Source organism: Melopsittacus undulatus, chromosome 5, assembly GCF_012275295.1.
Source record: "Melopsittacus undulatus isolate bMelUnd1 chromosome 5, bMelUnd1.mat.Z, whole genome shotgun sequence".
NCBI classification, from domain to species: domain Eukaryota; kingdom Metazoa; phylum Chordata; class Aves; order Psittaciformes; family Psittaculidae; genus Melopsittacus; species Melopsittacus undulatus.
Window position 1 is genome coordinate 43153109 of NC_047531.1, and position 288358 is coordinate 43441466.

Genomic DNA, 288358 nt, shown 5'->3' on the forward strand with positions numbered 1-288358 from the left:
TTTATTACCTTCACTTTGGTCTCAAGTATCTCTAGTCTTTCCATGTATCAAATCCTTGCTCATCCCCTGAAAGCTCCCCCACCCCTCTTGCTTTGGATCATTTGAATTGCCCTTCACTGGACTTCTCTGATTTCTGCACTCCTTATTAATTACACCATTCCTTTTTTCCTTCCTCATGTTTATCCTTCTGTTTGTACTGGCACACCTCTGCTTGTTTTACAACCACCTAGCAACACATGATGACAGGGTGCTGAAACAGCTTAGCTAGTCAGGCCTGGATAGCTGTCAAAATGCCTTGTTAGTTATACAGGTGCTGCTGACTGAGGAATTGGCTCAGACATCCAGTCACCTACAACAGCACACATTCAGATTGCCATATTACTGAGCTGAGGGAACGGGGAGACCCATCTGGCCACAGGCATCACTACCTCCCATCTGCGTAGGTGTGAGCAAAGCAGCAGAAACACTGGGAGGTGAAGAGAAAAGCTACAGCCGTCTTCCGTGTCTGATGCACACAGAGGAGACAGGGCTTGGAAGAAGTGCTTAAAGCTATTTGATCCCAGCATTAGCAATGACATCACCATGAGGCTGTGATCTCAATGCCATCCACATTCTAAGGAAGCTAGGCATGGAGGCTATTTCTGCACTCTACAGCTATTACTGCACTCACACCAAACAACCTCCCATCTGCAGCTGTCTGGTGGCAGGAGCTGCTGTGCCATTGGAAATACCCTGTGTCAGCTTAACAGCTAGCCTAAGCACCTACTGTGCTTGCAAAAGGGTTGCCAGAAATGCTGCCAGCTCAAACTCAAATCCTATGGGACAGGACATACACTCAGAGACCCCTTCACTCACTACTAAAATGCACTAACTTCCCACAGTCAGTGGTACCCAGGTACTCAGGTTATCACAACTTGGTATCAGTGGTGGGAAAAAGATATATAGAAGAACACGTCTGATTGCACTGGGAGAATAGCCTCACAGCTCAAGCAAACACAGTTTTCTGAGCATGTGTCATCTTGCAGTCAAACAAGGCTTCCTTTCACTAGAAAATGTTTAACATTATCTCTCACAAAGCAAACATGCTAATGTAAACACTTCCAGTGTTGGCTAGATTAACTACACAGCACATAAAGCACTGAGCTGGGCAGAGCACCTTTGTCTTGTCTGGTTGTTAGTTCACCCATGCTTATTGAATGGGCTAGAGCAGACAGTTAGCATGGGCAGGGTTAAAATAAGAAAATCTGCAGAGCAGCTTTTCAGTCAGGAAATGAAGGGCTGTGCAGTAACTTTTTGGTAATTTGGGGACAGACGTTTTCCTCCACATTATTAATTAGAGAATATATCTGCAAAGAATAGGTATTGTCTAAGAAAATCATATTTTGCTGACTGCATCTCCTGAGCTCAGACACATCCAAATGCGTATGAAGTGCTGAGTGTGTGGCATTCAGATAGCTGATGCAAGAAACACTATGCAGTAATAAGCAGTCAGACCTTTGGAGGTTTGGATAGTTCAGAGTGTTTTCAATACGTGGCTGTGCAATCTTTCTTTCACATTTTCTTAGCTGGACATTACTGCATACGGCCCTGTAGACTGCATCATACAATCACACAAAAATTTAAGCAAAGTGAATTAAAGCTTTTGTTGCTAGAACAATGCAGAAGATAAAAAGAAGAGTATAAATATGCATGCATACACGTATATAAAAGAGCCACAAGATATTAAATAAGTCACAGGAGAAAAATAAATTTGGTGGTCTGAAGCCATAGTTGGAAAAAGATTAAAAAATCCAGACATATTCATTCAAAATTACAGGTAGAAGTTTTAGATAAGGAGAAATTAATTATACAAGCTGGAAACAGGCCAGGACACTTTACTTCTCTATACCACACAACATTATCCTGTTTGAACATGCTTGTAGCTAATTGAGTCAGAGGACACAATGCTGAGCATAACTCTCCTCTGAGAGCAGGAGGAAGCCAACACAGCCCCCTCGAGGTTGCTATGGTCCTATTATCATGGGACATCATGCTTTTGAAAACAATTTTTCCAGGGCCCCAGTGACTCCTATATCACTCAAGATCCAGTCTCTGACTGAACACAGCTGTATTCAAGCATGACGTGCCACTACCCTTCATGCTCTTACAGACATTTATGCTGATGTTACAGCAGCTGAGAAGATGGCTCACCAGGATCTAAATATGGAAAACGCCTCTGGCAGCTGACACTGTTGAGTAATGCATGGGGACCTGTAGGCCCTCCACTTGTAGTGTTTTATTTACATCTTATGTGTCAAAAAATGGGGGAAAGGAAGGGGAAACACAATGCTGCAGCTGTCTGCCAAGCTTCATTCAGCTTTTTCAATCCTATCTCAGAGAAGAGTGTACTGCTTACACCAACTGGTCTTCCTGAAGAATCCTAGTTTCCATCTCTCATTAAAGCTTTTTCCTATGCCAACCACCACAGTGATGGCTTTTGCTTCAGAGTCCTGTAATAAGCTGTCCTAATATGAGAATAATGAATATTAAAGGGCTCACATCCCACAGGCCACTCAAGGAAGGGGGCAGCCCAGTATAGAGGAGGTTGGGGAAAACACTAATATGTTTTAATTGCTTGCCAAACTTTTACTTGTCTTTCTGGGACAGAAAAGGGCCCTCTTGGTCTATGAACATCATTGACAGCATGTGATGGGTTGATTTCATTCCCATCACCCCTCACAGGAGAACACAGCATCTGGCACAGGACCTTTACTGAAGCAACTGGATTTCTACACATCTTTGGATTAATGTTGAAAAGATCTGAGTTGATAGCACTTATGGAGATGGAAAGCAGTGCACTCAGTTGCACTGAGAGAAGGAAACCTGCCCACTCCTGGTGGGTTGAGTCCATTTGCCAGCATTTTTGGAGGGACACCCCGAAGACATGATGAACGCAGCAGAGAAGAGCTGGTGCCTGAGACAGGCACAGGAGCAAAGTTACTTCTCAACTGTAGCTGCACTGACAGTGCTGCAGGGAGCATCAGGAATTAGGTCCTGAATAATGGCAGAGTGGTCCATGTATTGGGACAGGTGTGCAGAGATCTCCTTGCTGTACTGAAGGCAATGTCAACAACTGCACTTGTAAGTACTTTTGATTCCAGCTACATATTCCCCCCTAAGCACACACATTATTTTCTGACTCCTTTTGCTGCTTATTGATCTGCCAGTGAGTACAGGCTGCCAAGAGGTGCCTTAGACAATAGAGTTAATTACACTTCATTCTGCTCCCATTTTACATCACTCAGCCCTCCCCTCCTCTGTGCCTGGCATTTTGGGCTACCCTATAGCAGAGAACCTGTCCCAGAAGGGAATCCAAATTCAACCTCTCTCCCCAGGACCTGTCATGCAGTGCAGCTGAGTCACCCCCCCATCTTAGCTGAAACACAAGCAGCGGGGTTTGGCTGACCTACCCTTAGCTGTTTTCCAGTGAAGATGTCTATGGGTCCATAGTCCCAGCAGAGACCTGCCCAGGCAACAAGTTTGATTTGTCTGAGCCCAAAGGGGTATCTATGTGGAAATGATGAAAATCTTTCTCTATAGTGTATTGACTAGACTGTCTAGATGCCAGTGAAAACCTAAGCGTATATCTGAGATTTCAACCCCTAAAGCTTAGGTGAAGCCCTATGCACACACACACACACACACATACACATAGTTGCAATCACCTGAGCAATTATAAAGAGAAATGCTCATTGAAGGGCAGTTGTGCCCCAGACACTGGTTTTAGGCCAGCATAGCTTATCTTTGAGAAATGCCTCCCACTGCACCATGACCAAGGAAAGAGGCTTGGAGATGCTGCTTATTAGACACCCAATCTTAGGGAGATGTGTCTCCACCTACATGGCCAGGGTGGAAGACCCTGGGTGGTGCAGTGAATACCTCTTTTTATCATTGTGTTCCCATGCTCTGTTTAAAAACTCATAACAGCTGACAGAAATTAAACATTATTAGTAAGTGCAGATAATTGATAAGGGAAGCAAAATTATGAGCCAGGGAAAGAAAATCATTGACTGGTAGATGTAAAGAGGATTATGTATACAGAAACACATAAATATGTGCTTACTGAGAATCCTAAAAATAGATGTTAAGTGTTAACTGTGAAAGGTAAGTCAATAATAGTACAGGAAAGACTGAAACGCTACTATTCAGGTTTGATATGAAGCTGGAGAGACAGTGGGTTATGTCAGCACTGCTGTTTATCACTAAAGGAAGTGGGATGTTAATCTAAGGTGTTTAAAGGTGTTAAAAACCCTGGCTCTTCAAAGAACCAAAGGGTTCAGTGAGTGCTGACAACATCAGAATAAACCTACACTTGTCAAACTTGAGTGTCATACAGCTAGTGATGCTGTGATAATTCCTTCCCCTCCCTCCCCATATTTTTTACACATTTTTTTGTAGCTAGTCCTGGGTCACCAGATTCTGGCTGAGGTGAAAGTAAAAAAAAAAAACAAATGTATATACATATATATGTACATAAACTCAAACATATATTAGAGGAAAATTAATCAATCTCTTTCAGCTTCCAGGCTGTTGTTGAGTATCTGGGTGATTCAGAGACAGAACCTGATTTTTTGTTTGCTATCTCATTCACTGATAGCTACAAATGGTACTGAAGATGTAGAGAATCTTCCTGTTTTAAAAAGGTAAAAGTGTGAAAATGCTCAAAATGCTCCTCAAATCCCTCACATTTCCTCTGCACCTCCAGCCAAGACTTAGTTTGGGCTAGCAAGTGAAATCCCCCCCTTCCTCTGGCAAATGAAGCTGGAGCAAGAGGTAAAGTTTGAATAACCTATGCAATATTTCAGCTACATGTTAGAAGTTAGCCAGTTTTGATGACAATGTCCTGCATTTGAGTCAGAAATACTGCAACTCTTTCCCAGACCTGGAAAACTTATTTTTTGTTTTCTTAATGATATCAGGTGCTGTCAGAATTGGCGCGAAACAGTCACATTTCATTTTTGCACTAAGCCACTGCCAAACAAAATCCCCCCCCAAAAAAAAACCATACAAAAAAACCCACAACAACAAAACACCACTGCCAAAAAAAAAAAAAAACAAACAAAAAAACAATCAAAATGATGCTATTTTGAACTCAGAAATACACAGTGAGCACCTCTGCCTCAGCAACTAAAGTACATGGGATGAGATTGAGACTGATACAAAACCCTGATACTGACTTTAGGGGAGTTTTTTGCCATCTGGTACCACTAAGGCCACTATTGCACCAGTAGATTTTCAGGTTTCTGAGAACCACTGTCACAAGACCATCCACAGGAGCAGCTGAGACATTTCCCTGCAGCAAGCCCAGTGACTTACAGCTGATAAGAGAATGGGGCAGGTACTGCCAGGGAAGAAGAGCTGTGAAAGTGGAGGCTGGAACTGAGCCCCCCGCAGCTGCACCCCTCTGAAAGGCTCTCAGTTGGGTCTTAGATAACATCCCACTTCCTTTAGTGAACAGCGGTGCTGACATAACCCACTGTCTCTCCAGCTTCATATCAAACCTGAATATTGAACATTTCAGTCTTTCCTGTGCTATTATTGACTTACTTTTCACAGTTAACACTTAACACCTATTTTTAGGATTCTCAATAAGCACATATTTATGTGTTTCTGTATACATAATCCTCTCTACCTTTACATCTACCAGTCAATGATTTTCTTTCCCTGGCTCATAATTTTGCTTCCCTTATCAATTATCTGCACTTACTAATAACATTTAATTTCTGTCAGCTGTTATGAGCTTCCTTAGCTGAACACTGCTTTTCCTGTTCTGAATTTGGTTTGCTGCATCTGAGTGTTTCTGCTGTGTTCCACCCTTTTAATTGCACCCCACAGGTAGTCTAGCATTCTCTGACTAGCTCAGCTAAGTCCATTTTCATTATTTTTAGCTCCCCTAAAAATAGCTGTCCACCATTAAAGGTGACACACTGCTCCATGTTTCCAAAACCTGTCACTTCTTAGCACTTCTTTATAAATAACCTCTTTGATCTCCTCTGCTGGTTGGACAGGGGTAACCTCTGCAAAGATCAGCCTCTTCCTTCAACTTCCCTGTAGTCTTGGCAGTCATGGTTGGTGCCAAGATGAACTGACATCATTGAACACTTCCCTGTCATGTTTGCCACCCTGTTCTCCTCTATAGCCCCAACCTGGGCTTTGTTTTGTGAAGATGAAGTGCCAATGCCTTGTCACTTGCTGGTCTGATAGAAGAGGTTCAAGACAGCTCCAAAACCCCACAGGTTGTTTAGCAGTTTTATCAGCAACTTCATGGTAACCTTCAGCATGCAACCTCTAGCCAGTTTCCTCAACCCACAGGTACTAGTGAACACGAGGACAAGAGCCCTTTCAAGTGACATTGTATTCCTAATTTCATGTCATCCTCTTTTCAGGCTTTTTAAACATTACACATGCAGCAGAATTCCCAGGCATTCTCAACGTTTAGATCAAAATGAACGAAGACAACCAAGAAAATGTTCTGACTATGGGTTCTGTTTTTTTTTAACCCTGATATTCTGTGGTTTCTTTATTTTTGAATATAAAGTGACAGAAATAATTTGTTGTTAGAAAAGAGAAAGTATCTTTGACTATTTACAGGTTTTGTACATCACAAAGGTTTTCATGGTTTCGTGATTTTTTTTTCTTTTTTTTTTTTTCTCCACATCCTTTAAACAGTGCTGAACTGGAAATCTCAACAGTTCACAAAAAGATCGTCCCCAAAAAACAAACCCCAGTGAGAAACAAGAGAAATCAAAGGAGAAAATATCCACTCCTTTCATAGTTCTCCAGGAAATCCATTTGCTTACATATATATATTTATATATTTATATATACTATTTTTCAAGTTCAAACACCAAAATTCAAGAAAGAAAAGAAAAAAACAAAACGAAACAGGTGTTTTCCCCACCCCCCTCCAGAATCTGTTCATCCCTGCTTGTCCGAAATCAGAAAGAGTTATTTACAGAAAGAAGAACCAGAGGGGGGTGAGGTTGTAGGGAAGAGGAGGATGAGGTCATGACTGGTGGTGGAAAGATAATAGAATTAGGGCCTCAGAGAGATGAGGCAAGCCTGAGTTTGACCACACTTTCCCTTAGGAAGATGCTACACTGGGGAAGTGTCCACATTGTCCCCTTGCCTTAGTGTTCAGTGCAAGGATGCTGCATTTCTGGGTCCTGTCTCAGCCCCATGCGAGTCACTCGATGTTCATTGCTGCCCTTCTGCACCCTCCACTGGTCCTCCCCATGCCAATCAGTCAGCCCTGAACATCCCCAGCCAAAGGCACTACAAGGAGCAGAGCAGAGTGCCTTGAGGGTCTCTGCTGCACCCAGCTGAGCCTCTTTCTGAGGAACATAACCAGGCCATGATTGGCAGCAGTGGTTGCTGGCCCTTTCCACTGGCTCCTTTTGCTGCTCACCCACTGCACTCCAAGCATAAAGCCACTGAGCATGCAACCAAATTGCAGGGTTCACAGAACCCTGAACCTGGGGCCACAGAATGACATGAAACTTGTTGCCAGCTCTCCTAGGCATCCTCTTCTTCTGTTCCATGACTGCAGGGTATTAGCAGATAATATGTGATAAGGAAAAACTTCACAGAAAATCAACCTCTAATCCCTGTTCCTCCTTCCCTCCCTGGCATATCCCAACTGCAAGTGCAACCTGCTGTAAAAGTTCTGCCAAACAGGCCAGCTATTACACTGCACAAAATGAAGTTTCTGTTGCAGATGTGAGCCTGCAATTTACACATGATTTGTGTATTATAATGTATTAATCAGGAAATACTATGTAAATGTGTGTAAATGCAGACCATGATCTTAAATCAGTTTTGCATAACTCAAGTAAACAAATTAATCTCCCAATGCACTTGTAAATGTTAATAAAAACTTGACATCAACCATTAAGTTTAGATAATGTTACTGGATGAGAAGGCAATGGTGTATGTCATGTCACATGTGCCCTTGAAATGCAAATAAGTAAAACTTGTATGTCCAAGACATGCATGTTCTTGCGAACTCAAATTACTGTTTGCTGCAAGTCATGTAAGCTCTACTTCTTTCATCAGCAATTTCTTTTTAAAACATTGCCTCCTCCCTGGAGAGAATAAACCATCCAAAATTAAATGTAAGGAACCATTAACTATTTGAAGAGTGGCAGTGACTTTGTAAGTAGGAGTCTGCATAATTTAAAGGGGTACTGGCAAGACAGAGCTAACATTTTGGAGTAATTATGAGGCTGGAACTTGAACTAAGCAGAACTGTAACCCCAGGAAAACTGGTTTTGTCATGCTAGCCTTTTGAAAACAAAAGGAATCTAGGTTAGCTTCTGTCCAGCTGAATGTTTGTTTGCACTTCAAAGCATCCTGCAAGATTTGGAAGCAAAGCCGTAGAAGAAGTTGGCCAGGAAGTTCAGTCATTGTTCCAATAGAGAGAGATGTCTTGGATGAGTTTCATCAAGAGTTGCCAAGTTGGTTGAACACTGCACGGTACAAAGGCGTTCTTGATGAAGCCTCTCTGACGTTACAGCTTGAGGTGTTAGTGCACACCAGTGGAACTGAAGAAGGATATTATTTTCTATACAATGTTTTGACAGCCTTCCTGTAAAAGCTGAAAGTTTGTAGCAGTCTGACAAAAGCAGCAAAGGGATGCTCAAGACTACTTGTGAGGCGTACACCAAGACCTTGATGGGCAAGTTTCCAAGGAAGAGAAGGAGTTGTATTTTGAATGCTAGTAGAGCCTCAAAGAAGTTAGGTCAGAGTGGCAGCAGATGCTGAGCCCCATGAATTGCATGCATCCTGAGACAGCCTATACAGACTAACACCTCACTAGATCAGGCCCACAAATACACTTCCTCATGTTACCTGTAAAAGTAGATCTAATTAAAGATGTACATAAAAAACTACCACAATTTGTGGTTCAGGTTCTCTTTATCCAAGGCTGGGATGATGTACAGCATCCTCAAGGCTCTGCCCAGTGGAATAATAGAAACGAAGCTAGAAAACCAAAGCATTGTCAGAATAGCAAGACTTCTCACCAAACTCACCTGAAACAGAAGCTATTTGCCCTGGGCACAGCTTTGGAAATACCTATCATCCAGAGGGGTAAGAATAAGAGGACATCTTGCCAGGTAGTGAAGTGGTGACAAGCAAGGCTGGGGTTTGGTGGCCTGCTCCTATATGGATCACAGACTTGCCTCCTCACTCTTTCCCTGCCTGCACAGGAAATCATCCTCCCTTACTGTGTGGGAGAAGCTCAGCTGGGGGATATTTGTACAGTGCTGCAAAGAGGGGAGCATTTCTTTCGCAAATCTCAGAAATACCCCCAACAGGCTGAGACCATGACTGGCCTTTGTTGCAACATGAGGTTACAACACGCCAAATCATGTCTCCCAGCACAAGCTTCCTGCACTACTTCTGACTATGTCTCAGTTAGATTTCTGCTCTGCTTTCCCTATAAAGCAGCCATGATCACAATATTTTCACATATGAAAATGCCAGGTGTCCTTTACTCTTTGGCTCTGCCACAGTTCATGCCACAAGTCACATCAAGTCACCTAGCTTATCATGTCTTGATGACTCAGTTATTTCTCTTATAATGTGTACGTCTCATTTAATCTGAAGAAATGTGGATGCAAATGCATGCAAGATCTATGCATGCAAGATCTCAGGATATTTGCATCATATACATAAACTAAGGCATCTGTCAATCTACTTGTTAATGTAAATGCTAATATTAACATATTTCAGTCTAGCATTATAATTGCAAACTCTTTGAAGTAAGAACCACAGCAGTGTGAAACAAATCTATTTTGAAAACAGGACCTGAATGTTTTTGATCAATTTTAAGTCAAGGTTTCATCCTGCTCACAAAGCATTTAACTTTGCTGACTGCTTCCCAGACTAATAACTGATACTGACACTGTCCAACTCCACCACAATATTGTTGTTAGGAGAAACAGAGGCATTTTGATCAACACAAAATTAACCCTGAAGCCAGCAGCAACTGCTTGAGTTCAATGTTCATCTCCAAACATACCTTTCTGACAAAATCCTGCCCAGTGTGTTATCTACTTCCCCCTCTGTGGCAGGTGCTATAATGGAGGCAGTTCCTGCATCCTCTGAAGATAGCTTCATATCCTCAGGTCAACCCAAGGCATCCTTCAGGAGTAGCTGCTAGTTGAGTTTGCCATTGTAACAGTTTAGGCTTAGGAGAGATTATCTATTAAATACACCAGCCCCTTCATGAAGAGATTTTTTAAAAGCATAAATATTCTAAGCTTTTTTAGTGGAAATTTCTAAAAGTACCTGAGCAGCTAAGCACTATTAGCTTTCAAAGAGATTGAGTTTGTTTTAATAAATCTCTCAGGTCCTTCTAAAAGGCTTTCCCTACTTGGTACAAATATGACATGAGCATTACCTAGTTATTTCTTCCCAACATCAGTGCTGCTGGCACTAAGGCACCCCCCACTATCCAGGCTGTGCAGGTGTTGGGGGTCGAGCATGGGCGCTTTAACAGGCTTGCAGCAAGCTGTGAGAAAGTGAACCTCTGACCCCAGGCTGGAAGAGGAAGCGTCAAGGTCAGCAAAACAGGAGCGCAATAACAAGATGCCAGAAGCATGATGTAACGCTAAGCTGAAGCGAAGGTGTGAAACCAATCAGGAGAGGCAAAGTGGAGCGTGTACCTCTCGCAGGCAAAGTGAAGCAGCCAATCAAGTAATGCGTGATCGCGTGTAAGACAGTATATTAAGAGCAGCCTTGTAATCAATAAACGGAGCATTTTGTGAACCTACATCGTATCGGTGTTTTCTCCCCTCCACCTGGCCGTGGCAGTCCAGGTGTAGTAGCGTGACTTGAATAGAGCCATGCAAGCAACAAATGCCTGAGACTCTGGTCTCATGTCCCATCCAAGGACCCATGTCCCTCTTCCAAGATGGCAGAGAAAGTGGCCCTGCCCCATGTAGGGGAAACTGTGGTATTGTCTCAGAAACAGATCCAGTGCCTGTGTCTGGGCATCAGCCAAAGATCTGCCTTATTCTACCACTGTAAAACAATACTGTACACAGAGGCAATAGTCTGAGTTTTAAGTGAAGGAAGGACCCTCCCTTTCTCCTTTTTTAGGATATTTTCCCTTGGGAGCACGGGAAATATACAAGGAGAAAACCAATCCCTTCTTTTCTGCTTACATGTGAAAGAGCAGCAAGTGTGTGGTTTAAGTCACTTAGCATTCCAGTGCACGTCCCCCCTGCTAACACCGCAGCAGCAACCTGCAGCTGAAGGGCGATCACTTACCCAAAGCTTAACCTTGTGGCTGACAGGCCTCGGTCTCTTGCCTCTCAGCAAGGATAACTAATCAGAGAGCCACAGAGATAGGTCCAAAAAGTCATGCTTCTCCAATTTTAATCTAACGCCTCAGATAAGAAAGCGGCCATGAAGCCTTTACTCGCATATAGAGAAGGGGAAAGTCAGCAGAGACAGCAAACTGGGCTGCTACTGCAGCACAGAGAGAGCTTGGAGTGGAAGTCTGAATGGTTACTCATAAACAATATGAAGATGCAAAGCTAGGAGAAGTGGCTTTCTTTACAACTCTTTGGCCCCAAATAGGATGCTTTCACCTGTGTCTTAGCACAACAAGGTTCAGCTCCCAAAGCTGAAAACTAAAATCTGTGTGAAGAAAAAGGTCACCAGAACCAGTGGAAGTTTATTTATCACTTGGAAAAGTCCCTACATGTAGGAGACCAAAGAGAAGCCTTGAAATTGTTTGCCCAAAGAAGTGAAGAACATCTGCTATGAGTTTTGCATCTTTGCAGATGCCTTTTCTGTAACTACAATCCTATTTTCTTGTTCAAATGTTGAAAAGCCACAATGACAAGTTTTTCTTCACTGACAGAGTATTGACTTCCTGATGGACCATGCAAATCATCTGTGAGGGGAAACAGGATGAGAAGCACACACATTAACAAAGACTCAGAGGTGTTTCAAGGGGATCATCTGGGGATTGTGTGCTCAAAACCTCCGGGCTACTGCCCTTGCTGTATATCTGTACTGGAAGAACTTTTGCCCTCCCTCTGGTCTGGTTGAATGTCTCCTTTGAAAGACCTGAGATCTGAGCAGTGAGGTGCAGAGACAAGGTGGGCAAAATGCAAGCTGTTCTACTTTACCATTAAGCACTTTGGCTCTAAGGGAAGAGAGCCTCACTCCAGGGAAGGGAATGGAAGCATGGAGGTTGGAGTAGAAGAATGGCACCTGACTGAACTTCCAGCTAGCATAACACATGACCAAAACCCCAGTTCAAGTGAGACATTATACTTGGAAATCTAAATTTTCAGAGAATTTGCCAAGTTTCTGTTTTAGCTGTATCCCTCCACTTCCAGAGAGTTGCTTTCAAAATGCATTCCACCCAGATCCATATTTCCAGTCCATGTTTTAATTCATCCTAACACTGTGTGGCTAAGTTATCTGTTCTTCTCCACTACACTCATTCCTCTCAGACATTTCCTGAAGAAAGGCAAAGCCCCTGGAGCCAAGGTTTTCGTTGTGACTTCTTGTATCACTTTGAGCACTAACACTGCAACTGCAGGTGCTCAGATCCTTGCCCTGTCCCTTGCCCCACATCCTCCATGGGGCGTCCTGCTGCTCAGGGAAGAAAAAAGAAAGACTACATCTCAGATGGGGGGAGCAAGACCTGGAGTCATAAAGTTACAGTGAGGCTCTCACTGCATGCCACATTCTCAAGCTGATGAGCACACACCACACATGATATTACATGGTCACCCACACATCAGCCTCTCCCTGATACCACTTTTCCTACCCTTTCCTGTTGTTACTGCCTTGATCCCTCACTCTGCTAAGGGGATACATATAAATAGGAGTCTGCTGGTAGAGCACCAGTCACAGGGTGTTTATCCAGGCTAAAAATACAAGATTCCTTGTGATTCTCCTTCTTGCCTTCAAGGGATCAAATGTTAGATCCCTGAAATGCAGAGCTAGTCCACAGTGGTCACAGATGCAACACACTATGTTCTTTCTATGGAAGGCAACTGGAATATCCAAATCACTGGACAAAAACAAATTAAGGAATAACCATAAGCTGTGTGTAATGACTTCTCAGCCCTCATGGTTCATTGAAGGATATAGAACAGTGTCTGCTTCTTTCCCTAAGGGAACAAGGGCCCTTTTTCTTAACATGCAAGGACAGGAGCCCACAGAGGCATACTGTTCCTTGCAGTAAGACAATTTTCCTGGCAAGATTTGACGATGAGAAAATGGGACTAGCAAAGAGAACAAGTAGGAAAAAGGCTAAATAGCAGACCCTCACTGGAGGGAAACCCTAGATCTATAACTAATGACAAAAGCTTCACAAAGCAGAGGAAAGTCACTCTCTTCTTTCTTTTTATTTTGTAGGAATCAAAAAGCAAAACCATATACTGCACGGAGTAGGGATTGGTAATGGGCAGGCACAGGATAACTCAGACCTAAATAAGCCAAAAAGTTACTTCAGCATTTGGTTTCTTTTATGTTAAAAGGACTGTCCCTCTCTTTCCTCCACCAAGAGGTAATATTCCCATGGATCATTTTTCACACCTGTGTCTGGTGCTCAGAATTCAAGAACCCACCAGTCAAGTTGGCTTACACCACTGCTGCCTCCAGGTTCTCCTTGTCCACTCCACCCAAGTCTGTCTTGACATGAGCAGAAGACAAGACTGTGACTCAGGATTCTTTTTCTGCACACTGCCAGAGAAGTAGTCGAGGCTGATATTGAGTCTTTACTGATTTCCTTTCTTTTAGGCCAGGGCTGAACCCATACTTTAAGCTACATGGTGTGCTTCCCCACTTTCAGGCTACAATGTAGAAGACACTTAAGACAACAAGGACAGGAGCATCAGAGAAGGTTCCCTGCTGGCTGATGGGGCAGTGTTTTAATGATTCCATGGAAGATGAGAGCATGAGGAAGGGAAGATGAAATACATATGCAGGAGGTCTGATTCATTAAGACACAGTTTGTATTTTCAAAACAGAACAGACAGAGCCACCTACCAGCTGACAGTCCGGAAACCAGTATCTCCCATTCTCTGACAATTCAAAGGTGAACACCTTGATCCACAGCAAGATGAGATAGGTATAACCACCGCCTCAAAGATGATTTAATTCTCCAGCATCAGAGTCCCCAAAGGAGACAAAGAGCACTGATACCCCGCTTCTGTCAGGGGAGACAAGAATCACCAATGTAATTTCTAAGAGGACTGGAGTGTTGAGATGACAAACTGCTTTGTCTGGAATTGGAACTTCCTTTAAGAAACCTGTAATTTTTTAAGGGTTTGGGATTTTTTCAAGGATTGAAGATTGGCCATATATCAAGTAAAAGGACACTACGTTTTTCCCTTACTCAGGAGTAAATGTGAAGAGACCTGTGATTTAACTCCCATGCCTCACATAACAAAGTCCAGAACTTTGTTAGCCCTTAGGAAAGGGCTAACATAAAGAAATGCTTTGCTTCTTTCAAACCTGCCTCCCCAGTACCTCAAGTTCAACCTCAACTACCCCAAAATCATAAATAATTATAATTGCTGTTAACACTCAAAAGCTGTTCATGGTCATTTCCAATTTGCCTTTTGTTTTTGAATCTTTTGGATTTATTCAGTTCTTAACGTCAAGGTTTTCTCCGCAGCAATCAGAGATAAAAAATATCTTTTCATATAAAATGAGTTGGGTTTTTCTTTTTTTTTACATAATCACAAGACTCCAGTTACCAAGATTGAAGAAAAAACATCACGTATTGTGTGCCTCACAGTAAAAGCTATGGCAGTACCATCCTTCTCTCGTAATTCACTGTTTCTCTCTTCCTTCTTTTCCCTCTAAAACTAAACAAAAACACCCTCTGCACGAAATTTATTCTTGATCATTTTATTTTGGTGGTTTTCATGCTACATAAAAATTATTTTTTATATCAAAAAATTATTCACAATATTTCCAAAATAGTTCAAGTTTTTTTTCTTTTTGTGTTTTTTGAATATTTTTATGTATTTTTATTTCTTTTTCTTTCTTTTTTTTTTGTACTGCAGCTAGGGTTACAAAACATCCCATTTCCTCTTGCCACCACCAATTCGCTGTCAGTTCCCTTTTACATTTGCATATGTAAAAAAAAAAGGAAAAAGAAAAAGAACAAAAGATTTTTATCACTTACTTGAGAAATAAAAAGTCATTTGGCACTCATGTCCTCATGTTTCTGTGGCTCTGATTTTCACCAGTGGAGTGGCTGGAGGTGGGCACGTGTGTGTGTGTGGGGGTGGGCATGTGCATGTGCACATGTACGTGCATACATAAAGGGGATGAGGAGGAGGCGAAATTTAGGCAAAGATGGTCTCAGAAGCAAACTGGATATATCTGCTATGTGCAATAGCCTGCTGGGTGGCCAGGTTACCATAAGATACCAACAGCTCAAGAGAAGAGGAGGTAGCAGTGTTGGGCAGTAAAAGACTTACACTAGAGGTGAATATTGAGTCTTCTTTTGGTTGGTAGACTGCGATCATCAAATGTGCTCTCCAAAGTAAATGTACATTAGTTAGAAAGCAAATACAGCTGAAGCTGACCTGTGTCAGCTCTAGAGAAGTTACCTGCTCCAACCCTATTAGACATGACAGTCCTCCACTACTGCTCTCAGCCACTTTCAAGTGCCAAAGAATGAAGGTGCCAAAGGTGCTATGCTTTCCCTTAAGTGTCATGACATCAAAAGCTGGCCAGATACCCATGTACTATCTTTAACCCACTACTTCACGGTCTGTGAGACTGGCTCAGCCTTGAATGATGCTCCCAAGCCAAGGGTCGGCCCTACCCACTTGAAAATAGCTCAAGACAGGCAAAACTGAAACCTACTGGCCTGTTTAGGGTCATTTGTTTGTCCTTTTTGCAGACCTTCACGCCCCACCATGAGAAGGGCTGTGCAGGGGAGAGCGAGCCATCTTCCTCTCCCTAACTTCCAGACTGACCCACGGCTCATACAAGCCAGAGGGTGATCTCCTGTGGATGCTTGTTCCCTTTGGGTCAAGCCCCTCAGCAGCCACAGGGATAAGCAGCCTTATCCCAGGCTGGGAAACTGCCAAAAATGGCCTTTCTCCCTCCTCATCCGGGCAATCCTGCATGGCTTTAAGAAGGCAGGACCTGGGGGTCAGACACCCTCCTTGCCTGCTACGCGCCTCACAGTAGCCTTTGGGGCAATGGCCAAAGCTTGCTGGAGAAACATTATTTTTTTTAAGGGAAAAAACAAGATTTTTTTTTTAAAGGAAGGAGAAGACAGGGAGTACCAACAAAAAAAAACCAAACCAACAAACCCCCAGACCCACCTGGTTAAATAGTTTGCCTTCTGTGACTCCACAGGGAAGTCAGTGAAAAGCTACTTCCCAAAAGGCTGCTGTCTCCTCTATATACTAGCCCTCACCACCAATTACAGATGGTACTTTGGTCGCTGGCAAGTACATTTCAAGGTAGCCCTGCCATTCAAGAGAAACACACACAAAGGAAAGACTCCAAACACAGCTGAACCACACAAACAATAACTGCACAGAACTGAGGTCTTGGAAAGTTGTATTGCTGAAAACACCTCCCTGCTCCCACTAAAAGGATTGTGTGAACAAACAAACAAACGTACAAAAATTAACAGCTGATCAACAAACTTTCCCCCCCCAATGTTAGAAATTTTGAAAATGCAAAGCTAAAAATAGCAGTTTGCTGAATTTGTGACTACATGTGAGAGAGAGCCTGCTCCAAAGATAAGAAAAGCAACCACACAGGCAAAGAGGCCTCAAAAGCTAGCAGCTTTCTCTGCTAACCTCCACACTAACAACTTTCTAGTGGAAGGTCATTTCCTACAGCACCTCTTGAAGGCTCCAGCTTGCTAGGAGCTTTTAGGTGTAAAGCATGTCGATAATAGTAATAATATTTAAAATACACACACATATGTGTACACACACTCATACACATTCATCTTCTTTTCTGTAAAAGACAAGCCTGGCAGAGCACAGGGTATAATTTGGTGGAAAGAGCAGCTGAGCATGGAAGAAAGCAGAGAAGGTGGATGGATGTGATCTGATAGAAGGAGTCACTGGAGGCCACAGATTATTCTGTTACTATATATATATATAAATAAAGAGAAAGTATCAAAAGGGCCCAGTGACGCCAGTGCTGAAAGGCTGGTTAAGCAGACTTAAGATAATATAGAAAATGAGGGCCCTAAGCCCCCAAGTGTTGCTCCTTCCTCAGCTGACTTGTCATGGCATCTCTTAATCAGGTCCTGATTGTCTTTTCTGGCTGCTGACAGAGAACATCAGTTTCTTGTTCAGCAGTTTGGCCAGTTAAGTGCTGTGCTGATTGGCACTGCTCGGCCCTCCCAGCAGGTCATAGCAAAGGAGCCTCTTGTTTCAGTCACAGGACAGGCTGACCAGGTCTTTCTCAACAAACCTTACCAGTCATGACTTTACCGGTCATTGCATGATTGTCTTCCTGCTCTACCTACCAGTTAAGGCCGAAATAGGCAATGACCATGGCACAACAGTTTGAGAATGTGGCACAGCAGATTCAGCACAGAAGTGAACAAATGCATGAAATGGGTTTCTGGTGCTGTATTCAAGCCATCTCCAGGAGGACACTGTGTCCCAGCCTTGCCACTGTTTCAGAGCTGGGCCTCCAGAATCCAAACAAAGCAGCCATGCCAGGGCCAACCAGGTAAACATGAACAACAAGAGGGTTGCCAAAGTACCTATGGGTACTCATCACCTGGCTTTAGCAGCATACGGCTTCCAACACTTTTCTCTCAGCTCCAACACATGCGTACAAACACCTAAGCACACATACAGACTGTGGCACCATACACAAATGTGTGCAGGCTGCATAAATACACATACCAATATGAACCCACCCCTGCCTCACAAGTAGACACGTGCAAGAAATACAGAGAAGTAGCAACAGGCATGCAACATACACATGGTGATCCCAAGCAGAGGAAACCCCTCTAAGCTATGTTCCAAGCATGGTGAGTTCCTGGGAGATGAATCTTGGAAAAATGCATTGCAGGAAGAGGCCCACACAAGCAAGAGAATCCACAAAAGGCATGCTAGGCATCTAAACCCCTAACTAGCTTCTCCAAAATCTCCTTGAATTTCACAGGAGTTTAGCTGACTGTGTCAATGGATTTGATTCCAAAGCCTGGAAGAAAAGCAGAGGGAGAAACACAAAACTTATCCCTTTGTCTGATTTTTGTCTGTTCAAGGTCAGGTGTAATCCTTCTCCAGATGACATGGGACTTAGCAGCCAATGCCCATAGGCCTAGATAGAAGTCTCATGTGATAGATGCATTCTCTCTGGATGCCCTGCAGATGTTGTTAGAATGTCATGCTTCTGGCACATTGAGCAATCAAAGGAAACATGGCAAGGAGCCTGGTGATGCTTAGAAAGGTAACTCACTATTTTGTCTAAAATCTAATCTATGGGATGTACTCCCAAGGGGATGCCTGCCCATATCCCTTTGGGTAGCACCAAATGGACCAGCACTTTCCAACTTCACTTATGTATAGAATTCTGCCAGGAGTCTCTCAAATGCACAAGCATACACTTCCTCCCAGACTGGTAGGTATTTGCAGCCATGTATTCAGAAGTTCACAAGCCACTGTGGACCATGTTGGGACAGTCATACCAAGGTCACAGCAAGGGTACATGAAAAGGGTGTCTACCCTGCTTGCAACACCTTTCAGCATAGCTCCATTCCCATGTGGCTGTAGTGGTTTCTCCCACCCAGAAATCAGGGATGCAATGGCAGGTTGAGTGAAAGATAGCTGCAGTTGGGAGAAGACTGCTGCTCTGGTCATGCTGACCCCTTCCATTGCTCCCTGTGTTGCCCACATGCTTTCATATAGTACCACTCAAACCCTGAGAGAGACTGTGGCACATGGCAACACACACATTGAGAGGCCGACTGGCTTTCCTCAGACTGTGACCAGCAGACTCAGGTGTCTTCAGGGATGAGCAGCCAGGGCCATGGCTGTGGATTACGGTGGGTTGATGCACGTTCATTAAAGAAAATGGAAGCTGTCACAAAGGGAAGGACAGAGGTGTCTTGGCATCTGCCTAGAGACTCTACCAGTTTTACAGTGGCTCTGACTGCTTATTCACCATGTCACACCCTGTCACTCTCCTTCCTTACTGATATGACACTAGACCACAAACCCTAAGCAGTTAGTGCCAAGCACCAGCTTATACTGATTTGTCAGGCAGAAAGGGACCAAATACTAAAAGACATCCATTCCCAGGTCTGCAACAGCAGAACATCCCTTAGATGTTTAGAAGCTAATGACTCCTGGCAATAAGGGGAGATAGCCCTGTGCTTTTAACAGACAGCATACTTCCCACCAGCAGCCTTGCTTTTTCCACATAGAGAAAAAGCAAACAGACTCTACTGACCCTGATGGGGGCCAACATGAAGCAGGTAAAAAACTGTATTTGCCCTTGCTCTAAATTCACCAGTCAGCCCTCAAGGATAGAAACTATGTCATTTGTCTTGCCTTTCTCAGAAAAAAAGCAATCCTGCTGCTACCTTGCACTGGCTAATTCACCAGACTGATCAATTCTTATTTCTTGAGTGGGCACGAGCAGAATACCACCTCAGTGAGAGGGACAGAGAAGTCAAAAATAGTTACCAAATATCTTCTAAAACATTTGGTGAGGGCTAGAATTTGCTGGAGAGAAGGAGAGGCCTGCCCTTCACTCATCTTTTGCACAGCATTGCACAGTCTAATGAAGACAACAGAGCAACAAGACAGTAATAAGAAGAGCAGAGTGAGCAAACAGCCAGCATAATCTGTTTTGAGGGAAGAGGCATAGAAACAAAATTGAAGAATCAGTGTAAGATGGCAAGTAAGTAGATAAGAGGCCAAGGAGATGAGGCAGTAAACTGCTGGAGAGATCAAAACGCCTGCAAATGACATTCTACTTAGAGGAACATACAGGGTCTAAAGGAGAAGAAGCAAAGTGGGTATGAATGGCACAATGGGTCTGAGACCACACTGCTTCCCCTCTCACTGGTAGTGGGAAGGCCTCAAAAAGAGAGAGATGGCAGAACTGGTCAGAAGATGAAGGTCCACAGAGAGATCCCTGTAATGCACAATAACAAATGTACTCTGTTGATGTCCCAGGGAGAAGACAGTGGAGACCAGGAAAGAGAAAGTAATCGAAGAGCAAACCACACAGAGAAGGAAACAGCCCTGTGCCTCACACAAACAGTCCCTAGCAATCAACACGGCTTTTATTACAGGAAATTATTAACACCCTCTGCTACCCACCACCCATCACCAATCCCTTACCTCCCCTGTCTGGGGACCCTTTCTTGGCACACACAAATAACATCCAGATAAACTTTCCAAACCAGCAAAAGCAACCACTGAAACAACTTCAAACACCACAGACCAATAAAACCACAATTTAGAAGTTAACTTTCCCAACCCACCCCCATGCCATTATTTAATAAGGAAATACTGTACAGATATAAAACCCACCCCTTTCCCAACCTGAATATAGTTGCTTGAGTTAGTTTCTGTACATATATACACACCTTTTTACACAGTAATGCTGCAATCAAGAAAGCAGATGATGTAAAAGTCACAAAGTGAGTACATGAATCAAGTAACTACCAGCAGAACATTAGGAAAGCTCATGTTGTTCCTACTTTGCAAAAATGTATTGTGAGACAGTCATTAAGCGTACTGCAATGTACCGTGTGTGTGTGTGTGCGCGCTCATAGAGACACGCAAGCCTCACAGCTTCCTGCTGTGTGAAGTTTGTCCATGTATGTTTGACTTCCCCTGTATGTCTTGTATGTGTGCGTGTGCCCAGAGGAACCTTTGTCCACAGCTGGAATTTTTTTCTGACCTGTTGAAGTGTGTACCGGTGCTTGCTGTGAACCCTTAGCGGCAGAAGGCCAGCAGGTTAAGAGATCTGTAACTACTAACACATCACAGAGATCTTCTTTTACCTCAGCACCCAGGGAACTGTACCCTGGCATTGGCAGACATGAGTTCTGCTCTCTGCGGTGAGGTTTCACTGCCTTTTTCTATACACTAGCAGATTCATGTTGTGTCAGTTTTGTTGTCAGCAATGACAGAAGGGTGCCAGAATTCACTCAAATGGCATGGCTAGGAGAGGAATATGGGAATACTCAAGAGATGAAGGAAGAACTCAAAGCCAATTTCAAAATGGTTTTTGTTGTTGCCATTGTTGCCGTTCTAATGGCAAACACCCAAGTCTGTCTGCAGTCAGCCCCAGGGAGGTCCAGAGAGCCTGTGATGAAGATGAAACAATATTATTCCTATTGCCAGTGAGACAGTCAGCGCCCCAATTTGCCTTGGAGGGAGGAAAGAGGAAGGGAACTCACAGGTGGGTGAGTGCAGCGAGGGTCTATGGCTTGGAAATCTATTTGGCTGCAAATTGAAAATAAGCCCTTGTGGGGACAACAATTGGGTCCCACTAGTTACTATCTCAATGTGCCCTGCAGCATCCAGCAGCACGGTAGGTGTGTTCCAGGTGGACACGCCAGGGGTGTTCAGCAGCAGGGAAGCACTTATGGGGAAGAGTGGGTGCAGATGGGGATCGTGGCTTGGTGTCTGTCCCCATTTGTTGCCATCAACCCAGTTTCTTTGTTGCACACAGCTCCGAGGGGCTCCTGTGGTGAGCCAAGCATATGCCATGGAGAGGCAGCGTAATTGGACCCTACCCTTTGCCAGCCTGGATTGAACAAGAAGGGTGAAGTGCAATTCCTTAAAGCGATGGTGCAGAGAGTCAACACAAAGTCCTTTCATCAACACACCTCATTTTTATCCCCTCTTCTTTTTCTTTTGTTTTTGGCAAACATAAATATGTGGGGAAGTGCAACCTCCCACCCTTCTCCATGGGAAGGGCTCATCAAAGGTTGCTTGACTGAAGTGGAGGATGTGCGAAAGGCCTAAGTCTGATCGTTAGCTGTGTTCCCAGTCTTGCTTCCATCTGTTGATAAGCAATGGAGGTGGGAGGATATGCCACATTTGATAGAAAGCTCTAAAGCAAAGACTTGCCTATAAAGATCCCTGAGGTATCTCTGATCACGCTAACCTGTCACCACCATCACATTCATTCTGTCTCCCCCTCTCTCTTTTGCTGGCAATGTTGCTGTGAGAAACAACCCTGATTTGAAACTACAAAAGGGCTTTATTCAAGGTGGATGATAGTGTCTTCTTGGAGTGAGGAGCTCAAAGTCAGCATGCATTGCTGAAGAAGCCAGAAGCAAAGAGGCCCATCCTGACAACTCTTAACTCCTTCACCAGATCCTTTAGGACTTTACAAAGGAAACTTCTTCCCCCCCATGCACTGCAAATTGAAATATCAGTATGGGAAAAATTCAAACTTACATATTGCTGAGCATTTTGAACCAATTGGGGTTCTTGCCTGGAGATTTCTGATGACACATGCTGGGATTTCAGAGAGAATGGAATGGGGTTTGGCTGAGGAGTTGGGGCTGATGTGCTTCATTGTCTCAACTGACAACAAGTCCTGACTGCAGCTTTTTGTCCCTACTTGTGATATAACACGGCTAGTTCTGGAATTGTTCTCACTGGAGGGTGATGGGAGACAGAGAACTACTACACCAGCCTGTGTTGTGTTGCTCTGCTGTAAAAAGCTGGTGTGACTACCCCAAGAAAGTTTATGATGTGAAGATCCACGACTGCAAGTTCTACCTCCCAGTTGCCTTTCGCTGTGAATGGCATATTTCTGGTATTTTTTGAATATTTCCTCCATCTCCTTCACACACATCCTCCTGGTTTAGTGTGAGGTGTCCCTGCCCATGGCAGAGGGGTTGGAACTAGATGATCTTGAGGTCCTTTCCAATCCTAACTATTCTATGATTCTATGATTCCTTAAGGTGAGTACGAACACTACAGCATTACTTCAGAAGAACATGGCTCATGAAAATAGCTCTCAGAGAGCCATACCTGGGGCTAGAGTGAGGAGGTAAATGTCAGAAACATTGCCAAAGTTGCCTAATCTTTCCCAGGAGGCTGGCTGCAAATATATGGTAGAGGTCACCAAACTGTAGAGGACACAATGGGGTTTTTTTTCAGTATTCTTGTATGCAGAAACTTTCAGAGAGTTCCTAGACACTGCCCCAGAAAATACTGGTGTTTCTGCATGAGAGAGAGAGAGAAATGGTAAGGTAGGGGATGTGGAGTTTTTTCAGGCTCTGGTATGAAATCCCAGGTAGTTCTAGACAGGTAATAAACAGCACATGGGTGGTTTTCTAGTATGGACAACACCTGCTGCTAATATTACCTGATTGATTCACTTGAATACTTAGAATGAAAATACACCAAATCTAAAATTCTAAATATATAATCAGAGTTTAATAACATCATCCATTTATTTTCTGGATTATGAATTACACCCTCCCCCCTCCCACCCCTTTCCCTTCATCTCTGCCCCAAAACTTGTTGACCTGTCAGAACTAAAATAAACAAAGCAACCAGAAAAGATCGCTTGTAGGAGAAAGGATTAACCTGATGGACACGTGGCCTAATCTATTATGGGAGAAGGCAAATTACCAGGCTCCTGTTGTTAGACCAGTGGTTCAGTCCAGAATTTCCAGTTCTTCTTTTCTGGTTGCCCTAGAGCATTCGAGTGGTTTGTGGCACAGTTAATATTTGCAGAGCACTCGGAGTGTTAACAGTGCTACAACGGTATCAACACTAGATAATGATTTTGGCAAACTATCATTTGCCAATCAGTGGAACAAGGGACAGACCAGTTCGGAGAAAATACGAACCAACTTTCACCCCAGAACACAAAAATCAGAACCTTTAAGAAGAGATTTGAAAAAAGTTCCATTAACTTCTTTTTGGTTTGTTTTCGGCTTAATTTCCCTGCAGAGCCACCCTCCAGGTTTCCTCGTTCCAGGTGGGGAGGGACGGAAAAGTACCAAGATAACCGCCAAAGAGATTAGCTGCCCTTGCCAGCTGTCAAGCTCCCCCCCAAGCCCTTAGGAAATACCAGAAATTATCACAAGCTTTCCCAGGTCCAAGATTTCTAAACTGAAGTAGCATCGGAGAAGTCTCTTAATGTCAAAGTGATGGTCCAACCTGAGCGGCCAGCTTGATGGTTCACCCCACCACTATCAAGACAGCGTAGTGTCTTGAGGCCCAGACTCCACAGAGAGATGCTGGTACAGAGAGTTTATATGCAAAAAGGAATTGGGGTGTTCCCATCAAAACATGAAACCCTGCTGGCAAGGCTTGAAGTGACGTTCCGGCGTCTTCCATTCATGAAGATAAAGGTGACAGAGCAATACATGGGCCTCAGGGGAACACAACACACATGGGTTTCTCTCTCTCTCTCTTTTTCCTCATTCATACGGCCTCGACCCGCGTAAACCGCTTCCAAAAACGCAGCCTGAAAAGTCGTAGAAAACAAACAGAACGGAAACAAACTTCCCCTCCCTCCCACCCCACGACCTGAATATTCACGAGAAGAGAAACACCAATTTATACAAAAATGCAATAAAAAAGAAATATTTACAAATGAAAGGAACGCCTTCTTGGTGGCTGCTGTCAGAGGGCTCTGACAAGCTGCCATGTGTTCTGGATTGCAGATCGCTCTGTTAATTTGTTTAGTTTCTTTTTTTTTCCGTTTGTTTGTTTCTTTATTTTTTTTCATTTTTCTTTTCCTTTTTGTCCTTGTAATGAGAGAAGAGGGAAAGAGTAAGAAGTTCCCTTACCCTGAAGACTAAGGGGTGGCATTACAAAGACTCTCTCCCTCTTCCCTCCTTAATTTCCTCAGTGAAATATAAGAAAATATTCCCCGCACCAACTCTACCCAGCTGTCCTCACACTCTTTGACTTTACAGGCAAGTCCCACCCTCCCCCCCCAGCTCTAAAAATTAAGTAAAATAAATAGGTAAAGAAATAAAAGGCCTTTTGTTGGCTTAAAAAGAGAAAGATAAGATAAAATCAACAAGGGTGCTGTGAGGAAAGTGAGAGAGGTGGCTTTCAGCTCCAAGAAATGTGGCTCATAAAGACAGGGCTACCATCTCCTTTCAGAGTCAGTCACAGCAGTGTCCCCATGCCCTTAGCACAGGGTTCTCTCAACACTTCACCTGGCAAGCCACGGTCATCAAAACACTGGGACAGATCCAGAATAAGCAGGAGAGATTTAGCCAATATCTCTCAGGACAGGAGAGGTCGGTCCATACCCCCACCTCAGGAAAAAGAAGACATATGAAAGGGGAGTTCACCTTCTCACTCCTACCACTGCTCCCTTTCCTTTAGTATAACTTGCATCTAAAATGATACAATGGAAAGAAAAAACTCTCTTACTGATACTAGGTGCACCAGGAAAGCTGTCACTACAACTGCAGGGATGGGAAACCCTAGGCTATTCCAGCTTTGCACCTGTGCTAGTATCTCTCTCGTTCACACAGAGGCACACGCACATGTACGTACACACGCATCTCAGCCTTGCACATCTTGTCTTCATCCCTCAGCACAAGTTTCTGTGCTCTCTGGCATTTATTCAAGCACACCCTTTCACAGGAAGACAAGCCGTGTACTTCCCCTGTACATTCAGTAGTAAATATACATATATATTTCCCATGGGTGCACACACCCTCCTCCCATTTCCACATGTGCAAGGAGGCATTGAAACAGTCCATCAGCACCACCATCATCACACACACTGTTTCATGGCATTTTTCTTCCTCTCCAGCACCATGCCAGCATTGCAGAGGTCACCCTAGTCTTTTTGTTCAGACCTGCTGGCCAAAGGTAGGGAGGGCAGAAGAATGAAAACCCTTTTTCCCTGCCCTACTTGCTGAAAGGACATGCCAAAACAAGCTTGGTGTCCCCTGAAGTGACAGTGACAAAACTCCCCAACTTTCCCTACTCTTAAGCTCTGTTCCACCGTGTTTGTTATCCAGACACCTTATACGATCGTGAATTTATTTTGCTTTCTCCACAAACATTTCAAGTATAAAGTTATCGTATATACTCACGTATAGGCTAACCCACACTATACACTGCTTCCACCCTTGAAGTACATCACAACTAGTGAGTAACTCACAGCTAATGAACCAACCCTGTGCCACTTTCCCCGAACTCCTCTCACCAGTGCAAACCAGCATCCTCTGTCAGAGATCCCAGCAGCCTCCCTCAGAGATCCCAGCAGTGTCCCTGACTCCAGGGTTACTTTCCCAAACTCAGACCCCATTTCCTTTCCATCTCTCTCACTGGTCTGCCAGAGATTCAATGGCTCAAATTGCCACAGTGAAACCACTAGCCAGACCTGCAGACCGGCCTTCTCTCCCTCCCCCCACACCCCTCAGCAGACAATTCAAATTTTTAGCATAAAATTTCTCAGCATATACGCAAATATATATATATATTTCAGCCCTAAACCCCCATAGTCTTCACAAAATAATGTAATGAGAACCTCAGTATAGCTAACATACAAGTGCATCATAAAGTTAGTCATGTTATTTTCCCTTCACTTTCTTCATGTCTTCAAACACTACTCTCTTCTAGGCAGTTTAAGGAAGAGTTGCCTGAGCAAGCATATTTTCCTGCATGTGCCATTACACTGCTTCTGCTGTCTCCTCCTGCCACACACACAGATGTGTATGTACATGCCTTTCTCTGGTGGGAGCCAAGCAAAACCGACACACTAGAGTCACTGATGCTCCACCTCAGCCCACCCCTTCCCTGCCTTTTTCTCCACTTCCTGAAATCATGAGCAAGGATATCCAACTCCAATGTCACTGTAAAGTGCAATGGCCAGGAATGGAGGAGAATGGGAGGAGCGAGAACATGGAAAAAGAGATAAAAGGGAAGGGGTGGGAAGGAGGAGGAGGAAGTGGGGAAACCAAAGAGGTGGCACTTGTCACCAGTGCTGCACTACTCAGAACTCCTGTATCCCACAAACTAAGAATGACCTAGAAGAGTAGCTGATGGGATTGATCCCACCCCACCCTCCCATGCTCCACATACACCCCCAGTCCCTCCCCGTGCTCTTCCCTCACTCAAACATCAGACTCAATACTGGAAAGTTTCTCATAAACATGCCCGTTGCTGGAGCCATTGAAAGCCCTGGGGTTTTTGTTGTTAGGCACACAGGGGTTGGACTGGTTCCCTATACAGATGTCCTTCTGGAAACGGGCTGGCACAGCCCCATGAAGGGCTGAGACCACCGGCTTGTTGGTGGTGACAATAGCTCGGAAGTCTGGCCTGGCTTTGGGCCCTCCTGCCACCACAGGCTGCCTGAAGAAATAAGATTTGCTGCCGTGGAGCAAGCATTGGTCATCCCCAAAAGTGGGGATGAAAGGGTTTTGGGTGACCCGGTCAGGGTAGAGCGACTTGCTAAGCATGTAGCCCCCACTGCTGCCGGGGTTGTTGTGGTGGTGGTAGCTGGTGGCGGGCACTGAGGACTTGTTGTTGGCAAAGGTGGTCTCACTGGCTGGCGTCTCAAACATGTGGGCGTAGGGGCTCCCCTCCAAAAAGCGGCCCTTGTCCTTGAGGCTGACGCTGCGGGGGGCCAGGGCTGAGTCATCCTTCTGCAGGTCCACAAAGGTGTCATAGGAGTGCTGCCGACGGAGCTTGTTACGGTTCTTCTTCTGCACCTTGGAGGCAGAATTGGAAGGGCTCTGAGGATATTTGGAGGAGGAGGTGGCACTGGTGGCCACGGGCACAGGGGCAGGTGGCTGGTCCAGCTCTTGGAGCGAGTTGTCCTCACTGATGTCGTACAGGTTGCCTGCTTTCTTGCAGGCCTCGCAGCGGATGCAAGCCTGGCGGGTGGAATTCTGCCCCACCACTGATGGCGTGTAGTTGTGCACCTTAGAAGGGCAACTGCGGCAGAAATTAGCCCCAGACCGATCCTCCCACTCTAGGTTGGTCAGATTCTTCTCCCATGGTGCTGGGACCCCACTCACAACTCCTCCATGTTTGTGCTCGTTGCTTCCTCCAAACTCGCCTGAGCCATGCTTGTGGTGGGCCCTGTTGGTGCAGGACCCACCCCCTCCTCCTCCTGTGTCACGCTTAAACTCATCTCCCCGCTCTTTGTAGATATCTGTTAGGTCCACGTGTTCCCAGTGTGGCGAGTTCTCTTTGGCTCGAAACTGGTCCAGGTAGAAGTCTCGTAGCCCTTCCTTGTCCCTGAAGTAGCGCTTGTGGTCGGGAGAGCGGGGTGGGCGCCGGCGGTAGGCCAGCTCTATCTCATCAAACTCCCGGCGGGACTTGGCAGAGGCTGGGCGCTTCTTCAGGCTGTCCTTGTACTGCTGCTTCCGCCGCTTGGCTGCGTTGCCCTCAATGTTGCCATAGGTGACCGTGTGAGTGGAAATGTCAGAGACATCAGAGCGGATCAAGTCATCATGGGCCCCGCTGCCCCCGTAGCGGTCACTCTTGAAGGAGAATTTGCCATAAAGGTCACCCAGCTGGCTGTGCTTGGCAGGGGGTAACCCCAGGTCCAAGGGCTTTTTCCCAATGGACCGTGACTGGGCATTGAAGGGGGGGTTGTCACAGTCATAAAGCCCGTCGATGGAGCTGGTGCTGCCAATGCTGTGGGGGCGGTGGTGGTGGTGGTAGTGGTCCTGATACACATTGCTGTCCTTCAGCTGGAGGTTCCCAAAGGTCCTTTCCACCTCACTAATATAGTCACTAAAAAGGTTCTCCTCACAGGGTGGGTTGTTGTAGGACTTGCAGTCCGAATGGGTGAAGCTGCGGCGGTGCTCAGAGATGTCATAGACCGATGACTCACGGCGGATAAAGTCCAGGGCACTCTGTGGTGAGCCATTGACCCCTGACAGGTTGGCCATGTTCTTGGCTGTCCGGAGCAGGCGGAGGATGTTGGAATGGGTGTTGTTCATAGTTGCTGTGGGGGAGTTCATTGCTGACTGGCGTTCCTCAATGGCCACGCCATGGATGCAGCTGTAAATACCCTGAAATGTGAGAAAGCAGAAAGATGAGTGGTCCTTCAAAAACTAAAAAAGGGAATTTGGACTGGGAAACACCCTGTGCAGCAATAGCATACTCCTGTAAGACAGCATGGCCTGTCAGCCTTCCATCTTGAAGCACAATCCAATCAAATTAAATAAGACCTGATCTATCAACTTTTGCTGTTCTGCCCCTTTCTTGCCCTTCACATTTTTCTTCCCCTCCATTCCTCTTTCTCTTCTTTGCTTCATGTCACATCTGTAGGATGCAGGAATACCTGCTTGCATCTGTAAGAGTTACTCAGATTCAGCAGGTGTAACATGGAATTGCAAATGGGGTCAATAATATTTTGGGAACACAGACATCAAGACAAATTATTTTGTGTGGATGAGAGAAAGAGTCTAGTTTGGCCCTTGAAATTCATCTGGACATCAGTGAATCAATGAGACTGAAGCTATGTTTAAAAAGGAACAGCTTCATTTGTCTTAAACTTAGCTACATTAATCACCAGAATAGATTAGCAAAGGAAACAGAGAAAGAGCAGTTCTGTCAAATAGGTATTTAGGTCTTTTGCATCTGGATGAGTGAGGTACAGTAGAATTTTTAATTGCATTCTGTTAAATTTAACACTGGTAACAGGCTCCAAATTGACATTGCTGAAAGCAAAAGTACTCTGTTCAACTTCAAATCAGTCAGCAGAAGTGCCTGAATCCTCCGCATTCACCACTACCTCATTTCATCCATGACACAGATGGTTTACAAGGGCTCTCCCTAGGAGCAGAAGGAAAGGGGCTCATTTATTCCCTGGTCTGCCAAATGGTGCCTTCTGATGAAAGTGAGTTGTGAAATGGACACCATCACATCATGTTACCATGGTTTCTGAGCAGCCAGCAAATGATTAACCCTTTCCAAGACTTTTCACCGACCTGGTCCGAGTCTAACTGATAACCCCAGAATGAAAGAATCTGTAGTTAGCTAAGGGTCACCAAATACAATTCCCATCTTATCTCCAGACTAAACCAGGCTAGAAACTAATACTACAGGAAGGATGCTGTGTCCCCTGCATCCAAAAGCTTTGCCATTTCTCCTCAACAATATGTTGTGTAGCAATTATATACTCCTTGCACAATCAAAGTTAATTCTGTTACACAGGTCGCTGAGGTCAAAAATGCTGAGATTTGACTTCATTTCAGAATGGATCAAGAGAAGGGACCAGTGGCTTGAAAGAAGAAAAAAAAAGCTCCAAATTACACTCTGCTAGCTATACTGATAGCAAAAAGATGACTCAGAAATTACTAGAACCTGCTTTAAATGCAAATATTACACCCTAAGGCTGATTTGCATAAAGTGATTGCTAAGTTTCTGTGGTCATCCTCTCCACATGGTTTAGGGTATGGCTTTTGGTTAGGGACTTCTGACTGTCAAAGGCAGCACACTTCTAGTTAACATAAGGTCAGCTGAAAAGCTGTAATATAGAGGACAATGAAAAACTCCTGAATTTCTAATCATATTATCCACAATTACTTACTTGCTGTTCAAATTTGTCCTCTCACAACTCACACTGGAGGATCAGACAGTTACAGTTAACTTCTCCTTATACTGCATTTTCATTTCCATGTGAAATTTCCATTTCCATGTGAAATTTCCATGACCATAATCCATCAGAGAGCAGAGTTATCACAGAAAAACATTAGATGCTTTTGCAACATTAAGGGTGAAAAAATTCCTTAACTTTAGCTAAGGATAGCCTTTATCCTGCAGACCACTACTCCATGCCACCTGTGTGTTAGACAGTCATGGTGGATTTCCCCACCTCCAGTACCTACGACTGCCTGAATAAAGCCTCTCTTCCTCCCCGCTAGCTAATGACACTCACTCTGCTGATGGAGAAGACCACACCGGGCTTGCCAGAGCAGACACCCATGAAGCAGTGGCGGAATTGCCAGTAGAAGAGATGTTCACAGATGAAGGTGATGAGACTAAGGGCCATGGCTGCTCCCAGCATGTAGAAGACACCTGCCATGTTATCTATATCCAGCTGGCTGCTCATAACCTCATTCTTCTCATTGTGACAAATTCCAGTGAGCCACAGTGCTTCCAGCTCCTCCATCTCCCCTAGAAAGACAAAGAGAAGGAAAGAAACATGTTAGATAGCCCTGCAATGGTTAAAGACCTCAAGCTGGAGAAGACTGAAAGCAAGAATCTGATATAAGTTCATTTCCAGTGGTCATGTTCTTTTGCCACACATATTGCATCCATGAAATATCCTGACTGCCTTTTTGTTACTTTCTGGGCAGGTGCAATTTGACACAGAGGGCAACAGCATTTTTTTCTACAGCCAGATATTAACCACTAAAAGCTGTATCACAGGACACAACTATCACACTTGTCAAATGTCTGCAGTAAGATCCTGAAAAAGTTGTCCACCAGATGACTGAAGAGATGGCCTAAAAAACTTCCACTTTCATGTTAGGTCAATGAGAGAAAAAATCTGTGACTGACACAAGTAGACAAAAATGAGTCACTTCTACAGGAAATCGCGCATTTTCAGCTCAAAATTGAAAATGTTCTTTTTTTTTTAATCAGAATGTCTGATTTCGAATGTTTCCATCATATCTGTAGCTCATTCAGACTAGGTACAATGTTCCCAAAATATTTGTGCATTTTTACCTGTTTTTCTTCCCTTCAATTTTGTTGAAATCCAACAATATCAGACTCTTTGACCAATCAAAAATATTACCAATTTGTATCAGCTAGGAACGAATGTTCTGTAGTCTAATTTCATACCCCACTTACTGCCATTATGGTATTTTCATGAGTGGAGAGAAAGAAAGATAAACTCTCACATACACACATATTGAGACATTCAGAAACAAACTAGTTTTGTAGGTTGGCAATTCCTTTCATGCTGTTGGGAAAGTTAGTTTTTTCTCATTTTTAACTTCTAGCCCAGTGACAGAGGGAAAAAGTATGTATATTTGTGCTGCCATAGCACAGGCTTTAAAGCTTTAAGGAGAACTTACATATCTTTCTGAAATAATACACATTAGGGTGTTTAAGAGACAGAACACGCTATCTGTCAGGTGGCAAATTTTCAGAGCTATGTTCTTTCTGTATTTGTCATACCATATGTTATTTTGAGATTTCAGGAAGAAAAAACAAAGACAAAAACAACTTATAAATAAAATAACCTGTGAAATTTGTTTATTAAAAAAGAGACACAATAAGTCTTAATACGTAATGGAAAGAGAAAGACAGGAAAATATTTTCTAAGAAGGAATTCCTTGTCCCACAGAACTATAATGTTCTGAGTAAAAAATCACTCCAAAATATGCTTCTGAGTCTCAAGTCCTCCCTTGTTTTTTTAGGTTTCAGAAAATCATAGAATCATAGAATGGTTAGGGTTGAAAAGGACCTTAAGATCATCCAGTTCCAACCCCCCTGCCATGGGCAGGGACAGGGACATCTCACACTAAACTATGTCACCCAAGTCTTTGTCCAACCTTGCCTTGAACACCATCAGAGATGGAGCACTCATATCTTCTCTGGGCAACCCATTCCAGTGCTTCACCACCCTTACAGTAAAGAACTTCCTCCTTATATCAAATCTAAACTTCCCCTGTTGAAGATTTAACGCATTACCCATTGTCCTCTCACTATAGTCCCTAACAAAGAGTTCATCCCCAGCATCCTTACAGGCCCCCTTCAGATACTGGAAGGCTGCTGTAAGGTCTCCACACAGCCTTCTCTTCGTCAGGCTGAACAGCCCCAACTTTCTCAGCCTGTCTTTATACAGGAGGTGCTCCAGCCCCCTGATCATCCTCGTGGCCCTCCTCTGGACTTGTTCCAACAATTCCATGTCCTTCTTACGCTGAGGAAACCAGAACTGTACACAGTATTCTGAATGAGGTCTCACAAGAGCAGAGTAGAGGGGCAGGATCACCTCCTTCGACCTGCTGGTCACGCTCCTTTTGATGCAGCCCAGGATATGGTTGGCTTTCTGAGAAGCAAGCACACACTCCAGCCGGCTCATGTTAAGTTTCTCATAGACCTACACCCCCAAGTCCTTCTCCACAGGGCTGTTCTGAATCTCTTCTCTGCCCAACCTGTAGCTGTGCCTGGTGTAGGACCTTGCATTTGTCATGGTTAAACTTCATAAGGTTGGCATCAGCCCACCTCACAAGTTTGTCAAGGTCCCTCTGGATGGCATTCCTTCTCTCCAGTGTATCAACTGAACCACACAGCTTGGTGTCATCGGCAAACTTGCTGAGGGCACACTCAATCCCACTGTCCATGTCACCGACAAAGATGTTAAATAGGATCGGTCCCAACACCAATCCCTGAGGGACACCACTTGTTACTGGTGTCCAGCTGGACATTGAGTCATTGACCACAACTCTTTGCATGCAGCCATCCAGCCAGTTCTTTGTCCACTGAGTGGTCCACCTATCAAATTGATGTCATGTGGGACAGTGTCGAACACTTTGCAGAAGTCCAGGTAGCTGAGATCAACTTCTCTACCCCTGTCCATCAATTCTGTAGCCCCATCATAGAAGGCCACCAAATTGGTCAGGATTTCCTCTTAATAAAGCCATGCTGGCTGTCACCAGTCACCTTGTTGTTTTTTATGTGCCTTAGCATGCCTTCCAGAAGAATCTGCTCCAAGATTTTGCCAGTTACAGAGAATGCCAGAGAAAATCTGAGTTAACTCTTTCATCCAGAAATATTCCTTTTAATTTTATAAGTGTATGTCTTAATCTTGTCTAGAACTATAAAGTGTGGGATAACCACAGAAAGTCCAGTATAATTAGTGGGTTTAGGCATGGCAAAACCTCAAAGCTAGTTAAAAGTTCACAAGAGGAATCTTGTTTTAACAAGATATTCTCCACACAAAATATTTTTCAAACACACATCTGAGCTGGTTCTGTGAAACCTTTAGTACTTTTGACATTGCTTTTGATGATACTGCCATCCTGCATCAACAACATAAAACAAGCGACATCTCACATTTTGGTGCAATGCCTCTTAACAAACCCTTGTTAGTAATTTCCTGTTCTCAACTTGAATCTGAAGCAACAGAGCTAGGAACATCTATTTCTTACATGCAAAACTAGGTATTTCTTAGGAAAACTAGAACTCCTGTCACTTACCGTCTCCAAAAAGCTGTAAAATGGCAAGATCAACCTGGCGCTTCCAGCCTGAGTCCTTTTGGATGGCAATGCCATAGCCAGTGGAGGCAAACACTTTCCCACTCCCAATCGTCACCAGCTTGCAGCCTTCATCTCTGCCAGCCATGTAGTTTAGCACTGCTGCATCATAAATGAAAGCATCCAACTTCCTGCACATGTGTAAGAAACAAGAGAGGTGTGGCACAAAACTGATAGAATCTGTGTGAGTTCAAAGGTGTTCTCAGGTAACTAAGGCAGACATTAACCTCTTTCAGATAGACTACAATAACTTGGATCTTTACCTTCCTCAGAGTTAACTAAAATCTGAGGCTAGAACCTGTGTACTAGAGGAAGCTAGGTTATAAATGAGGACTGTCTATTTCTTTCTGACTCATTGATAATCACCATTTTTGATTGGAAAGAAAACGTGGAATACAAACATACTGCATGATGAAGATCAACAAAGAGGAAGTCAAGGACATCTATAGTCCTAAGAATAGCTTATATTTCTGTGCTGTCTTTCATCTTAAGGGAACCTAAAATGTTTTAGAAGCTGTATCAATAACAGTGAAGTAGGGGGTGGAGTAAGGAAAAGATTATCTCAGATTCAGACTGCTGGCATGACTTAGCTGAGCAAAACGTATTTTTTTCAAATCAAATATAGTCATGATGTCACTCCTTGGTTACTGTGAAAAGCACTAATATATCTTTACCTATGTCAAGTGGCCACCATAGCAGCTTTATGATTTACCAGGCTAAGTACCTCTTCGGCAAAGAGTGCTTAGCTGAAAACCTAAAGAAAAATTCAGTTTCAAGACAGAGAAATGCCTATTATGGGCTGGGCTGGGTAGACAGCACAACAGACTGATGAGAGCCTTCCTCTCATTGCAATAAATTGATTAGGGTGTGGGAAGCGGTCTCAGGGGGGCTGCATATTCCACATAACTGAAGACAGGCGATGAGTAAATCCTCCCACTAGATCTGAAATGGAGCACTTTGCAATAGAAGACCAAAGATCTTCCACCTTGCACATTCTCACATCCATGCTATCTTTTCAATCCACCTCCTGCACATATATTTCCAGTATGGTGATTATCTCTGTGCATATCTGTGGGGAAGTCTGTCCAAGTGTGGATATGAAGCCAGGATGCCATCTATTGCAAGTGATAAGCTCTATTTCATCTATACATTTGCAGGACAGAGCATATTTATTTCCAGGATGATGACTTTCCTGGCAAATGTACCTTCCCAGGATGACATCCAACAATAGTACAATCATTTATAATGGGCTTCGAGCCTCTGAACCTGGCAAACAGGTTTAGGAATAGTCATTCAATCTTGTAATTAAATTGGCTGAACATCTTCATTTGTGCTTTGGAATTAGCTTTCTCATAAGAGTGCAACACAAATGTAAGCATAAACATTGGTGTTCTTTTTTTTCACTGCGGCTGGGCTCTGACAACCAAAATTGTCAGCTTGGGGAGGAGGTCTTTGATTATAAAGGACAAAGGCTTGCAAAATAGCATTTAAGTTAGCTCCCTCACAGATTCACTGTTATTAAAATAGGATGAGCTGTTCAAACATACTGTTTGCAAATTATTTTTCCCACATTTCCTAAATTACCCAAGGAAATACTCTCATTTTATATACTTCCTTGTTATTCAAACAACATTTTGTTCAGCCCTTGATGCTAAAAAATTCCAGTGAGAAGGGCTACTTCCAAACTACTTGCTTCAAGCACACCTTCTATTATACTGTATTAGCTAGAGATACACTGGGGTGGGATTAGTCTGTCAAGGATTGTTTCAATTTCCTAATTAACATAATATTTTATACACAGAAGGAGGGAAAACAACTGAATTTCCAGATGATGATATAAGTGCACTGAAAAAAACTCTGTCCACAGAGGTCTGTGAGCTTTTCCTGTGCACATGGAAGAACACATCAACATGAAACATCTTGATGAAGCAAAGTCTTTGGGACTAATATACACAAGACTAAAATGCACAAGGATACAGACGACTTTTTTTGGGTTTTGGTTTGTTGTTTTTTTTTTTTTTTAACTGTCTTATAAACACATTAGAGGCAGAAACTCTTGTTCAGATCTCAGTAGAAAAGCCTGGCTAAGAGAACCACAAAATTATTCTCCTGTGCTGTGTTTGGTCTTGTTATACTCTTAACCATAGAATCATAGAATAGTTAGGGTTGGAAAGGACCTTACAATCATCTAGTTCCAACGCCCCTGCCATGGATATGGATGTCTCATGCTAGTCCATGTCACCCAAGACTGTCCAACCTGGTCTTGAATATCACAATGGAATGATAATGGATGCTTATTTTCCAAATTCCACAAAAAAAAAAAAAATCCAGACAAGCATGCAAAGAACTAAGGTTTCTTTGGTGAGTAAGCATGGAAGAAGGAAGTCTCACCCAGTCTTCAGCGAGAACAGTGCATCATCCACCCCCCTCTGATTGAACTTCACCATGTAGCTGTGCATTTCAGGGTAGTTGTTGCGTATGTTCCTTTCTGTGCTGCCATTGGGAACTGTCCCGAAGCGGAAAGGGGGTGAGAAGTCGTTGGGTTTCTGGAACTGGAGAGACAGAAAAAGAACATTTCTCACAATCTTTCAGCAAAAAGCAGTCATCTGAATGGGAGAACACACTCTTCTCTTTATTTTACTGTTTTCAAACACAGACATCTCCTTTTAGTGTCTAAGAACCAAGAGGCGAATCTGAGCAACCCAGTATCTTTGTCCACTCTGGATTAAGTGCATAAAATAGCCAGTAATCAAAGATTAAAAGGTTAGATAAAAGGAAAAAGGAAAGGGGAAAGATAACAGTGGCTTTGGAACACGATCAAGGAGAGATTTTAGAAAAAATCTGTGTATTTTATCCAGTGTCATTTAGTTTCTAAAAAGTATATTTTTCAGCTCTGTGGATGCTTTTGCACTTCTTGATTCTGACTGAAGTAGAAAAGCAATTAATGAGGAGAAATGCCTCCCAAAACACCTCACACCCACTTCACCAAATGAATGATCAGCTTTCAAACTTTTGGGCAAATGTTCCAAATGAAATGCTATTAGTGGCTGCAAGTCACTAGTAACATTCAGCGCTAAGAACTGGCTGGCAAAATACTCCAAACCTTTAGCTGCTCCTAAGAAATACATCCATCATAACATTCCCTTACGTCTGCAAGGCTGTGAGGTTTTATATGCCACTTGTTTAACTCAAGTCATAATCAATGCTCTCTGGGATTTTATGAGCAGTAAAATTTAGACTGTCAATTATCAAAACTGCTTAAAACTCCTAGAACCAGCAGACAGGAAGGAGCACAGAACTGTAAGCTAGGAACTGAATAAGCAGTACAGATAAAATTGCAAAAGTAGGTTAGATGGAGGGAAGCTCCATGATACTTCAAGCAGTAGCTTGCTTGGTGCTAATTCTTGACTCTCAACTGTGACTGCATATTTGGATGATCTTGAGAAGCATGCTAAAAGCATACTGAAAATCAGACCATTTCTCACCAACAGTTCACCTGGTACATGAATATATGCAGTCACGAACTGCTACCTTCTACAGTGGAATTGTGGCTGCTGTCTACAACTGTAGCTTAAAAGAAACACATGCAGATGAGCCTTATTCTTGAGTTCTGCTCAAAGACAATTGTGAACCTAGTTGACTCAGCTGAGGAGGCCAAAGTTGCTAAAGCTCATTCGTAACGTCTCAACAATAACCTCAAACACAAGCTGTGTCAATGATGCAGAGGTGGTAGGTGAACATACCATTCACATCACTTTCTGTGTACCAGTCAACTCATCTGGTTGTGCAAAGAATCACTCTCCAGTTTGGACGGTGAGATGAGCTGGCTTGTGCATGCACACAGAAGTGTGTGAGAGAGAAGACATGTCCTATTTCTTTAAGCCAAAATTAAATATCAGGGAGGTTTTTGAAACACGGGTTGGCACCTCATCAGGAAAAAAAAAAAAAAAAAGAGGTTTCACATAGCACAAAACAGGCAGTAAGGTGGCTTTTAGAACCTTGTCACACCCACTAGGGATGAAAACAAATCCATAGCTACCAAAATCTGTAAAGAAAGTAAACTTTGATGGGAGAAAAATCACTGCAGCATGCTAAAACAGGTGTTTGCAAAGTGGGCAACTTGCTTTCCCAGGGCCTGCACCCCCCATCCCCAAAGAGCCCTCCAACAAAGTGAAGTCAGGCCCAACCAACATTGGTGTGATCTCAGCTTCAGCATGCCCTCTGGAGTGGCAGCAGATGTGAGAGCCTCTCTCTGGGACCAAACAGTGTTAAGAGAACAAAGAGCCCCCATCCAATGTCCATTCTATGTCTCCAGTCTCCATTCCCAGTGACAGGATCTCTAGTTTTGCCTGCTTCTATGACTATGTCTAAGAACTGGAGTAAGGATTATAGAGTCAGGCAGGGCTGTGATGAGGAAAATGATCCCACCTTTGAACTACCCTTTGTCCTCCCTGAGTTCAAGGGCCCAACTCAGTGGCCAGAGGTGAAAGGCTCCATGTTTAATATTTAACTTCCTGGGAAATCAATAAATTAATTAAAGCAGTTTTATTGAATGAAATGACTGTTTTCAGCAACTAGAAAAGCATGTTTGTAGAGAAGGAAGCCAGGCTGGTGGCTTCTACACATCGGAGAAGTAGCAGTGGTACATGCACGCAGCTTCCTGTCAGGTGATAGCAGATGAAAAATCCCTACATTTGTCTCTTGGAAGTAGGTGGGCACAGCTCAATCCAGGGATGAAGGGATCTTCAAAGATCTCTCCAGAGCCAAGAACTGCTGTGCTTTTCTGAGCTTGTTTCTTCCCCACACAACTTACTGAAGGAGGAAGAAGACACAAGCCTTCCCAGAAAATATATGGGGAGGAGCATGTCCTCTTCTGGCAGCATGGTGGAGGAACATGTGTGGAGGAACTGGAGAAGATCCATGAGGAAGAAAGTTAATTGACCGTGTTGTCAAAAAGTTCAGTAAAGAAAATCACTTGTTTGGCTCCTCCCTGGGGCTGGGAGAGTTGGCCTGGATCAGAAGTGTTAGCCCCCAGGAAGCAGGGTACTTTGGCGGGCTGGTCTAGAGAGAATCTGTGAGACAGGAGACAGGAGCAGAGGCATAATGCAGGGGTCATTACATGGAGGCAGCCTGTGCAGAGGTAATCTTGATGCTTTAGTAAATATTGACGAAGGAATTAACCATAGACATTGACATTAAAGGGTCAGAATTTAGATTAATGAGAGAACTGTCCCATCATTTCATATGCTTCTCCTGCCAGAGCCCTAAGTCACAACTGCTCTACCTCAGGCATTTCCAAAGAGGAGACTTGTGAAGCTCTAGGGAAAAAACTTTGCAATAACAGGGAAGGGGAAGATAAGCAACTGTACCAGTTGCTGAGCAAAACCAGCTGCAGAGAGTCGCAGGGAGCAGCAAACAATGCTGTACAGGTACCATACTTGTAGGAGCTGCCCATCACTCTTCCCACCAGCAGGAGCCTGGTCCTGCTGCCCAGCTCTACCTGCCTGGAGGGGTGAATTCCTGAGAGGGAATCTGCAGGGCTCAGCTGCAGCCCTGCAGCCAAAGACCCCTTGATGGGGGTGTACCTCACCTGCAGCCTGCAACTTGCTCACCATGGGGCATTGGTCATGAGATTATGCCTTTTAGCCAAGGTGATGTGACATGCTCTCACTCAAGAAAGAAATCCCTTAGATAGCTGACTTCACATCAGATGTGGGACAGAAGTTGGTGCTGGAAATCAGGGTGGGAAGCAGACACTAAATGTGCCTGAAGGGCTGGGATAGCTCTGGAATATAAGAGGCCTGTGTTCAGCAGCTGTCCACCTCTTCAACCCCTTACTTAACAAACTGAAATCAAGAAGCGTTAAATCCAAGTCAGAGCATGGCTTTGGAAAAAGTAACCTCTCAGAGTCAGAGAGCAGAAATCCTCCTGCTCTGAAGAGTGATAAACACACAGGCTGGGGGCTATTAGCACATTCAGAGTGGAGAGCCCCTTTCCTGCTCCCCCCAAAACTCACCATGAGAGCTGTTGACAGCAGCAGTAAGAGCGGGTTTAAGTGACTTGTCTGGCAGAGCTGTTTCATTAGCAATTTGGAGCCATGCCGAGCAGAAAGCAGCATTGTTCTCAGATGTTCGAATATCAATCTGCATAATGAAACAGGTGATAGGAGCGCTTCCCATTTAGGCAGCCATGATTGGAGGGGATTCAGGAATGAGAGGAAGGGGTTATGTCTAATTGGCCACAATTAATTTGATGAGAATTTTTTTTCAATATATTGTCTATCACCAAATGGTTCCTACAGAAAAGCGCATCTGCACTTATTTATCTGCCTCATGTAGGCCCTGTTTACGCTGTAGAGTATTTGCCAATAGCATTGAAATCAGTTTCCCAAACTCAGCAAGCTCTCACAACAAAAGGCTCTTTTTAATCAGCTGATCTACTTTTACATTGCTTAAAGAAAAAAGGAATAATCCCCTGCTGGATAACATAATGAGCTGGCAAAACTTGGTGTGAGTGTGTGTGTATGTGTGCAGTGCCTTACTGTTACATAGCTTCTCTGGGAGGGCTCCTTTCACTTTATAAGGCCCAGACCCTCAGTTTAAATTTTCTACCACAGGAAGCTCCACAGCTCTGACCCACCAAAATAAAGCCCACAGGTTCAGCTCCTCTGTTACCTGCAAGTCCAAAAGAGCTCGAGCCCATGCTAAATACTCGGGGTTCAGTTCATTTGCTCAAGTGTTAAATGCCAAGTTGAGATGCTAAGGGAATTTCACCCTGGGAGCAGGTCTTTCATAGCCCCTGCATCAGATTTTCCTATCATTGGAGGGTATTTTGAATACTCTGGTGCACCCAGATTGTCTCTAGACACCTACATTTGCACACAGGAATCCTACTACTGGACCATTTGCCCTCAGGACAACTTCTCCCACCGCAAGTACAGGGAGACAGTTGCTGGGGGCAGCAGACAGCTCAAAGTGCCCACACTCTCTTGAACTTGCCCATCAGGCATCAGTCACAACCTTTTCTGCAGACACCTATAAGTAGCACTCTGCTTGCCTTTTTGGCAGCTGTGCAACCTTTAGATATCTGTTGTGGCACAAGCCAAATATCTCTTAAAAAGATGGCATTTATTAGTGAGCCGCAACATAAGATTTAGTGGTATCAGGTTACAAAAGTCCATGCTTGAGTGAGTAATTTTAGCACAATGTCTCTGCATTGCCCAAACATCCTTGATTGGTTCCTCTTGCTCTGGTTCAGCTGCATGTCACTGCAGTCACTTAGCACCTTTCTTTGCTGCCTGAGAATGCTGCTTGCACAGGAGATTCACCCAGAACTTATTAAAAATTGAAGAGTGGGCCAGTGGTTTTCAGGTCTAATTCTGAGGTAGCTCTATGCTTACACTTTGGTCTTGATAAACCATGCATATCCACAGCAACATTTCTTGCCCAAGCCATCTTGTTTCTGTATTCTCTCTTTCAGCCAGGAAATAAACTTCTTCACAGCTAATGCATTAGTCTCAAAGACACGAGACTTGTCCTATTCATATCTGCAAAATACGCCATTTTTGTTCCTGAGCTGCACTATGAACAATGCCACAGAACCACAAACCTAGATCTGGCTCTGAGATGACTGCTCTGGTGGATCTCTCCTAGACATCATTGTTCCTGACAGCTCTAAATTCAACCTGCAGGGGATGATGGCTGGACCTGGAAACTCCCCTCTCTATTCCCTGTACTACCTAGACCAGGCTTTTATTATTGGAAAGTTCTTCCAAGTGTCTGAACTAAAATTTTCCTGCTGCAATCCAACTACAATATTTTCCATTATCTTCACCATTGATATGGAAATTAAAAGTGTCTTCTTCTCTAAAGGTGAAGGTGTCTTTTTCTTCTTCAGAAACATTTAATGTTTCTGAAGACCACCAAGCTGCTTCTTCTCCATGTTCTTGCACTGAAGCCAAAGTGACCCAATTTCGTCAGTCTTATTAGCTGTATTATCAGGAAATGCAACCATTCTTGCTGTATCCAGTACGTCTTACCTTGGCTTGACTTTGTTTGGACATGCTCTCCACCGTACTAAGAACATTCTGATTGGGACCCAAAGATACTGGGAGAATATTACACTAAAAAGGCTCACAGCAATACAATGGAAGTGTTACTAATAAGAGTCAATGATCATTATTATTCTCCTCAGTGACTCTCTTATATCAACTTTGACAAAACTGTGGCCCATCACCTGTCCTGGTAGAGGAAGTGCTCTACGGATTCCCAGAGTGAAATTTGCTCTATTGATATGTTACTGCAGGGCACTTTCACATTGCTACAATAGCATCCCAGCTAGGAGCATGCCAGCCCAACAGCATAGGTAGAAAGTCATAGCACTGGTACAATAATATGTGAAGAGATCAGACTAAAGAGAATGTGCTGCTCATTCTCCTATTACTCACTAATTTGTTGTACAGATACTTCTCAAGCTTCATTCCTAAAGCATCCCCCTCCCCTCTGCATTCACCTAGTTTTGGTATTGCAAACAGTTTTTTACTCCCAAGGAGGAACTCACAGCCATTTCTAAATAACTACAAGTTTTCAAATCCTCTTATTACCTGAGCTCCAACTTCCTCTATTCTTCATTCCCTCACAGTATCACCCTCTACCTTCTCAACAGCAGCTGGGACTCTTCTCAGCTCAGAATCTAGTCACCATATCAACTCTTCCTGATTGTTGGGACCAGTGGAAGAAATCAGCCTTAAGACTGCAGTGTCAAAACCCCGGTTTCTTGTCTTCACCAGTCAAACAATACATGACTCAACTTATAAACACAAAAAAGAGGAAAAAATAAAAAGGGGAATGAACAGCATCAAATCTAATCTAAGTCAGTTTTAGGAGAGCATAAAAATACCTTGTGCTCCCTCAGACTTTGACTTTGTGGTTTATCTTATTATTCAATACTTGGTGATCTTTCAGATTCTCTGGTCTCACTTTGCATAGTGCTTTCACCCATGAATTCCTCTAGATAAGTCTGAGAAAGGAGTTATCAGTTAGTGCAGCTGACTGCAGCAAAGTTGGCAAAGAATTAGATTAATTTTTAAAGGAAAATGTAGGATGGGTCAGACCCACGAACAAGAAATAAAATATCTTTGAATGTCTGGTGGTGAAATAGGGACACGTGTGGGTCAGGGAAGGGAACACAGCAACCTAGTGACAATGCAAAGGTGGAAGGGGGGGAGGTGAAAGCAAAAGAAAGGAGTTCAAATATAGCAACTTCAAAAATAGTTGCCCTTGCAAAATAACTGAGGTGAAAGCGCGATCCAATTGGTGGAAGAAGCCGCCATCACATGCAGTTATTGCCAGAGCAATGCACACAGTGGGACTGAGCAGCCTCTTCACAAGCTGGATTGCTATGTGCAGGCTTGTTCTGTGCTGCTTCTGCAGAGCTGAAGACTGAAAACCTTGGCAGCACAGCATCACCCAAAACAGATGGCATTTCAGGGGTCCCATGTCTTCCACAGCCAGGGTTACATACACATGCTGGGACCACACTGCCTTTCTGCTGATCCAGGCATTATGGCAACACCAAGCCTTTGGAGCCCCTCAGGGATCAGGCCATCACATGTGGATAGAGTCCACTCACCACCACTAAACCAGGTGTCTTCTGGGTGTTCCAAGTGTGTGAGCATTATGCAGCATATGTGCAGCTTCTCCACCCAAAAGGTAACATTAAGGCTTTAACATTTGCTCAGGACCCATTTGGCAGGCTAGAGGCTTCAAGTCAGTCACAGGGTTAGGAGTTCTTTAAGTTTGGCTAGAGAACATCATTTGTAGTGGGAACACTGAGCTTCACTAGTTGGGGACAAAAACTTCTTGCACAGCCCTAGTATTAGTAGGTGTGATAGTAGATGAGCAGAGTCCTATCTGTTGCCCTATGGATCTTATCTACAGTACACTTAACTTTTGCTCGCCTGCATGTAGAGAATGGAGATCACCTCTTTATCCCAGTATCAAATCATGCCATGTATTCCACCCTTGGAAGACAGCTTCCTTGGAAGCTAAACACAATGGGGCAAAAGGCACCTACTGAATAATTCCAGGCAAGCACAGAACAGAAATTAGTGAGGCAGAAAGATGCCAGCTAGTACATTTATGTTTATATCATTAGAAGTGTAGATGTTCATTCAGAGGGAGAAAATTAACTGATGAAAAAGACCTTGAGAGGAGAGGTGGCAGCTAAGTACAGAGGAGTTTGAAATCTGTTTTGTTTGCACATGAGACAGCTGGTTAACAAATTATGATATACACTGTGAAATTCAGAGGATGTACTTTGATGGGGGAGCAATTCCATTTTTCATTCATTTTCACTAAGAAAGGCAGGTCAGAGCCTTCCATGTTCCAAGCACTAATAGTAGCCAACCTGCTTCAGCACCTTGTATGCAGGTACCAATAATGGGGCAATAAGGTAAAACCCTGCACAAGTCCAGCAAACCTTCCAAAGACTTCAGGGGACAGCTTTTCATTCAAGTAATTAGAAAAGCCTAGTCATCATATCAGAGCAATTTCTTAAGCACTTCTGTAGTCATGGAGGCAAAGCAAAAAGAAGGGAACTCAATAAGACAGTATGTGGGGAATCTCAGCACCATCCCAGAGGTGGGAGATGACACCTTCCTTTAGCCTTCTGCAGAAAGCTGCCTCCCATCTGCAAATGGACTACAGCAGAGGAATGAAAGCTGTAGCAACCCCATGTGGGTCCCAGGGCACCAGAGCAGGTACACCTGAAGCAAGCAAGACTGCTGGGCTACTAGGACCCAGGGGAATTTTTACCTTGAAGAGCCAAAGGCCTGGGAGAAGGAGGGCTCCTGGAGTAAAAAAGCCTGGGAAGATACAACTATCAAGTATACATATGTACGCATAACTTCAAATGTCACGGTTGCTAGGCATAAGCAATGAAAGGGGGAGGAGGGCTACTGTATTTTCTTTTAATCCTGTAGATCTCATCTTTCCATCTCCTCCCCCCCAAAAGTTCAGCCCTGATCACTCATATGAGGGAGGCCAGCTCATCTCAGGCTGCCAAATCCTGGTGGCAGGGCCACTGTCTTTTATTTGACTGCAGAGTGCCAAGTACATTTATGGCACTGTATAAATAATAAACAAAAATATTCATCGCTTCACTCTCCGCTTACTTATACTGACGTGAGAAACAGGACAATCCTTTGCTCTCTCTGACTTCCTTCCCCCTTATGCAACTCTCCAAAGATGGCTTTTTCCAGACTGCTAAACAATTAGCACAGAAGCAACCAAATTTGTCCAGAGCCTCCAATGGGTTACCTCCAAGAGCCAGTTAAAAGGAAGATGAAAAGGAAAAGTCAGTGGTGGCCAAGGTCTGGGAAAGGCCAGGACCTTGTGGTGGGGAGAATGCAAGAGCTGCAAGCTAAGGACAGTGCCACGGTCCCTTTGCCAGCATCCCTCATCCAGTGACTCTCATCTGTGCCACCAGCAAAGCCCAAGGGGTTGAACTCTCCTTTTCCAACAGGATGAATTAAGCCTAAAGTCTGAGTTTCCCCTTCCCTTGTATCTTACCTGCTTAAGTTCTCAACTAAACTGCATTTTAACTAACACTAATCCTGAAGTGTTCCATTACAAGTTTTTACTGCCATTAAATGCCTCCAGATCAATGGAAGAGAATCCTGAGAGACTGAGTCAAGGCTAAATCATATCGTAGCCTACTCACTGCTCTGCACTACACAGCCCTGAGCTTAGAAAAAGAGGGGAAATGGCAAAAAAAGTAATACTGAAGTGGGGCAGGGGAGAAAAAGCATGCTTGAAAAAAACACTGACTTTAAACTTTTATAGCCTTAAAATTACAGAATCACTTTTTAGCTCACAGGCACAGTGATTTGTTCCAAGGATCTCAGAAAGCATAACATCATGCCAATCTAAAGAGTGCTGAATGACTAAATCTATAATAAATGTACCCATCTACAACTGTAAAAAGTTATCTAAGACCATACTTAAGTACACAATAAATTTAAGTCACCAGTTAGAAAGTTCTATTACTAATATAATGAGATTCTGCAGCTATTTCAATAGCTATTAATAGGAAGACTTTAGCATAATATGTAATTACACAAACATATTCTGCACTGTATAGTATTTGTAAATAGTTCATGATATAGTAACTGATGATTTACAAAGGGGTGCAGAGAAACCATCGGATTTTAAGACAAAATTTCAGACTATCAGAAAATATCAGACTTAGATTATTTGAATTTTCTGCCTTTCACTATGAACCAATATTTGTTATACTAAGCACTAACGTTATATATAAAGGTCATATTTAAGCAAAAGACTGCACGCAGTTCAACTTATTTACAGGAAGATGTATTCACAATGAAGCACTGCAGAAAGAAATTCAACTCTATCCCATGACATAAGGTTTTGAGACTTAATTACTTTTGACGGTTGTTGGTCAAGCAGTGTACATTGGACTCCATGCATTTTGAAAAAGGTTTGATCTGTCACTAGAGTATAGAGTTGAAATTGGCATAATCTTACTTCTGGACAGATAATTCATATCTTTACAAAGGTGTCCTCACAATAAAAGTCACACTGCTGTTGAAAGGACTTCTTATTTTCTGCTTTTGGATACCATCACGTAAAACTTCTTTTGCATTGTGCAGAAATGTGTGAAAGTACCAAAGATGTCTGTTGATAGCAAATGCACAATCCCATGAAAGATTTGTTCTGCCTTCAAGCCATCTGGTTAGACAACCTTCCTCTTACAGACCTCACAAGGTACAAGAGTAACCCTCACTTTTGGTCTCCTTAGAAAATTCCTAGCTGATAGATGTACCCTTTCTGCATTTTATCTAGAGTTCTCCAGAATAGGTATTTGTTGTACAAAAGCTGCAAGCTCAAAAAAGCATGTGCATAATAGCCCATTGACTTTCATGTCACCACTCATGAGCACAACGTTAAGCACATGCTTAAGTGTCCTGCATATCTGGGATTCTTGGATAATTTGGATTTAATGTGCCGCAGAGTACAATGTGGAAAACAATTCATTTTTCAGTTTCAATGACAAGCATCTATTACTGCAGATATAGAGCAGATTCTTTTTTGCAAGATTTTTGGTGTGACTCTTGCTTTGCATCAACTTTGTTTCATTCACCTCAGAATAATATGTTGGTTTGTCTTCCAGTTAGTTCCTTCTGTCCTTTCCCCTTGTAACAGAAAAAAAAATAATGTTTATTTCCCCTTTTTTTTTATTTTTTAAATGTAGGTCAATTTCATGAGTAGAGACTTCAAAAAATGACAGGTCAAAAATACATGACAGAAATATCAAAGTGTTTTGTTTCAAGTATACTAAAATGAGCTACTTTGACAAATATCGGGTTTTCCCACTGCCTTCTTACTCTATCCCCAGTCATGGTTTATCTGAAACTGAGACACCCCAGAATATTTTTCAATAAAAATATTGGCCAGTTTTAACTCTAAAACTGTTATTTTTTTTTTATAAAAGCATATTTATTGGAAAAAATAGCTAACCTGTGTTGCACAGAAACAGGCCTTTTGTCTCAACATTTCATTAACATCTTAAAAACTAAATAAGTTAAACATGTGAAATTTCAGCAATCTGTATTAATTTGCAAGCATGCAGAAATCCATTTCTCTCCTTTTTTATGTCAATTACGAAATTACCATTTTGCTTCTTTGGCATTTCCCACTAATTTATAGGCATGGATACTATTTTTTTATTATTATTAACCTACTGCATTCTAAACTATTTAAATGCCTTGTTGGCTGTCCACATTTGCTTTTATTCTATTACTACTGTATATGAATGGAAATTACATCTAGCTATTATATTATTCCACATATTAGTTCATTTTATATAATCTTTCCTATATTTATTGCCTTCATTAGACTGAAATACCACAGGCACTTGTTTCTCTAACGTGTCTGAAGCTCTCCCGTTAATGGAAATTGGGTTGTATCTCCTGATTACAGTCAGATGAAATCCAGACCCAGAAGCCGACTGAAGCATTCTGTGACAGGCCACCTTACCAGCAGGGCTTTCACAGAGGGTTGGGGTCATAGCAGCCCCCAGTGTGGACCCCAGATGGATACAGCTGAGGGCCACATGCAAAGATGCTCTGGCAGGGCTTGCTGGTGCTGGTGCTGCAGCCAAGGACAGAGCTCCAGCCAGGGAGCTGACCTGGCTAGCACAGTTCTGCCCCTGCCAAGACCACATCCAGCCACTTCCCTGTGCAAGACTGACCAGCAAAGGCGGCTGGTGGTGGTTTGGCACCCATGCAGAATGAGAACAGTTCAGCCAGTGCTGCTCTTGGAAAGGAGTGGGTTTCTCCTTCCTCAAACTGCCCACAGCTGCACCAGCATTAAGAGCCACAGCTTAATGATTTAGCATCTGCAAAGGTTAACATGGAGGAATTAAAGCCATCATGAGGTGGGTTCTGGGTCAGCTCTGGCATCAGTTTTGAGTCAGCTGAGCACTCAGCAGAGTGAGCATCACCTGGGCCAGAGAGAGTGGCAGAGGTCACTAAGCTCTGTACAGGGAGCTTCAAAACCACCCTCAATCCAGCCTATTACCCTAGCACAGAGGTATCCACTCTAGCCCAGCTCAGACAGACCTGCTCAGGCATCCACACAGCACAGCAGGGACATGACGCTAGTCATTGTCTTGCATGTCATTAAGAAGTAAATGCTGGGGCACAGCCAAGACATCATCCATAGTCCTTAGACAGTTGGAGTGTTTCAACCTGCTTTTCTGGGGAAGCAGCAGGTTGAGAGCAGTAGGCATCTCTCAGAACAGCTCTTTCCAGGCAAGGCCCAAGGATGAGGGTCTAAGGAGACCCTCAGGGTGGCTGTCGCAGGATGTAGCCAGCCTGACCTTGACAAACATTCCCCAGCCAGGCACAGTAATGGATTTTGCGAGTGCATCTGGCATTTTGGCTGCTGTACAGTGCCAGTGGGACACCTTCCCCAGGTACTGTCATGCTACAAAGACATTTGCAAGCAGATCTGGGTCTAGGCAGTAGAACAATATCCCTTAAAATAACTACCTCTTTGCCTATCAACTTGAATTACATCTTCTGCTGACTCCTTGTGTTGGACACAGTTGCCCTTGCCTGCTGATGTAGCAGGCTGGGAGGTTGATCTGCTTCACTTCTGCTGCAGAGACCAGATAATACATTGGAGTTTAAAAAGTTAGAAATATATAGTCTTTCCTCTTGGCCACTGGCATTGGCCAGTGGCTGGCTAATTTAAGCAAGCAGGAAAAGGTAGAAGGAGCACAGCACACCTCCATCTCTCCTGTATGTGCCTGCACCCTGGCCAAGCAGTACGTTGCCTGGGGGTGAGTGAGTTGTATTATGTGGGCTTTGGAAGAGGGAAAAAAGGAGATTCAGAAGAGTGAATTACTCCTAACAGCATCTTGAAGTGTTGCAACACATTCTGCAGGGCCCTCCACAAGTTCAGAGAGCAGAAACTCATGAGCTCTGTAGATCAAGCTCATTCATTCACATCTTTTGGATCAAGTTAGTCCCACTTGTATTTACTCTCCAGAACTAGCAATTGGCCTTCATTTTTACCAGCCAATTTTCATCTGATTCCAGATACTCTGATAGATTGTAATTTTACCCAAATGCTGTACTTGCACTAGCAGCTGTGTTTGAGGCATACTGCAACAACCTGAGTATATACTGTGACCTTTCACTTCCCCAAGAAAGAAAGCACATATACTTTAGGATACCAGAAGCAAGCACAAGAACTTTGGCAAAGCAGAATAAAATGACCTTGATCCAATACACACAGGTAGTCCTACAGTGAAATCAACTAAAATAGGCCCAGAAACTTGTATCCAAAGGCTTTGTGAAGCTCCAGGAGCTACTGCTTTCAATTGATATTTCATGCACATATCTCTGCAGGTATGAAGAATATCTTGAAAAACATGAGAATGAAAGCGTGATTCTCTCCATGAGCCTAGGCATAGCCTGAAACAATAGATCACAGGTATGAGCTATCCCGTTTAGCTCAGACAGCTGAAAATCTAATGATGACAAACTAATGTTAACTCTGATAAGGCTGACTGGTTTTGAACAGTGTCTTTCAGCCTGAGGGAGTCCACAGCTTCTAAGAAGTCTCAGCAACAACCTCTACCTGGCAGAAAAGCACCTTCCCCTCCACCTCCTCCTCAACACAGCACAGTGCAAATCTGGAGACAGTGTGAAACAAATTGAGGTTGAAATTAAAACATGCAACAGGAGAACCTGTGCGCGGGTTTTATTATTGTATGTATTTTATTGTATTGCATGGATTGTATTATTTCCTGTATCATATTTCATTCCAGGAAAAAACAACAAAAAGGGGGTTGGGGGGAACCTCTTAAAAATTAATCCACTACAGAATTTCCAGCCTGCTGCACAGGACACTGTATACACAGGGGGCCTGGCCACAGTTTATTTCTAGACTGTCATGGGGGACACATGAGACAGTAACTATAACCAGTCCAGCAGCAGCAAACTGACATTTGCAGTTCTCTTGCCACTATCCCTGACAGGAATGTGTGTGACCTATTGCTGTTCAGTTGCCCTACAATGGCATGACCTCTTAAGCAGTCTCAGTGTTTGAGTAACAAATTCAGCATGGGCAATCGAGCCTCACAATATTCAATTCCTTGCGAGTAACCTCACTACATAACAAAAACAAAGCAGTGCACAAAGCTTCAGACCCTCATGAACCAGCCAGTGCTATGCTGCATGCATGAGCAATCTTCAAAATCCCCAGTGTGCAAAGCCCAGGAAAAGCAAATGCTCTGCAAGGACAAAATGCCATGCATGTAAGCAAGGCAACGAAACACACTCTGAGGAGGAAATAATTTCTCGTGCTAAGCTTTCAAAGGCCTCAAAAAAAAAAATGACAGTATAACTTCAAATGCAAGTAATAGTAAATCATCAAAGCCATGCTGATTTACCCCTATGGGCAGAACTCGTCCCCAGAATAAACTAACAGATCATATTTGCTAGGCTAATGGCCAGTGTTCCTACAAAGACAAATTATTTCATCCAGAAAAAACAGGTTACCGCCTTTATACACATCATCTCCAAAGCTCCATTAATTAATTTCTTGCTGACGATCAAGGTGTTGTTTGGGATCATGCAAGTAAGCACAGTTCAGCTCTGCTTCTAATTCATTCCTGAAGTACTTAAAACATGACAAAATGCAACCGAATACCAACAAAGAGAGGTTGTTCTATTTAAACTAGGGACTAAGGCTATGATGTCACTGAAAAAACTAAACACTTTCCCAGTAAAAGCAAAGAGGAGAGGGGAGAGGTGTTATAAGAGAGCCTCTTCTGTGGAAAAAACTGCTTTGGGGATTTGGGTGGATCCATTACCTTTTTGTCGCTCAAGCCAGACACCTGGTCCACATATTCCTCTTGGATCATGAAGGCAGCCAGGTTGGCAGTGTAGCTGGCCAGAAAGATGACAGCGAAGAAGGCCCACACTGACACCATGATCTTGCTAGTGGTTCCCTTGGGATTCTGCACTGGCACGGAGTTGTTGAATACCAGCCCCCACAGCAGCCAGATAGCTTTGCCAATGGTGAAAGAGGGACCTCCTGGCTCTACAGTGATTGAGAAACATGAATCCCACAGTGAGCATCTCAAAGTCAGTGGTCTGCATTTCTATTCACATACACATCTTGACTTCAGAGTTAAGAGCAGTATCTATTCCCACATGGCAGATGAATGTCCGTGGCTGCATACCCCTATGTTCATGACAACATACTTCAGCAAAGTGTGACCCTGAAAAATGAATTTTTAAAAATGTCCTCAGATTTCCATAGTGCTTCTGTCTCAAATATTTCCTCTGAAATATTGTACAAGGGCTTTTTTTTGTATTCAATTGGAGTTTCTAAAAACCCAAACATTCCATTTCAGTTCAAGTGTTGTCACCAGAAATAGTTTTCTCAAAAAAAATCTATCGTTGTTTCTAGCTATTCAACAACAATTTTGTCCTTGAACTTCCAGCATACCCCTGTGCAAAACATGACCTTCACTGTATTTGTACAAGAGCAAGGCAGAGCACCATCTGAAATAATAGGGCTCCACAAATACCTCTGCAAGATGGTTTCATTACCCAGTCTGTTGAAGATACACAAGCCAGAGAAAAAGCACAGCTACCTCTCCACAGGTTGTGTGTCCAAGGTGTATAATTGTGACACAAACTCTGGTCTAAATCAGGAAAATCAGCAGTCCAGGAGCAGATCCAGTGTTTTAAAAGCTGCTATTTTCCCCTTATTCATTTTTCAGCATGGAAGCTCACTCATACCACAAAAGCCATGTGCTCAGGAAGCACTAGGTTTGAAAACAGGTGAAATCCTGCATGTTTCCCAGCAGTTTCATATCCCTAGAATATTCTGGTTCCACTAGTGGAAACCCAAACCAAAATTTGTTCAACTTGAGCACAAGAAGATCTCAGCAAGAATGTTGATGCAATCTCTCCAAGGTTTCTGCTTCAGACCCTGAGAAGACTCTCTTAGAACAAAAGCCATCTGGCACAGTTCTGTCACTTTTCTGATGATGCCAACCTGGCTCTGTAACCTTCTGAGTTAGCATCTCATGTTTTATGTCCTCTCTTGGGTAAGCTGAGTGGTGCTTAGTGCTGCTGCTGTGGTTAAGGTTGGCTCCAGTAAAGGAACAAAAGGGAAGAAAGTTTTGACATTCCTCCCCAAACCCTTGAGCAGCAAATAGCATAAATCACCTGAAAGCACTGTTTTACTCTAAATACAACTACAAGGTGCAAGGTGCTCATTTTTCACCCTGGGAACTGCACACCAAGTTCAAAACAGAATCATCACATGGCAAAGCTGGAATCTCTAAATGCCAAGGAGACAAAGTTGCTATAAGAAACGTGGCCTGGCAATCCTTGTCTTTTTACATGCTGGACGAGTAGCTTTAAAACCCTCTCTATCTAATGTGCCTTAATGCACACAGATGCAAGGCCTGCAGATCACTCATGGGAACTGTAAGTTGTAAGGAAATCTTGAGAAGTTCCCTCTTAAAGTCTTCCTCTCTCCACTCATTGTCCCATGCGCTTTTACAGTCACTTTGCTTTACCAAGACAGCAATGAGAGCCTCCGATCCAAACCAGGGACCTAGAATCCTTCTGACCTCTCCAACATTGAGCGCTCCAACAATAAACCAACACAACTTAGGGTCTAGATCAGGGTATGCCCTCCTGACCCTGGAGATAAGTGTCTGTAAAGAGAAAATAGAGGTATGGAAAGCAGGGGTATACTGTCATAGACATAGTTGCAGCCAAGGTAACATTACCCGGAGCATTCATTACCAAACAAACATTCCAGTGCGTGCAGCAGGTTTCTCCATCTTCACGTTATATCTGCCTGATTATGCAGTACTGTTCATAATTACTCAGAAATATTGATAATTGCAGCTGCAGTTCAGCTAACTTAGTAACTGCACAGCTGCACACCTGTACTAAGAACTGCTTCCAGTTCCACATCTGTATTAATATTTCCCAAGAGACTCACAGGTTTACACAGCATTTACTTGTGTCCACAGATCCATGTGGTTGCAATAAGTTGCCATAAAGGCCCTCCACAGCTCCATGTTAAGAGAGAAGTTTTCCACTTCCTCATATATGTGGTTCTGCCTGCATTCTCATTAACACTTTTTTTTTCCCCCATTCTCCTCTGATATAAAGGCACAAAATCACTCAAAGCACTAGACTCAGGAGCATTTTCTCGTAAAAGTCTCTCTCCCAGTCTTCTGAATGGACCAATAAGCCCTGAAAGGTTTGAAGGGCTGATTCATCAGGGGGTAAATATACAGAGATAACTGAAGGCTCAACTTTCTAATTGTCTTCATGCCAACAAGGCAAGAAAGGCTGTCTCTTTGTCTGTCTGTCCATCCTCATCAGGCTGTCTTCTAAAGTCCAGAACCACAGAGATGGGTCAGTCATTTCCATCTTTCCTGCTGCCCTTAGCAAAATAATACATTACCCACTCCCAAGAAAATGTTTTCCCACTTTTGCAGTTGGCCTTAGCAAGCCAGAGGGTGAAGTGGGGGAGGGAGAGACCCAGGTGACAGATATGGAATCTGAAGGACATAGCACTATGCACTGAAGGATAGGTTGACAGCACTGAGCCTTCTTATTGCCTTAGAAAGCACAGCACTGTAGCCATTGCCAGCACTGACTACCAGGACCCATTTTCCTTCAGCAAGAAACAAGCTGGAGCTGGTGTATGCTTTAGAGATAAAAAGCGACACAGCTCCATTTCCTGAGCCAAGCAAATTATCCATTATACGCATCTGCTAGCTTCAGAGCCTTTTTTCTGCCTCCATTCCTGCCCTCTTATAGTTTGAACACAGAGCTCAGAGTGGGCTAGATCTGTATCATGTTCAAGGCAAAAGAAACACCCCAACAAAGGAGCCAGGATTGCAAGCAAGAGAGGACCATGGCAAGGAAGGACTCCCCTTACCTCTGCCATCAGCAAGGCACCGATTATAGCCCACAGGGCTGAAGTACTCAAAGACGAAGACAGCCACCGCAGAGATGATAAGCAGCATAACAAACATCATCACCCATACGTCAGCACTGAAAGGCTCTGCAGAGGAAGAGAAAACCATAGTGAAAGACCCAATATGCCACCTCACCCATCCCTCACAACCTTTGCTCTCCAGAGCACCTCAGTGAGAGCGTGGGGCAAACTGGCTAGGGAAAAAACAAAAGTTAAAACAAAGACTCGACTCCAGTCTGAAAAACTACTTGAACTGGGAGAAGTGTAATTTCTGTCTCTGTAATGGCTGCATTTCTTCTTGCTGTTACATTTGTGACACATGGCTCCATCTGGAGCTACATGCAGCCATTGTGGCATGAATTGATAAAATAAAATGCATTGATAAAAGATTGTTCCCAGGAAGTCCTCCAGCACCATCTGGAGAGAGTGGGGAAAATCAAGCAGAACTGGCAGAGTTTCAGACAAGCATCCAACTTTCAAGATGTTATTGAGCCAAAGAGCATCTCCAAATTTCTGAAGTTCAGCCATAATGATAGTAGTTTTTTTCAGCGATTCCATTCCCTTAGCAATGGGAACACTGTCTTATTCCAGAAATGTTAGCATTGATCTCTGCCAGGTTTTCTCCTTCTCCAAGCCTGAGCACATAAAGATGGGACTGAACCAGATCAAAGAAACGTAGAACTCTGCTCCAGACTATAGCCGATATTTCAGCCTTAGTTAAATTTGCAGCTTAAAATATTGGAATTAACTTTACCATTGCTTTTACATCTCCCAGCAATATTGGTGGACCTGTGTAAAGGCAAAAAATTCCTGAAGAGTCAGTAGTCATGAAATTCCTATTAAAGAGGTTTAGAAAAAATTCTTTACCCATATAAAGTTGTTTCTGTTTGTCAATGTTCTCAGGATGCTGACAGAGCAGAAATTCATTATAGAAATCATACACTTGTGTTGGCTGCATCATAAAGCATTCTATAAAGCCAAATAATAGACAATAAGAAGACATTGCTGTATTGGGGAAATGCAGTGTAGTTTCTCCATTCTCTGATCACCTTCCACCACTGAATGACATTAGAAACCACTTTATTGGAAGACAGTGTCAGCACAGAACTGAAAGCTCAACTGTTCTTGAAAAGCTCTTAGATGTCTAATAGAGAGTCAAGTTGTTCTGTCAAGGAAGTCAAGTTAATAACTTTTTTATAAATAATGTCTCTCAAAGTGCAACAATTTATTGCTAATTGTTTTTACTAAGTACAATGGTATACCAGCTATAAGGTTTGAATCAATTTTCTTCTGCCTTACACTCCTTGGACATGCTATTAGTTGAGTCACTGGGAAACCACATGCTACAGAGTAAGTGACAACACTGAGTGAGCCCATTCTTTGCTGGGAATAGGCATACAATTGCTGAGAAATGCCTTGGAACTCCTAGGCAGTGCCTGTTTGCATTTGCCTGGATTTTGCTTGCTTGGGGTTTAGAACTAAAATGTCAGAGTTTATTTTTATACACCTGTCCCACAGATACTACCAAAAGAAACTTTCAGCCTAAGAATCACAAGCAACCTTCACCTAATTTTTGATGAACACTGGGTGAAGTTTTAATTTTAGATTAAAATGATACCTAAGAAGGCAGAAGGTGAGACAGTTCCATTGCTACGTGACACCATGACGCTGATTCCTGTCTCAATGAAGGGCACAGAGAAATCCACCACTTCTGAACGCTCCTCATTAATGGTGAGGGATCCCACAGCCATATAGGCCCGTTTGGTGACGACCTAGAGGAAGGAAAGGAAGAAATCACACATAGACCTGAGGCACCCTGCAAGTATCACAGCCAAGCCCCTACTCATGTTCCTGCCTTTCTACCCAGTCCTTTACTCCTTGTCCTGGGTTCAGCTGTAACAGTTATTTTTCTACTTCCTAGTAACTGGTGCAGAAAATATCTGCTACAGCTGGACCCAGGACACTCCATGTGATCCCATTCCCTATATTGTTTCTATCATCTCTTTCTTATCTTTTATCAGGACACCTTCTTCCTTCAGGAAATGTATAGACGTCGCTTTCCCTCTCAAAGCTGATATGTGTATAAAAAATAAATTCACAGAGGTCTTAAGATAAACACATCATCCACTGAGAAGACATCTCATCTCATTTTCTGTCCTTTCTTTCTCCTCCCTCTAACACTGCAAAGTATTATTTCACTCTTTATGCACTTTATATACGATCTAAGCATAATCTAGGTTGCTCTCTGATGCATGGATATTAAGCTCCTTCTTTGACTGTGAAGGCCAAATTTGTGATACCATAGAGAATAATAATTAATCATCAAACAGGAAAGGTAGTCAGAGCAGATTAATTTATCTGATGCCCAGAAAGAAACCAGGCCAATTATTTCTATAGAGTCACCTCTGTCCCTACTCAGAAAGGGACCCAGTAATGATGAGAGGCTAGACCTAACCCATGTCACCCAGCCCAGGAATGAAACCCATCATGCCCTCCTTTTGCTGCTGACCTCTCCAATCATTCCGTTCCATGTTCCATTGATCTTTTTCCCATGCTTGCCATTAGTCACCAAGTAGAGGTCATAGGTGAACTTGACAGACTTTGAGATTTTCTTGAGGATGTCAATGCAGAACCCCTTGCAACATTTCTTCATGTAATCTGGCTCCTCATCGGTTTTGTTCCTGAACCGTCACAACAAGAATGGGTTAAAGGACTGGGAAAACTCCCTTAATTCCCTTCTGTTGTCTTTATGCACTCCCCCTCCCACAGTACAATGTGTAGAATTTCATGTGTGCTATCTGTGCTGGAGGATGAAGGGACACACTATGATGCTTTGCCCAAAGGGGCCAGTCATGAACGGATACAGGCCAGGCCGGGCAAATGTTGGTGACTTTTCTAAAAAGGATTGTCAGGGTATGATGGTATTGGCCCAACAGACTCCCTACATTCTGCTGAGTTGGAAGAGCCCAGTAGGAGGAGAAAAACCCAGGGGTGCCTACTCAGTCACTATGCGTTTTTGGCAAGGGACCGTGTTCCTCATGCAGGTGCCACTTAGGGGGTCCACATTCTCCACAATGACAAACGGTGCCTCTTCCAAGGTCACAATACTCAGGTGATCGTCCTCACGTTCCTCAGAGTCAGGATACAGCTCAAAGCGGGGCCACACGTAATACTTCATCTGCAACTTTTTTTCCTTCCATTTTCCCACCTGTGGAGACACAAACCACAGATGATAGACTTCCAGCTGCCCTATCCCTCTGCATCTTCCACAGACCTGGGCAGGAGGACCACTCTGGAGTACTTAAGCTCATGGCTCATATAAGATGAGGACATTCCTGGGGAGGAGGCTCCGAGTAAGTGGGTTCAAGCAGGGTGAAGTGGAGAAAAAGAAAGGTGTCCGGGTTATCTCATCTCTGTGATGGTCTCCCTCTGGGACAGTGAGTGGATGACCAGGAAGATACCATCACAGGGGTCAAACAGATATGATGCCTTCCAACTTTCTCAGCCAAACAACAGGAACAGAGCTTATAGCCTCCTGAAATGACTTCAGCCTACTAGCCACAATAAAAATGGGCTTTTTTCCTGCTAAAAAAAGAGAAGAAATATATACAGATGCTGAAAAAAAATATAATGTTGAAACATAAAAATTGAAATATTTAACTCCAAATAGTCTAAAAGGAACTTGTTTATTTTTCAAAATTTTGTCTTCATTTATTTTCAGTGAAATTCATTAAACAGATTCATTTTAGTCAAACTTGATTTTGTCCAGAGATAATAATTTTGCCCATTCCTAGTCAGGACTGAGCTCTTCCAAGAGACAGGCAACAGAAGATGTTCTCCATTTGCAGAAGTGTCTTCACAGAAGAACATAGAGGTGCTTGCTAACAGTTTTTGCTATCTCCTGACAAGGCCTTGTTGAAATACCTGTTCTTGTCCTTTCACAATGACTTGGTTACATACCTATGCTGGAAACAACGAGTTGCTCTGTGTTTCTGACACATAAAAAAATAAAATCAAATAGTATTTGATTTTTTTAAATGTTGCTATTTTTCTATAAGAATATACTGCAACCTTAGATCCTTTCATGTTCCATTTCTTGCACAAACAGAAATCATACCTTCAGCAGTCAGGAAAGGGGGGTGGAACTCAGTTGCCCTATACTTATTGCCACAAATAAGAGTTTTTTGAAGCCACTCCAGTCCCTCAAGAGACGATATATGTAACACATTCACTGTACATGTTAGACCATTCCTTGCAAAAATTCCAGGAAAAAGACCCCAAACAAATCCTGGAACATCAACTAAGCTTTCAACTATCAAAGTCTTGCCTTCGTTCTGAATTCCCCCCATCACAGTTGACACTAATTATCACCATGGCTGGCAGCTGAAGCTGAGAGGGCAAGAAACTAACTGATCTTCAGAAGGAATTCTTCTCCATCCTCAAAGAAAGCCCTTTAGGCCAAGGCTGAGACATGTTGACTTGATGACAAAGGCAGTGTGGGTGTGCGGAAGGCTTGCACAACTGCCCTGAGAAGGGTACCTGCTTGGTGGGAAAACAGAAAATCTTAATTTCACTGCAATCCAACACCCCTCCCACCACCCCCAAATTTCAGTCATTTATTTATTTAAGTGACAGGATGGGAGGGGGAAGCATTTATTAGAGGCTCATTAGGTGTCAGCAGTTATTCTGTGAAACTCAAAGCCCAGCTGGGGTTTGGCATTTGAGAGCAGCTAGAATTCACATAAAACACTTGTCGCCTTCAAAACAAACAAACGCTTCATCTGGTCATGAAAGAAAAATCCACTCCAGGGGCTTGTGAAGGGAGAAGAATGCAGAAAACATCACCCAGAGACAGCAGCCTCCCCATCCACCCCTGCAGTGTGAACACAGCACCCCAGGGATAGCAAGGCAGTGGGTTTGGTAAGAACGGGGTGAGGTGGCTGAGCAGCTGGTCTTAGTTTCCCAAGATGACAAGCATGTCAAGGAGATCTTGCCCCTAATGTTCCTTCCACCCACAGAGTCATGCTTCGTGGACCGGAAAGCAGAGTGAACAGCTATCTTTTTCTTTCTTTCTTTCTGTTTTGTTTTGTCACTTGAGTGGGCAGGGAGGGGTGCTTTAATTTTTAGCTACATTTGGAGCAGCAGGTGAAAGGTGGACTTGGAAACCAGTGGCCCCGAAAAGTGTCCTCGAACAACAGATAGTGTTGTCCAGGACAGCAGATGGTCTGTACTCAAACTAATATCTAAACCCAGATGTGGAGAGTACATTCTGAGGGAATAAAGAGCTCCTTCAGGGTCTACTCAGACCTAGGCTTCTCACTTGTTGACCAAGCAGCTCAATTCATCATCATCTGAGCCAGAGGTTTCTGCAGTGCAATTTTAACCCTCAAATAAGAGACCTCAAATCTCCAAAACCAGTTTGGTGAAACCAACAGACAAGTAGAACAACTGCACAGACCGGGGCTCAGGGGGGACCAGTGATTAAGATGCTGCACAGAACAGCCCAGCTTAGTAACATCAACTTATCATAGAAATAAGTGGTTGATGAAAGAGACATCTTGCAGAATCTCAGCAGCACTTATATATCACAGTAATAGGCATGATATAAACCCCTAAGTGATAAATTAGATCAGATAGGCAAACCCAACGCATAATTACTGAGAAGTTCTCTGGGACAGAAAGGAAGTTCATAAGGCTGTGTGCCAGGCACGTTTCACATTGTTGTACTACATGGACAACATTATGAAATTAGGATAAGAATGACAGTCTTGCCACAGCCTCCAGCGTGCTTAAGCATCTAACCTGCAAATACAGTAGTACACATCCTTTCCTTATTATCCCAATAAAATCATTCTAAATTGTCCAAAGAGAAGGAAACAGAATGTAAGGGAATGTTCTAACCTAAATTTCAAATTAACTGTGGAGTGTCTCAAAAATACATGCAAATACTACATTTCATTGCTAACCTGAACAATCAGGTATGCCATATACCTGCAGACATGTACAGATACGTATAAGCAAAGTCAGAAAAGCTTTTTTAATTAAGACAGGGCAGACTTCTTTATATGATCATATGTGCAAGGGTGAAATGTGTATGTATGTAGTAAGAGGACCAGGCTTAAACATCATGTGGGAAAGGACAGTACAGATAGTAAAAAACACCACATGTGCAGATGATGGAGACAATGCAAGAGAAAGAATATACAAATGTGCATCATATGCTAGATAATCTGCCATCAGAGGGAAGGAGCAATTCATTGTGGGGACAGAGGTTAGCTGCAACAGAATTAGATGTCACAGACTTGTCCAGGTAATGATGCCTCCTCTGCTGTGCAGATCAGAGCAAAGCACTTCTGAAATCTCAGGGTGTTCGGTATTAACAGCTTGTGAACTGCTGTTACTAAGGTTTTGCTGAATGCTTGCCTCAGCAAAAAGTGGAAAAATAAACCAGCCCAGGCATCTTACATATTGGTCACCCTGCAGTTTCAAGACACACTGTGCGTTCTTCGATCAGAGTCTAGTCATTCAAACTCCCGCTAGGAGCCCTGGAGGGCTGCAGAATCAGCAGAAGTAAGGATACTAGGGATCTCTAAAGCCTCCTTTCTAATCATTCTCCAATCCATACGAATGTTACTATATGTCAGGGCAGGGCTTCTAAGAGCTAGAATTTCACCTTAACTTCCCCTTGTTCTGTATGTAACAGGTCTGATCTTATCAAGAAAGGTAAGTCACTTCCATTTGGGGATAAATTTGGAGGTGTCGAGGGAGAAGAGCAGCCAACTTTTACCTTAAATATGAGATCCTACTTTGGATAGGAAGCTATTGGAACCAGAAGTCCAATACATTTGCAAAGCACAAAATTGGGAGCTATTGTAATGCAAAAAGTCAATCATATATACATTTGGTTTGCCTAAGTATATAAGTTATACCATGCAGACAAAGGGCAAGATTGCCTATGCAAGGAGAAATGAAGTAAGAGCCTTCCAAAAGGCTTCCAGCAGCCTGGCAAAATGCCTTAACTAACCATGGTATAATGCAGCCAGAACAAAAGTGTTCTGCAGTATGTTAATGCGCATCTTTAATGAAAGGTGTATTGCATTAGTTCCCCAAAACTAATTCTTAACAGAAGCTTTTCTCCTCCCAAGGGAAGCTACGTTTTGTAACAGCCATTTGTGGCAGATGTTTGTCTAACCTGTCCTTATATTGATAGAGAGCCCACAGTCTCTGTGGGCAGTCTATTCCAGTACTTAACTATCCTTCCCACTAAAAAGTTGGGTTTTTTCCTGATGTATAACCTAAATCTCCTTGCTGCAATTTACACCAGGAGAGTATATTTCCTTATTCTTCTACATGTGCTCTTTTCAGTGTTATCAGGTCAGCAAGATATTTATAACACAGCAAAGTTGGTAGTCTCATTCAGTGGATAACTTGCACACTACACTGGGAAAAGCAACTGCCTGTTGAAATGTCCAGCACCAGTCTCACCATTTACAAAATGCTTATGCAGATGGGTAGTACAATCAAGCACAAGCTACTCGTGTGAACTTCCAAAATTGTTTGTTCCCACTAAAGACTGGCAAAAGTCAATCTCTGAACTTCTCTTAGTGTGCTAAGGCAGGACTTCAAAACATAACAGCACCTGGAAAAACCTCTAAATAATGTCAATATATGGAAAACCAACCCCTTCTAGAAATTTGACTTTCAAGGAGTAGGCAACAGAATACAATTCTGGATAAAACCAAAAATGTTCTGACACATTTCTTTGACAAGATGCTCAGAGGCAGTGCATTCATATTTAGGGTGAAGGTCCAGGGGAAAGCCTGAACCTTCAGATGCCTGTTTTTCAAGAGGCTGTAAGAGGAGTATATCTGGGCAAAGTCTTTTGACAGTTTTTATTTCATTCAGGCTCCCATTTGTACTGTGTCTTGCACCACTCTCTTTTCATTTAAAAACTTCTGTCAGTTCCTGCCACTCCTGGTATAGAAGAAATACAAAAGGAAGAAAGGGATTTGGTTTCATTTACAGATTAAAAGAAAGACCATCCCAAACTCACTCAGGACTTGATCTGCTTTCTTAATTTTCCCAGAAGGTTAATTTTTTTCTCCCTTATTACGTGTTTGGGTGGGGTTTTTTTCCCCAGAAGCTGAGGGTTTTTTTCATTTCAATGGGGAAGCACTAAGGCAATAACACAGGTGATGGATTAGAAAGCAGAAATTTCCTGTTCCACCAAGGACCAATGGAGTCTAATCTGCACCCTTATCCACTCCACACTGTATCAAATGGAGATAACACTATGTTTTCACCTCTGGGCTGCACTGAGTAGATAAACACAGAAAACACCTTGAGGTTCACAAATAGTATGGAAATAAAGAGACACATGTGTCTAGACCTAGGTGAGGAAACATACACAGCACGTATCTGTGAATGGTGTAAATGTAAAAATTTCCCCTCTTTTATCTTTGCTGTCAGATAGGTATCTGGAAAAAGCTTATGGAACTTTTGCACCTGATTTCAGTATCTGAAAAAGGGAAAATTGAATATAGAAAAGGTAAAAGTAGGATGTTGGGCAGTGGGCAGAAAATAGTGTTATGGGTAATACAGCTGATGGAAAAGCATACCTAACCCCTCTGAGAAGCAGGGAGAGCTCAGGGAGAAATAAGTCTTGTCAGTACGATTCATACAGATCCTGAATGAGGACATAGGAAAACCAGAACAGCTGGGCAGGACCTGAAAAGAGCTACTCTAGGAATAATAGAAACACTGTAGAAATAGTCATTATAACTGGGACACTGCCAATGGAAGTATGTACTGCTCAGGGTATATAAAAATAAAAGAAAACCTGGGGGATGCTGTTGTAACCTTAATGCTGCAGCAGATTGTGAAGAAATAAATAAAGTGAAATGATTTGGGACTGAGATAGTTTTTGGAAGGCTGGTGCAAGATATTTCACCAGGACCGAACCACAGAGATCTATTGTTTCTCCACAGGCTTGGCTTTCATTCCGGATAGAGATGTCATTACTGTTATTAAAGAGAAATTACATTAGGAAATAAGTAATTATGGGAGATTTTAGTTTTCTAGAGATAAGGTGGAGAACAAATTCAAATTTTAACATTAGCACCTTCATGTCTTTTTTTCTAGATCTGATAGCTGACACATTTCTTCACCCCAAAATTATTCAACAGGCAACAGGCCTTGCTATTTTATACCTGGTTTGGACAAAGCAGCTAGGAATCTTACAGAAAAGTTAGTTATCAGAAATAACCTTGGATCGAGTGATTAGGAGAACAGAAAACCTGCTTTAAAGGAGAAGATTAAAAAGCTTGTTTAACCTAGAAAAATGAAAGCCAAGAGGGAATATGATGGCTCTGTATAAATAAAGGGGGGACAGATACACAACAGAGGGAGAAAAGAGGGTTTAAAGCACAAAACCAATGTTGGTACAAGAGCAACAGGTTGTGAGGAAATTTGCCTTGAAAATAAAGTGGATTTTAAGGATCAGAGGAGGAAAGTTCTGGAAGAGCTGGCCAAAAGGAGCTGTGAAAACAGTTAAAATGAGGTTGAGAAGAAACATAACTGGTTCATATAGAGCTATATGATGTTGCTTCCTTGAGTAGTAGTGATGGGACCAAATGAGCCTTTCCAGTCCAGTGTCTTAAATAAGCAGAAGCAAGAGGAAGAATTCCTCTGTGGAAAACCTTTTCTCCCTGACTTTTCAGCCTGAAGATGTCAAAACTCATATATACCACTATATCTCTGTTCCCCAGCTAACCCACATGAACACATACACTCTTGCCATTGATACCTCCACCTCCTAGGCTCATAATTCCTTCATTCAGCAGCAAAATCTTCTCCAGTGCCTTGAGAATAAAACATTCCTCTTAGCCTTCACCCAAGCTGGTTAAGTCACAACTCTCACACTTAAGAGTGCTAACATCACAGCCATTACCAAATGTATCATTCCTGTGAAGTTACAGGTCTGTATCCTCACATAGGCTGGTCTACAACAGATGTAGAAGAGATGCCATAGAGAGCGAAAATCTCCCGTTTACAGACACTCAAGGTGATTAATTAGCCACATCAGCCAAAGCAGACAAGAAATGGTTGTGAATGCTCCACATGCAAAATTAATTAACAGAAACAACACTCCTTCCTGAACCTCAAGTTTACCCTCCATAACCACCTGGGGAAGGCTGCTTTCTTCACTGCACCTGCAGAAGCAGGAATTGCTTCTAACAGCCTTTCAATTAAACATGTAGGCTGCAGGAGATGGTGGAATTTTGTTCCCTGTATATTTATACAGCACCTAGCATATGCCAGAGAAAGGCTTGGCTTAGAATACAGACAGGGTGAAGTACTTGCTCTTGTTTACAACTCATTTTGGGAATAAAAGCTCTTTGCAGAAATACAGTCCCCAGCTCACTGAGGTCTGGCATTTACACAGCTCTTGCCAGTTTTGCTGAAACATTTCTTTCCTAGTGCATTTAAATGCTTTTTGCAGTTGTTGAGGTCCTGTCCCCTGCCATGATTAGCCTGAGAAGGTTAATGAGATATACTTTGAGTGCTTCTGACTTCTGCAAAGCCTATGGAGCTCCACTGGTGTCACAGAAAGGTCAGAGCTGTGAGAATGCCAAAGTGTTTGCCTTGGTAAATCATTTCTCCAAACCAGAAGGTACCAAGAGTTCACTACAGGCATAAAACCAGCTAGGATCACTTGATAGCTTCCTCTGGCAGATGGTGTTCTTGATAGTAGTGGTAACTTGGTAACTCAGGTTGTGATCTATCCAGACAAGGCTGGCTTATGCAGGAGCAGCATGGTTTCCCAGGGGAACATATTTGCTCAAGGTCCTCAATGATACCTGGTGTACACATAACCATGATTTATCAGCACAGGCATAATTAGGAGACATGAAGGGAGAGGTTAAAGGAAGCTTTTCATGGTAGTGTGGGCTGTGATTTGAGTAGTCTGGAGGATGTAATTCAGCAAAGCTATAGCTTCGAGGGGATGCAAATCAGGTGTTAGGATTTTGGAAGAATAAGAAAAAAAAATTGTATCTTAACAAACACTGCAGCCTGACTGTACCATCCAACACAAGCCACCTCCAGCTAACAGGCAGTGACAACACCTGACTCAGGCTCTTACTTCAGTAATTTTACATCCTTAGGGCCATTATGCCCTTCTGAAATGACTCTATGTGAAGAGAGGGGAGCTTAAGACAATGTCCCAAACTCTAACAACATTGGTCTAGTCTGATTCTGGTCTGGGAAATAAAACCTAAGCTAGGAAGCTTATACTGCCCCATCATTGCTCATCTAAGGTGAAAGAAGATTTCACCCTGAGCATCTTTACTGCTGTCCTCTGCAGAACTATGGGGAAGAGGAAAATGGGACAAGGATACTGGCAAGATTGCATGTTTTCTGTCACCAGGGGTTTGGGAGTCACAAAGGTTTAAAGAAAAACTTATTCTTATGTGCATAATAGGTATCTAAATGCTTTATGAAAGCATTTTGCAGTCTCTAGGAGTGCATCTGCATTGTGCAGGTGTGTGTCTGCATCTAGTACGTGTCCACGCATGTAATGCCCTATCTAATGATTTTTCTCTTTGGCTTCTGTTGAGCGCTGGGCTTTGGTTTGCATTTTGCTGAGCTTTCATTTCTTTCACTCAGACTTTTTTTCCCCTTAAAACATGATACACAGAGGGAGAGATGCGCTTTGACAAGTCACACTGCAGCTTGGGAGATGGTTTAGATCTTTACCTGATAAGTGGGTCCTGTGCAGCAGTGTACAAAACCTCTATGTGTGTTCCCCTGTGCAGTGACACCTACTCTTTACACAGAGCAAATACCTTTCCCAGCACCTCTTGGGACCTGAGACTGAAGGAATGTTTAAAAATGCACAGCCAGAGGAAGGCCAAAAATGTTTCCTTGCGCTGAGAAAAAACTAAATGTTGAAGCAGGTCCCAGCAGGGTTAGGAAAGGAGGCGACATGAAAAGAGTTTCTAAACCTTACTGATTTCTGAGCTGTGCAAGCAAGACCGAAGGTGCTGCATTGAAAAGCATCTCTGAGAATACCAGAGATCCTTTAACTTTCACTGGGAGGTGTCACAGTGAGTGAAATGCCTCCCCATCCTCAATACACCAGCCAGAGCTGCTGCCCTCTGCACAGCAGCCCCACATTGCCCCCATGCAGAGATGCACACCTGCCGAGAGAGGCACAGCCCCATGCATGCTCCTACTCAGAGAGACCCACGTGTTCAGCTCTTCTCTTGCTAGTGAAAATGGAAGAATGTGCCTTTGGAGGAGGAATTACTGCACATGTTGGGAGCAAGATTTCATGGAAGGCAGCTACAAGACTGCATGTTCCTCTCTCTTTTCTCTCCCACCACTAAGAGCAGGCAATTGCAAATGCTGTCCCCACTGGCCACACACCCTTTGTATTGATCCTAGCTCTGTTTTCACACTGGCATAGCCACAGGCAGCCCCACCAATTCTACACCTTCAGAGTGTATGTCTGCCTGCCCCCCCCAACCTCGCATATGTTGGGGGGCTGCATACACTGCACAGAACCTGTCCCAAGGAGCAGACAGCTGAGCCACTGCTCCATGTTGTCACTGGATTACCAAACCAGTAGAAACCCGAGCTCTGCTCTGCACCCTGGTTCTCTGCCAGATCTCTTCTCTAGCTTTGTAAAGGGGCCAGATGGGAAGCAAAGCTGTGGGATAGAGGCAACCGAGGACACCCTTACTGTTTTCCCTCCACCCCATGTGTTGTTAAGGGGGCTGCTTTCTAGCATCCTTGCACCTTTTTAAATCCAAAGACTTCTTTGCAGGTCTCTATGGAGAAGGCTTGGAGATAAATTCATACCCTGACTCAGTTTCTCCCTCCTTCCTTCTTTCTTTCATTCATTCAGATGTTCTCAACTAAACAGAGGGGATAAGAGATGGAGGGGAAGCAGAGGCAGTTCCCACCTTCCCTTTGTAAGCAGAAAGGGATAGAGGTCCCTCATGCCCCATGTCATCAGTACCCCAACTCCTGCCCACCTATGGTCCTCACCCCCATCACTGGTATGCAACCGTTGACACTTTTCCCACTGCACAGACCTATCCCCTCACCACTGCCTCCATTATATCTTCAACTTGTTGTTCTGCTGCCGCATGCCAGGACCAGCTGCAGGAATGAGACTGGCGCAAGCAATGGAGAAACCTGCAGGGATGGGGGAGTAATTCATGGTTTGATTTCCACCCCATCTCAGCTCCCACTGACTTAGAGCTGGGCTGGGTGCTTTGTCCTCATCCCAGAAGTGCCCAGATGATAACCTCACCTCTGTTCTGAAATGAAGTGCTGGTCCAAACCACAGTGATGTCAGTGTTGCGGCGCATCTCCGCCAGCAGTGAGCATTGCCGGGGTACTTCTGTTTGTGGTGCTGCAGACCAACCCCTCCTATGGGAAAGGCTGCCAGGTTGGCCCAGGGCTCCCAGCTGGTGTGGGCTATACTCCCCCACTGGAGACTTCTGCATTAAGAGCTCATGCATCACGTTCTCTGGTGGATGAGGGCTCCATAAAGAGAACCCACAAGCTTCAGGACCCCCACCTGACCCACTGCTACAGCTGAGTACTGGGTTTTGCTTGAGAACCATGGCACTCTGCTGTGTTTGGGCAGAGCATTCAATAGGACTTCCCAGGCCTACCCATAACCTACAGGGAAGACCTGACCCTTGGATGGAGCCCCCTGGCAGGACAGGTGGTTAACTGCACTCATGCCATGCTGGCTGGAGCCAGCGAGCACTCGATGAGCAGCAGGGAATGGCTCTGCCAAAGATTTTGCTCCTTTCCCATCCCATACACAGATGTAAACACACACTCAGAGGTACCCCAGCAGCAGTTACGGTAAGATGATTGGGCTTATAGTGCAGGTAGAACTGCCAAGGGCCCAGCTGAGGGCATCTGGGCTGCAAGTCATCCCTATGCAAAAGGAGTATAATCAGACCTGAGTCTGGATACAGAGAGAGGTAACCTTGAAATAAACAATTTGGGAAGGAGAAAGGAAGCTATTTATTTGCCAGCCCCAGCTGGCAAAGAAAGGTTAAGCCAAGCACTGCTTTCTAGGGAGCATTGCCTTAAGGATATAAAATCCTCCCCTTCTCTCAACCCAATGGACCTCAGGTACACCTATTTTTCATAGAATCATAAAATTACAGAATGGTTAGGGTTGGAAAGGACCTTAAGATCATCAAGTTCCAACCCCCCCTGCCATGGGCAGGGACACCTCACACTAAACCATGCCATCCAAGACTCCATTCAACCTGGCCTTGAACATGACAGAGATGGAGCATTCACAGCTTCCTTGGGCAACCCATTCCAGTGACTCACCACCCTCACAGTAAAGAGCTTGTTCTTTATATCCAATCTAAACTTTCCCTGTTTCAGTTTGAACCCGTTACCCCTTGTGCTACCACTACAGTCCCTGATGAAGAGATTTGTCTGTTATTTTGCTCCTAATCATGTCAACACAAAGCAGATCTTGTGCCATTCCCTTTCTTCAACCTGAAAGAATAGGCATGACAGACGCAGTCCTGGAGACATAAGATGAAGCAAAGGCTGAGCAGGTTGCAAAAGCGCTTTCATAACACATGTAAGTCCACACGTGGAATGACTTCTTGAAGTCTGGAATTAGCTGGATGACTTCATACACGTTATTTAAATGTGTGTGTACTGTGTAGTTACCTCTGTTATAAGGGGAGTAAGTAGTAAGACTAATTTAGTTCTCTGATGTTTTCCATTCCAGCAGTCTTCAGGCTGGTTCCTTGCTAAAAGCCAACATCTCCATGTCTTGCAACAGACATTTGAAAGTCAGCAGGATAAAAAACCTGAGGCTAAGGACATGATTTTTACTTTGGCCCATCAAATTTCATTCACTTTTAATTGCATTATAACCTGTTAAACAATTGTAATTTCTTTTCTGTCACTTTCTTGCAGAAATCATGGCAGAGAGCCCAAACAGCATCTGAGCTTAAATGTTTTAAGACCTAAACCCATCAACCCAGTAAATCAGTGGGGACATACCCACAGTCAGTACAAGGAACACGTCAGCTTTCGCAGAGCAAGGGAAAGCCAAAAGCCTGATCAGGCTGCCCACAAAAGTGGACAACCTGCCCAGGTTCTTCTCAGTCTTTTAAAACACACCCCACTGTAAAAAGGTCACTTGCACTCCACATGTGGGATGCAGAAGAAAGACAAACTAGTTTGATCTGTCATTACTGCCTGTGGAACAAGTACAGGTTAGTCACTGGGTTGAACAGTCAGACTCAGCACTGAAGGTTCAGCATGCATGAGAATGAACAGTATATTTCTGCAAAAAAGACCTTGCATTTTCCCCTTAAAAGTAAAATAAAACACACATAGACATGAAAAACACCATAAACCAAACTACACAAAAGGAACTTTATTTAGGTTGAAATATTAGGAAATGGCAGGTTTACTGTTTCCTTTTCAGCTTTTCTTCCATCCCACTTGTGTGTGGACAATGTGATTCAAGTTTTAATTAATGAGTACTTACAACTCTCTCCACACGTTCCCTGCCTCAATCCTGTACTGTAAAGAAACTTGAAGGAACAGTATTAAGGTGTCCTGGGAAACAAGACTGGCATTTCCTAGCTTGACTTCAGAAGCTAAAAATGAAATTACTGTTCTTTTTTTTCTGTTTGTAATTGCTTATACAATTGTGCACGAGTTATTACAAAACCAATAAATGGGCCAAGGAAGTATCAGTGATGATGGAGAAAGAGCTATCCATAAATCACCATGCACTGGCAGAGGACAGAGGAATAAAAAAAGGCAACGAACAGCAAACTAATCAACCAACATAGAGATTATGCAATCCTATTTTATGATGAAAGAGGCAGCACTGACCTTGCCAAGGGGTTGAACAAGGCAAAGAAAGCAGAAGCCAAATTGGAAGGGAGCATTGGAGAGAAGTGGAAGAGGGTGAAGCTGGCAGGTGCCTCATGGTCATGGTGCCCAGAAGGTGAGAGGAAAGGAAGGCACTAATCAGGAAGATTATGCTGCAGGCAGATTTCTCATGTTGCAGCAATTTGCTTATAAGAGGCTAAGAGAGAGGGATAGGTATGGACAGGACCATGCCTATTTAGTCTGTGTAACCTTAGAGTAGAAGCATGAGGGTGGGGGTAGATGACATGGGGACACCAAGCCAATTGCAGTCCAGATGTCATCTAGCCGTGTTAGCCCAGCAGGGCTGAGAGCCAAGGCAGCTTGCCAGGCTTTGCACCACACTGTCCTGCTGCATCCCTGTGGTGCTGCTCTGCATGGTGTGGATTTACCATTGCAAGCCTAACCCAGTACAGGCAATGTGTAACTGAGTTTCACAGAGCACACTTGCCCTAAGCAGCTGCAGCAGCTGTGCAGAGCACAGATGATGTCTCCCCATATGACCAGGAGTGAAGAGACACAAGTGCTGGCTGTAAATTTGTCCTGTGCTTACTCTGTGACCTCAAGCAAGCCACAGAAGCTTTCCAAAGCTCAGTTTTCCCTCTATAAAAGGCTCTTAATAATCCATTCCATGTTGCAAGAGGGATGAACAGGGACCTAACAGCCAGGAACAATGACAAAAGTATATTAAGGAGATGCCTGAGATCACCCATCCCAGAAGAAACTGCAGCTCAGGGCTGCACCTATGAAGGCTACACCTCATGCCCCACATCAGAGGAAGGATCTTTGATGTAGAAGGGTAATTGTTCCTGCAGAGCAGCCATGCGTGCCAGCAGTCAGCAATGGAAATCATGCTGATTAATGACAAAGAGGCGGTACAGCAGGTCAGGAATGTAGATCAACAGCTGTGAAAGGAACTGCGGGATTTTATATGGTACTCGCTAAGGACTAGTTTGGGATCAGGAGATTAACTAAAGCTTGAGAGCACATTTTTGAGTCCTCTCCAGCTGCTCTGGAAGCTGAAGTGGCACAAGTGACCAGGCAGCTGTCTTTCCTGGCTCTCTGAAGATACCTTCTCTGGAAGAGGGAGCAAAGTGATGCTTGAGCTGGGCACAGTGGCACTCAGCCCTGCCCCTTCCAGCCTCCAGGAAGCATTCCCATCTCATTTCCCATGGTTAACATAAAAGTCAGATGAGGTCCCAGGACTGAGCTCCTCCTCTTGGCTCTGAATCAGCCTTTCTGCCACCTCAGGACCCCATGCAGTAAGTCTCCACACACATAGGTCACATATGGATGGGAGGGAGTCTGCAGCCTCAGAGGGTAGGATGCCTCCAAAGATGCTATGCAGTTGCCATAGAGAGCTGTGGCTCAACAATGCAGTGCTGTCTTGCACAGAGAAATGGAGACAGCCTCTGAGACCTGGGCAGAAGAACCAGTCTTGGAGAAGGACTGGCTGATCAGCAGTCCTTAATGACAAACAGGCACTGTGGGGAGGTGGCCTGCCGTGTGTAAAGCAGCCCTACAAGCAGCCTAAGGCACATAAAAGTGCAAGTTTACCTCAGTGCCAACTTTAGCCCTGCCTGCCTTTCTGCTGTGCCAGGAATATCCAGTAAGCTAGACCTTACCCTTCTTGTGACAGAAATGATCATGCTTATGACTGAACATTTATCCCTTCCAGTCTACTGATTATTTCACCAGGGACCCTTAACATTCCATTAATATCAGTCTTTGTGGAGCTAAATATATACACTAAGCACATATACAAATACATATAAATATGTCTCTATCTAGCAGAGAATCCAATTAAGTGAATATGTTACACCTTAGCAATTAATGATTTCAACAAGCTGAGCTGCCTCTTGCATATGATTAAAGTTTAAGCAATATCAATCATAACAGCAAAAAGGTTCCAGATTTTCCTACATTCTATCTACAAGGAGATTCTTAACACTTGAATCAGTGGGCAAATTTAAGTGTGTTTGTAAACCTCAGGAAACTCATCTTCTCAATGACACACAGCCTGTCCTTCAACTCATGGTAGCCTGTTCTCATATGCAGCATCTCAGACCACTCCAGCATTCTTATTTATCTTTTTGCAGCATTTTCTGGATGGCAGGTCTGTAAAAACGCTGGTTTCTTATAGGTCAAAAGAAAGCAAATTCATTGATTGAATAGAGCTTGCTCTGTAATCATTTGGTTGGTGCAAATGCATTCTTTCTCTTTGTGTTCAGTCGCCAATTTTTTGTTTGTGTTTATGTGTGTGTGTGTTTGCGTGCACATGTGTGCATGTGTTCTTTTATACATTCATCTTTTTCCAAGACAAGGCTTTTTCCCGCAGTTTCTGCCTCTCAGCAATAGACAATACTGAGCCCTCTAGGGACTGCTTGGTAATCCTCTCACAGTATCCCTCCTTTGCATTCATTAGATATTCCCCAAGGGATAAGTTCTACATAAAATAATATTTAAAGCCACTAAAGCACAGAGATGCAGAAAAGCACACGAGGGACTTGGCTGCAGTACTCAGGGCACACAGGAGAAAGAACATAGGCATGGCTTGAAGGGTTGGAAGAAGACAAATGACCAGAGTTTGAACTGGAAACACAATCATGCCCCTCTCTTCCCTGATCCAGGCAGCACAGTAGGCTGGTTTTCACCCTGAGACCAGAGCTGATATAATACAGATTTGTGTTTGTACAGCTGCACAAACCCCAAAGCCAAGAATGTGCCTTGCTAGGAGGGTAGAGGAGGTAACCAGCCTTTGAAAGAGACACACCAAAGACACAGCTGAACAAATATACTTCTAATGCTGAGTCTTTTTCATTTTAGCTGCTCCACTGTTCTCCCAGTTTGTTGTCACACTCCAGAAAGAGGCCTAGAACACTTAGGTGCAGGTTGGAGGCTCCTTTCTGGGGACTGGTTGGATCTGTTGCAGATGGAGGTCAGGCCTCAGCTCTAGTCCTGGTTGCTCCTTTGCCCCCCAAGCCAAGTAGCAGGAGGGTCAGCTTATCACCCTCTGAAACCCTACAGCCACTCCTCTACCCTGATACCTGCTACATGGCTTGGAAGAGGCTGTTATCATACTGACAGCTCCTTTCAGGCTTAGCAGGTCGTCGATCCTGTACCCATGCAGAATTGTGTCTACATCCACAGAACTACGTATTTCTCAAGTCTGTATGAGATATCAAAGAATAAAGTTTGGATCTTTTCTAGACTACTTGAAAAACACTGGTTTGAACGTGGGTATTATAGGGAATACGGTATAAAATTGGCCACTTATGTCACCCATGTAAGATGGTAGTTTGAGGGGTAATAGCCATATAAAATATGTCATGCCCCAGGAAAACCACAGGCTATTTGTTTGTTTTCCAACATATCCAGAAAAGCTAAACAGCCCTCAGAAGATCTATTCAAGAGTCAGTTTCTTGCAGAGCTGTGGGAGCACACTCTGCCATACATACACAACCCATAGCAGGCATCGGCAGATTTGAAGAACCACTTCTATGGTCAGAGTAGGATATTTTTTGTGCACTGGCATGCAATGACACTTCACAAAGATTTGGAGATCTTTCTTTCAGAAGTATGTCCCAGATTTTTCACTTCCTCAGAAAGCTAAAAGGTCAAAGAAGTCCCCCCTTTCAGTTTCACTAGTTTTATTTTCTCCTCTATGTACAGAGATGCTGGCTGCTATTTGAGGTGTGTTAGGAAACAAGTCGTCAATGAGAATTTTCAGTTCAAAGTGAATGAAACCAGCCAAAGTCCTTTCTTCCCTTAATTTCAGCAATTTCTGCAGCTTTTTTTATGCCTCTGCAGAGTGTTTTTATCACCATTTTAACCTGCTCTACATCAGTGTCCTTTGGGGAAGAGAGAAACTTTGGGGAAAATGCTCCTTACTGATAGTGAGAAAATAGCATTTACATACAGACATCAAAAAAACCCAGCCTTTGCATATACACGAACAAGTGTGCTGAACAGGAATGAGAGAGGGGGTGGTTTCTTACCTGAACCCTGTGCAATAAGTGTAAAGAAATGCATTTCCTCCCTAGGCAGCTGTCGTGGTTTAAACCAAATCCGCACAGTTTGCCCACTCACTCCCCCCCTTGCTCCCCCAACTCCCAGAGAGTTAGGAAGGAGAATCCAAAGAATGTGGCCCCCACGGATTGAGATAAGAACGGTTTAATTGCTAAGGTATAACACAAATCACTCCTGCTACTACTACTACAAATAATAATGATAAAGCAAACAACAAGTGAAGAGAATACAACACCTCACCAGCCACCAACCCATAACTCACTCCACCCTGCCCGACCGAGCACCAACCAATACCTCCTCCATTCCCCCCCAGAGCTCCAGCCCTTCCGGGTTTCTCCCGGTTACATCCCGTGCATGACGTACTATGGTATGGAATACCTCTTTGGCTAGCCTGGGTCAGGTGTCCTGTCTCTCCTTCCTCCCGGCTTCCCCTCCTCCCTGGCAGAGCATGAGCTCAGAAAAGGCCTTGAACAAAAAACACCCGAGCAGTAACTCAAAACATGCTCGCTATCAAGCAACTGTTCCCAGCCCAGAAGTCAAAACACAGCACTGCACCAGCTACCAAGAAGGAGAAAAAATGACTGCTACGGCTCAAACCAGGACAGCAGCCTTCTTGCATTACAGGGAGAAGCACCCTGTCTCTGAGAAATCTGAAGAGCGAAAAGAGACAGCAGTATCCACTAGAGAAATAGATGGAGGTGCCCTGTCAACATGGTGTGTACCACTGAACACAAGAGACCAGCCCATTCCATCCATCCATCCATTCTCACTTCTTTCTAAGCAGAGTGGAAAATGAGAACACCCTTCTCACAAATAGTCACCCAGATATCAAAGCATAATAGCATTTGCGCAGCTGCGATCTCTTGGGATTTTTCACCCCACACAGCAGTCACAGCTGATGATTCCCCAAAGTGCCTGCTGTATTGTCAGGCTCCTTGCAATTTGCTTTCTCTGTGGCACCAAGCCCTTTGCACCCCACCCATCACCTTCTCCCTGTCTGTGATTACCACTGCTTGTCAGCACTGCGGTAAATATGTGTATATTTCCGGGTCTCTCACTTCTCACTTTACAGAACTCTCCTAAAAAATGCAGACTTTCCAACCAGAGCAGATACTAACATAGAGAACAAACAGGAATTTTTTGACAGGCTCCCCTGCTCAACTACACACAAAATTACCTGAATCTAAGAACAATTTTTCTGCTTCCTGCAGAACATTATTGCACTTCTGTAACTGTGATACTGTAAAGCTGTTGTCATAGGTGCCCATGATCTTACAGGTTAAGAAAAAGTCAGGTCTCATATGAGAGCTCCACAAAATATCTCCAAAAACCAGAAGTCTGATGACATACAGCAAGTGGTGCAGCAAGATGAGTGAAGGAGAGCTCTTTGCTCCAATTCCTTGGTGTAGGAAAGCAAACCCTGCTGCTGGACAGACTGACTTTTTATTAGGGCAACACAGCAAGATCTGAGATATGGGATTAGGACTGTTGACCCTCAAAGACTATCATGATATTGCTCTCTCCCTTACTCTATCATCTCTTCATTTTGGCTGTTACAAATGCCTCTCATCCACCCACTCTCTGCAGATCCATTCATAAGGCTGTTTCAGGGAACATTTGCCTGATTTGATTTTCTCCCCTTTCTTTTCAGTCTTCCTTTGCCTCCCTTTTCAGCTGCATCAAGTGCCTCTTTTCCAAGCCACTTGATGCCTTTATCCCTCAGTCAGTAGCAAGATATGAATGGGTGGTGACCTGCTCCACTTTCTTCAGCAGTTTTTTCAAGACCCAAGTAGCTTGCTTCAATTTTGGCTGCCTTCTTGAGGGAGGTTCAATGAATATCACTGAAGTTATGTTACTGCTTTTCTCTATACCTACCCTAAGTTTTTCTTTTGCCCAGATAGCTGAAGATAATTTGCAACAATCAGGCTGCTGTCATGTTTATAGTCCACAAAACCTACAAATGTTCACCCATTTCCCCCTTGTATTTCTCTAGCAGATCAATGCAAAAATGTTCACTGCTATCAGTGGGTAAAATATGCCACCTATTTACAGACTTTGCTAAAGTATGCACAGTAAGAAAATCCTGGATATTAACTACTGTTCTTAACTTGCCTTCATTGCCCGTGCATTGACTCTCTCATCTGATTATATGACCATTTTTCTCAGCTGATATTTACACAGTAAGTGTTTATTGGCTATGGCTATCATCTTGGTCTCTCTGTGCAGCTCCCAGCAAGAGAGGCAATGGTTAATGACAGGCCTTTTCAAAGACTACAGTAATACAAACAATCAAATAACCATAAGCTTGTTCTGCACAGTTCATGAATCAAACTAACCAGGACTGGGTTTTTTTTTTTTTTGCAAGACAGAGAATGATAGCTGTATTGCAACCGGAGTGCTATTCATTACAATCTTTGTCTCTCTAATTACTCCTCCATTTTCACCTATTCCCTAAACTGCCAGTTAGAATGGCTTTGCAGTGAGGAACATCTGCCACATCTCAACCCAAGGAGGTACGGCTGCATCTCTACACAGGGCAATGAGATCTCTCTGAACACAGCTCATTCACAGAGAGTTCAGGGACCCCCTAGGCTAAGGGAAAATAGGTCTTCAGTGTCACAGTTTTGCCTCCACAAGATCATAGAGACATCGGAAGTCTGTCTTGAATTTACAGAAGTAATTTATATATATTTAATCACAAATGAAAAAATGGCAGAAAGTCAAGGAATGTATTTCTATTTTCTTCCATTTGTACCTCAAAAGAGTCTCTCCCCATCACTTCTCCCCTCATCCCAGCACAAAACTCACCCTTTTAGACTCCAGTTGCTCACTTGACAGACTCAGATTAAACTCCCAGAATATAACCTTGTAAGGCAGAGCCAAACTTGCAGCAGTACAGGGTGTTCTCATCATTGGCTCCCAAAAATAGTTCCTTGCCAATAAGAGTCAATCAGTTCAGGCTTTGCCAACTTCTACTGTCCCCCACTATCCCAGGTGCTGCTGACACGACTGTCCCCTCCAGAAGGGTTGTGAGTCTCTAAATACAGACAGGAGTTGTGTATTAGTCGATCAAAATATCTCAGGTTTGTAATATTAATGTAAACCAGGCATCCATGAGTCATCCCTGTCTCTACTCCCTTGTATAAGGGAGATACAGTAGTCCTGGACTGCAATAGCTGTGAGAGAGGATTTGTGGACTTTAGTCTATGTCTTCCACAACTGCCCAAGACCTAGTGGCAATGATTAGCCTAGGATAGCTATTTTAGATTTGTCTCAACAACACCAGCTTCAGGGACTCCACACAACTGGCTGCAAAGTGGGAGCAGAGGGTGGGGAGCATGCAGCATATGGGAGTGTGCCATTGCAGACAAGCAGATCTGAAGGGATCTGGAAGGAAGATAACAGGGAGAAGAAAACAGGTCCCAGGACAGAAGCAAACAGAAAAGAGGGCTCTTAACATGCAAAGATGGAGCACAGCACTGTCAACAAACCAAACTAAGCCTAAGAGTGGGTCATTTTTTGGGACAGAAACCAATTCATTATACCTTCGTACTGTTCATTTTCATATCTACATTGCAAAAATTTACCCCTGATGTCAAGCAGTGATCCTACCCTGAAGTCAATGGAATTGCAGCCACTTACGCCAGAGGTGAATTTGGCTCCCAAAAGACTTTTCTATGCAATGACTTAGATAATGACCCTTCAAAGCTTACGTTGTAGCCATAGCATGAGAGAGGGAGAAAAAGGGCCAAAAAAGGCTGCAACAGAGTTGTCATCACTCCTACTCATGTCTAGAGCTCAACTAACCCAGGAAGGCATGAAATAAGGGAAAAAAACACTGGAAGTTAATGGTCCCCTGGAGCCCCTTCTAAAACTGCGAAACCATACAGATGTGTTAATACAGGCGCCTTCATGCAAACTGCATCCCAGAATATTTTGCAAAGTTAAATACAAGACAGCAAATGGCATACAGCATAAAGAATAGCTGGTGCACTGAGCAATCAAGAGGCAGTGCAAATGGCCATATAATTTTGCCTTTTAAAAGCAACTGCATAAAAGCTCAGTCATCCATAAAAATGCCATGTTTCTGTTTTCTGCCTTCCTAGGAGCTTTCTTGCCTGCCCCCTTTATCACTAGCTACAGACTTCAGATCTTCTCAAAAGAGTACGAACAAACCCCTGTCCTTCCATGCCCAAATACTGCCTCCACATTTCAAGGCTGTTTTATATGTCTCCTAAGTATTACCAGACGAGGCTAGTAAAAGACTTCACAGGGCCTCAGACCTATAGTGTATTTTTAAAGTACTGCATGTGACAGCAGCATATGTATACACACAAAAAAAACCACAAAAAACCCAAAAAGCCCAAAACCAAACAAAAAAAAATGTCAAGACAGCATGCACTAAATGCATTTGGAATTTGAAAATTAGGAATGAATGGGATACAGTTTGAGGTATGGAAGGATAAATTTGTTTCCCAGTTCTTTTGCAAAGCTAGAATCTGGCACTCTGGCATCCAATGAAATCTAGACATCATTTTGAGCACCATGAGTTTCAGCCTTCAAACTCTCTTTAGCCATAATGTCTGCAAGAATTACCAGCCCAGCTTACAACAAGAGAGTCAGACAGCAAGTTACAAGCATCATTCGTTATGCTGTAGTACAGGTATTTCACTTCCTTATTCCCCCTAAGGTCTCCCATTCTCTCTATATGCATGTTTAGTTTATCTTCATGTAGTGTGCAAGATCTCCTTTAAATACTATGAGAAACTGACATCTTGGAAAGTATTTTTGCAGTGCTAACACAAGACATCATAATACTAACATGAAACATGAGAGCTGAAATTTGGAAGTGCAGGGGAACTACAGTAGCCAGGATTGAAGAGCATAGAAGACATGTACAAGAAGTCCAAGAGACTGGAAATATCACAGCCAGACAAGCTAAATCACTGTGGATGCATACTGATGATAGATGGTAGATAGATAGATAGATAGAAAGACACATACATACATACAGAAGATGCAGATGAAAGAAAAAAGAGAAGGTCAATTATAAGGGCAAGTGAGTCAATAAAGGGAAAAGTCCAAAAGAAATAGGAAATTAACACGAAGCCTCTATCCCTCTCCCAGGGTTACAGGTGATATGCAGAAGATGATCTGCCAACCTTTCAAACTCACCTTAAAGACCTCAGCTGGCACACATCACACATTGTGAGTGGTTCTAACAACTCTTGAGCGCAAGTGTTCTCTTGGCCTAGAGGCACACACTTGTTTCAAGTGGGAGAGATTCCTCATGAGCCTTGCTCAATTGCCCCTTTCCCCATTCTTTCCTTTGACAGCCTCCAGTGCCACTGTGTTGACCATGGTACAAAGGAACTGTTCAAACAAAGAGGAACCACCTGAACTTCCAGCCATGCAAACCCCTTCATAGAAATGCTTCATCCATCAGAGACCAGGGAAGAGCACTGACACAGCCACTGCTGCTGTCACTTGGTGCTGTCAAAGGAATTCATGAAAATGGGGAAGCTCTGAGATTCAGAGTTCATTGCCTGTTGTCCAGTCTCTCCCCTTTTCTCCCCAGTCCTCTCAATTTACAACTAAACAATCCCAATTCATTATATCACTCCTTGTATGCCTTATTTTCTACACCCCTGGTTATTTTCATTTCTTCCCCTGGACTCGTTACAGTTTGTCCAGATACCCCTTGAAGAGCTATGCACAGAACTGCAGTTTTTCTCTCTTGCTGTCTCCCAGCAGAGCACAAAGATTACATCATATGCTTTGCAGGCTAAACTCCTATTTATACATCTAAGTATAGCATTTGCCTTTCTCAACAACACACAATCATGTTCAGCTTGTGATCCTCTTTTATTCTCTTCTCAATCCTCTTCTACAGAACTGTGATCTAGTTGATCTTTCTCTGCACTGTATTTATGTAGTCCATTATTCCTACCAAGGTGCAATAGTTTGCTCTTGTCTCTACTGAATTACATCTCACTTTTTCAGAGTTTATCTCCAATTTGCCAAGATCATTATGAATTCTAACCTTGTTCTCCAACAAATTCACAGTCGTCGCCCCCCGGCTTGCTGTCATCTTTAAATTTGATATGCAAATTCTACATCAATCACCAAAGCTGTTAAAGAAAACACTGAACTGAAGTGAGCACAGGACAGACCCTCACAGAACCCTAGTCCGCACTCCCTTCCATTTTGACATTCTTACTCATTTTGTATGCATTTGTTATAAGCTTACCTTGAGACCTGGTTCCTCCAGATTGCTAACAAAGCATGATGAGAGAGATGGTAAAAACCTTCCCGGAGTCAAAGCAGATGGCATCTTCAGTTTCACTTCTGTCCACAATTGCCTATTACCCTCCCACACAAAGGTATTATATTGGTCTGACATATCTTGTTCCCAACAGATCTTTGCGGACTTTCATATGTCTCCTTGTTATTGCTCAGGTGTTCACAAAGAGATTGGTTGGTAATACATTTAATATTTTTTTCTGAGAATCAGGGTTAAGCCACAGTGATTCCATAAATCTACAGTTCCCAAGCTCCTTTCCCCTCTGCCCCGATCCTGTCGTTTTTAAAGACAGGCATTCATGTTTCTCCAGTATCTGGTAGATACTACCTGGGTCAACTTTACTGCAGATTCAATGCAGTGCATTCACAGAACACCCTTTCTGTAAATTCCTTTTGGAAAAGGGGGAAGGTTGGATATGTAATGTGTTGCTGCAACAGGACAAAGGAGGTTGTTACCTTGTTTTGGGAAACAAGCACACCTGTCCTTATGCAAGTCTCACTTGTCACACTGACAGCAGCATATAGACTGGCATTAACATGAACCAGACCTCCTGTCTTACAGCCCCGGCCTTTGACACATCTTGACGTTACAGCCCTTGACAGTAGTAAGCAGTTCGGCCAGTGCACCTTAGACCCCATCTGTAGCACTTTATTTTAGCCCTTTCTTCCACTCCACACTTAGTTTTGTCCATATGTCTCTGTCCTGCTCAGCAGCATCCCCAGCTACTAAGTCATGTTTACCCTATCTCACCCATGTGCTCAGCAGGGACTGATAAACTGATAGCTTGCACCTTCCCTGGCATGACAATTCTCACCCAGTGTTTTGTTTTCTGCTGGGATAGAGTTATTTTTCTTCCTAGTAGCTGGTACAGTGCTGTGTTTTGGATTTAGCATGAGAATAATGTTGATAACATTGAGATTTTAGTTGTTGCTAAGTAGTGCTTACCCTAAAACAAGGACTCTTCACTTTCCCTTGCCCTGACAGTGAAGAGGGGCACAAGAAGCCAGGAGGAAGGAGAGCCAGGACAGCTGAAACAAACTAGCCAAAGGAGTATTCGATACCAGAGAATGTCATGCTCAGTACAGAAACTGAGGGGAATTAGCAGGAAGGGCTGATCGCTGCTAGTTGGGCATTTGTCAGCATGTGGTGAGCAGTTGCATTGTTTGTGTATTGCTTTTCTTGAATTTTATTTCTCTCTCTTTTTTTGTTATCTCCCTTTTCATCATTATTATTTATTTTATTTCAAATATTAAACTGTTTTTATCTCAACCCACAGGTATACTTTTTTCCGATTCTCTTCCTTATCCCACTGGAGTGTGGAAGGAGGGAGGGAGTGAGCAACTGGGCTGCATGGTGTTTAGTTGCTGGCTGGGGTTAAACCACACCACTTCCTTTTCCTCCTCCAGCTTCTCTGAGACATTTCAAACCTGACTTCCCACTCCCTCCTGCACCCATTCGTGTGTCAATGCATCTTCCACCTTGATAAGAGCAGTTAATCCCATCATGCAATGTTTAAGGATGACAATCCAGGCCACAGAAACTCAGGAGATTACTTGAGACCTGCTGCACTTGTTTCACATGTAGCAGAGGACAGGCTGGACAGCAGTGGTTAGGAAAAAAACCCACTGAAGAAGGAAGTCTGAACTGTGCTCTGGTTTGCCAAGTGGAAGTCAAGAGCTGTGTGCTAGGAGCATGCAGAAGCTCTAGGCTGGAAAAAGTCAAGCAGCTGAGATCATCGGAGAAAGAAGGTTCCTCTACAGCTACCGACAACAATTAACTGGTTTCCTGGGGAAACGATGCGGTTCCAGGGATGAGCTCTGGTGGACAAAATAGCTTTCCCAAGCACTAAATACCATGTGCACTCTTCAGTGCAGACAAGGACCCAGGTGTTCATCAATTATTGAGCTTGCTTGAAAAGGCATTTAGGAGAGTGCACAAGAGGCCAGTCTGCAGCTCTACCTCAGTCCCAGCTGGGCTGCTCTCAGAAACCCAGCCAGTGAAAAGAAGGAGGAAAAAAAAGAGAGCAGGAAGTATGTAGAGAGAGAAGAAAGGGAAGAATCTAGTAGAACCTTCCCCTTGCCAAAGGAAATCATGCATAGTACAGGAAATGCCTCCTTGCTGCTTTCTGGGATGAAAACTGAAATTTCCTTTTTACTCATGGTGCAGTCCACACTCTTCTGAGGCCAGCTTCTGTACTGCAGAGAAGACCTTGGGTTGGAGTCAGGTCAAGGCAAAAACACACTATTGCCCCAGCAGTTACCATATCCTGACCATTCTACTGCCCTAGACTTCAGTGGACTTTACAGCTTTATTCCGAGCTGCCATGTTTACCCAGTTCAATGGACTATGCACCATCCTAGGTTCTTCTGTGTCAAATCACATTTAGGGAAAAAGACAGCTGTTACTCCAGATCATCTGCCAACATTCAAACATACACACTATCAACACACATCTTCACGTGGATCTGCAACAGAAGACTGTCCTGATAAGAACAAGCCCATACATTTGCTACAATTGCTATGCATATTGGCCATAACCAGTATTTAATCTCCATTATTGCTTTGGAGATGAAGCACAACTCTCCAGAAAATCAGATATCTAGGTGCAGCTCTCTCAGGAGAACCACAGCTGATGTGCATTCAAAATGAGAAAATGAGAAGAAATCTCAAGGAACAGCTGCCATCTCAAGGAACATCCACTCAGAATCACTCAGAACTTTTCTATTTGTGAACTAAATTTTCTCAGATATAAAAAGTCACATATGCCATTGAACAAGCATGAAGATTAAATATGACCAACCACAGAATTATCCTAGCACTAAAAAGTGTGTATTTTTATTAAAAATAAGTAGGTTTTTTACTTCATAGCAATATAACTTGAAAAATGCTCAGTAAGATCAATTTCTAAGAGCCTTTTTTGTTTGAGATTTTTGTTGTAATTTTGAGCTGTTAAAGAAACTTTTTGCCCAGTACATACCAAAATAAAAGTGGTTTTTATCATCATGATCCCCAAAAGGCAGAGCTTTCTAAACTACAAGCTTGTGGAGGACTATACACAAGTGCAGCAGACAATATGAGATGCCCGGAGACTCAAATTGTTCACAATCCAGGAAACATCCAGCCAACATGGTTTTATGAAGGGGAAGTCATGTTTGACCAACCTTATAGCCTTCTATGAGGAAGTGACTAGGTGGAGGGATGATGGTAGAGCGGTAGATGTGGTTTTTCTTGATTTCAGTAAGGCATTTGATACTGTCTCCCACAGCATTCTCATAGATAAGCTAAGAAAGTATGGGCTTGACGATCAGGTAGTGAGGTGGATCAAGAACTGGTTGAAAGGAAGAAGGCAGAGAGTTGTGGTCAATGGCACAGAATCTAGCTGGAGGTCTGTGACTAGTGGAGTTCATCAGGGGTCGGTGCTGGGACCAGTGCTGTTTAATATTTTCATCAACGACCTGGATGAGGGAACCAAGTGTACCCTCAGCAAGTTCGCTGATGACACTAAATTGGGAGAGGTGGCTGACACACCAGAAGGCTGTGTTGTCATTCAGCAAGACCTGGACAGGCTGGAGAGTTGGGCAGGGAGAAACTTGATGAAATTCAACAAGAGCAAGTGTAGAGTCTTGCATCTGGGGAAGAACAACCCCATGTACCAGTACAGGTTGGGGGTTGACCTGCTGGAAAGGAGTGAAGGGGAAAGGGACCTGGGGGTCCTGGTGGATAGGAGGAAGACCATGAGCCAGCAATGTGCCCTTGTGGCCAAGAAGGCAAATGGCATCCTGGGGTGCATTAGAAAGGGTGTGGTTAGTAGGGCAAGAGAGGTTCTCCTCCCCCTCTACTCTGCCTTGCTGAGGCTGCATCTGGAATATTGCGTCCAGTTCTGGGCCCCTCAGTTCAAGAAGGACAGGGAATTGCTTGAAAGAGTCCAGCGCAGAGCCACAAAGATGATTAAAGGAGTGGAACACCTCCCTTATGAGGAGAGGCTGAGGGAGCTGGGTCCCTTTAGCTTGGAGAAGAGGAGACTGAGGGGTGACCTCATCAGTGTTTACAAATATGTAAAGGGTGGGTGTCAGGATGATGGAGCTAGGCTTTCTTCAGTGATATCCAGTGACAGGACAAGGGGCAATGGGTGTAAACTGGAGCATAGGAGGTTCCACGTTAACATCAGGAAGAACTTCTTTACTGTAAGAGTGACAGAGCACTGGAACAGGTTGCCCAGGGAGGTTGTGGAGTCTCCTACGTTGGAGATATTCAAGGCCCGCCTGGACAAGTTCCTGTGTGATGTACTCTAGGTTACCCTGCTCTTGCAGGGGGGTTGGACTAGATGATCTTTTGAGGTCCCTTCCAACCCTCAGGATTCTGTGATTCTGTGAAGAAAGGAAGTCTTTTTTTTTTTTATCCAGAGACATTAAAAAAATAGCTACAAGTTTCTTTTTTTCATTAGGTTTGTTTTGGTTTTTTTTTCATTTAGGATCATATGCACACACCTTTGGGACCTACGATATACTTTTCCCAACACTGGCGCATCAGGAAACACTGGGGAAGCAGGTCTGGATTCCCACCCAGTACCAACCACTGCCTGTTCAAAACAATGTTGATGTTTGTTTCCAGGTTTACATTTGTTGTATTGGGTGTAGCAGCAGACAAAAGCCAGAGGCTAGCCTGGATGATTAGAAATGTCAAGTAGGACACAAGACTGCTGTATTATACTTTCCAACCTGATGCCAACCCGACATTTTCATTGCCCAAGATCTTTGGCTATTGAATAGGTAGCAGTCAAACAAGATGGAAAAAAAAAATCACCCCAGAACTAAAAACTTTGGCTATTTTTCCTAAAGACATAATAGCAATGGGGAGGCTAGCCCCTATAATTATGTTTAAGTCATTCCACAAGTAAGTCTGCCTCTGCTGACTGTCCTGGCCTAAGGGGAAACTCTGAAAGAACAAAGCTTTCAACATAGAATTCTGCCAGAAAAGTTTTCTTCATTTTCCCAGGCCCCAGGGGACCAAGGGATAAAGCCTTGTCTTCTGAGTCCAAATCACTGGACACCTAAATAACTCCACCAGAATTTTTAACTGTTTTAAGTATCTGTGGAGGAGCCTGGACTGACAACCTGGAGATCAAATCTGCCTTGCTCTCCAGAAAGCATAAGCAAAAGCAGTCCTACCTTGTTACTGAGAAAACAGGATATTATGTCTTCAACCACTGTGACATCTCCCCCAGTATTAGACAACAATGAACTCATAACCTGCTGAGGGGATGCTACACTCCTAGCCATGGTCAGAAAAGCCTGCAGCATGGAGCAGAGGTTTTTTAGCAGCTGCAGAGAAAAAAAGTTTCTGATCACCAGTGAAAGTCCCCTGATCTGTATTCACCACGAAGTTAAGTGGCAGAGATGCTGGACTGAAGGAGATCTTTGGGATTTAACATGTTCTTTCAAAAAAGTACTTCTCTCCATCACCCCTTTCTCTGGCTACAGTTTAATTTCATCTACCATTTCTCCAAGGACCTCTTTCTCAGCCAGGAAAGCTGGCTTCCGAGCCTCATGTGAAGGGGAGGGAATGGAAATTGTCACAAGGACAGCTTCCTTTCCTTTCTCAGCTTCTCATGGGGAGTTTGTATGCATATTAAATATGGAGGAGTCAATTGGTCTATACCACATGCCGTCACAGACTATAGGGGTTCTACCAGAAGGACCTAGAGCAATCAATCATTGCCTTTGCAAAGGCAGCTGCACTTTAAAATGTTTCATTGAAAACTCCTGCTGCAAAACATGTAATATGCAAAGAACACTTGCCCAAGGCCACAGGTCAGAAGGTTGATACCTAGCATTGCTTCAGGACAGAGAATTACAAAATGTCAAGACTTCCTTCTTCTCAAGTAAATAAATCTGCTAGGAATGGGGGTATGGAGGAAATTTTCCTTCTTTAACAATAATCCTCAACTGATTTTTCCCAGAATTATGTCCCTTTGTAAATTATATTGTCACAAGACAGGATGGAAATCAAAGTAAACAAAGCTTTGTCTCCTTCAGATGGATTTAGAAAATGGATCAGTAAAGAAAGTTTTAGTGAGCTGCACTGAAAGAGTTTAGGCATTTCCTCTGGATGTGGCAAACTGGAAGAGGTAAGGGTTACCATTGTGAGCTTTGGTCCAAAATCTCCTTCCATAGCAATGGCTACACAACTGCGGGTATCTCCAGCTAACCATGATATAAATGAGAAGGAAAGCGTTGTCTCCGTAACACAAACCACCCCTTTCAACAAGAAGTGCTGATAAAAGTGGTCTGTGTAAATGAATCTATCCACAAGTCGGAACTGCAGAAGTGCAGGTGCACTAGCAGAAAGAGGAAACTTGACCTCATGTACTGCTGCTGCAGCGCAAGGGCTTGAGAAGCTCCTCAGGCTGCTGTGCTGCTACTCCCTTTCAACCAAGTGCCATTTTCTGGGATTCTCGTAGAATGAGCTGTCCACAGTCCACCAGTCATCTTGCTTAAGGAAATTAGAGGCATTGCCCTAACCAAGATGAAGGCCACTTTTTCTGACTGATCCCCATCCTCTTTTGACTATTTGATTAACTAAGGAGTTAATAAATGCCTCAGCTTTGATCTACCACTTCTTATATTCCACATTTCACTGTTCCCTACTTCCCTGCATCCCCTCCAGTTGAAGTGTGCCTCCCCTGTTCACTGCTCTGCCTCCCATTCCTTACCATTTCTGGTGTTCTCTGTGTGTAAGAGAGAAATTGTGTGAGAACACTTTTTTCAGAAGAGAAGCCAGAGAAGGAAAGACAAATAATTTACTAGCCAACAAGGAGGTTCCAGACACCATAGATGTAAGATCTGCCAAACCTCATAAGATCACTGTTTCTATTTATTTGCCATTCTGAATTGTGTATTATTTCAATCTCTCCAAGTGCAATAGTAATAAAATTGAAAAACATCCATGGAAACACTTCCAATTAACACAAGGTCAGAAAATGACATTATAGACCTCCACAGCCTATAAAGAAGAAATACACCCAACACTTCCCTATGCTACCATTCTCCTCAAAATCAGCCTCAGCAAACAAGCAGACAGTGCAACTTGTCTTAAAGGTCAGCAAACTTTGTCTGCGTTTTCCCAAGGGCATGGAATAAAGTATCACTATTTAGTACCCATTGCCAAGATTACACCAGTGGTAAAGCTACTTGTACAAATCTACAGATTTTTAGCTCAGCCTAGATAATTTCAATCCAGGCTGAAGCATAAAGCTGCAAAATACTTCAGGATGCAAAGTTACAGAGGTCTACAAAGAACAAATTCAGTACCCTTCAGATGCACCAGAAACACAAAAGAAGTTAGGCCCACAACTGAAAAAGTGATGCACTTCTGGTCACTGCATAAGCATTATGCCATTAAATGGCTTAACCTCACTATGACTTCAGCACAGACTCCTGCACCATGCTCTGTGGCACCAGTAGTAAGGGAGATAATGACTGCAGCAAGGGCACAAAACACAGCAAGTAAAATCAAAACAAAGATGTTTGTAAACAGCTATTTTGCAAACATCTGGCACAAGGGTGCCATTTCTTGTCCACATGTCCAACACAAAATAGATGCGATACCCTGGTACCTGGAGTTCAGCCATCCAGGCTCCTTTTGAAGGCAAATCAGAGCATCGTCTAGTGTTTTTCTGAGCCTTTCTGTCTTCTTCCAGCTAAGTTTCAGCATCCAAATCTACCAAAAAGATCCCACTCACACGGAGATCTTACCCTCCAGACCAACAACCTTTGTCTAGGTAAGCAATTACCTCATCCTACCCCTTAGCTGAAGGGAGTAGGATGGAGGTGTTAATAGGTGTCTGAGTCAGCAACTGAATCCTGATTATTACAACAGTCACAGCTTCCCTGTTCCCAAACCTGGGCTGAAACAGATGAAGAAAATTAGAGGTCTTCAGATCTGCTTCTGCACAGGCAACTTAGCAACCACCTTCCCCTGGAAGGAAGCCTTCTGGCAGGCAGACATGAAAGGAAAGCTCCTACAGTTGTAGAATAGTTAGGGTTGGAAAGGACCTTGTGGAGGTTTAAAACCAAACTGCACAGCTCGTGCACTCACTCCACCCCCTTGCTCCCCCAACTCCCAGAGAGTTAGAAAGGAGAATCCAAAGAATGTAGCCCCCATGGGTTGAGATAAGAACAGTTTAATAACTAAGGTATAACACAAATCACACCTGCTACTACTACTACAAACAATAATGATAAAGCAAATAACAAGTGAAGAGAATACAACACCTCACCAGCCACCAACCCATAACTCACTCCACCCTGCCCGACCGAGCACCGACCGATACCTCCTCCATCCCCCCACAGCCCCAGCCCTTCCGGGTAACTCCAGGTTACATCCCCGGTATCATGTGCTATGGTATGGAATACCTCTTTGGCTAGCCTGGGTCAGGTGTCCTGTCTCTCCTTCCTCCCAGCTTCCCCTCCTCCCTGGCAGAGCATGAAGCTCAGAAAATGCCTTGGACAAACCAAACATTTGAGCAGTAACTCAAAACATACTTGCTATCAGCAATCGTTCTGAGCCCAAAAGTCAAAACACAGCACTGCACCAGCTACCAAGAAGGAGAAAAAATGATTGCTACTGCTGAACCCAGGACAGACCTTAAGATCCTCTATCCCTAATCTGTCTTTTGCTAGAAACATACTTACAGAAGCCCTTCCTGTTACCTTTGACATCCCTGGCCAGACTCAATTCTAACTGAGCCTTAGCCTTCCTGACCTGGTCCCTAGGTCCCTGGACAATGTCCCTGTATTCTTCCCAGGCTGCCTGTCTTAGCTTCCACCTTCTATAAGCTTCTCTTTTCCTTCTGAGTTTGCTCAGCAGCATCTTGTCCATCCATGGAAGCCTTCTATTGCATTTCCTTCTAGTCAGGACACAAACTCCTGAGCTTGGAGCAGGTGATCCTTGAATATCAACAAGCAGTCTTGGCCCCCCGTGCCCTTTAGGGCTTTATCCCATGGAACCTTACTAAGCAGGCTCCTGAAGAGGCTAAAATCTGCTCTCTTGAAGTCCAGGGCTGTGACCTTGCTGCATGCCTGTCTCACTGTCCTGAGAATCTCGAACTCCACCATCTTGTGATCATTACAGCCAAGGCTGCCTTGGAGCATCACATTTCCAACCAGCCCCTCCCTGTTGGGGAGTACAGGGTCAAGCATGGCACCTCTCCTTGTTGGCTCCTCAATTACTTGCAAGAGGAAGTAGTCTTTCACACAATTAAGGAACCTCCTGGATTGCTCAAGCAGGGCTGTATCATCTCTCCCGCAGATATTAGGGAGGTTGAAGTCCCGCATGGGGACAAGGTCCGGCAAGCATGAGGCTGCTCCTATCATCTACCTTGAAAGATAGCTGTTTGCAGTACCTCTAAGAGTTGTTCACAGAAGGCTGGTAACCTCTTGTGTCCTCCTCTTTCTATAGAGGTCAGGGTGATGCCAGAAAACCCTTGAAGCCAGTTTCAGTTTCCAGTGCTGTCAGTATTATGCTGCAGGTAGAAGGCTGACTTGCCACGCTGCAGTATTTGGTCCACTTGTTCTGCAAAGTGCTGCAGAAACGAATGACCAGTAAAAACAAAATTCTAAGCAGATATAATCTTAGCTTAGTCTCTTCCCCAAAATACTAATTTGTGATCAAGGATGCAGTCAATTTGCTTTCAACATAGATCGCATGAGAGCAATTTGTTTTAACCCTTCCCCTCCTCCCAGTCCCTTTCCCCTTTCCTTGGCTATCTTCATATTCTGGCTTTGCTAAGCTTTGCACCACTATCCTGTCCAGCACTGTCTGGAGGACAGTGTTGGGCATGCACACCTCATATGAAGAACCATGCAAGGACTTCTGTCCCAGTCCACCAGAGAACAAAGATGGTGCTTGGGCCCCAGAAAGAGGGTCTGTATCCGAAATTGCAGTATCGATTTTACAGCATCTGTATAACTCAGAATAGTCAGGTTTGCAGCAACAGCGCAGCTTCAGCTTCTGGAGTAAGGACGTGCAAGAAGGTGTAAGGCAACAAGGAAAAGACACAAGCTTTTCTTGACACTGCAGAGGATGGTGTCTGGGCAGCCTGTGAGAGACGCCTTTCAAGAGCAGAGCACCTCGTTTTGCCTTAAATTTAAGAACCACCTTGCAAAGATGTGATGCTGTCTAAATATTTATCACTCTTACACCTCATTAATTTTTATGGTTTTCCTGCTACAGGCCAGGCTCACCATATTCACCGTATCTCACCATGGCCACCATAAACCCTCAAATAAGGAAAGAGTGTGCAGCTTCACATTTGTCCAGGAGCTCGACCTTGAACTCATATCCATCCCTAGCTGTTTCCTCACAGATCAAGGTTTGGTTATTCCCTCAGCATCTGCACAACTTTCCATTTATCATTGCAGAACCTTCTGGAGCAGAGAGAGATGGTAATTTCCTCTGAACAAGGTATGCTGGCTAAGAGTATGTTCTTTTTTTAATACCAGAATCATCTAGTTTGTGTTTCTGGCTTCCTGAAACACATAGAAATATCCATTTGAATATAAACGAAAGGAGGTCCCTGACATTGCTTCTTTTGCTGAAAATTTCAAAATAGTATTCAAAAATTTGAGAACAAAAAAAAACTAAAATGAATTTGTACATATTTGTAGCAATAAAAGACTTTAAATTGTCTCTTTTCAAACTTCACAGTCTTCCCAAAAAATTGGAGTATCTCAAAAAAAACAAGCACCTCATACGAAAAATGTATTTTAACTGAAATACTGATTTTTCATCAAAAATCCTTTCACAGGATTTTCTGCAATTTAACTCAATATGAGCTGGTTTTGGGCAGAGTCACTCAGATATGTCCGTACACGTAGGCCTCTTTCACAAGGTTTTTCACTATGTATCTTCAGATTACATATCACTGAGACAAGCCCCAGTGAGCATGGTATGGTGTCCTCAACATAAAAAGGACATGGAACTGTTGGAACAAGTCCAGAGGAGGGCCATGAGGATGATCAAGGGACTGAAGCACCTCCCATATGAAGACAGGCTGAGAAAGCTTGGGCTGTTCAGCCTGGAGAAGAGAAGGCTGCGTGGAGACCTCATAGCAGCCTTCCAGTATCTGAAGGGGGCCTATAGGAATGCCGGTGAGGGACTCTTTGTTTAGGGACTGTAGTGACAGAACAAGAGGTAGTGGGTTAAAACTTAAACAGAGGAAGTTTAGATTGGATATAAGGAAGAAATTCTTTACTGTTAGGGTGGTGAGGCACTGGAATGGGTTGCCCAGGGAAGCTGTGAATGCTCCATCCCTGGCAGTGTTCAAGTCCAGGTTAAACAGAGCCTTGGATGATATGGTTTAGTGTGAGGTGTCCCTGCCAACGGCAGGGGGTTTGGAACTAGATGATCTTAAGGTCCTTTCCAACCCTAACTATTCTATGATTCTATAAACAGATGAGTCTTAACCAGTGTTTCTTCCAGGATAACAGTCACACTTGCATAATACAAATATCTTTATTATATCCATTTTGGTGTGTTTCTCTAAATGAAATTATACTAAGATCTTGGCTTCAGGGCACAATTTACTACAGAAGCCAGACCAATTGGCAAGTCCTCAGCTTGAAGTCTCCTGCTGACCTTCCATCATCCCTTTAGAAAACCTCCACTGCCTTTCACTTCAGCTCTACACAAATGTAATTACCTTGGAGATGGCAACTGAGGTGGAACACAGCACTCAGCACAAGGGCAGAAAGATAGCACACACCTTGCAAGGGGGCTTGAGACGTGGGCTTCATCTTCACCTTGCATCCTCATCTATCTGCCCCAACCCTGGCCATATTGCAAGCGAAATCAAACTGCAACCCCCCTCCATAACATCTTTTTCCTGCTGTTGGGCTCTACAGAAAGCTTCAGTAATCCCTACGGATCCTTCTCCTGGGTGCCTTCACCCTTATGCTAGAACTGACATCTAATGTCCACACATTCTACTTCTGCCCACTGTTCCCCAGTTCTGCCCTCCATGGTTATCACTGTGAACCTTCACATGTGCCACTTAGGCTCTGAGGGCTTATCCTAAACAATCTTCTGATCCCCACATAAGTGCTCTTACTTGACCCTTGAGCCTCTTCTTAAGGCACCCATGTAGTGCCTTCTCTGCAGCAGGAGACCCAAGAGAATTTGCTCACTTCTTGGGGTGAAGGTCATCACTTCAGCTGGCCACATAGTGCCTGGAGGAGCAGCCTACACAGGACCTCTAGACTGCAGTGCCAACACATTGACAGCATTTCTGAAGCAGAGAGATCTTGCTGGAATACAGGCTTGTCCTCACTTGAGCCTGTTGAAGTTGGTCTTTGCAGGCTCCCTCTTTTTCAGACGCAGCAAAGGTAGTTTTGGGCAGGGGTATGACATTTAAGCCCTCTGAATTGCTTCCTGGAGCAGTCAGTCATGCCACTGGGCACAGGTTCAACCTCATAAAATTTACCTCCCTTTTCCCCTGTGGTCCCAAGCTCTGAGCCTACTCAGCAGGATGGGGGTCAAGCAGCATCCCTGCTGTCAGTGAGGCTTCGTGCTAAGCTCCCCCTGTTGTGTGAGTTTGTGATCAGAGATCCCGTCTTCCTTAGCTTCCCTCATCCTGTACGTCCTGCTCCTCCTCCCATAACCAATGCACAAAAAAGGAAAATGCTCCCCCTTTCTGGAGCAGGACGTGGAAACATCTGATCCTTCACTCACATTTCCTTCATTTTAGATCCTAAATGAAATCAGGAGGAACTTTTTTTCTCCCTTATCCACACCTCTCACTGCCCTCTGTCAGAATTATTCAGCTCTCTGAAGCTTTACCAGATACAGTGTAGGAAAGACACAGCAGAAGGAATTAAATAGTATTGTTAGGTATCTATAATTACCTCAAGTAATTTTTTCCACAGTGTAGCAATTTCCAGTCTCTCACAGCTCTCTCTTTGGAAATCAGATGTTGACCATGTCAGCTGTGTGCTAAGAATGCATTTTCATGAGTTGTGTTTCTTGGTGTTTGCAAAGTGATGATGGTGGCGGAGGGGCATGCTCCTGGAAAATTCCACCCGTGCAGGTGCAGGGTGGGCAATGCAGAGACCTGATGGGCTCCTCAGGGCACAGGGGGATTCTCAGTCCTTTCCTTCTCTCACAGGACAAACAAAGTGCCCTCCTCTCAAGCAGAAGGCAAAGGAAATCTCTACCACTCTTCTGCTCATAGAAGGACAGGCAGGATGACTCGGAGGAGAGCGTATCTGAGAGAGGATTTCCCTCAGGGATGCTGTGCTGCTTGCCCTCCAGAACAATACACAGACAGACATGGAACAACTAAAACAAAAAAGTTTGGAGGATGTCTTTCCAGTCAGTACCTTTTCTGGCCTGTCCCATAGTCACAGCAATCAGGCCCCCAGCATGTTCATCACACAACTGTTTTGCATCTTCTGTAAGAACCCAGTGATCTCCATTAATCTAAATGCACTTTTGCACTACCTCCTGCCTCCCCATTACTATTTAATTACCCTCAGTTGGACTGTCATAAAAAAGTTCTTCCTTTCTTTATTGATTATCCCCTTCAAACACAGAAAATTATCATACTCCCTATCTGGCAAAATATATATATTTGGGAAAAAGTCTATCCTCAGCAACCAGGCAAATGTCCAGTAAGACACTCACTACTACCAGAAATCAGGTTTTAACTAAAGTTCAAGCAACACTGCACAGTAAACCCTGGCAATACTTCAGTGTTTATTTGAGACAGGGGACTTCTTAATGGAGAAAGTCCTTAGTGCAGATTTCACAAGACTGTACTCTTTTAATCTTTATTTGTAAGACAGTGTCTCCATTAGTCCCAGGCTGGAGCAAGGTGTCTGGGCAATGAGCAGGAAAATATACACACACAGGACTTATTCTTGGACCAAATACAGACACAGATGAGAACAACTGTTCAAATACAGACACGTACATCTCTCTATGGGTTGTTCCTCAGCCATCCCAAAATCCGAGACCTAAGATAGCAGCCCTCTTTAAAAGAAAAGGGACAAGGCATGAAGCTGTTGGAAACTATGGATGTAGGCTGATCTATACACAGGAGAAGCTCAGGGAAAGCAGCTGTCCAGAGGTATCCCTAGTCAGAGGCAGAAAAGCTACAGAAACAAGATGCTGCCATAATCCCAGCAGTCTTTACAGAGCAAACATAATTAAATGCTGTGATACAAAGAACTCTGGCCTTGGTGAAAATAAGCACACATCTAAGAAGGAAAGCAAATAGCTCCCACTTCTAAAAAAGAACAAAAGTAAAACATTGGCCTGAAAGAAATGACCTGAACAATCCTGAATTCTTTAAACACCCAGATGATGCTTGGAGCAAACAGTTAAACTCAGCATGCAGAAGGTGATCTGAGGCAACAGACTGCGCAAGGGACTCTTTCTATTATTTCCAGATCTCCCAGCTTGGGAGGTGAGACTGTCATATGACACTGCACAAAAACTTGCAGCACACCTCTGTTGTCCAGTGCTGTACCCAGTTTATATTGGTTGATTTATCAGCAAACACTATTTCTTTTCAAAACCCACAGGATTACACAGTACCAGATCTACTAGAACAAAAGGATCTGCATTATCTATTAACATTAACACTGCATTGTGCACCCTGTGTTACGTGGTGCGTGGCAAGCTGCCCTGCTGCACAGTTCCCTCAGTCTCAGAAGGGCCAGCTGTGCATGCTCCAAAATGGTACATGCATGTATGCATGACCAAAATGGTGTTCCAGTTACCATGCACAAAAGTGATTTTTCAAAGCAAGGCCCGAACAATAAAGGGGAAAAATAAAATAATTGCAGGTATTGCTTCAATCTAAATGCAGGTTTGTTTGCTTTTCTGAATTTTCCATGAAAAAACTCAACACACACACAAAAATCATGTTCTTTATCAGGCATGATTAATAAAAGCGATGGAAATTTGGATCCAAACAAACATCTGCAAAGACACTTTGAGTAATCACTGTCAGAGGAGTTTCAATAATTAAATAAATAAATATCCCAGTCCCAAGGGCTAGACCTGCTCTCTCCTGAGATGTAACTGAGACTGCAGTTTAGACCTCCATTCTGAGTCAGGAAGAAGGAACTTGAATGCAATTTTCCCATTGCTTAGGAGTCTGTCTTCACCGTCTGGCTAGAGAGGCTCTGGGATCTGGGGGAAGATGCTGCCATTTCCTCCCTCACTTCACCTCTGTGAACATTATCTAAAGACTTTTGTGAGTCTACATGAAAACACCAAAATGCCAGTTTCATTTACAGTAATAAAACTTCCAAAATAAATTATCTGTATCTAACCAAAATTAATGGATATTTTCATTGATCCTGAGCTATGTTTTGTCACAGACCCGTTTGTTCCTCCCACCATATTTCTGAGGCTCAGGCATTATCATCTGGAAAGGGAAGAACACAGGCCTTATCACTCCTGGCATTTAATGATCTTCGTAGTTTTTCCCCAAAACAGGCTTTGGGGATAAAACTGGCCAGAGTCCAATTAAAACTTCCTCTCTTCCTTCCATTTGAGACTCCTCTTTCTTACCCTACATGGCTGTGCAGCCCTGTTTTGCATCATTAAGCAGCCTAACCCCATTCCACCACACAAGTGGCTGAACATCAGTCATAGTGAAATGTTGCCTGTATGTTAATTCTGCAAAGTGCTTAGGATCCTTCTTGAAGAAAGGAACAATAGAAATGTAAGTCATTATCATGTACAGGATCCGAGGAAATAAACCTAAGGGAAACAAGCACCAGAAACTGTCACACAAAATGCAGACCAAGTCAAAAGCTTAAACAGGAACAAGAAAAAGGCTGTCAAACAGTCTTCCAGGCTTGGCATAGTGAGAGACGCTGCAGAATGCAGCTAGCCCGGCAGAAGGAAATTAAATAAGCCAGGCAAACTGCTGAATCAGCAGAAGACAACACAACCCCCAGCACATTTTAGAAATAAAGCCAGGTCAGTAAATGCCAGAACCTTTTACGAGGAAGAAAGGCCAAAGAATAGTGACAGAAACTCAGATACCACTACAAAGCAATGTAAGAGTGAGTGTTGGGATCTAACATTACCAAAGGCAGTCTGAAAAAAATTACAGACTCGGGAAAACACAGTTTAAGTAGAGGGAAAACAAACAATGCTGAACATATTGTATGCTCAAATCAATGACACTAAACGCATGCCAGAGTTCATGTGCAGTGAGAGTAACTCAAGCACACAGTAGCTTCAGCAATAACCACAATTTTAACACTGAGATACCTTTGAAAAGCAACAGAGAAGTTAACACATAACAGTGCAGAGAAAGCCACAGGGGAAAAGACTGTCCTAGTCTAGTAAAAAATACTGCCAAGATGCAGGTCAGCATCAAGCCAAGTCAACCATTCACTTCGGGATTCAAATCCAAATCAAGGAGAGTGTGAAACCCAGCACAAAAATGCTGACCAGAACCAACACCAAAGGAGAAAAACCAAGGACACAACAAACAAGCTATTCCTTGTTGGGACAAACAAAAAAAAAAAAATCTGAGCAATTTCATATTAAGTAAAATTTATTTCAAATTCATTCAGAAGCAAATATGACCAGACTTATACTCCAGGAAAAGCAAACTGTCAAAATCCTAGCTAAAAAAGAAATGTGTAAGAGGAAGAGAAAGAGAAATAAAACCAACAAAAAAGAAAACAAAAAGGCGAAAGGAAGAAAACTTTAGGGTCCTGTGAATATGCAGATAAGGGCACAGCAGCACCTCCCTTCTCTCAAGCCCCATGGAAGGAAAACAGAAGCTCTGGCTCCAGTTAATAACATTCAGAAAACATAAAACTAGAAGAAGCAAAGGAGTCACAGGCCAAGTGAACACACTGTTGACATGAAACTGAGTCTCAAGCAAATACAAGCAAACAGACAAAACCACCCTCTCAGGCACCAGGGGCACACTCACTCACTGTGAGCCTCCTTCTGCAGAAGTTATGCTAGCGTTTTCTCCAGACTCAGCTTGGTTGCCTGCTTCCTCTCTGTCTCCATCTCTTCACCAATTTCAAATCTGAAAGTTGCCGAAATTCCCATGCTTTCCTCACCTGTCTTTTCATTTCACTACCTGGCCACAAAAGCAATGGGAAAGGAAAAGCAATGGAATTGCCTCTTCCAATGGCACTAGGGAACCTGTGAAATTTCTCACTGCTACAGATTCCCTGAAGTGATTTCCAGTATATGGCTAGGGACAAAGCAGGGGAAAGCAAAGTTTATTTTGCTGTGTATCCATCTGGTATTGTAGGACACACAACCTCCCACTGTTACTCCTGAGTGAAGTACAGTTGGAGCAATTATTGTTGGCCAGATAAAAAGTCAGTTAATTCCTAAATGGAGTTTGGGGAAAAAGTCATTCTCATGCTCAGGTTGAAATAAGAGAAGAATTGTGACTTGAATAGAGAGCAAGAGAGGGGCTTCTTAGAAGCATAGATCAGTTAGACTTCTCACAATGACATGCTTTGCTTAAAAATTGCAGTACACAAAATGAAAACTTTAGAAAATTTTCATTTTCACATGATATTTTTCTATCACAATTGGTCTATGTTAGTATATTTAAATGACCTGATTTTTTTCCTTTTTTTTTCTCAGATCAGAAAAACATTTTGTATGGACTCAAAAAGAAATACAAATTTGTTTTCGGTCACCAAACTAAAAAAACCCCACACAAAACAGCTATGTTTCTTTCTTTCACCTCTAACCAAATCAAACCCTCCTTCCTGGTTTTTTTTTTTTTCAGAATATTGAGGATGTTGTGGACGGATCAGGCATGAGAGGGTGGATCCTTGGTACTGTGTTGTGATAGAAATATTTAATTACTGTACCCATGATTTAAAGCTCATCTTCCCACAGCATCTCAACTACCACCTGAATTAAGATATGGATGTTTATCATCAACATGCTGGGATAACACATTATCACAATCAATGAAATGTTCACAGTTATAGAATCATAGAATGGGTAGGTTTGGAAAGGACAGTAAGGTCATCTAGTTCCCACCCCCTGCCATGGACCTCACACTAGACCATGTCACCCAAGGCTCTGTCCAACCTGTCCTTGAACACTGCCAGGGATGAAGTACTTACCACTTCCTTGGGCAACCTGTTTCAGTGCCTCACCACCCTCACTGTAAAAAACCTCTTCCTCATATCTAACCTGAACTTCCCATTGAAGTTTGAACCCATCACTCCTTGTCCTGTCACTATAGTCCCTGACGAAGAGTCCCTCTCTGGCATCCAAATGAAATGGAAGGACCACAGACACAGCAGCATCTGACATGCTACAGAAACCTCGAAACTGATGAGAAGGAGGGCTTTCGACCAGAAGCTATATGACTCTAGCACTAGTACACCAACCGTGCACTGAGAGCTGCTGCTGCATTGCTAGACATAGCCTTACCACAGGATTTTTTGGTCCTCTGTAAAGTTAGGATTATCCCCTTGGATATTAAGAAGACTGAAAATTTTACAGAAGCACTGATTATCTTTAAGTTGTTTCACCTTCTCAGCCACAGCTCTCCAAGCACACAAAAGCACCTTTATTGCTTTTCCCCCATCTGCCCTTCACACACCCAATGAGGTCCCCATAAGCATGCACAAAGCCAGCTATAATCCTCTGCTGCCTATCAAAGTCTTCACAAGAGTTAGGCAGTTGGTGTGTAAAGCCTGCTGCCTACCATGCTGACTAATGTTATCTGATTGTTCTCTTGTACTCCCCCGTTGGTCCATCTGTACCCATCTGCTGCCTTTTGTCTTCTAATTAAAATGTAACCACGTTGGGGTAGAAGTCACATTTCTGGTTAGCATTCACACGGCTTCCTTCAGACCAGAGTCCCAAGTCCATAAGTGGGTACTGGGAACAGCAATGGTGATGTACAAGAGGTGACTGCAGCAAGACGGAACAGTGACACCCCTCGCTGTGTGGCATGGGCAAGTCAGATGGAAGAAAGACCCAGACTACAACCCTTTTCTAGAACTCAACCAAGGCAAGAGCAGTCTTCTCCCATGGCTGAAAGGTGTTATCACAGTACACTGGGTACAGTCCTTAGTGTTGCCCTATCCAATGAGTCAGGTTGGAACCCTATTAAAGGTCAGACAGGTGCTATCACTGTCATCAGCTACACCAGCACAAAAAAGGTAGGAGGCAGTCTGAACTTAATAAAGATCTCTAGATTTTCCAATACCTGATTTGCATTAGAGGACAAGGTCTCTCCAAGAAGCTGTTATTGTTTCAATGTAAGAATTCCCTCTGGTAGCCAAGGAGTAGGGCCTGGTGGAGAAGAGCCAGAATATTTTTCGGCAGGCTCATGAATCATGCAAATACACTCCAAAATTCAATCAAAGAAAGTCAGGAATATCTTCAGCAAAAGGCAAAGAAATCAAACAGCTTATACTGACATAATAAATAGTGGTTAGGAGAAGATACCCAACTAGTGCCCTCTTTGGCCAAAGAGATGGACTAGCTCATTACTGCAGGATGCAGTAACCTTATCTGATGGTCTGATACTATCTGTCTGCAAAGATACTGTTCAATCAGCATGTCCCCAAGATTTACATAGGAGGCTTTTTCACAATTGTTCCATTTATTGCCTGATAAAGAAAGCTTTGTGTGGCACTTGCATCTGTCCGTCTCCTTAGGAGTCAGTGTAAGATTAACATGGCCAGAATTAGCCACAAATACATACAGTTACATGTTGGACAAATGTGAGAAGGCAGGCCAAATCCTGGCAGTCAGTGCAGCATAGGTGCACAATAAAGCCATCTGGTTGTTTGATTGAATCAGGGTCATCAAGAGACCCATCAGACGTGACCTAGATCAGGTATGTAAGGGACACTCACTTGTGAGTGGGGTATCCATAAAATATGTATTCTTTGATGCATGACTGCTGTCTAATGAGAAACAAGAGATTCAGCAAATTGCACTCTCTTAGAGAAGTGTCCAGAAAGAACACTTTACAAACAAGGGGGAAAATGCATGTACAGACTCCCATTCTAATTTCAGCCATATGTGCTTAAATCCAGAACAGTCCATCTGCCCTAAGTGAAGCTATATCCTTCTAAAAACTGGTTCTATGGGAACAGAATCAGTCAGTAACTCTGAGTAGGTTTAAACAAACTCCTATGCCATTTCTCCTCAGGGACAATGAGTCATAAATCCCCATGTACACACAGAAATTAGCAAAACAAGACTGATTGGCAAAAACAATCCAATCTTGTCTCACTATAAAAGGAGTCGGTGGGATAAAAAAACATTTCCTCTCCGAAGTCCCTGAACATGCTGGCAAGATACCAGAACTCCACACAGAGAACAGAACCTGACCAAGAGCAGTAACTTACACCCCAGAAGGGCAAACATACCTGTGCATGTATGTGTATGTGATCAGAAAGGCTTGCTCAGGTCAGCACCAGACAACACAAGATGGAAAATGTCTCAAACAATCTAGTCATCTTTCCAAAGCCAGGGGAAGGCCTTCAAAAAAGGTGCTTGGATTTGTACAGCTGTAGATTTTACCTCAATACCCTACATTCTTGATCGCTTTATTTAAAAAGTCTCCTTCAGAAAATGAAATAAAAAAAAAAAATTAAAACCTTCCACCTGCTAGGCAGTATAACAGGTACATGATTCATATTGGTTCTTCATAGAGTGGCCACTACCACACAGAGTGTGATTAGATTTTCAGGGTTTTTTCCTTCCTTTCCTTTTATTTCTGCCACTGGAACATTGAAGCACACAAAGAAAGGACAGTGAATACTTCTTTTAATGCATAGAAAGACTTGAGACCAGGTTTGAAAGCTGTGTTATCATCAAAAGCTACAGCCTCCTCAGTGTGTCTGTGGCATTCATCAGCCTTCCAAAGCTGCAGACTGCAGGGGGTGACAAGTCCCTCCATAAGGACTTTTGTTTGCAGCCATCCACAATAGCCTTCATGCACCAATTGCCTGCTCATACAAAAGGTACATGGTAGAAACTTGCAGAAATGATGTCCTCACTGGGCCAGGCTTGAAGTTTTTGCTGATCAGCTTGTCCATAACCCAGTTTTTCTTTTCTATCAAGTAAGTGGTCTCTCGTGAAACACTTCAGGTTCAACTTGTTCACCTAATCACAGAAATGTAGGCTGTCAAAGAACCATGAGAGATCACTTACTGCATCTACCAGCTCTGAGGCAGGACAAGATAGGTTTAGATCCCGTGTTGTTTTTTTCCCATGGATATTTTCCCATGTATCCTCCAGCAAATGAGCCTCACTAGCAAATTAGCCTCACCATGTCTCACCATGCTAACAGTTAGATGTCTCCCTACATATCTAACTGAAATCTTTCTGCTTGAAAATTTAGCAAGGTGTCTTCTTCTTTCTGCTTACTGTGGACATGAAAAGCAGCTGACCATAATGTCCTTTTTTCAACAAGTTGTCCAAAGATTTGCCTTGTTCCCCTTCCTCTCTTATTTTTTTCTTGCTAAACAAACCTTATTTTTCCATTTTTATTTTCTAAACTCTTCTTTCCTTTCTCTAGCTCCCTCCCACATCCTGAGGGAACACTTCCGAAGAGTGGATGGGCATAACACAGTTCTGTCCCAAGCAGGGGACAGGGTCACACAAGTTGCAAACACACCTTTTAAGGACTATGATTGAGACTAAATGTATCCCCTGAAGTGTCATGTGAAGGAGAGCCGTGGGACCACTTTTTACTCTGTTGCAGTGTTAGGAATTACTGGAAGTGTACAGTCACCAAGGCAGCTGATAGCATGTCACAGCAAATGGCCCTATTCTCAGGGAACACTAACGTGGGCAACGGTGTAGGGGACCAGAGTAAGAGCAGCCTGTTGGTGAATTTGTAATCATGGCCACACTGATGGCTAAAGGAAGCAGAACAGGTGCTGCTAATTGATTCTCAGGAATTCAAAAGTCAAATGCCCATAATTATAGGAGCAGCAGCAGGCAAAAATTTCAGCTGCTGATGGGGGTGAGAGTTGATAGGGGCAGAGGATTAGCACATGCAGCAGGAAGAATGAATCTTTCAGCATATCTGTCCTCCTCTAAGATGGCTGTAGTGACCCTGACCAAACCCATCATCTGGGGCATTGCTTGTCCAGTCAGGAGCAGGAGTTACTGGAGCTTGCATGGTAAAAGATGCACCAGGGAGACTGCAAATCAAAGGGCTCTGTGGGGTGGCACAAGAGGTTGCTGTCATAAGTCACATGTAAAGGTGCTCTGAATCCCCAGTGACACACCTAAGGGAAGAGGCAGAGAAACATCAGTAAAGCTAAGAGGCTGAGAGCAACCTAGTGATAGAAGTGATGCAAAACTCACTAGAAAATAGAGAAAGAATTCCAAAGAGGGCCTCAGACATAGCAACATTTGAGTCATCCCCACATTTGCTGGGGGAAAGTGAGGCAGCAAATAGGAGAATCTGGGAGCTAATAGGACAGGTCCACTGTGCCTTGTCTCAGTAGAGAAGGTGGATGTGAAAAAGAACTGGACAGCAGCTTTTGCCATCTCTCACAAAGGGATCATAAAGACATAAGTAAGTCTTCATCACGTGTGGGATTATAGGAGGGCAGAGGAGTAAGGCACCTAGTAAAGAATAAGCCCCAGTAAAAACTCTTCCCATACAAAACATTACACCCCACAGACACAAAACCTAATGTAGTACTGAGTCTCTGGCTCACCCTGCAAGATCTCTGGCCTCAGCTGACCACTCTATTGAGGCAGGGCCCTTCATGGGACATAAGGGTGGACTTCCTTTGTGGCCAGTGAAGCAAAGAGCTCTACTAATTAAAAGGTAGTGTGGGAAGTCGTGCAGCCTTTTGCCCCTAAGGAGCAGAGAACAGAAAAGTGAATGAGATACAGCACAATTGCTTATCACAAGAGGAATCATTACTCATGGCTACAAGAGCAGAAGCGCTCATGTCACTGCCCTGCTCCAGAAAGTGGTTGCTTTACATGTTCTTTCATGATTGTTAGCCCAGTGAGGCTTCAGTCTGTCTGAAGGATGCAGGAGGAGATTTATGATCATCAGTCTAGGTACAGCTGTAGCTCTTCTGGAAAATGAATTCCTGTTATGAAATAACTGGTGAGGTTTTGAAGATATTTATGCCCAAACTGGGACAAAAAAAAATCGAAATCTAAAAAAAAATCACAGACTGAGATCCTGAAACAGCTCAGTCACTGCATCCTTGCTGCTCAGAAAATGGAAGGTATCACACCTGTTTTAAAGCATTTCTTTATATGTGTATACACCATGAAACATATTTCGCACAACGTATTTGGCTCTTTCAATAATCAACTGCTCTAAGCTATACAGAGCAGCAAATTGTGTTATGAAATCCAGAGGAGACTAATAAAAACGATCAGAAGACTAGAAAACATGACCTACCACGAGAGACTGAACAAGTTCTTGTTTCATCTACAGCAGAAATGACTGGGAGACAAAGTGACAAAAGCCTTCAAACACACATAGGGGAGATAAAAAAGAGGAAGAGAATCAACAATTCTCTATGTCCACTAGAGAGATGCCAAGTAGTAATGGGCTTAAACTGCAATCAGGGAAATCTAAGATAGACAGTAGAAAAACTTTGCAGGAGAAAGAAGCCATGGAATATATTGCCTCAGGATTTGATGGAGTTCTTAGCATCGAAGGGCTCTCAGAACAGGTGAGACAAACATCTGTCAGGAATAATTTCAGTCTAGTTGATCCCTCCTTTGGGCACAGGGAGGGACTAAATGACCTCTTGATGTTCCTTCCAGGCACAGCATCTGCTTATGGATAAAAGTGTGCAGTGATGTAGTTAAAGACTGAGCTATAGTGAATGCACACAGGTAGACTGAATCAGTGTTTCCTGTGCGGCCTTTCACCTACCATCTCCTACTGTCTGAGTGTTTGACTTAGGAACTCTCCTGTGCTTTGCACAGTTTCTTCTGTATATTGACTAGAAGTTGCCAGGACAAAGCACCCTGCTAATTCAGCAAAAATTAGTGAGAGTTTGGATGATTTTACACTGCAAAACAAATGCACTTACAAAGGTATTGGGAATGTGTGCTAATACTATATGAATAATTTTTAGCTTGTACTGTGGCAGTGCCTGTGAGCAGCTGTTAAGGGCCAGGACGTTGTCCTGTAACATTATTTCAAACTAAAGGCCTGACTCTCTGCAAACACAGAACAAAATGATGATCTTTGCCACAGAGCTCCGTTTCTCCCTTATATTTTAATATTCTATTTTTGCTGAATGGAGAAAAAAAAGAGTATGAGCTGCCTAGTTTGAAAGGTATTTGGCTGTGATTAGAGCATGTTTGAGATTATTTCTGTGTTTTCCACAACTTGCCAGTGTAAAATTCAAACAGCTCAGAGATTGATTATAATAATCTGATCTTCCGACTCAAGGTAAAACATTTCTGTTCAGGAAGCACTATGGGATTTTCATACCACTAATACTGTTGTTCACCATAGTCTCATTTCAATCTAGCTCCTATGAAATGAAGAGCTGTTCTGGTTTAATGGATGCCAAGTAGTCCCCACAGACAGCAAGGCTGAGGCAGGTTCCAGGTCTAGCCCCAACATTCCAGCTCACCAGCATCCTTTAAGCTAATTGTCTGGTTCATCTGAGAGGCCACAGATACACTATCAGAGATTAAACACTGCTTTTACCACTCATGGAAACTCCTGAGCCCTCACTGAGGCTGTGACAATGCAATGCATGTGACAAGAAGGGTAAAAAGAGCACTGCATTTATCTTTGCCTCCCCAGAGCCTGCAAAATATTCCAGCAACAAATTCCCCACAACCATCCATGCTAATAATCCCTACCAGGACTTAAGCTGCTACTGCCTCATTTTCCTGCTTGGATAATGAAATATCCCTCTGTGAGAACAAAGTTGGTGACAGCTAGGAACAAATCCTCCTGGACTTTGCCTGGTGAGCTTCAGTGAAGTTGCATGATGGACAGAGCCTAACATGAGGTCTCTGCAGAGTGAGCTTTGCTTGCCCACCCTCTTTGCAATATCTCACCAGCCTGCCTCCAAACACGTCCAAGAGTTGTCCACATGTGCTGATGCCACACTATGTGTTTCTTCACACTCCTGTTCCACTGAGACGTCTGATGACTCTCCTAGACCGTACACTCTCATCTGGTCTGCACAGCAGCAAGATCATGAGGTACACAGTTCTTCCTGGAAACCAGGAAGAAGATGGGGCCTTTCACCCTCTCTCCACTCCTGCAACTACTGGGAGACTTTAGTGCATGCCAGGCACTAAACCGATTGCTTTTCTGCCTCCTTCAAAAGTTGTTCCAGTCCTTTTCTAAATGCACTTCTCCTGATAACTCTTTATTTCATTCTCATTTCCCCATTAATTTCTTCTTGGCTTTTGCCATGCAGGCCACTTGGAAGTCCATGCATAGAACTAGAAGCCAAGGAGAGGTCTGCTGTGGCTGATGGGGCAAAGAGACATTTTTCTAAGCTATATACATGACCACATTCAGACCAAGCTCTTCGTAGTTATTGAGAGAAGTGAGAATTCTGCTGAATTCTCCTTGCTTTCACTCTGACATCTCACCCCAATCGCTTTTTTTTGTATCTTATTTTCTTAGCCCTCAAACTACCCCCTCTACTTCAATTCAAACCCTTTGGGAGTGCTTGTTCTGAGCCTGGACCACTGACATTTATGTGGGAAGTGAAATGAACCAAAGCATTACATTAACACAAAAATCCACACCATTTCTAAAATGGTGCTTTGGGTTACATGCAAATTATTCAAAATTATGCAAATTTGCATCTTTGAACAACTCGATATGATCTCACATACACATCCTACTTAATGCACCATCCTATTGCAAATGACACTGGACAGATATATAAGGTAATGAAGTTAACACTGGCATATATTACTAAGTGTAGCTGTGGCTCAATCACAGTCATTTAGCACACTGAACTTCACTGCCTCCAAGCCACACAGAGAAACATTTTCTGTCTCTGCAATTGAAATCCATGGCAGAAAGGAGGTCTCTTCTCTGAAAGGCAGAAAAATTTATGTTCAGAGGTTACAGAAAGGAAGCTGATGAATTTTTTATGCACGCTAATGGAAGAATGTAATGGCATCCTGCATGGAGAAGACAGCAGCCTGGATATTGGAAATACCAGTGGTCCAGGATGCAAGGAGATTGCCAGCCCTTGATAAGAGGTACAGAAAGTTGGGGGGCATTATTTGCCTGGAGCCTTCCTCCATCCTCCCCCCAACACAGTTTGAGAATTACCAAACATGTCCTACCCTCTCCCACTTCCTCTCCTTGGTCAGAAGGATGATCACCAGCTTGGGATGCATCTGGTATCCATCCTCACTGAATGACAAATTCCTGCCTTCAAAGGTGACATTGATCAGGTACCTGTAGGAGAAATAAAAGAGCAAGAAGAACGTTAATGCTTGGAAACTGAACCCAAAATGAGAGTCTGACTCCCCCCTGTATTTTACATTGGGAATGTAGGAGCACGGTGCAAAAACAAAAATGAAAATCTAAGAGGAAGGGAGTGGGATAAACAAGACAATTTCTTCAGGAGTTGGACAATCAGACAAGGCAATTGCCCCAGTTCTGTGACTGGGATAGGGAAGCCATGTCCCACACTGGCTGCCAGTGATTTCCTGAAAGCACAGTTAAGAGTCACACACATACATGAGGGCAGATGGATCCATAGAAATTAGCCATGTAAACACACTCCACAGCCTATTTTTTGCTTACTCTCCAATGGGGATTTCACGTTTCAGTTGAGGACAGCGATGCCCTACAGGTGAAGCAGTGGAGACAGCCTACCCCAGCCCAATCAAGGCAGCGATAAGAAAAGCTGTGGAGAGCAGAAGAAGGAGCAGCACATTGGTGAGAGCTCCATCCCTATCAGATCCTCTGAAGCAGCTTAGGAATAGGAACAGCAGATGTTAAGATAGCTCAATGAAAGACCTTTTCCCTAGGGACACAGCCGTGCCTTACACCCAGCAAGATCAACCTAAAGGGTGATCAAGCCTGCAAATCCCTGCAGCCAACATTAATGATTCTCTTTGTCTGAAAAATCACTTCCATGCCAGGCACTCTCCTTCGGGGTATCTCATGTCAGCTGTACAAATGGACTATTAAACAGTCTGGACTTCAGTCTTATTTGTCCTAAGGCCTCTTCACTCAGCTCTGGCAACACGGAAGACCTTTAAGTGGACAGATATTACAGCTACACTCATTTCAAAGCCTTGCTGCACTGTGAGAGCATGTTAAAGTGAAGTTGCTGTAAATGAGAATCAGGTCTATTGTTTTCTTAACTGTCAGACCATCCAGAATGACATTGTGGGGAAGAGGGGGAGGCAAATACATATTTCACAATTCAGTGGTTTATACGACATCTCGGTGGCACTCTGACAGTTTCCCCTGTTAATATATTTTACTTCAATTCACAATCCCATTGCATGAAGTAGATTTTGCCTTTATACACCTTCTCTGGCACCAGTAGCATCACATCTCGATGAGAGGCAGAGATGATCGAGCTGCCTGCAGGGCTAGCCTCAGGACTCTGCCCTCCCCTCCTTTGCTGAGTTCTCCTATAAACTACACAATCAACATTTCCCTTACAGATGTGAGAGGTTCTTTTGCTCTATTACACCATAAAACCAGGAAACTTTTCATGATATTTAGCTTCAGTTTGTCCCTTCTGAATTCAATTTGAACCAATTTCAAGAAAAAAAAAACAAACAACAAACTGTTCTTTTGGTCAGTTCACATTTTCCCACTATCTGCACACAGAAAACACCTAGATAATCTAAAGAAAGCATTGGTAGCAGGTCATGATTTTAGCTTCTTCCTTTTCCCAAATTTTTTTGTCCTAACTCCATTAATCAATCAAACTCATTTACTAATTCCTCATTACCAAGTATAATCATCAATGTAACCATCAATTATGCTTATTTCTAAAGGAAATTCTGTACTTGCTCCATGTGACCTCCAAGGAACGTGCGCAGCTTAAGACGCACAGCCATAAGGGAGTCCAGCATGAAATATTTGCAACAGGACCATTTTCAAATCCAGACTATTGGTTATTTTCCAAAAGCCAGACCCATTCAGCACCCAAACACCAAGAGAACCCCATTCCATGTCAAGCCCACACATGCTCTTTTTCTGGCATTTCTTTCCTGGTCATTTTCATTGCTCTGCTATTGAGCAATGCCATGCACAGCCCATTGCCAGGCATGGGCAGCCTACCAGACTTAGGTAAGACTCTGGTGATAGGAAAGACCTTTTAGTGGACTGTCATGGTTTGAGCATGTTTTGAGGGTGTTTTTGTTCAAGGTTTTTTCCAGCCAGGTGGAGGAGGGGAGTCCGGGAGGAAGGAGAGACAGGACACCTGACCCAGGCTAGTCAATGAGGTATTCCATACCATAGCACGTGATGCCCAGGAGGCATACTGGGAAAGAGAGCTCTAGAGGAAAATGGAGGAGGGAGCACGCGGTGCTTGGCCAGGCAGGGTGGAGTGAGTTATGGGTCGGTGGCTGGTGGGGTGTTGTATTCTTTTCACTTGCTGTTTGCTGTGTCATTATTATTTGTAGCAGTAAATGGCAGTAGGGGTTTTGTGTTATGCCTTAGCAATTAAACCGTTCTTATCTCAATCCGTGGGGGCTACATTCTTTGGATTTTCCTTCCTAACTCTCCGGGAGTTGGGGGACTTGGTTTAAACCACGACATGGACCAAGATTACAACTACATCCGCTTCATGGCTTCTCTGCACTGGCCACCAGAGTAAAGACAAAGCAAGGCTCCAAGAAGATGAGGATGCCATTAGCCTGATGGGAGTTGCAGTTTTATGTCACTAGTTAGAAAGATATCTAATTAAGCAAAAAGTAATATTAAAGAATTCTCAGCCCTCTTTTCCCTACCACTCAAGAATGATGGCACTAGGGGAATCTCCCTTGCATAGCCTGACAGGAAGAGTTCACAGAAATCAGCAATAGATATGACACAAGAGGGTGTCATTTCTGTTCATTTTCCACCGGAAAGATTAGAACCACTAATAATAATCCAGGAGGGATCATCAGCGACTCTGATTCTTGGAGCTGCACTGAGATTTACACTTAAAGCAGCACTAAAATCCCTCACTTCGCACCTTAATGACTGAAATAAGTCTCCAAATTTGGCACAATAACTCTTCAGAGGGTTTTCTCTCAAACCCATTAGCAACACACAAAAGTTTGCAGGATGAGTGCAGAAGGACGGGCGTGTGTCATCGTCGTCCTCCCCCCCCAGCTTTCCCTGCACTCCTGCTTGCTGGATCCAGTCACCTACACAGAGATGCAGGGTGAGAGCAGCACATAGGGAGCTGCAGGGCTTGCGTGGGTATGCTCATGCTTGGGACACCTGCATGAGAAAACATCAAGGCTTGAAGAACACCCTGGCAGGCCAAGTCAGCTGTGTGGTGCAAGGCAGCCACAGTCGAGTGGCTCTGCCCTCCATCACTACTGCAGCGAGAGTCATTCCCTTCGGCAGCAGCAGCACTGCCCTGCTTCAGCAGCACTATTGCTGCTTGCACTGGCCAGGGGGATGTGTGTCCTCCCTGCAGACCACACACACACCTCAGCCCCCAACCAGGTGGCTGAGAGACTCCCTGGCGTATCTGAACTGAGCCACTAGCTGCAACAGGGGCACAATGAGAGGGCAGTAGGCTTTGCATGCAGGTGAGGTAACCCAAAATCAAACTGTGCCTGCAAAGGGCTTATTCAGTGATTTCCTGGATTTTTCAGACTCCAAGATTGAAATAGAAAGAGAAAGGGGATGTGGTGAGGCAGACACACGCAATTTAATTTGCTAGAAATACCTTTCAGCAAACAATTTTTCTTATGTGAGCATTTTTATAGCTGCTCAATGTGAGCACAGAAAAGGTGAGATGCAGTGGCCACAGCGCCCAAACTCAGCCAGGTGGGAGCAAAACACACATAACACTATGGAAACAGGCTGACATTGTGAGCCCTTTGGTGTGGACTAGCAGGCAGGTGCAAAGAAGGAAGGGATTTGCAAATCAGACTCTGGGGGACCCAACTCCCCATCCTGTGCTCTGACCATTAGGTAACATCACCTGCCCTAAATGCGAGACTGTCAGCCCTGCATTCTAATGGAGAGTGTTTCAAAGGCTGGTTGGCATAGGAAATAGAGCATTAAAACCACATCAGATGGCCAATTTAGGACCAGCAGAGAGATGATGACCTTTTAAATGGTTTCATCTAGTGATGGAGAAAGCCTGGAGAGGCAAATGTGCCAGGCAGACAGGGCTTGGAGGAAGACACGGAGGGTGTTAACCAAACTTTTCTCTGCCCCAGCCAGCTCTGAAGGAGATGCATTTGAAATCAGCACTAACCACTCCTACTTCTGCCTTGCTGGAAATTCCTCCTCCTGACTGGGTGGGCAAATTTGGACATCACCATCATAATTCCTGCCTCATACATGAGCGTGCACACACACACTCCCCTGTACCCAGTCAGTGCTTGTTACATGCCAGTGAGACAAGTAGTCTGCCTGAAATGGCATGGTTATCCTAACATCGACCACTTCCTTGAATAAGACAGGCCATTTTAAATAAAACAGCCTCTCCACCGTCAGCACTGAGGAGTTGTCTTAGCACTCCAGTACGTGAGGGAAAAACATGGTGTAGGTGGATGGAGAGGAAAAAAATGCTATGAAGTACCTCTGCCAGGGAGGATTTGCAAGGTAAAAGGCAGGTGGAGGGCAATGCAGGGTAAGGGGATGCGGATGCAGACCATCATCAGCTTTTCTGGAAACTCACTATAGCACAAAACACTGAAGCCAAACATAAGGGCAGTGAATTGAAGGCAGCAAAAGGCCTTTACCACATAGAATCTGCATGGTGAAATAGTTTTTTTTTCTTTCCCCTAGAGACAGCATTAAAAGCCTACCAGCCAGAGGCACAAGGAACAGGCATAGCTGCCTGCCTAGGCACACTTGGTGCCCAGGAAAGAGCAAAAACAAGCACATTACTGTTTTTCAGCACAAGTGCCCACAGCTCCAAACCATGCTCCTTCACTGAGCATCAGCAAGACCTACTCAGCCCAGGTTGATGCAAATAGCCTTGGCAGAGTGCATCAGTCCTGCTCTGCAGCAGGTCCTGTCTGCCCCTCATGCCTGGTCCTGGACAAGGATGGACAGACAGAAAGGTGGGTGGACTCAAAGGACAGTGAAAAGGGAGTTTAGGACCAGCGTATTTACCTACAAATGGTAATTCTGACCATCAAGTGGCAAATGATTGAAAAATGAAGATTTAACTAGCACTAACTACTCTGTTAATAGCTTCTGCCCCAGTCTGAAACTGAAATAGTGTAGATTTTGGTGAGGGCTTTTTTGAGAAAACTGCAACTGATCCCTTCAGCTTGTGATTTAAACCTTCATTCTCCAAACACATGAAAAACTTAAAATAATACAGATATTTTCTCTCCATACCATTGCTCAACATGTGGGAGACATGGGGGACATGGCTGTGTGAAAGACAGCCAATATATGCACAACAGCCATCTCAATACATGCACAACAGCCCAGCTGTGAGTGCATGAGGTCTCTTGAGATAATGCAGTCTCCTCAGGATATCATACCCAGTTGCTCACCCTCAGAAAGGTGAGAATGGGCTCCACCTGTGCCTTTGAACAACTTCCCCCATGGCTAGTACTGACCCTGGCTGAGACTTTCAGAGGCTCCCCCATGGCTCACAACCTTGCACTGCCCTAGCCTCCTGCACTGTCTCACACTGCTGTGGTGCCAGTGGCTTGGGAAGATGTGAAAAGCGGGCACATCTGGCTGTGTCTGTGTAACATCTGTCTACTGTCAGGTACAATTTACAGAGGAAAGATTTTACACAAAGGGCACCAGTGCAACTGATTTTACATAACAAGGGGCATGGACTCTGTTCTTTCTGCTATTATGAAGAACAAACCCAAACAAGATAGGAAAAAATAGAAGCAAACATTGAACATTGACTAGGAAAATTAAATCTTAGAGGAATAGTATCTCACTCTTCTTCATTTGTTCTTTTCTCTCTCACTATCAGTATTACCAATGAATCTGGGGAGATGCAGCACAAAAAAAGAAAGCAAATATAGAAAAGAGATCAGCCAAATTCCAGGTTGTGCAGGCATCCTGCACCAGGCAACAGCCATTTTGTGCTACTGGGAACCAACCTGATCAGCAGGCTCAGAGAAATGCTCAGAGCTCAAGATTGTTTTCCTTAACCAAAGAGGTTTGGAGAGCATCTAGGTTAGGAAATATCCCTCAGGCTACAAGATAAGAGATTAATTTGGTTTATCCCTGCTGTCCATACCTTTTTAAAAGATAAGATGGCAGATACTGGGCGGGAATAAATCAGTAATATTCAGCTGACTTCCATATAGTGATACTGTTTGGTCTGCTGAGATTCTGATCCTTCAAGATGAGTTTTCTTGGTGTTTGATCCTGACCTCTGAAATAACTATTTCTGATGGAAGACAAATTTCTACTGATCTGTCCTTGCTGTTTCTCTATCATATTCGGAAAAGTTGTTTTCAAAAAAATATACATGTGTCCTGAGATTTCCAAATGACAGCTCCCATATATAGTGAAAGGATGAATCTTTTCCATCACTCCTTCTTCCAATAATAATAATAAAAAAAATCGTACTTTCACTTTATTTCCTATTTCTTCTATTTATCTACCATGAATCTGTCATTTCACAGAGACTCTGATCTGACAGTTCCTCGGGACTGAGGATATATCCATCCTTAGAGTATGTAGGGAGCCAGAGCTGCTTTTCTACACCCATTGTTTGATCTTAATGAGACAGGACCATTCCTGAGAATGAGAAGTGAAGCTCACTTTCCACAGTCTGTGCAGTCTCCAGCCTCTCTCCCGAAAATATAACAGGAAACTGAAGCACTGCAGCACAGGGTTTTGCAGCACAGACAGATGACCATCAGGAAGTGGATAGAGGGGGGACTCATTGCACAGGGTCACCAAATTACCTTGCAGTGAGGAACATGGGGTCAGCTGCAACCTGGGACAGAAATTCTAGTAATGGGACCTGGGTGAAAGGCTGCTTGTCTGACTGCTTCAGTGAGCTTCAGAATTTCCACAATAACGTTTTCTTCTGTGTAGCTAATACCATCTAAGATGTGATCTCCCATTTGTTTTTTGTCCTGTGCAGTCATTGCCTTTGATAGAAAGGGAGAAAGAGGTGCTGCCGTCCAGGTGCAATGGCATTTTACACTCCTTTTGCCAAGGTGCTGCTGAGAGTCGCAAGGCCAGAGTGTGAGAGCTAGGTCACTTGTAGACAACATAGGTATACATTAGGATGAGGTGACCTGTTAATGAATAAAAAGGCAAGATAAATCTTCATTTTGCCCTATCTGCTATTTTGGTCACAGCAATATCTGGAAAATCCAACCAAAGCCAGATTTCTCTCACATATACCGTGACTGACCTATTTTCACAAGTGCCAGAACCAGGGAAAAAATACCTATCAAAGCCACTTTTTAAATGGGAAAATGGGATAAAAACTTGGCAACAATATTTTCTCATGAGGAGGTCAATATTTTGTCCAAAAGAAAAAGAACTGTAAGTTCTGAAAACTGTAATGACATTGGACAGAAAATGAAGCCTCTGGCATGGTCATGCTCCCACACAGTCTGGTCTGTTGCCACCCTGAAACAGTCCCACAAGCAGCAACAACACCTAAACAGGAGAAGGTATATCACTGGAGATCTAGTCTGAGTTTCATGAAGGAGAAACAGGAACACAAAATTCCCATGCTCCTAATCACTAGGGACAGAAAATAGGATTTCCATGTCAAAATATTCCATTTTAAATCAAAAATTTACAACTTTTCTTCAAAAATCATCTTTTTTTCTGGGAAAATGAAACAATCATAAGTAACGTGAGAATATACCTCTACACCTTCTGGCATCACTGGAAATAAAACAGAAACAAGGAGAAGTGTTTAAGAGCATATTCTGGTTAAAGCTGGAAATATCTATAAATCTCATAAAAAAGCAGTCTATTCTCAGAAAGACTTTTTTATCCAAAAAGCTTTGATAAAACCAAATACACTTCTGCATTGACTCACCAAACCTTTAAGTAATAGAAAATAGCTAATAGAAAAATCGCTTTAAGGTCAAAATTGTTACAGTGACTGGATAAAATAAAAACTAAATGTTCAGTCCAAAACCGGATCAAGCTGCAAAGCTTTACCGACTTAATAAATTCCTGCCAATTACTTTTTAAAAGTATTCTTTTTTATTGCTGAGTCTTTCCATCCTTCCTTGTTCATTAGGAACAGATTACATACTACTTTTCTCCAAAGCAAAACTAGTCTTCAAGGTATTTTTCCCATTTGAAAGAACTAAAAATCTGCTTACATGGGGCAGTAAAAGCCCATAAAATCACATTTGTCAGAAGAGCTGACGATGGGTCATAATTATATCTTGCAATCCACCTAACAGGTCACTGATGGAAGCCATACCACCAGGAACAGGCAACTACTGAAAGGTTAAACAGTGCCCTTCAGATCTGGTTATCTGTCTTAGGGCACAGTCATACAAACATTGGTAGGAGAAGCAGTCACAGAAGTCAAATGAGGCTCTTCATAGTGGTTTTTCACACAGGATGATGTTTTTCAAGCTCTGTCAATTTGCAGAACCATAAAAAATATTCCAGTTGAACTACTGTACCCTTACAATGAATTTAATCCCCCTGACAATGGCCTTACTTTTCTTAATAATTTTTGAAGGTTCCTTTGAAGTCTCCTATGGACCCACATGGCTGTGCACGACAGTTTAAAACAACTGGTCGAGTAGATGTGCATGTCAATAGCCCCTTTGGTCTTCTGAAGGCAACTGGTGCTGAGAGTCAATCATCAGCGTGTCTTGGTATTTACCAGAACTTACTCCAGTTTGTGTCTTGGGAGTCAAGACCAGCAAACAGGTGAGCACATCAATTTTCCTCTAGAGCTTTCAGGACTTTCTTGCTTGCGGCAAACCACTCAAATCTGCCAGAAAGGTCCCTCTCACTACTGCCAGAAGCCAGACAAGGCTAAACTAGCTGGAGAGATTGAAATAAATCCCTTTATTACATTTTCTGAAACAGCAAACTAACTTAACTTTTTTGACCCAGCAAGAAACCATAAGCGATTTGGGGGTTATTCAATGTTTATCAAGTTTTGAAAGCATTCCTGCATTTGTAAGCGCAGTGAATTCACAGTGCTTGCAAGAGCAGAGTCATTGCCCACAAGGAGACTCAGTCCAAAAAGTGTGACTGAATTTTCCCGGGTCTGTAGCGGTTCAGCCAAAATGGCACCGTATCACTCTCTTCCCTACCATATCTCCAAAGGGAAATTGATTAAAACAAACAAATAATCACTCCTGTCAGCAACTGGCGGGGGGGGGTCGGGAGGCTGCTCCTTCTTTGTCAGAGGAACCGCTCTTGCTGCTGCTGCTCCCTCTTCCTTCTCCCTCTTTCTCTCCCTCAGTGGGTTGATGTTTCCATGGAAACGTATTCTTTAGTGCTGCTGAAATTACATTGAATTTAATGCATTAACCCTTCCTTAGGCTGAGGAAAGTCTCAGAACAATTAAGTTTTTTTTTTTCATTTGTTTGCTCCCCTCCCCTTTAAGCTTCCTTGTGATTTTTGTCCTTCCTGCATTAGGAAATCCTCATTCTTACCAAGACCTCCCAACTAGTGTGTGACAGTGGGTAGAGGATGCATCAGCAGTGGTAGTGTCTAATTTAAGATTTCTTTTTTCTTTTTTTTTTCCTACATGAACTGATTAATGTGTTTCTCTCCACACGACATGCGAGCAGGGAAAATGCTGCAGTTGCAAAGAAAATGAAGAGCAAGATAGGAGAAGCAAGCAAACCATGAACTAGCACATGTGGAGAGCACAGATTCAGTTAATAGCTAGAGCTGAACCCCTTGTGGCCCCACACTTCTTCATTGCAGCCTCTTCACTGCAAAGTGACAAAATTGCGGACCTCACCACTCCTCCTCAAGCCTGCCTTCTCTTCCTATTCACAATCATGTCTTTAATTAGCCACCCTTGTCTTCACTTGCAGTTAGCACTCCAAACACTACTGTAACACTTGCTGCAATCAGTATCCTCCTCACCACCTGCACCTTTCCCTGTACCACTGCTTCTCCATCCAAACTGCCATCTCTGCCATCCTTCCCATCAGCTCTCTAATAGAGCCAGCCATCACCTTTATCAGTGCTTCTAGTACAGCCATTGCTGGGTCTCTGCTGCCTTCACTGCAGCCAGATCAACCACATGATCACTGGCATTTCCTGTGTTCCTAGTGTGGGCCAACAAAGCTGTGAAATACAAGATGTCCCCATCCAGCTGCTCTCAGGACACCAGGTCCCAACCCAAAAATTACTCTGCAGTTCCTCAGCCCCCAGCTTTTTCTTATCCCCACCCCTGTCACAGCCATAACATCTCTGTGCATTATCCTTTTTTCAGATACCGGAGAACTATGAAAGGGAGATAAATACCAAGAATCTTCTTCTATGCTTTTGCCTGGGTTCCTGCACTCAGGCATATGTCCTCTTTGCACCAAAATTCCAAGAATTGGCAGCTTCCAAACCTCTTTTATCACCTCTACCTTCATAGCTACAGGGTCCACATTCCTTTGCACCATCTATTTTTGGTTTCCCAACACACACTGAATGCTTCAAGTCTACCTCACCATCCTCAGCTCTTGCCCCAAAAGTCAATGTGAAACCTCCTGCTTTGAGCTGGGTGTATATGTAGTGCTGTAAGGATGGATCAGTGTGGGAAGAAGATGCTATTCTGAAATGAATGATAAATATGGATAATAAACTCAACCTAAATCTTTTCTGCCTGTCTCTAGTGGGTTCCAATATGGGAGATAGAAATATCATGGGTACATTTTGAATACGGCTGGGAACACTGCCAAAGTACTACTCAGAGTTCACACATTTACATCATTTATATCACATCCGACTTGTGCCTTGTATTATTAACTTTGTAGAGTGTTTTGTGATGTAGTTTGTAGTCCAGGCTCTGTTAAATAAAGTTACATGCCCTCTTTCTCTTCCTTTTGGTGAAAGGGAGTGATGTCTGGGGCTACACAAAGTCTTGCTAAGCACAAGGAGGGCAACTCTGTCTGCTGTTATGGTCAGTGCACTCCTATATTCTCCACACAGTGCTCTGGAAAACATTTTGGGATCCATCCCTGGGCTTGAAATGTACAAAAAGAAAGGAAATATTTGCCTTTTCATCACTGGTTCAACTCTTAGACCAGATTGGTAGTGACTGAAGATATTTTCTCTGCTGCTACATGTTCAGGAACCTCTTTGAAACATACAGATGGGGTCAACCTACCAGGTGCCCAACATGGCACTGCGACTACTCATGTTTCTTCCTTAGCAGTGTCAGAGAAGAGGTTGAAGACAGAAGGAGACAACACCCCAGAGCATGGAACTGCAGAAATTACATTTGTCTAGAACAGAGTAAAGGAATATCAACAAGGAAAGAGGTAGAGCATTGCTGATAGATCAGACTTTTTGCTTTATGTAGGACAGACCACAGACTGTGGCAGCTGAAAATCCATCACCTTCCAGGAACTGATACAAAAGATGAAGCGCTACAATGACCCAACACTGTGACTTTATGGTTTTGCAAATCGATAATTTTTCCCACAGCCTGAAAAGACTCCAGGTTATAATCTATCACCTACTCCACATGCCCAATTTGGATGCTGTGACTATTATGACATCTGAGGCCAGGCGAGCAGCAAGTGACTCAGATGCCTGGTACACACAGAGGAGCATTGTAACCATAGGTTAGATGCCTGCAGCAGGCTGCCTGAATGTAGTTACTATATAAAAAAGAAACAAACCTTGCATTCTCTATGTTTCCTAAACACTAAGAAACGGTCAACTTCAGCCCATGTTGCTGCATCTCCAGTGAAGTAAATGTGCCATATTACTCTGGAGCCGCATTTGATCTTTTATGCTGCTTCTCCAAGAAAAGGTCAGTTTAAAGAAGCCTTGGGCGTGATGCTAACATCACGTCTGATAAAGGACTCTCAAGAGGTCTGAAATAAGTATAAGGTCCAAATTTGGGATATGTTATCTGAATCCTTTCCCTTTCTCCCTCCTGAAGTCAGAGTGGGAAAACTCCCAATAATATTTCTTTGCGCAGGAGACTTCCAGGACTTCTTGAACCTAAAAATACTATGAATAAGGTTTTCCAATGAGCATTTGAGGATCCCAGGCCACAGTATCCACTGCAGGAAGCCTGAACACAGCACAGATGGAAACAATAAGCATGCTGGGAGGGAGACCAGAACATTTGCGTGGACAGTGCAGCTAAGGGTCAATTCCCACTTCTATTGCCATACCACAGCTCCCCCCAGTTCAGCCAGCTCTGCTACCCAGCAAATTTATCAGAGTAACCAAGCACTTTGCAGAGATATCTAGGCAAGTTTACTTAATCTGAGCAGAAACTTAACCAATTTCACCTTTCATTGGTGCTTAAGCTAACTGACTAAAAATGTAACCCACAAACCTCACACACAAGTACAGATAGAGTGTGGCCATAACGTGAAAGCCTAGGAATTAGCATGAGCACCAGGTGGGATAATGTGGGCTCTAGTTCTGGTTTTATTCAGTACATTTGGCTGCATCATTCCCTCACAGCTCTTGCTGAGCACATATTGTGGCAGTGTGAGTTGTCTGCACCGTTTTCTGCTGGCAACAGTAACTGTGATCACTTTCGAAAAAGCCTCCAGAGGAGGCACCTTTTAGAAATCTCTCACTCCTCCTTTTTCTTCAATGTCTTGAGTGCTTAAACATCACTGACTGAGACTCCAGACACCTAACTACATGGTCCCCACGTATCGTAACCTCCAGCGTCATGTAAGCACTTCTCAAAGCCATAACCCCTACTGGGTGCCCATCAGCTGCAGCTCCTCTACCTCTGCAGCTTCCCTCTACCCTACTTCCAGGAGGACATCTGAGTGCATGACAGAGACTGCCCAGGGACAAGGTTTCAAAGAGGCAGGTGAAACCTCCTCTACCCACACATTAAACTGAAAAGCAAACTTTTAACACCTAAAAAGAAGCCAAAAAAAAAAGAGGGAGGTGTCTTAAATTCTCTGTGGATTATGACTTTTCCATGGCAACAGGCTTGAGAAACAGGAGGGCTGGTGAAGCGGGTGAGCAGAGGAAGGGAAAGGAAGGCAGAGCTTGAGGAGGGAGCCAGCAGAAGTGGTACATTGCCATAGAAACCATCTTGCATTGGCAGCCAACTGCCAAAGTCAGTCAGGATCTCAGAAATGGGCTTGGAGGGAGGCCCGGGAGGAGCTGGGGGGAAAGAGAGACATCACCTGGCCAGCCCCAAGAGTACCCTACCCCTGCAGACCCCAGTCCCACTCCTCTTACACTTCCCTGCCAGCTATGACATCCCGGGTGTCCTTGCCTCCACCAGACAGAGCCAAATTTGGCCCAGCTGAAGAGTGGGAATAAATACTTATCAGCAAACGAAACAACTGGGGTGGGCAGGAAGAAGTGAGGCAGAGAGGGATAATTTTCCTGGTAGCCTTTGGTTTGCTTTCCACCTTTCTGGATCGATTTGGACCACAGAGATATATTTGTTTTCACACTCCAGATGGCTGTAGAGAAAGGATGCCACTCCTAATCACTGAAATCATGATGGAAATGTTACTTCCCTGCAAACTTAACTACTGAGGCAAGAAGAAGGGCTGTGTCTGACTAGAAGTTGCCATGTCCATGTTTGCGCAGGGCCACATCCCTTTCAATTGTGTCTATCCCACTCAGTACAGCAAGTGCCTCAATCCATCTCTATGACTGATGCCACCATGTTGTGGCCAAGTGAAAAATTAGAGGAGATTCTGCTAATGGAAATGAAGCACATTGTGAAAATGAGTCAATACTGTCTTCTAACCCTTTTCTGCACCACTAGAAGGGCAGGCAGCTCAGTGAAATGAACGATCAGCCTTTTGCACCCCTGTGCACACTGTATTTCATCAGAAGCTTTTTGCTGGCGTAGGAAGCGGTCAAAGACAGATTTCGGAGAAAGAACATAATAAAGGGCTGGCAACTTCTGTGTGCCATTGCTAGTATTTATAGTTGTACCCCTAGGATGGTAAGGGATGGATGAGTCGTTTCAGGCTGCAGACGGCTGCAGACGGCAGGAAGGAATTGACTCCTACTCCAACCATACAACTGGCTAAGCAAATTGTGGAGGAAGATTCCCTTCTCCTGAAGCATCTGTTATCACCCATCTGATTGCACAATGAATCAGTAGTATGAGGACAGGCTGCTGTGAAGGTGGGGGAAGAGGGAGAGAAAGATTGCATATCAGACAGTTACAAAGCAAGGAGATGCCAGTTTCTACTTTTTCACAGGAAAGGACATGAACCAAACAGAAAGGGTCTGGGTTTTATACTTTTAAGCTATATGTTTGGATTATTGCTGGTACTATAGCACCAAATAAGTAGCTTAACTTTCAATGCAACAGTAGCCTGGTTTTCCCACGTATCTTTCAGAGCAGGGGATCCCAAAGTGCTCTGCACACTGCCCATTCTTATCTATAAATCCTCTGCACCGATGAAATAAAGCAGCCAGCCTTCACTGACAGTGCTACAGCAGAAGCAGAATCCTTACCCCTGTGCTCCATGCACAGAGCCCAACCACAACTCTGCTCAGCCACCATCTGCACTGCTCTGCTTAGTACAAGATTGCAGCCCAATCCCAGGCCACCAGAGCACTTCTAAGATAGTCTCACCGCTGGGCAGAATTTACCCCAACTTTCCTGATGAGGGAAGAGCAGCTAACTGAGCTCCATAACTTCCAAGGTGTCTGATACAAAGCTATCACAATGATGCTTTCATGAGCTCAGCACAAGGGTGAAAATTGTCAATATTGTCCCAGGCTCCTACCTGGACTGCTGGTGGGACCTGAAATTGGTCTGAGTTTTGGAGGAAGAGAAAGGAAATTATAATAATGACCTGTTGTTGACTTAAGCAGTAAATTGGTCAGTGTGGAAAAGAGTCAGCATGGGTTTATTTTTTTTCACATGAACTTTGCTTGGGAAACAACCGATAAATCAAGGCCAACTAGTGCTGATTTCCAGATCTGACAAGAAGCTCAACACGACCCAGCAGTGTGCACTTGCAGTCAAAAAAGCCAACCATATTCTGGGCTGTATCAAAAGAAGCATGGCCAGCAGGTCAAGGGAGGGGATTCTGCCCCCCTGGTCCACTCTTGTGAGACACCACCTGGAGTGCTGCATTCAGCTCTAGGGCCCCCAGCACAAGAGGGACATGGATGTGTTGGAGTGGGACCAAAGGAGGTCACAAAGATGTCCGTAGGGCTGGAGCACCTCTGCTGTGAATACAGGCTGAGAGAGTTGAGCTTGTTCAGCCTGGCGAAGCCTCTGGGGTCACATTATAGCAGCCTTCCAGTACCTAAAAAGGGCCTACAATAAATCTGGAGAGGGACTTTTTACATGGGCATGTAGTGATAGGGCAAGGGAGAATGCTTTCAAACTGAAAGATGGGAGATGTAGATTAGACATTAGGAAGAAAATCTTTACTGTGAAAGTGGTGAGGCCTTGGCACAGGTTGCCCAGAGAAGCTGTGGCTGCCCCATCTCTGGAAGTGTTAAAGGCCAGACTGGTTGGGGCCTGGTTTAGTGAAGTGTCCCTGGCCATGGCAGGGGGGTGGGAACTACATCGTCTTTAAGGTCCCTTTCAAGCAAACTGTTCTACGATTCCATGATTCAATGACCTATACTGAGAAGATCCTGGTAAGCCTATTCACTTGGACCAGCTCCAAACAGGTGAACTTACAAGGGATATTTCTATTCAGGCTTCGCCTCTTCAAAATCTTGAAGTAAGGTGATGAGTGGTATTCTGTAGACCAACATGAAGAATGATATTGGGAAAAGGTAATAGGCTCAGCTGAGTTGAAATATGGGTTGCAGCTAGCTGTGAGATGTGCTCTGATTCAGAGCCTGAACAAGGTTCCATGCCCCATGGGCAGGTGAAAACTGTGAGGACTCCCTCTCTATTCTAAATCTGACCCAGTAGTTGAGACAACACTGATTCCTACCCAAAAGACACGATTTCCTTTCTCCAGCAAAGCCTCATCTTTGACTTTGTCACAGGTGAGGGCAGTACCCAAAGAACAATACTCTCCTGAGAGGACAGTTCTCAGCCCAGAGCTCTTCACTGCACATACAACAACTAACCATGCACCAATAAAAGGAGCCAATCCCAAATATTTTCTTCCTGACCTCACCACCGCAATTACTCCACAGGAGTACTCCACAACAGAGCATGCACAAGCCAAAAAGGGAAAGAAAGAATTCTTGTGGCCCACAATCCAGTTTCAGTGACCAAATTCTGAGCAAAGAGGGGACTCCCAGACAGCTCAACCCCAGTTATTTACTGGTCAGAGACAGTCCCAAACAGGAGCCTGCCCCTGGAAGCTGGACTCCTGTGGGCTACTTTGTGCCTGGCACTTACCTTGTTTTATCCTGTTATCCCCTGCACCTGTGTCTGCCTTCACAGAAATGGATAGCCTATTAAATATGGACTTGTATCACTTACAAGAGCATTGCTGGCCCATCTGTGAAACTGCTTGCTGTCTCTTGAATACATGCATAAGAGACATTCTCTTCCCCCCCTCCTCATCCTCCATTGATGGATTGGGTCTGTCAGCTTGTCAGCTCTCATTGGGCACTGTTTGACATCAGTCCACATCACAGCAGTGAAAATCTGTCTGCAATCAGCTCTTCCAATAGCTCCTGTGGAAGAGGGGTGGCTGACCCACTCCAAAACATTCTGCCTCAGCTGGCTACAAAACAGCCATACATAATAGTGGTGTCAGAAAACAGCTTGAGCCAGGTGGCAACCAGTTTCTTTAAGGTCTGTTGGGCAGTGCAGGGGGAAGGCTGAGAGCTGGGTTGGGAACATCATGGCTCCTGGATCTCACACACAGACATGGCCACCAAGACCATTAGCCAGTGACTGAAGAAGAGGAAGTCTGCATGTTGGAGGTTGTGCAGGGATGCAATTTGGTGGACTGGGCCCTGGAATAATGTCCTGAGCATCCCTGGCCTCTCCAGTTGTAAATGTCGTCTGTCAATCCCAGGCTCAGTCCTTCCACGGCAGTTCTGACAGGGGTAGCTAAGAAGGGACATAAGAGGCTAGCTATGTCTGCAGTGCCTCCAGAGGGCAAATTGCCATGGTACATCAAGTACACAGTCATTCAAAATACGGTTCTTTTACCCTGCCTTCTTAATGTCTAAAAATTTACTGTTTGAGGGCACTGGAAATCCTTCTCAGTCTTTATAGAAGCCAGAATCAAGGCTATTGTGGCTATCACAGTGTCTTGGAAGGAAAATATTGAATTATTAACAACATCGAAGTTGCCGTCAGGAACCCATCAAATTCATTTTATTCTGACATGGAAAAAAAAATGCGAGAATAGCTGGGTTTCTAGAAGGAGACAAGGTGCTATGATGTGCAGACTGAGAAGCCTGAATGCAGCCAGCAGAGATTCTCAAAGGGAACTATTTTGACAGAAAAATAAGGAACTATTCTGAAAAATTCACATATGGGTCTAGTTTCAGCTTTGCAATTCCATTTCCAGCTGCAAGCCCTCATTTAGCAAACACTCAGAAAATGTAAAGACTTTGACCCCATTTGGCATTGCAGCCCTTGATTGGCAAAACACTTCTACAGATGAGCTCTTCAAATGGTAATTTTGTGCTCTCCTGCAAAGTAAGATTTGTTTAGGCCATCAAAGGAGAAACACTTGATTGGATTTCTGCACCTAGACAACAAGATGCAAGATACTGTCCAGTCCCACTATGCCATGCACTGTGAGACAAGTAAATAAAAGCACACCTCAGGATGAAAATACCACTACAGCAAACAAGATTTTTAAAGTTATATAGAAATTCATGTTAGAATGCACCTTTGGAGGTGACCTGGTACAGCTCTTCACTCAAAAGACGGCCATCTTAGGTCCTCTTTTTCACATCCATTTTCCAATGAAATAACCAAACATCAAATTATGATTGCTAACTTCTTTGTCACCTATTGTTTCATGTCACAGTCACCCATTCTTACACACCTGCAAAACATACACAGAGCTTTTTATCCCCACTTTAAAACAAGTGTGAACAGAAGCAATAGGTCTTTATAGTTACTCTAACAAATACCATAATAAAAACAACTAAACAAACAAAAATACTAAAACACCCTGCACTCAGGTATGATGGGTAAAGAGTAGGGAGGAGGCTGGACCAACAAAGGAAAGAGCAAAGGTTAAAAAACATGACTGTAGAAAGAGATGAATGGAAATGCAAGAATGTTGCAGCAAGGGAAACCTCTGGATCTGTTTTAGCAGTAGTGAGAACCATTCAAAACCTCACAAAAAAGGTTTCATTTTTTCTGCACTTCTTAGCCCAGCACTTCAGAGCCTCAACTCTGTCTATGGACAGTTGAGCTAAATAGTCATGATTTAGATACTGAAGGGAGCCTCCTTGCTTTCAGAGTCTTTTTCCCACAGAGCCCCAGTGGGTGCCAGCTGCCCACTGAGGTCCCTGACCACAGTATCCTACCACTTCAGTCAGAAGCTACCCTAGGTGTAGGTAGAGGGACCCATGGCAGAAATGGCCCTGATGCACAGCTACATAGAAGTGAAAGAAAGCTGTGGTGACATTGGAGGGGAAGCCGCAGTTCCCTTCCTTACACCAGGACAATAAGCACACATTTTCTACTGCACACAGTTGAAAACAAAGAGGGATGTTCTTGGAATACTGAAGAAGGTATGGGAGGGTCAAGCAAGGAAGTCTCAAGAAATCAGTACTGATATAGAAGGATTATAAGCAAACTCTAAAAGATAAAGGTAGAAGCAGCTGAAGGACTGGGAAATACATGTGAAAGAAATGCCTTGAGAGCACCCTGCAAAAGTCATCATCATGGGTGACAGGAAGGGAAAAATAGGTGAAATAAAGGATGCGCCTCTTGATGCATGCTCTGATCAGTGCCATTTGACAGGTAGATAACTTTCCACTGCCCCCAGGTCAGGCCTGGGGCTGGGGAGGGAGACAGCTGGGAGCCCCCATGCACAGTGCAGGGTACCCCAGCTCTGACTGGCTCTTCAGGCATATACAGCAAGACTGAAGAACCAGCTTGCTTTTTCAGATGACAGCTTCAGGCAACGGTAGGACCTGCAGCAAAGGGCTCAGCACTCACTTGGGACTAAAAACAGAGCTTCTTATTAAGGAGGCTGATGTAAAGCCCAGAGGAGGGGGGCGAGGGGGATGATGTGCTATTGATGATGGGAGGACATGTGATATTCATTCAGTAAAAGAAAACTAACAGCTAAAGAATGCACAAGGTTAATATCAGCTCTAGAACCTCTTAGTGCTCAGAAGCCCAGTTGTTTGTAGTGTTTTCTTCACACACACACGAGAAACACATACCACACACCTTATCAGTCTCAGCCTCCTACATTTGGAAAGAGTAGATACCCAAACTAAAGACTAAAGAAAAGAGCTCTGAAGGGAGGAGTGTTTAACTTAAAGCAGGACTTGTCCTAGCGCAGAAATCATCACCCCCTCCAGCTCTTGGGCTTGGAGACAGCTTTCTTTAGCCAGCCATGTCCAGCCCCAAGCAAGCATGCAGCCACTCACTGCCACAGACCACTTAGGAAGTGCATGCAGAGTGGGAACACCCACATCTTCCCCATATCTATCTCTCATCATTACTCCCCCTCTAACCTTCCAGCTTTCCCACCCTCTCTCTAATGCCAGAAGCTCTCCCACTACAGCAGCCTCAATGATGCAAGAGACTGAGGGTGTCACAGCCTCTAGGTCCCATGGTCCACCACAGCAACATTACCCATGGCAGAGGCCAAAAGGCCCTCTGAAAAAGGCCCTCTAGAGGTCAGGACAGATTCTAATCCCCAGTTTCCATCCTATGTAGATCTGGGTCTGGTCACCACCGATTCTTTGGCTCCAGCAGGCATGCTCAGGTTTATCAGGTTTTCTGCTGGTTTATATCCTGGTTTCCAGATGCTTTTCTGCTCTGCCTTCTCCCCAGGGCAGAGCGGAGCCTCTTTGCACAATGCTACATGGGCCAGAATCCATGATCATTGCTAACTACATTTGAAAGGGAGAATCCATGGCAGAAGCAAGAAAGTCCATTTTAACTTCAAGTGACAGCAAGGGAGAGCTAATGGAGACAAAACAACAAGGGTGGCAAAGAAATATAGATGGACAGACAAGGAAGATGATGCAAAATTATTATTTTCTATTGCCCATGTATAAATGGTTTAATTGCCTTGCAGTAATTTACAGTATCTGGAAACTGGTCCACAAAGCCCCAGTGGGAATTAGGATGTTGTAGTGTCCCAGGGAGCTGAAAGGCAGATTCAATGCCGAGCTACTGCTCACTGGGAGTCCTTCAAGATTCACAGCCTAATGGAAATATTGGTCTCAGTATTTTCTTCACACCATGACCAGAAGGACAAAACAGATCTGCTCCACTGACCACATTCCTCCCCCCACCTGACTCAGCCATGTGCATAGCGAACGAATAACTCAAATCATGCATGTTCACCACACTCTCACTGCAGCCCACATGCTCACCCACCTGCTGCCAGAATAGGCACCCCCCTCCATTGCCAGAGTCAGTCAGGCATGTTTCTTCTCCTACTCACACAGTCCCACTCAGCTCCATCCACACCCTGACTTTGTCTGCCTTTAACAATTATCTCCAGCTCTGAGAAGGAGCACTGCAGATTCCGATCTTGTCTCTAACTTATTGCACTTATTGCATCACACAACATGCCCTGAGATGGGATGAAATTTCACCTTGCTGCCCATGCTGGTTGCTTAAGGATGGGAAGGAGACAGGTGGGTATTACTAAGCTTTTTAATATGATACCTTTTAGAAATAGAATAGCTGCTGCTATGTGAAAATCAGGCAATGGACCCACTCAGGACTCCAGTCTTTGCTATTTTTCTATGCTTACATGGTGCTGTATGGCATAGCAGGAATTTGGGCTCAGCTGCTGGCCCATCATTTCTAAAAGCTAATGGTTACACACTAAGCTCAATTTTTTAAAGGTGAAAGATGGAAGATGGCTTCACACACTCTTCAGAGCTCAAAAGAAGGTGATGCTCTTGTGGAACAGAACCTTTTATAATTCATGTCGGTTCTTCACAGGCCTTCAGATGCACATGTCCTCTGCTCTCTTCCTCAAGTCAGCCACCGAGATCTTCCCTTTCCCTCCAAAAAACCCACTAGTTAAACCCAGTAGTTAAAGCACAGAGACCTCAAGTCCTAAATGCCTGACTGTTCAAAAAAAGAATGTCAAGCAAAGTCTCCCTGGGAAGGGCCCCTAAATTTGATGTTGTCATCTGTACTAAGAATTTCTCTAAATTCATTCTTCTGAAGTAATTTTATATCACAATGAAATATTTAGATCTTCTTTGAAGCCTGTATCTGTGGTATCCAAGCAGACTATCTTCATAATGGGGCACAGGGCCAGTCCCAGCCTGGCTAAGGATAGATGTAACTGTACTGACAAATACATGTGCCACCCCCACAGCAGTTGCGCCTTGAGGTCACAGAAGTACCAAGTAGGATTTCTTCCCTAATACAAGCATTTTGTGTTTATAAATAATACCAGTCAGTGGGATCAAATCCACCTTTTCCAGCTCAAGCTCTTCCGTCTTCCTCCACTGGTATGTAGCTCAAGATACATGTTTTCCTGGATGCTGGTTCATGACTGTTATGCTGAGGAACCACAACTACATCCCCTCATTTATGCCAGCCCACTAAGTTTCCTTCTCCATTCCTAAAGCCATAGAGCCGGAATTTATCTCAGCTATGCAGGTGAACCACTGCAACTCCACTTAGTTTTCCTCTGCTGCCCAGTTCTTCTGCAGCACTCAGTCTTCCTAATTTTGGACACTCTGGTATTACAGATTTATATCATGATAATTAAGGGTAGAGCCTGAGTCTGTCTCCACTAAGACAGGTTTGCTGTAAAGTGCACTGGGAATTGTACTTCACAGGGCAAATAGATTCTGTGTCCCTAAAAGATCCCACCTGAGACAGAAACTGTGCTTCCAATTCATCTGATTGCTATAGTTAAATGTTCATACCACTCCATTACACACACCTTAATTAATCAGCTGATTGTTCCCATACTCTCCCAGATTAAGATACCCTCTCCTAGAAAACATTATCTTATTAACCCCAGTCACTCCTTCTAAAGTAGTGCCAGAACAGAACATTGCCTGCCCACTAAATGCCAAGGCATTCATAATGCTCTGATTTACCAAGAGGCATTGCAAAATCTCTCAGAAGTATTTGAGTGGAGGAATAACACACAGGCTTTCTCAGAAGCATCATTAAAACCAGACAAACCTTTCAATCCATTTAGTGAAGTGCCTGAAGGTTGCTTTTTCAGAGAGGGGAAACAGAAGTAAATACAGCACACTGAAAATGAATACATGAGGTGCCACAGGCACCAGCCCTCTTACACATCATTTGAGATGCTGATGTTTCTTCTTGTTTCCTCTTTTTCTTCAATCTATACTCAGTACATTTCAGGCTCATGTGAGGAGGCATCATAATAGCCCTGGAGATTTTTATTTATCCCTGAGAAGGTATAGAGTGGGCAGCAGCCAGGGATGGTTCCTTTGCTGCCTGCTGAATGCCAGGCAGAATGTGTCAATTAGCTGCCAGGAGAAGGCAGTTCGTAATTCAGCCCCACTCAAGCCCCTGCTGCAGATGACATAAAAGAACTATCTGAGAAGTTCCAAGAAGGAAACTGGCTCAGAAGAGAGATAATACCAGCTCCTAACTGGACTGAGATACATTGTTCATCTCACAAGTCCCATCACACTGCCGTTAGTGGACATTAATATTTAGTCAATGCTAGTGACAAGGTTCAAGGCTGTGCCACCCATTCTGAAATCCCCTTCCAGAGCAGAGAATGCTATCGTGGAGTCTACCAAAGCGATTCTTTTCACTGGGCTTTCTCCAAGGAGAGGCCAGGCAGGATGCATCAGGTCTCAGAAGATGCTTGTCTATCGAAACAAATTGCCAAATCTCTTTCAGCATCCTGATCCTAAACGTGTCCTCTCTTCTAGTCTGTCACACTTTGTGGCACACAGCCAGAGCACTCAGTTGGAGCCTGCAAACTCACCACACCACTGAGCTCCTAAGACCTTTGCAAAAAACTGAGGAAAACCAGTAATTCTTGAATTCTTTTCTTCTCTTCGAGGCTTCCCATGTTTGGGGATAATTCAAGAGCTGCATGGTTTAACATGCTTTGGTGAAAGACAGACTGCAAAATACAGCTCCGTAGCTGAGTACCCATGGGTGAAGCAAGGAGGAAAGAAGGGAAGGAGGAGGAGGAGAAAGAGAAAGTCAGTCTGTGGAGGGTTTTTTCCGTTCTTTTGCTTGTTTGTTCCAAACGCTTGGCTGGTTGGTTTTAGTTCCATGCAGGGTACTGGCACTGATTTTTCTTTCATTGTGTGACATGCATTTTTAAATTAGTATTAAAGGTGCCAAAAGCCTGGGGTAGGCTGTTGGAGAGGTTTTTAAAGTAAACTTGGGTTTAATTCAAATCGAAATAAAACAAATAATTTCTTTGCTTGTTGACTGAGCCCCAGGTTTAAGCCCCTACAAGGCCACATTCAGCCAGGGAGTAGACCTTTCTCAACCTCATAAAGATGCTCCAGGAAGCCCATTGACAGAGGTTAAATCTATACTGCTAGGGTTGGTACCACTGTCTCTTCAGGCTGCCCTCTGATTCCTACTAAGATTTCTCTAGCTACACCAAATTTTATCTTTCAGTTTGACATTTTCCATATCAGATGCTCATGCCAGGTTTGATATTTGAAAAAAACGGAAGCAAAAGTGCTGTTATTTCCAAAAACAGTCTAGAGGAAAGAAGCTATTTTACCAACATGAAAGGAAAAAAAAAAAAGTGACCTTTTTAAAAAGCTACAGCAAGTTCTCTGCTTTCAAGGGACTAGAATTTTGAAGAGAGGAGAAAGAAAAGGTTCCTTTCATGTCACATGCTGCTTTTTGCCATATTGTGAAAACCTAGGCAGGTCATAAGCCTTTGGAAAAACTGCAATTTACACTTGTTCAACAGACACTTAACAGAGGAGGGTTTTTTTAATTTGAAAAAAAAAAAACCTAAAACTAAAATCCTCTCCTTACTGGGCCTCCTGCAGTCTAAGTGACCTTCTCTTCACATGGGCTCAATGGTCTACATCTGGACTGGGGAAGCAAGAGGAGGACTCCACCTCTTGGATTTGCATTACCCTTGATCCTGCCCACTCTCTTCACACAGTAAAGATAAGGTACATATTATAAATGTAATATATTGGAAAAGGAGGGTGGTTAATTCTAAAGCAGCAGGAAAGAGCCAGGATGATGATAAGGATATATTGACTTGGGAGACTAGGAGAAATATGGGCTGAAATGTTACATGGGAGAAGAAAACTGGAAGGTGTGACACCTGGACCATTTAGGCAAAGAGACTGGCACTTGTTGGGGCTCAGAGGAGGGGAAGACAAATGGGACAAGGAGCCAGAATGTAAGATAAGTGGAAATGGATGAAAACAAGTACCACAGAGTCCAGGAGTGGAAACTGGATTTTTCTAGATCCAGATCCAAAGCTTAAATGAGACATCTGCCAGGGCAGATCATAGCTTTATAGGTAAGAACCAGACTAGGACAAAGTGCCAGAAGGACAGAAGAAACAAGGCAAGCTGGAGGAGACAAGAAAAAAGAGGTGGGAGATAAAAGCTGAAAAGTTCACAACTACTGAACACTTTGGCAAAGTCTGCGTTTATTCATTACACAAAGTCAAGCACACCAAAATGGGGAAAGGTCAGAAGTACAGTTGCTCAAGGAACCTGAATGTAGCCCATTTTGCATAACCACTATGAATCAGCCCTGAATGACACAATCAACAACAGCATTTTTACAGCACCCTGTCTCATTCAATGTACCAGATGGATTGAACTGAAAATCAAACTTAGCTGTTTGGAAAGTGGGCAGTAATCAAGAAAGAGGTAGAGACTGGCTGGTATAAACAGGACAACTACATAGCTAAGCTAGCTTTCAGCTGTACTGCAAGGCTGGATTCATCCCTAACTCTGTGGAAAGGTCATGGTGATGCAAGTAGTACAGAATAGGACAGGATGGGACAGGACAGAATGGAATGGAGCAGATGGAGCAGAATAGTTCTGTTGGAAGTGACCAACAATAATGATCTAGTCCAATTGTCTGACCACTTCAGGGCTGACCAAATGCTAAACCATGTTATTAAGAGCATTTTCTAAATTTCTCTTCATTATCAGGCTTAGGGCACTAAACACCTCTCTAGGAGGCCTGTTCCAGTGTCTGGCCACCCTCTCAACAGAGAAATGCTTCCTAATGTCCAGTCTAAACCTTTCCTGGCACACCTTTGAACCATTCCCATGCATCCTATTGCTGGATACCAGGGAGATCAGTAAATCTCTTAAACCAGTTTCTTTGCAAGCAGTCACTAAATCTGTGTGCCTCATTTTCTGGATGCTTGACAAAAGCTGAACAAACCCTCTGGCCTTTTTTTGGTCTGGTGGCAATTCCAAACAAAATAAATACCATATTGAGAGCCCAGTTTTGGCAAATCAGTAAGGATAAAATTTTGACTTTGTTGAAATAAAAGTTTAGTTTCCCTCTTTTGAATCTGAACATTTTCAAACATATTTTTTCAAATAAAATATACATTTTTAAACTATATATGAATTTGAATGATAACTAAAATGTTTTATCTAAAATATATTGAAAGAAATTATTAAAATCAAAACTAAAATTTAAAAAAGGAAACCATTTGAAAACTGGAATTTTTTTTCACTTGGGTTAAAGATGATTTCTGCAAAACAGTCACACAGGATACAAAAACAGCCCATACAGCTTGTGTGCCACCAAATCTCCATTTCTACATTAATAAAAAAATAAATGAAAAATGGTGCTCAGTCCTAGTTAAGATTTGGAAGGCAGCAATTCGAGGAATTGCTGAGTTGAAGTCAAAGAGGAATTTGCTTTGAACATAGAAAGCTTTCAGTAATGATCAGTACTTTGATAACAAGTTCTAGGTGTCTCAGATGGGCCATGAAAAATTAATAGACATTTTTTACCTTAATCTTGCTGCACCTCAGTTCTCCACCTATACAATGGATTTACATAAAGCTGCTTGTGTCTCTCTTTTCACAGGAGTAGGGTGAGAATCCATGAACTTCATGATGCACTGAGTTACTGCCTTCACGTGTGCCACAGATAATACCTTGATACAAACACTTTTCTCAGAAGCCTGTGAAAGCAGGCACAATACAAAGCTTAAGGCTACACATTAAACAAGGCAAAGAAAACAAAACTCTGAATCACTGCTCAGTCAGGAAATGTCACCCATCCTGTGTACAGAAGCAGCAGGAGTCTTATCTTGTAAGATAGTATGCAGTCTTGAAACCACTGCTCTGTAATGCGGAGACTTAAGAGTGCCAAATTTACATTGCAGCCTTAATTCTGGCTTTTTCTTCCTTTTGAAGTGCTTGCCTTTGCAACCTAAATAATATTAATCTGACACAGTTGTGTGTAATATATGAAAGGCTCTTGGCTCAGGGGCCTTGGACTTCACAGAACATTGCAGCAGTGCCCCTGAGATTTCCTCTCCAGCTATTTTGCTTCCAGCTCATACCAGTTTTGCAGCACTGTATTAGAGCCTATCTCCCTCCATTACCACATGCCCTTCCTCAGACCTTCTTTCTCACCTCCAGCCACCCACCAGCAAGCTCCCCTGCTCTGATTTTCATCACTGCATTGATAATTATTTGCTTGGGAAATAATGATCATAGGACTCCAAGCACAGAGGTCTCACTAAATGAGATATAAAGCAGAAAATACAAGAGATATTTCCTATTTTCAGCGCAATAGAGCTGGCTTTTTGCATTCGTCCCAGATGTGGTCCATACTGCAGAGGTGCCTACTTCTAACGCTTGCTCCTTTGCAGCCTTCCACCCAATAACTGTAGTGGTGAGGAGCAGAAAGAAAACCCTTGACTCATCACAATTGTCTCCAATTGCAGTTCTCAGGCTTCTCTTAGACCCAGATTCCCTAACATTTTTACTGCTATATAGCTTCTATGGTCTCATAGTCTTCATCCATATCTCTTTACCTGAAGCTGAGCCATCCCCTGCTTCTCATCTGAAGAAGACAAAAATTCAGAAAACCTCTGCTGGGGGGTAAAACCCTTTCAGAGAACTTCTGGTGCAGTTCTGGTCATCCTTCAAAACATGGCCAGAGCCTGATGTAAAGAACATGAAGGAAATATACTTGCACTGAACAAAACAAAGGTACCATATTAAGGTGGGACTAGGGCCCGGTGTTTAAGAAAAAAAAAATCTATTCAGACAAAAAATAATTCAGAAATTGACAAAAACAAGTTACTTAAAAATTAAATATATATATAGGGCTTTTTTATTTCTGAACTTTTTCTTTTTTCTAAAATATCAAAACAATAGAAAAAGACCAACCCAGTTCAAAACATGGATAATCCTCTTCTCCCTGGCATCATGACACCAGTCAGTGCAAGATTCCTCCTTTGATAACATCCTTTATCGTGTTCCATTATAAGTTATTGTCCTCCCCTTTTTTCTTACTCCTTCTCTCCCTTTCTCCCTCTCTTCCAGCTCTCTCCTCTGGCTCTCCCTGGTAAACAGTGAGCCTCAAGAAGCATTCCTGGGCTAGAAATTAACATATTAATGAAAAAAGAGCCTTGAAGAAGGGTTGAGAGATAGGGAGAAAACAGTGAGATGAGGCAGGCAGAGCAAAATAACAAAGGGAAGATATAATGAAGAAGGGACATAGAGCCAAAGCACAAAGGAAGGAAAAAAAAAACCCCAACATGCCTTTCTCAGAAACTTGTTCTACTTCAAACACTTCCATGTGAAGAAAAGATGAAAGAGAGAAAAGAAAGGGGGTGGGGAAAATGGGGTGGTTCTTCTGTTTTAAACCAAGATTTAATATTTCTATAGAAAACAATTACCTATTGAGGGAAGGATGAGAAAGATGGAGGTTGGGAGTAAGGGAAGGACACAGAGACACACAAAGGGGACATGACTGCTAACAAAAACAATGGGTTCATCCCTGGCTTTTTGTAAATCACAATGAGCATGGAGACATGGATATGTCAGTGCAATCTTAGGGCTTTGCTTACAGGTTATTGCCTCCCCTACAACCCTCTTATTCTCCTCTTCCACAATGTACTACCTGAAAGCCTGCCCCAAAATTATGTTGAAAACTGTGAAAATGTCAATTAGCAAAGACTAGTGTTGATCTGGCAAGCTCACAGGATTCCCACTCCCAACCCCTCTCAGCATGATCAGGCAAACAGTTGGAAACCCATTCGGTTCAGTGCATTGAGGAGGAAGTAAAAAAATTGCTAGTTCAGTCATCTAAGTATTTTCTCAATCATTGTTCCTCTACTTGACTACCCATGATTTACATCCTTGGTTAGATGCACTGCAGAAGAATGAATAATATATTCTAAATTTATTCTGCACCCACTAGCCAGAACAAGCCCACCCCTCCCATGCCTGCTGAACATGAAAAAGGGCAAAAAAATTATTCCAGGCCTGTAAAAGAAACATAAAGCAACAGCATCTTTAGTGCTGAAAAACCCATCAGACATTGCAAAACCAAGAAACATAAGGACTTGAGTAGGAAATCAAGCTTTTTGGCATAGGTCTACATCAGCAAAAGTGTGAGCTATTTCCAGAGGGCCATTCCTGTAAAACAGACCTCCTTCTCTTTATCACCATCTTTCACATTCCCAGCTGCATGTGCCACCACAGAAGAACTTATTCCATGGCTTCCCGGTGGTACCAAACCAGCTGCTTGGCACCTCAACAGAGCATTGCTATAATAAGTGTTGGGGCTCATGGTCTTCTGCAGCACCTTCCTGGGTGTGTAAGAATTATGTAAATAGCCACATGCACAAAAGCATTTGTCTCCTTGATTGACCCCACATCCCTTTTCTTCTGTAATGGTGAGGAGGGTGGACCAAGGCAAATGCGCTGGTGTAGGAGTCCCTGCTGCCTGGCTTCAGCAGAATGGCCACAGCCAAGATGCAACATCCATGCGGGTCTCCAGGCTTTTGGCACTGCTGCTATGACCAAAGGCAACTTGAAAAGGTAAGGTACTAACTGTATGGAGGAATAAAGGTCAGTATCACCCACAGCCCTCCCTTTTGGGGAACTGGCTGTATTCCAAGACTGGCAGTAGCCTTCATGCCCTTCACAGCAAGTGCTGTAAAACCAAGCCCAGTGATGCTTTTTATTTCCCCAAGTGCTCCTCCTTCTGCACTACATCCCAGTTCTCCTTCGCTGCCTTTCTATCAGTGCCACTCTATCAGTGCCCTTCTCCAGGGACCAGTTTCCACAATGCCAATTGATGGCTGCAATGAAGTTTCACAGCTGCTGCATCAGATCACCAAGTGCAGGATCCCTTCTCCAGGCTTTGTGAGGATCCAGAAGTGGGTGTCAAATAGGAAGGCAATCAGCAATACTGCAAACTAGCCCGATCCCCAGTGGAAGGCTGTGGATGCCTCTCTCCTGAGCATCTTCACTCCCCTGTGGCTACTCCTACATCTGAACGACTACATAACCCAATGTACCAGCTTACTTGATACTTCCAATGTCACTCACTTTTGGCAGTGTCATGTTCTTCTCATTTGGCTCCCTCGCTCTGCCAAACTTTCTACTTAAGCAATTTCATGGAACTATAATAAACTATCCCAAATCAATTTCACAGCATTGCTAAGTTTGTGCCTTCCTCAATTCAAACTTGAGCTTTCCATGAAAAATTTCTTGGAGAAAAAAAAATAAAAATCAGTAAACTTCCCACTCTGGGGCCTTTTCAGAACTAGCATCTTTCCACAGCCACTGGAGAAACCATGGCTTGGCACCAAATCTCCAAAACACTTGTTTCATCTGACCAGTAGTCCCACATTGGTAAAAACAGAGACCTTCTCCTCCTCACAGCAATCTTAAAACAAAAATAGATCTGCAAGTAGAGCTCTCCCATTGTCTCAATTACATGCCTGCAAGGAAAGAGAAGGAAAAGGAAACTGAGAAGAGGGCAGCAGAATATGCAGAAGAGCCCTGAAAGATTGGTCCTGCACCTCCTGGATTTGGGCAAGTCAATTGCTGGAAAGCTCTCCTCCCCAAAAAGCTGTTTAACATTAATACATACTAGGCATACTGAACAGCAGTTGCTAGATGTTCAGATTTATTTGGAGGCTGTAAGCATCTGTACTTTGCACCTCAAAGTTTTCACAGTCCCTTGGTGATGCTGGAGAGCATTTCGCCATGGCTTAAGTACCAGCTCTTCTAAGCTCTCACCACTCAGATGCAGAAGGGCATCTGAGTGATGCATGCAATGCCATGCGTCACCACTCAGATACAGAAGAGCAGCGTCAGCATCTTTGAGAAGAGGATGAAAAGCATTTCTCGCAACAATGTTTCAGGTACCACATGTCACTCATGGAGCTTCATCTGCCAGTGACAGGTTATTTTAAAAGGGAAGGAAGCCACGAAAAATACCCATTGTGGGGGGACCATCTTTTATTTATGGCATCTATTACCTATGTGGCTACATCCTCCCAGAACTTTATTGTAGTTGATCCTTTTGCTTCTCATACAGTTCTGGTTATCACTTGCTTTTTCTCAGTGGCAGGTACACAGCAGCCTTGTTGGTTGTCTCCCTCTGCCCAGGGCTGAGTTTCCAGGGTTAAATAAGCAGATAATCAGTATAGAATCTAGGTACATATGCCCAAAATATGTCATGATCTTGTGATGAAGGAGGTCTCTGAAAGCAGATACTATCTGCTGGTGAAGTCTGCATGTTGGAAAAGCTGCCAACCTCCTTCCTGAAACCACTTCTGGAACTGCTGGCTGCCTGCTTCACACAGGCACAGAAGAGCATGTGTGGCACTGCTGCTAATCTCTTGTGCTTATTAAACAACCCCAATGTCTTGGCGAAAATCCACCTCTAGCAATTTCATTCTGCTGGCTGAAACTCCTCGTGCAGCTCCAGTGAGGTGCAGTATTAATCTCTGCTTCATACTGTGTGCTGTTAAACAGTTGCTCTATTTCACCCCAGAGATGGCTGAGTTTTAGCGATGAATTAAGCCGTCCCTTTCTACTCTGTAAAGTGCTTTGGAACTGCAGATAAAAGATCCTACGGCCTGCCATAAATACATGTAAGATGCTGACACTGCTACTGGAGGTAGCCATCTTGCTGAAAAATGATTTCATGTGTGACACTAATAATACAGGGAAGAATGCCGGGCAAGACACTGAAAACTTATTTCCATCTCATTTTAATACGGCTTCAAAACCAGGAAGAAAGTCGGGGTCTAGTCAGCACTTGTGCATTTTTAACCACTGTCAGGCCTCAGAGATTCACAGGTTTTCATGCTCTTTTCCCCTCTGACCACAGTATCAGTGGGTGAATCCTTCATCTGATTACCTGACATGTTGCCAGGGCCTTGGCAAAGACCAGTTCTCAGTTCACAAAATCTGTTTTTCAAGCATTTCTCATGACCTGTTACTGCAGAGAGGACCTCTAATCACCTTACAGTCTTTACTCAATCAAGACAGGTATGGTGACCTACTCAGTGTGGTATAGCAAGGTCAGAAATCTGTCCACAGGGGTGGAAGAGAGCATTCTTTGTAGGAAGATGGCTGGCAGCATTCAGTCTGGTTGAACCTTACAAGGGCCCTATGGTTAGATTTTAATATTCATTTTATATAAAGGTGCTTGAGTAGGGACATTTTTATTACTTAAATCAGGGAGAGAATATGCTGCGGGAATGATAGAGCAGGTAGTGGACTGGACAAGCTGACACGTCTCTGTAATTTCTGTTTTCTTTGTTACTATTTCACTTACACTGAAGCATTTTAAATACCACATTTCTGGATTATCTTTCATTCAAGTACTTCAAGAAATATAGTGCACAGTGTATGTACAGTAAGAAAAAAAATACACTATGTTAACATGCACCACCTTCAAATATTCATCTTCAATACAAAATCAAATTTTTAACCTTAACAAAGCAGGAATCACTTGTCTACCACTGCAAACCTGTTTTTGAAGTTTGAAGTGAAGCTAGCTTTGGGTTATTTGTCCACACCAACAAAAACCCCACTGCTGGATAATTATTCAAAAGCATAACAAATTAATTCATTTCATACTATCATAACTCAAAATTGATTAACAGTTTTTTTTGCTCAGATTTTTCCAAAATGCTCACCTTTGGACTAAGAACGAAAATAAAATTTGCAACATGAAAAAAAACATACTTTAAAAATAACAGCTACTTGAAAATAGGCCAGTGGAGAGGTCTGTGATCTGCAGAGGGAGGTCTGGATCCTGCACAGGCAACAGATGTTCAAAACCACAGTTCCGTTTGGTCCCTTTGACATAAGTATTCAGCTGCCCCACAGATATGCAGATCCACATTTTCCCAAAATTTGGATGCAAGACTCGAGTACACCCGTAAAGCAATGATTTTCAGAGGAATATCATCAGCAGCATCTAGTCAGGAGTGGCCTAAGCCTCAATTCAGCAAAGCACTTAATTGCCAGCTTAGCTTGAAACGTGCACAACAACCTCTTAGACAAAGCATATATGGCAAAGACCACTGAAGAGCAGGTGCCTCTTGAGGGGAACAGACCAGCTGTTTGATAGCACTCAGCTCCAGTGCACAAAAATGTAGGACAGAAAGGGGAAAAGAATATCCTATCAAAATTTAAACCACAGGAACGGTGTTAACACTGCAGAACGTAACAAAAAATGTCTCAGCCTGATGCACCAGGGTTAATGCCTTGACAGTCCGCCAGGAAAGGACATCTGATTTTTCCCCCTCCTTTTATTCATTAATTACTGTCAATGGTGGTTGCTGTTGTGGCCCCTCTGTTTCCCTGGGAGGGAGCCTCTAGGTGGCAAGCTGGCCTGGTGTGTTGTCAAACTGCACCATGAACCCGAATTGCACCAAAGTGAAGAGAAGCAGAATCTGCTTCAGAGTTGCACAGGGAGCCATAGCAACACAGCAGTTCCTATTTTAAAAAGCTTGAAAGATAGTAAGAACATTAAGTCTGAGGGGAAAAAAAAAAAGGAAGGAAAAAAAGAAAAAAACTCACATTTCTATCAAAGGAAAGAAATGTCTGTGTTCCTTACAGGCTCTAGTGATGAAACCACATATGGCTAACCATGGATTTGCAGGTGTGCAAGTCAGAAAATAACCACAGACCCGTCAAGCCATTTCCTGAAGGAAGGAGGCTATTTCTCACCTTCCCTCCACTGATCTGCTAAAGCAGGTTTTCAAATTCCCTCCAGCACTTTAAAACCCACAGGACCCCAACAACATTTTGTGACTGGGGAAGATGCCACTGTAGCAGATGCTGAACTGCAGGCAGAGCTGGGTTTGCAGTTTCACACTGTTTCTTTCAGCTTCACTACAGAGGAAGGATTTTGATTCACATTTCGCAAAGAGCAGAGAGAGCCCGAATGCCCAACTTAAAGCATATTGTCACCAGCAAGCGAAGTTGCCACAGTATTAGCACTAATTGGACTTGGCTGCAGAGCAGAAGATGTCTCAGAGGGCTGGAAGCAGAACATGGACATTTTCCCATCTGGAAACTGATGGTGCATACCAAAATTCATTCCCAGATGGTGGATTTTGGAGGCCATTATGAAAGGGTCTGTCCTCTAATCAAGATAACCCTTGCCAAAAAAAAGGCACTTCAATTGAACCCTCCCATCCTATTTTAATTGCAGAAAGGATGAAAAATACAGCTGTCCACACAAAACAAGTGCCTCCTTTCCACTTCTGACAAAGCCCTGCTCTGCAAGACCAAGGCACCCTGTGGTACCTGCTGAGGGACAAATATTTTTTCTGTTCCCCCACCATATACTCCCTATGAGAAGCTAGGGGTCTGCAGTATTGTACAAGCACACTGAGCAGGGTTGATGTTAGACTTTCCTCTACCTGTCACTGGTGCCTTCCATGGTCAAAGCATCACTGCTTAAGTGCTTAAGGGCTGGGCAAAGCAAGGAGGATAGCCAGGCAGAGACTGTGCCCTTCTGCATCAGGCATCCTTGGCAGTCCACCCATATGAGGGAGATTTGGGTTGAGAGAACGTTATAAAGCTGCCCTCAGCATCACCCTCCAGGAGACAGAAAAATGAAGTGAGAGGAACCCACACTGCCCCCAAGATGTGGTGGTACATGGATAAATGCTGCTGCTCCCACCCACTGCCCACCGCCTTGGCAAACAGTGTGAATAACTGGTAGTCTCAGGGTAGTGAACTCAGCACCTGTCACCAGCATGGAACCAGCATGGCAGGGAGTAACGCATGCAGGGCAAATGAAATGCAACAGGAGATGGAAGGCGGAAAGCAAAAAGAAAAGAAAGTGATGGCAGCATGCAAGCAGAAATGAGCAAAGTAAACTACAAAGGATGCAGGGAGGCAGAGAGACCCCAATGGAGGCAGGAGGCATGGGCCAGCACCGGCCTCCAGCTGCTGCTGGAGCGGTGACAGGAACAAGCAGATTTCAGCAGCAGGGATCTCTAATCTGTCAGCAGCGCTCACGCCACATGTTGCCAGCTAGCACCAGCCTGACAGGAGCCGGACTCACCAACCAGTGGAAACATAACAAGCTGCTAACAAGACACCAGCTTAAAGGCTCCAAAAGGTCAAAAGTTACATATGCTCCCTCACCCTCCAAGTTTCTGAAAAGGGCAATTTTTGCATCCGTGGGAACATGTCATTTATACCTTCTCTTTTCTCCTCCACAGTAAAGAAACAAGTCCCAGCACCATGCCTCCCACTGCTGGAGCAGGGCTTCCCAGTCAGCTGGCAAGCAGGTAGAAGTGAAGCCAGTAAGACTTCAGTGCCAGCGAGTGCTCCTGTCTCTTAGCACGCAGTTAACTCCACAGTCCTATGGAGAAAGGGTGACACAAATAGTCCTTTCTCCATTTCTGCTCTCAACTCCCTTGCTGCATTGTGTAAAGTTGTGTGGCTCACTCGTCTAGGAGACAACGGAGTGGCTCCATGGCAGCTCCTGAAAATTACGTATGATGATCCCCATGTCTGATATGGCAAGCAATAGCTACTGTGACTGCAGAGGAGGGTGCAGGAGAGAGGGTTGGAAGAAGCCTGGGAAACAAGGACAGGTGCTGCCTGGGTGCTCTCCTTCACAATGACTTAGGGAAAGTAGGTCTAGGATGATAGAGTCACAGTGCTGTTTCCAGCTATCAGGGTGACAGAATAACCTGAAGGGGCACTGCACCTTTCCAGGGATACATACAGCCCCTATGGTCTTCAGTCTCCAGAGAAACAATACATTTGTACAATCCTATTGCAAGTACTTTCTCTGCTCACTGACTCACTGTTCAGCTGTGTAAGCCCTCACAGTTTGTAGTTTCCACAGGGCAATGTGGCCACATGAGAACAGAGCTTGCCCTGAGTGTTCAAGGGAAAATAGTTTCCAACCATTCATTAAGGGCTCTTTTGCACTTCTTAACTGGCTGGTATGGAAAGCTCCAGATGAAAGTTAGTATTTCCCCCAAAGTGGAAGTATCATGTCCACACAATGCACCAAGCTAGTTTTCCAGCTGTTTTCATATTTGAGGAATCTGAGGTGCAGAATTGAATCTATCTTTGTTCCCCTCTTAAAGTATTTCTTTGCAAAGGCAGTATAATTCCATATTTGTATTTTCATTCCAAAGCAAATGCTTCACTGCACTTTTTATTAAAATGAAATCTGGTGTGTGCAGCCTGGTGTTAAATGAGAGACTATTAAAGCCAGTCAGTGGAGAACTCATTAGTAACCCTACAACAACAAACTAGTAGTTATGGCCCAGCATTCACAAGCAGCCATGACAACCAGTAGGAAGAACTCAGGTCTCATATAAGGCTATAATAAAAACACAGCTTATGTAGCCCCATGACTGTGAATATCCACAAAAAACGGTGAGCTTCTATTCCTCAAATATGTGCCAGAAATCATGTTCTTTTCTCATGACTCATCCCTGAATTCCACTCCCAAGAATGCTCCTGTCATTTAGTTATTTCTTCTCATTTCTAAAATGTAATGAGAAGCACCAATCCTGAGCTCAAGGAAATCTGTCCCATCAATTAAAATAATGAAATAAGCAGAAGGCTGCCTATAAACACATCCACCTCTGCCCACTCACTCCTCAGCAGCCATGGTGAAGCAAGAATAGATGAGCTCTGCGGAATGCCTGTGTTAGCACCTCTCATTTGAAGGGCCAAAGAGGGAGAAATCCACATTTGAGCATTTCTTCAGAGAAAAACTGTGTTAGAAACTCCTTCCCAACCTTTGTAATCTCATCCACTAGAAGAGAGCAGAGAGCGCAGTGGTTTCCTGGGTACTCGGGAAAAGACTGGCCATTGAGATAACTGCAGACTTGGTAGACTGGAATATTCAAATCCCATTTCTTCTGGGGCAATGAAGAAATAAATGAACAGGTAATTATTACAAACAATATAAATAACTAAATAGTGCAATTGAACTGGAAAACAACATTTGCATATACAGACTCCAAATGACCACATAAGCCTATTATCAGCATAAATTGAGATAAATCCATTACTTGAGGAAAACCTTATCCAAAAAGAAAACCAATAATTCTTGTAGAAAAAAAAAAAAACCCTTTTTAAAAGTATTACTTTCCTATTAGTTAGTGGAGTTGTCTCACCAGTGGGCTCATTTCCAGGACAAAATTTGCAATGTTCAATGGTTGTGATCATACTTCTGCAGTTCCAATCTAACACAAAAGAGGACAAGTTTCGAGACAGACAAGAAACAGTTGCTATGAGACCATTATTAATACAAGAAGATTCAGACCAAACACCTACATTGGCATTTAGATAACAGTCTGTCTTGTTTCTTTTTGTGCTTGCAGCCATACTTCAAACAAAACTTTGTTTGCACAGCTCTTGCAAAAGTGAACAAGTGTCAGTGTAAGAAGGGGGAAAGACAGAGAAACTGAGCTTTCTTTCTGAACATGAACAACTTGCAGTTCAGTTCCTCCATTATACACCCAGATCAACCACCGAGACCACATTGAACAAGACCCTTCAATTTTAGCTGCATTCAGAACTGCTGCACTTTCAGAAAGAAAAAAAAAAAAAAAGAGAAAAGAAAAAAGGAAGAAATGGTCAAAGTTCAAAGGCAGATCTTGGGAAATGACTAATTCACAGTCTTAATGTATAATATGCCCCAGCTGAACTAAATTACACATTTTTTCAGTTAGATGTGTCACTCTTGGAAGAACGGGAAAATTCCTTTATCACACTGCCTCCCAGCTATGGATTTGAAGCAAATTGGACCACTTTGGATTAGCTTCAAGAGTTTCTGAAGCATCAGCTACATGCTGATGTATTATCTGAGGTCACATACACTTTGCTGCCTCCCCAGACATCAAGCCCACATACATGCATTTCTCTATTCTGTGTAGGCATGCGGAGGGGGAACTGTAAGTTGCAGATGGCTAAATATAGTATTGCCGAGTTCAGGGCAAGACTAAAATTAGTTTTCTAGAACATTCAGCCCAGTCCAAAGTGAGCAAGACAATGTCCCAGACATGCAGATATTGCTGCTCCCTTGTGCTCACAATGCACAAGTGCTGTGGGATCTTAGTAGGTAGAAGGGGTTAGAGAAGGTATGAAGCATCCAGGTCTGCAGAATCTGTAATACTCCAGATAGACAAAGCATTTCAGGAGAGATTTAAAGACCTCAGACAGACAGAGTATATCAGGAAGGGTTTAAAGTTTAGCACATCGTAAATTCCAGCAAGTGCCACAGGACTTGAAGGTACAAAAACAGATTACAGCCATTTATCTCTGTGGGTTTTGGTTCAGTGAAGTGAATTCATATCTTCATGGCTGCTCCTTTCCACATCTTGTCCCTCTCTCACCTCCACCTTTCTTCCTACACAGACTCCAGGCTGTGAGGCTGGGCATGAAGCTGTCATGTTTCTACTGAACCTTTGGATTTGCAAAAGCAGTGTTTTATTTTGGACACAATTAGTTTTATACATCAAAAGATGCACGAAAGTAATTTCACTTAAACAGAAAACTAAGCCCCCGAATCACTGAAGTCAAACTTCTTAACCCTCTCACTTAGAAGTAGAGAGGGTGGAAATTTCGGGGGGGGGGGGAGGGGGGCGGACGACGACAGAGGGAACAGGGCACAAGCCAGTGCCACGCAAGGTAAAGCGAATATTTGCACTGTGGTGAGAGAAGCAACTGCAACACAGTGTAATTATTCCTGAGCTAGCCCAGGTGCCTGCAGCAATGTAGGCAGTGGCAGAACAGAGCTTGGCATGAACTAACTCACTCTGTTTCTCAGAGACACTGATGTCAGTTACACAAACTAAGCTGGGTGCATCTACATGTATCCGCAGTCATTCCTGTGAAAGCTGTACCCAAAGCAGACAAGGGAGAAGGAACAGCATGATTTGGGACATGAAGGTGAGAAGAAAGCTAGTATCTTCAAAAGTGACAAGAACTACTTTCATGTGGGGTGCCCAGGCTTCAGGGTATATCTACATGGCACAACAGTACTGTCATATCTAGAGACTCAAGAGTCTCTGAGCTGGCAACTTTTATACAACACAAAGAAGTGCTATGCTGAGAGGTTATGCTGGGTCCTTGCAGCAGTGTAGCTATGTGGATATGATGTGCACAGGCTAATACAGTGTCAACAGAACTAATTAGCAAAAGGTCTCTGCAGAACACTGCATCACATAGCAGGGGACAACATTTTGTTTTCTATATAACTCCTGAAAAGACACAGTACAGCTCTCCAGAAAAAAAAAAACACACCTTATTCATTTGGAAAGGTAGAACAACAGGCTGCTTTAATGCTGTTGTATAACTTTGATATCTGATAACTCTGTATCTATTAAGTATATTTTCCCTGCTTAATCATTCCAATGATGAGTCAAAAGAGAAGCAGAATACAACCCTTACCCCTAAGCATAGCTGGGAAGGAAAACGATAAAGCTTTGGGAACCTTTAGTCCTTTAGTAGTGCCAAGGCTCACAGACAGCAAAAAGGTAATATGGGGATAGGAAAGTAAAGGCAGTAATATCTGGTATATGCCAAATGGATCATAGAGACAGCAGATAACATTAAGGATAATAAAATGGCTCAAAGAATAGGCTTATCTTTCAGTCCCCAACTTCCAGGCAAAGCAAAATCTGCTTTCTTGTTCACCAGTCCCTGTATCTGCCTAGTACGGCTGACAGTGAGGGGCCTCAGCACACAAACCAATCAATCACATTTTCACTGTTCCATGATTCATCATGACAAATGAATAAAGATGTTGAGCTCTGTGTGGCCACCTCTACTGATGGCTACTGCCTGGATTGACCTTGTCCTACCATAAAGGGACCAACCTGTCCAAGGATTTCATATGTAAAACATTGGAAAGTAACAGCTGAGCAGGTCAGGGGGCATCTGGCTAATTGCAGATCCCATATCTAATTATCTGGGTTGCTTAGTGATACATTAAAACTCCAGCTGAGAGAAAAAGGAAGATCTAGTAATCAGAGTGCTGTTCTAGAGATTGTTCCACCACAGGCTTCCTCTATGACTTTAAACAGGTATCTTAGCACTGTTTCTTCAGAAAATCTGAATCTGGATTAAAAGAAGATTGTTATTCAGAGAGGTTTTCCCTATTTTAAATGCCCTTTTCCATCTAGAAAAACTTGCTATTCTGATGCGGGTGCCTAAGCTCTACATATAACGTGCACAAGAGAGAATGGGACAAAAATCACCCAGCAGATAATTTCCAATAAGGTGCCAATGAACAGAGTGATAGCACAAGTACATCTCTTTGAGGTAAACTGGATTCTTAAGACACCCAAGGGTTTTAAAAGCTTCCAGTATAAAACAGGAGTGAGACAAAGTTACTGATTCTTACTCTTTATGCAGCTTTAGTTCTCCACACCTCTCTTCACTCTTTCTTGTAATTCAGAGCTAATGGACAGCACTTGGTCCTCAGACAGCAGGGGCCATATAACTGTTCCAGGTGGGTCACACACCTGTTTACATAGGGCTGGTGCCTGGAACAGAAGCTGGTGCCCACTAGATTTACATACAAACATACCCAGTGCTTGAAGCAAGAACCCACCTGAGAGTTACCAGACCCATTCACACAAAGACGTTCCAAGAAATTTGCCACTGCTACAAATGCAAAATTTGATGCCTTGAGGGGCACACTCAGACTTTGCACTATATCTTCATTGTTCCTTTTTCTCGTGCTGGCTTGCCCCCTCTGTCCTATAGAGGCTTTCTAAGGGGTTAATAGTACTGGTACTCATGACACATAGCAGCTCAAGTTCCACCATCAACACGTCTCCCTTTGCCCAGGTTCTGGCCAACACTGCCCACTGCCCTGGAGCATCACATAGCCTAACAGAATTATTCTGGTCTTAAAGGTCCCTTCCAACCCTTCTTTTGTAAGGCTGGCCCAGTCCTTTCACTTACCTGTTGAGCATGTTGGACTGGTAAATCCTTTTCTCCTGGGTGTTGTAACAGCTGCTCTTGGGCTCAGGGATGAAGCTGTGTTCAGACAGCATATCAGAAGCAGCTGTGGTGATTATGGCTATTCCATCCCTCACTCTGGCAGGAAGACCATAGTCCCATTCATCATATGAGACAGAGATGAGCCCGGTGGGGAACTCAGATGGCACTGTGTCTGTATCCCCTGCCACCAGGCTGGGCACGATCCACGTGTAACCATAGCCTGTCAGACCCACAGAGTTAGCCACCTCAAAAATGTAGGTAGCCTCTTCCTTTGTGCAGTAGAGAAGGATAACAGGGCTTTGAAGCTTCTTGAGCTGGTTCTGGATCTTTGAGTCCCCATCATCCAGGGACATGTCCAACAGGAGGACTTCCTCCAGTTCCCAACCCACAAAGCTGTGCTCAATGGTACTGCGGATCTTGTTCACAAAGTCCTGATAACCAGGAAAATAAGTAGTGACAATGGAGAAGATGTACCAGTCATATTCTTCCATGATGTTGAGCATGACAGAGGCTTGCTGTTCTATTGATGGACCAAACTGGAAGAACATGGATGACTCATCCTAGATAGGAAGTCAAAGAGAGGAAGAGAGAGAAAAAGAAAACAAGAATAGGTCAAAGGAAATAAACAGCACTCCTAGTCAACCCATTGAGTGTGGAGGGGGAGGCATGCAATCAGAATCTTATACTTCATGTCTTGGCCACAGCTTACAGATTCTTCTTTTAAAATTTTAAAATTTAAGTGAAGCAAGTGGGAAGGAAGTAAAAGCCTTTTTATGACCAGCTGTCCTTACTTTATTTTTAAAGGCAGGTTGCTGAAATTACTTAAAGATTTCAAATGTTAGGCATGATTCTAACAGACAGGGAACAAGTGGTACACAAGTGAGCAGAGAAAAAGAGAATATGTACAAAATACTCCATGGCTTCAGAAATTTAGACTTTTAATCCCCAGATTATCATAACCTTATATGTAGTATAAACAGGGAACACAGCAGCTTTGATACTGGTTCAGTTTGTGATGGTCATTCCAGTCTGAGTATCCAGATTGAAGTAATAGAGTAGACAAAACCATGAGACACAAATAGCTCTGAGAATTTCCACTGCGAGCTCCTTGCAAAGCAAGCAAGCAGTAGCATAGAGTGCTTCAGCTGTGAAGGTTCCATCTCAGAACACCATAAAACATTACTAAAATGGAAAAAAACAAAATTCTAAATTATTATGGATTTTGTTTATACCATGTTTTGGAGAAACATCAGCTCAATATTTCTCTTGGCATTGCTTTCATACCCTTCTACCATACTAAGTTCATCTTTGCCAAAACCAGAACTTGTACCATTTTATAATCTCCAAGACTTCAAGGAAGTTTTGTACAGGTCTCAACTCTCCAATGGTATACTGTAAGCCTTTTTCATCCTGGAATTCCACCAGATATCAGGCCTTCAATTTGTGACAGATCCAGTAAAATCCAAATACTTGCTTTTGCCCAATTCATAATGGGAAAGAATGGAAAAAGCATTTGCCAATATGCTCTTTCCCACTGACTTTTGTAGAGTAGGATTAGATCACAGACAAACAAAAAAGACAAAATGAAATCTGCTTCTCTGCAGAGATTCCCATTACAATAAGAAAGTTCTCCAAATCCAATCACTACTTTTAGGAATGAGATAGCAGCCCCGCCTTCCTTCCAATAAGCCAGAAAAGCTGAACTAGGGATTCAAAAGGAGGCAGTCAGGAGTTTTCAGACCTAGGGAAACTCATTGTGCAAATACCACAAGACATTACCTCAAGATACTTGCATTTAGAACAGTTTCTACCAAATTCATTCTCCTACAGCCTGGCAGGTAAACCTGTTTTTCAGCAAGGATACCAGTTAATTATCCATCTATCCATCCATCCCTTCTTTAGCCACGGTTTTGATTACCTATAGCCATTTTCTCTATTAGCAAAATAAGCCATAGCCCAGGAACTCCAGGAAAGAAAAAAAAAAAAAAAAGAAAGAAAAGAAAGCTTTGATCCTGCATGCAGCCTTAAGCTGTTTGTTGCTCTTTCCTGAGCTCCCTATGAGTCACATCCTATATGAAAGAGTCCTTGCTCCTATATCCCCATGCTTGTCCTATGAGATCTGGTGTTTAAACTCTGCTCAGTTCCACACAGCTCACCACCTACTTGTGAAAGTACTCTTCGGCTGTTCTTCACTCATTTCAAAAAGAAAAAAGTACACACAATGAAAAAGAAGGCATCAACAATTAGAGATATGTTGAATAAACAGGAGCAGCAACTGAGCCCCTCAACCTGTGGAAAATAGCTTGTACTTTCTAAGACTGGAATTCAGCCTGTTATCCCAGAACTTCTCAGGAATAGAACTTACTCTTCCAATTAAAAAAAAATAATTTATCTTTGAAGCTTATGTAGAAAATCAGGAAAGGCAGAGGAATGATTAAACTATTCTCATGGCATTTACCAGAATTTGAAGAAATCCTGAACAAGCATCTCTAATACCCTTCACTGGGCCTTTGAAAGCCACTTGTAGCAAACTGAATGCTAGAGTGTGAAGACTCAGCCTTAATGTAACATGAAAAGCAAGACAGCTACACTGATGACTAGTATTTATTTTTATATTAATTTCCACAAAGGCTTTTCTATGCTCATGCATAAGAACCTCTGAATTGCCTGTAAATTTCCAGTTTCTATCAGAAAGTCTAAGAGTTGAAGAACCTGCCTATTGTATTACAGGAATATTTGACACAGAGCATCTTGAAGTCTCATCTGAAAAAATTCTGGGTCCTTTTCTCCATGACAAATAAGGGATGGGAGATGATAAATCCACTCGTGTTTCAAGGCTGCATATGAGCACACACAGAGAAGTTAGCAGGCAGGTGTGAGGGAGGTGCAAGGTGCAGGAGGTATTGCCCTCCGTGTGATTTTAAACAGGGTCAAATACTCCAGTCAAAAGTGTCCACTGACAGCTCATTCCACACAAGTGCACAGCCCACCTGTTGAAATAAGCCCTAAGACTCAGGGAGACAATTTGGAGCTCCTCACTACCCAGAGTGTATCAGAACATCAAAAATCAATACACCAAATAGATAGCTTTATCACAATCCAGATAATTCCTCTCCACTGAGAAATGTAAGCACCCCTCCCTGAATCAAACAGCACAGACCACTTGGCCGTGCGTATAATAATTGCTCTTGAGCGACTGCCTGCATTTTTATTAAAGAAGGAGCAAGAAGAAACAACCTCTATTTAAAATGAGAGCAGTAAGGAGGTGCAAGTCAGTCCAGCTTTTGGCTTGCCAATATGTCTCTTAACACTTGATCACCCCAATACTTGGGTGTAACCAAATGTTCCTCATTTCTTAACCAATCCAGCACGCAGAAAATAGAGGGCAAGGGAAGAAGAAATCACAACTTTGTAGAAGTGTCCCTCATAATGTATCAGGAGAACTGCTGATCGAGCTGGATAGAAATCTCAGTAAGTGCTTTTTGGGGGACAAAAAGCAAACTAATAAAAATGCATGAGAGCCACAATTTCCTTCCTTATTTTTGACCACACCTGATGGAAAATCAGGGGAAAAGAGAAGGAATTGAACTTACAGATCCACAAGGCTACCAGACAGGTTAGGAATTTGACTTCACTATGGTGTTACAGTGAAAGCTTTTAAATTAGGATATAGATCTAAGGATGTTTTACATATGCCCCATAGAATCATTACAGCTTTATTACAGCCTGAAACAAAAAAGGAATATTTTAGCCCCCCAACCCCCAGCTATTAAGGGTTTTTACAGAATCTTACAGGCTTCTATTTTCCTCCTGCAAAAATTTCACGTTCTCCACATCCCCTTTTCACCTTGGAACAGGCAAAACATGGCTCAACATTGCCACTGGGAGACAGATTTAAGTTTGGGATAGGCTGGATTCAAAGCAGAAGCTCCTTACACTGCACATCACCCAGGTGTAACACAATCTCTCGACTATAGCAAAAAGCTTGTCTTTCTTCCACAGCTCTTTCACCTGCAAGCTCAGGCTTTCCATAGCTAACTGCTGCAAGAGGCAGCAAGATGCTGCTGGGCATCCCCCACCCTATCCGGAAGAATAGAGTCTCCATTACAGGATCTCAATACCTCCAAAGATCCTAGCACTCCCCCACTGTCACCCTGCAAGGTCAGGAATCTGTAGTTTGCAGAGCTGAGCTGGAGGTGGAGTTGATCAATTGACACAGCACCACTCCCAAGCTGACAGATGGCTTCCCACAGAAAATCTGCTTCGAGCTTACTGCTGCTGGGACAAGTATTGCCTCCTCCTCCTGCACGTTTAACCCCTCCCATAAGGAGGCTAGATTGCACACGGGGAAGGTGCAAAAGCACGCACTGTGAAGCTTCTTCTTGGAAACTGGTAGCTGGTGACTTCCTTGGTGGATGGAAGAGGGTTTGCAGAGGTGGCACAAAGGTTAGAGACCGAGCAAGTGTTACTGCCACCACTTCTAAGCTGCCTGGTGCCTTCTGCCCCTCAAGGGACAGACAGGCCCATGAAAATATTGCACAAAGGCCAGGTCTGGTGAACACCTCACCCAAGATTCAGGCCCTTGGCAAAGCTGCAGGTGACTCACTGAGTAGCCCCCCTACAGCTGCACCATTTGAAACCAATCACTGCCACTTAATGAACCATTAGATTACCTCAGATATGGTAGGAGAGATCCCTGGGGTGCTGTTCTCATAAGTTCCTTCCTTATAGCCTCTCTGGATTCCCCAGGCAAGCAAAAGCAATTACTGCTTTATAAACAACGTCTTAATCCAGAGCTAAACTGTTCTGCATTGGGCATTCTAGTGAACATTCCTAAGGCAGAGGAATGCAAGATCTCCAAAAACAGTTGCAGTGGTCCAGTCATCTTGAAGAACTAGAAAGACTTCTACTTAGGCACAGTATAACTGCGCACTTGGGAACTGAGGAGATCAGCATGTTACATTTCCTCTGTGCAGCCTATCTGAATGTATTCAGTTTTGGTGTGCCTTGCTCTGGTGGCTGAGCCATGAACAGCTCTTTGCTACTGGTGGCAAGTCCCTTAACTCCAGTCCAAGCGCCAGACCCTGCAGGGGCCAGGTGGGTCAAGCTGTGCACAAGGAATTTGAGTGAGGAGCAAGTCAAGAGCATATGTTTGCTTCCTGCATCTGAAGAAATAAACCATGTTTTTGTGAAATGGACTAAGCTGCTATATCTTCACAAATGCAACAGAAATACAATATGTGCTGCTGTGGAAGTAACCCCTCTTTATTAGGCTTTTAGGAACATCAGTATATCTAACCCCATTTGCTGCTTCATTAAGCTTCCTGTGCAGCCCTAATTTAACAATTGGTATCTGGCCTTCCTTTCCTTTCCAGTTTGTAAAGGGATTCCTATAAGATCCTAACAACTTGAGCCACTATTGTTTTCCAAAGTCCTCTTCTAATTTTCCTGATTCAGAAGAAAAGCTGTTAGTGTTTACTGTTAGTCTTTAATAGGGTCTTGATTTGCAAAATTGCTCTATGACCTACAAACAAATTACATAGGGATGTCTCTTGTTTAAACTTCAGTCCTGCCTACCACACATTCTGTGGGGGCAAAAACTAGTGAGAAAGCACCAAATAACTTCTGGGAAAACACAGATTTTAATTTCCTCATCTATGTATTTCTTTTCTTCAAAATTGAGACTCCATGTGCACTTATTTGTTACAGTGCTGGTGGGATACCTGATTCACTGGGAGTTTTATTGTCCATGATGGAAAATGCTGCAACAGTTCAAAGTCTTATAATTAAATTTTCTATATTTCTGAGTTTCATTTGTTATAACAGATCTGACAGGAAATCGGGATCTTTGCTGCTTAAGTGTTCATTTACTCCTGTTTATTCTTACCACAAATGCATCACTGCCTCAGGCTAACCTGAAGTCAGAATCTTCTGCCTGTTTGTTTTTTCTCCCCACATTTAATTTATTTAGCTTTCAACAAATCAATACAATAAAACTCTGTTTTTAATATTACATGCTGTATCATCCTGTGTGAGTCCTTTCCCTGAATGCTTGCAGTAGGGACTATGAGAACACAGTAACACTACAGCCTTAACACAATGTTCTTGTGGTGGGATTTGCATCTAGAACAACACGTTTCTGTATCTCTCACACACATACATGTTCAGATTTCCACAAGTAAGCATACTGACAGCAAAACCTACTCAAAGTAAGGTTGGAGCACACTGGACTGTGTAATTTCTGAATGACTCTGCCTAATTGATACTATTTAGTAGGATTTCAAAACTTTCCTCTCTCATTAGAACAGGTTTCCTAAGTTATTACTGATTTTGGCTTGCACAGCAGATGGAGCAGTGACCTCCTGTAATACTTTCCCAGTGCTCTGATTCACTGAGTGGATCATTGTTGGTGAAAATCCTCCAAGCTACCCTGGAAATGTGCTCTCAGTGGGAAGTTCAAATTTGTTAGTTGCAGAAATGTGGTTTACATAACCCTATAATTTATCAATTTCTTCCCTCATTCTCATAACTACTGAACAAACTGGCCTTGTTTGACAAGTATACATAGCTCATAGATGATGGTTAGAGAGAAGTGATTACAGAAACTGGCAGATGAGTGAAAGGGAGAGACCCAGTTCACTGTCCCCACTGGTGGAATGGCAGGCAGAATATACTGATAAATTAGTGGAGGTCTGTAAAAGCCCTCTCTTCCAAGACAGCATGTTGCTCTCCTTCTGGTCCCTGCTACAAGCAGCATACAAGCAGCCAAAAAGGAGCAATTAGGAAAATGGTTGATTCTCTAGGTCTTCTCTGGAAGCCACGATCCCCGGTGGCTACAAAGAATAATTGCAATGACAAATCTGGAGTTGCTAGTATAGCTCAATTTTGTCACCAGGGTAAATGGTAACAAATGTAGCAAGATTCACATGTATAATGACATTAACTATAGACATACGTATCACCATATACACAGATCCCAGTCATGGCTTGGACATTAATCTCTTCGTAGCAGTGGAAACAGATCTGCTGCAGAGCCTTAGCCCAGGGGCAACTGTGTAAGTGCTCCAGCACCAAGGAGTTCCTGAGAGCTGCAATAAAATTGTCTCTGATTAAAGATGACTCAAGGGCTGAAAACAGCTAAGTGATTTCCACTTTCCACTTAAGGGTCTACAGAAATCATTCATTTGAAGCATTTTGCAACAGAGAAAACTCAAGATACCCTGGATTCTGTAATCTTGATCTTGGGATTGTTTCACTCCATGCCACATGTAGTTAACAAAAAAAGATGAAAATGCCGAATATACTCAGGGCCATTGACTGACATATAATTCAGAGAAAAACCTCAGAACTCTTTTGGCTCAGGAGGGAATGCACAATTTATGGCTCTTATACACAATCACTGGTCAAAGCAGGCTAGTATGTGCTGGTATGCCATACTAGCTTCCCAGAGCACCACATACAGATGCCAGCACTTTTCCACAGAGGGGAAATGGTGATTAGAAAGCTGCCAGGATAAACAGTTTTCACACCAGGCTTGTTTCATTTCCATTTTCACCTGTGTGTATGTGTGGTTCCTTGTTTGATGAGCTCACATGGATGGATTAAACCATTGTTCACTCTGAGTAGATGCTGCCTGCCGGGTGCCATGTTATACCATGATGGCAATCTGGACAACCCTAGCTTCCCTGTCCCAGCTCCGACAAGTCCCCTAGGTTGGCTTAATATCTTGACATTGCCAGCTCAGAACATTTAGATAAAATTCAGACTGTCCCATTACTCATTTATATCATTACTCAATTACATCATGGTGTTTGCCTGGGACTTCTTTTCTGGCTGCCATACCCTCCAGACTTAGGACTGAATTTTGACTATAAGCTGAATGAGATGTCTTTGGTATAGCCATATTAATCAATAGCAGCCATAAAACTATCCAACACTCTTAAGTCCAGTCACCGTATTTGCCAAGATGTCATTGAATAAATTTCTCCAACCAGTTATCTAGGGTGAAATACTATTTCTTTTAATATTTTTAAAATTAACTGCTCTTTCATATCACCAAGTATGCTTTTGGTCTCTTATTGGGAGCAAATCTTATTATGAATTGAACCTCCAAATTTTCACAGAATCTATTTAAATGAGTTCTGGAAGCCCAGCACTGCATCCAGTACCCCCCGAGTCTCTCAGGACTAGTACTATGGCCCAGGTGCAAACAAGTCAGTGTGTCTGTGAGGCCCTTCATTCCCTTTCTGTCTCATGAAGTAGTGATACCCCTTTTCTCTCAAAATTCTGCATTGCTTATTTAAGTAATTATCTTCTGCAGGCAAAACTGTTAGTTGCTCTATGTCCTAACACATGGCACCCACAGTCCTGATGATTCCAATGTCTACTCAGCCTTTATGAACAGAGTGAAGATAGCTGTATCTGCACTCTGAGCTGGCCAGATCACAGCTGAAGCAAAGTAGTCAGTTTAAGATAATATTGTGCCAAGACTTAATCTTTTCTTTGAATCTAGCCTTATTAACTCATTTAGGTAATTTTCAAAGCACTGATAATAGTTTACATACTCTTTGATATGGCATCTGGCTTGCCTCAGAGTGCAAGTAAGCAGTTGAAGAAAAGCCTGTGTAGATATGTCCTTCACTTTCTGTAAGGCAAGAAGCAATAAAAGGCTTCAGCCTCATCCATTCTGCCCAGCAGTAAATGGCAATTCTCTTACTCAAAAAAAAAAAACCAACAACACCCCCCAAAAAAGCAAACAAACAAAAAAACAACAAACAAAAAAAAACCACCAAAAACAAACAGTCACAAACTCTTTAAATGGGAGAGCTCTCCAGCAAGAAGAAGCTCAGCTCACAGACTCCAGATTTCCCACTGCCCCATATCTGGCTGCTAGTTCCCTAAGGGGTCATAATTATGCTCTGAGTACAACACAAAAAAAAAAGAGAGAGATAAAAAAAGATTAAAAAAAGAGAGATAAAGAAAGGTCCAGCTCCCACCGCTTTGGTTCCACTTAAGCAGTGGAGTTTCCCTGGCAACCATGCACATATAATGCAGCCATGGCCATACGCTCCCCACCACAGCCAGCAGGAAGGGCCACCATTGCTCCCTGCAGTGCTACACAGGGTACAGCACAGCCCACCAGTGCTGGGGCTGAAAAGACTGGGGCTGCACATCACTACCCACATTCCAGAGAGAAACTCATTGCCTGGCAACCTGCTGGACCCGCAAAGATGCTCAGGAGGAGGGTGGCTAATGGCTTACTGGACTTCTTATGCCAGGTAACTAGGGGCAAGCAGGAGGCAAGTCCAGATTTGTCATCATCCTGCTCACCCAGGCCTCCTTCTTCAGGGCTGGTTCCAGACTGCCTTCATGCTCCTTGGAGCTGTTTTCCTCTGTGGTGTGAGAAGAAGGTGTGGACTGTGTATGTGCTGTCTTTGTTCCCCTGTGTTTATGCACTGCTCCTAACTTGGAGGTTCAGTTTCACAAACACAGCCAGGTTTATTCAGTTAGCCCAGGTCGCTGACTTTCTGCTGTGAGGCTGCCCCAAAACTCAGAAGGAAGGGAGTCGACCTTTGATCCTTCTCAGCCTGGGAGTACATTCAGACATTTCATACTCACAGCGTTATGAGACCGTGAGGTTCCACACTGCCCTTCACTGCACCCTCCAAATCATATCCGATCACACTGGAAAGGAGGTGCTGCTTGCTCAGAATATACCTCCTCCCTGCTCTGAGCTCTCCCAAACCTGACTCATCCTAGCTCACTCCAACCTGTGTTTTACAGCATGGGCTGGAATAGCAGCAATGTTGAAGCCCTTCTGTGCACCAGGTGAGAAGGCTGCTTTGTGTGGTGCATTTTAAGAGGGATTTTACTACCTTCCTTATGTTGCTTATGTTGCCAAGATAGTATAAAATAGTGCTGGCATAAAATGAAGAAACGGTACCCTGTTGCAGGTTTTCCATTTTTGTTTGGACATCCTGCTGGCAAGAAGCTGCCTCATTAGCACATAACATGTATGTCTACATCAGACAACAGGAGGCAGAAGAACCATGAACTGGCCCTAAGGCATCTGTGCATCAGCACTGGGTGGAAACTCCAGCTCATGTCCAGTAGAGCTGCCCTGTCAGGAGAGCTAACTAATTCAGACCCCATCCTGCACCACCCTGGTGACACTCCTGATTTCAGATCTAGTTGGGAATTTGCTAAGCCTGAGGAGAAGAAACAGAGATGGATTCCTGAAGCACTGGACCTGAGCTATGGATTTAGCCCCCGCTTTGGAAAGCGACTGTATCACTGAAGAGTTTTACAAGAGTCCTTGGCTGGAACAAGCAACTATTCTATGATTCTATGATTTCAATATGCAGCCTGATTTGTCATGCTTGAAGACCTGATCCCTATCACAGATGGCTTTGGCCACAGCAAGTTACCATCCAGGACTGATGAAAGCATAGAAGCACCTACTTTCTCTCTACACAGCTCTCCTTCCTAATCAACCAGTGAGCAGTGCTCCTGTCAGGAAGCTGCTGTCATGCCTGTCTTGCTCATGTAATTGATTCACGAAGTTTTAAACAATTATTGATTCTCTTCTTTCCCCCTGTGGAGATGTTGAAACCATGGAGTTATTTACACAGATATTAGAAAGAAGCTCCATCCTCAGCTGTTCTTTTTGAGTTCCCATCTATTAAGTCTCAGAAAATAGGAGGTTTTCTACAACTTTACAGACAAAAGCACTCATAAATACGTTAAGTTCCCTGCACACACACAAGCCCATCCAAACATTTGCAGGATGTTCTGCCAAAACCACACCAGCTGAATTATTGCTTTCTATTATTTTCTACTGGGATCATAACTCTTCAGTTCCTCTTCTTTGCCCTGATGATTAACAGCCATTTTCCATGCCCTTTACTGCTATGAGACTGAGGCACAAATCGTGGCAAACTTCCTATTCAAGAAAAAGCCATTTCTGAACTCCAATGAATTGGAAATTGTTCTTGGTAAAAGACTGGCCTATAGGAGGCATAAAGAGATGGAGCGTGCAATCTTCCCCACAGCTTCACATTCGTGGTTGCTACAGAGATTGGTGCCATAAGCACCATTATATCCACCTCCATGATTTAAGAACATGAATGTTTACACTTCTCAGGGTTTGGTGAAGAGAGTTTGAAAAAGGAAATCAGTCTCTCTGAGCTTGCAATCAGGATGCTATGAGTTTCAGTTCTGAACTTATTTTTGCTTGGGCAATAAAAATCAGCAAGTCCATTTCTAGTCAGCTTAACTCTGTGCTTGAGCACACATAATTAAATTAACTCTTTGTCTATAGTTACCTGCACATCAATAAAAAGTGTCATCTATATATTCAATATGCCCTTGACATAACTTTAAAGCAGCAACATTACAAATATGATACTCTTTTTGTACATGAAAACATATTTTTCTATCTATATTAGGCTTTGTACTTTTCTAACCAAAGCCTGAGTCTGGGACTGAACTGGCATCTCTTCTTCAAGATCACACACAGACATGAGGCAGTGAGATTTCTGTTGAGGATCAGCACAGCAGAGAAAGGGATTGATGGAGTAGCAAAAGTATTTGCCTCTGCTGGCCATTAATAATATGAGTAACAAAAACATCTAAGAGAATAAGAGCCAGGGTGAGGCATGTAAGGTTTAGAAATAGCTCTTCAACTGACTCAAAGGCAAAGCCAATGCATCTTGTTTTCCTGCATCTCCCATTGTCTGTCCTCTTTATTAACCACACACTCCAGCACAATGGGGGAGTGGGAAGTAGATGGAAGCACCAGCAGGAGCTCTGGCAAGCTGGGTAGAAACGAGCTATTCAATCTGAACATTGCCTGGTCAGGGCCCATGATAAAAGATGGAACAAATAACTACAACAGAGAGGAAAGAAAAAGCCATGTCCAGCACTGCACCTCCTGCAAGGGAAGAGGCATTGGCTGTGATGTTTTGTCTTTTCCTTCCACTTTGTATCACTCCGTCTCATTATTTTCTGTCTTCCTGCACAGAGTTGCCTTCAGGTGCTTCAAGTGCATGCAGCTGGATATGTGTGTGTATATACACATATACATACATATCTACACACACACAGCGGCAAGTGCACATAGGCAATTCTACATGCAGGATGGCTCAGTACAGGCAAATTGCCTCATCTCCAGTATACTAACTCAGGCTGGCAGCACCTGAAAAGGATTAGCATCCAACAATGATCTCTATGAAATGAGGTGATGATGCAGTCCAGCCTTACTGACAATAAATATATCACCACACATGCATTCAGTGCTAACTAAACTTCTGGTTAGTGCTCTCAGAAAGAAGCCAAGAATTACACAGGCTGCTTCATTACACAGCCCTGGCCACAGCCCAGAGGAAGAGAGTTTGCATGCTTTCAAATTGTGGGTGAAAGCATTGAAGACATAGTTTTAACAGACTTTGTTCTTCAGGACTCATCTTTTATGGAGGCAAGTAGTCATCTATTAATATACTCCAAGAAGATCTGGGCTATTAAAAAAAAAAAAAAAAACAGAACTCTGTATTTTCTTTCAACAGGTCAGAAGCAATACATGTGGGAAGGGAATAGCCAAAGAAAGGTTTATTTCAGGGTGCAGCTAAGCAATTCTGGAAGCTGAGACAAAGTCACTGCTCTGATCGTCTAGCTTCAAGATACTTTCTTTTTCTTTCTAGGAAGAATTGTGTTTTCTCCTTTTCATGCAAAACCTCCAAATATCTGTCTTCTGAGAAGTAACAAGTTGAAAAACCTTTTCTTCATGTCTGGTGGCTAGTGCAAGAAGCTCAACCCTTTAATTATCTCAGTGGATGCAGGATGTGTACATTCCTACACTACGCATCCATCTGCACTGCGTAGGAGCAGATCACAGTCTTGGCATCAGTGCTCTTCAAGGCACGCAGCCTTGCAGAGTGGGCATGCTTGGTGAATGAAGCACACTGCATGGAAGGCATCAACCCAGTGCTCTACAGCTAATCTAGTACCCAGCTGTTCTAACAAGAACTAAAAATTACTGTTACCCAGTAATTTTTAAGGGCTGGTCGTAGATCTTCTCCTTTCACTCATCACACTAATCCCACTAACTTCAAAGTCACAAAATAGGTGAAAGTGAGAATGTGGTCAGGCTCCTTGTGCATTCAGCAGTAGGCTATTGATACAATCTCTCTATTCATCAGTAGGAAAACATGGCCTGTATAGCTATCCCTCACTGGCCTTTCTTTCTATGGAATCTCTCTATTATGTAGCTCTAGGATACCAAAGAAAGGAAAAGTATGCATACAAAACTGTACATATTCCCTCCACATACAAAGGGCTGAGGATCATAGATTTCCTCTTTTACAGGAGCTTTCTGAGGGTCCTTCAGCTGTCTGCTGTGGGGGACTTTATGCAGCCCATTCACAATTTCTGTATTTTATTGCTATGTAATAAGAAAATTGTTGGGTCCCCAGAAGAATTTCACTTCGCTCCATAAGCATCAGCATGTCTGTTTCAGCAGAGATTAATCATAGAAACCAGAATACTGGTTTTCAGCCAGACATTGAGCCGTTGACCACAACTCTTTGTGTGCAGCCATCCAGCCAGTTCTTTATCCACCAAGTGGTCCACCTATCAAATTGATGTCTCTGCAATCTAGAGACAAGGATGTCGTGTGGGATAGTGTCAAACGCTTTGCACAAGTCCAGGTAGATCACATCAACTGCTCCACCCCTGTCCATCAGTTCTGTAGCCCCATCATAGAAAGCCACCAAACTGGTCAGGCAAGATTTCCCCTTAGTGAAGCCATGCTGGCTGTCACCAAGCACCTTGATGTTTTTCATGTGCCTTGGCATGCCTTCCAGGAGAATCTGCTCCAGGATTTTGCCAGGCACAGAGGTGAAACTGGCTGGTCTGTAATTTCCCAGGTCATCCATTTTCCTCTTCTTGAAAATGGGGGTTATATTTTCCTTTTTCCAGTCGTCAGGAACTTCACCTGACTGCCATGATTTTTCAAATATGATAGCCAGTGGCTCAGCAACTTCATTCGCCAGCTCCTTCAGGACCCACGGGTGGATTTCATCAGGTCCCATGGACTTGTGTACGTTCAGGTTCTTAAGATGGTCTCGAACCAGATCCTCTCGTACAGTGGGCCCAAGGTCTTCATTTTCACAGTCCCTGCGTCTGCCCTCCAAGACTTGGGTTGTGAGGTCAGAGCCTCTGCCAGTGAAGACTGAGGCAAAGACGTCTTTAAGAACCTCAGCCTTCTCCAAATCCTGTGCAGCCAGTTCTCCTGAAAGCTTCTGGAGGGGGCCTACATTGTCCCTAGTCTGTTTTTTAGCTGTTACATACCTATAAAATCCCTTCCTGTTATCTTTAACATCCCTAGCCAAGTTTAGCTCTAACTGGGCCTTAGTTTTCCTAACTCTGTCCCTAGCTTCCCAGACAACATCCCTGTATTCATCCCAGGCCGCCTGTCCTTGCTTCCACATTTTATAAGCCTCTTTTTTCCTGTGAATTCTTCTCAGCAGCTCCATATCCATCCAAGGGGTTCTCCTGGCCCTCCTGCTGCACTTCCTTCTACTTGGGATACAATACTCCTGAGCTTGTAGCAGGTGATCCTTGAACATTAACCAAGAGTCTTGGGCCCCCCTGCCCTCTAGGGCTATATCCCATGGAACCTTGCTAAGCAAGTTCCTGAAGAGTCCAAAGTCTGCTCTGTTGAAGCCCAGGGCAGTGAGCTTGCTGCACGCTCTTCTTACTGTCCTGAGGACCTCGAATTCGACCATCTCATGATCACTGCATCCAAGACTCCCCTGGAGCGTCACATTTCCAATGAGCTCAATCATACAGGCCCTCCCGGCCTTGGACTCAACCCTTCTCAGGGCTCCTCTAAATAGGGCAGTTTACTTCTTTACACAAGGTCAATTGTGCGTCTTGGACTTTGACAAAGGAAGCTCTCAGTCCCCTGGACACACTGACAGCAACATTTTAACTCAACAGGTGCTGCTCAACAGTTTGTAGTCTAAACTAAAGATGAACAGTATTTCAAATAGAAGTGGCAGGAGGACTTTCAGCAGGGTTGTCATAATCCCTCCTGCTGGGATGTGGACAGTAGACAAACTGGTCCCATTCCTGTTGAGTCCTGGGAGGGGATTTTTGAGGACTGTAAGTAGGCAACACCTTTCATCCTACAGCTTCCACCAAAACACATCCTCAGAGTTTAATAGCATCCTGCAGTCATTATGGGCTCAGAAGAGGGATTACTGCCTCCCAAAGTGCCAAGAGCTTTTGCTACAATTCCTAGATTTTCCCTGAAGTGCTCCCCTCCAGGTATTGAATGAGTGAGGTATTACAACTGAAAGATTGAAAGATTCTCATTTAGCATCTTTTTTTTTTCTCAGTTGATTTACTCAATGCAGATGGAGTACAATAGATGAGATTGCTTTGCTCACACATATCTGCATAAGCTTGTTTTAAGTACATTGTCTGATTACTTCAACTTCCCACCAACAGCCTCCTCGCACCTCCAGGCATCTCAAAAGCATGCTTGGATTGTGTAATGCCACAGCCCCATATCAGAGTTACCAGAGTTAACCCGGTCTCCCTAGTAAGTCCACAAGGCACAGTGACACCCTGCAGAGGTATCCCTAGCTCGTATCCCTGAAGCTGAAGAGTGATTTCAGTACAGTATGTGAGATAAATTTGTGATGACTCAATTGTACCCCTGAGGGTCTGCACAACATGCCATGCAGCTATGACTTCCTCAGTCTCACTCATCCCCTCCAGTGCCTAAGCACCCCAATATCTTGGAGTGCTTCCCACCATAGCTACCATTGGACATTTACAATTGCTGCCTGTTCCTCTAGCTCCCTTTGCCCCCACTGCCTCAGCAGAGGTTGTTCTCTCTTCCCCAGGGCCCAGGGAACATAGAATCCTAAAATCTAAAATCTGTTCTCTCAACCCCACCTTGGACACTTCTACAGCCCCACACGGTCCCTATGCATAAGCTTCCCTTCCACCCACCGAGTGCAGGGCAGCTGTGACAATCCTGGGATTGGAGCAGAAGGAGGTGAGGCCAAAAGGACAGCAGACGGTGGGTTCATGCCCACATACACGCACATCCCGATTAAGGATCCAGCTTTGTTTCCATGGCAACGTGCAGAGGCGCAGCAGAACGGTCCCTTCCTGCACAGCAATGGCAGCCATGCCCTACACCCCTAAATCCTCCTGCTGCTCCCAGCCACTGCCAGGGCCTGCAGTGACCCCTTTACACACCTTCCAAAGCCCAGATTAAGGTTCACAAATTTCCCACTCATGATGTGACATTCAGAAAACAGGAAAATAAGGATGTGCACTAATAGTGGTAACAGAAATAACACTACCCATCATAGTCAAGCTGTAAACCCCTTAGAACAGCATTACAAAGAAATGCCTTTTCTCTCCTGGAAGCTGGCAATGATAATCAATGGAGTGCAGCTCACAGAATTAAAAGAAGGTATTTTTTCCTACAGACAGGTAGCTCCTTCATACACAGCCAAGCAGCCAGCACTCCTCTGAATCTACTACCAAATGCCACTTGCAACCAAAGCCAACTCCACCTTTCAGGACGGGTTGTCCCACGCAGCCCACCTTCCCATGAGACAGTACTAATATCTTGGTCCCTGTGGTAGGGTGGTGAAACACAAGAGGACCACTGAGACCCTGGGTCTTGGCAGCATGCCCCCTTCTTAGCAGCTCTATAGAGAAAGGCACGGCTACATGTTTCTTCAGGCCTTCTGCACTCAGAAAATCTACCTGCCATCTTACAACTGAACCACAAGCAGGACTGAAGTGCTCATGATTTCTTAGCCATTTCTACTACATGTCTTCAGGGTTGTCTGCTGAGAATCCAAATTAACTGAAGTTGTGAGTTTAGCATGAATTCATTAAATCACATTAGCCTGGAATGGACACATTTCTTCCAAATTAAAGCAACCTTAGAAGAATATTGAACTAAAACAAACCGAATTAAGGTCCTTTTAATCCTGAAGAACAGAGTGCCTGCATGGGTTTTTTTGTAATTAAGAAACAGCAGTCTGGAAGGGATGTCCCAGCTCCAGTCTCCCAAACAGTCTCTCCATATTAGTCTTTTCAAGAACTTATCATGCTCCCACTGGAAAGGGATTAGGTTTCTTGCTTTCCCTGTGCAGTTTGGAAGCTGGTGCAGAACTTTGCTGTACTGATGACTTTCTGCTGAAGCCTGTTCCTGGCCAGCTAATGCCTAGTTCCTCTTTACCTTGAAGAGCTCTCCTATTGTCACAGTATTTTCCTCTCACCCTTCTTTTAATGGAGGCCAGCCTGTTAAATTCTCTCAGCCTGCATTTTTCCAGGTTAAGTACGCTACACTATCTTAGTTTCCTCTTGTAAAAGGTGTTCTTCCTTCTCATTACCAACCAGATACTTTTCTGATTCCATTTTGCTTTAATTGGGATAACTGGAATTATACACAGAATTGTACACAGAGGAAATTACACTAGAGCCTGTTACAATGATACTGATACTTCCCTGCCTTGGCAGAGAATATCATGCCTGGCACCTAGGAACATAATTGTCTTTTATGTTGATGTCTCATATCTAAGCCTCAGTCGTCACATCAGTAAATAATACTCCCACTTTTTCTCATTTTCATTTGCTTCTAACTGATAATGCCATTGTTTTTAAGATCAATTAGTAGGAGTAACAAAGTATCTTCTCATACAGGCCAGCAGACTGTGCAAAGACACCCAGACCAGCTAGGAGAAATAGAAGTAATAAACAATAGATGCCCAAACTTCTGCTGCTCAAGTCCTTCAGATCTAGTGTGGGTTCCAACATGTGGCTCCATAGCAGGCACTGTAGATGTGTCTATCTGCATGCCTCTGAACTTCACATAAGTACATTTCACCTTCTTTCTATACTGTAGTCCTCAAAACTGTCCATTTCTTCCTGCTTGTTCCCTGTTCTACTCCATTGATTACACTACTCCCAAGTGTGCACAAATGTCCTCATGAACATGATCCCTCACACTCCTACACCATAAATGAGAACACGACATTTGGAAACATTTACAATTCTGTGGTTTAGAAAGTTTTAGATTAGCCACACTTCATTTCATATCTGATGTGGGAGAAGGGAGCAAGGGAGACAGGTTAGAGATGGATAACTGATGGAAGAGTGACAATCAGGTTTCCCATTCAGAGAAGCACTACCTATTGCAGGACACAAGCACATTTACAGAGAGTGTCACATGAATACAGCCAGTTTAAAAAAAAAAAGGAGAAGTGTTTTCATAAAATATATCCAAGCTAGGGACTATATTACTACATGAAATCATTGTACAGAGCAGCAGAAAGAAGCAAAGAGGCAAATTATTAGGTTCTGATTCAACAAGCCGTTATTGCTATTCAAGATACCATTTACTGAGGACCAGGTTACTTTGTTGTAAAATTAGATTTTTATCCTGGTAATGTAGGCCTTTTAAAAACATTTATTCACATTTTTTATGCAAAATTACTTAGACCTGGCTTGTCTGTGTTTGTTTGCTGTCAATGCTCCTGTACAGGAGCTTCATCTGTGTATTCATGTATGGAAATGTGCAAAAACTCGCAGAAGTGTACATTCTTCCTGTTCATATGCAGGTATTCAAGCCAGAAGTGCTTGTGTGCTCATTCAACAAGGGAATAGAAACAATACCAAATAGATACATCTGATCAACCATAATTAAGTAATGCAGCCTCTATCAATCCATAGAGTAAATATTTTCCAAGAAGTTCACTGAATAAATTCAAATAAGTTTGAGGAAATTATGATCCACACAACTGATATTCCATAAGCAGAAAAAGAAGCTAAATTCACTGAATAAATTATGTGTTGTGAATTAGTCCCCCAGCTCTAGCAATTACTATGGCTGGATTATTAAAATGGATGGCTAATTTAGCATCAATAGTACTATTTTTTGTTCTGGATACTCAGATAATACTACTTAGGTTTTCTATAGCACTGCTCAAAACAAATTAAATGACAGTGTCCCCTTTTTCCTTTTTTGTTTTTTAATACAGAGGAAATAAATAAAGTAGGGAAACAACCTTCGTGGTGTCCATGTAAACCAAACTTCTTATGAAGTATGAACCAGCTCAGCAGACTAGAGAAAATACAACCCACATCCCTGAAGAGCCAGCTAGATCCTCCCTCCACCAACAGCACAAGAACTAGCTATGATCCTCATGGACATCCCTCATCTCTCTGTATGAGGAAATGGCTGTATTCGGGATTCAGGAAGAGTAGGGATCTTAGTAGCCTAAAGCAACAGGCAACAGTTACTGTTTGAAAGTGTTTCTCTAGATTTAATGGGTTCACATGTGCTAGATCTGCCCTTTTAGAACAGGTTGTTTGGGAAAATTCATTACTAACTGTGATCTTTTCTGTGCTGTCACTGAGCTATGATGTTCAGCAAATCATACTCCTGTCTGAGAGGTCAATTAGTTATTTGGAGAGCTAGAAATGAGATTGAAATCAGCCTGTTACCATAAAACAATCTGCGATCTGCAGGATCTCTGCCCAGGTCCCCATTGATCCCTTCAAAACACCTCCTTCTGCACGACATTCACAACTGCTACCTTCTTAAAGGAAGGCAAATTGTGGAGGAGGTCTGAGCTGCCCACTGCCTCCCAGGAAGGTTTTCCTGGGGCAAGGGTAAGAGAATGGCCCAACACAGGGGAAATGCCAGCACAGCTGTAGGGCAGCCTTCCCTCGTGCTGTGTCTGGAATATCAACCAAGAAAATCATTTTGTGCTGCAAAACTCATCAGTTTGGCACCTTGCACCAGCCTCAGAACTATTCTGGTTAAATGAAACAAGGCAATTTCCTGATCATTTCACTAAAAAGAAAATCCTGGCCCCTCCCAGCCCTGATGCAAAGCCATGGGTTAGTGCTTGTCCATTCCTCCCTTCCCTAGGTGCTGTGCTGCTGCCACACACAAGATTAGCAAGGAGGTTATATTTAAACTTCCAAGAGGAGCTGCTGTGCGATTATGGGTCTATTTAAAATCCTCCGGGCAGCTGCAGTACATAATGACAAGTCAGCGGGAGGGAGAGAGAGAGGGGGTGAAGGAGGAGAGGGAAAGGAAGGGGGGTCAGGAACGTCACAGATTGTCTCCAAAAAATTGATTGCCAGAAGATGGCAGGGGATGCAGTCAAGTTAAAGATGCCTCCCACAGGGAGTGAAAGGGAGAGGGGGTACATGCAACAGAGGTGCCAGCACCAGTGGAGTGCGCTGACAGGCAGAGGGGGGATTGGACAGGCCGGCATGGAAAGCTGCCAGACCTGAAACCTTACTGCCTCAGGCAAGGACGTCATTCCCTTAAACCCCCTCCGCTCACTCTGGAGGGCTCTGTCACACGCCACTGGGTGCCTGTCCAGGCTTCTTCAGATCACAGGCAATTGAATGAGTGAATAGCTATTATTAGACTGTCCTCTCCAGCCTGCCCACACATACACACACCTCAGGCTCAAGCCAGCACAAAGCTACCCCAAGAAAACACCCTTCCAGGGCTTTACCCAATCCTCAGCTTCACTATATCTCTTGGAAGTCTATTCCCCTCTCCAAATTGCTACTAAAAAGATCAGAGCAGGGACGCAGCTCCTCCAGCCTCACCATAAATCACATTTTCTGGGTATTTTCCCAGTCCTCTCACCAGCTGTCTCCACCATCTTCTGACTCCAGGGCACAGACAAGGTTGGTTGAGGACCCCTAGATGGTCACTGAAAAACGCCCTCAGGTAGCCACGACACTAGAGCTCAATGACATCATGCCTGACGAGGTTCCACAGGTGGACCTGGGGCAGGTGAGGTGACAGCAGCAATGGGTGGGCAGATGGATGAGAGTGAGGTCCCAGTGTGCAGGAGGCTGTACCAGCCCTGCCCTGAGCTGAACAAAGGGGTTCTCAGTCCTCCATATCACTGAGAGATGAAGCCTAAATCATTCTTAACTGCAGGAGTGAGCCCTTTCACCCCCACTGGTGTTTTTCAGATAAGTCCCACCCATTGCACAGGCTCTCATTTAATGATATAGTGGTATCATAGTCTTCCATCTGCCTGCCGTCTCCTTACCAGTCAAATTTCCATGTCCTTCAGAGACTTGCTGCAATCCAGCCAAGATGACTATACTTCAGTGCTGACTGGAGCCTTTGCAATGCAGTCTATAAAACACTTTGGGAGATTTCCAGAGGAAAGATGCTTGAGAAACATCAGTCATAGCAGTTCACACACCTTCTCTGATACTGTCCTTTATGACCCTTTCCTACTCTTCTTTCTTCCCCATTCCTACACAACCTTCCTCCCATCTCTACACAACCATTTTCAGTACTGGAAAGTGGTACTACCAGGCAGGGAAGGAGTGTCTCTCCAAAAAAAGATTTGCCTCAATTTCCATCAGCAACAGAGAAGAGGGGGAAAATGTCCAAATTAAGCTGCTTGATTACTGAAATTAATCTTGTCATTTAGCATCCCTGTTCCACAGAACGGGGCCTTTGATTAGCCTCCTTGTTTCAGAATATTACAAGCAGACATTTATTAAGCAGAAGGCAATTCCTCCACAGGGGGAGGGGGGCAGCTGATTCCAAAGAGAATGTTGCTCTCAGGATAAGAGATGGCCTGAGCTTTGCCCACATCCCTGGCAAGCAAGGGGATGCTGCTCTGACAACACATCCAAGGCCCCCAAAGGATTCTCAAAAATCCTGCCCCCCATACATGACTAAGGATCATCCTCTTGCTGCTGTCATAGGATTCCTATTTATAAGACTGTCAGCACTTACAGCAAGTTATCACTTATTAATACCATCATCCTGAGACCCCTCAAAGATTGTGAGGTACTATGCTTGGCTCTCTCTGAGTACTAAAGAAATACAGCCAGATGGGGAGCAATCTCCAAGGTGACTGGAGGAGCACTGGACCTGTGTGTAAGACCTTTGGCACTCACACTTCCCTCTCTGCTTCCTCTCCAGCTCCGCAGTGCATCACAAGCTGCACTGCTGTGACTCTGCACATTCATGCTGTCACAAACTATGTGCTTTTCCACTCCATAGGGCACACACTCGGAAACAAGTGCCTCAGTTTAGGTGTGGACTGCTCCCATTGACCTGACGTGGTGTGCCATACTTGCTGGGATGGCTGAAGGGACAGCTCAGAGATGGTGGTGGAATGTCTCAGGGATGCTCTTGCAGCACCCAGGGAATTTCAGACCCTAATTCCCCTAGGAGGTGCCATCCTGGGTCTCCAAAGTCCAGAACTAGCACTAGTGGTAGAGAGAAGGGATAAGATACTATAGAAGGTTGTCTCCTATGGTTTCTTCTGACTCTTGTTCCCCCAGCCAAAGGGTGTTTAGACACGGTTACTGGCATAGGGAAATATTCACCAGTAACCCAGGCAAATCACTGGTAAATTTTAAGTCTGCTAAATGGATTACTGGGTTTCAAGCTATGCTGGTCAAAGTCCACCAGCACTGAAAGGTTGTAAAATGGAAAACCAACCTTTGCACTGTTTACCTTTTCCTTCCCATGCAAGGGATGATTTTGGTACTGCCAGTCTAATGCTCCCAGTATTGCTACTAAAACAAATGTATTCCAGTCTCTGTGCTACTGCATCACAGTGCCAGAGCTCCATCCTGCCGGAGAAACACAGCTCAGAGGGAACATGAGGGTGAGGCCTCTATAAGCTTTAAGTACAACCTTTTAACAGGCTGTTAATCTGGAATCTGGCAAAAAAAAAAATGGCAGGTTTTTAACCACTTTCATCAGAGACTCAAACTACTTTCCGAACATTAACTAAATACATTTCATAGTTGCTCAAATCCTCTGAGTGCTTCCTTGCACTGACTGGTGAAGTCAAACTTGCCCAGCCTATGGGGAGGTATCATTATCATCTCTGTTCTACAGATAGGGAAATTGAGGCATGGGAAACCCAAGTGATTCAGATAGGGTCATGGAGATGAACCAAAAGCAAAAGAGAGCTTTTTTTGCTTTGGGTCTTCCTTAGCCCTCTGCATTCCAGCTCTGCCCTATGCAATGCAACCACTCAGCTTCCAGACCACATGCAGCAACCCACATATAACAGCAGATCAAAGATCCTAAAGCTAATCAAACTTATTTGAATCTCCAAAACTATTCTGAGGGACCCAGATGGAAGCTGGGACACAGGTGTGTGACAAGCTCTAATTTTAGCTGATTTGGATTTGCTCATCCTTTCCTCCCCCACGGTGGCAGGCAAGGCATACAGCCTGAATGAGAAATGGTGCTCTGATGAGGCATCTACAGGTCTGGTGTGGTTTTGTTTGTGGGTTTGCTGTTTCTTGGGTACCAGAGCTGCATGAAGCATTGAAATTCCACCCTTAGCAGCAGTGAGCAGCAGAACCTGGTTTCCATAGCACTGCCATGGAAACCGCACTTTGCGAATTTGTGCCTTCGGGCCCCTCTGCAGCTGAACATCTCTCTGCTCCTCCCCAGCACCCACCTCCACACTACAAGCCTCTACACCTCCTTGTATGCCTCAGAAGATTAAAGGGTGCGGTACATAGGAAAAGCAGGACCCTGTTTGGCTCCTCCCTGGATCATAATACGTAAGTGTCCTTTGAAGAAAAATACTAACAGCATACATCTTTCTCCCCCTTCCACACATAAAAGCAGAAAAAAATATCAGTTAAAATTCCTCAACTTGAAATTGCACAAGTAAAATTTCACCTGGTAATATATTAAAGTACAAACCCAATATTCTCATTCAATGGGTTCTTTTCGCTTCCTTTGTCTGCCTGGACACCAGCTTCTAAAAGCAAAGGATTGAATTAACTGTTAGAATGTAGGATAAGCTCCCCTTAATCTTCTCCTCTGGTTTTGTTTTTTACTTTTTGCTTCCCATCCCATAGCTCACACTAAAAAAACTCACAGCAAGGGCTCCATAAAATGGGGGGAGAAACAGACAACTGGTATATGCAAGACACATGTTATTTCCCCTCTGTATCCACAGAGAACCTGGAGCTGACATATAGCATCTCAAAGAGATACAGCCTATGAGCATGAACAAGCCATTTCTACTGGCTGGGAGGCCACAGCTCTGCCCAGCACCTTGACAGGTCAGGACCTAACAGCCTTGGTCGTCATGAGAAGTTTGAGTTGTAGTGCTTAGACACTACCCTAGGAATGGGACAAGCAAAGGAAGGTCTAGATTTTAGAGGAAAAGCACCAGAAGAGCAAGTAAGAGTCAAGACGTAATTGGCAGGGAGCAAAAAGTAAAAGATTCATCTTACGATCCTCCACCATGGTTCTTGAGGAAGGAACCATACCCAGAGTGAGAAAGAAATCTGATCTCTGTGCTTTACTGGCACCCTCGACTCTGGAATTATTATAGAGAAGGATATTGTGTTGCCAGAATAGGCCAGAAAGATTTGTTCCAAGTGGTTTGGAAAATACCCACAGCCAACGACACAGAGCTACTTTATATGCTGTCAAAAATGGCAGCTCTCATCTGACATGCACGGTACAAAGTGAGCCCCCTGATGGAAGAGGGACCAGTTCCACTGGTTTAGGTCAGATCCCATCAAGGACACAGCCCCGACATCTTCCTTTCCCAAGCAAATGTCAGAATAACAGCAATTAACAAATATCAACATAACACCAAGTTTTGCATATTCATAACCTGTCCACTGCCTACTCAAACAAGCACATTGCATTACTCTCTGAGTCAACCTGTGTTGTCATGTGAACCAGCTCTTTTCCATATTAGAGCAGTGTTGAGTCTATCAGCCACATCATGACCTGGGCCACATCTCTGTCACCTGCTGTGGCTGTAACTCATCTGAAACCTTGCTGAGCAAAATGACTGATACATTGCATTCCCTTGTGGAGTGTGAAGGAGATCACCTGTCTTCCATCATATGCATCCACCTGACCCAACAGTCCCCTCCAATGACAAGAATTTTCCTGTGTTGCAAGGCCCACCTCTAGTTTTTATTCTCCAGCACTTGCAAGCATAATATCACTTCATGAAGAAAGGAAGCTTCTTGAAACCCAAACACTTCAAGCTTCTTGATTTGCCTTATTTGTCCCTTCATATATCTGACTACAAATCCCAAGTCACTTCAATCCAAGTCCTGGACGCCGGTTTTCTGTTGAACAAAAGCCTGAAGGAGCTAACTTTCACTCCACTAATGCCATGCTGTGATTTGAAAGAGCTTAATACAGACCAAACTGTAACCCCAATCCTTTTCACTCTGTTCTCTGTTATTTTTGATGAGGTTTTCAAGCCTCAAGCTAGCAGTTACATCGCAAAATCCATGAAAACTATTTAAAATTCATCACTACTGAACTGGCCTATAATTATATGTTACTAAGTCAGGTGTACTGTGTCTGGAAAAACAAATTTGGTATGCATGATCACCTACTTAGCTGTTGTGTCTTCTAATAAGGCTAACTCAAGGAAGATGGAATAATAGTTTAGGACAAGTACATACTGAATTACTTTATTTGAGGGGGTAGAGGAGAAGAGAGGGTCCATGCAGCAAGAAAAGATCCATGGCTACTTAGCTGCAAGGGGTCAGTCTTCCTTCTACCACCAACTCTTCCACTTGACATAGCCTACATTTTTAGTTGATGTGTGTAAAGCTCTGACAGCCTATTCAACATCACTGCTCTTCTGAGCTCAGAGTAAAACCTCTTCAGCCCCTCTCAAGTTCCTTTTAAATCCCTAAATTACCTTTGTATAATCTTCAGTCTCTCATCTTGTATTCACTGGACACCTTGCACAGAAGTGCTGTCAAGAGCAGGACTGCTGAAACTAAATGAGGCACTGATATTTCTTACAAAGATTGTGGTACTTTTTCCTTGTCTGAGGCAGTATTGGCCATACTGTGATCTACCTCCATTAACAAATCTTCAAAGTACGTCATTTACGCTACATCAGTACTGGTCTCTCACAAAGCTTCTCAGATCATCTAACAATAGTTTTATGGTGTTTGAATGCAGCTCGAAATCCCCACTATCTAAACATTCACACCCTCAATATCAGAATTCCTCCCCTCACAGTAGCAGGAATTGATATATTTTTAAACCTTTATTTACTCTTTTAGATCCTCTGTGTCCACCTTTATGCACTTCATCACCTGATTATTTCCAGAGGAATAAAATCTTTGATTTACTCTAATCTCCATTTACAATTAAAAGGAAATTTTCTACTGTCATGAATCATGGGCTGACTTTGCTCCTTCCACTCTACCCTACAGCCAGGCACCTTCCCTCACCCCAGGAAAATATCCTTAAATAGTATCTTGAGAAGATCTTGACTTAGCTGACTTTCAACCTTACAATGATAGGATTACGGATCATTCCTTCTCAAGTTCATTGGGCTTTTAGCCATACTCTTAATTCAGCCACTTCCCCGCAAAAGACTGATTTCTGAATTTCCCTGCTTTATCATTCCTTTCATTAGGTTTCCTTATTTTTCTTTCTAGCATCAGGCTAACATGCTCAAATGCAACTTCACTTCAAGAAGTATTCCACTTGCTTTGATACTGACAACAAAATCATCTGCCACTGCAAAACTGTTGCAAAGAGCTGTCCAGTTTTAATGCTGATGTTGTCATCTTCCTTAACTATACTGGGAATGCATTTGCAAAGTAAACCACAGCACTGCAGTTCTTATACCCTTTTCTCAAATATTGGCACTGCAATGGGTATTGCTGTTTGCTGCAACATCAGTAGTCCCCTGTGCCATTCATTTTTGGTGGCCACTGAATTTGAAGCTGGAAGGTGGCCAGAATGCTTTTTGTAGATTTCTCCTTTTGCAGCACATAAAATTCCTCACCAAACCCAGGTTCTCTCTTGACTCAGTGACTCCTCCCCTTGGGAAATTCAGAGTATTCTTCCAAGGTTTACCATGAAAAGTCTTGTGTTTGTTTTCTCTCTCTGGTCACCCTCACTGAGTTTTGTCCCATCTTGTCACCATCCAGTCTTTTATCAGGGAATGGTTTAACCTCACAGGACTGCCAAATGGGGTCTTCGTCCTTTCTATTTTTACAAGCCCTCTTGATTTTTTTGTCTTCTTAATATTCTGGTTCAAAAACACAGGTTGAATTTGCACTGACTGCAGGATTGCTCCATTATATAGTCCCATTCCAAATGAAACCTCATATGGCTGAAATCCCCTGACAGCCCATGCTACCAGCTACCTACAGTTTTCATTTTGCTTGCAGGCTTAGGGGTGGTTTCCATGTAAGTGTTCCCTTGCATCACCTGCGTTTTCAGTGAGACTCAGCTCTGGCAAGGCTTTTGTTTGCTATGTTCTACTCAGCATGTTTTCTTAGCTCATTTTACTCCTGGTGCCATGTGCTTTCCAGCAGCCACTCAGAGACAAGGAGCCAGCTTCATTCAGCATCCATTCACAGGTTGCTCCACAGGAGTAAGGGGAGCATCAGAGCAAGGGGAGCATCCCTGTAACACAAACAGCTGGCTAGAGCTGACTCCTGTCAAAGCACCTTAAAGTTGCATGGCCCCACAAGTGCTGGAGAACATGTCCTCTATGCATGGGCTTGCTCAGGCACCTCAGAATGGACTAGTCAAAAGCTGCTCAAAATGAAGCATATGTTACAAACCAACATTACCCTTATATGCAGGATTTGCCCATACATGGACTGGTTTGGAACATATTTCTGATGATGGCCACGCCTTTCTTGAAAAGGCTTGCTGATCACTCCATTTTCCAAGGGCTTCTGGTCATGCAGAAACACAAGCAGATGCTAATGGTAGTGATGGGCCATCATTGCAAACTTTGGAAGCAGATTTAGTCACCTGTGCACAGCTGCAGAATAAACTCCCTTTAACAGGCATGTCTGGCTCAGTTATTTTATCAGTCATGCCCTTTACAGACCTTTCATTTCTGCACGTCCGTATTCCCCAGACTGCATCCATAAAAATGTAGTTTGGACTGACACTGCTTTGTAGGATGACCAAGAAGACCTGCAAAGATCACTCTGCTCACAGTCACAAAAAGCATCAAATTGCAGGTAAGTCCAATTGCAGAACTTAAAATTGTAAGCATCCTGGGCAATCACTGTACAGAGTCCAAGCAAAGCACTTCTATTCACTGTGCTACTCATCAAGATTTGAACAGAAGAGCATAGACCTATATGGGAAATGGATATAACTCTTTAATAGGTGGTTTTGATATACTAGGCCCAGAGAGCAGCATGCCACAGCAAAGTCAAAAGGCATCCCTTTTTTATCTAGACTCCCCAAAAGATATATTTGCAGACACAACTATGCAGGCATGGTATCTTGGACCCACACAGATTCCCACTGAACACAGCAGAGTAAGATGTTATGCAAGATGTCAGCACCGAGTGCTGAGCACAACTCCCCTCCAACAGACCATGCATGTGTCCTCAGAATGGAACTCTCCTAATTCTCAACCCATCATGCCCCCTCATGCCATCTGCCTTCCCCAGATCCCTGACAGCTTCATCTTGGTGTCCCATCACTGCTCCAAGCAAACACAGCCTCTGTCTCCCCAATACTGATGATGACAGTATCCTGCGCTTATGAATCCCCAGTGCCACATCTCCTTTCTCTCCTCCTACAATCCCTACAAGCCACCATTGCCCCTTAAAAAAAGGGATATGGGTCCTCATCAAGGGGGTGCAATGGAGACTGAGATAGACTGGATGAGCCACAAACTAAAGGGGGAATCCAAGCAAAGAAAGAACCAGGGGAATCATACATATTAATTTCCTGCCACTCTCCTCCACACTGTATGATTTCTGTAGTAGCTAGTTCTTCTCCTTTGCCCCATCCCAGCCTATAACCTGCACCTAAATATGTGACAGTACACAATGAGGAAGCACCTGTGCAGTGAGTGATGATGGGAGGGTGAGGTTGCAGACTACCAGGAGGAACAGAGAGTTTTGATAGCAATGGGTCCCACGTGTCTGGGGCTTCTGCTGGTGAAAAAGGCACCAGAGCAGCTTGGAGAGCATTCCAGCTGTGGATTTTGTCTGAAGGGGCATATGCAGGTAATCTCACTGCATTTCTTGAGCTGGCAAGAAAACAGAATTGCTGGTTTTTTCATAGTTGAGGGCAAAAAGTTCTCCCATTATCATGTATGAAAAGCCAAATATTAGACATGATCTACAAAAGAGAAATACTTGAAAAACTCATTTTCAAGATATCACAAAAAAAAAGATTTTTGGGTTTTTTTTTTAGCCTGTCATCTACTCAGATGGCAGATAAGGGATCTGGAAAAGCTGCATGGCCTCTCTGCAGACCAACAAACCTGTTCACTTCTATACACAGTTGTGACAGGCCTGACATGTTCCATGGGGACTTTTCAATACTGTAGAGTCAACATTTTCCAGCAGAAAATTGTTCCACTGGAAAACCTTTCAGGAAGCTCTACAATACATTTAGAAATGTTTCATATACACCAGTATGCCGAGCACATATTCATACTCTATTCACATTTTATAATCTCCAGATATTTTAAGTGCCTATCTCCAAAGAAAGAATGAAGTAGAATATGCCCCTTAAAATGCCAGTCACAGTTAAAATGACGATCAGCATGAGGTTTTGCAAGAGGAACTCATAAGTGGACCCTAATTTTCATTCTTTCCCTTAATCTCTATCCAAAGGTTCTGGTTCCCGCCTCAATTTTTGTTATCAGCATTTAGCTGCTTTGGGGTTTGATTCCACTGCTGACTGCATAGTGGTTTCTGCCATGCCTGTGAAGAGCCCCAGTGGAGTCCGTAAGGATCTGCTGAGGAGCTGGAGACACAAGCATTATATCAGCACACAGAATCCAAGTGCACTGCCCCTGTATATTTTCTGTCGCACAGAAGCGTGTGGATATTACATATGCATAATGGATTGCAGTCTTAACTTTGTCTTTTTTTTGAAAGCTCCCCTCATCCCCAGGAGGTCTATCCCATGGGACTCCATGGCTGGGAAAATAAAAATTTTGTTTCCTTCAAATGCTATGTCTCTGTTTTTCCTAGAGGCGGCTACAATTCTTTCTCTGTGATCTGAAATTGCAGCAATAATTATATTTCCTATTTTGTTCACTGTAGTTGACTGTTTTGGCAGTCATCCTGCAGCAGTAATCCACACATAAAAAGTCATCTTGCATTTTTCAAGCCAATTTGAAGGGAGTTGTTTCTCAGGGAAAGCAAGGGGGTGAAAATGTTGCCCTCTGGCAAAAATTTCAAGTACTTGGGTATTACATGCAGGAATTTTACCTACCTGTCTTATTCGTCAGTGCATTTTACAAGCACTGATTTAAATTCTTTGTACTTCTAGGGAGGCCTAAGAGTTTCTTCATGTTGCTTCTCTCTTACTCCTCCCTCAATTCTCCCAGCCACTGAAAGAGAACTTAAGTTCCCTCTTTGCATATGATGCTCAGAGCACAGAGTGCTCTTGTTTTGTTCTTGTTTTGTTCTGAGGCTATTTGCTCTAGACCAGGGGAAAGGATGCAGCAGGAATTAAGGCAGGAATGCAGTAGGAGGCAAGGGAATAATTATTCATTCTTGCCATCAGCTCATTCTCCTGGTTTGATTTACACCAGTTGCCCCAAAATTTTCCTTCTAATTATATTCCTGAAATACCCAGAAGCCTTTAATAACAGCATTTACATGTATAATGTAGCATTATTAATGTTAAGCAAAGCCTTTGAAATCCTATTCATTCTGCAAGCCTCATATAATTTCTGAACAAATTATTTTCACAGTAACCGCTCCCAGATACATACACACACCACCACTATTTTGTCAAGTCCAGATACTTTTTTTCCTGTTCCCCATTCATTTTCAGTCTTTATGTTCTCTAAGTCATGAAGATACAAGAGCAGCACAACAATGAAGATGCTGAGGCCAGAAACAGTTAGGGTCAGCACAGACACAAAATAAGGTGACTTAGAAATTCAGTCTTCAAATCCTGCACAATCCAACTCCTGAAGCTATCTCTGCGTTTCAGACAGGATAAGCACCTGAAATAGCATTATAAGAAAGACAAGCTTCAGAGTATTTCAGGAACAACTGTAAGGAGAAATTACTGAAAGTTTAGGAAGCAGATGGGTGTTGGGAAGCACTGCACCTTCACATCCGAGCACATTTAAGTTTTCAGTCATCTTTCAAGCTTGCACCACCAAAACCTGCTTATCACCTAGGGAAGTTTCAGAGACATCCGTTGCAATTGCAGGAAGTCTTAGGAGTTTTTCTCTGTTCTTTCTAATTGTTGTTTCGACTTGGTTTTCCCTCTCCCAGGCATGCAGTGATTCAGGCATCAGTTGTTTCTACAAGACCTCTGATGCATCCCCCCTGTGATCCAGCTGCTGCTCTGCTCAGCAAACCAAGCTCACTCTAAGCCATGCCCCACAGCTTGCTGTCTGGTAGCGGGAGCCTGCTCAAGCATCCCCATGAAGCTGGGCAGGCAGTGTTGGCATGCCACAGACAGGAGGCTGATAGTAACATCAGGACACTTCTATTCAGCATGGTGCAGATTTCCAGGGGTACAGGATCCACTCCTAGACCACAGAGTGCTGAACACCCTCCTGCTCAGCATCACAGCCCAAAAGCTGTGAGGACACAGCAAAGGAAAAAAAAAATAAATAAAATAGATCAATGTCAGTATAGACTAAAATCATAGGGGAAAAAAGAGTCACAAAGAGGTTTTGTACAATAAGGATAATTCTAGAAAGTTTCTGTACCTCAGGCTCATGTACCATTTCTGAGGAACCTTAATGATGCTTCATGCCATCACAGAAATGCTGACAGGACAGGGATTTGAAAGATCCCATTGCAACAACACCATCACCAACACTGGACCCAATTAACTGCGGCTTACCTCAGGGCCCTTGTTTCAGCACTGCACTACCAACTTGCTGGAAAAATTCTTCCTGATGTCCAAGGCAATACCACGGCCTCTCATTACTCTGTCTGGCACTACATTTTGGTTCCATCATCTTTCTAACTGCCCTTCAAACAGTGATGGACACCTACACCTCTTACTCACATCTCAGAGGGCAGATCCAAAAGCACTCCCTCAGGACACCACAGAGTATGCTGTACCTGTGTCATGGCCAGCTCAGTTAGACACTGCAAGTAATACCCACTGACTTCAGATCTTCCTTGTTTCCACTGGAGAACCTCTGTTGAATTCCTCCCCCAGAGGGACATAGAAGAGGTAAAAAAGGTAGGAGGATGGATTACACAACTGGAAAGGCCTTCCTGAGAATCAACTAAATAAGTTACAAGTCCCCTGTGGAAAATTGACAGCTGGGGGAAATATGTTAAGGACCTCTAAAATCTGGGGCTGGATATAGATGTTGAAGAGAGAATAACTGTTAGCTACTTTTTTTCAGTAAAAGAATAAAGGATTATCAAAACAGAATGCCAAATGCTAAGTTTCCAACAAAGGAGAACTTCTTCACCCAGTGAGCAGTTATGTAGTGAAACTCCTTTTCTCTTGGATGCTAAAAACTTTCATGGGTTCACAAATGCCAAAATTTGCATGTGGGTAAGTATATGGAAGAAAAAAACCAAACCATACAGCATTACTAAATACAAAGATATGCTAACTAGCTTAGGAAGTCTTGAGCCATAACTCACAGGATGCTTGGAAAATATTCTGAGGAAGTATCACTAATTGATCCTCTATCAGTTCCTGTTGGCTGCAGAATACTGGACTAAATCAGCTTTTGATCTAAACTAGTTCACACAACATTACAAAAAGGTTCCTAAATTAACATTTACTGGACAACTTCAGGTCTACTGGGACAGTATAGCAAAGTCAAACCAACTTACAAGTTCACACACCTATTTTTATTTAAATTTTTATTTAAATGCTGTATCATTCAATAGAATAAAGACTTTTGGCTTTCTGGAAAAAAGAAGAGTGTTCCTGACCACCCCATCAGCCCGGCAGGACATTACTGCTGTCACACAGCAGCTAAAGGTGTATAGTACCTGGGGTTGAGCCCAAGGACTTCAGTGATGGCACATCATTCTGCTACACTCTTCACAGCCAATTGCTCCCAGCTCCAAAGCATCTTTTATGAAGAAGAGCAATGCCATACCATGGCCAGAATAGAACAGGCTTCGAGGCCAGTCATCTTCTCAACCAAAATTTGCACCTTCATCTCCACTAGAAACATCTGCTACTTTTACTCTCCCCTGGTTTTCTGCCCTCTGCTGTACATGAAAGTCCCAAAATATATCACAAGGTTAAAAACTGGTCTTGGGGTAGTAGTCCATCTGGCCAGGGGAAGAATGAGCAAGGAAACCTCACCACATCACCTTTTCATTTCTGCCCTAACAGGTAAAAAATGCTGGACCATGCTGCTCTGCCACTCATCACCTCACACAGGCATGAAGAAACTCCTCCGGGATAGCAGATCTGCTCCTAGTCCCTGGCATTACTCAGCCACTCAGACCTGCCCACAACAAGCATGCCTCCATTTCTGCAAGTTTCTAGTGCTGCCTGTGCCAGCTCCTTTCTTTTCCTACTCCCCTGGGTCAGAGGCATGACCCAGGGAAGACAGTTTGGTCAGGGGCGTCTCTTTGTCAGACCAATCCCAGCTGTCACTGGGGCCATGGAGTCTGCCAGCAGCCAAAATAAAACAGGTGAGTCTGACTTACACCAAATTCCAAGCCAACTGCTGCAGAAGTGATATAAAGACACTTGCCTGCTTGAGCACACTGACACATACCAGGCACAGCTCAGCATACCCAGGAGAGAAGGCCCAGCAGTACAACACCCCAGAGAGACTCCTATGGTCTCACTGCAGGTCCCTGCCCCAGAGAGGATCAGACCTTGGAGAGCCAGAGCTGTCTGACAGATTTTTGCGTGCCAACACATTCATATTCACGTTTCTTCGACTAGCTTTTCTAGTCCTATGAAATTTTTCAAGCTAAGCAGCTCTTGCCCCAACACCCACCTCCAGACAGCACAGAGGCAAAGATGAGGCAATTCCTCAAGCAGGGAATAAGCATGCCACAGTCCCATACTACCATCCTCACTAACATCATCACCTTTACACCTTTCCTACCCCTCTTTGCCCTGATCCTGTGGTGGGTTCCTTAAGGAACATAAAGTTAGTCCTCACTGAGCTGGCACATGACAACCTGGCACGGGCTTCAGAGGAATTAATTCAGATGTGCAGTCTGATCCTTTTCAGAGAGCATGCAAGAGAGGAGGCAACGCTCTTCACTTCAGACATCAAGGGAGAGTAAGAGGAGATGAGAGAACGCCTCGCATAAAAAAGGCAGCAGGAAAAATGTCCTAATTTGGAAAGACAGGCTTCATTGCCATGGCAACCCAGAATCGCCCCAGAGCGGCCAGATCTGACTGTATGTGGTGTTAAACGGTTCAACCATTAAGAGAAAATACTAAGGGGGAAAAAAAAATTTTAAGGGGCTGTGTAAGGGAAAGTATCTGGCAGCAAAGAGTTTTCCTCTGGGGGGACTTGGGCAACTAAAATGAACCCTTTGAGTCTTAAGTTGTATTTTTTTCCCCCATCTTCAGGTGCAGACACACTTTTGTGCATTCGCTTCATTTCTGGAGAATGAGTCACTCCTCACTGCACTGCCTTCCCTCCCCAGCCTAGTGCTCACCAGCAGTGGGGCCAGATCCTGCGTCCCATGCAACATGGGAACTATAGGCAATTAAAGCCACCGTTCCTTTCTTCAAAGCCCCCTACAAAGATCTCTCAGTACAAGGCAGAAATTGGGAATGCATGGCAAACAACATGGCGACAGTGCAATGTGACAGCACATGGCACCAAAGAGGTGCAAACATAATACAGAGTGACAGTAGCCACCAGCCATCCCAGCATATGGTCTGTGGTGTTTAACAGGCACATAAAGGATCTTTTCAGGAAAGCTGAGGGCTGCTGAGCACATGTGGCCATGGGGTAAGCAAAAGAAGTGGTGGGAGAGATATACTTACTAGAAGTCACACAATGCACGTATTGCTGGCTGAGAGAGGAAGATGCATCCCTGCAGTTGTTAATTATCTGATCTTGTCCTGAGACCTTTCTGCCACTTTAATCTATGAATTACTCTGAATATCTTGTCAAACCTCCTCTTTCCACACCCCTGCCTCCTTCCACTCTTACTCTTGGGGTACCATAAGCCTTTGCTCCACACTGCTGTGTCTTATTGAACACCTCCATTCAGCAGGTCTCCTCATTCTTTTCTTACCCTGGAACAGTTCTACCACCGTTTCTCAGCCTCCACAAGAAGTCCCACCCATCTGCAGGGGCTACCCCCCAAAGTGTGCTTAGCACATGGAGGTGGACCAATGGGAAGAATAACAAGGCCAGATGAGCAGCAAGGAAGAAATATCAGAATATGATTTTATCCTCTAGAGGTTCCCTCCTTGTAATTGAAGGAACAAATTCCAGAAGATAAGCTCCCAGAGGACCATCCCCTACAGATTCCAAAGTGCAAAGAGAAAAATTGTTGCAACAAGATCCGTGTCAACTTCAGTCTAACCTTTTTTATGTTATCTCATTTTCTTACCCAATTTATTCATCAAACAACAGCAAAATGCCAGCCAAAAGGATTCCTTGATAGCTGGGACGCATGCAGGGCGGAGAACAGCAGGACATACTTCTGCATGGGCATGGTTACACAGAGACATGACACACCTCTTCCACGCTACTTATTCCCACACAAAACCACTTCTCCCTGGCTATGGAAACCCAAATATGCCAAGCAATAAGATCCTTGCAATCTAGACTAAACCAGGACAGGAAGAAATGGAAAAACTAAACTCACTCTTCTACTACGAAAAAAGCCATTGATGTTTGATTTGAGAAATTTATTTTATAGCAGCAGCAAGGCAGGAGCTGCTGTCTGGCTACTGGCACTCTGGAAGCACAAAATGCTTCCTCACAGCTTGTACTGTATATTACTGAGTATTATTACAGGCATGTCTCTATATAGAGTAACACCGCTGGACCAGTACAGTGACCAGTGAGGGACAACTGCCAACAGAAACGTGACCGAAGCATAGCAGGACACGAATACCACTCACAACCTCCATTTCTCCTCCCAGTGATCAGTATCACAGCATGTTTTTGTCAGCTTGTTTTGCCTCTGGTGAGGCAAAACAAGCCACAGTTTCAGTTTATAACAATTAAACAGATAAAACTTAAAATCCATATGTATGCATCAAATCTTCTAAGGGAGCTCAGGCAAGGGCAGAGGGAACAGACAGAGAGAACAGCTGGGACAAGCCCTTGTGAATATGAGCCCCATGGCCTCACAGCAGGACATGGAGATAGTGAAGGTTAGCGGCAGCATGGCTCATTGTGGAAGAACAGATCATGGGCATGAGGAACAACGCAGCCAAGTGAGGTCTCTAACCGTCCTCTAACTGAAGCTGTTCCACCATCTGCAGGCGAGCACACTTTGGCATTAAACATTTTGCATGAAAACCTAATTAATGGAGCACAAAGTGACTTATTAAATCTAAATTAAGGGACTAAATGACTAGCAAAAAAAAAAATTACTTCTCTGGCCAGTTAATGGCTGTAGTAAACATTTCGATGTGCCCAAAATGCAGCAAAATTCACCTGACAGATTCCAAATATGCAAAAGTTTACCAAAAGATAATCAGAGACTTTTAAAACAAAAGAGAAGGAGGTGCCATGAGTTTGGGGAGTCTGTCATACGACCAAAAAAGCAGAGAGAGAAGGCTGCCTGGTTCATCCTCTGTCCAATTGAAGGTATCCACTGGTTAGAGTATGCCCTATCTCCTTCAGTACCACCTGAAGAATCCAAACCGCTACAGTTTGCTGCAGACTTGCCACAAGGCTAAGAATAAGACTAGACAGAAAGCTCAGCCAGCCCAAAGGCAGAAAAAAAATTGAGGCAGAAAACATGTCTGCTTGTCGGTTATGAAGAAAACCAAGGTACAATTCACATTTTAAGTGCAATTTTTAAGTCCCTGCATTGAAAATATAGTAAAAAGCACAGAGGATACCAATGGAATAATCCAGTGGAATAATCCAATTATTGTCGCTGTCATCAGGCCAATTTCTTTTCTCAAGAGGTCTGGTTTTGGATAGAAATATTAAAATCTCCAAGCTTTGCACCATGTTCTTCAAAAACTAACCAACATGAGCATGTGATACTGAGAAAACTCCTGTTCATGACTATGTCTCATTTGCTGCTGCAATCTAAGCCATCGCGGTGCAGCAGCGTGAGTCACAGAGTGCACACATGTGCACCAAGCACAAGTGTGAACCAAGCGTCCAACACTGAGAGACGGTGTCACTCACTCACATTAGGCGCTCGTTAGATGCGAATCACAAAGCAGGACAACACTGGGGTGAATCAGAGTGAGTCACCGTGGGAGCATGTGGCAGGGAAGGAGAGCATGCTGTAAGTGTGTATGGGACACACTGTGCATGGGTCACTTATGCAGACATTACAGCTTCCAAGACATTCCAGAGCCTTTGCCCACCTTCTGTATGAAAATTTAGCTCATTTTCTTTAGGAAACAAGCTATTGCAAACCTGATGCATGTGTGTTCATGCGTATGTGAGTCAGGTTTCCCAGTAATTCTTGAACCCACTAGCCACTTTCCACCTGATTTGATAAAGGGGCAGAGGACGCAAGGAGAATTAAATTCTTACAGTGCTGTATAAAATACAGCATACAACTGCATGCAGTCCTTTCTCTGGCCCCACAGCAGTGCATATGATTCACTCATTCACAGTTAAAGCCTCACTAGGCAATCAAATAAACTTCATCCTGCCTTGGAAACATGCCTGTAGTGGGCAGCCCCTATAAACAGAACCCCAGGGACACAACAGTACATCTATCTTTTGCCCAGACAGTGGATATAATAAAAACACAGTGGAAACTGGAAGAAAAGCAATAGGAGACCTGGGGAGGAATGCAATTGTTAAAGGGGGCAGTGTAGTCAGCGCCTGAAAACTTGAAGCTGCACACCCACTTATTTGGACTGGACATCTTCTAGTTGAAGCAATGCAGTGGGTGGAGAAATTAGATCCTTTTAGTGCCCCTGGTCCTCATCACTGGGGGAAGGATGAGTTCAGCTCTTCTGAAATCTCTTCACCCAGCTCAGGTTCTCTCCTCTGTGGACTCTCTGGTGTCTACTAAGTTGAGTTCACATTACAGTCTTAGTATATAATTCAGTTAAAGAGTCAATTAACCATGAGATGTGAATCTGCTGAAAACAGGATTCATTCATTTGGGAGCTGACAAAACTACTTGTTCCATCTTCCTTCCACTTGCTCTGTCTTCTCAACAAGCTGTTCCAATGTCAGGTCATAAAATTCACTCTCAGTGCCAGACTGGGGGCAGAAAAGCCTCTGGTGTGGATTTGCAAAAATGGTAAGAGACTCCGGGTGTCCATTCAGAGATACAACATGAATGGCCCCACTTTCAGGATGTGGAAATACCCAGACTTTTTTCAATTTTGTGCTGCCCTAACCTGCCTCGTGCTGGATATCAGGGGGAAAAAAAATTGCACCTATAATCACTGTTCATACTCCAAAACACTTCGGCCTACTTCTTCAATTGCCACCACTCTCTGGGAGGTGAGCAGAGCCCATTCAGCTACCAGGTGTCCTGCGCCTGGCAGCTTGCCATACAATGCCGGATGGAAAATGCATTCCACTCTACCAGCCTTGATGCCACCTGCTCCCAACCCTCCTGTTGCCTGTGCTGAGGAACAGGTTGAGCCTGGCCCACAGCCAGGGCCCTGGAGGGGCCCAAATGGAGCCAGGCAACTTGTAGACACAGAAGGGAGGCGCTTTCTCCATACACCATTATCTAACAAATGCGCCACTAACAAGAGCCTCTCCACTTCCCAAGCGATGGTTTCCTTTATTAAGGATCAATTGACCCCTCCTTTTTATCTATAGTACCTTCAGAAGAGGTTTGTTGTCCTTACATTTCTCCTGAGCTCACTAGGTGGTTTGAGGTTTAACTGTCTCTAGTAGATAAATAAATGGTACTGGTAACTATTAGTTCAATGTGTCATCCCAAGGAAAGTCCTTTCCTCTCTCAACCTTCTTCCATACTGCATCAGCAATGGGAGATTTCCTGCTCCCCACAAGTCTTCATGAACTGAACGCAACAGAAACACTGCATTTCCAATAAGGAGAGTCTCAGCAAGAGAAGGACATCCACTTCAAAAGGAAAATTCATTTATTTCAAGAGGGTGAGAGCTACATGCAGCCACTTGCAAGGACGAACATTTCTGGAGATAGTAGTACTGCCTCGCACTCAGGCCATGCAGGTGTGTGAACCCTGTAATTTGTCAGGCTTAAATAGAAGTTAAGACAATAAAATCCTCCCAGATCTCTGACCTTTGATAAACATGAAAAGCTGGTTAATGCAGCACACCAAATATTAAACTTTAGCTCAAGTAGGTTTCTACTGGAGGAAGTCCCCATCAGTTTCATAGAACTTTCATAGCTCCTCATAACACATAACATCCTCACAGGCAGCTCTGCCCCAGCTGAGGTGACACCACTTTACCCCTGGCCAGGTCCCCTCAGGCTCATCCCTTAGCCCAGGGGCAGTAACAAGCAACTTACAAGTCTGTCACAAACCTTTCTCTCAAGCTTCACCTCCTATAGCTGCTCAACCATGATGTGGAATAGACAACACTAAACTTCACGTTTAGTTGTGGTGAGAGGATCACCAGCTTGACAAGCTAGTGATGTGGAGAACAGTATTAACTGAGTAATTAAATAATTTCTGTAATTACTCTCACACAGCTATAAACAATGTAAGCCCACACGTTCTCTCTGGAAGCCACAATAGAGAGAGAAGACAGGGTGAGGGATGCAAATGAAAAAGCAGAAATAATAATAATAATAAAAACACTTAGCATTTATACAGCACACCACATTTTCAAAACACAGTGCAAACAATAATTAAGAAATGGATAGAGTGACAGACAGGAGAGGGTGAGAGGAAGGGAACTGCGAGAAGCAAAAGGAGGGGAAGGGGAGCTGGCATGGAGCAGTATTTGAGATCCAGCAAGGCTGGCAGCCCAGTGGACACACTGCCCAGCCCCATGGCAGAGCCACGCCACATGGCTTTTCATCCCACACTTCCATACTGCTGCAGCAAGTTGGGGAGGGAGAATAAGGACACAGCTCTGCCTCTGCGGAAAGGGAGCAGCAAAGCAAGCTCGGGAGCAAGAGCCAAGACAAAGCATGCACTGCGTGAGTGCACACCTTGAGGAGTCAGCAGCTCTACCACAGAGCATCCTCCCAACGGCTCCTATCTGTGCCCTCCAGTGCAGAGCCTCAGCAGTGACCACACTGGCCCCAAGCCACGCAGCTGGTGGAGGCTGTGGGGTCTTGCCCCTCCTCCCAGGACCTTTTCCCTCTCTCCACCAGGCCTGGAGCCCTGCACAGGCTGTATTGGCTAAGGAGGGGTGCAGCCAAATCATCCCCAGGCACATTTTGGGAGACCTGATAGCCTTCCCTTAAGTGAAGCACTGATGACAGTGTCCCTGTCCCCCACAAGGAGCCATTTCTGACTCCCTTTGCGGCTCAGTGCAGAACAAGGAGGAAACATTCCTGTCTAACTGAAGGATCAGGCAGCACTCACAGGGAAAGTATGGCTGATGACGCCATTGCACTGTGCCCTGCCTCAGCCAAGCCTTGCTCTCCTCAACCAGTTTTCACCCGATCGGTTTTGCGCTTCAGTGGCAACTTGGGCAGCATCAGCTGGGCAAGCACATCTCCTTCTCTTTCTTCTCTGCCTTTTCCTATTCCGCATCCTGTTTTCCACGTTTTTCAACCTGCCTGCCCATCTCCTTGTTTCAGGATCTCTTTCAGATGCTCCTGCTCTGCACTGGCTCTCTGTGACACGCTGCGTGCCCCCCAACCTCGTCCTGTCCCAGTCCAGATTCCCTGCTGCACATTTCTCCCATCTGGATCCCACCAGGACCTCACAGAAGAGCTCCAGCCCCAGCGTTACCTGTGCAGCCCCCATGGTCCAGGTGCAGTTTTGAAGCACAGTTTGCAAGAACAAGATCTTTTAAAGACATGTAACAGACATCTAAAAAGACTCTGGTGCACATTCACAGTTTATTATGCTTATAACAAGGTCAAACATGAGGCAACCAGCACATTTCTGGTTAAAAGTCCTCCCCTGTAAGACACCTGCACCAAACCTGTGCCTTTGCTCTGAGGACCTGTGGTGGTCAGGCAGAACCTTTGGAGGAAAATGTGCCAGCACATTTACACAGGTAATTCACATATCGTCCCATGCCATATTTTCACAGAGACCTGTTTTATTTTCCAAATAAATAGTGAAATAAATCCATCAGCTTGAGGCATACACCTGGCATAGGAAACTTTACAGAAACAGTCATGGCCTGGCAAAGTTACAGGAAACCCCCAAGAGGATCTTATAATGGGAAATGCTGGGCAAGCTTACAACAGACAGTACTATCAGCCCTGAATACAAAAAGTTCTCCTGTATGCTGTAGCTATTCAACCACCTCAACAGAGGTTACAGCTTATCCTTCTAGAGTCATATTGTTATATCAAGCATTGTATTTGCTTTAGGTAGAAAAATCTGTTAATTGCTCCATAGCAATTAGGTAGCCTTTGCCTTATGTGGAGCTCAAAGCACTTTACAAAAACACTGTTATCGTCTTCTTGCAAAGGGCAAATTGATGTAGACAGAAGTTGAGCAACTGCCTTAAAGTCATATTTTATGGCTGAGCTGCAGTGTGGACTCCATTCTACTAGACCTGCTTGACTCTGCAGGCACCTTGTAGATCAGTCCTCATCACTATGTGTGCTTGCCATTTTTGCCTTTTTCCTGACTGCCTTTAGACTCTCCACGTGTTTCCTTCTTCCCCTCTTCCTCTGAAACATATATATACTGTTATTTTCAGGAGCCTCACAGATGCACAGCTAAAAGCTACTACCAAAGCACAGAGAAAAAATGCCTCAACAGAGCCTATAGGTTTTGCTTGGTTTTTTTTTCAGTCACCCTCAGAACTTACTCTCTTTATTGGTTTTCTTCCCACTATCCTAGATTCTGTTTTCTTTCCTCTGTCTCATCTTGTTCATCTTCTTTCTCCTCCACTCCAGCAACATAACATTCTCCAGTACTTGGTTCAGTCCTGCTTGAAAACAGCAATATGGTTTCCATGCTCTTCCCTAAGGAGACTAGAGCACATCCTGATAAAACTCAGTGCCTGAATTTTTTTCTTGATACACTAAAGTATTACTTAATACTGTCATTTAACATATCACAACATATCATTTAATATATTTTCTCAACTTTATCCTGTCTCTCCTACTTTGACTTCTGGCAGCTACACCAAGCATTATTTTCTCTAATCTCAGTCTACTTCTATTCACTGTGTGTATAAATCACACCCTGACTCACTGTTCAGCCAATCTACAATACACACATAGAGCTGTTTCAATCTGTCTTCATATATCAGTTTCTCCAGACCCTTAACAGTCACAGACTACAATTATATTTTTATCTATACCCTGTTTTTTTCCAGCTTGTGTATATGTAATTCCCTTAATTTCCTTCATAATCCGTCCCCTCCAAACTTGGTTAATGAGGCAAATAAAAGGCAAAGAGAATAAGAGATTCCCTGGAAAGAATTGTTTCTCTCTGTCCTGCAGTTACTGGGGAATGACATACGGATCTAAAGCAGCAGCATTGGGCAATTTCACACTCCGTGTTTTCAATTTCATTTTGAGGCCAGTTTAGGGTAGGGACAAATTTGAGTGTAATTAATTTAGATTTTGTGAGACAAGTAACTACTTGGGGTTGTAATAAAGGACTGCCTGCTCTAGAATGAAAAAACTAATCTCCTTGTCCGGCTGGGGATGGCACAAATTGATTTAATACTTTTGTGTTGTTTTTTTTTAAGAAAAGGGCTATAATGATGATTATAAATAACTATGGGTCAGATCTCATCAAGCTCCCAGGTTTTATTTAGATAAGTGCTCACAGATTTGGAGATCTAGCAACACATCATTAGTGTGAATGTTGAAGTTAGAAATCTAGCAAGAAAGAACTTCACAAAAGCCTCATTACTTGCCAGGTCCAAGCTGGGTGGAAATCAGTCTTTTCCTCATAGATATTGCAATACTTCTATTCCCAGGTAGACAATGGCACACTGCATTTAAACATTAGTTGGAAAGAAGTTAATTCTGCTTCTCTTTCCCTCAGGTATGTTGTAGCAGTTACGTACAGAGCTAGGCAAGGAAAGGTCTTCTGTCACTCGAAAGAAAACATCACTATAACAAGAGAAGAAAATTAATGCTCAGTACTTCTGGAAAAAGGAATTCTACGGCCCAAAATAAAGTGTCTTATAAATAGCTACAGAAAGCTGACGTAAACGAATCAGACTTCAGTTTTGCTTGGTGTTAGGTCTGGAACAACTTGTATCAAGGGAAGACAACCATGCCTCTGTGTAGTCATCTTCTCCTTCAGCATCCTATCCCTGCCCCAGCACTGCCGCTGCCCAAAATCGCCCAAGATACATTGACAGGGTGTGAGCCTCACCAGGGTCCCTCCAGGTTTTCTCTTCCCCAACCCTGAGACACTGAAGCTCAGAGGGTGCCTTCAGGCTTCAAGTCTCCAAGGCTTTTTACTTCCAAGGCTCAGGGCAGGTATAAAGTGCATCAAGTAGAAACTACTGGATGGGGATATTTCAGGGAAAGTTAAGAGATTAATTTTTTTTCCTTTTTTTTTTTTTTAACTGGAGTTGGGGGGGGGGGAATCAAACTCCTTATTTTCTCTTGTGACTTTTGAAAACAATACCCCAAAAAAAGTTAAAGCTTTGAAATGGATTTCCTCCAAAAAAAAAAATGGGAGATAGAGAAAAACTTCACAAGTTTAAAAATAGACTATTTTGATAGGATATTTAATAAAAGAAAGCAAATATTTATTTGAATTCTTTTTTTTTTAATTGAAATAATATTGATGAAAGTACCTGAGCTCTTGTTTAGAAAATGAGAGCTAACATTGATGGATTTAATGGCCCTGGGGAGAGGTTAAAGCTCTTAGAAGTTCATTTCAAGGTTTCCTAATATCTAAGGGATTTTAAGTGCTGTAATTCATTTGTAAAGTAATAAAAATTGTTCTAGAGAAATTCTCAGATGATAATTAAAATCCACACAAATACACTACCTATATTCCTTTTCTTTATATGAAAAAATGTCATTTTGTTTGGGTGGATTAGATAGAGATGTAAACCCAAATTACAGATCAACCTGGCCTGTTGTTTTGAGAAGAAAACAACACTGACATACAATACTGGCTTTCATTGTTTATATCTCTGTTACCCACCTTTATTCTCCCTCCCCAACTTTTGCAGCAGACTTGTAGTTTCAGAACACATGATATTTAGTTCATTATTGGTAAGTAACACAGCGCTTTCATTTGGCAGCAAGAGGAAATTAAGTACCAAAAGCAGAAGTGTATTAATCATGTCCTCAATAAAACTATTAAAAGCTTGAAGGGAAACTGTTGATATTTTTTAGTTTTTCAAATCAAATTCATCTTTGTTAAACACTAGATTAGTCTAAGAACATTTAAACTACTACTGTCATCAAATGTTGTTTCAGGAGAATGAAAATGCTTTGTGAAATTACATGAACTGCATATAGTTTTGCTTTGGAGGGAAAAAAGGGATAGAAAACTTCTGACAACATTGAACCATACTCTTTCAACATCTGTAGATCAAAATGTGTCTTTTCCCCTTCCTGTTTCTAAGCAGCATTTTGTTTGGAATTTGTTTCACTTCAGTTCATATAATCCAGTCAAAGGGAACTTTTGCTTTTGCTTTTTTCCTTCACACAAGGACTCTAAAAATTTCAGATGTCATCCCTAATGGAAATAAAACAAATTTACATCCAAAAAATGAGGTTTGCATTCCCCATGCATCCCTATTATTTAACCTTTGGAAACCCGAGAGTGAAAGTGCTTTCCTTTTAATTACAGATCTTCTGCTTTTAGCAGCACTGTCCCAGTGTCTTTGACTTTGTCCTGATTTCAGTGTGAATCTAGGTGCTCAGCTTATCCAACTCATTTTAGCTTCCCTGTACCTGCAGCATCACTTCGCTGCACTCATACCAGCAGCTAATTTTCTTCCTGGTGTTTTCCACCTACTGTCCAAGTTTGGACTTCCTCCCTGTCAAAATAACAATACCATTGCTGCAGCATCATGGAGATCACAGCTACATTCAGCATTGAGAGAGACACAATATGTCTTGGAAACCTTGACAGAAAACCAAAAGAAAGGGGAAAGAGATTTATGAAGTGAGGATGGAAAGGTGGAGATGCAGCTTTGGTGTGAATGGGGAAGAAAGAGCAAGGTAGTGGAGAGAGCAGCAGCAAAGTCACCTCTGTGCTGTGTGAGAAAAGGAAGGAAAATCTGGCCTAGAATGGAGCAGGGATTTTAGATTTCAGGTCAGTTTCATACAGCTTTTATACAGATTTTATTATGGACACAACCAAATTTAACAGATTATTCTTTCCTAACATTTTATTTCCATCAGTAGGGCTAACCTGTGTGGGGAAGCCCTGGAAAAAAATAGCAAGGGATGCAAAGATAGAGGAGAATTATTTTCAGCTGGGTAAACATAATTATCCTCTTCTTCCAATATTTTTCCTAGGTGCTGCCTGAACACCACTGCATTACCGTAAAGCTGCACAGGACAATAAGCTTTGGCAAAATAACATGACTGTGGAGAAGTAATGAGGGACAGTTCCACCAAAACCTATGATCATCAGCTGTGCTATAAAGAGAACCCAAGGCATTTTTTGCCCTTACCTTTTCTGCTTTCATTATCACCAAGTTGAGATTTCCTCTTATTTTTTTAAAACAAATAAGTCTCTCATTACAAAAAAGACCAACCAGCCGAATGGTATGGTCATTTTTTAGGCAAAAAGCTAAATCTTTTCTAATACAATAAGCATCCTAAATCTGAACAATTCACTCTTAAGATACCTATGAATGTATATTGTTATTGCTATTTCCTTTTCTGTAGCTGCTCCTCTGCTTCAAGTTCTAGGAAGAAGCCATTTTAACTAATATTGAAAACATAATGAAGAAAAGCCCATCCCAGATTTCCAGTCTCAGGTCTGCAAACACAAGGTATTGGTTTGCCTGTTTGTCTGCTTATCTGAATGGAAGCTTGGTTTGCAGCCTTGAAAGTTTCCTTCCACCATCAGTCTCTTAACACACAGCATTCTTATCCATCATCTATTTCCCTACTGCAATCGTATTGAATTTCTGCATTCAAAAAACAACAGAGAAAGGAGAACTTATTTTAAATACTAGAATGGGAGCAGATATGCTCACCAGTCACAAGTGCATTGCAGTCCTCTGGACAATGCAAACTAATGACTAAGATCAGGCATCACAAAGCTGTAAAAAGAAAGGTCATTATGGCAACTTCAGCCAAACTGAAGAGACTAGGAAGCTTCCACTAGCAAAGCTCTTGTATCACAAGAACCTAGCATTGGTCGTGGTGCACATTTCTTTTCATCTCATCTGTTTCAGATTAAACACAGATTGTCAGTGATCCCTTTCTCATCAAAGGTCCAGGTGACATACTACCATCATCCTAGACCATTTTCAAGATATTACTACCAAAATAAGGGCAGGTGTTTCCTTGCAGGGTTGAAAAAGTGTGATCAGGTTTCTACCCTGCCCCACAGCTGCAGACCTTGTTCCTCTGAGAGTAGTTATCACAGTGGCTATTGGACCCCTCAGCCATCACTCCCAGGCCACCCAGCCCAGACAAAATGACTGCTGCCATTCACACTGTTTGGTGTCACTGCTGGCACATTCAGAGACTAAAGGGACTGAACCAGTAATGTCAAGGCTCTCTCTCAGCCAAGTGGTCTCTCCAGAGCTCAAGTGAGGCACATCTTGTGTATACACTTCACCGTTTTCCTGGAACTAAACCCAGATCACAGTGTGCACACAGATCATATGGTCATTTTCTTCTGATGCCAAATTAGGCAAAGATTAAACATAACACTTCGGAATAGCTAAGCAGGTGGGATTAGGGATACCAGCACTGAGGAGGGAAACAGCAAAAACACATGCAAATTCCTGTATACTTATTTTTCAGAGGGGAAAAAGCAAAACACAGGGAAAAGAGAAGATATAAACATTATCCATAAAATCTAATCAAATGCAGTACTAAAAAGCATGAGTTTGAACAAAAACCATCAGGAAATCCAGATGTTACACTTCTAGCAACATACCTCCACCTGCTATGTTACACCTGCAGTAGGATTCATAGCATCTAACTTGAGGCATCACGAGCATGTCAGGGTACAGCCTTCTTCAGCACTTGGCAGAGGGAGACAACACTGTCCTATGACCATTTCAGGCCATCCTGAGGTGAGTGGGGTGAACTATCCTCAGGTGGTTCCCCCCTCCCCACTGGTTGTAATAATACCCAGACCTCCACCTGGCAGGTAGCAAACTGCTAGATGGACATTAACTGAGAGGAAGCCAGCCTATGGTGCACATTATACAATATTTTTGCCTATATATACAGGAGAAAAGAAAATTCAAGCTCAAAATGCTCTCTTTTTCATTTTTTCTTTTTTTTTTTTTTTGCTTACCCTTTCGTATCTTAATTTACCAGCTTCACAGTATATTGCAAAGCCTTTTTTACAAATGGACTCAAATTTCCTCCCAGAAGCACTTATAAAATTCTCATTGAAAGTGAAAGAATTTCACAGGCTACTCCAAGAAAAGCAGTTTGACTGAGGAGTTTTTTTGCATTAACCTCCAGAGAAGGGGAGCTTATTTGTCACACTAAGGCATTAGTTGCTTGTAGTGTTCTTTAGGTTTGCATTGGCACTACTGATCGCAAATGCACAGGGAGCATAACAAAGCTATAAGTGCAGGGATGAACCTGTGAAATGCTGAGCAAGTTCAAATGCAGCTGACTGCTGTGGGTGTTGAGGGGATGCTGGAAGAAGCAATCCACGCTTGCAGGATCAAACCCCAGTCACACAACTCATCTGCAAAGAATAGGACTAAAAGTCACTAAAAGCAAAGCCTCTGTTAAGGCCCTCCAAGAAAAATAGAATATTTTTTTCTTAAGGACTTACCAGGCAGACTTCAGTATTTTTAGCAGAATATCAATATATTTACTCTTTACCGTATTTTAATTCAATTCAACAAATAAATACTATCCATTAAAGATTATGCACCTGTGAATCAGAAGCTGTAAAGGTCAGCCTTTTCAATTTATATTAAAAATAAATAAATAAATAAATAAATAAGTTTTGGCCTTTCCTAAAACTGCAGATCTTTGTATGCAACCTGCTTCTCCTCTCTGCAAAACTACAAAAAGAGGGAGTTGGATAAAACAGAAGTCTCCATTCATCAGACTTCCACCTTTCTGCTCCTTGTGGGCAGCCTGAACGCTCTTTAGAAGTGAACCAGTTGGGTACACAGGGCAGACGTGGGAGATCCTGCCTTCCCAAGGAGACTTGAGATGAATAGAAAGAAAGATCTTTACAAAGTGCAATAGGCCAAATTTCTCTTTGAATTACAGCAGCGTAAATCTGTTCTAATCCTGCCAAAGGCAATGGGACTATGCTGGATTTACACTGTGGGAATCTGAATCAGAATTTGGCCCGCCACGTTCAAAGTCACAAGGAGCTTTCTCCAGTGCTTAGGAGGTCCGGCATCAGTAACTCTTACATTTGTACAAAGAGGATATAAAATATCACCACAAGTGTGAAGTGCACCACTAAAGTAATGCTTCAGACCCCTTTTGCACAGACATCAATAACCATGCAATGCAGCAGGCAGGAGAGCATGGAGAAGCAGCACTGTTGCCTGACCGTCCTCCAAAACATGTGGGTGGAATGGGGCAGAATGACTTTATCACATGTGCAACTATTACGCGCAAGAGAGAGAAAAAAGACCTGTGACTATTTTATTCAGTGACTACTTCAGTGCAAAGGCTGATACGAGAAAATAACACTGCATTTTAACTGTATGTTATTAGGCAACTGAACAGTTGGTCAAAGAAGGAGAAAATAATTAGTGACTAATTCATTCCCATTTACTCATCTACAATAACCTTCACTAGATTATTTATTTACGAGGTAAATAAAGCAGAAAGTGCCTGTATTTCTCAGCCCACTAGATCTCTTTCTGAGGAAAAGCTGCCACAGTGGCCAGTTTAATTCTCCCCCTTCATTCAGTTATATTTGACTCTGCCTAGTTAAATGTCTCAGATTTGCTCAGAAGTGACCTATAAAAGAAAAAGGCTGTTGGTTTGTGTCCCTGTTTACTTTTTCACCATGCACAAAGTGTGGTCAAAAGTGTCTTCCCACAAAGGGCTTGGCCCTCACTCAGTCTAGCATTGAGCCTGCAGGGAAAGGGACAGCACACTTCCCTCAGGTAGTCCCACTGGCCCGCAGCAGCCCAAAGGCCACTCTTAGCCACAACATCTGGTCAAATGCATACTCGTGTAGGAATTGCTGGGTTCCCTGCTCCTCCCAGGGGAAGACTTGTATCAGGTCCAGCTGCATCCCATGGAGGCTCCCCTAAACTATGAGTTATCAGCTGGCCAAAGATGCAGCTCCCTCTGCATCTTGCTCTGTTCAAAACCAGTAGCAGGAAGGCATGTTTGTGAAGTAATTCCCCAGAAGACTGGCTGAGGCCTGGGAAAACAGTGACATGTCAGTGGTATGAAGGAATAAAATAGAGCAGTGGAAAAAAGAAAGACTTAGCCTGACTGGTTCAGACTGGTTAGTTGCTCTAGCTAACACCTATTTAACTTCAAGAGCTAATGAACACTTCTGAGAGAGGACAGCTTTATTAAAGATTCAATTATTTTCCAATTAAGATGTAAGAGCTGTATTAAGCATCCCTGAAAATACCACAATGTCCTCCAGATGCATGCAGGAAAAATCCAAGCCAGCATCTCTGGCTCTTCCAAGGTAAAATACAAGGAAAAATAAAACCTTAAAAAAAATAAAAATCACAATTATCAGGGGCTCTTTATCCTTCTAAGGAAAAAAAGGGCTGATCCCTCTGTAGCTCTCTTCTACCTGCTCTTCTCCCTCCTTGGTTTTTCTCTGTTGCAGATAATTCCACATGATTAATAGGCTCTTCTCAGCAGTGCTACACACAGTTAGCTCTGTTAATCTCCCTTTGAATCTGAAAATCTCTAGTCCCCCAACCCTTCGGCCCCATGAGACTACACCTTAGGATCACAAAATAACCTATTTCTTTCTATATTAAGGTTCGATCTGCAGGCATGCAATAGAAGAAAGCTCAAATTTACCTTATCTGCCATGATCATAGAGGAGCCTCCATGGATGCCCAAGATGGGAGTGAGGGTCTGGGCAGAGATGAAGTCCAGGATCTGGGCAATGGCTTCCTGGTCTGTATCATCAGCGAATACCACTCCTTGAATCTTCCGATCTGACATGAGGTCACAGATGCGGGTTATGATGCTCTTGGGATCTGTCTCATTCATGGCCACCAGTTCCACCCGAGGCACCACTGAGAGGTGGTGGAAGTCATCTTTCTCGTGGGCATCTTTGATGGCAACTTCGTCTGAGGTCCCCACCAGGATGACTGCAATGCCAATGCTCGGGTGGCTTTTCTGTGCACGGGCCCCACTCCCTGTTGTCGCGAGGACTGCCAGCACCAGCCAAAACCCTGGAGAGTAGCACTCCACCCTGGCCCTCATCTTCAGCTCTTACACTCCCTGAGTGAGGAAGAAAAAAACAGGAAAGGGGGAAAGTAAGAGAAAGGGAAACAGATTAATTGACAAGTCAATCATGCATTCAGCCTTCAAGGCTGATCCATTGATCTTTCTCAGCCACTAGCTCTCCTCCCACCCATCCTTTCTGCCTGATACCCAGCCCTTTAGCTGCATTCAGTACTCTGTTGAACTTGGAGGAGTCAGACCAGTCCAACCTCCAGTTCAGAGTTTGGAGTCACTTCAAAGAACAGCTGTCAGCAGAAGATGGGATCATGCCATTTCTCAGGTCCCATGTCACTCTAAGACCCAACTCAAAACTCATAGAGAATTGTCCTTTGACGGCTGATCAGCTGTCTTGGTGAAATTAATTGCTTATGTCAAGCCCATGTCTAAGTGCTTACCCCCAACACAAAGGAATTACTGGTGCTTGTGATCAGCTTGGTCTTCTGCTGGAGGTGTAAGCAGAAAGGCTAAAGGGACCAGGCAGATAAGGACTTCCTTTTACTTCCTTAGCACTGCCCCTCCTGAATAAAGTGAGGACAAATGAGCAAGACCGCTGAATCCATGTGTATGGTGTATCCACAGCCTTTTTACCACCAGGACGCACACAGCTCCAGTCTGTAGTACAATCAGCCATATGGCCTTTCACCCATACAAGATTCATTTCCTTTTAAAAATCCAGGAACACAAAAACCCATGAACCCAAAAATCCCTATCAGTTGTGTCCAAAAGTGGATCAATGCAGTGTGGGGAAAACATTCCCTCCAAGCCCCTGTGACAGCTATTTTTGCCCAGAAGCAGAAAGACCCATGGAGCTTACAAAGGTTCACCCTCAGCTACTACAGCCAGGAATGTTACACAGATCTTCTCCCTGAACATGTCCATTTTATTTTATAATCATAACAGTAGAAATGGAAAAACCCGATGAGGTCATCTCTCCAGCCCCTGCCTGAGCAGGACTGTTCCCTGCAGGATTGTTCCTAGCTCTTTCTTTATTCAGTTTTGTTTTAATAATAGTTCACATTTTCACAGCATTTTTCATCCTCAAGGCACTTCACGAACACCAATGAAAACACCTTGCAGCATCTATATAGTGTAAATATCAGAACCCCCTGGTGTAGGGGCAACAGCTGAGCAATTTTTGCCCACCAACCCTGTGGGAGTCAGCCCTGCTCGTTGGGCCCACCCAGGGCCATGCTGATGTCACAAGATTTCAGGCATTTCAAACTAAAGAAGACTTTCCCTCAGCACAAAACATCCTGGACAGCTATTCATACCCATGACTGTTCAGCAGCCAGGCTCTCTTGGAATAAATACACCAGCCCTGTGCTTCTTTGCACTACACTTCTGGTCCAGGAATGGGATCCTTCCATGCTGTTTGCTGCTACACGTGCCTCTATCAAATGAACAGAAAGCAACAGCAGTAAGAAGAAGGATGGCAATTCTCTGGGGAGTCTGGTTGTCCACAAAACAGCCATAGCTGACATCACCCACAGAAAAGGAAAGAGCAAAAGGGGCCTCATCTTGTCCTACCCAGGAGAACACACAGATTCAGCACCTGCTCCCTCACTGTCATGCTAAGCAGAGAGTATGCATCCTGCATTGACAGTACCAGAAAAATAAGCAAATAATAAAATAGATAATAAATATGCACTGGAGGAACCAAATCCACTTAAGAGGCTGAAAGGGACCACGAGTGTGAAGCACCAATCGATTCTAAACTCTGACAGATCCACTTTCCAAGGAATGCTCACAAGGAGAACCAAGAGACTTTGAGAGTTTGGCAAAATGAACAGCTAACTTCATTCTAGCAGGACTGTTATCCTCCAATTACGAGTCACTAAATTAGATTCCTTCACAGTGAAATGCAGTCCCCACTCCTGCAATGCTTTATTAACTTTAATGCATGCTACACGCTCTCTGTCTCTCACTCTCTTGCTCACTGACTTTAATGCTATATTTGTTCTCTTAAAAATATGTCTCCTGTGATCCCTCTGCATAGACTTACACAGTATATTATGCTTGGTTAGGCAATGGCTAGCTGTGATGCCCAAGGACCAAAGTGTAGTTTTTTCCCAGCCCCCTCCCACCAGGAATACTTTACAGGGCCTTCCAACCCAGGGCTCATATAAGAGTGATGCAGGAAATACGCAGGCAATCATGGCAGCTGTATGCCTTTGTGCCCAAATAATTCTCCCACTGGGAAAAATACCATCCAAGAACCCTGTTCCCTTCTCTTCATCTGCATTGAAGCCAAGAAATCTTTCTCATCTCTACCTCCAAGCAGCAGCAAAAAGCGCACATCCTGAAGAGCACACATGCCAATCTGTCAGGTGTCTAGCTCGTGAGATGTGCCCCCCAGGCAGATTTTTCCATTCAATACAAGATGAATGGAAAATGGAACTCCTATATGGTGCCAGATCCTCAGGAGTTAACCAGATATGCAGGGAGCAGCAAGGGCTAAAAATAAGCTAATGCAAAGAGGATGTCATCAGTGCCTCCACAGCAAATCTAGCATCTCCATTTTGGTTCTCAGCTATAAGCTCTCTCTGGATCAGGCAGAGAAATATGTAGGTAGCCTGTGTTATACTCAAAACAGCTCTCCCTTTTTCTCTCACTCACACATAACACTTCTGTCATGACCATGATGTGTTTCAAGGGATCCAGCAATCTGCAATTCAGAGACCAGGATCCTTCTGAGGGAATAGCAGGTACCAGGTCCAGGCAGAGCTCTCTCATAGGGTGGGACACAGTGATGCAGAGCACAAATAAATCACATCCAAGCCAGGGCTGAGTGGTGGCCTCCACTATTCAGCTCCCATAAGGCAGCAACAGGTTCACAGCACAGAGTTGAGCTGCTCCAAGACTACAACAGGGATTCTCACAGTGTTACAATCCCTTCCCTACCCTCCTTGGGGCCACTTCTGCCCCAACACATGCCAGGTGTTGGGGAAAGGGACAAACTTACCAGCACCAACCCCATCTCCCTTTTTTCTTCTGGTCTGGCTCACTACAAGCCCCTTTTGAATGTGCTCCAGCAGAGGAGATGCATGGGTGAGCCAGCATAGACTTATTATCAGAGTAAGGTGACCGCAGAACAATTGTGTAAATGTGTTTTTGCACACACAGCAGTGAGTTTTATCCATTGATTTCTATACTGTTCAAATGCAAAAGTTTGAGGCACACAGTCAATAAGCACTGGAGGCAGCATGCAAACCTCCTCCTGAGTGGTGCTCTTGTTTCCAGCAAGGAAAAGAAATGGAGAAATTCTCACACAAAGAATTTCAAAAGCACCTTACAAGGTTGCAGTTGTAAACCAGGGTATTTGCCCTTAGTTGTTTAAAGTAACTTTAATATTGCTAGAGTCTAATTTCACCAATAAAAATAATTTTAAAAACATGCCAGTATATTTTATTACAAAGTATTTTACATGAGCAGGTTTTTCCCTTAGTGGTGGTGTGGGGCAACACTGTGGTTGGAGTCTTTTCTGTGATTTGGCCACTCCAAAAGAATGTAGCAAATCCCAAACTCCAGTCTGGTAAGTAAAATCCTTTACACATTACTCTACACTACTGTATTGTCTTTTACTCCCTGGAAAATAATATGTGACAAGGCTATTAGACAAAGTAGTTTTGAGGACATATCTATATTTAGGTATAAATATGCCTGTAAAACCATTATACCTCTATAATCTCATTTTATTTACCAATAAAACACATCCACCATTGTAGAGGAATGCAGCATCTACTTAGTGCTGCAGAGCAATGTTACACAATCACCGTTAAAACAGGAAGGGAAAGCTAACTTCTCCAATTGAAAATACAAGAGGAATGTAGGTAGTCAGACAGTAATTATTCAGACTGGAATTTGGCCAGGACCAAAGGTTAGATTGCTTAAAAATATCACGAGAACTCTATTTGACACTGCATTTTTATGTGGATCAGACCTAAGATAGGTATTAATAGAAAATTATTAGGCTGCACAGGCAAAATACAGCTCAGCGTTTAGAGATATTTCTGAAAGATATTTCAAAATACAGAAAGTACACAAATAGGTCATTGTGCACTCAACCAGGCTAACTGTAAATAGAGTACTATTCAGGCAGTCTACAACAACGCTAGGCAATCTTCAGGTCAGATAAAGAAACTGAGGGAGAACATGGGCTGGTCTCAGGAGTTTAGGGGCAGTTTTGTCTTGTGCCTATGCTAGTACCTTCTCTTTCTGCAATCATGCCAGTTAGGCAGCCTTGCACAATAGCCCCTAGGGAGGATATCTGCAGGGTCCCCAAAACCTGATCTACAAGCTCAAGACAGCAAGAAGAAAGGAAGTACTGTGACAGTGCAGTCCCTGACAAAAAGGTCTGTCTTGAAAGCAGTTTTCCTAATTAGGAAGACAATGATGCTTGGAACAGGAGCCCGAACAGTGTGCACTAGCCAACAGCAAAGGGAACTTCACAGGTACATTGGCTCTGTATTGGAAGAAGAGCAGCATCACCTTACCTCCAGCCTCCCTATTCTGTACTTCCCACGAGGCCCATGGGAAAGTTCATATCCCCAGTGCTTTCTGGGCTCTGCTCACTGGGAGCTCTAATGAGGTCCCAGTACTGGTTAAAGGACTTCAAGCCACAAGATCCAAATTCAACAGCTAGTTTTGCATCTGCACCAACTACAATGCTAATTCCCAGTCCTACATTCATCCCTGATCCCTAGCCCAGTTCCAGGACTCACCACCCCCCTCAATCCCACTACTACCTAGAGAGAGATGTCCTAACAGCCCTAGTGTTAGCCATCAGTGTTACCATATCCTTCAGTATTTTATAATCTTTGACAGCATCATAACTCACACTGGCTTCATTTCTCTGACAGCTTGAGCAGCATCAGACAATAAATCAGAAAGCAGTCCTTGTGTTTCAGGCCCTAGTTGGGGGTAGGAAGAAATCCATCTCACTTGTGAGATACTTCACAAAGCTGGAAGATGCTCTGTGCCTGGTATCCAACACAGCGCCAGGGAATAGCAAGTACAGTAGAAGCTGTAGGGAAATTAACATTGTACTAGGTATTCTACTGGGCTGTCTGGCAAGGAAATAACTCTATGCCCAGACCAAAGAAGAACATTATTTCTGTGTTTACCTACTGCAAAAAAATTACTACATATTTAATCTGTCTACTGCCTGCCTTAGAGGTAAACTTCAGGAGCCATGACCATCCATGCAAAGAAAGGAGCAGGACTGACAGCAGTCTCAAACTGTTACTCCTAAAAGCTGAGGCGTAAAGCTATATATCACGCTATAATTTACACCTAAGTTTCTCCAGTGCCTGATTTTTGGCAACCTGATTTCATCTTAGGACAGTCCCCATTCTCATGGTTTGTGTCATCCCCAGCCCAAACACACTGCTTATTGTATACCTCTGAAGAAGCATTCTTTATGTTCTAACACTGCTTTAACCACTGTCCTACTGCACCTTCAGCTCAGGCTATTTGTAGGCTGACAACTCTTGCACGGCTATTCCCCCTATTACTGCTTACCAGGCAGGTGACACAAGTGCCCATAAATCTTCTTCTGGCTCACAGCATTGTTGTTCCAGGAATTTTGTAAACAAAGATGAAGAAGAGGGGGATGGATCTGGGGCACGATGGATATGTCTTAGAAGTGCCTACACACTTCAGGTGCTGATAAACAAAATGGATGATGCTGCATGACATTCACAGTAGGAAGATGGCAAAGACTGGAGACAATGGAAAGTGCTACACACAGTGATGAATGCAAGAACAATCCATTCACCTAGACCAAAATGGTTCATTATGGTGACTCTGAGTAAACACTCCACCAAGGGCACTTTAGTAGTTTTAGATGAAATCTTGTGCAGCTCAGTTTATTTTAACTAGCTTTGAACATCACTTATATACTCATTTTGATATATGAATGTTCCTATGACTGTAGTAGAAACATTTCTCCAAGACCTTTTGGGCAGGTGTTCTTTCTACTCTTCACAACCACTCCCTCTCCAACATGTACCTTTATCCATGCCTGTACTGCCTCACAGATTAATTTCTATCTAACTTACTTGCAAAATGCTTCTTCTTTTCCCTTACTTCTCTCAAGTCAGTCTTTTTATTTGGGGGAATGTATCACACATCCCCAAACAAAGCTTTCAAAGCCCTTGGAGCTTTCCTTCCATGGATGCTGGGTGGAAAGTAGTACATACATTTAACTTCTATTCTCTATTTATTTTCTTTCAAGATGGTTTTTTGTGTTTTTTTTTTAATTAAACCAGGTAACAACTCCTCTGTGACTTGGCCAGTGTCAGACTCATCCTATATATCACATTCCTCCCCATCTTCAGTGGCTAGCCTGCTCTGTCTATCCAACAGGTGTACGGAGCAATGTGGTGGAAAAGTACTTCTCTTTTCTGCCCCATGCAAAACGGAATTTTCTCCTTACACTTAGACGGTACATAGAATGCTTTGATCATCAATTAGACCCATATCATTCCAAACAAATTAAGAACTATGTCTTATTAGTGTAAGCTTGCCCAAGGGTAAGTTCCCAGTGTCCTTCTCACTCCCTCCCACCCACATATTTTGCATATCACGGGTGATAGCTGATATAGCCACAGCCTGAGAGCTTCTGTTGAGACCAACACCAAGTGATTCATAGAAATTACAAATTAAAATACTCTGCTTAATAGTCTTGCCCTTCCCCCAGTCACTTCAGGATAGCTGTCTATGGCACCTGCTTTAGCACACTACCTGCTCTGAAATGACTTAAGGTTTTACCACGGCTAGGAGATGGCTCCAAGGCTCATGTTTAGAAACGTTTCCCTAAACTCAACCCAAATTTTCCCTTTGCTTAGCTACCATGTTACTTTCACAATATTTCCTTCACCCAGACTAAACAATTTCTCCCTCTGAACTCACCGCTTCCACCCTGAAAATGCCTGTAGATGGTTGTCTGATCACCCCTTGGGACTTTCATCTGCTGCAACAGAAGTTCAGCTGAGTTCACCCCTCCTTGTAAGCTGAGTCCCCTCAGGTCCTCATCAGGATGAGCAAGGGAGGATGAAGGTAATGGCTGGGCAATGGAGAGCAGGAGCAAGTCTGACCTGCTTACCCAGGCTGGTACACACATGCAGAGCTGCGGGACTCAGTGTCACACACACAAAAGCCATTAAGCAAGACAGCAGGTCAGTCTGGCATTACCCAGTGCCAACTTCTAAATGCCAGAGCATAGAGGCTTGGCACAGTCACCATTCTCTGCGAGCCTGGCTTGCAGAGCCGGACTGGAGACACTATTCCCCTGCCAGGATCTCACACCACCCACCAGAATCCTGCTGGACAAATTTAGGGGGATGAGACAGGCCCTCCCTGCCAGAGACTGAAATATCCTCACCACCTGGAGGGTTCAGTTGCCACAGCTGTCACTCCATACATGCTCCATTTAAAACAAGAGTTTCAAAGTTTACGAGACATGCACCATTTCCCACTTCCGACTGTCATCTGTCTCACCTCAAAACTGGATCAGGCTCACAGCAAGATCATACAAAACAAGGGATGCACTGCTGTGTTCATAGGGCCCCTCCAAAGGGATTTCAGTATGGTTGAAAGCAGCTTTGCTTCCTGTAGTGCAAGACTGGGTATAAACAAGCAGCAGAACACTGCACTGGAGCAACACTGGTTTTCCCAATTAAAATCAAACTGGAACAATTCAGTAATCCATATGTCAATCCCTTCCTTCCCTTCTTAATTCTCCACTTCCAGTTTTCATTTCCAAGCAGGAATCAACAGCACAGTAACAACATGAGAACAAGCATTTTCCAAAAGCTCAGGATTTAAATACCTCCAATCCATTAATACCCAAGAGAAATGCACATTTAACTTCACTTGAATGGTTTGGGAACACATCCTCCTCGTTTCTCATTATTTGCTGTATTAATCTGAGGTTTTCTATTCCATCTTAATCAACTCTGCATTTAGTGTATTGACAGATTATTATATTGAAATTCAAAATTTAAAAAAGAGAGGAGAATTTTTTCTTCCAAGGCTGGAAGGACTTTTCCATTCCTGAAACTCTCTATTGCACCTCACTCAGTACCTGTGTGTTCCCTGCAGCATTTTGTTAAAGGAAAAACAGAGAGCAGAGAGGCAGAGCCTGCACAGTCTCCTGAAGGCAGCTGCCAAACACTATGCCACTACTGGGATCGCATGGGTTACTCAAAGACTCACATCAAGAGAGAGTCTTAAGCTCCTTGGATGCCACACGTAAATACTATAAAAGCCAAATAGCAAAGGTTTCTTCAAACATACCACAAGTGGTAAAGAAAATATGGGAGTTTTTTTCTTTTTTTTAGGCAGAAATTGGGTGATAGCTTCTCCTACAATGCTGAAAATCCCAAAGAGGACATCTGAACCAGAAGGAAAGAGCCTCAAACTACACCTGCACTTTGGATACCGTCATACAGTTTGCTGCCAATCTCCTCAGATATCATGTATGACATGGGAAAACTCAAACCTGCCTGGCCCTTAGGAAAGATCTCCATGAGTACATGTTTCAGTCTTGCAGCCTATGCAGCAAGAGCAAGCTAGGAGAACCATTCTCACAGCCTCTGCTCACTGTGGCATTGTTTCAGCAAATCTTAAACAGCACTAAAGCAGAGTACCAGAGCTCACCAGACCTGATCAGGCTCACATAAACGTGTTACAGACAGCAAAAATGGCAGAGAAGGTGGCTTGATGCCCAGAACACCAAGATGTGAGGGGAGCAAAGGAACTAGTAAGTGAAGGCAACAGGATGCAGAGACACATCCTTTGAGCTGGTTCAGGAAAAAGCAGCAGTGCTATGAACATTGATGGGTCACATTTTACAAATTGCCAGTACCTCTCAGAAGCCCTGTGACCTCCGATTTCCACTAGTATGCAGCATTTTGGAAAATGGGGTTTACAACCAAGGGTCATTATGAAAATGACAGCATTGCTCATAAAACAATACAGGGAATTAACCTGGAATCAAGAGGGACCAAGATGTGTGTTTAGCATGGGCAAAAAGGCATGCCAGAGCCAAGAGGGTCAAAATCTACCTCTGATCAGGCCACTAGAAAAGATGGCTGAGTATCCAGAAAACATTGTTGTGAGACTCCTTCCTTGTAACTGCCCATCCCTTGTCCCTTTTATTTTCCTCACTTCAGTTCTTGGTAAAGAACTTCTATGCTCCTATTATCACCACTTATAGAAAAACATGACAAAATCTACCTAGAAGTAACAAGGAAAACCCAGTGCTTGTCATCAAAGACAATGCCATTCAAGATGCTCGGAGTTGTACACTTCTAGCCCAGAAGCATCCAAAAAAGGATTCATCCATTTAGAAAGACTTGACCCTTACAATAAACTCTAAAGCCAGAATGAAGGGAGAATTGAAAACTGCAAATCAGGAAATCTTTGTGATCTCATTTTTCTTCTCCTTTCTCCTTTCTCTCCTACCCAACATTCTCCCTCTTCCCTATCTTTCTCTCCCTGAGTTCAATGATCAGTAAGGCACCAGCCATGAAGCCTCTGGATACAATATGCTTTCACAGTACATTAGCGCTGTGCACCAGACCATGCTGTGCCTGCAATTGTATGACAGGTCAGGGCCAATTCGTCTCACCAAGACCTTCAATCAATAGTGTCCAGAAAGCTTTCCCAGCTGGAGGGACCCAGCCCAGCAGCCACTGACCTCTCCCTCCACTCAGCACTCGATCATATTTATAGAGTTGCAATGACAGAAACATACACATGCAAAGCCACATCTGGACCACAGCTAATCACTTGCAGTTGATGTTTCAGGGACAGGGATGCGCAAGCAAACAGATTGCATCTGGTTCAGCTGAATGCCATTTCCATGCATTTTATCCTCTGTTTTACTGGTTTGGCAAACCTCCTGAATCCTTTCATGCTGGCTGTTTCAGCTGCCTTTTCAGTAGCTCACCTAGCTGTTCATTCTTCCATGTGCCAGCCAATGGATGTGTGGAGGTACCAGCCCATGTCTCCTCCTAGCCCATCTCCACCACTGGCTCCCTTAGGGTGCAGCTCAGCTCCCTTAGACCACATCTCATTTACACAAAAAAAGTCACTATAGCTTACATTTGCATCAGGGGGAAAAAAAGCATTAGTAGTAAGAGAGAAAAACCACCAAGCCCAGACAATTGTCACAATAAAGAATAACCTACCAGTAAATAAAAATCAATAATATGGGCAAAGTGCGGCTGTGAGTTACTTATGCTTTCATGTCAGTTTACACTTCCAAAACAGTGTAAAAGTTTTAGTATAAAAGAAAATACAGAATTACAGTATTTCACATGAATTTCCTTCAAGGTACAATATATGCCATGAACTACCACACTTCTCAGATTTCTCTATCCATCACTTACCTCTAAATTATTTTTTGTCATTCATGGCTCCTACAGTCATTCTATTCCTCACTGTCATATTTTTGGTCCATCTTTGGTACCTCTTAGCTCACTTGTATTCACACTGTTAGATATCTGGTTTTAAATCTTGAAAGCATGGAGGGGGTGAACCACAGCAAGTGAAGTCTCATTCTAATCCTTCATACCACCATCTAAAAATCAGTAAGCATTTTTTGAAAGTGTAAACACCATTGTTTTTTTCCTCACCCTTTGCCTTATTCTCCTCATCAGAGAGACAGAGATGCATCTTCTCTGCTTCATAGAGTTATAATGTTTAATTATTTATGGTATTTAAAGTACTTTTGGCTCTCAAGCGATGGAAGCCACAGGAGCCGAGATAATAATCTCACAGGATAATAAGCTCACAGGAGCTGAGATTATTATTATTGCCTTCTATTGCATTTCCCTGAAGGCAGCAATGTCTTCTTGTGAGATTGTACCAAACTACTCACAGGATCCCAGTAGAGTGTACTAAAACCTCTATGCCCAAGATCTTCAGGACAATAAATCCTAGTTTAGCTAGGAGCAGAGAGAAAGGAATTGCTGTAATATCATAAATAGTTGTCAGTTTCCAAGCAAAATCCCTGGTACTCAATATCGACTTCGCCACATTGACTCAAACTGCAACATACTGCTGATCAGTAGTTTCTGATGAAACAATGTGTTGTCAGCAAGTGTTGGTTTGTTAAGCCTATTCTCATGAAAATATCTCAGCTCATAATGACAAATTTTCACTTACTCCAGAGCAGTTTCCTTGCTGGCAAGAAAAAGCAAGAACGATGCAGAGCTTTGGAGAGCAAGGCAGAGCTGCAGTGGGCAGCCAGCCTCCAGGGTCTGGGCTGGAGGGGCAACTTTTCTGAATACCCCCACCTATCCATTCAGAAATTTCAATTCAGACCTAAAAATCTCCTGTTTCATCAAGAGATCTGCCCTGGGGTCTGCCATGGATCCAGGGAGTCTGGTTCCAGCAGCTCTTTAACAGTGGAATGTAAAGCCCAGCTCCATCTCAACTCACTTGCAGAAATTCAAAATACAGTATGTCCTAATGTGAGCCTCGGAAGTGGAGACCCTGGCTTTAAACAGATCTGGGGAGGGTGGCCAGAGATTTTACCAGGCTTTTGTAGCATGACCTGAAAGTCCTGGGAGCTCTGGTTCCCTCCTAAGCAAAAATCCTAGTCTTACACCACAGAGCACAAAGACCCCAAGTCCTGCCTAGGGCTACAGTGCCTGAGGTGCCAAAAAACTGGGATTCATAAAGAATAAGTTTTCAGATATAATTCAGAGGACCCATGCCCTCAGGCCAGGCCATGAGTAAAAGTGTCCTGCAGCTACAAACCCTGCAAGCCCTGAGACCCAGGGGAAGAGACTAATAGCTTTGACAGCCTCTCTGCCGTCATTAGTCTCTTTTATTGGTTCCTCTGAACTTGTAGTTTCCCAATATTTGCAGGGAGAAGGAGGGAATTTTGCAGTTAAGTTCAGACTAAAAGTAAGTTTCTGTCTGTGACTGAGCCCCTGCCTGGCAAATTGTATGCAGCCTGTTGCCCTGTGGTTGTCACAAACTACTCTGTGCTGCATCTGCTGAACACCTGAGTGAGACCTGTGGAGAAGCACAACAGTTTTTGAGGAGTGCTGGCAGCCACCGTGTATCTGTTGTCATTGATAATTGTACAGAGAGCAACTGGTCTGCTATGGGGGAGTTTTTTGTTGACCAGAGACAGCCAATAAAAACTGGAGTAGTCTTGGGAGTCAAGAGAAAAGGTGTTGTAGTCCTCCCCAACTCAAATTCTTCTTCCAGTTTCCACCATTTTCTGGATTATGCTGCCACAGAGCAAATGTTGGAAGACTATAGTGTTCCCCCTGCAGAATTATGTATAAGGTAAAATGAGGGGGTATATGTGGGGGTTTTTTAATATATGCACACACTATATATTTATTTATACATAAATATTTGTTATTATATATATATAAAATACTACTGTATGTGTGTATATATATATATATAAAAATAAATTAGTATCTGTGCACTCCATCTCATCTTGGGCCAGCAGATGAAGCTGCTGTTCTTTGAAGGAGGAAAGCAGGTGGGAGAAGCAACTCTTTGCAAGATGACCAGTTACCCCTTTCCTGCCAGACATGAAATAACACCAGTTCCTAAACACCCTAAATCCCTGTATTCCTGAAAACAGGAAGTGGAAACAATGTTCAAGTTGCAACTCTTTTACAACTAGACTGGCCTTCGTAGGAAATCAGCTTCTAAGATAGAAACCCAAACCTTGCTGCCATACCAGGGTTCAGCCCCCAGCACAGAGCAACTGCTCTCCCTCCCACTAGTTGCTTATGGAGGGAGCAGAGGCACCACTCAGCCAGGAAATGGAGGTTTGGTGGATATCGAGTCAGGCCTATTTTCACACTGACCATCTTGAAATGCTAAAGTAGTATCTGAGGCACCAGTCCTGCCTTGTGAGAGGCTTTTGTACAATCCTGAGGTTATAGCATCAGATAACCATCACATTAAAGCATTCAGTGAGCAATAGGCTGAAGTCTTTAGCTAGGTATCTCTCTTGTTTGTATATAGCAGGACCAATATTCACGGCCTGAACAGCCAAAGATTACACACCACTAGTATCTCTTGACTTCTAAAATTAAGTAAATAAAGCAAATCTGGTTGCCTGTGTGAACTGCCCCTCCAAATTTCACCTCAAACACAATACTCACATCCCTGGAACCTCCTGGGACTATGCTCACTTTTAGGTTTCCTTGTTTCTCCTTCTCATAGCAGCTTTCACACTTCTCCAGGCCAGGTCTAGTCCACAGGGTTGAACTACAGCCCACTGGTCCCTGTTTTCAGTTAAAGAAAAAAAATCAGCTCTCCAATGTTATTCTGGCTTCCTGCAAAGCCTCTCTGACATGGCCACTTGCTTTGGTGTCCTGTCAAGATGACACTGTGGCAGGATCTAATTTCCAAGCCAGAAGGCATTTTTGCATGCAGCAAAAATGAAGATGCTCAAGTATAGTAAAATTCCCGGAGGCCTTTGCACTAGATGTTTCCACTACCTCTTTGCCAGAGGCTTGTAAAGCCCATCTGATCTGATGTGGCAGCATTTTAAACTCACTTTGCACAGGTGTTAGCACCTTTGTGAGGCATGGGATGCCACGGAAGGGGGCTCATGATCTATTAACAGAGCACACATCCAGCGACTGGCCTCTTGCCATGCTCACTGGTACCTATCTCAGGAGAGAGGGAAAAACATGAACATGTATGCATGATCACCTGACTACATTGCCTGCTTTGGGATCCCCCTCTTGTTTGTACTCTATCTCCTGAGCCTGCAAAGCTTCAGGGACCCTAAACCACCTCCCTGACCATATTCCTAGCACAGCCCTGTCATCGCCCCATCCAGAGGCCAGGGATACTTCAGCATGACTAAAAGCAATACCCATTTATCACTCCTCTTTCCTTATTAAAGATGTTGGAGAACATATCAGACCACAGCTGAGCTTCTGGCCCTGCAGCTGAGGTGAGTCAGTGGGCAAGTAGTGCAGCCCCTCCAGCTGATTCATTTACCCATGCTGGCCTGGCATGCAGGTAAGAGACTGTCCTCTCCAGATCCATTTACTTTACAGCTTCCGCAACTGCTAGAACTTTATTTATTTATAGAAAGCAATTGCCAAATAGTACACATTTAAAAAAAAATAAATAAAATCAGGTGTCCTAAAGTATTAGAGAAAGAAAAAGCACTCAGGCAGTGCACAAATTCCCCAGCAGTGCTTAGGCTTGAGTTACTGCCAAGATGACACCTGTAGGGAAATAAGCCACCAGATGCAGAGGAATGGACTGGAGGGGCCCAGAGCAATGGGGCTGGGTGGAGAGAGAGAAATAAGAAATTAAGAAGGCTGGTTTGCCCATCACTATTATGGACAAAGCCATTATGCTTTATTATATATATTTTATGATACATATGTTATTATGCTTTACAGAATTTACATTTGTCTTTCACTCTTTACCTCTGAAGCATCTTCCTAAATGTCCTAGTACCTGCTTCAAATCATCTAGCCCACCAGACCCCAATCCAGCAGACTCACAGCCAAAGAGACTTCTTGCTCTGCTGCAGTAGGCACTGAAAAAGAGTCATCTTCTCTAGCCACCATGACCTGATGGGCCCACTCTCCTCTTTCCTTTACTTAAACATACCCCAATCATCTCATGAGCAAAAATAATCACATACACAAGCATTCACATCCCAGCTTCCAAAATAATGCGCCTTCCCAACCACCACTTCAGCAGTGGCCATGAGGAGACAGTCCCATCTCTCTCACAATCTCAAGCTGACATTGGTGCAACAGCTGCAGTAGCATGAACAGAGGATATGTCCATGCCAACAGAAATGTGAAATGAAGAGGTTGATGTTTCACCAGATGGCTTCAGACTTGTCACAGCAGGGAGAGAAATTGCTTGAAAAACCTGGCACTGGCACCAATTATCATCATCTCCTGGACTGGTAGCACAGGACCACTGGAGCTGGGGTTGAGTAGCAGATGTAAGATAGCAGCAATGTGGAGCAGCAATCACACAGGGCAAACATGGAGGCAGTGAGAAACACAGGCTTTCTTTGGGGCTGCAATGACATGTTCAGACAAGCAGAATATTTGGAGCAAGAGCAGAGGAAAAAATCTACATATCACACAGTCAAAGGAATAAGGTAATGAAGAGCCAAAACATCTGACCACAGCTTATAATGAACAGCATCAAAACACTGCAAGCAATGGGTGAAAGAAGGGCAAATTCTAGAGAAGGCTCTGCAGCTTAAAACAAGCAGTGCACCAGCCTGCCTATGGAGCTCACTGGCCCAGAGACTTCACCTTCCCCAACCCAGTATCAGCTCAGACCCACCACTACTGCCAGTGCTCATCCTTGTTTCATACAGACGTTCTGAAGGCCACCTCCTTAGATATCATGGCTGAAAACTCAGATGACCACCACACAACTGTACAAGTGCAGTTCTGGTGCCCTCAACACAAAAAAAGGACATGGAACTGTTAGAACAAGTCCAGAGGAGGGCCACGAGGATGATCAGGAGACTAAAGCACCTCTCATATGAAGACAGGGTGAGAAAGTTGGGGCTCTTCAGCCTGGAGAAGAAAATGCTGCATGGAGACCTCATAGCAGCCTTCCAGTAGCTGAAGGGGGCCTACAGGGATGCTGGGGAGGGTCTATTCATTAGGGACTGTAGTGATAGGACAAGAGGTAACAGGTTAAAACTTCAAGAGGGGAAGTTTAGATTGAATATAAGAAAGAAATTCTTTACTGTTAGGGTGGTGAGGCACCAGAATGGGTTGCTCAGGGAGGTAGTGAATGCTCCATCCCTGGCAGTGTTCAAGGCCAGGTTGAATGAAGCCTTGGGTGTTATGGTTTAGTATGAGATGTCCCTGCCCATGGCAGGGGGGGTGGAACTACATGATCTTAAGGTCCTTTCCAACCCTAACTATTCTATGATTCTAAGTGAAACCAACACACTGAAGGAACTGAAGGAAGGTCGTTGACCCTTCTGCACTCTCTGTTCCAATCCTCTGCCAATATAGAAAACACCTTCCCATACTGAAACCTCACACAGAAATACCCTTCTTTTCCTTCTTCTTTCAAACCTTCATTGGATTATTGGTTTTGAGGGGCCCAATCCAGCACGGGGGGTGTCAGCCAGTTGTGTGGGCACAGCTGACACAAAAGCCTGCTGCAAACCTACAATTAGTGAGACAAGAAAATCCCATGGGGATGGATGGGACCATGCATCCTTTTGCTACAGAAGTTTCAACTAGAAAGGGGCTGAAAAGAGAGGCTGCCAGCACATGTGCCAAGACCAAAGCAGATAGTGCTTACAGATAGATTACCTGCATCATGGAGAGAGGGATGACAGAGATGCTTTTCTTTTCTTTGTCCTCAGGGTGCTTCCCTGTGTCAAGGGGTACCCACCTCCCAAGAAGATCACCAGCCTGCCCCCTCCTCCTGTCATGTGTAAGGCTGACATGCATTCCAGATGCAATGTACACAACTACACACACGTGAACAACAATCAGAGAAAAAGGGGAAAAGCTAAGGGGAAGGAAGCAGCAGGGCAGAGGAAGAGAAGATGAGAATGAAAATGAAAAGTGAGCAAGGCAGTGAAAAGAGGAGATAATAATGGGAGAGAGAGTGGAGAGGGAGTTGCTTTGCAAGCTCAAAATCTCCCAACGTTTAGAGCAAATGATGCATGAAATACACTGTCAGGAATGTGATGCCCAAAACCTTTTGCTGCTAAATATTTAATCTGATTGGCAGGCTGCCGGTAAAACCTCAGTGTCTGGGTCTCAGGCTTCTACAAAGCAACAGGTAAAGTAAATACATCAATATGTAGCAATCCACCTTGGGTGTCACCAGTATTTCCAACCCGTAACATTGTTCAGGAAAAAAGTTATCAATGGATATTAACAGCGGAAACAGGGAACAGAAAAGACACAGCTTATGTATCTTGGCTTCCAGTGCAAGCTAGAGTCAAGTAGAAGGTGGATATGCTGAGTGTCTCCTTCAGAAATCACAGCACACTGCTGCAAAGATCTCACAATGAGGTTCATGCCTCTCAAGCACCCAGAACTGTGATACATTGAGGCTGCAGTTCTAATGGTCCCACTCTTCCCTGCACATAATCCCTGAAGCCAATCTGCAAGCAGACCAAAGGCTGCCTCCAGCAGTCAGCTTCTACCATCTGTCAATCATGAAGCAGATCAGAACACCCTATATATGCATCTCCTAATGCCAGCACATGAGAGCATGGCATGACTAGTGGGATGCATGCAGGTATGCATGCAGGTATACCTTTGACGTAGGAAACCTAATTAGGCAGTACTGCAGTGTAGTGAGGGGGAAGACTAGCTAGCTGCTAACAGGGTCATACACACACATACGTTTACACATCCAGTGCAGGCTCTCACTTTACAGACTCTACCTACACTACTTTCAGAGCAGTTGCTATCCATGTCATCTCTGGTGTCCCTGAGCAGAGGCATCAGACCTGAGTCTATGCTCCCAAACAGACGTTTCTTAGATCTTTGTGAAGAATGACAGAATCATTAGGGTTGGAAGGGACCTCTGAAAATCATCCAGTCCAACTCCCATGCCAAGGCAGGGCCACCTAGAGCAGGTTACACAGGAACAGACCAGGCAGGTTTCTAAAGTCTCCAGAGAGGGAGACCTTCTTCTTAATAATTTTGTATTGTCTAAATCAAATAATTCCTAGAATGAAGGTGGTTGGGGGTGGGGGGGTGGGGGGTGTTATTTATATATTTATGCATAATCACAGAATGTAACAAAATTGAACATTTTAAATTTTCCAAAGCTAACTTAAAGGTAGAAATATTCTGCTCTGCTGCAGAGAGCTCCAAACCAAGTTCCTCACTATCATCCAATGCACCAGCAACAGGAGTGCAGTTCTTTCTAAGGACTGTATGGGTCCAGGACATGCAGTTGATTCTCTGCACTGGCACTGACAAGTCATAATGTGCATGAGCCCAGCCGCTGCCTTCCAAAAATAAATAAATAGATAGACAGACAGACAGATAGATATCTAAGTGGAAAGTCTTGACAGAAATGTAGGGAAAAGCAACATGCCCTATACTGGTTTCAAAGAGAACATGGTATTTTACTGTATCCAAAATCCTGTATCATGCGGGACATCTGCAAATCTACCACTTCCTACAGAGCCTTGGAAATCTGGGATGAGGGTTTTGCAGCTAACACAGAACTGAGATCTTCTCTAGGCATAGAACTTGCAGGACTCATATTCACCAGCATAAACCTCCCATCATATTCCTTCCCCTTTCTGTATTTCTGGCTGCCTCCCTGTCACAGCTGTTCAAGGAGCTGACTTCATCAGAATATGCCTTGTGAAGTGCTCTGTACAATGCTTTTGCTTTATTTCTTTCAGTAAGTGCCAAACCACTGAAGAATGCCAAGGGTAGAATTCTGAAAGTCAAGACCAAGTAAAGAGTATTTTTCTGTGGCATCATCAGCTGAAAAGACTCAGAGCTCTTCACAAACACAAAAGAAAGCGTGACTTTTGAATACAGCTGTAGGGTGTGCATGTCCTGTCATCCCAGCTCACAGACAAACAGGTACACTGAGTGACTTGCTCCTGAGCTCTGACAAACCCTGCTTCTGTTTAAGACTTGTCCAACCCCAGCTTGCCATGGTTGTAAGAAGGTACTGCCTATAGCTGGCAAGGAGACACACGCATGCATTTCACCCACTGCAGTCAACAGCCTGACATACTATCCTCAGTCAACAGTGAAGGCCACTGAAATCCTGCAGGGCACTTCTGGGGCAGGGAAGGGAAATTACTTGAATGACCACAGCTGTTGGTTAGCTGAGTAAGAGTCAATGCATGGAAGAGTTATACAAGTGACCCTGCTGACCAGTCTCTTAGGTCTACCACAAGAGTCTTCCCTGAAGCCCAGGTCAGCACAGCCCTACTTGCATGCAGTGCTTTAGCCTTTTCCTGAAAAGGTGCTCATCCAAGTTTACAAGCAAGAATCCGTTTCCTTGATCCAGGACTCCTGTCATACTGAACTCCCTCTTAATATTGCCCAGGAACTAGCTGTGTCACTAGGACACAGTCACTGTCATACAAGGAACTAAGCTGAACCATTTATTTTACAAATGGCCCTCCAAAAAGGTATTACAAAATAATAAATTTAGGATGCTGTTCACATCAGTGTGAACATTCACCAGAGAGACTAAAGCCACCAGCTGAGATACTTCACCAGCTCATGGCTCTGTTTCTTATCCTCACCTCTTCATTTCACTTGGAAATGCACTCAGTTTTAAAAGCAAATCAGGAAATTAACATTTCCACGTATGGAATATCCTCCTCACATTGAAAATGAACTTATACAAAAAAGAATTTCTGAAGTACAACTTAAGAAAAAACTGGACAAGAAATACTGTGATAAGAGCTCTTCATGATATTTTCCTGTGCATGTCAAAATGAGGAGATACAGTACTGCACTGAGACTCTTTTTTTAAAGCCAATTAAGCTAATTCATACCTTAAAAAAGATTCACACCAAAGCAGAAAAAAAAATCTAATCCACACTCTCTTGAAATTAGTTCCTCATTGTATTTTTTGTAAGTGTGCATTTCATCTGTAGTCCTTCCATTGCAAAAGGCAGCATTCAGACAGATTCATAATCAAAGAAGAAAATATAATTAAACAGAAACATTAGCAAACATGTCGTGAACAAATAACCTGCAAAGAAAAAGCACCACAGCACTTGCTTGTTTAAAAGCTCAACAGCCTTTTAAAAACTATGAAATCATATGAAATCTCACTGAAACAAGGCTGGTTTCCTGATGCCTATGTTGCACTCTGATAAGTGATTGTCTAATGTCATACCTGGGTATTTATACCCTTGGCAATTCCCCCAGCCCCTCCTAGCCTCCCTGTCACCTGACTTAGACTTCTTCATAAAGATTCTGCTTTTCTCAGCTTCAGCTAAGGGCCCAGTTCCTTCCAGATCTCCCCTTAGTAACTAAAGAGAATAATTGGCCCCTGTCCTCTCTTTATAACAGTACTTTACAGATATGCAGACAGTTAGGTTTACACCCACAAGTTATCTTTCCTCTAGACTGATCATGCCTGGCTCTCTTAGCAGTTCTTACAGGACTTACTGCCTACTGTCATTTACCCCTAGCCTCTTGCTTGCTCTCCCTCTAGCCTGCAAAATACCTTTTAAAAACACTACACCCTCACATGAATGCAACACTACACAATCACAGCCAAAAGGATGGGAGAAAATGATCTACAGGTCCTGCAAATTAGAGGGGGAAGACTTCTGTTGGAACACTGCAATCTTTCCATCCTCTCTGGAAAATTTTGGACACACCTTGTAGCAAAGTTCCCAGGGCTACTCTCATTCAGAGAATACCATCACTTCTCTGAGAATGGTACTTCAGCCTCTGCCACATTTCTGTGGCAACTGTGCTGTCTATTCAGCGTTTCCTTTTGTTCTGCTTGCTACTATTGTTTGGTTACAGCTACTTCTCCTTCAGTTCTTTTAGGCTCCTACACAACTCCTTTAGCAGTGCAGACCAGGCATCTAACCAATAGCCATTCCAACAGCACTAAACAGTTCCTTGTTCTCTTTCTCTCTCCTCAGTGTTTACATTCTTAAGCACACATTTTAAGGCAGTCATCACATCTCTCGTTTAATTGTCATTTGGCCAAGCTAAATGTAATTAGTTACTTTAGTCTTCCCTCTTAGATCAATCCCTCCAGCATCTTAATCATTTTTGTTGCTCCACTGAATTTGTTCTAATTTGCTGCCATCTTTGGGGCACTGAATTCTTCAGAAATTAATTCAATAGCCCGGGTACACTCAGACAAGGCACATGAAGAAAACATGACTAGAAACACTTAGAAAACATTTCCTTGCTCCAAGATGTGATAGTTCTGCTTATGCAACCCAGAAATCACATCAGCCTCTTTGCTGCCGCACTGTATTGTGAGCCCAGGATCTCATTTGCTAAATGCTGTAACCCCAGTGTCATTTCAAGCATTACTGCTTTCTAGGGGTGCACCTCTCATCTCTGCTTTCTTTCCAAGTGTAGTCTGATTTTAACTCCTACTGTTCAATTTACTATCCCCTCTGCTAATCCCCAAATCCTATTCTGAGGTATGACTGCTTAGCCATCTAATATATCTCAAATCTCTTTGATTTCCAATGGAAATACTCTCACAAAGCAAAAGGCACGGGGGTTTGTCATCAGACTAAAGTCAAGGCACATCACAAGACAATATGGATTTTTCACACACCTGTCCCCACCATCAGTCCTTCACTGAAAACTGCCAAAGGGTTTTCAAACACTGCAGTTCAGCTTTGTTGGAGTACCAATGCTGTGCCACTGCATCAGTCCCTGATGTTTGCACAAAAAACAGTGGTCCCTGGAGACCTGTGCAAGGCCTTGCAAGAATAACTGGGAGCAGTGGCCAGGTGCCAATTAAGCATTACTTGACAGTACCACTGCTGAGGTACATTTCTGTACACTGACTTTCTCCATATGCACCCTCACAGTGGACATAAGCACCTCCCTAATAGCATGAACATCAGCTCACTCCAAACAGTGTTGTCAAAGGCTTCCCTCCTCCTTCATCACAAAGTAGGGCACAGGGGGGAGAAGATTTCTTAAAAGCCTTTCTGAGAGACATCACATCGGTGCAAAGCACCCCAAGCACTGCCCAAGCATTGGGCAGTCACAGAAGAAGGATCTCAAAGAAAGATTTTTTTTAGGAGGCAGAAGTAGAAAACTTTCTGCTTCCTCCAAATCTTGCGCCTCTGAAGTCTCCTCCAGAACAATTCTTCTGACTCACCACCACCATTCTCCAGACACCAGAGCCTCCAACAGCTCCCAAACTAGTTCAAAGGCTCTGAAGCAGGGTGGCTTTGCTCCCCCAGCCCCATCTATCACCTGCAGGGCTGACCTAGCTCCAAGCTGGGGGTAACAGCATGAAATCCAGTCAGGCTTTCTGAACCTGGTGGAGGAAGAAATAGGATGGAGGAGCAAGAGGAAGGTGGGGTCCCTCAGGATGAAGGGTGGATGGAGAGCTAGCCCTGGGCAGCACTGATGCATCACCTCCATGGTTGCTCAGCTCAGGGAGGGGGGTAGATATTGTTCAGTCCAGGCCTGCTCCTGATAGCCACAAAGCAGCTGTGGCTCAGCCATGTCTAAATGAAGTGGGTAAGGGGTCCTTGCCACTCTGACTCTGGTTGTGCCTGTTCTCCACTTACTCTGGGCCCCAGATGAAGCAGAACACATCTACCTGCACCGAGCAGGATGTAGCATCAGTTTACTTCTCCCTAGAAAACAGTGGAAAATAAAGCACCAGCTATTCCCTCCCACCCTCTCCCATGCATCTGCTACTGCAGATAAATTTATGAGTTAGCTCTCTCAGTCCGTCATGGTCCAGGCTTTCCCAAGACTGGAATGCAATTTACTGCCACTGTAAGTCAAATAGGGTATATAAACCTGCCCTCATGCCACCACCTTTTCTCATGACCCATGTCAGCCCTCTTTTCACCAGCAGCAAGAGAAGGTCTTCTGCTTAACTTTACAGTGTGTGTACCAACAGAAAGAAGTGAGGAAAGAAGCTTAGCACAACTCAAGTCACTTGTAGAGCCACAATGTGTGTGAATTGGTTGAATTATAGCAGTTGTTACTGCCACCAATGAGTTCCTCACTACAAGCAACAGGATCAGTTGGTGCAGAGGGAAAACAAAGTGAACTGAATATAAGTACAAATCTGCAGAATATGTACCTTTTAGATGTTCAGAAAATGTGAGATTGTATAGATGCATGCATACACTTCTTCCACCTCTACACTTTGGATTTACTTGAAGTTCATGGGTCCTCCTCGCAGACTAGTCTACAAGATCTTGGGATGCTTTTAGCCTGAAAGAAAGACCAGACCTATGCATACATCTAGAGGAGAGGAGCTCCAGCCAAACCACCTGACTATATCTCCTGGCACAGACCAAGGATGGCCACTTTCTGCCAAATGCTGATCAGCATATACTAGACCAGCTCAGCTTCACTTCACCCAACTGGTACCTGACTATGGTCAAGAAAAACTTTACTGGGGCTCTTACAGTCTCGCTCTAGCAAACAATTAGACAATTTCCAATTACATCTTCTCCAAACCCTAGTTTTGCACAAGAAAACTCCATCCATTTGTTGAATTGCAAGTGCTTCTCAAGGTTGCACAGATGTTCCCCACTATATTCTTCTGTTTAGTGGTATGAATGTATAATGTTTCACTTACAATTGTATTAAGAGGTACAACTTAACCTGCTGCTTCCAAGTGAAATTTGCCTTCTCTTTATATTGCTGTGCTGATCTTCCATTGAACAGACGATCTCCAGATGCTTTTATCTAACTTCTGTATTTTTTTAGCTGGTGTAATAAATGTGGCATTTCAGTAAAGCCAATGTTCAAGTTGAGTCTTTTGCATACAAACTTGTCTAAACCTCCCGGCTTCACCTAAAGAGCATGTAGATTCATTCATATCCAGAAGTATTGGGCCACACACTGTCTTTCTGACATCTCCTTTAAGTTCACTAAATATTTAGACATCCTATAATAAAAGTAATTAGGCAGTTGAAAAGGAATTTAGGTCTTTAACTCTTTCTTTTTTCCTCTCCCTGTAGATCTCTGATGTTAAAATCAGGTTCCAGGATTTTCCGTGAAGTTTTGCCCTGCAACTTTTAAACCATCATTTTATATTACTCTTTCAAAGTCATTCAGACATTCAGATTATGAGAAAACACCATTAAGTTGCTTTAAAAGTTTCAAATTCTGTTCAAATGGAAATTTCAGCTACGCCAAATACAGTCATTTTAAGCAATTCTTAACAGAAAGTCATTGATTTTTCTCCTCCAGGCACAGTCCATGAGGATCTGGGGGAGGAAACTCGGCACAACTTAATCTGATCCCAAAACTGAATGTCAGGTTCTGTACTTATTGCTGTTTTATACTGCAGGAAAAGCAATACATTATGCGATCAAGAAAACACCTGAAAACTTATACATAGCAAATGCTGATGAATGTGTTAGCATCCTTAAAAATCACACAATTTAATGTTTGAAAAACAAAGAAATGACCAAATGTGAAGAAAAAAAACCCAACCCACCCATTGTATACAGCACAGATTTATGCAGCATTCATTGCAGGTATTAAAATAGCAACCTAGACAGTACCTCAATAGCTCTTTAAGATGTTCCTCAGATGACAAAAGTGAACAAGTTTATAAACAGCAATACTTAGAAATTAAACTGATTTAAAAAAAGATAAATATTGAAAGCCCTTGTGCCTTGCACCACAGGGCAGCCACCCAAAATCCAAGCCTCACCACAGAAATGCCAAGATTCTGACTGACTTCAAAGGGAGAGCAGATCCATCCTCTGGGCAGCACGTGAACCCTTGCATAGCTACACATCACAATTAGTCCTGCCACAGCTGATGAACTGCAGCATCACAGAAGACTGTCACATCAGAGAAGGTACACAGATTTCTGTATTAGCTTGTGTACTTAAAAGGACACAGATTGCCAGGGCAAATCTTCTCTCCAATTTTCTGTTTTATTTGATTTTTATGCTTCATCATGAGAGTAGCCTTTTCTTGTGAAAGATCTGTCCTGGTGGAGATGGGCAATGCTTCTAAACACATGCAGGCAAAAAATGTGTGAAGATGTATAATTAAATGTCATTCTTATACCAGCTCCCTCCTGGGACACAGTGGTTATAGAAGAAGCAAGCCCCAGACATTTCTCCTCAGTCTTCTTGCAGCATCCTGAGAGTTCTCTGTGGGGCACCAAGGACCAGCCCTATGATACCTGGTCATGTCAAAGGACCTCATGTGCCAACTTTCCATTTTCTGGCTTGAAATTAGGGTCTGAGAAGTCCAGAGATCATAGCTGGGCTGAGCGATATGGACACTGACATTTCTTGAAAATTCAAATCACATTTGGGAACCATTTATATCAGACAAAGGGATCTCCAGGCCTTCACATTCAAAAAGATGTGACTATCAGGCAGCCAGTTTTGTTACAGTGGAAAAATACAAAACAAAAGACTAGGGATTAGGAGACTTTGGACTCCTCCTGGATTGTGACTGTTTTCCAAACTGGGTGGTAAAATCAGGATAACTTAATATAACTTCCTGTCTTCCAGCCACAAGCCTTCCATATCTTTAACATACATACACACAGAAAAGAGAGACATAGAAACCTTTAGGAAACTCACATATATAGGCTGCCTTTGTACTCAGTAGGGATTTGCTTCTCCAGAGAGCTCCAGGAGTACATCCATTGTGCTTCAGCTCTACACTGCCCTTCGAAGGACCCCCCCCCCTTTCTCCACTGACTCCCCAGAGATCCTCTGGAAACAAGTCTTCCAAAGCTAGTGATAGCTTCTGGAAAAACTTCCCTTTCCATATAGAAGTCAAACATCTCACCAAGCTTATAAAAGCAAGCATGTAATGAATGAGAGCAGATATACCAAGGGATACAATCTGCAGGAATGAAAACCACCAGTGATTTTAAAGATCTTGAGACAACTTTAAACTACCTGCACATTAGAGAAATTATGAAAAATTTAATTGAAGCAATAACTCTGGTTTCCTGTCACTGTGCCTCTGTAGTTCTCATCCCTCATTCTTTCTTAAAGAGCATTTGCTCGAGGATCAGGTCTTTGTTCCCTGGTAATTCACCTCCTCCTGTCACTTTTTTCTCCCACCTGGAGTCAGCACTGGATCTGGATGCTAAATGAAACGTTTTGTTGTCACTAGAAATACAAATGCATCTAAAGCAGAACAAGATCAAACCTGCACTGCCTAATTGGGAGGTAGAATTAGCTCCCATGTCTCACATATCTCAGAGGAGTCTACAGCTTCTGGGCTATAGAGCCTGTTTCTCTATTTCTTTCATGCTGAAGCCATTTCCCTTTATATAAGTAATTACTTTATATTGGGCTAAAGAAACAAACTACCTCCACAGTCCAGTTGTTAGAGCACTCACTCTCCAGCACAATGAATAGGCATTTGTATAAAGTCAAACAGCTCCAACTGGAAAAGCTCCAACCGAAAAAGCATTACTGCAGAGGACCTGGTAGTCTGGGCTCTCACGCTGGCTAGAACAGCCTCAGGGACAAGCCCCCATTCCAAAGTATGCAGAATAGGAATGTGTCAAAACGCAGTTACTTTTTTACTTACTACGCTGCTAGCTATTCAGGGCTTTTCTCTTTTTCGTGAAAACACATTAAATGTTCTAATTTGAGCACAGAACCAGCAAAATCTATGAAATTAATTTCTTTTTTTGTGAGGGGTGGTAAACCCATTTCTTGCCACATTCACTCCATAACAAACCTCTTCTGTCGAAAGACTTTATCACCATATCTAACATCATAAATCAGGGATCTCACTAACAAGATGTGAATAAGGAATGTGATTTCAACGCAAAGTCTTAATGAGAAAAAGTATAAGAGTTATTCAAGTGAGGTATGTCATTAACCAACAGTCATCTCCTATCTTGCATTCTATGATCTGGTTTCTGAAAGGTATTATTCCCTCCAGTAATAATAAATAAATAAATAAATAAATGTATCAAAAAAGAAAAAAAACTCACAAAAAGAACCCCACAAAAGCTTGCACAGAAAAGGGTCACTGATGTAAGATACCCACTGTGGGCTTCTGAAAGCACCACAGCACAGGCGCTCAGCTCCTGCAAAGTTCTCTGAACCCTGAAGTTCAAAGAGCTTTTTAGCCCCTTCACTTCCCATTGAAATGATGCAAAGTAAAAGTGGATAAAGCATGATCCTCACTGCTGGTTCTGAATTCCTGGTTTGAAAGTTTGCAAACTTTCAAACCAAGAATTCAAAGAAAGCTTTCTGTAAGAGTTGCTGTATCTTTCAAGGCAGCCATCCCACAGCTACCCTATTCTTCTAAGCTACTTGATTTTTATCCTCTCCTGTTTAGAATACAGGCTCCCCATCATGCTAATAAAATTATTCCAATGTCTTTTCTGAGACTTCATTTATGCTTTTATGGCATTTGCCACTTTGCTACTTCCAGAGGGAATGTTAAAATCTTCCTCCCAGAATACTCAAATACACAGTACCTCAGAACATATCCAAGCTGCTTTTATCCTTTGCCTTTCCATGTTTCAGGACATTATCTTTGCAATTCTAATTTTATATAATATTCACCTTTTCAGTAATAAATTAAAGGGTAATTTCAAGTTGCACCAGAAACGTGGAGAGCTGAAGAGGAGAGACTGTGAGAACAGATTATGTCACTCTGTCGCTTTCATTAGACTCTCCCTTGGGCATTGTCAGCCTCTGATGTTTCAGCTTGCCTCTGCTGAAACACATCTAACACGAGGAAATCTCCCCTGAGATGCTTAGGCCACTAACTACAGCAGCCAGCAATAACAGAGAATTATAGAGGAGGAGAGAGAGGGGTGCAGGGCTATGTAGGTCTCGCCTAGGTGCGAGTAGCCACAAGCTCATGCATTTTTGTGCATTTCCTCTTCCACAATGCACTTCAAACGTATTTCTCAGCAGAGTCCTGTGACAGAAATTCCCGAGCAATCCAGTCGTATGCAATTCATTAACATCCCGCTTTACCTGGCACAAAGGGATTAACAGCAGCAACCTTTTCTCCATCCTCCTCCTGGGGCAGCTGGCAGCATCCTGACATTTTTCCATAGAGTGGACAGCCATTCTTCTCACTGCACAGGCTTCAAAACCGCCTGCCCCCAGATGCTGTGAAGATTTAGGATTACCCTTAGAATCAGAGCCAGCTTTAAGCTCCTGGCAGGTCTTCTGCAATTCACTTCCAGGTGGCATTCACTTAGGACCTTCACCTTTCACATTTGAAACATCCACTGGGTCTCTCCAGGGCCATATTTCCAGCTGGGGATGCTGGAGTAGCAGAAGTTCCATGAGTAAAGAAAAACCACAATCCCTTGTTATGGCAGACTACCTTTCACCTACCCAATATCCACCTGTGTCCCACAGCCAGAGGCAATGCACGGCCATTGCTGTCTTCAGCTATCATTAGACTATTACACCTATCACCTGAAAACAATTTTCTGTTCATTAGGCAATCAGCTGTGATATAGGACATGGCATTTGTGCTAGTAAATTATCAGCAGTTCATGACACCAAATCTTATCTGTCTCAGCAGGTTCTTAGTAACCATCTCACCTTCTAGTCTGTTTTGGAACAGTGAACTTTATAAATTTTACATTTGTCTCCTTTTGCAAAATCCTCCAAATTCTTCAGAGGTCGTACAAGCAAGAAACTACATCCACGTGAAAGAGTTGTGCATATTAACTCTTCAACATTGCACCACAACCCTAACTAAGAGATTACGAGAAGAGGTGAAATAAAAATGTTAAATCCAAGTATAATAAAAAGGAGAGCTTATCATGTCATTTCCTCCATTTGCATTTGTGTTTGTTCTGGACACCTGTATAGAAAACTCCTGATTCTTACAGAAAGCACCAGAGGTCAGGATTACTTGATTGTTGCTCTGCTAAAAAATAAGTGTAATCCACTAGCAAGGTTGCACTACAGTCCCTTCTGCTGCTGCTGCACAAGGGGATATAAACTCTCACAGGCTTTAGACCACACACCACATTCCCAAAGCTGGCCAAACTTGCAGTCTCAAAATGGCACTTTCAGCCCTCTCACCTAAAGGCAGGGGAATCTCTATCGACTCAAATTAGGGAGACCACTCCCCCAACCCATTAAAAGAGCCACCCATCCAAACCCCAATCATACATAGGAAGCTCCTCCAACTCAGAGCACAGAGGTGGGAGACTGTGAAGGCTGGCTAGTGAAGTGATGATTCTCAGAAACATCAATGCTCATGGCTCCCCAAATCCCATTTTATCTTCAGGAAGCAGCAAACCTAAGTAAACAGAAGGTACCTTTAAATTCTAACTCATTTTGCAAGAAAAAAGAATAACATCATGAAATAGCAAGGTGTGTATTTTCACATTATTTAGTATGTGATGATATACATTACTTCGCCTTGCAGTATCAGGTTTGGAACACTAGGTATTCAGGTGCTGTGATAGTGTAAAATCTTGAAAGCGATGGCAACAGACCAGTGAAGCTTCTTAATGAAAGGGACATTGTTGCAATCTGAAACAGCCCAATTTATCCCAGAATTCAAGAACTGTGTCTGCAAACACTAAAGTATTGTTCATATGGGACAGGTTTACGTCTTTTCTGCACAGATTTCTATACTGAAGCTGTAGCCATCCCCCCAGGACACACCATCACAACACACCAGAGGTTTCAGAAAACAGACATCTTTGGGGAGTTCCAAATATGCTCAAGCTGTGCCACCAGCCAACTCCATCATGTTGACTCCTACAGCTACCGTGAGAGATTTGGAGCACAGGCTAAGCTCACTCAGGTGGAGACAGTTTCCTCCAATGGGAAAGTCTCTCCCTCCTGTACAGAGAACAGATCAACCTCATTATCTTTCTTCCAAAGTTGTTTGATTAGGTATGCAACTATCATGATCTGTGGTTCACCAGAGACAGACTTTATTAGATACAAAGTCCTGATAGTTCAGCACCTACATCTAGCTTTAAATATCTTCAGTCACAACCATTCTGCCGAGTTTATCAGCGTCTTCTGTCACTAAGCCATTATTGCTGTAAATATTTAATTTTATGTTTAATCTGTATTCTCTCTGCTTCATTTTAAACTCATTTATTTCCCGATTTGTCCTCAGTGACTAATGAGAATAATTGGCCCCTGTCCTCTTTCTGTAACACTCTTTAATGTATTTGCAGACAGTTAGGTATCCACCCACAGTTGTCTTTTCTCTAGGCTGAACTTGCCTGACTCTCCCAACCTTTCTTCACAGGTTTTGTTTGCTCTCATCTGTGATCATTGTCTTTGTTCACTCCTCCACACTCTCCCTGGTCCTTCCCTCTCTTAGAATTGCAGTCCCCAAACAGAATGCAGTTATCTAAGCTTAACCACATTTGTAAATAGCTGCTAGACATACCATTTCACAATTTTGAGCAAGCAAGGTTTGCATACAGAGCTCACCCATGGGTTGGACAGCAGGTCCAGCAGAGGATGCTCATAGCTAGAATGATTCATTTCTTGATCAGTGGTTCAAATCCAGACTAGGAGGGGGGTGTAATAAGCAAGAATTGCTTCCATTTCACAAGTATATAGCTACACACAAAGTAGTGTAGGCTGACTGCTGCCTGGAGAAATAACTTAGAAGTTTGTCACATGGAGAGTTAACTGGAGGTGAGCTCTTAGTCCCTTCACATGCCCGGTGTGGGAGGAAGCAACAGAATAATGTCCATGGATTATTCAGGCCAGATAAACTGGTAGCCCCACACCTGTTTTGATGGATAGCAATCAGTGGAGACAAGAAACCAAACAGATTATGAAGACTAAATTCACATTTTTCCCCATAGGAAAGTGTTTCTTTCCTGTGAGTGTTTCAGCACAGCCACACACACACACCAGTATTGACACTATATGTACAGAAACATCTTTGGTACTCAGAGCTGACAACCTAACATTTTACCCGAGTCACAATGATTCTTCTCAGTTTTGAACCTTCCTTTTGGGTGGGATTTAGAGGTATAGGGAGTGACTGGTGCAAAGGACTCAGCTTAGTATCCCTTTTGCTTTGAGCCAGTAACCACACTCTCATTCATAATTTCTCTTTCTTCCCCAGATGCTTAATCAATCCATTTGTATTGAAGGCTCTGAAACATGGTCTTTGATTGCTTGCATTAGAAAGGAAAGGGAGCCACCCAGCATACTTCAGTCTGCAAATAGCATCTGTATTAGGAAGCATCAGCTGACAGTCTCAGAATACATAACCTTTCCCTCTCCCTCTTTTAGTGGTCCTCAGTACAGAAAAAGCAGTATTTTTATTCCGCTTCCATTAAGCATATTCAGTATATGTGTAAAAATTGAAGAAAGAGAAGCCAGTCCCAGTCCCTCCTCCTACCCATAGCCAGCGTTCTCTCCTGCTACTCAGAAAACACTAAATAAAAAGCAGCCTTGCCTCAAGAGGCAAATTAGCCATGGTTTGAGTTGGCTTGATCACAGCACAGTTTGCACACTACCTAAGCGCCATGCATTTATTTCTGAGCACATAGAGATGTTTTTCCCTGTGCAGGTGACCTCAAGTGCATGGAGGTACACTGCTTGGGCTGCACAGGTCACCATGCACTTGGTCAACTTCTACACACACCAGTTCCATACTGATGCAAAATTCTACCTGGGAGTTGGTGGTTTGCAGCTCAAGGAAGCCATGAGCTCTTGAACTATAAAGGGTGGGGTTGCTTGGGTGATTTTTTTTTCCCCAACATGAAAAGTAGCTTTGACATTTAACCCATCTGGGTCAGCCTCCTGGTTCCCAGGTGGTTAGGACCATGGCACTGATTTTGCCAAGGCAAGCATCAGTCCATGTCTGCCTCCTTCCCTGTCTTGAGATGAACAGGCAAACAAGATGGGTAAGTCAGAGGGATGGTGGAGCCCCCTTTGTGGCTGGAGAAATAGTCTTTAGTTTCCATTATGATGCATTTGGCTGAAGCAGAAACACAAGGTTCAGAAGAAAGGATAAGGCAATGGTAGCAGGAGGACCATGCTTGCTTTAAGTATCTTATTTTCCTCTGGTTATCCTTCCACATATGTAAGTGCTGCAGTCTTCAAACAGCCATTTCATCTTATGCAGGGGGGCACTCAGGGTAGTATCTAGTCCGTCTGACTGCGGTGAAGCAACAAAATGAGTTAGTTGATTCACTGTGGTTTAAAGAATTCTTGTGGATGGGTGGTAGAGGACAGATCAAGTAACAGCAGGTAACTTACCAGCCATGCTTCTCCCAGCCACTCCCTGGTTTTCTATCAGGTATACATATATCTTGAAGAAGGCTAACCACAGAATCCCAAAAGTCAGGCAGTTCTAGAGCCCCGATGTCAGGCAGAGCGGATACTACAAGTATTCCACTGTAGATTAGGTAATCACAATACACAGAGTCATCTCTCTTTAAAAGATCATCTAGTCCATCTCTCCACTTAACTAATCCACTTCTTTGTGATAAATTACAGCTTACACAAAGAAAAAAGATGTTTTAAAAACCCTCTGTGTATTCTCCAGCTGCAAGATAACTCTCCCCACTGCCCACCAAGCCACGCTGATAAGTAGGGTAGAGGCAGAGTACAGCTGTGGCCTCTCTGAAGGCTGAGAAGATTAAACCTCTAGAGACCAGCCCTCATCCTGGACTATCTCACAAGCAGCTTTTGCGCATCCTAAGAAGCAAAAGACGGGAGCAGGGAATGGAGCCCATTGCAGACAAGCAGCACTGTCTGTACAGCACTCCCATCCTCTGCCAGTTTGGGGGAATGAGAAAACAGCACTGGGAATCAAATCCAGACCTCCCACATGGTACTGCAGAGAAACTGATTCTCAGTGCCAGCCCAGGCAACATGAGTCCAGCGTGGGAATCCAAGCGCAGCTCCATGCACTAGCGCAGAATGGCTCTGGCACTGGAGACGAGGCCCACCTGCCCTTTTCGGAACCAAGCACAAGAAACATCCCCAGCTGAGCTCCAACAGCAAATGGAACACAGTAATTAATGCTGCCACCTCTCCTCCCTGTAGCCATGCACTTGGGGATGAAGTGCTGGTTCATATGTTGATAGGGGTTTATACAGGCAGAGATGATAATCCAGAATGAGGATAAAACAAGTCAAAGCCCAAATCATTAGATGAGGATGGAGGGTTGGAAATTTTGCCCGTACAGTGTATTTTCCATCTCTCCACAATCTCTATGTGCTTTTGTTTTCACAGATACAACATAAAACTCATCCAACAATGCAGATACCCTGCCCAGAACAGTATGGCTGGGGCTGCTCCTTTGCCTACTTCCTTTTCCCAGCTTTGTCTCACTGCCAAAGGGATCACAAGAGGGACAGAACTTGTGCAGGCTGTGCTGAGCTGGTGCAGCAGGTGTGTGTCACTGGATCAGAGCCCAGAGTCCCCAGGAAAGGGGAGTAGTGGCTTTGACCATGCTTCTTCCCTTCTCCCTGCTGAGATTTGCGCCTGCATACCAAAGGCAGAGCCAAGAAGAAGATAAAGCGGGTCTCACCACCCCCAGGCTGTTTCCCCACTCCACCCTTGACCCGCTCCAACCTGTCCCAACCCTCTGAGACCCCCACCCAGGACTGGGAGACAAGCTGGTGTGGTGAGGACCACAGAAAACCAGGATACGCGGAGGCGACAACAGCTGCTGCTTTGGGACTGCGTGGGTGAGCACTTCAAAATCTCCCATACCCACACCTCCCCTCTGACAGAGCACCCTGCACCCACACACACGCTGTCTCTCTTCAGAGCTGCAGTTGGGGCACACCAGGTCACCCCACACCCCAGGGTGCCATGCCTCTTCTCTGCTCCCCAAGGCCTTGGGCAGTGGGGCAGCACTGCAGTGTTGCATATCCAGCCCTCCCTCCCTGCACAAGGGGCAGCTCATGGGGGAACCAGCTGCACCCCTACACTGCTTATAAGGCCTGAGGTAACTGTGCTTGATGGTTAGGGGGACAATATTAGAAGACATCTCCTTTTACCTCTGCTGGAGCTGGCAGGGAAGGTGAGGAAAAGTCCCAGGTAAAGGTAGTAGCAAGAGAGACAGGGAGGTAAAGGCAGGATGAGGATGTGGGCCCATGCTTTCAGCCACCACGGCTGAGCATCAGAACTGCAAGACCCCTCCCCAGTTCCCATCCACCCTGCTCTACCCTCTGCCCAAACCTTGCCCAGGTTACAGCTGGGAAAGACCGTGGCAGGGATTCGGCACTACTTGGGCTGCAGGCAGGTCTGGAGGCTGTGGCAGGCACCGGGCCACCCTGGGGGAGCACACAGCTCAGCTTGGCTGCCGGGGGCTGCTACCCTTGCCAGGAACGCAAAACAGCTTCCCCGCCTCCCTCCAATCTGCCCCGGGAGGGGGGCAAAGGGGCAAGGGCTGAGCCAGGCTCACCCAGCATCTTCCCTTGCCATGCATCCCACCCAGACCCTGCTGGCATCCCCCCGGGGATGGGGCTTTTGGGACTCTCACGGCTAAATGAGATCTGCGGAGGGGGCAACAATCTCCCAACCTGTTCGCTACTGGGGTCGAAAGTGAATCCGGGGCCTGAGAAATTCTTCCCAGAAACAGGAGAAAGGCTCCCACACGCCCTCCTCCCCGCACAGGTAAACTTTCTACTCCCACTTGCGGAGGCAGCAGGAGGGAGGGAGGGAGGGATGCAGGGAGCGCTCTGCCAGGGAGGATCCAGGCGCAGATAAACCCTGGGAAGCCTTAGATATTTATAGAAGCACAGCCAGAATATGGCAGAAAAGGTGGTTCTCAACCCTTCGACAGGGAACTGCTCGCGGTTTTTAACAATAGCATGACAAAATTCCTTGGGAAATGTGGGAAAGAGCCACTGGAAGGATCAAGGGAGGGAGGGGTGGAAGAGACGCCCCCGCCACAGGATGCTCCGGTTGCCTCAAGGGCCGGGGACCCGCCTCCACCCCGGCTCTCCCTGCGACAGGGCTGGGGGGACAGTCCCACTCCATCATACTCCTCCTGTGGGGCTGTGGGATGAGCCCCCCGCCCTGTATTACCTCCCCGCGCCCACTGTCAGGCCTCCGGTCTGCTGTAGGAAAGAGAGGAAGCGGGAGGCGAGTCGGGGGGGAGGGCGCGTGGGGGCTGACAGTGAGGGTAAGGGTGGTGAGGGTCCGCTCCGGGGTGGGGGTGCAGCAGTTCACCCACCTCCCCGCCCCTCTCCCGGCGTGGAGCTGAGCAGCCCCACGCATGCCGGGCAAGGCTGCGCGGCGAGCACGGGTTCAGGCTTAAAATAACCCCGAGACACTCAACACCTTGTGCCTGGAGCTTCCACATCGCGCGGCACTCCGCTCCCTTTGTCTTGCCACCATCTTACGGAAAGACTCACATGTCACGATTACGGTCGGGATGCACCGGTATCTCTCACGGATCTTGAGCCGAGCGGCACAATAGCCATTTTGCATCCCTCCCGAGTGGGCTGGGGAAGGGGCTGCCTGCGCTAGGGACGCGGAGTGTGAGGCGCGGGAGGGCGTCAGAGAGAGACCACGATGCCCGCTGACAGCACTGGGGGGGGATGGGGGAGGGGCCGGGCGGGACGGAGCGGACAGAGATAAATTAAAACCCGTGGAGTTGCCTGAATACAGCACCTCGTAGGTTCAGGTTAAGTCTCTTGACGTGCTTGGACTTAAAATAGCCCTTCACCTCCACGCAAGCAGGCGCACCCGCCCCGGCGTTGGGCGGGCTCCTGCCGCGGAGCCAGGGGCGGCCCCGGCCCCCCGGGTCCCCCGGCCCCCGTGTTAGGCCGCTCAGGATCGAGAGGCCAGCGTGGGTTTTAAGTAATGCACCACCCTCCTCGGCAACAAGCAGCTTTCAAGGTACTGATATTCCTAATGAGCGCTATTTTCACATCAAAGCATGGCAAGGAGCCGCTGGACCAGTGAAAAGAAGGAGGCAGTTTGCGGATGGATGGATGCATGGATGGATGGATGGATAGGAATTATCTTCGTTTTCACCCTTTCCAAAAGCCATGTTCCTCCTTCCATGTCTCTCCCTGACCCCACCTGCCTACCCTCAAAATAAAATCCCAAGGGACTTTCCCCCCTATTCACAATGCGGTTCATAACTCAAAGCATCCCTCTTGCCTTCCCTTCATGTCCTATTTGATGAGCCAAGAGGGAATCAACATGTCTGGTGCATATTTCTCCCCTTTTTTCCCCCCTGTATGTGCTTCTAAGAGCAGCATCACTAAACCTTTTGTTCTACTGTGAGTGGTCTTCCCTCGGCAAACATATGTACCAGAATGATCTGCCAGTAAAACAGAGAAAGAGGAATTTCCCTACCTTGGTTTGTAGAAGCAGAACCTCTAGACGGACAGATCAAGGGAGAGAGCATGTTGGGAATGTCCAGTCTCTTCTTGATTGCATATCCACACAAGAAGAATAAGGGTCGGGGGGCAAACGTTGGGGAGTGAGTTAAAAAGAAAATCCTATTTGGCTGTAAAAAAAAAAAAAAGAGAATTCTTTGTGGCAATCTTGCGTCTTGAAGCGGTGCAAATTCAAAAGCTGGAGAGAATTACTTCAGCGGATATTCAGCACAAGTGGTGAGTATCGTCAAATGCAGGTTCCAGAGTAAGCATTCCTTTAGCCTTTTTTATGATTATTCTTATTATTTTTCTGTTGGGTTTTTTTTTTTTTTCCTGGAGCCCTAGTGGAGGAGGTTGTGTTTAAAGCAACTGGAGGTCGGTGCCGTTCTTCTGAGAAGCATGATTATCCTCAAAGCGTCCCCTTCCTGAAGGGAAAAATAAGCATCAATTTTGTTTTAGAGGGGTCTGAAGGGGATAAAAACTGATCCCCAACAAAGACATTAATATATTGAGAAGAAAGGGAGGCAAAACGCATTTCCCAACAGTGCACACAAGCGGAATTACAAAAAATACATTAAAAAAAAAAACAGCAAACAAACAAAAAAAAACCCAGCTGGCACGGGTGTATAAATAATTCAGATACGGGCTGACTACACCATTCCCGGGATAGGCATGCATACGAGATAGGGAAGAAGCCAGCGCGATGTGAATCGCGGCGAGAAGGCGAGGCCCCCCCCTCCCCACGCACGCACAGCATCGCGCCCACCCGGGCCCAGCCCCCGGCGGGCTGGCGAGGGCTGTGCCCACCCTCTGCAGTGCTGCCCGCATCGCTCCGCTCTGCTCAATGGGCTGCGCGGGGAGCACACACACGCACTGCCACGGGTGGGGTTGGGGGGGTCAACTGCGGTGTGGCCGCTTTGCATTACGCTTTCCCCCTCCGGAAAACAGCCCTTGGCTCTCTGGGGCTTGGGTTGAGCTCTTGGATGCTTTTTTCCTAGGGATGGGTTGATGGCTGGGGGTCGTCCCTCTATCCCCCCCACCCAGCTCCTCCAGCCCACGCGGACAGGGATTATAGCTCTGCAGGCATTTATTTAATGAAGTAGCAGGTATTATTTTATTTATTTCCCTCTCCCCTCCCATCTCTCACGGAAAACAATTCACACTTAGAGCTGTCATAAAACACAGACCCACATACATACCAGCAAATCCTGCTCCAATCACTCGGGGCTGCTCTGAGCAGCTACTGCCCCCCTCTCTCCCTGCAAGGCTGATCCGCCTCAGACATGCTCAACTTCAGTCGCCTTCTATGACACTGCCCGGGTAGGAGATATGGGGCGGGGAGGGGGAAGTGTTCAGAGCATCACCCTAAAAATACATTTAAGAAAAAAAAAATATCCTCTGCAATAGAAAAGCTCCAAGAATGCTTCCCGGAGCTGGAGAAAGCACGGGAAAGGGAGCTAATAAGCAGCTTAATGATTAGTAATAAGAAAATATACACGAGGAAAATGGTGGGTAGGGGGGGAAAAAATCGAGGCTCGGGGAAGGGGGGGAGGACGGGAGCCTGTGCAAGTGAGCCGTGGTTAGAATGGGGGGAGAGGAGGAGGAGAGACCGTGCAGGGAACAGGAGATCCACCCCTACCAGCTGCCGGAGGGGGCAGGTCCAGCCCCCGATGCCCGGCAGGGGAGAAGGGGCAGACCGGGAACGGGCCCCCAGAGGCACTGGTGCCTGCAGCCAGGCCGGGGCTGAGACCCAGACCGAGCCGTGGGTGCGGCCCCCTGAGACTGTGACCCACGTGGAATGAAGCGACTGAGATAAGGAATGATTAAATATATATATATATATATATATAAACAATAACCATAAAATGGTAGTAATAAGAAGAAAGGAACAGGCCCTCAGCCAGCAGAATTGGATCTGAAATAAAAGAGAGTGGAGATAATGCTAATATTCAAACTGGATACTCCACAATTAAACCCCCAGGCACTTTAATTGCTATTCTCAGAACCCCCTGTAAGCTAAGCAATACAAAATCAGTTTGAACAGAAAGCAATATGTATTTTCATACCCTGCGCTGCCCTGCCCACAGGTGTCTGTGTCCTTGCTACCCAGGACGCTCTCAGCCTCAACCCCTATGGTGCAATCCCCTCTGTGGTCAGGGATCCAATCCTCTCCCTCCTGTGCCTGGGTTTAGCTCTGTGTGGCCTGAGCAGACCATGCCCATCTGCCCTTCACAGCACTGCAAAGTCTACCCTAAAACAGGGCAAGATGGAGAGGATAACAAGAGCCCCTCCAAGCGGCATCCCAAATGCACCCTTCAGGATATGTAGTCACACTAGAATCATAAATTCCCAACCTGCCACTGGCTGGGTCTTGGTAAGAACTTTGGAAGGGCTCAGCCAGGCCTTCAGGGAACCCCTGGAGAAAAGAGCAGTGAGAAAAGCCCTCCCCCTGTTGCCCTGCTAGTTGCATTTATCCTGCAGGAAATCAGACCCCACACTCAACACCACATCTCTGCTTCTGTTCTGATGTGGGCTGCATCCCTCCCACTAAAAGCATCCTCCAAGAACACAGTAGCCTGTACCTACCTAGGCATGCTCTGTTTCCAGGAGTGGTGAAGAATGTACCCCTTAAAAGACAGGCAAGGAGGGCTGGATCCAACATTCTGAAGAGCTGTGTTCCAGTGGACAGTCAGAACTTATACCCTTTGCTGCAAGTATGTACCTGCAGGGCCATGGATACAGCCAAGGTTCCTGAGGGAGGAAAACCTCCTAAAAACACCACAACAGTGCCAGACTGTCTCTCAAGCTTCAGCTGCTGACAGCTGGTACTTCAGAATTCATCCACATGGTTCAAGCAGGGTTTGCTGGCCTGTCAGAAAGGCTATGGATGAAAATGTGGCTGTAGCATCTTGTACATGTATCAATATGTCACCTAGAGCTTGAATGGATTTCTGTGTCCACATACAGTGAGTGTGCAATGGTATTTTTCCTAGCTGCAGTGACCACAAGCAATATCAATCTGTGGTTGAGCTCCTTGCCAAAAGCAGACACCAAGATTTTAATTTTGACAGCCAGGATCTTCTTGAGGGTGCTAGTAAGGTCTGTTCTGTTGGAAAGATTTTCCTAACATTTTTAGGCATGCTTAAAAAAAGTGACTCTGATCTTTTTCATTCTAATTTCAGTAAAAATGGAAGACATATTAGCCAAAGCCTGAAGTAATCTGAAATTATCTCAGAACAGTTGGAGGAAAGGAATGTAGAGTGATACTTACATACAGAAGTTGCTAATAGCTGAAGAGATTAGTCATTTGACTTTCTCATTCCTTTCACTGATGATAGTGATACAAGAATAGCAGATAGGATTTGGCCAAGGGATGTTTTTCCTTTCCGTATGGCAAGAAAGGATAAACTAGGAGTGTGCAGGTCCTCCTGCATTTTTATGGATGAAACAAGTAGAGAAGGAGCTTTACAAAAAAGAGATGGAATGGTTGTCATCCAGCATATTACTTAGAAACACAAAATGGAGGGTTAAGAAGTATCTTAGGAACCATTCTGAAAAAGGGCCTATCAATCAGAAGAGAACAGCTGCAATTATTTTAAGCAAGTCAGCAATATTTAAGATTATCATTCTCTGTGACCTTAGAAGGAATTAATCCACCACAAGTTTTCCATCTAAAACTTCAAAAGTCCACAGTTACATGGTATGTGGCAGCCTGTGTTATTGCTCAATTTGCAGGATAAGGCTAGTTGCCTTTCTTCTTAATAGATATATATGTACATCTTATATAAATGTTATATTTATGTGTATTTATCATTCTCTCGGATCACAAGGACCAAGTTCCCTACAGTGATTAGCGGCCCAAGTGTCTGATATGATACCTTTTTCAGAGAAAGTTGGTCCATTCTTCCTGACCGAAGAAATAAGGCTCAATTACAAGTTTGAAATTGGGCATGCAAAAATGCTGATTGCTTCAGAATTATCTTCTGGAGATTCTGTACTGCATCCAACCCCCAAATTACTTTTAGATTAAGATGTAATCTTTATTGTAAATAATGGTTGTGGAATTAGGCTTTAAATAAAAATTGTTACAAAATCTCCAGCAGCATAGTATTATGACAAGGTTTACTATCACTAGCTGGGGTTGGCTTTATTTTTCCTCTAATCAACTAAGATGAATGAACTGCATAAAATGAAACAAATAGCATCTCTGACTTGAAATGGTTTTTCAAACATCTCTTCAATTCAAAAACACTTAAATGTTATTTGTAAGACAAATTGAGGGATTTATTTTAAATGGGTCCATGCTTACTATAAATTTAGGGCCATATTATTCTTGTCCGGCCTAAGATGAAAGAATGTGGATGAAAGTTCTTATATTAAAAGCAACCAGGGCTGGATAAGGTAGACACAGTGTTGGGAAGGATGCTGAGCAGCAAAGCTATTCTGCCACCATAGAACAGCATCTGTCAGCACTGACAGACACCAAAGGCCCTACAACATCTTTAACTCTCAGTAAATGCCCCACTAACTTCATAAAATCAGAGCCCATTTCCAGTGCATTATGTCCCTAGATAAATGGGGTCTGCAGCTAAGGGAAAAGACTGGCAATTCATAGGTCATCTGCACAAATATAGATGCAATTGCATCAAGTGTAAGAAAAGCCATATCTATGAGGAGCTATTTCTTATAATTAATGAAATGGATCGATTGTTCTGGATAATTCACACCTTAAAAAGGTTTTTCATAATTCCTTTGGGTATTTGCAATGGGCTGCAGAGCATGGTAACCAAGTCTCCAGCTGTTTTATACAGTGCTATGTACCCCAGTACACTCTGCCAATCTGACTATAAAGTGGACAAAAAACTCTGTGCTCACATCCCAGATCTTCCCACTGTCTGGGATACTGTGGGAAGTTCTGGTGGTGAGGTACGAAGCTATGACGTTTTTAGAACACCATCATAATGCTGACCACAAATCCATAAGCAAGGATGCCATGTTATGCTGCATAAAAGCAGCAGGAAGAAATTTTATCAGATAATTAAAAGGAAAGTAAACAGAGAAACAAGCACAGAAGCTTGACAGTGTCACAACCCGTCTGAAGGACTTGGCTGAATTTTGGCATGAAACTTTTTATCCTTTCTTTTGCACATGGCTCAGGACCAAGAGATGCTAGTGCAGGAATGAGCCAGAAGCCACTCCGAGGGGTGGGGGTGCTTCTAGTCAGTCTTTTGTAAAGACACCTGGGCAGAGAGAGAATGCTCGCTTTATTTGCTGTCTCAGAGGACACTCATGCTGCCAGCAGCCCTGCAGAAGAGAATTGTAAGCACTGTTGCATTTGCTTTGAAACGATGTATGTTCTCTCAGCTGTCATACCAGGACACTTAACTGAGCTCTCCTCATTTTACATCACAATAATTGCAGCATCCGCTACTGTCTCTGCCATGGTGAGTCTGTCCCCAAAAATCCTAAACAACTAACAGACTGGTTTTTTGCCATGCAGAATCAAAAGAAGTGTGAAGTAGATAAAAGGAGAAATAGCTTGCTCTGTGTCTTTATAGACTTGGTTTATTCTTTTGAGTATGGAATGTCAGGCTCACTGAAATTGGTTTTCCTGGATGGTCATTTATATATGAAATATATACACATTCAACTAAGAAACTGTGGCGTTCTTTCTTTCAAATGCAAATGTGTTATTTTTAAAGTGCAAAAGCACAGACTAGATTTCAAACTAATACTGTCACTTTTTTAAGATGGTACATAGCTCCTCTATCTACAACTCACCCAGACTGAAGAGCCTATCTATCAAAAGCCACCAGATCTAATAATAAATAGTAATTATAATCAGATGCTTTATTGTATGTCATCAAAGCATGGAGCAAACATTAACCATACATGCCATCCCTTTTCACATGGCACTCAAAAACAAGAAAAAAAGGCTGAAGCACTGCCTTACACCACTCTGCACTGAGAAAGAAGCCTTTCTCCTTCACCTCTGGGGTGCAAAGATAATTCCAGTAGCTGGAGATTTTGTCCCACCTCGCTCATCATAACAAGGCATGATTTCCTGACACACTTGAATGAATGGGAAACCACAGCCCTCCAGGAGTCATCTCCATCCTGTTCCAACCCTAATGAGACAACCAGATTATCTGGGTTTTCTTCTAAAATCAACTTTCTGCTTGATGAAAACTTTATTGGTTCTCTCCAGATTCAAGGAATTACTCTCTTCTCCTTACTGGAGGAGCTGCAAAATGGATTAGGCAGATTGCCTTCATGGTTTAAAGGAAACTGGAAAACCGCTTTCAGTAAGAGATAAGATGGAGCTTTTGCCAGCTTATTGTGATGAAAAGCTAAAAAAGACTGTTTTCAAGAAAGTGCCTGCATTCACCTATTTGCCATACAGGACATAGAGCAGCCAGGAAAATCGCCCTTATATCTGAGAGCTGTCTTCAATGTTCTAGCAGAGGATCCATCAGAGCATTCAAAACTAAATTAAAATCCCAAGGAGGAATAGGGGATTTAATTCTAGGATTAAGCTTTGAAGTTGCTCCCAGGAAATAAATTATTATTGGATGAGAACCAACACACCAATTACCTCGTTTACTGCTTGTGCTACTGAGAGCTGCTGCACTCACCCTCAGGGATCGGATACCATGGCTCTACCTACCCAGTCTTGTCTTTAACACAATATCCACATAAAGGTGAAAACTCAGCTAGCCACATTCCAAGAAATTTAGCTTCCCAGCTCTGAGAATTACCAGGGAAACTGTCCACTACATAAACACAGGGCAGTAAGATTCAGTCACTTAAACTCCCTACTTTCCACTTCTTATTTTGCTTTGCTGTAGATCATAGCATAGTTAATAACATGCCGTTTCTTTGCTCTGTATATTATAGTTGGGTCAAAGTGCAACAGTATCAGTGCTACCATAAATAAGCACTTTTTTTTTTCTTACACAGAAGTCCTACTCCATTCAAATGGTGATTAGACACAGTAGTGGGATATACCCAGCTTTTCACTTGCTATCCCACTGATTTCTTCAGGCTACACAGAATACTTCACCTTCACTTACACAGCCTCAAATCCTTAATGCCTGTTCAATGAGACATTGCTACAACATAAACCACCTCCTGTGAAAGGAATAAGTAAAGTTAAACAGCTCTGAGACTGATAAAAGTTGAATACAGACATCAGGGCTGGTATTTCATAAACTAAATGCTACCAGCTAATCAATGCTATTATAAACTCACTCAGAACATTAAGCTACTGCAGGTAAAAAATAAATCCTTCTTAAATATATACATGTCATCACTGAGCAAAAGCTGGCAGCAGCAGTATACACAAGTATTCGTTTTCTTCCTAAATAATGTATTTTTAAAAAAACACCTTATAACTTAAAAATACTGTCACTAAAGCATCACTACTTTTTTCTTCCCAAACACATGGTTCAAACCTTTTCTCCATGGATTCCTTTCAGTCCTTAACACAGGGAAATGATGTACACAAAGCAAAGATTAAATCCCACTCACCTCTCATACCCTCCTTCACTGGCAAACTCTGTTAGAACTTTTGACACCATTTAATACACACATACATATCAAATGGGGCATATCCAGAAAGTGGATTCACTTTAATAGCAATGTGGCAAAACAGAGGCACTGGTTAATGTCACCAGATGAACTTCCTGACAGTACAACTGTTCTGAAAATCCCCATCTCTCAAGTCCTTCTAACAGACCCCGGTTTTTCCAGAGAAGTTTGGGGTGGATAACAGCACTGAAGCTCTCTCTGTTCCTCTCATTCCTCCTTCAGGTGAATCAGCAGAGGAAAAAATGATAGCAAAAGAAAATATTATTCGTACTGAAAAGGATTCAGAACAAGGAGCTGCAGGGCATTGGGAAAGCAGATCACTTTCCAAACACAGAGATGTGGGTCTGAAAGCATTCTTCAAAACAGAAGTAACAATAATTTCATCAGTGAACCAAGAGCCTGTGAGCTGGCAATGTTCCCACAGGATTTAGTTTAGGTGCTAACAGCAGTTTTTATTGCACATTTGTATTGGCCACCTAATTTAAGACAAATGTTTTCTGCAGGGTCATTTAAAAGTGAAAAATTATCTCAGTTAACATGCAGCTGTGGTCCCTGAGATAACTGCTTGCCCAGGGGCAAACAGAAGAGAGATGTTAATGAGCCTATAAGTAGCTCTGAAAACCACTGTCACCATGGTCAGTTGAAAGACAGAAGGATCAGGGTCACCTGCTCCTGTGCCTGTTTATTTAGTAGTCTCATTAAATTAAAAGATGAAAAATTGTGTGTTAAGTCTGAATTCACAGAGCCAGAAGAGAGTATCTACCCCCAACAACTGAGGATATCATGCTTCCCCATCACCACCACACCTTCCTGAAAAAAAAAGGATACCTACCTATTTCATGCAGATGGAGACAGTTTGCCTGAGCTGTTTCCAGGTGAGCCAGCTGCCTCAATAGTTCAGCCCTCTAGCTAGAAGAAGCATTAAGATTTCTGTCAGATTGCTCTACATTGTAAAGAAAACTGCCACCTTCTTCTCTCCTTTACTTAGACATCTGCTTACTTAGACATCTAGGAAGTAGCAATAAGCAAAATACCCTGGTACACTTCAGCCTCCTCTTTTAATCTATCATTAAATTGAAATGGAGGACATTTACCTCAACTGAAGCCCAGCAGCACATTTTCCCTTTCATTTTAGGCCTAACCCAAATTGAAGCCTCAGCATCTTGATTGTATGCACAGCCCACAGACTGTCTCATGCTCTGGCTACTCTTTTTTTTTAACACATAGCAGCTGTAAACCTGATCCCAAGACCAGGCCTTACTCAAACATGAGCTCTCTTTCACCTCCACAGTGAGCTCAACAGAGTGAGGTCTAGCTTCAACTGAGCTCCTCCAGTAAGTCTGTAAGTTTGCCCTCTTCCCAATATGTTACTACTAGGCCCCAGGTGGTGACTATGTTTCTATGACCTGGCAATGGGAAAATGGAACGTAGGAACCTTTCCCACGCACAGGAAAGAACACTCTTGCCTTTTCCTCACCCCTTACCAATCACTGAGGTCAGAAAAGCACACACCGTTCTGTCCCTCTCCCGTCATCATCTTTAGAAAATACCCACCTAGGGTTTTGGCCACACTCTGGCAACTTTCCCAGTCCAAGGACAGAGGCTGGGCGTTAGAGCAAGGCAACATTTATTTGGAAGGACAGCTCAAAACATCTTACAGTGAAAGCTTTGGCTTCCTCTTGCCCTCACAAATAGGTTTATCTGGGAAGGGGAAAATCTGTGACTATATTCTGTGCTCTTTTCATGGCAATCCCCTGTATTTACGCTCTGTCCGGTTTTATAGGGCCATTTGTCCTTTGTTACACCCTTTAGATGAAAGTACCTAATGCTTCTGGGGAGCTGTAGCTTGCTCTCCTCGCAAGATTGCAGCTGGGCATCTCTGCTCCAGCCCCTATGTCATTCAGAAGTTGGTTGTAGAGCTTGCCGTGATACCAGGCTTTCTCATGCTGACAAAGAGCAAGCCTGCAGGCTGTTGTGTCCTTGCTGGTCATGTCCTTATTCCAGGTCAAGGATGGCCATGTGTTCTCATGCTACCTGAAGGAATTCTACTTCTTTTTTTTTTCAGTAATTGATCTGTGTCTCTCACATTACAACTTCCATAGATCCCCATATTCTTGCCTTTGCCAGCCAAGAGCTTTTCTGTTGTAGAACAGCCTCTGCAGAGGACACCGTCTCAGTGGCACACATGGCACAAGGGGCAGTCCATTACCTAATGCAAGAAAAACAGGTATCACTAATGCCACTTTTCCCACATATTTTTGACTTCAGAACCATCAGAAGAGGTCTGGGTCTCTGTTATATTGTTCTTTGTGTCATCTCAGCAGATGCATAAGGAGGAAGAGAGATGCTGGAAGAGAATAATGAGGATGTTGGGAGGGTACAGTATTTGATAAATCCATTAAATGGCAATTCTAACTCTGAATTATGTTATTACATTCCTTTCTCCCATACACATATATATCATCAAGAGGGCCCTTTACCTACCAGCAGTCAACCCAATGCTGGTGGCTCTGTTGGGCTAAGCAACAGCAGATTTGACTTCAGAAAATCCAGTGTTGATGGGATGGCTCCCTGTTGACCTTGCTGTCTTGTGTTACCCAGCACAGGCTACAGAAATGTCAGCAAACCTTAAGATGCTGTTACAGGTAAATGACTGAACATGCATATTACGACAATTTAGCAGGAGCTGAAGGCCTAGTGCAATGCCTGTAATGGCCACACTTTTGGAAAGACATGTAAAAAGCAAGATAAGCTGCATAATTTGAAATACAGATTGGTGGTAGTGTGCTACAAAGGTTTGCAGGTGGACCATTCTGGTCACAAAGAGCTGGTGTTGAATAGATCTCTGCTTCACATGCTAGCACCACTTTGCAACCCAGTGCTCTGAAAGGACAGCTTTTCTGAGAGGCACTGATGCACTTGAACACGGCACAAACATGGAGCAGTGTTAAGATTATCTCCTGCCTTGAGGGCTGACTGGTAAGGCAGCCGTGGAAATTGTGAGCAAAGAAACTGGCTATTATCATCTGCTTCTACAGTAGTCCAGGAAACAAGTCCTTAGGTATACCAGCTATAAATAAATAGGCTCACACAAAAGATACACTGAGTTGTATATAGTTCCTTCACTTCATGGAAACAGCATGGCAAGACCACTGACACTGGCTAACTTCCTGGGCCACAGACCAGCAACACCAGGCTGGTGACAATCCCATCCCACACACACCATCACCAGTTATCAGTTATTTCTAATATATTCAGCTGAGCTATAGCTGCTGTTAGTTTCACTGAAGTGTAAGTGAAACTAACAGCAGCTATAGCTCAGCTGAATATAATAGAAATAACTGATCACACAATTTTGGGTAATAATGAAAGACCTCAAGCTCTGTGACTGCAAGCATCTAGCATATGTACAGATGATAAATGTCCCCTGGAGTTACAGCTCAAGACCAGTTTCAGAGTTTTCACCAGAAAGGACTGGCTCCTTTAAAATCTGTTGTTTCTTTTGAAGTCTGGCAGAGGTCAGAACTGCTTGATGTCTCTGTGTGCTTCAATGAAAGGAGTGTAATCTCCTTAAGGTGGTGAATAGGAACAATTGGCTTCACTATCAGCTGCATATCTGGCTGTCATTGCATTTGTAATATTTTTGTTTTCAGACTTCTCTTGGTGGCTGTAAGGGTTGAAAACTACAGAGGTGCTGATCTGACCTGAAGTGCTTGACTCTTACAGCACAGTTGACAAAGGAACAGCAGCCACTGCTCACCATCAGGGAGTCATGGGATCATAGGGTAATTCAGTTTGGGAGGGACCTCAGTAGGCTTTAGTCCAACATCCTGCTCAAAACAGGATCAGCTGTGAAATCAGATCAGATTGTTCAGGGCTTTAACCAGTTGGGTCTTGAACCAAGGATGGAGACTGCATAGCTTCTCTGGGCAACCTGTCCCATTGCTTTCTTGTCCTCAGTCAATTTCTGCAAAAGTACAGAAGTACACTCTGCAGGGTCTGTGAGTCCAAATTTCTGAGAAAGACCATGTTGGATGGGCAGACTACAGCCTCTATGTTTACCAGCCTGCCTTCAAAAGGTTATGGGGAGGCATGCTGTAGGGTCTCTCCACCCTCACACCCCATATGCCTCTTCAAAACCCCAAGTTTGAATACAGGTATCAATACAGGGTGCCCAGTCCCCTTGTCAACTGCCCTGACCACACCCCTTTGCAGCATCAAGATACTCACCAATTCCCTATCCCCACCAAACCCATGAGGGACACACAGAGGCATAACCAGACCCAGTTCTTAAAATCATAGAATAGTTAGGGTTGGAAGGGACCTCAAGATCATCTAGCTCCAACCCCCCTGCCATGGGCAGGGACACCTCACACTAAACCATGTCCCCCAAGGGTTCATCCAACCTCGCCTTGAACACTGCCAGGGATGGAGCATTCACTACCTCCCTGGGCAACCCATTCCAGTACCTCACCACCCTCACACTAAAGAATTTCTTCCTTATATCCAATCTAAACCTCCCCTGTTTTAACAAGTTTTAACTTGTTACCCCTTGTCCTATCACTACAGTCCCTAATGAATAGACCCTCACCAGCATTCCTATAGGCCCCCTTCAGCTACTGGAAGGCTGCTATGAGGTCTCCATGCAGCCTTCTCTTCTCCAGGCTGAACAGCCACAACTTTCTCAGCCTGTCTTCATCTGGGAGGTGCTCCAGTCCCCTGATCATCCTCGTGGCCCTCCTCTGGACTTGTTATAACAGTTCCATGTCCTTTTAATGTTGAGGACACCAGAACTGCACACAATACTCCAGATGAGGTCTCACCAAGAGCAGAGTAGAGGGGCAGGATCGCGTCCTTCTTGCTCCACCATACAGCCCTGAGCAAAGCACAACCAGTGTGTACCACTGTAGTTACCATACTTACCCTCCTCCCCTAGCTCCCCCTTCCCCTCCCAGTGGCAGTGTCCTCTAAAGTGCCCCCTTCTCCAGTAATGCCAGATGAACCTGACAACAGGGTTGCCAAGCAACACAAATCCTCCAAGCAACCAACCACGGCAGATCACAGCAACCCATTGCAAATCAATTCAAAAGATAGTGGGCCCGCCACCATTTTGTGTCTCAGCCGCTTTTCCACCCAGCCATAGCTAGAATCTACTCCTACTCATCCTCTTCTCTTCCCTTATCACTCGAGAGCACTGGCCAAGGTGTTCATGCCATTGCCAAGCAGCCAATACGCCCAGAGTTAACTAAAACATATAACACACACAAGCACAGAGGCCAAGGAAGTCCAACCAGGAATGGCCCTCATACAGGCACTAAACACTTCCCTGTCTTGCATGGATCACCAGTCTTCTGTCTTATTTGTTGTCTCTTCCCCCTAACCTTGGTGGTCACACACTGAAGGTGGTCAGGACATTGCTATACAGCATCCACACAGAGCTGTACCATCTCCAGGTGGCATGCTGACCGGTCTGGTCTGCACATGCAGAATATCAGTGACGGCAACTTGGGATAGCAGTCCTATCTTCAACATAGGCCTTACATTCCTATACCCCTCCACACCTCCAACCTGCCCCCATTCATTCCCCAGCCTCTCTACATCCTGACAGCTGCAACAGGCTGTCCTCCTGTGTCTCCAAAGACAGAGCTAAGACCCAAGGAGAAGGCTTAGTATTGCTTTAAAGCCCATCCCCATCTCTCTGCTCTTTCCATAATCATCCTACATACTGTCCCATTCTGCCCGGCATGCGTAGGGGAAGGTGGTCTTTTACAATACTCTGCACATTTCACAGGACAAAACACAGGCTTTCCAGAGATTAAAAACTGAAAAACAAATAATTTTGTTGCAGATTTCCCTAAAGTGTGTCAGGAGGCACAAAAGTCAGAAGGAGAAAGGAAGACAACAAGAAACCAGAAAACAGGATCACCACCCTATGGATCCAGCAATTCCTTCTTGGTCAGTGAATGGGAATTCTTTCAGCTGTAGTCCTTTCAGTTACAGTCTTTGAAGTCCTTGTGATCAGTAAGGCTGCTGGAATCCAGGGTGGAGGGATGCACCACACGGCTACAGGATGGCTGCATTTTTACAGGGTCAGGTTCTCTTGGACCCTTCACACAGGTGGAGGCTCACTGCAGGGGATCTGGTGAGCCCCAGCCCCAGTTCACGTTGTGCCCCGAAGGGCGTCGCAGTGTCTGTGCCGCTCTCCCCGGGTATTTTGTTGCCTGGGCAGTTGTTCTTCACAGCCTCAGGGCAGACAACACAGGAAAGCATCCTGCACCTTCCTGCAGCACGATCCCTGCTCTGCTTCCATGAAGTTTGCCCAAGCGATTACAAGCTGTCAGTTCCTTTTATCTTTTGAGTTGGTTAGGGGATCCTTTTTGTGTTTGTCTCGGAACTTCAAGCATACCAAGCGTCAGCTCCCCAACATCAGACCATGACAAATGATCCAAGCACCCATCACCTGCCTCACGTTTTCCTTTGGCTCAACAGGGCTGTTGCAATACACTGACCGTTTCCTACAGCTTCATCCAAATCTGTCAGAAAGAAGCAAAATGTTTTTATGTGCCTCTGGAAACACATCTGGTCCTTGGAGACCCATAGCAGATGCAATGGCATGCCCATCCTGTAGAGGGCAGTGGTTCAACTAGACACCACAGCCACACGGTAGGCAGACCCCAGTTTCTCTTGGGCACTTTTGGAACAAGCTCCCCAGGGAATGTAAACCTCAGTGGCAGGAAGTGAACAAACAGCAGCAAGATCCAAAAGTGACTGTTTGCTGCAGCCCTTCCCTTCTTTTATCTGTTTTTCTGCTTTTCTTAAGAAGGTAGTCAGCATGTCCTGAGACCAGTACTAGTGACTCCAAAACACCAAAACCCTTGTTGCACCATCACTTAGCTTCCTATACAAGAGAGATGATACAGAAGGCCCTACCTGTGCTCCACTGTCCTGGACTTTTCAAGCAAATACCATGAGCAAGTAGAAGGCAGAAAACTCGTGTAAGGAATGTGTGACATGCGGGAAACTGAAGATTTGGCCCCACTGCCTGCAACCAGCTGAGTTCAGAGGAGGGGGAGATTTTGGGGTGAGTCAGCTGCTGTCTGTACTCAGGCTTAAACCACGACAGCCTGAGGAAGAGACTCCATAGGCTGCCCTGGGCAACCTCAGAAACCACCCTAGAAGACAACTGAGCTTAGAGGCTCAGATGCTGGCACCGTCTGTCTGGTATGGGTGACATACAAGGGCAGTCCAGATAACTAAAGGCCTCTTGAGACACACTGTTTTTACTTATCACCATTAGGGTCTGGGATCACTCTCGTGATTTGCTCCAAGTTGTCTAAGGACAGAAGACTTAAGAGGAAGACTCTGTCTTGTTCAAGGCCAAACTCTGAGCACCAGGCATAGTTTTACAAGGAACTTTTCAGGAGGGGTATGGCAGAACTGTCTTCTCTTGGACTTACTTGTGTTTTACTTCGTATCACATCACCCATAGCCCAAGGCCCAGGCCACATTAGGAAAAAAAATCTCCCTATCACAGGCATTGGGCAGCATCTGCACAGCTGGGGAGTGTGCAATGAGGAAATTATGTTGCAAAAGGACGCATTCCTTACCCAGACACAAGCAATGAAAGCACAGGTATTTCAACCTAATCAAGGGGTTGTTTCTTTCCAATACTTGCTGCCTTGTGTCCTGACTGACAGACCTAGGAAAAGGCCTTGGTCCCCAGACTGAGTGCTAGGCTTGACAGGGCACATCTACAGTGCTCCATGATACAGTATACTGACATTAAAAAATCCTAATTGTGACATATAATCATTCTAATGTGGCATTCCCCTACCATTAATCAGCCCAGGTGCAGTAGTCTGTTGATACGAACTCTGGATTTGGTTTATCCATACATAACTTACATACATCTACTTCCATTAGCTGTACAGATATCCCTTTGTACAGATTCATTTTAACTAAGCAGACTAAAAGGGTTAAGATTAAATAAATCAATTCTTCCACATAAAGGGGCTGCACAGACTTAATTAAATTGATAACTGGGCCAACCTGGATTAAACTAGTACAAATTTGGGTATAGACAAGGCTTTATTTTTTTTTTTATTAAAATCATTAACTAATCCAAGTTTTGATTGGCATTAATTGCATGGTAATGAATGTGAATCTTCAGTCCGGTCTTCTAATGTCTGTGTCTCCATCTGGCCTCAAACATGAAGCATGGAAGAGCTGGGCACAGACCTGATCCTGCCCTCAGAATTCATACTCAGTAGGTTCTTACTTGAACCCCAAAGGACCCAGTAAGAATGCTCCTTTTTCCATAAAAATAACTTTATGGAAGCATCCATACAAACATTCCTCACAGAGGAAGTTGAGCAAGGCTTACTCTTACAGAGACACTATAATTTCTGAAGCAGCAGCAGTTAACCAGATCATTCTGTTCCAGCATCTCATCTATAGGCCCTGTACAGGGATGATGGTATTATCCCATTTTTCTTTCCCAGCTAGTTAATAGGAAATCCCCTTTCAAAGTCAGTTTCCATCTTAAATCACCCAAATTAAGAGAGACATGTTTAATACCAATAAATCCGCTTTCTTGAAAGAGACAGAGAAGTCAGGCTCATCAGCTGACTAAATCCTCTCCCCCACCCCCATTCCTGCCTCATAATCTGTAAATCTTGCAGAAGGGCGATCCAAGACAGCTGTAGTTAGCTAGTTACACTTCTGAGCACAAAGCTGCTCCTTGTTTTGTATTCACTTTGTGCCAAACCAAGGTCCAAGGTACATGAGGAGCTAAAAGACTTTTCTTGATCTAAAGGAGTTGGAATTTCAGTCAGAGATGACCAGAGGCTGGGTTTCCACGTACTTCCTGTAGGAGCTTCTTGGTATACCAGTCTGCCACTTCAAGTCAATGTGGGGTGAGTGCTATCTAATAGCTTTGCAGGTGAAATTACTTTCTCTTCTCAAAGCTTCATGTAGCAAACTTATGAGAACCAGCCACTTACTGCCAAAGGGATCCTTGTACTCAAAACACATGCTTGGAGGACTTCTCTGCTGTGGGGACCCTACTCCCTTCTCACCATCACTGCTTCCCCCCTGCAGGGGCATTTCTAGACTCATCACTCTTGCAAACAGTTTTACCACACCTTTGGCAAAGAAGCGGGTGGCAGCTTTTCCAAGACTCTTGTGTGCCTAAAGCAGCAGCCAGCAGTGTGGGCAATGCTAAGGCAATGTTCCATCACAAGCCAGAGGAGGGTGACCTCAAAGGACCCCCCAGGGTTGGGAATGCACCAGCACCAGGGTGTTGGCACAGGTATCTCACTTGTCTGACAGGAAGAGACACAGCTGACTAAGGGGGAGTTCTGAAACCTGAATGAATTCCTTTCTGCTTCTCACTTCTGTGACAAGGATCAGGAGCAGAAACTGTGAAGTGAGATAAGGCCTGGGGCAAAGAGGAGGTGGGACAGAAAACAAGGTACAGCAGAAAACTTTGGCCTGGCTGCCCTTAGTTTCGCCAAGAATAGACCAAAAGTCACCTGGGTGATATTTCCTTGCCTCATCACAAGTGCCATACCTTCTTCTGGGAAGTACAATGCTGCATCCCTGCAATGGTCTCTCATGGGAGAGAGCAGCCAGCTCCATTCATTTTGCCAAGATCGTGACACAGCAGTAGGAATCCTAAAAATCACTTTGAAATCTTCTATATGAAGTGAATGTTGGAGATAGAGTATAACTCATCACATGTTTTCCCAGTTGAAAGTCTGAGCACCTTATTTGGCAAAAAATTCTTGTTTGTTTGACAGCAAATGAGTCCATTTGCTCTGGACATATGCCTGTTTCCCCACCAAGTATGCAAGCTCCAGATCTGCAAGCAACCCTATAAGGAAGTATAGTTATGCATATGCATGCCAGAGACAGCATGGCTATCAGCAAGTACCTACCTGTGTGTTTGTCTAAGGCAGGGCTTGTCAGAGTTGAGGACTAAGCTCACTGACCTAGGAGGTCTCTTCAGTGGTGTCCCAACACTGCAGCAATACCCTTACAACCAGATCCTTTCCTTCCAGGAGCACTGCTCAGACAAAGCTTCTCGACAGAGGAACATTTCAAAAAGCAGCTTCTTTAAGGAGCATAAAGATAAATAAAGGAGTTTTATTTTGTTCAAAAAAGTAAATAGTTCTTTCTTGTTTAAAGAACCTTGGCCTCATTTTGCACTACAAATCTATGTCTGAATGGACACTGCTCAGTGGCAAGGACAGCAGTTCCACTGCAGGAAAACGCCCTACCTTTACTGGAGTGGGAAGTGATCCTCCTTCTTCTTCACAGTATTCTTTCCAGTAGCTGGATAATTATATGTTTCCATGCTCAGCTTAACCAAAGCGGTATTTCTTAAACAATTCCATAAACATAGACAAGAGCACTTTGATTTCAATCTTGTACTTATTTTCCACATACTAAGATCCATTTCTTGATTAGAGAGTGAATAAACCTTAAAAAAATAAATTAATCCTATAGTCAATGGGCAGAAAGAGAAGGGAAAAAGCATGAGTTTGTGGAGCTTCATGGCCTATTGCTCTGCAACTTGTTACAATAGGTCATAGCCATTATGTTACATTACAACACAAGATCTAAGATAATAGACCAGGGTAAAGCATGCAAAGATTAATATATAATTTATGCAACAATTGTTTAACATACTGCTGCTAGGAAAAAACAGGCTAAGGGAAATAACAGGGAGAGGGAGAGCATAATCTTCATTTTTGTTATTCCAAGATCATTTTAACCTGTTCAGTGGACAAAACATCTTGTTTGACCAAAACTTTTTGCTTTAAGAGAGATGAACTAGTACCCTAAGTAACCCCTGTCATGCCCCAGGGTGGAGTTAGGTGCATGCTAGAATGTTCCTATCTGTCTGTATCTGCACTGAACTGTTAAGCAGATGCTCACTGAGGAGAAAATAGACTGCAATAAACTGGCACTGACACAGATCTGAATTGCTGGAACTGCCATAGAGATAAAATTCATTTAAGGAATGTGGTTTCTATTTCCATTTTATTTTAATAAAAAGCTATCAAAACATTAAAAATTTGTACTATTTCTAACAGCACACTACACATAAGTAAAAGAAGGAACTAAGACTTCATTTTATTGATGCAAAATGTGGATACACCACAAATACTGGACCTCATGAAAGAGCCAAATTAAAGTCCCTTTTCATTGCAAGGAACAGAGCCTGTCTTCATCTACACAGCTGACCAACACTCAAGGTCTGAATATGGCTTCTAAAATGGACCAAGGTAAGGGACTCCCCCATGGACCCAAATAGGAGAAGTACACATGGTAAGGAAGAAAGCATACAGTACAATACACCTAAGCAAAGATCTCGATGCTATGCTGATAGTGAACTTTCATTCCTTTAATTAATCTGCTTTTTATCTCCCAGCACTCCATTCCAGCCACTATGCAATATGAGCCAATATACTCTAGCGACTTTAGCAATGCTCTTCCCAGTGTGGGGCAAGACCCTAAAGCAGTCTATTATTAGATCCTGGTTCAAATCCAAGTTCTACACAGGATGCTTCAATTGCATGTAATGAGCTCCTGTCCTGTGCAGTGAGTAGTCATGACAAAGCCCCAAAATTACATATATAAATTGGTTTCTCCTCTCATGATCCTGAGAAGAGCAATTATTTTGCCAGATTAACCTGCCTCCAAATCAAGCCTTTGGTTCTGCACTCTAGGAAGATTTAAGAATATGAATTTGAAGTGCCCTTAGTACTTGGATGAGATCAAAAGCAGGAGTGGGAAGATATAGTGGAGAGCTATATGCTCCTGCATCTTCTCCAATAACCTCTCTAAGCCAGGCTGACAGCTTCAGAGCTGGTGGTTAGTTGTTACATCAGCCTTCTAGAGATATGTAAAATCTGGACAGATCCAGCACCCTAAATACCTACCATTATGTACCAAAAAGAAAAATTGCCATGCTAGCCTAATTGGTGATCAGGTCTTACTTAACAATGTGAATGAAGATCACCATGGGTACTACAAGTCACTGCATACTGTAAAGCAAATCAAGAAAAATCTGAAAAAAATCTGGCTAAGTTCCCCACACTCCGCCTTACATATTTCTTCCAGAAATATTTAGTATCACAGCATCCCAAGTCCCATCTCTTCATACTTCCTGGTACTCACTGTCACAGGGTAAGTGAAACACGGCACACCACCCTGGTGTGGGAGCAACATGGTTCAAGGTGATGTATCAACCATGTTGCTACAGAAAGTTTTCAGGTCACTAGCATAAAAGGACAGCAATCCAAAATACACAAAAACATCACCAGCAGGAGTCTTATAGCTATAATGAGGTTTTTGTCTCCAGGGAGTAGCTAAACAGCCATTTCCTTATAGCCGCATTTGCTACGTTAACATTTTTGCACTGGATTAATGAAAGCCAAACATGTACCAACACTACTTCGAATAATGCCTTGAGAAGTACCTATGATAAAGAAAAACAAAGTGCAGCATTCTGGGGAGGTTCCTGAGACAAGAAAAGACAGGACCCAAGCACCTCCCAGGATCTCTCTTTGCCATCAGGTTCTCAGGGAGCAGAAGGGGCAGGCTGCTCCACATGGAAAAGGCAAGAGAAGTTAGGGACTCCAGGACCATATGTCACTTACACAGGCCCAGCCCCACAACACCTGAGCAGGGCCAGTACAGCAATCATCCAACAACCGCAAATGAAGTCTACGATCAAGCCGGAAAGCCCAATCATGAAAGATCAGAGCAAACCTGCTCACTACATAGCTTAGGCACAGACCAAGGCTGGGGCTATATAGCACTTCTGGGCTAAGAAGCAGAGTGTGTGTGGGTGAGGGTCCCAGATGAGGCTGCTCAGGGCAATTACAGCCCATCAGGGCAGTCAGGTCTTGACAGCATTTCACTCCGGGCATTAGGCAATACTTGGTGTCTCTGTTTCCCACATACCGGCCGTGAGTCAGCTTCAGTGGCTGCTGCTCTGAGTTTTTCACCTAGCAACAAGACAGACGGATGGATGGATGGGGGGGGGGGGGGGGGGGGGGGGGTGTTAGGAGAGATGCTGAAGCAAAATGAGATGAGAAAGACAGAAACTAAATTGCCAGGGAGACTAAGGGGTGGGTGTGGTGCCCGAAGCTTGAGTTTCTATATGACAAAGTTTGAGGGTAGCAGAGTCCCTTCTGTGCTCTGGCCTTCCTGAGAAACCATGACCACATGTCATGGGGTGAAGGACACATCCAGCTCTCTCTTGAGCCATGCTGCAGGTCAGTGGGCTCCTGTGTTTTGACCTGCATATCAGAAGCTCTGTAACCAGCTCAGTTGTAAGCAAAAGTCTTCACCATTTGCAGTGCATGGACTTACCTCAAACCTGCCTCTCACCAGGTGGCAAAAAGTGCCCTTTCAAAAGGCAGTCACGAGGCAGCCCTTCTCATGCCCACTAAGGCACAGCAAGTGAGCACTGCCATAGCTGGTTTTCCTGAACCTGAAGCCACGGGGAGGACCGATGACATCAATGCTGCACAGGGGATAACCCCCATCAGTGGTCAGAGCCCTGTGCCTTCTCCTAGTACATACCACACCGCAGCCATCGCTAGTATCAGTGGGAAACCAGTATCAGTATTAGCATCAGTGGGAATGGCCAGGCTCCCCCACCACCTCTTCCCAGAGGACAGGATGCTGTTAGAGACTCGGGGGTCAGCACTAGGGAAAGCTGTGCTCCCCAGAGCTCTAAAAAAAGGACTTTGTTCCTGCTCAGCATTTTTTATTTTTTTCTTTTTTTCCCCATCTGGGCTAAATCCACTCTTAGAAAGACATAACTCCATCTCCAGGGAAACAGGCTCTCTGTGTTCACAGGGACTCAGCCATCTCTCCCCCTCCTTTTGCCATAGGGTCACTGAGCAGTGAGGCTGAGACACACAGGTGCCATGGGGCGTCTGGCTCGTGTGGCCACCACAGGCCAGGAGCACTCTGAGGCAACATGTGCTGGTCTCCATGCTAGAGCCAGAGCCACCACAGGATCTTTGTGAGCCTGCCCAGCCCTGGAGAGCTCACAGAGGAGTGATTACGGAGATCGACTGTGCTCAGAAGTATCTCATTACTGAGACTGACTCGTGCAGTCTGCTTTGAATCTTCTTCTTTTATGCCCAAAATAGCTTCATGTTCTCAGCACCAGTTTTCTCTGCAAAATCACTCACTGCCCTCCCTCCCACCACAGAGAGCCAGACATGTCCTGCTCACAGAAGACCCCCCCCAGCTGCGCTGCAGCATCCCCATCCTCCCACAAAACCCTCATCCATCCTCTCCCAAGGTGAGCACTGCAAGATGCTTTGGGTAAGCCAGGGGGCCAAAACAGCTCGGGAAGAGAGGAGGTGACATGACAACAGGCTGAACTCATTTCAGAGCCCCACAGGCCCCTTTTCCAGCTTGCTCAGGCCAGTTACCACCTTCCTTCCCCACCTGCCCAGTCTCTGGGGAAGCAACTCATGTCATGGTGGAGGAAGTTTTCACCCAGCAGTTTCTGGGTTTCCTATCTTGAGGTTCAACCCTCAAACCTGAGCCCCAAGGAAATTCCCACAGCAGCTACATTTTGGGGTGTTTCTTTATTCCCACAGCCAAACTCCATTTGAAAGAGCTGCTCCACATTAGCACCTGAGTTGGAAAAGAAAAAAGCCCTCAAGGGTCTTCTGGGCTACAGTCCACCATCTATGAATGGCTATGAGACCTCTTTTATGGATGCCATTCCAGGTAACCCAGCCCTTCCCTGCTTTGGGAACCAATTCCCAAATCTGTGATGATCGCCCCCAGCTACCCCTTCTTTGCTTGGAGGCAGTGCCATCCAACGCACCACACAATGTGTTGCAGGAGACTTATATGCAGATTTCCGCTCAGTCCTGCCAGCTGCTCTGCCCTGCTGGGACTCCAGTCAAAAGCACACATCAGCAGTGGACGCGCTGCATTCCTGCATCCCACACTTCTGGGCACAGTGCAGAAGCATCAGCCCTGACACAATGCCTACACAGAATTCATTGCAGGATCTATGCCTTATCTCGCCTCAGCATCTGAAAGCAGACTTTGGTGAAGTCCTACATGCTGCTATTTAAAGTAAGCCAATTTGTATTCATTCTGCTTGCTACATTCACCAGTTGTTCTGAATTGTGTTTGAAGCTGAAGGGAAGAGGAAATGTACAACAAGAAAAAATTATACACTGGTAAATTTTGTTCTAATCCCTTCTCCTCCCATTATTTCTTCCCCTTTTTTGGGTTTCTTTTTTGTTTTCTGTGTTTTATGTATTATTAGCTTTAGCATAATTTTGACTGAGAAAATATATAGCTGATAGGACGGACTAATTACACTACCTAGAAGAATTAATTACACCATCTGTGACTGACAGTGGAGCCTGACTTGTTGCTTCCTGGTAGATGGAGCTACAACACCAGCTGCCCCAAATCTTTCCCTGTAGAAGGCAAAAGAGGAATTACTGTAGGAAACATCACTTAAAAGCCATTAATTCCCTTTTTATAAGCAATTTAGCATCATTGGGTGACCTAGCCTGTCTGGCTAAATCAGGGATGAGGCTCTCTGCACCCCCTTGAAATCTAGAAAGAAAATATTTCTACACCTATCCTGGCCCTCTACCACTAGCAATCAATCCTAGGAGATAAAATGGTCCAGGGCTCACTTGCAAGGCAAGTGGCACAATAGGGCTCAGGTCCTTGTAGCTACCTTCCTCTTTTGCCCCTTCACACCTCCTGGGATCAGTCCCTGGACAAAGCCATCCCTGAGCTGGAGCCAGGCTTTGTCTCTGAGTTGGCACAGGCTAAATCTGTGCTGGGGGTTGCTCTACCGCATGATGTTCATGATGATCACAGGACAGAGAGTACCCTGCCCCTGCCCAGTCTACTCACAGACTCTCATGATCAGCATTTGCTATTGTTGCCCTACTCCAGGGGAGGTGGGAGGGCAGGCTGCTCTCTCAGCACCCACTGTGGATGAATAAGAAACCACAACACCGTGAGGGAAGCAGGGAGTTGAAGGCAGTGACGTTCTGCCTCACTGGAAAGACTGCATCTCTTACAGGTTCACCCACTAAGTCCTGTCAGCCTGATGCTGGCATGTCATCAGCAATGGGCTCTGACTGCATCCCTGAAAGGATGGTGGCAGCTTTGGTTTCTGCAGCCAGCTGAAAATCTGCCCTGGTTTCTGTCCTGGCTTACAATGGACCTGCAAAGATTGTCATGGCTAAATGTGGGTGATGGAAGATCTGTTCAGTTGCACATCCTTGAATGTGTGTTTTCAGCTAAGGGAAGGGAATGGTGCCCACATGGCTCAGGAAATTTGAAATAGTCATGCTTTAAGGTAGCTGCTCCTGCCCTTTTTGCCTCCAGCTCTGCTGCAGTTCTTTTCCTCCCACTCCTAAGCCCACTCAACTTACACAGGATAAGCTGTCATGCTTATGTTAGAGCAAACCTCTTGACTGTATAAACACATCCCTAACTAAAATGGACCCTAAGCATACAGTTTTCTGTACAGGTCATTGCTATTTTTGTCAGGTGCACATTACATTGACAAAAAAAAAAAACTGGACTCCCCAGCCCTTGATCCCTAGTTTTGACCAGGGATCTGGCTTCTTTCAGTGCTGAACAACTCAGTGCCGTGATCCTTAGGCTGAGAAACCTGAATTCTTCTCTAGGTAACCAAGGAAGAACTCAAGACATCCACTGAGACCTGATGTTTGCCTGACTCACTTTTTGCCCCAGGTCTTGAACAGCATCCAAATAATATTTTGGTTAAGTCTCTAAGAAACACACACTAGAAGGACACAGACAGATCCCCAGATCCTGGGGAATTCCCAGGCACGCTTTAGGCAAGCTTTATTTTGGACCTGATATTGGGAAATGTCCTGGTTGGTGACAAGGGATTGTCAATACACAAAGATGCGTTGGACTCATCAAGTAAGCAAGGTGCCGAGAACAGCTCAAGTTCCGAGAACTCTCCAAAGGGCTTTTTTTTACACCATGAAATTCCTGAGTGGGGACTGAAGTTCCAAAGTACTAGTCCTGCATTGCCAGAGCAAAGACTCATGTCTGGCTCATAGCAAGTATTTGCATAGATGCATTTCATGAGAGAAACTTCCTGAAATCCTCCTTACCTGGAAAGGAGAGGAGCTACAGAAAGCAACAAAATTTGGTGGTTATTCTTTCCTCCTCCCCAGGTAATCCTTGTGCCTCTTATCGAAAGGAATTCTGCACCTCCAAATTGGGATGTGCTTTTCTGTGTAGTCTATAGCCACTCCCAGCTCCAAGGATATGCCACTAGTTTCTCTTAGAATGGCCATGTTTTGCATCTTGCCAAGTTCTGTACATGTGGGTGAAGGGTGGAAAAAGAGTGGACTGAAGCAGAATTGGAGAGAAGAAAGGAGATGTGGCAGTGAAGGGAGAAAAAGACAGAGAGAGTCTAAGGAAAATGTGTCTATACGAAGTAAAAGGACATCTGATTAAGTGGAACAGTCATGGGGGAAAAATAGGAAAAAATTGGGGAACAACTGCAGGGATACATTGAGTGAGCAAAATGAGAGAGGAAAAGAGGAACAGATTCATGAAGAAAAGACAGGGAGATGCCAGTTTGCTATTTGCAATACTGGAAATAGTGATGGAATGAATGATTTGGATCCGGTACAGAATATTCATGCACACAGTTTTCAAGAAGCTGTTCCTGCATTTTCTGCTGGGTATTTCTGTGACCTTGAAATGTCACTTTTTTTTCTTTATACCATAGCTTACTTACCTGTCACTTGGAGGCAGTGATAATATTTCCATTAGGAGAGCATGGGTATACTTACACAAAAAGCTTCAAGATCACAGATGTAAGCACAAAGTATTGTCACATTTAGTTGGATTTCATACACATATAGACATGCTCAGATGACCACATATATCAATAACTACACATATGTAGATATAAATATATCATGAAGATATGTATGCCTTTTTTATTTATTTAGGCCAAGCTGACAGTTTGTGGTTGCCTAGTTACCAGAGAACAATAATGAGAATCTGTTTAGTATATATTGCATGAGGAAGGGAAGGGAGAGGGCAGCTGGGTAGCATGTCAGCCACAGCCACTTGTTGGGTAGATTAGCTCTTTTAGTGGGAAACATGAAGAACTGCAAAAGAGATCAAAGCTGAAAGGAATACATACAAGAAGGCAAGCCTTCCTGTGATATATGTGTGGTATGTATTGGTAGGTCTTGGTATTTCCGCGGCACCTCTGTGAGCATGAATTAAAGCTCAGGTCATTAGAAGTCACGAAGTGTTCATCACTTTTGTGACACACTTCACCTCTCAAGTTAAACAGACATCAGGAATATCACAAGCAGTTTCAAAATCTGCCTCCTTTTACACTGGCTCTCTACTCTCCTGGTCCCCATACACACCAACACTGGCACCCCCACTTCAAAACAAATGCCTTTGCTAACTGTGAGGAAGGAGGTTTTGCTGGTCAAAGCAATAACCACTCCAGTAATCAAAAGTAACAAAATAGCACATTATGCCCTTCCTACTACATTTATTCTTTCCAAGATTTGCCTCCACTGCAGCTCCCAACTATTTCAAAATTTGCTTGGCCTGATTTTATAAACTCATGGAGAAGCCTTCAGGTTCAGGAACTCATCTCACCATTTCACTTCACGTTAAAAGTAGACTGGGTAAATTTTATTGATGGAAAACAGCTTTCCCAGGTTGACATCTTGTATTGCCAGGTCTCACAGAAGCGCAGAAAAATTAATGAGGGAACTTGAATTTGTCCCAAGACACTATGAGAGTGGCTTATGGTTCAACATTCCCTTGGGAACAGAGCTTCTGGAGTTCCATCTTCCCTAAGGCACTTCTAACAGCAAGCAAGGAGGTTAAGATAATATTAAAGATAGAAGGTATTTGCTACAATTCCTATACTAAAAATAGACTTGCTAAGCTTAGAGACAGGCATACATCAATTAAAAAAAAAAAAACAGACTTTTGCTATGGTTAAGTTGCCAGAAATTCACTCTCTGCTTCATCCAGCTAAAAAGATGCTAGAACACAGTCCTTGTATCACAGTCCTTGTATCCTTGAAATACCTAGTATTTCAACTAAGCCCCTTGTTGTGAGTATTACTCAGACACATACTGGATATGTTATAGTTCCCTCACAGGGTTCCACCAATAGTTAAGCCTTCTTCCCATTCCCCTCAACCTCCAAGAACTCCCTATGACTCATAACATTAATATTTAATTAAGGTTTGTTAACATTTCTTCCAAATGATTATTGACTGTCCTAACTTCAGTAATGCTGCTGCTGTCCCTTGACATCTAGGAACAACTCCTGACACAAGTTCATCCTCTGTTGGTGAAGTTAAACACCAGTGTTTAACTTGATTCCAAAAAAAGCTGTTTGCATGCTCTTAAAGAAATACTGCAAAGACTCTCAGAGCATATGCCTGGTACTGGACCCAAAGGACCACCCAGCTCAGCTCTCTGACTGCAACAGGAAACAACAAAGGCTTAGGCAAAGACAGTGCAAATATACAGTGATCCTTCTACTGTATTATCCCAGCAGCCAGATATCTGCAGCTGAGAGTTTCCTGAGCTAAAGACCACATCTGCGTCAATCTGTTTCGTAGATCTTAATGGCTTTTTTTTTCCCACCATAAATGTGCAAAGATGCTTTTAGTACTATTTATAATTTTGCCCTCAACACCATCTAGTGAAATCCACAGTTCAAGCATGCACCAGATGAGAAAAAGTGCCTCTTTTTGCTTTTGACTGATAGATTTACTGGGAATTCCTATTTTTGATATTAAAAGAAAACAGTCATATCCTACTCATCTCTGTGATCCTCCTAGACTTCTGTCATGTCCTACTCAGACATCTCTTGTCCAAGCTGAGAAGTCCTAACACCCTACCAAATAAAAGGGAGTGTTTGAATCTAGCAAGATTCAAGCCTTCTAATTCAAGCCAAATGAAGCTTTGAAAAGTGCACAGAAATGTAGAAAACAATGCAGGTGTAGTATGAAGTAGGTATACATTATACAAACATATTAATGAGAATAGCATGTGCAATCCATTATTGGCTCTTGATGAAGACTGGACAGGACAACAAACAACCAGCCTTGTGGAGAACAGTATGCTTAAGACAAACCTTACCAGCCCCATTATTGAAGGATGTTATTATATCAGAGCAGTAAATGCAAACATTTGTTTGTAATTCAAACTAGTTTCAGCTCAGCTAAACTGGTCCCAGAATCAGCTGTGCTGCCGCAAAGATCAGACGTCTGTTGTATTTCTATCAAGCCCGTTCCAAGTGAGACTGAAACCTATGCAGTAAAAGTATCTCTGACTGCCTGAAATCTGAACTAAATTACAGCTCTGGCAAATTTTATATCAAGCTTAACTGAGCAGGTTTATAAACTATCTTGAATTTAGGAGGCATATGCTCCAAGTCTGGAGTTTGGTTTGTTTCTGTACTCATGCACACAGGTACAAATTACTGCTTTTTAATCCCCACTGCAGAACACAAGTCTTCTTACTGCCTCAACCTACCTTGTGTGCTGTGCCATAAATTATGCTGGAAGCAAAGTGTATGACATATAGGAGCTAAAAAACAACAAAAGAAACACAAAGACCTGAAAATGTCCACCAGAAAATTATAACTCAAATTTATTCTGCAGCCTACACCCTCAAAGACTGTGGCACCTACAGCCAAATGCTTTTTAGAGACATTGAAGTGACCTTTGACTCTTCCATTGCCTACCTACTTAGCAAGACTTATTTACTTCATGTTCCTCATGCAATCTGAAATCATCCAATAATAACTATTCCAAAAAAAGTCAACCACATTTTCATATTTAATATACATACTGTAGCTAAATAAAACCACTTTCAAGGGGTAAATAATTGCAGAGGAAGAGAAAAATTCAAGAGCGTAGGCTATGAAGATGCACTTTCAGCTGAATGTTTTAAAAAGTGATTAGTTGAGGCAGAAAAGCAGAAAAACTGTTCCTACATGGCTAAATCAACACTAGAGGAGGGTTTCACAGTAACTGTGGAAGGTAAGTAGAAAAAACCAGTATGATACATATGAAGGAAGGTGTGGGAAGCGGGTTATGGTCTAGGAGGTATAGTAGATAAGAGAAAGGAACCTGAATCAGAAAGTTGACTCACCCTGGGTCTACAGGCAAGTTCCTTGATCTCCAATGTTGAACAGTTTTTCCATTTGTAGTGGGGAAGTGTAACTTACAAATGGGCTATTGTGAGCATTAATAGTGCAAAGAGGTTTAATAATGTAAGTGCAGTACAGCCAGCCTCTAGTGAAAAAAGCCAAACCAGGACCTGGACTCCAGGAAGTCAATACAAGGTTTCCGTATTTTTTTCCTCTGGAAATGCCAGTGCGTTTGAACTGCCTTTGGAGCACCCTATTCCCAGCTTCCCAGCATGGAACATTAACAAAATCACCAGCGTTCCCAAAATCAGATGGTGATTTTGGATGATGTCTGCAGTGACTCTGGCCATTCAGTGATGGAGAAAATCCAGCTCCTCCCCAAAAGCATTAGTGATTCCCCACACCCCATAGACTTGCTCATGTGCAAGACCAACAGTGAATTTTTCACTTCTCAGCTCCAACTTTCCTGCCATTATCCCAGCTCATAGGAGTTACTTCCCATTTCTCCCCCTTAGTCCTTATCACACCCCTGCCAAGATTCTTCATTGCTTTCCTACCCCTACCAAAACCTACCACGTGGGTTGTCGTGTAACAAGGTGGAATAGCATGGGGTAAAACAACACAACCACAGCTGCATTCAAATTTTCCTGCTTCTTTCTTGCCCCGGGAAAAAAAGAGTTTGTAATCTCACTTTTTCCCCTTTCCAAGCCTGGTACTAAAAGTGAGTGGGCAGAACAAAGTCAACCCATTTTCCCCAAAGGTGACAAAGGAGGACTGCTGCATAGAACATCTCCTCCCTCCATTTTCCACTGATGTGAGGTTCACTGTCCTTTCTTCAAGGTCAAAAAAACCTTTTCCAGTCTTTTTCAGAATCTACAAAAAAACAGTAGCCACCTGTTAAGTGAAACAGGGGTCATGGCTGAGAGACATGACCTGGCCAGAGATGTAAGGCAGCACAGGCCCAGACCACAGAAAAATAGCACAAGGTGATGAGGGGACCTTTTCCAAACAGACCATCCATGTGGGCAGGCTAGGCAAGGCCAGGAAAGGGTGTAAAATAGGGAAACAATGCAAAAATCAGCTCTTGAATCATTTGGAAATTGCTCCATTGGAAAGAAGAGAAGAGCAAAGGTAAAGAAAGGTGTAGCAATGGACAAAGAGGATCTGAAGTAAAAATAAGGCCTTTTCTAGAAGTAGAATTGAGACAATTTGTATATGCAGGTCCCAGACATTACCTACATGTAATGACACCACCTCAGGATTCATCCCCACAGAAGCAGCCCAGCCTAGACTTGGCCAGCAGTGGGATGAGCAGCACGAAAAGACAAAGCAGGAGCTGTGTTGGTGGCTCTGCAGACAGTGCTCTACCACCAGAGACAGTTCTGAATGAGCACCTCCCTGAAAGACTATAGCTGAAGATTCTGTCTGCCAGATGGCCCCAAATTCTTCCCAGAGCTTTGGAGTTTGTTGTGATTTCCTCCTTTTTTAGGGCTATGATGTCCTGCCTCATGCAAAATGAGGCTTCATCTGCTTTAAGTAGTAGTGAGACAGAAAGCTTGGAGAGCTCTCAGCATGGGGGACTCTGTTTCTCCCCGGCATTTGCAGGTACCAGTACACTGCTCACACCAAAAGCTGCTACCACACATTGTTATTTCTAGAGGGGATGAAGCATGTATTGCCAGGGAGTAAGAAATCTCCGCTGTGGAGAACAGGCTGGGTCAGGAAAACATGCAGTTCAGGAAAAGAGACTAGAAAGCAGGAAGGGGTGGTTTGTAAAGCCAAAGCAGACTACGACCATGTCTGATCTCAGGTAAGGGGTCCATCACCAAAGCAACACAATGTGCAGGGGATCAGAAGTCTTAAAAAGGAAGCAGAAAGAGGAGGAGATCAAGTGGAAAAGAGGATGCTGTGGGGTGGAACTGGCAGATGAGATGGGAAAGGCAAGCTGGATGAACACTATTCTATCACCCCTCCTTACTGAGCAGAAGCACTTTGAAAATAAGTCATTATTATTACAAATATAAAGAAATAATCATGGTTTTTCTCTATCATCTGTCCATTTGATTGAGAAATGTCAGATGCTCGGGGAGGGGAGGAGGAAATATTGACATCAGACAACATCTATTTGTAAAATCGCATCTTCCAGTTTCCCAGCAGCTGTGATCTCCCGTTAATATCAGGAGTGAATGTGAAAGGCTACACAGAGGGGAACTGGGGGTGAAGGAATTAGGATTTTCAGTTCTCCCAAGCAATACTAGGCACTATAGCCAGTGCTTGCTAACAAATTGACTCAGTCACTAACTCACATGGGCTCCCTCTCTAGTAATGGACTCCTCTCTCATTAGCAAACACTATTGACAGTAAAAATAAACACACTTGCACCCTCCCTCTCTTGTGCAGCTGACACAGCCCTGATTAATGGATCTCACAAGTACATCAATGAAATGAGAGGACAGTTGCCGCTATCAACCAGCTTGAACACAGGATGGAGCTAAGAATAGTATTTTAGGTTTACAGTGTCTTTCTGTCATGGTCCAAAGTACCGTAAAGAACAGAGGGTGGTCTAGCAAGCTCTGAATGATTTGCAGTAAGTACATTTGTGAAAGGGCTCTCATTCTAAACTTCTCTGATCAGTTGCTCAAAGCAGACATATTTTAAATTTATTTTCTGTTAGCACTGACAGTGAACAATACCCAGAGTTAACAGCGTAGAAAAGATAACAACAGAAAGCAGTCAGGCTTTGTTTTGTTTGCAAAGTGAACAAAGTCTCAAACAGTTCCTTTGGTTCTAAAGCACAACTGCAGGTACCTTGTCCTAGTGATAAAGTATTCCAGCAAGTCTCAGGAAAAAACTGCGAAGATGTTATGCCTAAATTATCTGAGAACAAGACGGGGAGAGAGGAAGAAAGTATATTTGCTGCCTTTAAACAAATAATCAGATCTTTTCCCACTGAAGTGCAAGTAGTTGAGATTGACACTTTGGTAAGAAATTGTCATTACACCAGACCGTAATAAAGGAAAAATCTTCATCATTTCAGGAGTATGTCTAGTTACATATGCAACAATACCAACATTATCACAGAACATGCCCAGCAGCCTGCAATGGCGGATGCAGTTTTGTGCAGAAGCAAAGCCTCTACTTCCCATCAAAGATTATACATTACAGAAACTTCAGCAAAGAGCCATTATGCACATACTCCACAGTCTGTGTCTGAAGACACTATTTTGAGCAAGAGCCGTATGTAAGTCTTCCAGCACACAGTGTTCTGCATGCATTATCCCACTTCACGTTACTCATTGCACATATCCTCCTGCCTGAACTGTCAGCTGCAATCTCACCAAAAAGGGCAACAGAGTTGAATCCATTCCCCAGGCATCTAATACCATGGAGTCCATCCATTTGTCTGGGAATTGGTTTCTGTCCTTATAGGAGGGTTTCTGGCAAGGCCTCACATTTTCCACGGCAACAGAATTTCCTACGGAATACATTTTATACCAAAGCATTTCTTAAACAGTAGGACTGAATTCTTCAGGGAATAACATTCTACTCTAATGTTGTAAAGAAATCTTAGAACACAAAACAGATGTAATATGATGTCACACTGTCCTCCTGAGTACATGGCTAGCATGGAAACATCCTTATCCATTCTCTTCTGGAGAGGTTTTATGCCCAAGTCAGTTCTGTGGCTCTTCAGCACTTACGAGAAAGGCATAAAACCCTCCCTTTTCCTTACTGGCATCTAATCCTAATTAAAACAAAATTATCAGGTTTATTAGGTTTATCTTAATGGAGAAAACAGCTGAATGAATCTGAGGTTCCTTAGACCCAGTATAGACAGTGGCTGATTTACCAAACCTCAAGTTACCATCACTTCTCTCATTGCCTTCCCCATTGGGTGTTTCAGCAGTGAACTGTAACCAGTGCAAAAATTAATTCTATGTTAAAAACAGACACCATGAAAACAAATTGAATGTAACCTCAATATTATTGGTGAAAAGGGTAATATTAACAAGAACATTATAATTTTATATGTAAATATATTCCTTTTTTTTTCAGGGAGTGTCCAGCAGCACTAAGGCTCAGTCAATGAAAAAACATGAGTTTTGTTTCAAGCAGCTGGGTGTCAAAGCCATCTTAGCCCTGATTCCTGCAAAGAATGCAACCTGGCTATTTTTTCCCCAGTCAATTCTCTTCTGGTAACCCAGAATACACCATTTACTAGCATACATTCTTCACCAATGCTACTAGACAGGAGTTTGTCAACTGGTAGACTTGAGGAAAAGGGCATCAAAATCAGATCAGCTAAACTGGCACTAGTGAGTAGGGTTAGGGGCTGGAGGCTGCAAAACTCTCAATCACCTGGAGGCTGGAAATAGGATTTTCTGCATAGATGAAGTTCTTGGAGGAGGTAGAGAAAAAATTATAAGATTTCTTTAGGAAAGAGAGAGAAAAGGAAGGAGACATGAACCAATCCCTACCTTTCAGTTCAGTCTGTCAGGAACACATCTATTCCTCCTGAATGATCGGAGGCTGAGATGGAAAGCCATCATTTTTCCTTCCTAGTCTTACTGTGGTACCATGTTTTGCAAAAAATCCCATCTGTTGTTGATGTTCAGTGTGCTCGACAGTTCTCTGTTCCCCTCCACCACAAGCTGTTGCTGTAGGGTTCAGTTCTTCTCATCCCAACTCTCATTTGCTTTCTGCAGCCAAAAGCTGCAGCTCTGAATGACTCCTAAAGAGAACAGAAGACATGCAGCTTCTGATCTTTCTGATGGAAGTATTTGCTTTGTAACCTTTATCTTTTTTCCTGCAATCATACAGGAATTCTTCTGTGTACAAAGACCCCTTTATTTTTGTACCCACCTGCCCCAGATTTTTGCTCCTTCAACCTCCTGCATTGCATTCAGCACTTCCTGCCTCCTGTGCCAGACCCTTCTGATAACATCAGGTGAACAGAATAGAAGCAGCTCTATAATAGTAAATTATGTTTGTTTTAAATCTATATTTGTCATGCCAGTGTGCAACAGAGAAGATTTAATTAGCCAGTGAAGCTCGCCTTTGGTATGTTTTCATGAATACAATAAGAGTTTTAATGCATGACTTCAGGCTACTACAACAAACAAAGAAAACACACCATGAAATTAAGAAACATAATAAAATACAAGAGAAGACACTTGGCTGCTGGTACACTTTTTACCAAGAAATGGGCCACCACCAAACCTGGATCAAGCTGCCTAAATCTGGGGATGTACTTTAATTCAGAACCAAATTTTGCACTACAGTCTCAGTTAAATGCTGGAAAGAAGTTAATTGCATGTGAGATGACTGCACAGGATCCTGTTTAGAAATGAGGAGAGAAGAGAAAGCATGGGTGATGAAACCAGAGGCCCTGATGTGACACATTAAGAAAACCCAATGTAGTTTTGTATTATTTTGATGAGAAGGGCTGCAAAACAACTACTGTGCAAACAAGCACAACACCAGGACACAGTATGACCCTGTCTCAGAAATACATGTCTGTGTTTCTGCCATGCTCTTTTTACTGGGTCTGTATAACTCTGAAGTGGAGCCACCCAGCTGCACAAGTGCTCACACAGCTCTTTAGAGCAAAGGCATGTCCTGCTGGCTTCAGTGATGTCATACAGATGAGTAATATTAAGAGTCAGCACCAAGAGTCAAAGCTGGACTTCCCATTGACCTCTTCTAAGCAGCTGCAAAATATCACCCTTCAGATAGCCAGACCATTTCTCGAAGGTCTTTCCATCAGCTCAGGTATACCTTTGATCTTGTCCTAACACGTCTTGCCTGACCTTCTCTGATGAGTAGAAGTTAAATGATACATTTTACTTTGCAGGTATGTTATAAGGATTCATTATTTAACATTTACACTTCTCTACGCATAATGCTGTGTGAGGCCATTTACTATCTTTCAGTCTTCCATTCATGTCAAGAGGAGAAATCAAACACAAAACCCCAGTTTCAGACCACCAGAAAGAAAACTATCCAGCCTAAATTTCTAGCAACTGTTTTGAATGTCGTCTATCATGATTTCTAGCAAATAGACTTTCTCTCCCATGTTTCAGAAACGCTAGTAACCTACAACGTGAAGGAGAAGCACATCAGCAAGCTTTACCAAGTATGGCTCTGCTGGCAAATCGTTAGAGCTTTACTGTGCTTGCAGCACCCATTAATGCATATCCATCTTTGCAACTACTATTTCCACATAGCACAGCATGAGAAAGAAAATAGCTCCTGCAAACACACACCTGGGGTTTGCATCCAAGCATGAGTAGACAGGGCTTTTTAACATGAATCAGGTTAGGAGGAAGCCACACTTGGAGCACATAGATAAAGAGCAGTGTGGGAAGGTCCTACCAAAACTGCCTCTGTCACTCCAGGGCTGAAGGAAAGCTTTCATTCTCCAAGAGCTGCCAATCTAGTACTTTTTTGCTAGTGATAATATTTTCTAAGTTTAAAAATAAACTTAGTGAAGTATGCTCTGCCTAACAATGTATGTCTCTTCAGTGTCAGAGAAAAAAATTAAGAAGAATCAAAAATGGACTGAATATCAAGCACTGAAAACCAGTATCAGGTATAACCAAATTATAGCTTAATATGTTTCAGGTATCCCATTTAGAGCTTTAGATCTTCCAAGGAAATAGGTTTTCCCCACTGAGAAATGTATATGCAGTGAAATTAAAGCTACTTTAGCCCCATGTGAATGAAAAGTAGGTTGGATATCTATTTTAAATAATCACCCAAATGTTAATTTTTCATGATGGAAGGAAGACCTGAGAGGAAAGGAACATTCTCTTCTTCTAACCCTTGTGTTCACCTCCAAACTACTGTCTTGGCTTCTCAAGCCTAGCGTGTAATACAGCACACGGTCAAATATGTAAAACACTGCTTTCATTGTTATCTGCCATCTTTAAAGACAGGGCAGGGCACCACTGGACTGGAGGGGCTTCTTTGAATATTTGGGACACCATCCAAGTGCCATATAGGATGAGAGGAAAATGAGACACTAGGGTGAGGGGGAGACTCCCAGAATATGTCTAAGCAGTGGCACCCAAACCCTTCTTCCATCTGACGTCCATCCTCCCTCTCCTTTTCCTCTCTTGGGAGGCAGACCCTGCAGGAGCGCTAGCAGCCTGGGTGGCAGTGGGGAAGGGAGCTGGCTCCTGGCTACAAGTGGGGCTCCTCCGACTCCCCCCACACCACCCTCCACCAACAAGAGGGAAAAAAATTCCGCAGGCAAAGGAGGAAGGCAAGTGCTGCTGCTAAGTGGCTCATTGGTTTCTATGGCAACTGTCTCTGCTCTACTCCAGCTGCTTACCCCACAGTCCCTCTGTCACCCTATTTTTAGCTGAAAAATCAAAGAAAGAGGAAAAGTGGTGGAGGTTTGGGGAGGAGAGAGCTGGGAGACCTTCTTGGGGTTTACAGAGAGGAGGTTAATAGGAATGCAGCCATGTCTGGCTTTTAACGACAAGTTAAATCCTTGCTGTGGACACTTCTTACAGGATTCCTCAGACTTGATGCACAGTCAGGTCCCATATTTGCCAAGACCGTGAAGCAGTGTGCAAGCAAGGCAACCCAGCCATCCCCCTGTGAGTGTGCGAATCAGCTGAGTTGTCAATTTGACCTTGGTGTTGAAACCGTAAAGAGCAAGAAGGCTTTTCCATACCTGGGGAAGAAACCCTCTCCCCTCCCACAACCCAACATAATGAAGTGATGTATGTCAGCACACCAACACCTTTTTAACTCTTTGGTCTGAAATGCTATTTCCTTTTTTTTTTTTTTAATAAAGTTGTGTCTTCTATGATCCCTCTGCGTGGTACAAAAAGGGAAAAAAAAACCATCTTCACAATGAATCCCACACGTTTTGCTTAAATACCTCATCAACAGAAGACCCAGAACAAAATTTACCTGGACTGTATCAAGGCTGTACTTCAGTTAATGGATTTTGGTATTGGAGACTTCGACTGTTGAGCTGCAATGTTGTCTGTTGGTAAATCTGGAGCAAAGATATTATAGCCTGCAGTTTTAGTATGCACAGAAGTATATGTTCACAGAAGCATGGGTCCCTTAGTCTCTTCTGAATGACTACCTGCTTTTCTGAAATGGATGCACCCAAACACTGTGAAACAGCTATTTCAACAGATATTTCTAGCATCATTCCCTTCCTTCACCCTAGAAATTCTAGAAATTTTCATAGATAGAATCATAGAATAGTTAGGATTGGAAAGGACCTCAAGATCATCTAGTTCCAACCCCCCTGCCATGGGCAGGGACACCTCACACTAAACCATATCACCCAAGGCTCTGTCCAACTTGGCCTTGAATACTGCCAGGGATGGAGCATTCCCAACCTCCCTGGGCAACTCATTCCAGTACCTCACCACCCTAACAGTAAAGAATTTCTTCCTTATATCCAGTCTAAACCTCTGCTGTTTAAGTTTCAGCCCGTTACCCCTTGTCCTATCACTACAGTCCCTAATGAATAGTCCCTCCCCAGCATCCCTTTAGGCCCCCTTCAGATACTGGAAGGCTGCTATGAGGTCTCCATGCAGCCTTCTCTTCTCCCAAAATAATAAACTTTAAGCTCCAAACCAAGGCAGATTGATGCCATAAGCATCTATTCACTTTCTTCATTCCAACTGCCATGACATTTGATGCTTGCCTCCAAACTGTTCCTGCTAACAGGGTTGTGCAAGTCTACCTTTGTACCACTTATTTTCATTTGCTGCCATGAGAACAGATATTGATCTGTTATCTGTGCTCACACAGCAAGGCTTCCCATCTTGGAGCTGTGATATTGTTGGACTAAAAGGACAAGAAAAAGATCAATGATTTCTAACAATCATCACTTTGAAGAGGAAATGCATTGGTAAAATGACTTACTAGTCCAAGTATCACATTTGCAGTCTCTGCAATCAGTTCTATATCCTAGCGGGCATTGACACTCTTGCTGTAGATAAACACAGTGTATTGGATGAGAATTGTCCATTTTAAAAATGTTACTGGTTTTGGCATGTGATAGCATAGAGTGTACAGGGCTTAAAAGGAATCATACAAATGGAGCAGGACACAGCCAACAGAGTCTAGCAGTGTTCACACCAAACAGCTTAAAGAGTGTCAGGGCAATAGGGGGGCTGGACGCTCCCCACCAAAATCTCACCATCCCATCCAGGGAGCAGGGCAGTCAGGGGGCAGTGAGACCTCCATGGTGCAGTGGGACCTCCATAGTGCAGCAGGACCCACAGCTGGTCAGGCCAGGGCTGTGGGGAACTGAAGAGTAGCCCTGCTTCAGTGTCACTGAAGGACTAATGGCACTTGGAGGCTGAGTTGGGGTCCTGGGACCTGGGCAGGGTGGAAGGAGACCCAGGAGATGCTGGGCAGGAACAGTCAGGGCTGGTAGTGCCCTTGGAGGCCTGAAAAGAAGTTGTAGAAGGAGGCTCAAGAAAAAATTTAATTCCTAGGAATTTGGAAACTGGCTCACTCTGTAGAGCCACTTAGATTTTCCACCTCAGTTTGTGGCTTCCAGATCATGCAGTGTCAACACGTCTGGTGATTTAATTACCACTGTGTGAAGTAATTGAAAATTGCCAGTATTTCTCTGAATGTCCCTTTGTTAGTTTCTGGAGAGACACAAAGAAAAGGTATTCCTGACAGACCTCTTCTGATACATGTTACTTTAGACACTTTGAACAAGTACCTTCTGACTAAATTTCATTTTTTGAAACCACTACCAAGCCCATCCTCACAGGTAACCTTGTAAAACCCATTGTCAAAATCTGCCCTCACAGGAAAAAACACACTCACCTTATAACCCTCCTGCATCCTGCATCTCTGCACAGTTTGGGGTACTGTCAGGATGAAATCCCACAGAAGAAAGCAGAAAGAGAACTCAGAACGACAAATCTTCCTCTGACAGCCCTGGAAGACAAGAGACCCCTCAGAAAAGGACAAGGATGGTAGAACAAGTACAGAATACCCAAGCACACAGGCCTGCTCTGCAAGGAAACTTGTCTCTGGCCAGCCCAGAAGAGATGTAGGAGAGAAGAGATCCTTTGCAGTGAGGGGCACCGAAGGCAGAAGCAGAGGTCACCTGAAGGAAAGTGGCAAGGCATTGACTCCAAGGCAAGGAGGAAGAGAAAAAATACATTCCACTAAGCACACATGCACAGCCAGAATGGAAGGAAGCCTGTGATAGGTAGTGACGGATAACCTCATGCCGTGAGCAGTAAACGAAAGGGAAAGTGACTCCTTTTAAAAGGGGCAGTCAAGGATGGAAGAGAAAATAATCAAATGTGCATCCTCACTTGCCTCTGTGGGTTAGGTAGAGGAGTGGAAGCTCTGTGACTACCGGACAAGTGACTTTACTGAAGAACTGTGTCCCATTTGCAAAATTGGAGGCTTGATGTTCCTTGTAGAGCATTTTCATATCTGCATATGCAGATGACCAGCTCTAGGTGGTGATTCTGATCATTATTTATTCTGCTTTCTGACAAAAGGCGTATACAAGCACTTCCAGATGAAGTGTGTGTGCCATTTAATATTAATTTATGACAAGTAGTCACGTGCAGCCTTGACATTTGTTTTCCATGTAGAGGAAACTTGAGCCTTTGAATGTTTATGAGAAATGAGCACACATGCAAACAATGCTGACAGAAGATGATCTTCTTTAAAACCCATTTTCACTTCTTTTGCATTTCTCATTTGTCCTTATTCAGCACATTTAACCTGCAAACATTATCCTCAAAAGGTCACAGGAAACTTGGACTGTCAAATAAAGCTGAGGCACTGGAAAGATGGTACTTAGTAACTCACACAGAATGAGACTGATAGACATACAGAGAGAGAAATTTTAAAGAGGTCTGACCATATTCTGAGGTCTGATAAAACAGTCCTCCACTCACCAGTGAGGACCCTCAGCTCTATCTCCACCATAAACTAGAAGACCAAGTTAAAAAGAGAAAGCCGTAACAATTATCAAATGTAAACCACCCCCGTGAAACAGGTTCTTGCATCTGTACCTCCACACAGTCCATGTCAGGAGGTTATACAAAACTCTTCAGTCTGGGTAACATAGCCTAAAACTCAGGACTGACTTCACTGAAGTGCCAGAGCTATCAACAAACACATGTAGAGCACCTGCAAGGCATCAAAGTCTATTTGTTTTGCAGAGCTCTTGGATAAATCATTCCTGATAGCAGTCCTCGAGATGACTGAGCTACAATACTGGTGGGTGACCACTCCAGCACCTGCTATCTCTCTAATGATCTCAAATCCCTTAGCCTCAGAGGGAAGCAAGATAAATCTAAAACACAATCAGAGAGAAAAAGACTCTCTCCTGGAGAGAGAAATAAGTTCTTTGGAGAGTCCCATCCAGCAGGTTTTGTTCATGGAGATACTGAAAGGAAGAAAGGAGAAAGTCAGATGAACACCTTTTGTTCTTTCTTTGTAAGGACTGATAAGCTACTTTGCATTATAGAGATGTTCCTTGTCAAGGGTAAATCCATGGTCATCGAAGCTCTCTTAGCAATACCATGCATGGGTACTTATCACCTACTGTGTTAGCAAGCAAGCAAGTGTAGCATCTAGTCTGGCTGTTATGCCACTTGTGTGCTCTGGGTTCTGGCCAAAGAAAAAATAGTGGAACTGAATCTTGAGGCTCTTTGTTTCCTCATCAGTTGTTTTAATGAAGCAGAATAATTCCATTACTCTATACACAGGGGACAGGCTCTCGATCCTGTCCTTTTGAGGTCTGTTTTGTTGTTCATAATATGCAGTGATGATCTTGAAAAAGCTGGTATAGTTTACAACCAGGAACTCCTCAGAAAGGTGTTAAGTTAATAAGAATTACTTGCTTATGCAGACCACTCTCCCCATCACCGCATGCAAAAGGCCTGTAAGCTAATTTCCACTCTACCTTGTGTCCTCAGTCCATGTCGATCTGGTGTTTGCAGTAAAGTTCATTCAGGTTATTTGCATCCTTAAAATTTTAGCTACACCTTGGTATCCATTGACCCTGGTTGCCTTCACTGCAAAGAGATGACAGCAGCATTTCAGGACCTTGTACCAGCAAAAGAAACAGCATTGGAATGAAACAAGGAGGAGGATTCTGTGCTATACAAGACATCCAGGAAAGAAATTGTGCAGGATATTAGCAACACCCTGCAAGACAAGCACACTTGTAGGTATTCTTTCTGATACTGACAGTGTCTAAAATATCACAGGATGATGATGCTGTGACTGCTTTTGTACTTCAGCATCTCCACCAGGAGATAGCTCACAAGGTGTTTACATTGAAAAGCAGGAAACAGCTGTCTGGAAGTTAGGATTTCACAGCAGCAATAATCCATAGGACTCATCTAACCATCAAACAGAAGTGTGCACCAGAAGTGCTTGAAACACATAAGCAGCTGTGGCTCACCCTTCAAAATAGCCTTCCAGTTGGATCAAGGAAGACTCAGTTCAGATAAAAGATGGGGTAGCACACATCCTGCCGAGTTTGTCAGACACTAGACTTCTTTGAGGATATTGGTGCTCCCTGACCTGTCTCTCCTGCCCCATCCTGCATAGGCATATCTTTTGCTTCCGAAGGCCTATGTTGATGGAACCTCAAGGACCTTTCTCTCTGGTGTACTACTTAAAGATACCTTTGCAGCAAATTACATGGCATCATTCAACAAGAGGTAAAGATCAGACAACCAGCTTGGGAGTGGGCTAGTAACATCATACTGCATGATTCCTAAAAAGAGATTTAATAAGGGGGATAAGGGACTGCCATTACAACAATCTGACAATTTAGTGTTGCTATGCAACTTGAGTTGCGAATAGACTTCTGCAGTTGCTTATTTGTCCACTGAATGCTCAGTGACAGTGTTTGGCAACCCTCCCCCTTCATCACTTTACCTAAAGCAGCAAGAATTCATATGCAGGTTTTGTGCCAAGGTGTCCTCTTCCAGCAGTCCGGGCAAACTGAGATGCAGATGTCTATAATATATTTTTCAATTTCAGTGAGATTCCTATTGTGCCTCACACACATAAACAGCTATGTACATTCACACACATTTCTCCTTTCCTCTGATTCATTGCACAGCTTCCCCATTTTCTTCCTTTCCTACCCTAAGGTCATCATGTTGTCAAAGATGAGCACTGTCTTTGAAATCTTCTTCCTTGCCATGTGAAACCTCTTGTCATGCTAGTTCATGCTCTTTCCTAACTTTCTACATTAAGTTCCTTCAGACCTTGCTGTCCTTCTCCTGACTCTTTTCTCAGACTCATACAAAGTGGGGATAGATATGGCTATTTACTCTATCTTGGTTTGTTCACCTGTCCTAAGACTGCCTTGTCCTGTCTTGAAACCTTGAAACTGTGATTGGTTTTAAAACCTTCCAGCAATGATGCCTGCAGCCCTTTACTTGGGACTCTAGGCACTGACAAAACTCAGTGGTTAGGGAACCTGAGCTGCATGTCTCCCTGGCTGAAATCTGACTACTCCTAGTGACGTTTCTTTGTGCCACCCTCAAAAGCTCTCCCTTGCATGCTGGTATCACCACCTCAATATCAAGGTGATTTCTATTCTGCATCACTATTAACCACTACTCATTCCCTATTACCCTTTGTTATCACTTCCCAGACAACCCTTGCAGCCCTCACTCAATTTGTTGGTTTTCTCTGAATTCCTTTGCTTTCCACAATCTGTTTTGTGGTGTTGATTGTGTGATGTTTAATAGCCACAGCTCAGAGTTGGCTGCATTCCAGTGGTAGGAGGGGGAACACAGTGAACTGTGAACTGAAACTCCATATAATGTTGCTGGAGATGAGAACAAGTAAAATCTCCAGAAAAAAAAAACATCTTTGCAAATGTGTATCTGTGCAGGCACTGTGAAAATAAGGATTACGTTATGCAGAAAGGAAGAAGAGCTGACTGACAGTAGAGATTTGCAGTCCATATTGATGTTTCACAATTGTGCATCTGTCTGCAGAACAGCTATGAAGCTCTTGAAGTCATTGCACTAAAAAAAAATATAAGAAAAGATAAATTAATAACTTCACTCACCCTTTTACCACAGCTCAGAGGGTGGAGGAGGAGAGTGTTATAACAGCTCACACTAGTGAGAAAATTCTAATTGAAACAGTCTTCAAACAGAAAATACTATTTTGATAAAATCAACATTTTCCACAAAATCGTAAGTACAAATGAAAAATCCCTATGGAAAAGGTGGCTCAAACAAAATTTTCAGTATTGAAAAGTTTGCCTTAGAAAAAAAAAGGCAGATTTTTTTTCAAATTAAAACACTAATTTTGAAAGCAATTTTATATTTTTATATCATATTCTATTCTTGTTTTGTTTTTACATTATCCAGTTAAGAATGAGAGACACTGATGTGTTCAATATCCTGCCATTAATCTGGAATTGGGTTTCTAGGGTAATAAAAACAATTTGTCCCTAACTAGTACCCAGCACATTTCTTCTTCAAAGTGTAAAAATTTCAATGGTTTCAGTCAGCACAGAATACTAAAGCTGGTACCATTTTTGATAGAAAACTTGTTACTTCCTAAAAAAAATCACTTGTTTTGAAAATAATAAAAAAGCACCTGTACTAAATTATATAACAGAATATTTAATTATGATATTCATGGTATGCTATGTTACTGGTAGGATTGCATAACATGCCCTCATATGAGACTTGATCCAGCATAAGCTAACTCTGCACTACAACTGACATTTGAAACAGTATCAAAATTTGAACTAATTTTCAAAAGAAAACATCAGCTATTTTTCTAGAAGTACCTAATTGAAAGGTTCTTAATTTTCAGTTCTTAGGAAGACACTGAAAACAGTATTTTTATTACTAACAGCAACAGAAGCCTTGAAATCATACACTTTGAGATTTCTCTCAAAATGAGCATTTCAAGTTTCATCTGGCTCTCACTTAACCTGTGATTCATTCTCTGTACTAACTTTAAATCTCCCTATTTGGAACATCTTTAAGATTGGAGGCCTTATTGAAAGCAATTGTCACAAACAGAGCATGCACTTCATCTTAGCTGGTTCTACCAGCATTTGTTGCTAGATAAATCAGCTCATCAGCACTCACTTTCCTCTCAATTTTAATGTTTTTGTATGCATTCATGGGGATCTCAAAATTGTCACCATCAGGATATATAAATGAGGATAAAATTAAATCAATCTTTCAACCCAACCACTCCCACGAACTAGGAAAGTTTCAACATTCCCACCACAGCCCTGCTCACAAAATCCTGTTGCAGGTAGAACCTGGGGTGGAACAGATACTTCTCCTCCATTCCTCCGCTCATCTCATTCTGCACCTGCAAAGCTTAGACTTTTCTTTTCAGCATGTGAGAGCAGCAAGAAAAGAAAACGATCACGCTTCTGAAAGCACAAGTCTTCTGCTCTTTCTGCCTTCAGCAGCTGCGGTAAAACCGCAGCCCAAGGCTCCCACCTACTGTCTGCTGACAAGCTCGGCACACCACCCCGGCTAAAAATGTGGGATGCCAGTGGGTGCCCTGAAGCTTACAGATGGGGAGCAAAGGCTTGGTTTGTTTTCGAGATGGGAATACTTTCTTACAATACAAAACCAAGACTCAGCTCATTATGAACCACCCAAGCGTCATATGCTGTCACCTAGAACTTAAACACTAAATTCTGATTTATGTGTGGAAAATAAGATTATTTTCCTTTTTATTTCTTTCTGTCATACAGATTGTGCTAAAATGTTAGGAGGATGCAACACAGAAGAGGAGAAGAGAAGCTTGTTGGATTAGGTAGGCCTGCTCTCCCACACCCAAGGATGTCTTCCTAACCTTTCTCTGCAGTACTGCCTTTGCTTCATGGTCAGCCCCCAAGAAAACTGAAGGACTTTCTACACTTCAATCCCTACTAATTGAGAGACACTTAAAAATTAGGCTGGCTTCTAGAAGAGGCACAGGCACTCTGCTTTGGATTTTCACTTCCTCAAGGGCAGCTAAAGCATGCTTGTAGTTGTCAAAGCAGCGGGCTCACTGGCATCCTCATATACTGGCCTGATGGTCCTCTACTTTCTCTGGTAAGTCCAGATTTTAAAAATCTCTAGTACAAGTGTTTCCATGATGAACAGCTGTTCCTTCCCAGTTTTATAATGCCCCTCTTGATCTCTTCAGCTACCTTGGAGCAAGATGACTTGCTTGCAGCTCCCTGTGCTTTGGTTTATGGAGGCTAAAGTCTATGTTCTTCTTCCAATACCTTTGGGCAAGTGGATGACTACATATAGGACCACACATGTACCCATTCATAAGAAAACTCTATTAAGACGAGCCCAGAGCTTACAACATGGCCCCAGAGCTTTTTAGAATATGGAGTACACTTGGAAACTGAAGTCACTGAAAGCCATGAAAACTCTCGAAATCATGAAACCTAACCCAGGTGCCCCAGCACCTCACTACCCTATTTCTTTTGCCCACAAAAGCTCATTTTCCTAATCTTTTGATACATACATAAAATTCAGGATATGTTTTCTGGAGTTTAAAACCCATTCTGGCTGAAGCAGTCTTTTTGCAATGTAAAGACAAAAGGGAAAGGAGAAGCCACACATTGCCCTCTGGGGATGATAAAGGCATCGTGCATACAGACACTTTGGCATCCTGCTAGCATAAGACCACCAATCTCCTCTTTGTGAGCTCCACCACTGTACTGGTAGAAGTTATAGGGTGAAGACAGTATATTTTATTGACGTCACTAGCCAGCATTACTTAGAACAGGGCTAAGCACAAATGCAAAAAGAACTGCCTCCAAGCTATTCTATTTATATTCCTACCAGCTACCATTGGTACAGTCATCCTGCTGCTGAAATCCTGACCCTGTCATTGCCAGTGTAGCCACAGACCAGAGAAGTTCATTTTGGATCGTTTCAGAATTTGGCATGCCTTAATACCAGCAAAAGCAGCACTGGCAGGGGGTGGAGTGTGCTATTTGCACAGGACCTGCGTCAGGATTGGCATTCAGTGAATAGCAAGACATATGAAAGCATTTTATCCCAATATAGAGAATAACGCATCTTCCTCTGCGTTGCTGGTGGTAACTTTGGCAGTCCAAGGAACAATGGTAATTGCCTGTTACTGTGGAAACAAGACCTCCAGAAATAACACTAATGAGCCAGCAGGGTCGTGGGAGAAACACAAGCATACTGTCTCCTGCAAACACACATGATGTGGCTGCACACAAGATGCACATGCTAGTCTGAGCCTGCAAACAGCTTAAGTGACCTGAAAAAAACTTCACATAACTTTTGGAATCATTGCTCCCCCACCATACAGGGAAAATAAAAGAGATGTAAATGTCAGTCACGAGGAAAAAAAGAAGTGGGTGTACTCAGATAACAGGGGTTTATTTACTGATAGCTCCTGTGGCAGTCCAGGAACTTCTCAAAAGCAAACAAACAGATAGGGTCACCACTTTGCTAATTATTGCACTCCTCAAATAGTTTCTACTTACTGTTTATTTATTAGCTACACTAAGAAGCCTCATATGAAATCACAGCACTACTGCACAGGTTAAGAATACTCCTGCCATTAGCACTTGTCACACTTTATGCCCACACAAAAAGCAAAAGGATGAGAAGAAAGATTATGTGTTGTCTACAGGCTAGGACCTCAGGCAGAAAGGCATGTAATGACTCAACAGTGGTTATCTATCTCAGGAGTTAGTAGCAGAGCCAATAGTTTGCTAATAGCAACTTCACTCTACACAGCCTTTGTCCAGAACTTTAATCATAAACTCCTCCTTTTTCCTGCAACCTAAAAGCCAGAAAGAGAACATGGGTAAGCTGTAGGAAGCAGTCTGACACATAAAATGGAAAATGAAAATCAGAAGTTAAAGGATCAAGACGGTGACATGTCCTTCAAATAATATTGCTTTGACACTGTATTGTGGGGGAGGGTTCTCTAAGGCTTTAGTAATCTTATTTTTGGAAGTCTCAACGCACATTTCTATCAGTTTTTTTCCCTTAAAAAATACAAAAGAAAAAATCCACAATCGAAAAACTAACCTGTTTAAGGCTCCAAGTCACTCCCAGACATATACAATAAAACAAAATAGAACTATATAATTATGTGCATATTGAAGCCACTAAATGAACAGCATATTCTCCAGTGCTGAGGTGCCACCATCCCACTTCAGGATTCCTGCATTTCCTCAACAACAGTGGGTGACACTACAGGCACTGGAGCAGAGCAGAGCATGGGCCAGCAGCTCCAAGAGAACCAAGCCAACTTGGAGCTGCAGCTGGGGAAGGATGGAGCCAGTTGAATAAGGGAGGAAATTGCCCTAGACACTGCTCCTTTGAAGAAAGAGAACAAGAGTTTAAATTAATATGGCCTCCCTCTGATCTGATTACGTGAGCAGCTGTCCATTGTCTAAGAACCTCATACATGGTAAAGAAAAAGGGGAGAAATTAATTCAAATTTGTGAAGAATTTCTGAGGTTTTGGGCACATATTTGCCTAGAGCACCCCGCCCCTCCAAATCTGGAAGGTTACCATGGTGACAAATTTCAGCTGTAGGTAAGAAGAAAACGTTTCTGTATGAAAGCCCTTTTGTGGAAACATAAAACCCGAAGACTATGCTACACTGCACCATTTATACGGTTTGTTGCCATATATTCACAACTAGATAAGCCTTCTCATCTCAGGAATGGTTAATCACAATGCAAATAAGCTGCTTTTATTTTAATTCATGTGTTCTGCTAATGGATCTCATCTCCATGCAGTAAAAAACACTCAAAATTTACCAAAAAATTGAGGCATTCATTTGCTTCCAAACTGTGTCTCAAGGAGTTATTAATACTTTTTATTCTCAGAAGACAGATTCATTCCATTGCCTGACTGTGAATTAGAAGAAAATTACCTTACATCATGTTTGGATCTGATTCATAGCACCTTAAGCATGGAGAGTCCCCAGTGCAGCCCATATCACACAGGCACAGTGGGGAGCAGAGCGTGGCTCAGATTATAGACTTCCTCTGTCACTCAGGGGAAGGTTACAGCCCAAGACTCCCACATTCACTGGGCCTAAATTATACATCAGTTCATACAAGCCACCACAGCAAACTCTCTCTGCTCCCACCCTGGGATCCCCAGGTAATTGGCATGTACTGAGCTGCCATTACCTCAGTTGGGTTGTCCCAGGCTGAGCAACTCTTCTCCCACTGGTTTCATTTCTCTCCGCCTTAGCACAGCAGCAGGCATAGGCAGTCACACAGCCTTGGACCACACCATATCATCACCTGGGAGCCAGAGGCAAAGTGCCAGTTGCTAGAACTCCTGTACTGACCTTACCACCACTGAGAACTTGACTTGGTGGCATTCAACAATGCTTTCCTCTACAAACTCTTCCTTGCCTGCTTGAGTCTGACATAGATATCAACGTGCCTGTGGCCATGAGCACAGCTAAGTCACACTCTGGTTTTAGGACAGTCAAATGAGTAGCAAGATGGCAGTCATGCTGTGAAATAAACCCATGCTTTAAGCAACTTATTCCTTCATATGGGAATCAGGGGAATGGGGGGAAGAAATGGTTTGGGGTTGTTAGTCTCCATTACTGAGCACAGGTCCATGATGCGATTGGCAACACATTCCTGCCTCCTTTGTCTCCAGTGCAGGAATAAAGGCTTGCTCTTTCCTTCTCTCTATGAATCCATGTAGCCATGTACTGCATGATCATCCCCTGTCAGCACACAAAGCCACATCAAAGCATTGTGCAGAGCACTGCAGGTATTCTCCTTTCACCTCAAACCTTTTCAAAAGACCTATAATCTGAAACCTCAACATCCTGCTTTATTTAGTCTTCAAATTGCCTTTCAGTAGTCACTGAAATGTAGTGATTACAACCCATTTATTGTGTAAGGATTTACAGTGAACTATGCCACAGCAACTTGTGCCAGGTTAATTGTGCACTGAGCTCCACAATACACAACCAAAGTTCAGCCCTTTTTCAGCTAAGAGAGATGCTCTCTGGATAATTTATTCCGTCCTCTAGGCATGGGAGTAGAAAAAGGGGCAATCACTAGCCGGTAAAGCCAGCAGCAGTTTTGACTCTTTGTCACATAGTAGAAAATGTGCCTTTGTGGTTAGTGATGGGGTGAAGATCCTTGCTGCTCATCTTTCTTCCTCAGATTGTCATAGGATTGTAAGTAATGCTTGTACTGGAGAGTCCAAGTCAAGCAGAGGTCCTGCCTGGTCAGAGTTCAGATGGGAGAGAACTGTGTAAGCAGTCATTTAATCATTTTGTCACTTGAGTACGACCAGGTGTTAAAATCTACCTCCAGCCCTTCCACTGTCTTATCAGGCTCAAACCAGAAGCCTCTGCCCCACACAGATCTCTCCCCCACTTCCAGAACCGATGGACATTATCCTGGCAACCTGAGATAGCAATTCTCCGTAGGAAAATTATGTGAGAGAAACAGGTACATTCTCTTGTGAATCTGACTTTTCCTGGTGCTGGCAGTTGTCTTCTTTCTGGATGGAATAAAAAGCTAATAGTCATTAAATAACTTTTCTCTTTTTTCCTAGTACCATTGCAGTATTTTGATCAAGTTCCAGCTTGGTTTAATTACATACTTTCTATCTGAATTCCTGCCCAAGCTTCATTTAGAGAAATTATTCATTTCCCATCTTCAACATTATTATTATTGTGCTTATTTGCACGATGTGCTTAGCATTCATTGTACACATCTTCAGCGCTCTGATGGGCTCATCAAGAGTGGTGCCAGTGGGATGGAACAGAATAGCACTCCTCATCCACCAGCCTGAAAAATGAGCCCTCCTTCCCACCACATACAGGCAATTTTGCACTGCTGCAGATTAGGGAACACTCACAGTCACATCTGAGGCATCAAAAAATATTACCAATTCCTCCTCAGGACACGCCTGAGTGCTAAACAGTAATGTTATTTAGAAATAAAATCTTTATCTGACTTTAAATAACAAGTCAAAGAGAAAAATGTTCATTTCAAGCTATTACATTTTCCAGGACACACCTTCCCAGAGAAGGAAAGGTCAAGACTGGCGGAAACACATGCCCTGGGAACACTTTTCATGTTTCCTTGAAAGGATAAAAGATTTGAGCAGGCTTCATCTCACATGACCATCTTGTGTGAAACTTGCGCACCATGTCCTTTCTTGTCACATGGTAATGAATGCATGCAGAGTATCTCAGTTTATGAAACTTAAATCATGTTGAAACTGATGTTTTCTTTGCCTGAGTGATTTGTTTTCTACATAGCTGTTTTCAACAGCTTTTAGACTTCTCAGTATCTCTTCTGTAGTGCCCTGAGGTTGACCATACAGGATCAAAGAGCACTTTTTCCTTCTTCCCATCTCAGCCATGGACTTAGCTGGAAAAACTCTGGGGAATGGCAGAGACCAGCAAGACACAGCCTTTGCTGGCTTACTGACAGAAGGGAAGGAGCAGGACAGGCAGAATGGAGGAGTGCATAACCCCACACATGCACACACACAGCTGTGATCACGACCAGTACATTAGGTCAGGCAAGCATTGTTTAAAATTATAATGAATATAAAATGAATGATCAAACACCAAAATGCACACTTCTGTTGGGTAGGACAAGAGAGAGCCTTGCATAAATGCCAGAAATGGAGCAAACACCCAGACAGACTATCTTAACACATCAACTGCACTCCAGTTCTTGGGGTTTGTTAGCTCTTTGATACGCATTAGGTTCTGGTTCCAAACACAGGGCATCAAAATGAAAGCAGCAGCAGCATCTGGCCAGGGAACCCTGTACAAGACAACTCAATCTGTATCTAATAAAGGACAGACACAGAGCAGTGATGGAGCAGAAGATGACACATCACTATCTGGTTGGAAATCAGCTTCCCTGCCAGTGCTGAGATAAAACACAAAACACTTTCAGAGGCTCAGGCTTAGTCTGAAGGGCAAACACATTTCAATGAGGTGATCTCATCCTCCTCTTCTCAAGCACACTCCTTCCTGCACAGCAGGTTACTGCAATCTCTCTTGAGAAAGAAGAAAGCCCCTTAGAGGCAGTAAATTTCAGTGTCTGTAATATCAAGGCACGTTATCAGCACTTTTCTAGCCTTGCCTTTGGTTAGACACATATTTATTCTACAGAGAACTGGAAGTGATTTCAGACATTTCTATTACTCAGATGCATGTCACCCCCAGTCTCCTCACTCCTATCGGTAGTATCCTCACTCCCACTGCCAAGAGGACTGAAGGTGCAAGCAGTCCTCATCCACTGTTGTTCAATTCCCATTCACTATCTGAGCACTGCTGGGGAAGGTGATCTCACATTGCACTGTAGAACCCTTCCCCTCGCACTAGATCAGCTGGGGAGGTAGAAGTCTCCAGTTCTGAGGGAAGCTGAACAGCTGGGTTTATGAGCACCTTAAACTACCTTACCTAAACTCAGAAAAGAAAGGAAAGCTTCTCCACATCCTTAAAGATCTTGCACATCCTCTAAACTCACTCAAGATTTATCTTTTACTCAGCATGGGGATGGACTATTCATTAGGGACTATAGTGACAGGACAAGGGGTAATGGGTTAAAACTTAAACAGGGGAAGTTTAGATTGGATATAAAGAAGAAATTCTTTACTGTGAGGGTGGTGAGGCACTGGAATGGGTTGCCCAGGGAGGTTGGGAATGCTCCATCCCTGGCAGTATTCAAGGCCAAGTTAGACAGAGCCTTGGGTGACATGGTTTAGTATGAGGTGTCCCTGCCCATGGCAGGGGGGTTGGAACTAGATGATCTTCAGGTCCTTTCCAACCCTAACTTTTCTGTGATTCTATTATTCTATGTGTGAACATGTGTATGTCTCACCCTGGCATTCAGATCCACACAATTCCTCACTGTGCAGTCATACCCTGAACAACTCTTGTGATACCTGATGGCTTTGTGAGCATTGCAGAGGCTGTAATCAGGTAACTACCCCAGAGTCTGAGATCTATTTTTTTTTAAGTACATTTCTGGTTTTCATGACAATGTGGCAAACTTGCAAGCAGACAGTGAATGTTCCAACACCAGGTGGCAAATAAAAAGAATCCAGAATATATTGCCTTAGATTGCTGTTGGTAGTGGTTTAATCTTGTAATCTTAAATGCAGACTTATTTTGGAAGGGGAGGTTTGGCACATAATTTCTGTATGTTTGGGTTGGCAGAATTGTTTCCAACAAGCAAACGTGCTGCCATACTAAACAGGTACATGTTCAGGGACTGGCTTATTAAGAGTATGTTTATGCAACATGTTTCTGGTAGCCACAAGCTCATGCTGGCCGCTAATATACTCTGTAGACATACACTGTGATTCCCTAAAAAAAGATGCCTTTGCTTCACTCTCTTTGCTTGCTCCCACAGAGACTACCACAACTCTCAATACAGTCTGAGAACTGACTTGTCTGCAGTTTGCTCTGAACATGCTTAGTATTAAGGTAACTCTGTCCATGAGCCATTTGCTGCTAAGGTCATCCCCTTTCCTGCCTCAGATGATTTCAGGTTGTAGGAAGCTGGGTCAATGAAGTTTTAAAACAAAAATTTAGCTTTGTTTTTCCAGTAGATCTTTCCCCATCCGTGATGCTGTCCATATCCTGCTTAACTTTCTAGTTCCCTAAACAAGGTCCTATCTGGTTTGGAGCTCATTATGGCTGTGGTCATACTTGGCAGCTTAAGTACAAGCAGTGAACAATCCCTGCACTGGTAAGTGGGAATGCAAAAAGGGGTACTAGTAAGTGGCATAGTCATCAGCAAGATTTCCATTAAAACAAAGAAACACAATCGAAATAAAAACTTCATGAAGAAGGCCCAGATTTACTCCAGACAAAGAGAAAAAGGAAGAAGATACATTAATGAAGACTGTGCAGTTATTTATGGTTTAAAAAGTGAAAAAATATTACCTCAACCATAACCCCAAAACCAGAGAGAAATTCCTCCTTTACGGGAATCTCAAACTCAGTTTCTGGAGGGCTCCAAAAAGTAATGGAAGAATTTCTCATCATGTGTGAGGTGGGGCCTCACATCGAACGTCACCAAAAGGCATGCTCTGAATACTGAAGGGCAAAATCACACTGTTCTTCAGGGAAGATCAGTTATTTTCCAAAGAAAGGAGAGGATAAGGCACCCAGAAAGAAAAAAAAAAAAACAGCAGGAAAACCAGAAGTTTAAAAGGTAAACATGGGATTTGTGTGTTATATGTGGTTTCTAAAAATCTCAGTGCAAATGAGACAATTTATGTGGAGGGAAAGAAAGCACAAGGACTAGAAGGCTGGTTGAATCAATCCTGCAGAGGGAGGGAGGGTGGTTGGCAGAGAAGGTGAACTGGTACTTCCAGAAAATGGAAAACAATTTCAATTACAGAGCTGAAACACAGCTCCTTTTTACAAAGAGAATAGCTAATGGGTAAGAGGAGACAGATAAAATGCTGCTATGGGAGAGGTCATGATCAGTTTACACTGCTTGTTTCAAACATTGCATGTCCTTTCTCAGTGTAAAAGCAGCAGAGAGATTGAAAGTTGATAATGCAATCAGGTGAGAAAGAAAAACAAGTTTGGTTGGTAAATTCTGCAGGGACCTGCAGAGATACCTGCAAGGATCAGCTGAGGAGCCAGATGGGAGCTTCAGTGAAGAGCCATCCCAAACCAAAACGAAATAAGGGAGAGCACCTGGGAGTCCTGTTTGAAAGCAGTAGCAAGTAGAAAAGGAATAAAAAGCTACTAAGATTCTCTCTAGAGCTCCATAGAAAGCTCACGCATTTTATTAAATCACTAGATCTCATAAAACCAGCGCAGCCTTGGCTCTTCTTGCTGTTCCACACAAACACACATGCACCCTTTTTTTTACTGTCCTTGCTCTTTTGCAAACAAACCAGCCAAAGAAAAAGTGTTTCATTTCTAAACA

At 43.6% G+C, this 288358-nt stretch overlaps 1 protein-coding gene across 1 annotated transcript; it reads right to left on the minus strand.

Annotated features, from left to right (window-relative positions):
* Nucleotides 1-27100: 27100 nt before the first annotated feature.
* GRIN2B (glutamate ionotropic receptor NMDA type subunit 2B) lies at nucleotides 27101-198618 on the minus strand. Its single transcript, XM_005150288.2, has 12 exons — nucleotides 198208-198618; nucleotides 147809-148407; nucleotides 107359-107473; nucleotides 57768-57976; nucleotides 57278-57449; nucleotides 56387-56540; nucleotides 54730-54855; nucleotides 51620-51849; nucleotides 36605-36765; nucleotides 34157-34344; nucleotides 30883-31121; nucleotides 27101-29011 (listed from the first exon to the last, which is right to left on the minus strand). The coding sequence occupies exons 1-12, from the start codon at nucleotides 198616-198618 to the stop codon at nucleotides 27101-27103; spliced, it is 4515 nt and encodes a 1504-aa protein (XP_005150345.1).
* Nucleotides 198619-288358: the final 89740 nt, after the last annotated feature.

What these genes read in the sequence shown, in the direction of transcription:
- GRIN2B (XM_005150288.2), bottom strand. Translation starts at nt 198,618, where the DNA reads ATGAGGGCCAGGGTGGAGTGCTACTCTCCAGGGTTTTGGCTGGTGCTG. An exon ending in CAGTCCAACATGCTCAACAG is followed by an intron (nt 107,474 to 147,808) that starts GTAAGTGAAAGG and finishes TTTCTCCTACAG; the next exon opens with GTACCTGATCAATGTCACCT. An exon ending in CTGGCTTGAGCGACAAAAAG is followed by an intron (nt 36,766 to 51,619) that starts GTAATGGATCCA and finishes CTGTCTCTCCAG; the next exon opens with TTCCAGAAACCCAACGACTT.